Source organism: Adiantum capillus-veneris, chromosome 5 (genome assembly GCF_014529385.1).
Source record: "Adiantum capillus-veneris isolate H3 chromosome 5, ASM1452938v2, whole genome shotgun sequence".
NCBI lineage: Eukaryota > Viridiplantae > Streptophyta > Polypodiopsida > Polypodiales > Pteridaceae > Adiantum > Adiantum capillus-veneris.
This window is the reverse complement of record NC_140935.1, coordinates 92,624,612-92,859,501: the sequence shown is the minus strand read 5'-3', so window position 1 is coordinate 92,859,501 and position 234,890 is coordinate 92,624,612. Positions and strand designations below refer to the sequence as shown.

General features: G+C 44.4%; 3 protein-coding genes and 1 pseudogene across 5 annotated transcripts; 2 read left to right on the top strand and 2 right to left on the bottom strand.

Moving 5' to 3' along the window:
* The first annotated feature begins 28,357 nt into the window (after positions 1-28,357).
* Positions 28,358-188,089, top strand: LOC147457739 (beta-glucosidase 4-like). 3 transcript variants are annotated; one of them, XM_086512560.1, is made up of 14 exons: positions 28,358-28,496; positions 28,619-28,768; positions 54,425-54,491; positions 54,579-54,637; positions 54,713-54,788; positions 54,872-54,946; positions 55,021-55,108; positions 61,640-61,889; positions 109,482-109,597; positions 121,936-122,156; positions 131,751-131,782; positions 131,890-131,992; positions 187,369-187,471; positions 187,616-188,089. In XM_086512560.1, the coding sequence occupies exons 2-14, from the start codon at positions 28,637-28,639 to the stop codon at positions 187,800-187,802; spliced, it is 1,509 nt and encodes a 502-aa protein (XP_086368686.1). In that variant the 5' UTR covers positions 28,358-28,496; positions 28,619-28,636; the 3' UTR covers positions 187,803-188,089. The 3 variants fall into 3 exon arrangements, with proteins under 3 accessions (XP_086368686.1, XP_086368689.1, XP_086368688.1); XM_086512563.1 differs by lacking the exons at positions 187,369-187,471; positions 187,616-188,089 and adding an exon at positions 177,154-177,206; XM_086512562.1 differs by lacking the exon at positions 28,358-28,496 and having other exon boundaries at positions 28,516-28,768.
* Positions 57,781-60,326, bottom strand: LOC147457740 (uncharacterized; annotated as a pseudogene).
* Positions 188,090-190,588: 2,499 nt separating the features above from the next.
* LOC147457738 (uncharacterized) lies at positions 190,589-193,000 on the bottom strand. Its single transcript, XM_086512559.1, has one exon. It carries the CDS (start codon positions 192,596-192,598, stop codon positions 190,961-190,963), a length of 1,638 nt encoding a protein of 545 aa, XP_086368685.1. The 5' UTR covers positions 192,599-193,000; the 3' UTR covers positions 190,589-190,960.
* An 11,286-nt stretch (positions 193,001-204,286) lies between these two features.
* LOC147457737 (chitinase 2-like) lies at positions 204,287-207,558 on the top strand. The gene is made up of 3 exons (XM_086513652.1): positions 204,287-204,508; positions 206,152-206,496; positions 206,983-207,558. Exons 1-3 carry the CDS (start codon positions 204,409-204,411, stop codon positions 207,468-207,470), a joined length of 933 nt encoding a protein of 310 aa, XP_086369778.1. The 5' UTR covers positions 204,287-204,408; the 3' UTR covers positions 207,471-207,558.
* The last annotated feature ends 27,332 nt before the right edge of the window (positions 207,559-234,890 follow it).

The window sequence follows — 234,890 nt, the reverse complement described above, 5'->3', positions numbered from 1 at the left end:
TCCAATTAAAATGCCATCTCATCCGAAACCCTCACATGAGGATTAAGGCACTTTTTTTGAAGCATTGGGGTGTTTTCAAAGTAAATTACTAACCCTAATTTCAAAAAAATGCATTTTATGTTTCCTTTATCATCAACAATGGTGTCGTTCCCATGGAGACTTAGTTAAGAGTCATAAAAAAGCCACCATTCCATCAACTAAGTATTTTCATCACCAATTACTCAATCATATGTTTACTCAGTATATAGCAAATAATACTAAGATAACTGCAGTCCCAAACCATGTAAGGAAAAAAAATCATTCAATGTATCAAAACTAGAACTGTTGGTGTTCACCAAAAGTCAGCATCCAAGTTGCCAGATATTCTGTAGCCCTAGGTCATCAGAGTTGCATAGGTCAATGTTGTCTCGTCCCACAAGAAAACCATCAAATTTTAGTCCAAAAAAGGCAATCCAATGTCATCTCAACAGAGACTTCCACTTAGTTTCTAAAAGAGGAATGTATCAAAAAATAGCTTATGGTTATGAGCTCACCAATCTATACTTACCTTGATTGGAGTTGACATATCCATTGTATTAGACATTTATCTACATTATCTAATGTAAAGTATCTATCAAAAGGGATTGTAAACTCCATGTATCTACATATCAATAGATTTTCAACTCTAAATCAGCAAATATTTTTAACAACTAAAGAAGGTAGCAGGCATGTTGCATCACTACCGCTTCTCACATTAAAGCGCTCTAAAAAGTGAAAATTTGGGCAGCATCTCCTTTGTATAACGGATGATTTTTCAAAATTCCACTCACTGCCATCTCCACCGTGACCCTCACATGAGGTTTAAGGCTCAACATCAAGCATCAAATGTCTTTAGCTAGGGTCAAATGTGAAAATCAAATCTTCCTGCCATGGGCCTTGCAGACTCTCAAAAGTATTTTCATTTTCCAAGTACTAACATGAAAAAAAATGAATTCAAAAACCTATGTTTATCATCAACCTTGAAAGGACATTTTGAGTGTAAACTCCCAAACAGTTCCCAACAAGCTTTTTAACTGATGATTATGAATAATATCATTTTTTCATATGTAGTAAGACTCAAATTCATTTTTTGGAATTGAAAAGACATCTGATGTACTGCCTATCTGATGCATACACCAAAACATGTTTCATGCGCTTAATCAATCGTGTCAACAATGCTCATTAAATTCCAGCTATCTCTATTACACAATTTTTCTTGTCAGTTCAACTTAGTGTGTTATAGTCTGAATGTAAACACTTATCATACTCATCGTTCTCCAATACATATTATTAGACAGCTTTGTTCATAAGTCCAAATTGAAAATCTCAAAATAATCAAAGTTTTGACTGAGTAGGTGCAAGGGCACCTACTTGTCCCATTGTTGCCGATAAAACAGTCAACACGATAGTACGTGAAGTGTTTCCAGGATCTTCTCACCCCATTTAGCTTGATGTGGTCGAGACTATGTTGTATGGCCATCGATTGTATCTTCATGTATGCTTAGTGTCACCATGAGTTGTCCAAGGAGCTGCCGTTAGCTTCCGAGTTGTACATGTCTGTGAGCTCGTATGCACGGATGGGTATGCCAAAGAAAATAAAACGAAGATTGCTTATGAAGAGCATGTATAACACTCAAGGCATGTATTGTATGCTAGAATCAGAGTGTGTGTGTGTGTGTGTGTGTCACTAATAAAGTCTGAGTGTGAGTGTGTGTGTGTGTGTGTGTGTGTGTGTGTGTGTGTGTGTGTGTGTGTGTGTGTGTGTGTGTGTGTGTGTGTGTTTGTGTGTGGGTGTGTGGATGGATGCAACATCCTGTGAGAGCCAAGAGCATGTGAAGGAAGATGCAGAGGGTAGTGAAGCAAGTCGAAACCTGCAAGGGCCGAGTATACGTAGGAGGAAGCATGAGAAATGGCGAGCCCTGCGAGATCCATTCACGAAGGAGATGAAGCAGCTCGTATGTACTTACGATAGTGTGTGTGTGTGTGTGTGTGTGTGTGTGTGTGTGTGTGTGTGTGTGTGTGTGTGTGTAAACCTACTATGCAAGGTAGGTAAGGTGTGCAACGATCTGATGGTGAGATAGAAGCAGCAAGAGAACTACCCGTGAGGATGATTCTATTACTCAGGTATATAATAGGCGTCTAGATGTACCATAAATATCGACCAAATGGGTAGCGTTAAACCCATTACGCTATATTTAAGTTGGAAATTAACTGCACATAGTAGGCCAGCCAACATAGGAAAACCGAGCCCACGAGTATGGTAGGCATTAAATACTCCAAGCTATATTAAGCTAGAGATTTCCACAAAGGTAAGACACCTGAATAGCCACAGTCCTTTCAAGTAAGCTACAAACCAAGTACGGAACCATAATTTAGGGATGCAATAAAAAACCATTTAATTTATTGGACTGGACATCTTCAACGCTATTTACCAGGTAGGTGCATATTTGTAAATAAGTAACAGCTTCTCGTGATATACCGTATCCTTTATCACGGTGATTGTCTGATCATATGTAACCGAGTTGCCTTTTATCAAACACATTGGGTGTGTTGAAGCAAGTGTGTAGTTGACTAATTATGAGTGGCTATATATTAGCTCTCATAGATGACATCTAAGATTAACTTCTGAGTAAAATGTGTGTGCACGTATAAGTCCGAAAGATGAGGCTATTTGTCCAAAACCAGACCCATTTGCTAAACCTTGAAGGTTATGTGTATAACAGAGGCCATTCTAAAATATGTAGGCATGAACCCATGTCCAAGACTGACATCAACCTAAAGTTGTATCTCCGTGAGATACGGGTATGAAGTTGCGAGGGAGAGTGAAGCATGTCATTATGTCTGAGATTTCCAAACTGAACAGATAATGTGTGCGTGTGTGTTTGTCTTATGGGTCATTATTTTCCAAACTAAACAGATTATGGATAAAGTATACCAATGCATTCAAGCTTTATTTATATCCAGCCAAGGTTTAATAAAGTTACTCCCGTCTAGATAGCGAGAGCGAGATCACCAAAGAGGGAAGCAGTCAGCCAAGGGTTAGCCAAAGAATTGTCAGCTAAATAAGTGTGTGTGTGTGTGTGTGTGTGTGTGTGTGTGTGTGTGAGAGAGAGAGAGAGAGAGAGAGAGAGAGAGAGAGAGAGAGAGAGAGAGAGAGAGAGAGAGAGAGAGAGAGAGACAGAGAGATCCTTTGCGATCACTTGTTGTATGCACACATTTCTATGTTGTAGGAGCCATCAAGACCATCACCACTTATGAGACTTGACTGGCATGATCCTCATAAGTAACTCAAGGCTTGTGGATGCTCAAAGTCACATGCACTAGCAATAGGAGGCACATGAATCACGAGAAGGATTACAAAAACCTCACTACTTGGGCAACACTAAGGCGACAATTCTTTGAAGCTTTTAGACTAGGTGACCTCCAAGAGAAGGTTTTGGACGAACTGGAAAACCTAGTGCTCCAGCCAAATGAGATTTTTACAGGACTCATGACAAAAAAAAAGTCTTTAGTTGTGCTAGCAGTCAAGATAATTCATGAAGTGGGTGGAGGAAGCTCTTTCCAAGACTTCTCAACAAGAAATTTGAGAGATTGTTTGACCCAAACCCGCTGTAGAGGAGTTTCTCGCTGCTACTACTAGGATAGAAGGAGCAAGAAAGCTATTCAACAACTCTCCTCAGTTAGAGACTGCCTTTGTACTCTTGGAAAGTCCATCTGGCCCCTTGACTTCTCTACGCAAGGAGCTAGAAGCACTAAAGTTGCAACGAGCTCTTCAAGAGGAGAGATCCTTCTGTCTTTGATAGGAGAAGCCTCCACATCAAGATACTTTAGACCACATTAAGTGGGAGCTAGAAGAGCTCATGAATCAGCAGAGGTTGTGGTTTGGTGTAGCTCATGTCACTCTCTTAGGCATTCTCTGTAGGAATGCCCGCTTCAAGCTTACTGCTACTTTTGTGAGAAGTTTGGACATGACGACAAAGATTGCTAGTATTTGAAGGGATTGCAAAAGTTACAATAGAGGCTCACCCCCTATGCTTCAACAAGGCTTGGCATCTATTCACCCAGGCACCCACATCCAATATGGTTTCCTCCTATGGCCATTCAAACCACATGCCACCTTTGTTGACAACCCCTCTGATGCAAGGTATGCAGAGCACTTTTCTATCTCAAAGATTTTATCATGCTAATGCTCCATGAACCCCTCAAAGATTCTACACTTCAACCTCCACCTCCATGCAGTAGGAGCATAGACCACCTCGTCCCCTACTCGCCCACCCAATCGACCCATTTTATGCTACATCTGTGGGGAATATGGGCATTACCAAAGAAATTGTCCTTTTCCCCAAGGGTCTTGTCCTTGATGCCATTTCCTTTTGTGACTTTGGTTGACCGGAGGGTTGTCTACACCTTGGGCATAGTAGACTAAGTGCCTTTGCAAGAGTAGAAATTCACCTTTAGCCTGGATTTGGTCGTGGTTCATCTTCCCTAGGTTGAGGGAGGCTTTTTTTTTTTGCTCATTGGCAGACCATGGTTGCGGCACATTAAAGCACTTCTTGATTAGGGAAATGACACAATGTGGATACATACTCTTGGCTCCCCACTAGTGAAACCCATTCAACTTGAAGGAGGCATGGATCTAGTACTGCATCATAGTTCTTTGTCAGTGGAGTCCTGCCCCGACTGGGACCAGACTACGCCACCCAATTGACTAGAGGAGGACCTGCTTGAGTGGTTGGAAGCTTCAAAGTCTATGCCTTGTTGTGTGGTTTCTCTCAAATATTTACTTGAGGATGACTCTCCTACTATCAAGGCCTATGGGCTTGGTGAGCCTAACAAAGACCACATAAGAGGTAAGAAATCTCCTTTACAAGATTTTCGCCAACTCTCGACCCCCTTTGTGTCTGACTCCACGACCAAGGCTAAACTCTCTCCTGTGTCTGATGCACTCCCCTTTGATGAGCTTCCACAAGGATCGTTGCAAGAAAAATATGGCAATTTTGATATCACTAAGACTCCAACCCATCCCCAATCCTCACAGATTGCAACCTGGGTGACCCTGACAACCATCATTCCATCCTTTTAGTTGATTGGTTATGGGATCACCCCACACTACTTGATCAAATAATTTCTTTTATGCACTCTTTCAAGGATGTTTTTGTGTGTCCTTACAAACATTTCGAAGGAATCCCACCAGAACGAGGTATTCACACTATCCCCCAGGTTGAGGGGGCTAAGCCAGTTAGATTTTGAGCTTACAAGCTCAACCCCAAGTATGTTGAAGCTGTCAAATTGGAGCTAGATAAAATGCAAGAAGCAAGGATCATTCTACGTTTGAAGGTGTCAAATTGGAGCTAGAGAAAATGCAAGTAGCAGGGATCATTGTACCTATGGAGCCTGGGTCTCTATTGAAAACCTCTCTTCCTATGTGGTTCACTTGTGGATAAAATCCTTGTGGAATCCTTTTCGGCACTCTTTCTAAATCTCTATCCCTAAATTGCAATCCTCTCTATTCATTGCGGCGGTATATCCTCTTGTGTGGATTGTGATTTAGGTTCCCATGTCTAGATGTATGTGATTCCATTGATTCCATAGGGTGAGTCTTTCAAAGGTGTGTATGTTCCCTAAACTCATTGAATCCTCCTCGTCCCACATTTTGAGTGTTAAATCCTTGTTGATTGGTTTTTTTCTTTGATGGGCTCATACCTGGTTGTATGTAATGTGTGGAGACTAGGGTCACCATATAGGTGTATCTTTCTAGTTTGATTGGGTCGGTAGTATTATACTCTTGTCCATACTTCTCTACCGAGAGGACTTGCACTCATGAGGAATTTATGTATGTAAAAACATAGAGGATTTTATGGTCTTCAAATGTCTAGCATTGAACTCTACTCTTGTCTACCAATACGAGTGGCACTCCCTAGGCATATGTGTCTGTAAACACATAGAAAATTTTATGGTCCTTCAAATCTCTAGCATTGGGATCCACACACTTATAAAAGTGATGTTGATCCCTTGTTAGGCGGTGAGCTTCCTGGTAAGAGCTAATTCGATGGTCATCATCCCCTCGTTTCGGAGGGAAGTCCATAGGGATATCATCAATGAAAACATCTTGGAATCCATTTAGAAAAGTAGACAAGTCTAACTCTTCTTGATTCCCACCATTTTCATTTGATAAACCATTAGCGTCATTAGTGGATTCTGTGAAAAAAATCATGTACGCACAAATCGAGCTTTTCCAACTGTGGATCACAATTCTTATTATTTGGACCTAATCTCAAGGTTCTACCTCTCTCTTTTTACAAAAATGTCTATAACCGTTTCCAATTTGTCTCTTTTGATGGGTCAAACCTAGGTTTCTTGGTGTGTGTTGCGATTTTTTGTCTGTTTTATGATCTTGTCAGATTTATTTGGTTTTCTAGGTTTTTGTGCCCTTAGCTAAGCCTCTCTGTGCTAGCTTTGTGCAGTGGGTATCTCTTTGGTCAGAATTCACTCCATGATACATGGATCGTAGTCCATCATTTGCAAGAGGAGGTCAATAACAGGTGTTACCTAAAATCTTGTCAGATTTGGATGTCAAATCATTGTATTTTCTATTCTAGCTTATTTTAAAAAAAAATCATAATTCCTTGGTTTGATGTGCTTTTATGGGTCTATTCACCCAAATGATTGGTATTGGTGTTTGCAAGTGATAAGGATTCAAAGTCTAAGTAACTTTCATTGTTTTTTATGTGAGGTATATGTTTTTGCAATCCTTTCTCCTGTCCAATTTGCATTTAGACTTTCCTAATATGATTTACAAGGTATTATGAAGCCATACCCTTGACCTTTTGCAATTTGGTTTCAATTTTTAATGTTTCCAAAAAAAAAAAAGCAATTTCAAAGGTTTATGGTTTGTTTTGCCCAAATATGGTTTTGGCACAACTTTTCTTTGACTTTTGTAGCCCAGAATGATGATTTTTGGCCCACTTAACCTACTCCTATGAATTTGGAATGATGTAATGCAATAAAATGAACAAAGCTTAAAAATATGGCTAATGGTGGTGAAATGCACAACACTTGGGAAGCGATGAGAAAATTGATGTTTGAAATAATTTAAATTGACTCAATCATAAACACCCATTGCTACCAAATGACACACCTAGCTAGCCTTGACTTCTAAACTCTATCGAGTGAGAAAATCTTGTTTCGCCACTATGTTGCTAGTAAAATGGAATGAATTTCTAAGGGTTTTTGGATAAAATCAAGCATGGTTGCAAGGTCACTCAACTATCGTAAGACTGGATCCCCTCAATGATGCCAATATTAGTGAGTCATCAACGAACATCTATAGCACAACTATAACATACACTCAAGGAAGCAAGCGAGATGGGGCAAAAAGATACATTGGGTTGTCAATCACAATGAGGTTACTCTTGCTAAAAGATGCATGCAAGACAATCACAAATCGGCACCCAACAATCACTTATCATGAAAACGGTTAGTCCTTGCTCCAATTAATCACCCGATAGTTTTCAACTAAATGATCTTGAAATGCTTTAAAACTCTACGAGACTGTAGGCAGAGACTATCAAAACATATCTCAACCATAAAACCTTGATTCTAAGAGGTACCTGAATTGCGACTCGTCGTTTCACATGTCAACAAGGAATGAACAAAAGTAGTCTAATAGCATCACTTAAAACTTGGGGACAATCTCTTATTAAAAAATAGCATTATAACTTGAAAAGCTCCCTAATATAGGAGATTTAGACTCACACAAGATAAATACATACTTTCATCAAACTGACAATCAATAGAAAGAGCAAGACAAGAGGAACACAATGCACTTGTAGGAAATCAATTTGGATCACCAAAATGAAAGTTATGTTGATTACAAAAGAGCTCTGTGAGGATAACAACTTCACCCATACACAACTTATCCAAAAAAGCATCCCACATTCTAATTGGAATTGACCTTTATACCTAAACATTCTAAAATGTGGCTCCAAGCTCCTGTTCCGATGGATAATGTACATTTACATCGATGTGAAAAGGACAAAAAAAATACAACACAGATTAGAGACCTTTCAAATATCATTATATGCTGACAATTACAACAAAAATTTTGGATTAGAAGGGGTTTCTTTAGTAGCATCAACAGAAACTCCTTTTTGTGAAGGCATATGTTTGCAAGAATTTAGAGCTCTAGTACATAGGAACAATGGTACTATCCATGGAATCATCAAGAATTACCTAGGCAAGCACTTATTAGCTTATGATTCTATCCACATCAAGCACCACATCTGTCTTAATCCTTCACATGCAACAAGCTTGATGTATGTGTTTTTCAAGATGCACCACCCCCTTCACTAGTCACTTATCTTGCCCAAGCATCATTTGGCTCCTTTTGCACCCATGAAGATGTTATAGAAGAGAAATTTAGCAACAATGGTATATGTCTACTGAAAGAGACTTTTTATGATCAAGAAGCTTTTATAAGATTACTTTATTGCAACTCAAATTTTGTGTTGCATTTCATATTTGTGGTTCACTTAACCATTGCGCGTCACTTAAAAGATATATGCATCATTTCAAAAATAAAAAGTCCAAAATATAATTATCATCCAAAAGTGTATCTTCTCATTTGCCTTTTTACTTGTCTAGAATATCACCGACAAACCATTGTTGTATAAAACAAATGTTGTTTGGTATTTGATGCTCCTTCTAGATGAAGCAAGGGGGCAAGAATTGGGTAAAATTCTTGTGTTGTAGGTCGACTGGCTTGAATGGTACTTGTCTTTTTAGCTTTACCAAGTATACAAAAGAGAGTATCTTGCACAAAGAAAGTGAAACAAGGCTAGACTTCTGTGAGACTAAGCGGCTCACCCTTACTTCAAACTAGCTTTTGGCATAGATTAATCCTAAAATTTATAATCATGAAGAACAACAAATTAAGGTTATCCTTTTTACCTCAATTACAATGATCTTTTGCTCAAGGTTCTAGATCCAATATCAAAACATATTTCTACCGTGATTTTCATGGGATTCTCATCATAAAATCACCACTACTTGCACTGACATAGTTTACAATAGATACATCTCCTCTTACATATTGCACTGAAGACTTTGAGGTTTATATTTGAATAGGGCCATTCTTCTCTAACGATTCAAGGGTGACTACATGGAAAAGCATAAGAATTTGAATTGGTGGTGTTTTAGATTAGTGAATGGAAATGGTTGAGTAGTATCTCCTCAACTTAACCATGGCTAAGGTATAAAGGATGTGATATTGGCTCCTAGATGTTTCTTCTCCTTAAAAGGAGTCCACTCGAGTAGAAATTCTTTATATAAGCCTATATACATCCCCTTCACAAGGTTTTTTTGGGGGTATATGCATGCACACCTATATGCTTATAGATCCCATGACAAGTAAGCAACACCAAAAAGAGAATTGTATGCAGAAACCTTCATGCCACGCAAACGTTGGGACTATCACTTACTCAACCAAAGATGCTATTGATTCCATCTAAACAAAAAATCGAATAAACCTTGTGAAAGAGAAGTTTCGTTCCCTTGGAAATTTTATTATATCTTTGAGCTTGGATTGGCCATGCACTAGGGGCTTCACAAAGAGGTTTTTATGGAACCTTATCCTGGGGACTATATGTACTCAATCTTATGATGTCCCACAAGCATTTAAAATAGTCATAGATAACAACAAACAAGAAAGTTGGGTCCTTTATTACTTACTAAGCTTAAAGACATGCATTGGTGGTTGCCAGCACGCATCTTGTTATCTATGCAACCAATAAACTACTTTGTGGGGTGTTCAATATTGATTTGTTCAGGGACACACCTTTTAGATGTTGGAGAGCTTACGTTGGGCCCCTCCTCTTGCTCCAAACCTCTAGTGAGAGACCATTCGGTGTTCGACGTTTTGGTAGAACCAAGCTAATATAATTAGTTTGCATAAGCAAGGTGCATGTTGTGACCCCAAACCCAACAGTAACATTGCTTGCATTTAAAACCCAAGCCCATAAAGATTGATCTGAGTTTATTGAAAAAAGGTTTTTTTTTTTGGGTCTAACCATGACCGGTATTGTAAGCTAATTTCTAAGCAACATCAATTTGTGCCATAACTATGTTCTCTTCGACAACTTGACTTGTTAATTGTTGAAATAGTGACATGTGGTTAGAAAAAGCATTGATTATGACCTTCGAGCAAGTGTGTGCAAACAGTCAGGGCAAAGCTAGGCCGAATGAGTAGTATTCGAAGGTGGGGTAGAATTACGAGTGTGTGAATGTATATATCGACCAAAGCATTTCCAAGCATATCATGTTTCTTTAGCAACCCCCGATCTCATCATGAATTCTATCACCCGTGTGAGGGTGTTGCATGAGGCGACATCCCTTCAAGGTGCAAGCTTAGGCGATTACATTTGGCAAAAGGCTTTTCGTTCACATACGGTTAAAACAACCCAAAGCTTTCTTCCCACAACATGTTGGGTGTATCCTGCAATCCACACATCGCCAAGCACAACATTTTTATGTAGAAACCCCTGATCTCATCCCAAATTATTTCATATCGACCAAAGCACCACTGAGCATGACATCTATCTCCAACAGACTGTGCGCGTATGTCGCATGTGTCAATGCAAGGAACTTGCCGATACACCGTGTGCGAGCCACAAATGGCTCCAAGCACACAACAAGCCTAAACTAGTAAGCTCAAAGATGGCAATGGCGTGTCACTCACCGCTCTACGCTTCCTGTCCTGGAGGATTCCTCGCCACCAAGAAGAGGGAGACGCCGCTACGCCGCGCTCAACTGCCTCGCCCCCGTCATGCCGCCGCAATGCTCGATCGCACTCTCTCTCTCTCTCTCTCTCTCTCTCTCTCTCTCTCTCACACACACACACACACACACACACACACACACACACACACGGAGATGAAGAAGAAGAATATGGAGATGGAGCAAGAGCACTCTTCAATTGCACAAATGAGAGAATGAGTGAATTTTAGGTTTAGTTGACTTTTATATGAGCTCGTCCCATTCACACTTTGGCGCCCATGCTTAGCCAACTAATCCCTTGAATGTTCCAGTTAGAGTGCGCCTCTCATCGGCGATCACTCTTACCCTTTTCCTATTGGATCGACAAGCTCGGTACCTGACTCTACCAAATAAATAATACAATGTCCGTCGCAGGTGATAGGAATGTCCGTGAGGGTTAACATGGCCCCGTTCTTGATGTAGATTCCGTCATCGGAAGCTATTGAGTTGAAGCTCGTTCGTCAAGGTGGAAGAGCTTTTGAGATGAATGTCCTTAGCCTCCTTCAGTCACTGCAAAATCAAACAGCATTGGCACAGTAATTGCATTCTCATAAGCAATTAAAAAGCATATGCAGTCAGACAATTTGATTGGTAACAGAATTTTAAACCATTTGTCAGCAATAAACATTAAATTGCAATATAATCAAACACATAAACAGCTGTAAAGGTAAAAAATTTAACAAGTCTGGGGTCGCTAATTTAACGGTCGAAAGGCCCTAAAGATCGACTATTAATACCATGGGTAAGCTTCTCAATTTTCTCTGGTCAATTAAGTTGTTTAATCGCGAGAGCCAAGTATTTCATGTTCGAGGGCTGACTAGAGACTATACCTAGAAGACCTTGTAGTTAAGCTACGATAAAAGGAATTTCTCACGAAATCATCGCCTAACTGATTACTTTTTCTTTGACCCCCCAAAGTCTTTTCACAGTGATTCACTTTTGATGTGTGTGCTTATTTTGTATGCCTTAGGTTTTTTGCTTTTCAAGGAAAAGCGCCCACACTGGGAACCTCTAGGGCTCTAGTACCATAGGCGGCGATACATGTGAGTGAAGTACCAAATCAAGCTGAGATTTCTCTTCCAGCTTAAGATTTTACATTGTGGCACTTTGTTTGTTTGTTTGTTTTTTTTCGTTTTCAGCATTTTAATTTTGTAACTTTGGGGGGTCATATAACAGGGTTACACCTCCCCATGCTCATCACACTAGTAAACTCCCTTTATAATACTTAAGCTAAAGGTCAATAGGGACTAAGCCCACTAGAAAGCCCTAGTACATTTCACACAATGCTGCTTAAATCGGATTAAGAACCTAAGTAACCATTGATTATTAAGAAGGCATTCCCCATGGTATTAAGAGAAGATCTGTAACACCTAACTTGGTCAAACTAGCTTAGTCGGACTGCTTGATTTTTAAATCTAGACAAGTGATTATGACAAAAAATTACATTGAATTTAATGTTTGGTACTAAGCAAATGCGGTGAATATTATGCTACCAATCACAATCAAAGCAGACAAACATGGATGCAAAAAAAATAAGGGACGATGCTAATGGACAAGAAACACCTGTTTGTGTTGATGGTCGTGCTTGATTTGAAGTGTGAACGAGAGAAAGATCCCATGAAAGTCCAAATCCTAACAACAGCAACACGTTCCTGTACACACTAGGAAACACAAAGAATACCTCTAAGAGGCACATCAGTGGGAAAAGGTACCAACACTTATTGAACACAACAAAAAAACATAAGGAACCCTAACCTAATTATTTGCACTCCTCCTAAAGAGTCAAGGGAATAGGATATTGTAGAGATTGGGGGGAAACCCTAAGGCTAAACCCCTATCCTCGTTGTCGAGATAAACAAAGTCATCATCCATGAGACCATATGTGCCATCTGTGTAGTCATGTAAATCTTCTTCTTCATCATAGGTACCCATGTTTACTAAGAAGGTCACTAGACGCCTATAGTCATCTTGGTCAAAAGGGTAGGCTTGTGCAATGGGAGAAACGCTCTCTACTAAGTATGGGTCAGTCGTGGTCAAGAGACGTATCAGCCATTCTAACTCCTCGAAATTCGTCTCACATGCTAGCGTACCTACCAAATCCCATTCACATGCAAGCACCGGAAAGACCATGTGGAACATTTGTGAAAAGTAACGCGGGTACCTCTCACCCAAGGCAGGAGTGGATGACTCTAGCGTACTAGCCATATTTGTACACACAAATAGATGATGGTTAGAGTGCAAATATTACAAGGGTCATGTTCTTGTGCATAATGTGTTTTTATGATTTTGTGTTATGGCTCTTGCTCTTTTACTTTTTTATCTTGTTTTTGTGAGTATAAGGCTTTATATATACATTCCCTAAGATTGGAGATTAAGAGGTTAGGGAGGAAGGTTGAGGGGGAAGCAAGTGAATGATGGATGTCAACAAACACTCCCTCCTTCCTTGGGTAGATCATACCTTTTGGAATGATGTCGTCACCTTTTGAAACCAATTGTTCCAAGTTGTTATGGGTGAAGGCTTTAACCAATAGTTTTCGACCGCCCTATGCATTTCATCTAGTTGCAAGGGTGGTAAAGGTACTCTCCCATGATTTTATTTGCAACATTGTTGTAGGTGGTGAACTTACAACGGGAGGTGCAAACTCTTTCTTGCTTGCATGGATATGTACAATGGTAGTGGAAGTTCTGTCAAAGCTTCTATTTCCGTATAGGAACTACATGAAGAGCAAGAAGCTTCATTTGATTTCCCTGTTCCTGAGCTAGGTGGAACAGTTCTTTCTTTCTTCTGTACCCAAACTAGCTCTGAAGCAGGTGTGCAGCATTCTGTTATTTTTTCCTTTCCGCGATCTTCAATTTGTTTTGGAGCCACAGGATTGAGCTCACATGGGCCCGGTGACAAGTAAGAGCACAATTTACGTTTTGGCACCCAGATTTGATCATTTTCTTCATAGTAGCCTTGGGCTTCCAATAGTTGTTTAGGAATCCAACGCAACGTTTCTTTACATTTCTTGGGGCGAATGGGACGTCCCTTACCAAGCTCCTGTCTTTTAGCACTGGCTATGGTTGCTAAAGAAGCTTTAGGGACCCACTTGTATGTTTTCTTTGTTATATGGGGATGGGTCTTATGTGTCTCAAGCTTTATTTCCGCTACATTAGTCGAAGCTCTAGAGACTTGGGCTATGGGGACATATGGTTCAACCTCTTGGACATGCAATGTTTTGGGTTTTATTTCCTTAAGAGGCAATATCTCAGGGAGTATGGCTTGAGTGGCAGGGATAAGAGTTGGTTTCTGTGTTGTGACACCCCCTGTCCCCCAGTCAATAGTGCATTTGGTGGCTATCATCCATGTGCATCCTAGATTTATATTACCCTCCATAGTTCCAACAGGCTTTACCAAAAAGTCTTGAGCTACAACCCCATTGTCATAGCTAACAGAAGTGTGCCAGATTCCAAAAACCGAAGTTTTTTTCTTGTTGACACCCTTGACTTGGATAATACTCTCAGATAGTGGTGGCTCCCCTAACTGACACCACACCCCATATGATAGCAGATTATATTTAGCACCCGTGTCCAATAAGGCGTTATATAGCACTTTTTCGTTGGTGCTGTTGATAGCCATTTTTCGGCTCTCTGTAATTGTCATAGTGAGTTACCTCACCCTACCAAAATCACCTAAACATTGTGGCTGTTCTTACCTTTCATTATACATAGGTGTGCGTGAGTTAGGGGGCTTTTCCCATACCTTCTTAAAACCCTCAGTTAGATAGTCATTGGGCTAGCTGAGCCCAAAAAAAAAAAAAAAAGATATGTTATGGCTCAATTGTGTGTAAATATTTCATTGTATATAGGGCCTAAATATAAGGAATTTTCACAATTATTTTGGTATTTATTTAAATATTTCTACCTAGGTGTGTGTTATTTGCCTATGTATGCTATGTACATTGACTCACCATTACCACAATTTTCTTACCATTTTGCATGCTCTTTATTCCTTATAAAAATATCTTCACACAAGATTCTCTTATTTTTGGTGTGAATCCACTCCTAAGAAAAAACCTCAAAAATACTTTCCACCATCAGTCATTGCCTTTCACTAAATTCCTATTTCTTACAGATATTATTTCTTACCTCTTGTAAATAAATATACATCAATAAAACAAATGAGGGCCCTCCTCATTTGATTCCCTATATTTTCATATATTTATTTTTTATATATTTATAGCCCACACTATTCTAGATTCCATAAATTGTTTATATATACTAGCCTGTCTTTTTTCATCATATCCATGTATTATATTTGTGCATAATCCACAACCATGCACATTTTCAAACCCCTAGGAATCAATTATGTCATGATCTCATGCAAGGAGGGGCTCCCCTTTGGAGCCATATGCAAATTCAACAAAAGGGGAGCCACTGAAGACTTTTTGTGAAGAAAAAACAGGTCTTTTGGTGGGATTTTTAATAACCATCTCCACTCCGAATTTGAAGCGGTGGTCAAAAGAGAAAATGTGGACCAAGAGCTGAATAATCACCTCAAATTTTTTGGTAATTTTTGGAGCAACCACTGGTGAGCTAGGATTTTTTGAGTGGACCCCAGTCTGCCCACTTTTCTCACAAGTAACCCATAGTCTTCTCTCACCTCTTTCCACACTTCTACACACACACACACATTCCTCTCAATCCCTCACTCAAACCTGCACCTTCAATGGTTTCTCTCACCTTCTTTACCATTAACCTCTCCTCTTACTCCCATAGCTCTCATATGAGCTCCACATGTACATACTCCATCTCTATGCCTCTCTCTATTACTTCCAAAGTATAATTCCATCTTACCCCTTCTCTATATACATAAAATTCAGCATGTAAACCATGCTTAACCTCTGCAAATCAAGAGATCTCATCAACAAAATTATCATTTTCATCGCGATAATCAACCTTGGCGGCGGTGGTGTAAAGAAGAGAAGACAAAGGAGAAGATCGATAGTCATTTTGAGAACCTACACAAGTAAGTCCTTCTTCAAGCTTCACCATCACAAGGGTTTCCTCACTTCATTCAACCATCATCCCATTCTACCCATTATAAATATAACTTTCTAGTGATTACTAACACTAACCACTAACATACTAACACAAAATAGCCATTGACCTAACCATAAAAGACACCTCACCTCAAGACATGTATATAGTAACTCTCTCTCTCTCTCTCCCTCCCTCCTTACTTACTTTCACCTTATCTACCATCAATAATGCTCTCTTTTGAGCCCACATCCATGGCTCAAGCAGACAAAGAAGGCCCGCAATGTTTTGATATTCAAAAAAATCAAAATCTTGATTTGTTAGCTTGTAAATTAGGATTTCCAATAATCTTAATGAGGGGTCTCCAACCTATAAATAGGCCCCTCTCCTTCTTGTAAAACAACCTCCAATATCTCACATAGCACCCCAACACTCTATGCGTGAGGAGAGACTTAGGTGTAGCAACCACTTGTGAGCTTCACTCTTGGTGTGAGAGAAGCTTTCAAGCTACACATTGCAAGTGAAAGAGCGTGAGTTCCACAAATCTCAAAACCACTATTGTATATGCTCCTTCATCGTCAATAAATTGACGTTTGGTGCATCAAAGGCGTGATTCGACGTTCAAATCTTCGTCCTTCCATTTGTGCAATACGGTTTGGTGAATTCAAGGTGACTTGTGTATTTTGAGTTTTTATCGGTTGATCTTGATTTTAGGAAGTGTTTTAGTGTGTTTTTCATTGCCAGTTTTGTGTCCATTGTAAGAGGGTATTGTGGTGAGAGGTCTCCCACACCCTAAGACAATGTGTGTGTGTTTTGGCAATGTTTAGCAATCACTAAGCATTGAGTGAGTTTTGTACAAGTTCTACGATAGCATCATAACGAACCATCTCCATTTTCAAGTCACAAATAAGGTATTACGCAAGATCCTTTCCTCTCTCTCTTCCCTTTGCTCTAGCTCTCTCTGGTCCATTTTATGTGTGTCTTGGTGTGAGGTTGCTTGTGTGTGTTGTGTGGTGCATCTTCTTGGTTGTGCCAAAATCTCTCTTGCGTCCTAGTTCACATACCATAACTAGGTGGTGCCCTTTCACTTGTTTGGTTGTGGGTTTGTTGTTGTTGTTTCTGTGCTTGTGGTTGCCCCAGCCCCAATTGAGCAGCACGGGAGCCTTGAGGGGTGTTTAGAGGCCGCTCTTCTTGTTGTCCGCCCCGGACCGCCTCACTGTTTAGCTCAGTAGGGTATCGTAGAGGTGTGTCAGAGTCCAGCCAATCCTCATCGGTTTCAAAGTGGAATGCATGTGTGACTCCAAGGTTAGCCTCTCGTTTTCGTCTTACGCATTGTTGTCGCTCCTTAGCCTCAGCTTGAGCTTGTATCTTCTTCAATTATGTTTGTGCCTTGGCTGCCTTTTTCGTATGGATGGCACGTAGCTCCTCTTGGCTTAAAGGATCATAGTATCTTTTAAATTTTCTCCCATTGAGAAATCCAATGGATTCAACTCCATCAAGAGTCTCCACACGAATGGTTCCTTGTGGGGTGATCTCACATACTCTATATGGTCTTTTTCCCGCATATTTCAACTTTTTCTTTTCGTTACGCACTCCATACATAAGGACTTTATCACCAACATTGATATCTTTGTTCTTTGGATAACGTTCAAACCATTTCTTTCTCCTATCTTTCTCCACAAGTGCATTTTGCACAGCTAATTGCGTCTCTTCATCTAGCCTTTCAAGGATATATAATTGCTCAGCTAAGGGGTTACCATCCCAACCTTCTTGAGAAGCTACTCGAAGACTAGGAACGACAAACTCCCATGGCATAACCGCTTCATGGCCATACACCATCTTAAACGGTGTGCAGTTAATGGCAACTTTGTACGCGGTACGATAAGCCCATAGAGTTGATGTAAGCTTTAAATCCCAATCTGTGCGATGAACTTCCACCGTTTTGGTCAAGATAGAGATTAAGGTCTTGTTGGTGCTCTCAGCTTGGCCATTTGCTTGTGGATAATAAGGTGTGGACTTATGGTGAGCTATCATAAAGTTGATAGTGAGTTCTTTTATTACTCCATTTATAAAATGAGTACCATTGTCACTCACAATCTCAAAGGGACAACCAAATCTTGTAATAATGTTCTCAAAGAGAAACTTGGTAGTTGACCTCGCATCGGCCTTACGTGTCGCCCTGGCTTCTGCCCACTTTGTCACATAGTCAGTGGCAACGATAATATATCAAGATTGAGTGCTAGGAGCTGCCGGACTAATTGGGCCTACAAAGTCCAAACCCCATTTTTCAAATGGTTGAGTTTTAACAGGATGTAAGGGCATCCTATCCTTTCGTTGTGTGATCTTGTAACGTTGGCATTCATCACATCCTTTTGCAAAAAGTGATGTTTTCCTTAAATAAGGTTGGCCACCAATAGCCTGATTGCAACACCTTTCTAGCTGTTAGTTCCCTTGAGAAATGTCCTCCGGCTATACCCATGTGGGATTCTTGCAGTATGTATAAATACTCATCCTCACGGGCACAACGTCTAAGAATATCATCCTTCCCTAACCTGTAGAGAGTTCTTGCAATGAGAGAGTAAGGTTCACATTCTTTTAATAGTTTTCGAGCTATGTCTTTACGAAGCTCTTTGGGTGGAAAACCATTAACTAGAAAGTTCACAATCTTCTCACTCCATTCAGGTATGGTTTCAAGTAGGAATAAATAAGTATTGGGCAACTCATCATCGACTCCAGTAGGGGCTTCACCATTGGGTATGCGAGACAAATGATCAGCCTTGACATGTCTTTTACCCACAACGATAAAATCAAAGTCAAGGAGAATTAACAACCATCGTGTAATTCTTCCCGTGGAACAAGGTTTATTTACTAGATACAATAAGGCTTGATGATCAACATAGAGCACAAACTTGTTGGCCAGAAGGTAGTAGCAAAAATTCTTCATTGCGTAAATCATACATAAACCTTCTCGCTCTGTAGTGGTGTAGTTTCTCTTGGCATCATTCAATTGACGACTTGCAAAGCTAATGGGATAGTTTAGTTTATGTTCTCCTGGTTGAGCTAGAACACACCCAATAGCAAAGTTTGATGCATTAATATGCACATGAAAAATTACATTCCAATTGGGCACTCGTAGAATAGGAGTGCTAGTCAAGCTCTTTTTCAATGACTCATAAGCATGGTCACACTCCGCAGTCCATTGGAACTCAATAAGAAGCTTGTACAAAGGACGAGCTATCTCGGCAAAGTTTAAAATAAACCGTCGGTAATAACCAACATGGCCCATGAACCTTTGAACTCCTTTATAGTTTGTAGGTGGTGACAATTAAGCAATGGATTTAATTTTGCTCTCATTTGTGGAAATCCCATCTTTGGACACTATATGCCCTAAAATGACTCCATGTTTAACCCAGAATTGGCATTTGAAAGGGTTTAAGGAGATGCGATAAAATCTACACTTCTCAAACACTTTTCGTAAGCATGATAGATGTTCTTTCCAAGAGGAATAAACACAAAGGTCATCTAAGAAAGCTTCACAAAACTCCCTCAAATATTCTCTAAAAGCAGTGTTTATTAATCTTTGAACGGTAGCCGGGGCATTGGTTAAGCCAAAAGCCATAACACGAAATGCGAACACTACAAATTCGGTTATAAAGGTTGTTTTAGCTTGGTCCTCCAGCGCAATTGTGATTTGATTGTAGCCAGAGTACCCATCTAAAAAGCTATAAGCTTCCTTCCCTGCAACTCTTTTAAGCAAATGTTCTGAATATGGCAACGGGTAATGGTCCCTCCTAGTGGAGGCATTGACCTTCTTGAGATCCACGCACACTCTGAGTTTCCCATTCTTCTTTGGCATAATCACTATTGAAGACACACATTTTGAGTGCTCAATAGGGTATATGAATCCGCATTCCACAAGCTTTTCAATCTCTTCTTGAATGATTTTTGCTTATTTAGGATTTATTGGGTAGGGTCGTTGCTGAACTGGTTTAGCCATGCTATTCATGGGGATTGTGTGTTGCACCACGGAAGGTGGAACACCTTTCATATCATGATATGTCCAGGCAAATATATCCCTGAATTCCTTGAGAAGTTCTTTAAGTACACACTCCTCAGTCTCGGTCAGATCTTGGGCAATGAAAACAGGTTTAGACTCTTCTCCCGGGTCTGCTAACTCTATTTCCTTAACTATCGCTGGACCGTCATAGACTCCATTGCTCCCATCGATAGGTTTTCTTTGAGCCTTTGTATACACAACCTTACATTTCTCTGTGGTATAGGATTTGAAATGTTCAGGTGCAGGGTGTAAGTCTGTGGAGTCCTGTTGTTCTGTGGACTGTGATTTCACGTCCGATTCCTTTTGTTATTGAGCTAACTCTCGACTTTGTCGTCTCCTTATAGTCGGCTCAACTTTGGCTTCTCTGTAGCCTCTAGTTGTGCGATGTCAATGGGTTGTGGACTACACCACATAACGCTTTGCAAGTATTCACCCCAGTTATCTACCAACTTCCGATGAGCATCGCATGCCCCTATATAATTAAGCCATTCTGCGGTAGATTTCTTTTCATTTATTCTAGCACGCACATATGCTCGATATCGTCGCCTCTTATATCTCTTACTCTTCTTATTTAATTCTTGATTACGGTCGATCTCTAGTGAAGAGTCACTAGATGAATCGCTACTTGTGTCTTCTGCTCCCTTGGATAGATTGTCATCTAGGTTACCACTGGGCCCTGAATGGTTTGTCCCCACATTTGCACTAAGATTTAACTCAGATTATTCGTCCTCAGAGTCAAGTTCAACTGATGATTCCGACCCCAAATCATGTGGGCTATAGTCTTGTGAGGCGCTACTGGTTCCAATGCCAGTCAAACTTTCGTCTTGTAGATCATCAAAAGCTATATGCATTGCTTCTAGCATATTTAAGGGTACAAGTGGTGGTATTTCATCCCCCTCATGTGTTACCCAAGTTGTCCCCCTATTTCCCCAAGTGTCTATGGTTGCTGCTAGGTGGACCCAATCCACATTGTCCAACTCAGTCATCCCAGGTAGTACATCCATATAAGCAGAATCTTTCCCAACATCAGTGTCTGCTTTACACGTGTAACAATACTGCAATGGGTCCGAGTGAACTGTGGTGTCAGATCTATGATCAAGTATAAACCTGTTTCCTAGAGGATGTGCTCGACCCGTCACAAGATCCACTCGAATGACAGAATCTTGGAACTGCAGGTAGACATGGTTATTAGACCAGTCATGCACCATTTTTGCTTCCCTCATGAAAGGACGTCCGAAGATCATCTCCAATGCCATAGTGTGTTTGGAGAAATCCATAACAATGAAGGTAATCCTTATTTTATGTCCAAAGACCTTGATCTTGAGATCTTCTAGCATCCCAATAGGTTTAACAATAGACCCATTGGCCATCTTCACTACTAAGGTTGTGGTCGCAAGGTGAGGTCTTTCCATAGTTTCCCAGCAACTTTTAGTCACAATGCTAACCCCAGCGCCACCATCAAGGATTCCCTTCACAGTTAATCCCTTAGTAGTGATTGGTATGGTCGCATTGGATTCATCACCCTCAAAGTATTGTCCCAACTTGTTAATAGGTATTTCTATAACAAGGTTCTCATCTAGGTTGGGTTGTGAATCTAAGTGTTCCTCCTCTATTGGCATCTCCCCAGCTCCATCCATTTGTGCAAATTGTGGTAGCCCAAACTTTAGTTCTCCATTGAGGAAGGCTCGAAGAGCTCAGACTAGCTCAGGGTCTTTATATAGTTTGGACATGATGGTGGTTCGAACTTCTGAAGACATGAAATCCATCAATTTGGCAATGTTTAACGGCACCTTTTGGCCTTGAGTCCCTTGACGTGGGAAAGATGGGATCTCCATTTCTTTGATAGGATGAAGTAGTCCCTCTATAAACATTCTTTCCATCAAGAAGTGAGTACACCCACTTTCCCATGACTTTAAGTCACTTTCTTCTTGGATGACACTAGGTATGGCTAAGGGTCTATGGTCTTGGTGAGGTTGTTGTTGCGTAGGGAACATGGTGTCTGTAATCTGGATCTTCCTAGGTGCTGGTTCTAGATCCCTTTGGGTATCTTCTACCAAACTCCTGAATTGCTTGACTCGCTCAATCTCCTCTATAGGGTTTGGATAAGTTTCTATATTCTTCTTGGATCCTGACCATTGTGGCTCATGAAGATCTGCCTTGTTGGTTTCTATCTTAGTGGTCGTTTTGGTCTCCATGGTTTCTCCTAAATCAGAATCCTCTTCAACGTCATTTATATATACGGGGTCGTCACCAGTCCCTATGTTGGTCTTTGAACTAGGGTCTGACTTCGCTGCTTTTTGCGATCTCTTCGTTCGTGTTTTCTTCTTTTTCTGAGATTGGACAATTAATGCCATGTCTCTTTCCTCAAGAATATAATTTTGTTTTTGGAGCATCAATCGTGTGAGTACGTTTACTGGTACCACATGTGTACTTGGTGATGGCTCCTCGGTAACTTCAATCAAGTTTAATGGCGTGATCTTCGGTGCATTTGGATTATTTGGACATTGGGCAATCAAATGATTTATACCACATCGATTACACATGAGTATCGGCATTGTAGACGTGCTCACTTGATTGGTTTGCATTAGTGTGGCGTTCTTTTGTAGCCTAATAGGACACTCGGCTACACGATGTGTACCTCCACAATCATAGCATTGAAGAGGTGGTCTCTTAGCAGTGTAATTGATGCCTCTTGCCGCAAGAGCAGCTACTTGATATACATGTTTGACTTGTCCCCAATAGTCCTCCATGTAGTATTGTGGACTTTCTTCAAGCACATGCATTCCATAGGCAATATTAGAATCTATATCTTCCTCACAGCCTTCCAAACAAGAAATAGATGACTCACAACCCACTTGATTCACAGAAGTGATTCTCGGATGTGGTGGTTGCGGCCCTAGCACTGGAGGTGGTAAGGGTGTTGTTTGAACAACATTTTGGGCCCTAGGGACCATGTGTTGTGCTGTTTGTTCACGAGGTGGGGCCGACATCAATGCAGGCATTCGAGGTGTGTCTGTCCATGCTAAGGTTGGTCTATTGGCCATCGCGCGCTTAAATACGATGCAGTCCTTAGCTTGATGACCATACCTCCCACAGGCATTGCAATTCCCATTGAATTTTACTCTAAAAGTAGGGCATTCACTGGTACTATGCGGTCCATAGCATACTGAGCACCATTGTTGCTCCCTTCTTGGATACATATGATTGTTTTGCGGAGCACGATTATCCCTAAGACTCTCTTCAATAGCCTTGTGAGATATGCTAAAGTCATCTCAAATATCTTGGGCTCCTTAGCAATAGGCTTTAGGGTCATTGGCTGATGCCCTGATGTTTTCGAGCTAATATATTTAGACTCAACAGACACTCTTTCTCCTTGAATCATTAAATTATCCTCCAATTGGATCACATTGGTGGTGATTGCTTTCCAAGTGGTGATACCTCTAATGACTAAGCCATTGTAGATATCCTCATTCCGTAATGAATCTATCAAGCAATCGGTTATTATTGAAGCGCTCATTTGAATTACAACGAGAATTTAAATGCTTCAAGCGACTAATAAAGTCTCTCACAGACTCTCCTCCCTCTCGTTGGGCTTTCTGAAGCTGAGAGGCTACACCCCAAAGTACTCCCTCTTGTATGTATTCTTTCAAGAACAGTCTCCTAAGAGTAGGGTAAATCTTTTTTCTTCCACCCTTAGGGTTCTATACCAATCCCCTGCCTTCCCACTTAAGGTTAGGTTTAAGGCATTACTCTTATGCAGGTCATTGTGTTCTCCTAGAGAATCGCATATTTGTTCAAACACTTCGATATGATTTCTCACATCCCCGTCTCCACTAAATTTTTGTGTGAGCTTGGCTATTTGTACTGCCTTACTTCTAGGCTCTCTATCAGGCATGTTACGCATATTCTCAGCAATAGATCGACCAATAGCTTGAGCAAATGTTGCCAAGTCACCTAAGTGAGCAGGCACCGTGGGTGAAGGTGCTCTAGAGACTATATGTGGAGTAGTTAATGGCATTGGGCTTGGCGCATAGGAAGCCCTTGGGTTCCAAATTTGGTACGGTGTTGTGCCATGTGGCGGCCCAAAGTTCATATGTGTGGCCCTAGGCATAGAAGACATCAGATGTGACATGCTAATGCTAGCCGGTATAGTCCCATGGAAATAAGAACTTGGGTGTTGTGGTTGTGGAGCATAGGTTGTTGAAACAATGGGAGGAGTAGGGACTACATGAGTACGATGACCCATAGGTGCATACGATTGGTACACACTTGTAGGTACTGTTGCAGGCATTGAGCTACCATGTAGCGGTGCTTTACTAACAAATGAGGTCCATGGCGTGTTTCTCGGCATGCCCATCATTGGGGTAGGCATGGTAGCCGTGGTGTCATCAAGGGAAAGATGAGCTAGACTTGGAAAGGTAAAGCTATCACTTGTGGGCTCAGATTGCATTGAGACCCCTAGCGAAAAAACATATGGGGGATGCATCGGACATACCGAGGGAGTCTCCATTTGTGATAAGGTCGGTTGTTTAGCCTTTCTTGTATCCAAGAATCTCATGAGACCCGTTGAAGGCATGTTGATCCCCTTGTTCTGTCTCTCTAACTCAATGACCCTATGGATGACCTCACAAACTCTTTGTTGTTGATCATCCACACTAGTAGCACCCATTGTGGATTGCAAGACATCTAACCAACCCACGTGATAGGTGTGACCTGTGTATAGATCGGTTAGAGTTTCTGTTTGTAGTTCGCACTCCCAGTTCTCATTTAAGAACACTCCATCTAGGATTGAGGTGCTAGGGGTGTCCTTTGAGTTAGATGCAATGTTGCTTTCTAGGGGTTGGCTCCCCGGGGTATTCACTCTATATACAAAACGGGACGCCACCTGCGAGCGGACAACTTTGATAAAACCCCTATATACGACTCATATTATGGAATATGACCCCCCTTTCTACGCGTATACGACAATCAATGCAAAAAACTATCATACCCCTATCTTACATATAAAATTTAGGTCTCATATGATCTAACTGAGTAAAACTATTCAAAGAGCTTGTATCATAGTGACTGGAAACATCCTAAGAAACCACTTCTGTTGATAACTACATGTACCCTCAATGTGTCTTAGTTTGACTTTCAAACTATGTGCCCGTTCAGCCTGCACTCTAGCTACTCGTCTAATTTTGACCCATCTAAATTACACAAAAAACATGGTTATAAAGTTGTGCTAGGTTCTCCGTGTAAATTTGCATCTATACAATGAGTCTTTATAGCTTTCATCCCTCAACAAATGAACCATAATCACAAAACAAGAAATTGATACAAAGCAGTGTCACTTCTTGCATGTATCTTTGTAGCTATTGACTCACAAGTTTGAGGGCAGACTCTTTTGGAAAGCCATGATTTTGAAACACAAAACTTCCCCTCATTTCCCCCTTTTCTCACTTCTCCCCTCCCCCCCTCCCCCAAATATGATACCCCCTCCCTTACTTTTAATCTTGGGAGATTAATTATTGGGGGCCTACCCCTAACTTATCCGCTTATGAAACGTGTAAAAAAAAAATCCTCCCTTGCACTTACGTGGTGCGGTAAGTTTTCCATGGTGAATCCCCTGGGGTTGGCCCTTAGCGGTTGCTAAGTCAGGAGCACTCGATTGCTCTCTTAGCAAGGATATTGACATAGGGGCTTTTGCTTTTAACTCTCTTCGTTGCTCCGCCTTGTGTAAGCTCTCGACTTCCTTTTCCCTCGCTGCAAGGATATACCGCTCAACCTCTTGCACTTTGGCAAGGCTTCTACCATCGAGTAATATGACCTCGGAGGGAAATAACTTTGAAGAGTAAGGAGGTGCAGTGAATGAAGTATTCACGTGCACATTCTCTAAGGGTCTAGGGTCTATGTTGGTCATGAATGGAGAATTTACTTCCCCACCCCCCTCATTTACATCATTAGCTCCATGTTCGGAGCGAGTGGCTCTACTAAAGGTTTCCTTCAAGCGACTAAGCACGCTTGACCCGGACCGTGGACCCATGGCATGCATGTCTTGGCTTAAGCTATCGGGATTAGGCATTGGGAAACCCTCCATGACGTCATAGTCAGAGAAAGAGTCACTAGCCGCTATGTTCGGGTCTTGGTTTGTACTACCTTGGGTCCCCGCCGAGGGCCCGGAACCTAAGGTAGGTGGATATTGAGAACTCGCGTAAGTAGAAATTCTCTCTAGTTGTTCCGTGTCTAGCACACGACCAGAGCGCAGATGTATGTGCCTTTGACAACTTATAAGCGAAGGTTTCGGCGAATAACCTCGAAGGTTAACCGCTTACCTTTTTTAGGCGTCCGTTTTCACTCGTTTTTTTAAAATATTTTTTTTAATGTTTTTAATGTTTTTTAATGATCGATTTTTTTGATTAAAGTGTGTGATAGCTCGAAACGAGCGTATCACTTAGAGGGTCGATGTGTGCTTTACAACACAATTTTCGGGCATCTGAAGTTCCGTTGGTCCTCAAAAAATCGATTTTTAGCTACGTGTGAAGCTAAACTTCGTAACTTTAAAAGGCGACTGAGGCCTAGACCTGAGTGTGAGCTTGGCTTGGGTTTGAGAGATAACCTCGATCTCGGTCCTACTTTAAATTTTTATAAATAAATAAATAAATAAATATTTTTTTAAAGGATAAGGTCGCTGCGGCCTGCGCGAGAGTACACACACACTCTACCTACCTACTTCCAACTAATACACCTACTGTTACACACTAATACACTCTATTAGCTCTCACATATCTACTTCATACTTATTGTACATTACATTACACAGAACTAACAACCTTAATACTAACACCTTACACAGAGAAAAAAAACACAGTACCTTTGAAAACTCCATTAACAAAAAAAATACACAGTAGTAACACAAAATCCTTCGTCTCAACACACACACCCTCCTTCGTTACCTTTTCTACAATTAAAATTGCACCACAAAAGAAGCACAGAGTGCCATTCAAGCTTAATGTATGGCATTCCTCGACAACGGCGCCAAAAATGTGCATGTATGTCGCACGTGTCAATGCAAGGAACTTGCCGATACACCATGTGCGAGCCACAAATGGCTCTAAGCACACAACAAGCCTAAACTAGTAAGCTCAAAGATGGCGTTGGTGTGTCACTCACCGCTCTACATTTCTTGTCGTGGAGGATTCCTCGTCGCGAAGAAGAGGGAGACGCCGCTACGCCACGCTCAACCGCCTCGCCGTCGTCGTGCCGCTGCAATGCTCGATCACACACTCTCTCTCTCTCTCACGCGCGCGCGCGCACACACACACACACACACACACACACACACAAAGAGATGAAGAAGAAGAAGATTGAGATGGAGCAAGAGCACTCCTCAATTGCACAAATGAGAGAATAAGTGAATTTTAGGTTTAGTTGACTTTTATATGAGCTCGCCCCATTCACACTTGGGCGCACAGGCTTAGCCAACTAATCCTTTGAATGTTCCAGTTAGAGTGCGCCTCTCATCGGCGATCACTCTTACCCTTTTCCTATTGGACCGACAAGCCCGATACTTGACTCTACCAAATAAATAATACAATGTCCGTCGTAGGTGATAGGAATGTGCGTGAGGGTTAACACAGACCCTGACTAGCAATCTCATCGTGAATTCTCTTACCCATGTTAACGCCTTTTATAAGGCATGCACCAACTATCAAGAAGATAAAGGGGTGCAACTATGCTAATACATGCATTATTGCAAAAGGAATTGCATAATTATACAATGGCAAATGAGTATTCTCACAAAAAAATGGTATTTATTGTATTTTAATCGATAAATCTCGGCTAGATTTTGAGCTTGCATTGGGAAAAATCGGTAAACCTATACAAGCTTTAGTGTAAAAACTGACAAATTTTGAACTTACAATCGGGAGAGTTTTCTTTGTGTCCTTTTTTTCTCTGGTTAGAGTAAACGTTTTTGGCAAGCCCTAGTGTACGTGTGACCATGCACAAGGCATACTTATCTTTGAGAACTATGCTTTGTGTGACCACCACCTTAGAGCACTTTCACACAAATGGTTATTTCTCACTTCATGAAGGTGTGCATCGTGTAGCTTTTTGCAACTCGCCTCGTTATAACAAAGAGGCATTTTGCACTGTTAACCCCTGCTGCACACGCCACCCTTGAACTTCTCTACCCCTGCCCTCTCACCGTAACTCTGGAGGAGTTACACAAACCCGTGTCACAGGAATCTATTTCATTTGCAAGAAGACAGCTTTGATGCCATCAAAACACCTCTAACTCTACCAAAAATGGCGGAGTTGGGTAACTTGGGTTCACAACTCCATTGGCCAGTGTTTGTCAGACGTTATGTGGAGTGACAAATGTCTTTGTCCCGGGCGTTGAGCTGTCATGTTGGGAAGATGACGCAAGCGTGTCGGCCCACTGGGTTCTCTGTCTTGAAAGGTCGACTATCGCCTTACGAGATGCTAAATTTGAGATCCCCCCATGAGATACTCAGCAGAACGTGGTTAACTAGCTTTTGAGGGATTCCAATTGCCGAGCTTCTGTGGGTGGGGTTGGTGGGTGGTACTGGCTTCTTTCGTCTGCGTACGTCTCATTGTTCACTGTTCGTTTGAACGAAAGCCCAATACTCTTGCACGTGTGCGTGTGGGTGCCAGAGAGAGAGAGAGAGAGAGAGAGAGAGAGAGAGAGAGCGCTTCTTGCTGCAGCTGAGGGCCTGTTGCGCCATGGCTCCCCCGAACCTGGACAGTTCCTCCCTCTTGCCCCCCACCCCTCAGCATCAATCCCCTGCCAGCACCCTCCGACGCTCTGACTTCCCTCAAGACTTTGTTTTTGGCGTCGCGACCTCCGCTTACCAGGTTAGAGAGAGAGAGAGAGAGAGGGAGGGATTTGGGGGGGGGGGGGGGGGGGGGGGAGGGAGGGGTTTGTAATGCACACAAATCAAAAGATTGAGAGTACGACTAGAGGTTGTAAAGTGATTACAATGCATTCAAATCAAGAGATTTAGAGTAAACAATCAGAGGGAAATTGAATGTCAATTGATTGGTTTTTGAGGGTAAACAGGAGCCATTTATGAGGGGTGACAATCGTGATTATTCTCCCTATGGAGGTTCAAGGCAGTCAAGAGCCTATGATTGATCTTTGGAGTAACAATTCTTGGGTTGAGACTCCTTAGATAGATCTATAAGGTCGCATGTTTCTACGATGTTAAAAATTCTCTTCTTCTTCTTCTTCTTGCTAGCTACTGTATAGCACTGTACTCCATCATCACTTTGTGGAAGATTACCTTTGTTCATTTTGCCTTGCACCTATGTGAGCCTTATCAATGCAAGACAGGTCGGACCCATCAATAAGAGTGGTATAATGTGAATGGATTATAAAAGGAAAAGAGAGGATTCACACGCAGCTTTGGCAGGGGTAGAGCTCACATCAGCAAGTTCGTCCCTTAGTTGACTGTGAAGCTGGGGCCCTCTCGTCGTTTTCCTCTGAAAGGTGGTGGTAGTCTCCAACTCTGTCGAAATCGTCAGAGTTAAGCAAGACAGGCAGTGTTGCTGACACATACGAAGCGGGGGTAGAACCCCCGTGTGTGGATCTGCCCAAAAAAGAACAGCAGATCAAGCAACCTAGACTTGCTTGCTCCACTACTCTGGCTTGTACAAAGGCCCATTGTAGACAGTTCTATGTATAATGCAAGAAGGTGGTGTTTTCAACCTTATTTTGAGTTCATATTGAGTTGTGCATAGTTTTCTCTCGCTTCAGCTCTATCTACCTCTTGCTCTCTATCTAGCTATGGCTGCTTTGCGATATCACCCGCCATGGTCCTTCTTTCTTACACATGGTATCAGAGCTTCATAGTTTTATGCTTTAGGTTACCTTTTTACCTTTTATAATCCATTATTAACGCTTACTGTTGAATTGTGCTCAAAGCTTGGAACAGGAGAAGAGGTTGAAGTATCATAGCTATTAGAGGTCACAAGTGTGTGATACCACCAAGGGGAGACTGCCAGTAGCCTTCAAAATCAAGAGGTTGGAAGCATCAATTCTTGATCCAAACATAGAGCTATAATTTTGCGTGTCAGCAAGGTCAACAAAGCGTAGCCCCAGATCCACCATTTGTGTCTATAGCCATTAAAGAGAATTCAAGGAGTGTATGAGTTGCTTCTCAAAATTAGTATTGTGGGGGCAGCCTTCTATAGCTTGTGTTAAGAATGGGACCGTGCTTGCTAGGGTGGATGAAATAGAAACATAGTGCAAGTGTGAGTGTGTGTGTAAGCAAGATTATCACTCAAGTGAATTAAGTTCCAAGATAGAATTAGCTTGGATTCATAAACACAATCTTGAGTATTGACTTAGCTTAGCACAAGCTCACCATAGACAAGCATGTAGTGCAAAATAGAGTTGTGTTTATTCATTCATGAAATGAGCTTTACATAGCTCTACAGCTTTGCTCTACAGCATGTGGGATGATTCCACTCGTCTCTCCTTGACTCATATTTTTGGACAAAGCTCACACTTTACAATCCTCCCTTTAAGGTTTGGACTAAGACAAAATACTGAAGATGCAATATCCACACAGGATGATAAGTTTGTATCCACACAAGATGGTAATATCCACATGGATTGACAAAATCCACACAGGAAAATAAAAGTTCTCTCCTACAAGTAGAGAGGCTGCATCTTCAAAGTACGTCTTCATAAAAGTAGAGAGGCTGCATCTTCAAAGTAGAGAGACTGCATCTTCAAAGTACGTCTTCATAAAAGACAAGGTTGTTCTCGCCTTCGTTTTCTTTGTCTTCTACTATGTGAGCTGATCCTTTGCTAGGTCTCTTTCCTTGGTAGCTTCTGCTGCTGCTTCTATAAGTGTTGTTTTCTCCATTGCTACTACTTCCGTTTGAGTAGCATCGAGAAGGAGGATGTCCCTTCTTACTGCATTTATGGTTTGTTTGTGTAGCAGTCTATCGCTACGTGTCCCATTCTTCCACATTCGTAACGCTTTCTTCCGGTTGATGTTGTCGATGACGAATATCTTCCCCTTGAGGATGTCGTGACATAAGCCCCTCCTGATGACGTTAATGAACTTTTTTGCTTTCTTTCTTTTCCTTGGATTTAGTCGATGACATCTTGGAAAGGTGGAGCGGGTTCTTTTTCTTCAAGAATTGTGACTAAGTGGTCATAAGAAGGTGGAAGTGCACTTAATAGTATGGCCACTTTGTTGTCTTTTGGTACTTCGACTTGGATGTAAGTGAGCTGCGTGACAATGCTCTTAAGCCTATTTATTAGGCTAGCAATGTTCTCTCCTTCAGTCATAATGATCTTGTAAAGTTACGTTTTGAGACAAACTTTACTTCTTTTAGCACTGGCTCCAACATTACTTTCTAGGACATACCAGGCATCATTTGCATGCTTACATTCGTCTATGAAATGCACATAGTTGTCATCCAAGGAGGTGATGATTCCTAATGCTCGTTCGTCTTTGGCCAAATTTTGTGCACTTGCTATGAGTGTAGTTGTCGTAGTGTGCACTCCATCGAGTTCGGCTTGTTGCTCTAAGATAGTGTTGATGATAGACCATAAACATTTTTTCATAAAGTATCCTCTTAATTTCGTTTGCCAGGTGTGAAACCCCTCCCCGTTGAATTTTTCTATTCCCTTCTCCCCCATTTGCTCTAATAGAGGGGTCTTAGCTTAGGAGACTCTCCTAGCCAGTGTCTACCTCTTTACACGAGCACAAATAGCCCTTAAGAAATGAAAAATTTAATTGGCAAGTTATTGTGCTTTGATGGATTCATTTCATTGCAAAGAGAGAGAGAGAGAGAGAGAGAGAGAGAGAGAGAGAGGGGGGGCGAGAGATCCTTTTGTGAAGCTTCTTTTCACAATTTTTTTGAAAGTTGAAGCCTTTTTTATGCCTAGCTGCGGAAGCTTTCTTTGAGGGGTGCTTGTTGGATGGCTGGCTGTAGGAGATTGATATCTGCTTGCAAGACTGGTTGCCTTGAGGTGCAAAGTTTTGAAGGAGTACGAGCAGAAGTGCGACGCGAGAGAGAGTGCGAGAAGAAGAGCACGACGATATGGTGAACTCGCTCTACTGTAATGTGTAGAGCATAGTGAGTTCTTATTAGGTTTTTACAAAAGAATATGTGTACATAACTTGGCGGCCCGCCCACTTACCTGGGCGACCACATTGGGTTTTATACCCCAACAACCTCCCACTTAAAGTCCAATGTGGTACTTTAAGTGTGAGAGAAGCTACTATACAAGCTAATATACAAGAGATGTAGAGAAGTGATGTACTACCCTACACCTAACTGCTTGCGAAAATGCGCAAAGCTCTCTGAGGGAAGTCCTTTTGTAAGTAGATCAGCAGGATTTTCTGTGGTGTGAACTTTGACAAGCTGAAGTTGCTTATCCTCGAGCATTTCCCTTATGAAATGATACTTCATATCCACATGCTTTGTCTTTGAGTGATAAACTGGATTGCGAGCCAATTGTATAGCACTTTGACTATCACAATATAACACAGGCATCTCTTCTTTGATTCCCAAATCTGTTACTAGTCGATTAAGCCAAATTGATTCTTTGCATGCCTCTGATACTGCAACATATTCAGCCTCTGTAGTAGACTGAGTAACACAATCTTGTAATCTAGAACGCCATGATACTGCTCCACCAGCCAATGTAAAGACATATCCTGACGTAGACCTTCAGTTGTCTAAGTCACCTGCATAATCTGAGTCTGTAAAACCCTTTACACTTAGCTCCTGACTCCCATAGCATATACGCATACTCTTTGTAGCTTTCAGGTATCTCAATATTCCTTCCACTGCCTCCCAATGTTTCTTGCCTGGGTTTGACATGTATCGACTTACTACTCTCACTGCAAATGCAATGTCTGGGCGAGTAGCAATCATTGCATACATCAAACTACCCACTGCAGACGCATATGGAATCTTATCCATTTCAGCTTGTTCTTCCTCAGACACAGGACAATCTTGTTTGCTAAGTTTCATATATGGTGGCAATGGAACACTCAGTGCCTTTCTCTTCTCCATATTGAAACGTTGCAAAACCTTATCAATATACTCTGTTTGAGATAACCAAATCAACTTCTTTGATCTGTCTCTCTCAATGCGCATACCAAGTATATGACTTGCCTCACCCATGTCTTTCATGTCAAACGATTTTGCCATCTTTGACTTCAAAGCTGAAATTTCTTCCAAGTGCTTGTCAGCAATCAACATGTCATCCACATACAAAATAAGGATCAGCCAACTGCCATCCTTAACCTTCTTTGTATATAGACAGTGATCGAACTCACTACGTTTGTAGCCTTGAGAAAGCATAAACTTGTGGAATTTATGGTACCATGCCCTCCGTGATTGTTTTAAGCCATAAAGACTCTTTAACAACTGGCATACCCAATCTTCCTTGCCTTTCTCAACAAACCCTTCTGGCTGCTGCATGTAAATTTCCACATCTAAATCACCATGCAAGAACGCTGTCTTGACATCCATTTGGTGCAACACCAAATCTAATATGGCAACCAATGCAAGAAAGCATCTCAATGTAGTCATCTTGACCACCGGAGAGAAGACTTCATCAAAGTCAATGCCTTGTTCTTGCTTAAAGCCCTTGGCAGCAAGCCTTGCTTTGTACTTTGGCTAACTATCATGAGCGGTGATCTTATACCTGTAAACCCATTTACAGGGTAGAGCCTTTTTGCCCCGTGGTAATTTAACTAGCTCCCATGTCTGGTTTTTATGCAGAGCTGTCATCTCTGACTGCATGGCCAATTGCCAATTCCCGGAGTCCTTCATTTGCACTGCTTCCTTGTAACATGAAGGCTCATTGCAATCAGTCAACATGACATAGTTCATAGATGGAACAAACCTATCAGGAGGTCGCGTGATACGTCCAGATCTACGCACAATAGGTGGCTCAGGCTCAGCCACAACCTCTGGTTCCACTCTATCCTGTCCTTGCTCCTCTTGAGCCCTGACATTTTGTCTTGCACGTGCAGGTCCATCTTCTTGGAAGACAACTCTTCTAATCTCCTCAACCCTCTCTGGTTTAGAATGATATTTGGATTCATTAAAGTGAACATCATTGCTGCGGACAACCTTTCTGGATTCGGGATCCCAAAGTCTGTATCCCATCTCACCAGAATTACCATAGCCTAGAAAGATGCACTTTCTACTCTTTGGCTCAAGTTTGTTCCTAAATTCTTTTGGAACGTGAGTATATGCATCACAGCCAAAGACTCTGAGATGCTTGTATGAGGGCATTTTGCCTGACCATACCATCTCTAGCACTGAATCCTTCTGCAAAACCTTGCTAGGAGATCTATTTACAAGATGAACAGCTGTTGATACAGCTTCAGCCCAAAACCCATTTGGCAGTTGTGCATTAGACAACATACTTCTGACCTTCTCTTGTATGGTCCTATTCATCCTCTCAGCAACACCATTTTGAGGAGGATTGTAAGGAGCAGTAAGTTGACGTTTTATACCTTTTGACTCACAAAAGTCCTGAAAGGCCTTTGAAACATACTCTCCACCATTGTCAGTGCGTAAGCATTTAAGCTTCTTGCCACTCTGATTCTCCACAAGTGTCACAAACGTTTTGAAAACACTAAACGCTTCATCCTTGTGCTTGAGAAAGTAAACCCATACTTTCCTCGAGTAATCATCTATAAATGTCATAAAGTAAGAAGCTCCCTCTAGAGATAGGTTAGGCATAGGTCCACACAAATCACTATGAACAAGTGCCAACTGCGTATCTCTTCTACTGCTTCTATGCTTATGTGGCTGCTGTGTTTGCTTACCATACAGACAATGTTCACAGAATTCAAAATCATTAAATGAAAAGCCAGGCAAATAACCAGAACGAGACAAGATTTCCATTCCCTTCTTGGACATATGTCCTAACCGGCTATGCCACAAAGAAACGTTCGGCTGCTCGGTTACAATGATTACATTTTTAGAGACATTTGATACATAAATCATGTAAAGTCCTCCAGACTTTACTCCATGTGCTACTGTCATAGAACCCTTGGATATCTTCCACATGTTCTGTCCAAAAGTGGTGACGTAGCCAGCATCATCAAGTAAACATGTGCTGATCAAGCTCTTTGTAATTGCGGGAACATGTCTCACATTCTTCAGCGTGAAAGAAGAGCCATTCTGAAACTTCAATTGAACATCTCCAACACTTAAGATCTCACATGTCTGCCCATTGCCTAGCCGAACATGATCTTTAGTGGTCACATAAGAAGTAAACCACTCCTTGTTTGCAGACACATGAAGTGATGCCCATGTCCCTGAGTCTATAATCCAGTCACTCAGTGCATTTCCATCAGATGCTGTAAGAAGAGCTGAGTCCATTGTATTCTTCAAGAAGTAGATGTCTCCTGACACTAGACTGTCATCCTCTGCAACAGTGTTTGTCACATTTATTTCTTGAATCTTCACTGAGGACTTGTTCTTCTCACCATGGTCTTCAGATTTCTCTTTGCCTTTTTCAGCTTTCCATTCTCTGCAGTCTCTTTTCATGTGACCTTTCTTGCCACAATGATAGCATTCTATGTCACTCTTGCCTTTAGCACTGCGAGACTTGCTACGAGACTGATTCCTCTTTCCACCTTTGTACTTTTCTTTGGTCCTTCCCCTGACAACTAAGGCTGTTCCTTTGCCTTTGTCCATTGTCTTTCTATTGGTTTCTTCAGTAAGCAGACTTCCTTCTACACCTGCTATGTTCAAACCATCTGGAGGTGCAGAATTACTCAAAGCTGTGCGAAAAGTGTCCCAACTTTCCGGCAATGTGATCAACAGGAACATAGCTCTAACAGGTTCATCAAACTTGACACCTTGAGCTGACAACTGACTATAGATTGTGTTGAATTCATTCAGATGATTGGACATAGGTGTCCCTTCTTTCATCTTCAAGTCAACAAGCTTCTGAAGCCAGTATACCTGTGAAGCTGCACTCTGTTTCTCATAAAGATCACTCAGCTTTAACCATGCTTGATAAGCCGACATCTCGTCTGCTACATTGAAGTAAACGCTTTCTGCCAAAGTCAGCATAATGGTAGAAAGTGCCAATTCATCCATTTCGCTCCATTCATCTTCGTCCATATCTTCTGGTTTTATCCCCTTGAGCTTTATAGGTTTTATCTGCTTCTTTTGTACCAACACGTGCCAAATTTGCTTCTTCCACAATGGGAAATTGGTTCCATCCAGCTTCTTGATATTGTAAAGAGCAGTGTCCTGTGATCCAGCCATAGCTACGCTTCACAGTAGTTTACTTTCCTGGGAAAAATTCGGCAGAGTTTTCCCTGTAAACTGACCTCTGAACCAATATCAACCTGTCAAATGAACCAAGAAAGCTTCAGATTCTGCAGAAATTTTGGCAAAGTCTCCTTCGTAAAATGGCTATGGTGTACTAAAAAACAGACCAAAAACAGCTCAAAAAACACTGTCTCTCTGACACTGTAAGCTGCGGGTAAACCTGTCCTGCACCTGTACTGTCTCTCACTGTCCTGTCACTGTCCTATAAGCATAGACTGCGACAATGCCTCAATGGCAGTAAAGCAAAGATGCAATCCCAACTGTCTAACTCTCAGTCAATACATCCTAGTTGCCTATCTAAGGGTGCTCGAGGGATCGCTCCAAGACCTGTATCACCGAAAGGATCTCAACATTCGAGAATCCCCCAGCTCAATAAAACCTCACTCGACCCTCAACAAAGGCTGTAGTAAATCTAACAGTATATAGACTTCCCACAAAGTCATACATCCACAAATTTCCCACTGTATGCTGTAACCGCTTCGGCGGTTGTTTGCTGCGTGACTCACAGCCAGCAAACCCTCAACAGACATACATAATCTCTGACAATACATCCTATGTGGAAGTACCTGCAATGTCAGGATGAAATCTGGAATATCAAGCAGCAAACACAAGCTACCTGATGAACTAGTGGATGTCGCCTACAGTCTGTGTGTAGATACGCCCGTGTCGTATGTGACATGCCTCCAAGAACTGTGAGCCGTCCTTCGATGTGTAGACAGCCACAAATCAACACTCTGGGAGTGTCGATATCCTCAGCACGTGCAGTCGTAGGCCGAAAACCCTAAATTTGCAGAGTCGGATCTGCACCCGTCGAGACCACGTAGTCGAAAATGGCCAGCGCAGACCTTTGTCGAAGCCGAACGGTGGCCGAGATGACCTCAGAATGAAATTCTGACAACACCAAGCCCTTCGGGCTTGCCCACGAGATTTGGGGCCGTGTCTTCGCCTGTCGAATTTCACTCCAATCTGAGTTGGTGACTCTAGCCTCCTGCAGTGCTGCCCCGAGCCTCGATCTGAGCTCTGATACAAGTTGAAGGAGTACGAGCGGAAGTGCGACGCGAGAGAGAGTGCGAGAACGATGATATGGTGAACTCGCTCTACTGTAATGTGTAGAGCATAGTGGGTTCTTATTAGGTTTTTACAAAAGAATATGTGTACATACCTGGCGGCCCGTCCACTTACCTGGGCGACCACATTGGGCTTTATACCCCAACAAGTTTTGCCTTGATGCTGAAGCTTCGAATTTTGATGTAGGTCTTCTTTGTAAAGCTTAGTGTGAGCCACCCTTTTAAAAAAAATTTAAAAGTTTGGATGCTTTGGTTTTAGCTAGTGGGACAGCGTGTAAGGTGAAGCGGAGTGAATGTTTGAACTTTGCTCAAGATGAGTGTTCCGAACTGTGCTCAAGGGTTCCTTTTATTCTTATGGAAGGGAGAGCAAACAAAGTGAATGGACAATGTGTGTGCAAGGGTATGAGATTGAGAGATAGAGAGAGAAGAGAATACGACACCACAGACGTTGTAAAACCCTCCTCCGAAGGCTCCACTCTCGTCGGCGAGAGTGGTCTACTATTGATTGCACAAACTGGTACAAACTGAATGCATGTGACTGATGCAAGTCTAAGCTAGATTGATGACGACGACGACGGGGATGGTGAGACCGATGTAAGGGCTGAAGTCAACTGCTTTGGTACTACTGTCCAAAAACGCTTATGGCTGAAATCTATTGCTGATTCACTGCTGTCCCAAAAACGCTGATGGCTGAATTTGTCTGGCACCAAAAACGTTGAAATGGGCTGGTTCTTAAAGGCTGAAAACTGTTGGTCTTTATGGCTGGAAACTGCTGGTCTTTAGGGCTGAAATCTACTGGTCTTCATTTGCTGAAAATCGCCATGGCTGAGGCTGCAAATCTGGAAACCCTAGGGCTTCTGACAAACGCCTGGGCTGCAAAGCCTTCTTGGAGGAAAACGCTAGCAGACTGGGGATCTTTGGCGATGTTTGCTTGGAGGGAAAAACGCCAAGGCCGAGGGTATGATGGCGATGGATCTTGATGAAAAACGCTAGGGGAGGGAGTCTTTGCTTGGAGGAGAAACCGCCGTCAAGGGTTCTTGCTGAGAAGTTGCCTGTTGAGTAGTGGTGCTCCTACTGCCTTTTCTGCCAGTTAGTGCTAGTCTAGGTTTGCTTATATACAAACTTACTCAATTTGCACTACTTACTTTCCAACAAAAGTCACTTAAAAATAATAAGTGAAAAATGTCAAAAAAAGGGAAAATAGGCTAAATGCACTGGAAAATTCCCTCGAAGGATTCTGATGGATTCTGATGGGAATGCTTATGATCATGCTGTGTGCAACCAGAGGATATGCATCTACACTAAGTGACTGGGCATGCACGGTCTGCGAACAGACTCACAAAAGTGCCAGAACACTTCTAAATCTAGACTGACAGGACTGACTGAACCCTTGTCGTGCTGTAGCTTGTCCACAGACACATAGGGTTGGATGTGTCACGTGACACAGCGCCTTTGCTAAGGCCGGGCAAGGCGGGCATCATTCGGGTAGGCGGGGTCAGACTCGGGCACTACGGGCAGGTGGGGCAGATCGGGTAGGGCCTCCGGGTTGGCGACGGACGATCATGTTTCAAAAGCCTTTAAGGGTCGGTCGGCCGGCTCCGGTTGATCGGACCCGACGGAGAATTTAATTTGAGAAAAGGCGCGCTTTGAAGTTCGTCTAGGTGCCGATCTTCCTTGGGTTGACTTCCTCCTCCAAAAAAAACAGGGTTCCCACCATGGGTTTTGGAAGCTTGTGGGACTTAAGATTGGTAGGCATTCAAAGTTCAAAAGCCACACGCACAAGGGTGTTGCAAAAAATTTGCAGCAGGATGTGGCACACAAAAGCTTCACATACACCCTAAAATAGGAAATCAAATTAGATGGGCTAACTGTGTGCCAATGAAGAGGTTAGGGGCTCAACGGATTGCTCTCGACAATGGCTTTGCACACACACAAGTCACACTTCAAGGTAGAGCTTGCGCAAAGAGTAATTGGGAATTAAAATCATGCAAAACCTAAGCTAAATGCAAGGACTAATGGTGAATTAATCAATTCCAATGCTAATTAAGCTTCCAATTAGCCAGTGACTAGTGGTTCAAGAGTCTTTAGCTCAAGAACATGCTCATGCTAGCCAATGGAATACTTAATTAGGCATGCGTTATGCAATAAAATAGCAAACCTAATGGATCTAGCTAATGATGATTAACGGATGCTAATTGTACAAACATGCAAATGCATAATGGCAAACCTATCTATCTAGCATAACCTAATGCTCTGATACCACTTGTTAAGAATGGGATCGTGCTAGCTAGGGTGGATAAAAGAGAAACATAGTGTAAGTGTGTGAGTGTGTGTGTAAGCAAGACTATCACTCAAGGGAATTAGGTTCCAAGATAGAATTAGCTTGGACTCGTAAACACAATCTTGAGTATTGACTTAGCTTAGCACAAGCTCACCATAGACAAGCATGTAGTGCTAAATAGAGTTGTGTTTATTCATTCATGAAATGAGCTTTAAGTAGCTCTAAGCTTTGCTGCACATCATGTGGGATAATTCCACTCTTCTCTCCTTGACTCATACTTTAGGACAAAGCTCACACTTTACAACTTGGACGAGACTTTAGTGCTCGCGTATTTTGTGTTCTAAGTTCAAAAGGCTAAATGAGATTTTAAGCTGCTTGAAGGCCTACTGTTTCTATTTAAGTGGCTAATTAAAGCTGCAAATAGTGCTCGCTAAGGGATCGTACTTAGCAAAACCTTAGCATCACAATCTTGCTCTTGCCAATCCAAGCACATAGATCTTCACCTCACACCATGAAGGGCTCGTTTGTAGCCCTTGTTCATGTCAAACTGTCACGACCCAGTGACGTGGCGTGCTTAGTACACACACACACCTTCTGAGCCCCTCACGAAAATGTTGACGTGGCAAGTGTACTACAGGCAGTGACGTGGCAGCCCTGGAAATCGCGGCAGAAAATGCGGACATCTTTTGGGCATGCTTTTTCTACACAGGATCTACGTAGCTTTTTGGCCTTGCTTTACTTACGCAAATTGGCAAAGAGAGAGAAAGAAGCTCTTTTGCTTTTAATTTGACAAGCAAGAGAGAGAGAGAGCCTTATTTTTTTTAAAAGTGCTTTTGATTTCACAGCTTTTGGGGCTCTGCTTTTAGCACCCCTTGTAAACCCTTTAAATTAGTCTTTGGGCTCTCACTTCTCAGAGCATCTGGACGTAGAGTCTGAGAGTGAGTCCCGGCGACTTGCTTGTACTCTAAGTTGCAGATTAATACAAAAAGAAATACCGAAAGGGACCCTAGTCTTTGGGGTCAATATCTCTAGGCACGGAACTCCGCTGGGCCAGTGTCGAATCAGTTGTGAACTGTGAACTGGTTTGATGTAATTATTTGTGGCGTTGCGGTAGATTCTTGACTTGGAGTGTCCAAGTCTGTTACAGTGGTATCAGAGCACGGCCAATTTCTCTTCTACGGGAAATCCAATTCTTTTTCCACGGCACTTATAGCTTTAGGCATAGATCGATCGACTTCCTTTGCATCGGGAGATGCGGGAAGAGATCACAACGAAGATTCACGCGAGGAGTACGGCCCGCCTCGGCCTACTCAGGCGGAGCTCAAAGAGATGGAGTGTCGACGATTGACCGGTGATGCAACAAAGATGATGCTTAATTTTGCGAAGGGCTTGCCGCATAAAAAGAGTGATAGGATATAAGGAATGCTTAGAACTGTTTTGAGGTCGTTTTGAGGAAGGATGCAAGCACTTGGTTTGAGTCTCTATCTCAGGAGGTTAAGAGAAGCTATAAGGAAGTTGTTGAACATTTCAAGCAATACTTCTTTGACCCCTAAAACACTCAAAAGCTATGGCAAGACTTCGTTTCTCACAAGCAAAAAGACTAGATGACTACTATATGTACAAACAAGGGTGAGAAATGTTGCTAACCCTGGTGATGGTACAGAGTTCCTAAAGAAGGAGAGGTTCATATCCGGTCTCTTTCCCACATTCAGGATAAAAGTTGAGGCAAGTGACGTGAATGTGATCTGAATGTTCAGTGATTGTCGTCTTTGTCCAAGTGTTGGATATGTGTTGTCTAGTGCGTCGATACTTTGTGTGACCTCGATGCAAAGACCCTAACCCTTAACCCAGTCACATTGAAGTACCTAGCTTGATTGAGAAGATGGTGTCAATTCGACGATGCGAAAGTGTAGAGACCAAGGAGAGAGAGAGAGAGAGAGAGAGAGAGAGAGAGAGAGAGAGAGAGAGAGAGAGAGAGAGAGAGAGAGAGAGAGAGAGAGAGTCTTCGTGAACTGTGCACACATGACGTTCAAAATTTAAAACTCCAAGATGGAACACATCGTGTCCATGATCCGACCAACAACAATGATTTGGTGCCCCCATCCATAGTGTTTTAGACGTTTGATTGGTTCCTGCTAGATGCATGTGCATTGAACTCCGACCTATGGGTCCAAACACCGATAACTTGAACTCCAACACAAGAGTCCAAATTAATTATAGGGAGCACTCCTTGCCCGTCTCTGCCACTCACAAGCCTCTCTTTGAGTGAAGCTAGTGGTGACACCTGCACTTTGGCTAGAAATCTGACGTTGTGGCTGCCGCCACGTGTGCCATGCGGATCTTCTCTGTCAAATTTTTATTGCCGTAATCTCTGTCCAGCTTACCTTTATCCTTGTCTATATGTGAGTTCCTACTTTTGCCTTTGGCTTCAAACTCCCGAACCAAACAAAGCGTCGAGTCACAGTCATGACAACTGTGGTTGTACCTCGTGGGTACCGAGGCAACTAATTGAGTACTGGTACTGCCATCCTTGTCCAACTTGCCTGTCACAAACTATTGACGTGTCAAGTCACTGAAGAACGGAGCCAACCTTTAGATCTCGGCCGAGGGGCCTAAACCCTAAGTGAAGTAGCAGAAGAAGTTTTACCAACTTGCAAAGTCTTGCCGAGTGGCCTATTTTTAAAGAAGAGTTCCCACCAACTTATGGGACCCGGTCCGAGGGGGCCTATCACAAATTGATGACGTGGCTGCCCAGTGCAACACATATTTACCCTGGCATGGACAGTTTGGCTGAAACTGCTAACGTGGTTGTTGCCCAAAAAATGCGGCGTAACCTGCGGAAATCTGCCATGTGGCCATGCTGTATAGACACCCGCTTTTTGCGGCGCTTTTGGCGAACAGTTTACGGCAGCTTTTGACAGATTTAGGGTATGCAATGTTTGCTTTATTTTATGCAAGTTAGTGAGAGAGAGAAAGAAACAATCTTGCTTTATTCAACTTCAAGCTTTTGGGACAGCTTTTGGGCTCTGCTTTTAGCATCCCTTGTAAACTTTCAAAAGTCTCTGCGCTCTCACTTCTCAGAGCATCTGGATGCAAAGTCTGAGAGTGAGTCCCGGGTGACTTACTTGTACTTTGAACACAAATTAATACAAAAAGAAATACCGAAAGGGGCGCCAGTCTTTGGGGCCAATATCTCTAGGCACGGAACTCTGCCGGGCCAGTGTCGAATCGATTGTGAACTGTGAACTGTTTTGAAGTGATCTTTTGTAGTGTCGCGGTAGATTCTCGACTTGGAGTGTCCAAGTCTGTTACAGTGGTATCAGAGCACGACCGATTTCTCTTCTACGGTAAATTCGATCCCTTTTTTTTTTCGCGGCATCATGGCTTCAGGCAAAGATCAGTCGACTCCCTTTGCATCCGTGGATGCGAGAAGGGATCACAACAAAGATTCACACGAGGAGTACGGCCCGCCTCGGCCTACTCGGGCGGAGCGTCAAGAGATGGAGCATTGACAATTGATCGGCGATGCAACAAAGATGATGTTCAATTTTGCGAAGGACCCTAAATTTGCAAAATATATAAGCCAAACTTCTTTCGATGAGGTGCACACGCAGTGGCAGAAGACCACAAAACCACCCCCCAAACTCGCTCTCAAGAAACCTCCTACCCCCAGGAAGTATATAGAGCAAGAATTAGAAGAGGTGGTTGATGCACGAATTGCTCAGCTTTTTGAAGCGCAGAACAAAGCTAAAAAGCACGACAAAAAGCAGAAGAAAGGCACTGACGTCTCTGGTTATTTGGGTCGTCAGTCTACATTTGAAAAGGCAAGAAAGCAGAAGAAGTGTGTTCGATTTAAAGGAGTACCCAATTCTTCTTCTTCTTCTTCTTTTGACAATTCTTCTAGCTCATCTGACTCGAGCGAAGAAGAGAGAAAAGCCAAAAAGCGAAGCAAAAAGCAACGCTTTGGAAAGGGCAAGAAAAAGGCAAAGAAGTAAATCTCGTCCCTTGGTTGATAGTTCTACGGAGGACTCTTGTCTTCAGATAGTTCGGACTCTGATGACAACAACTTTTATGCAAAGAAGAAGAATTTTTACAAAGCCAATCAGTATGATTTTCTGAAAGACAAAAGCAAGAAAGTCTGAGAGTTTAAGGAAGGTGGACAGTCAATTAAATTTGACACGTTTTCTAGTTATAGAGATGCTTCGAAGGCTTTGTCTTTTGTACAACAATCTGACATCGCTTTCGCGAGAGGGCGTTACTCAGAGCACTCTAAGATTCGGAGAGCTGCCTCTTACTTCAAGGGGAATGCTCGAACTTGGTGGTCCACACTTTTATTAAACAAGACCACGCCAATTAAATGGCTGAAATTCAAGAGGCTTTTTATTTCTTCTTGGTTGACTTGAGAGTATGAACGCGATATACGAACTGCTTGGAACCATCTTTGGATGACCAAGAAGGATACAGTGGACGCTTATTGCGAGAGATTCTAGAGCTCTTTTCTACCCGCCTCTTCATTTAAGAAGATCTCGTTCAAGGAATAGATTGAGCGGTTTACCTTGGGTCTACCTACAGAGATCCAAGATCACCGCTTGCAACAAAAGTCAGCTTCCATTCAGGAGTTGATGAGTCATGCGAAACGGGGTTTTGCCATTCACTCAGGCAGTTTGACCTACCCCACAGATGAGATCATGACGCAAAGAGCTGAATAGACTTCGACAAATGAAAGTAGAAAGAGGAAGAGCAACCCAGAAAAGAAAGATCCACGACCCAAACTCACTCCTCAGGAGAGCTCGCTACATCAAGGAAGGGAAGTGCTTTGGATGCGGGGAAACTGGGTATATCTCCGCGAAGTGCCCTAAAAAGGCACAGAAAGAACAGAACGACAAGGACGACGAAAGGCCTGAGAGTTCGAGAGCAGCTAAGGAACGTGGAAGAAAAGGCAAGATGAAACAAGACTAGTTCCAGACTGCGTGGGTACTGACCCTAGCACGATGGACGAGAGTATAGAACTTTCCGGAGCTTGGGGCAAAGTAAAAGACCAAGAAGCCCTAATCTTCTTTGATGGAGGAGCCAAGGCCAACTTCATTTCACGTGAATTGGCGGCACAGCTCGAGATCACACCCGATCGGATGGGACTAATAGCAGAGGCAGCTCTAGTGGCACCCGCCAGGGACGTAGCCATTACACCTGTCATTGGCAAACTTCGTTTGCATTGTCAGGGGTATTTGGGGCATGAGGACTTCTACATAATGCCTTTGGAAGGTTGTGATGTTCTCTTGGGAATTCCCTGGTACCACAAGAACAACGCTGTGGTCGACTATCGGGCGAGGAAAGCGACTTTGACCACAGAGAAGGGCAGAACCATTGTACTCGATGTAAAACTTAAGGGCGAGTCTGTTCCTATTGTATCGGCTTCGGCCATTTTCAAATTAATGAAATCCAGTCTGTTTGTTTACCCGATCTTTATGAAAGAGTTGAGTGATGAGGATAGGACAAATATGTCTGAACTTGATAAAGAATGCCAAGATTTTCTCCACTCTCATGCGGATTGCTTTTCAGAGGGCTTGCCAGGCGAGTTACCACCCGCTCGTCCTGAAGATCATATTATTGATCTGATACCTGGAAGCACACCACCGAACCGGCCACCTTATTGTGTGAGCCGAGCTCAGAACGAAGAGATTATGAACCAGGTGAAAGACCTCTTGGAAATGGGTCTTGTCTAGCCTAGACCTTCACCATATGGCTCTCCAGTGTTGTTGTTTTTGAAGAAAGACGGATCTTGGAGAATGTGCATCTATTATAGAGCTCTCAACAAAATCACCATCAAGAACAGATTTCCGATTCCTTAGAATCGATGATATACTTGATCGACTTCAGGGATCCTCGTGTTTTAGCAGGATCAACTTGAAAAGTGGATATCATCAGATCCGAATTGCACCGGGAGACGTCTACAACACAACCTTTCCAACGACTTTTGGTTATTTGAGTTTTTGGTGATGCCTTTTGGCTTAACCAATTCTCCTGTGACATTTAACCGGATGATAGACATGATTTGTCGAGAGTAAGACTATTTGTTGGCACTTTCTTTGATGATATCATTGTTTTTTCCAAGGATGAGGCAGAACATAGAGCACATCTGCTTCAGGTCTTTTAGGCATTGTGAGACCACAAGTTGGTGATTAATGCGAAGAAAAGTGAATTTCTCTTACCAGAGAGACACTTTTTGGGACACATTGTGTCAGTAGCAGGAGTGCAGACGGATCCAGCCAAGATAGAGACTATCTGTGATTGGCCCGATTTGAAGAATGTCCATGAAGTTAGAAGCTTCTTGGGATTGTGTTCGTACTACAGGCGGTTCATTAGAAAGTTTCCAGAGGTATCTTCCCCTTTGCATATCGTGACACAGAAAGGAGTCCCTTTCTTACTGGGACCCACAGAGGTGACTGCCTTTCAGACATTGAAAGAGAAATTGACTACGGGACCGGTTTTGACTTTGCCGGACTTGCAGAATGCATTTGAAGTATATTGTGATGCTTGTGGTCGTAGTCTGGGTGCGGTCTTAATGCAAGAAGGCCATGTCATTGCTTACGAGAGCCGATTGTTCTCAAGGCTGGAATTGACAGCACAGATTTATGAAAGAGAGCTTTTGGCGATTATCCATGCTCTTACTCAGTGGCGGTACTACCTACTGGGAGCGGATTTTACTGTCTTTATAGACCATTAGAGTTTACGCTACTTCTTGTCATAGAGCAGCTATGGTAAAAGCAGATGCGGTGGGCGAACATCTCGTCACAGTTTCACTTGCAGATTGTCCATGTTCAGGGACATAAGAATTTGGTGGCAGATGCTTTGTCTCGGAAGTCTTTGGTTCTGGCTATTTCCGCGATACATCATAGGAGCTTCGAGGATATGGTCGATCGGTTTGCCACAGATACAGATTTTGCAGACGTTTTCACACGGATACCGGATGGGTTGACAGTCACCGGATATTCCATTCGGGATGGCTACTTGATGAAGAAAACCATCTTGTGCGTTACACAGCCATTGAGGGAAAAGGTTATGACCGAATGCCAGTGTCCACCTTTTACGGGTCACGACGGCATTGCTACCACCATGAAAGGGGTACAGAGATACTTCTATTGGCCGAGACTCAAGAAGGATGTGGACGAGTTTGTGCGCAGTTGCTTGGTATGCCAGAAGGTCAAGTTTGACAGGCATAAAGCACAGGGATTGTTACAGCCTTTGCCCATACCCGCCCTCCCATGGAAAAGTATTGCAATGGATTTTATTTTTGATCTCCCAGAACACAGTGTGGTCACGATGGTATTTGGACTGTTATTGACAGATTTAGCAAGCAGGCTCATTTCATTTCAATGAAGAAAATAGTTAAGCCGGATCACTTAGCGAGACTGTTTGTGGCCGAGATTTTTCGATTACATGGCAGGCCTGAGACGATTGTCTCCGACAGGGACCCCAGATTTACGAGTTTGTTTTGGAAGGCAATTTGGGAGAACATTGGCACGCGATTGCAGTTCTCGTGATTTTTTCCACCCGCAGCTGACGGGCAATCTGAGGTTGCCAATTCAGTGGTTTTAGATTTATTGAAGTCTTATATCTCGGATGAGAAGACTCAATAGGAAAAGTATCTACCTTTAGTGGAATCTGCCTACAACAACACGATACACTCTTCGAGAGGGAAGACGCCATTTGAGATTATTGAAGGTGCTGAGAAGGTTCCACCCTTCCTAAGCACGAAAGATAAGATTTTTGAAGCTGATGAGTACACGCGCGACTTAGACACGGCTTTTGCCAAGGTCCGCGAGGCTTTGCAGAAATCTCAGGAAATACAGAAAAAGGCAGCGGATCGCCATCGTCGCGATTTGAAATTGAAGGAGGATGATTGGGTGCTCTTACGTTTTGAGAAGGCACACTTGAGAAAGAAGAAGGGAAAGGAGAGGCTTTTTCCAAAGCTTAGTATGAGATACTACGAACCTTTCCAGATCTCCGAAAAGATCAATGATGTCTCCTTCCGACTGAAACTGCCTAACACTTGGAGGATTCACAATGCATTTCATGTGAGTCTCTTGAATCCTTTTAAAGGTGATGTGCCCGAAGATGGGGAGCCTGATGAGCAACCCGAAGTGGAAGAAAACGAGGAGATCCTTGTTCCTGAACAGATTTTGGCACATAAGGACAAAAAGATTAAGGGTAAAGTACGAAGGCGGTTCTTGGTTAAATTCAATAACTATCCTGCATTAGATGCGAAGTGGATGGAGGAGGAGGACCTAACAGATACTCCTCAGATTGTGAACCTTTATCTTGAAGCTTTTGGTTTAGCATAGTCTACTCCAAATGGAATTCCGAATTCAGCTTGGCCGGAGATCTGGTGCGGTGGGTTGCAGAATAGGGGAGTTACTCCGCTCCTTTGTCAACAGATGCCTTGATTTTTAGAATACTAGTCACTGATTCAGGGATACTGAGAGCTGGCAGCATTCTGCTGTATGACTTCATGAAATGGAATTCTGGAATATGAAACTGATTTATTCTTGACTTGTTTTTAAGTGCAGGAACTGATAGACGAAATGACTGCAGCATTTTGGTTGAATGATCTCAAGTAGACATGGTTGCAATAGGGATTGGTCAATTGGGTATCTATGAGGTCTTGAGTGGATCTAGATGCGATTGCTAATTGCATTGCCGATAAATCATGGTCTAAGATCCGAATGAATGTTGAATGTGATTTGTCATGTGATGCCTAGTGATGTCCTGTGATGTGCGTGTCGATTGGTACATGTGCTAGATGTGTGTTCCTAGTGCGTAGGTACTAACGGTTAGTGTCTGCTAAGGCAGCTTATGGCTTCTGTTTGTTTTGTAGGCATAATCGAGGGCGATTACAATGCTTTCAAGAGGGGGGTATGTCACAAATTGATGACTTGGCTGCCCAATGCAACACACATCCACCCTGGCATGGATAGTCTGGTTGAAACTGTTGACATGGCTGTTGCCCGAAAAATGTGGCGTAACCTGCGGAAATCTGCCACGTGGCAGGCTGTACGGACATCCGCATTTTGTGGCGCTTTTGGCGAACAATTTACGGCAGCTTTTGACAGATTTAGGCTACGCAATGTTTGCTTTATTTTATGCAAGTTAGTGAGAGAGAGAAAGAAACTCTCTTGCTTTATTTTTCAAAGCTTTCAACTTCAAGCTTTTGGGACAGATTTTGGGCTCTGCTTTTAGCATCCCTTGTAAACTTTTAAAAGAGTCTTTGGGCTCTCACTTCTCAGAGCATCTGGACGCAGAGTCTGAGAGTGAGTCCTTGGTGACTTGTACTTTGAACACAGATTAATACAAAAGGAAATACCGAAGGGGACGCCAGTCTTTGGGGCCAATATCTCTAGGCACGGAACTCTGCCGGGCGAGTGTCGAATCAATTGTGAACTGTGAACTGTTTTGAACTGATCTTTTGTGGTGTCGTGGTCGATTCTCGACTTCAAGTGTCCAAGTCTGTTATACAGGGCCTAAGTGACCTAAAGGCATTAAAATTTAAATCGGGGCCAACACACATTGACACACACAAATCCTAAAAGGCTGTATAGACGTCCACAATTCGCACTGACATGTTCATGTGGTAGCTGTATGGATTTTCGCAAAACGCATTGGTAGCTTTTGGCGCTAGTGCTTTTGAGTTTGATTGCTTTTCAAGGCCAAGGGCCTTTAATATGTGCAAAGGGCTCATTCTCTGGCATGCTCAAGTGTGAAGGTGCGGGGATTGGACTACCGGCATTGTACTTAGTGTTAGGTGCAGCGGAATGAATGTTGTATTTTCTCAAGATTAGTGATCTTTATTGCTCAAGGTTCCTTTTAGTTCTTTAGGGAAAGAGAGAGCTTTCCGTCTTGTAAAGTGCTGTGGTCACAAACAAAATGAGTGGATCTTATGCGTGCAAGTGAATGAGACTGAAAGAAGGAGAGAGAAGAGATACGACATCGAGAGGTTTGTAAAACCCTCCTCCGAAGGCCCCACTCTCGTCGGCGAGAGTGGTCTATTATTTGATTGCACAAAGGTGTACAATGCGTATGCAATGGACTATGCAACTTGGTCTATGCCGATGACGACGACGACGACGATGGCTGAAATCTGAGATCTTCTAATCGCTGAGTTTTGGAGGTTTCTTAGGGCTGAAAACTGATGGTCTTTACGGGCTGAATCTGCTACACTTTAGGTGAATAATGCCGGTCTTAATTTGCTGCTGAAATCCAAAAACGCCAGGGGCTGAAATTGGTCCTTCTGTTGCCGGGGTTTTGCAAATGCAAAAACGCTAGGCTGATCTGCTGTGTCGTGATGATGCCGGGGTTGATCTGCTGTGCACAAATCGCCAAGGCTGATCTGATGCAAAAACGCCACGTCTTCTGTGGAGAAAACGCCAGAGTAGTCGTGGGGGTTGGTCTTGCTGAGAAGTTGCCTGTTGAGCAAGGTGCTCCTGCTGCCTCTTCTGCCATTTAGTGCTAACTTGGGTTTGCTTATATAGAAACTTAGCAAAATTGCCCTACCTACTTATGTTGGAAAGTCACTTAAAAATAATAAGTGAAAATACCAATAAATAGGAAAATAGGCTAAATGCACTGGAAAATTCCCCTAACTGATGCTAATGGATTTTGATGGGAATTCCGATGATCATGCTGTGTGCAACCGGAGGATATGCATCTATGCTAAGTGACTGGGTATGCACGGTCTACGAATAGACTCACAAAAGTGCCAGATCACTGCTAATCTAGACTTGACTGAACTGACTGAACCCTACTGTGGTGTAGCTTGTCCACGGACACATAGGGTTGGGATGTGTCACGTGACACTTAGTTTAAGCAATATAAAGAAATACTGAAAGAGGTGCCAAGGTATTCTTAGTTTAATTCTACGTGACTCCGTGTCGCTTGTGCTCTCTCTCTCTCTCTCTCTCTCTCTCTTTCTCTCTGTCTCTCTGTTTCACCTCAATTGTTATCAAAGTTCTAAAAGTCTTTTCAATTTGTTCTTTTCCATTGGCACGTGGTAGCCATCTTGTAACAATGGTATTAGAGCATCAGGCGTTTGCTTTTCTCAAAGCATACCGGTTTTATCAAAGAGCAGATTGGGCAGTTGTGCCCTGGGCACTTTGGAAATTGTTATTGAAGAATTTGCGTGTCCAAACCTCGGACTTTCATATCAAAGAGCAAACAGGGCACTTAGGCACTTTGGAAATTGTTACTGAAGAATCTTCGCGTCTCGACCCCGGACTTATTAGCCACTCCCACCCTTACTTCATCGCGCATCGGGTGTGCTCCCGTCTTCATCGCTGTCTTATAGGGCATAAGCCACAAAGAATGGTAGATTACACATGGGTTTTGGTGGAGAACCTGACAGAGATAACATCTCTCGGTGGACAGGCAAAGAAAAGTTGAAATCCGGTGCGGGAATTGAAGAACAGAATGAAGAATAGGGCGAATTTTTGACATCGAAGTTTGCCAGAAGACCTTTAAAAAATTCTTCAATGGTTGAGAATTCCGATATGCGAAAGAGGCAAAGTTGATCCTCTCAACAAGTTCTACGCATTGATACGAACACATCTGATATCCAAGAACTTTGGAAAATTAGGGTTTTTGCAGAAAATATCAGTATATGTGGAATTAATGTTTTTGGAAGCTCTTGTTATCTGTGTACAGATAACTACTAGGAGTGAGGAACATGCATATGAAAGGATTTGGAAGCATGGAGCCGGACATCGATTCTTTTGTAACGAGGTGAACCATTTGCTTGAAATTTTACCTGTTTTGCAGGTGAATTGGAGGATGACATGGCAAGGAATTTGCATCTGAAAGCAATCGGGAGCAACGACAGCTCAAGAATTAATCCGTCGATTCAAGATAAAAATGACGAGTTTTGTTTTGAAATTTGAATGTTGATGCATGAGGAATGATGAATGATGAATTAAGATTCTAGTACATCAAGATTCTCATATGAATGAGATGACTGGATATTGTGGTGAGCGCATCAAGAGTTCTTGTGGGATGAGATGGCTACACAAGGATCTAGTTGCATCAAGACTTCTTGACGGATGAGATGACTAGACTGAATGATTGAAACAGTGTGTTTAGTATGAATCAAGTGCGTGAATGAAGAACTTTGAAATAGGAATTTCCTAACATGATTCTGATTTATGTATGAAATTAATGTTTTTTTTTAAAAACTTGCTATTTGTGAATAGATAATAGGTGAAATCGAGAATGAGATGATAACGAATTCGGAGCAATGACTGCTCCAAAATGAACCGGATCACGATCATGAATTTTGAATGATGATGATGACTGATTATGAATGATTGAATGAGACTGTGGTGAGCCCATCAATAGTACCCAAGGGATGAGATAGCTACACAGCGATAAGATGACTATAACTGAATGATTGAAACACTCTGTTCAGTATGAACTCAATGTCTGATTGATGGATTGTATTACTCACACATGTGATTGTGTTCCGGTGCAGGATTGAAAGATGGAATGATTGACCAACTGACTGCAACATTTTGGTCTTGAGAAATCTATGGACATGATCGCAATAAAGATTAGTTAATCCGATATTAGTGAGGTCCGGTGTGGATCTAGATGCGATTGTTAAATATGTTACCAAGAATCACGGTCCTAGATTAGAATGGATTCTATGTGTTATAATCTGAATGTCATGTGAATGTGATGTGACTGTCGTCTTTGTATAAGTGCTGGATTTGTGTCGTCTAGTGCATCAGTACTTAGAGTCAGTGTCTATTGAACTGGTTTATGGTTTATGTCTGATTTTGTAGGCGTAATCGAGGGCGATTACAATTCTTTCAAGAGGGGGGTATGTCACAATTGATGACGTGGTAGACTGCCTGGGACAGGTGACATGGCAGTTGTACAGCCCGTTGAATTGCGCTGACGTGGCGGTTGTACGGACCGCCGTGTTTTGTGCTGACATGCCACGTGAACAGCACCACAGATTTTCGTAAATTCCGCTGGCTGCTTTTGTTGAGAATAAGCGCTGGCTTTTGAAAGCAGATGCTTTTTGGGATTATTGCTTTTGAACTGAATGATTTTGGGGCTCTGCTTTTGGGGAATCTCTTGTAAGAATAAATAGCCCTTGGGGCCTCACTCTGCAGAGCATCTGAACGTAGAGTTTGAGAGCAGAGGTTCGCCGGGAGTTGTAACTTTGCTCAAGCATTAAAATACAAATAAATACCGTAAGGGGCGCCAGTCTTTGGGGCCAATCTCTCTCCAAGCTGCACACTCCAAGGACTTGGCAAGCCTTCAAGAAAATTTTTGCTTGGAGTTATATGGTTTCTGACATCTTCCTTTGGAGTGCAACTTTTGGCAGAGTGGGGTATCTTGAAATGCTTGCTATGGAAACCCTAGCAGATTTTAACTTAAAATTTCTCGACATCTCCAAGTAGGTGTCTCGTCTTGAGCTGATAACCTTGGAGGTCCGGTGTAATTGCTATATCTAGGGACTACCATCGCCGCCAGAGGAACACTCTGTCGAAGAGCTGATGGACCATGTTGTGGTCGGCTACAACCTTATGGAAGGAATCTAACCCTAATTTTTGGTGCATGTTTCAGGGTGGAAAGTCAGGTGACTTTTTGAGCTCGACTGATGTCGAGGTTGCTTTTTAAGTTTGAGTTTTGTTTGGTGATCCCGTTTTGAGTTTGTTTGAAATGGATGGTATATGTTTTAAACCTATCTTGGTGCTGATTTGAATTGTTTGACTCTTGTTTTAATACTGGTTTCAGTGATTGGTGATTTTACTTCCGGGTGGAGTACTGAGAATGATGTTTGAGAATGCTTGTTCATACTCATGGCCTGGACCCTTTTGGTTATTTGTAGGAGTATCGAATGTTTGAAAAGTGTTGTTTTTACTCATGGCCCGGACCCTTGTGGTTATTTGCGGAGGGAGTATTAAGAAGTCTGAGCAGTGGTTACTCTCAGCACCTCCAAACGACGCAGGCTGCGGTCTGGGGTGTTTGGTTGTAAAAGGCCTCTATAAAAGCCAAACTAAATAATGGGGTCACATTGGGAAGTTCACTTGAGATGCCAAAACTCTAACAAATGGGTCCTATTTTTGGCACTCCCTTCTTGTGTTTGTTGCATCTTAAGACATCTATCTCATCTATCAAGGAGGTGATAGCTCCCTCCATGGAGTTTCTAAAATCCATTGTTTTTGAGTAAAAGAGGGTTATTAATTCTTAGAGGATTGTGGTCATGGGTGGACCAAACCAGTGTTTGAGATGTCATATGACGGTATATGTTGGCAAAGATTGTTGACTATTCTATGTCCCTTGTATGGGTGGTTCCAACGACTCAACTTGTCTACATTATTGCTCCAATTAGGATGAAACTTTGTACACATATTGAGCTCTTCATCATCTTAGCAATGAGATTTGTATGCCTGTTCACACTCCATCCGTGTAGCAATGAACTAGAACGCATCTATGTTACACACTTGCTTCCTTGAATTTCACAAACACACCATTTTGGCTGTTTAAAGACAATACCAATACAATTGCAAGAATGGAAGTGTAATATGACTATCATCTATGTAGTCTCTTGATGCTCTAAAATGGCCATTCTTTCACTTGATTTTGATAATCTCTAACTTGCTGTTCTCCTCAAAACATTGCCTTACCAAACATAGTGGACGTGTATCTGTGAATTCTGGATATGCTGATTACTTAAAATTTTGATCACATACTTACATGTCTAAAGTGGCATTTACTAATTACCAGCCTTTAATTGTTCTGTCTTATAGAAGGGTTTTTTCTTAACAGGTTGAGGGTGCTGCATGTGATGGGGGACGAGGTCCAAGCATTTGGGACACATTTTCTCATACACCTGGTTTGTTGAGTCTTTGCAATATTTATTTGTGCTCATAGTTCACAGGTAAATCTGGATTAAATTGGGTCGACAAAATTTGGTTCGTAGGAAAAACTGCGGACGGCAAGAATGGCGACAAAGGAGTGGATCAATACTATCGTTTTCAGGCAGGAGAATGTTTCAAAAATTTACAAATTATTATTTCCATGCAGGAAACGTCTTTCACTTCTTAATATACACAGGAGGATGTCGATTTGCTGGTTAACTTGGGCTGGGATGCCTATCGTTTCTCAATATCATGGTCTCGGATTTTTCCCGGTATTCTAGACTCTGCGCTAAAGGAACATAACATATAGCTTTCATGTACATTGTTCTTTATGTTCAATTGACATGCATGACAGATGGATTAGGTGTTTCTGTGAATGAAGAAGGAATTCGGTACTATGACTGTCTCATTAACGGTCTACTTGAAAAAGGTACACTATTGTATGCTGGATATTGGCCAATATATGAAGGCATCTATATTTTTTTGTTTGATCATCCTTCTCAGGCATTCAGCCCTATGTAACCCTTTTTCATTGGGATCTTCCACAAAGGCTTCAAGATGATGTAGAAGGATGGCTGAGCTCTGATACAGCGTAAGCATTTCATATATCTGCCTTATTGCCAGACATAAAAGTAATTCTTTTCCTATTTTTAAGTCGAGTCTTTCATACTTTTTGCATTTTCTGGAGAGTGGACTACCTTGCTGACATAGAAGCCCAACGCAAAAACACGAAGTTAATGGTGAAGGAGATGCTACCCTCAGCATTACACGTTAAAACTCAATTTACATGTCATCTCATTAGACAAATCATCATGCAAAGGCCTTTCCTCTCCTGCATCCAGCATGTCCTAGTGCTTGGGAACCAACCCACCCCGCCCCCCGCCCCCTTCTTCCCAATCACAAAATCATAAAGCTTGGCCACTGTGTGGCCTAACATGATGGTACGATAGTTCCTAGGGGGTATACGATCTGAACAACAGACATAGAGTAGTGGAAGGAGGAGACGGCCTTTACAACAGAACTCCCAACAGAGTTCTGCACAGCAGCAGGGGCCTGCACAGAGTCAGCAGCAGCAGAGTGCTTAATGGCAGCAATCGTGGCGTGTAGCTTGTCCTCCATCTTGGCCATTTCATCCTTTGTGGCCCCTTTTGCCATAGCCGTTCAGGGCGGTTCAAGGGGAGTGACTCAATGGGTGAGGCCCCTTTGTATTGAAGGTTGAAAAAGATGAGATGTGGGAGCAGGCGGGTATGCTGGGTGGGGGGTATCTATTAATTCCTGGCGGATTTGTTTGTGGGCAGACCTGACGGGTTCAGGTGGGCAGACGGGTTGGGTGTCCTGCTGTTGATGGGCAGAAAACCTGACGGGCAGGGGCAGTGGGAATAGACTCCAGCGCGCGCAGGCAGGCCCAAAACGGATGCTAAAAAGGCTGCGCGCAAGTATTTAGGCGCGCAAAACAGGCTGCACGCAGGTAGCTGGGCGCGCGCAGGCAGTGCCCAGGTGACGTGCAGTCAGCAGGTCATGGCGAGGGCGCAGCAGGTCATGGCGTGCAGTCAGAGAGAGAGAGAGAGAGAGAGAGAGAGAGAGAGAGAGAGAGAGAGAGAGAGAGAGAGAGAGAGAGAGATGAAAATGAAATGTTATATTAACATCTTTAGAAGGCCAGAATGACCTATGAGACCAGAAAGTTACAATGTGGTGGATCTGATACAAAGTCAGTAACAAAAATGACAAAATAAAATGACAGAATAAAATGATATGGAATCAGAATAAAATGCTAGAGAGAGAGAGAGAGAGAGAGAGAGAGAGAGAGAGAGAGAGAGAGAGAGAGAGAGAGAGAGAGAGAGAGAGAGAGAGAAATGAAATGATATATTTACGTCTACAAAAGGCCAAAATGACCTATGAGATCATCACGGTTACAAAATGGTGTATCTGATACACTCTGTAGAACTGACAAGATGAAAAAACTAGGAAAGAAAAACTAGACTGAAAGCTGTAGTGACAAGCTAGGGGGGGGGGGGGGGGGGCATTGACTAGAGACTCTCTAGCCAGTACAACAATCCAATGATACAAACTCATGCAAATGAAGAAGCTGAGGGTGAGGGAGCATCTGCACATCAAGGTCCCAAGATGTCCAGCATCGGCCGCTGGCGAATCTCATCAATGTCCTCCATAGTAAGCACTCTGGCTGGGCGTCTCCCATATCGTGCTAGAATGGTCCTGATCCTCTGATGAATCCTCCGTCGATGCAGTGATGATCCTCACAATCGTGGGCGTCTAGATCTCCCAAGCTCCATGGCCGTGTCAATCATTATACCTCTAGTGTAGGTAGGTCTTGGAGGCTGCTTTGGATTCTGCTCCTCTGACTGGCGCGTTTCCACACGAAAGAAATCAGTGATCTCCCTCTGTGACTGTCTCCCTCTATCTGATCTCCTCAAGAGGCTCTCTCTGTGTCTGCGCAGCTCTAGCAAGAATAGCCCAAGGCATCTCTGATCCTGGTACCTCATAACTCGAGACAGTGGCCCAAAACCATCCCTAAAGAGGCAATGAAAACGGCCTCGTATCTCATAGTAAACTGGGCAATGGCATATATACTGCAGCTCTATCTCTGGCTCCAAATGGCATAATTGACATATCCTGGCCTCTGCTGGTACTCTGCTAAATCTACCCACCTCAATCTCCAGCTGATGAGAAGATGTGTGTATCTGACCAATGGCACATTGTATGCCATATGACAGGTGTGTGTCCATGTAGCTAGGTCTAGTCACAAAACCGTCCTCTGTGAGCTGGAGAAGATGCTCCCTGTAGAAAGACATCTTCGTGCCTAGCTCATGGATCGGCTCTATCCAAGTCCTCCTGGTATCCAGCCGAGTCACATCCTGTCTGATGAGTCTGCTAACCTCTGTCCGAGTAAGAGACAAGGAGGGTGCATCCAGCGAATACTGGAAGGGTGGTAGCCTGTCCATGCTAAAACCATGAATCTGGAACCAAGAGGTCATCTGCGCATACCAACATGCTGTATCTCCCTGTGAAGCCAGCTGCCGAGAAGATTCCAGTGCTAAATGTGCATACCTGTCTCTGGGGAGCTCCCAGATGCTATGTAAAAAGGAGACTGATCTAGTGAGTGCCTCTACCACCAGCGGGGAAGCAGCCAGCTCTGCGCGGATAATCTCATGTGGTACTGAGGCTTTGGCTCTAATCATCCGCGAAATCATGGAAACCAGAGGTCTCTCCATGCATCTCCACCCATCAGTACTACTAGAGCGACTGCTATGAGCCACAGAAGGGCCCCATATATGTACTCCATATAGCATGGCTGAGGTCACTAAGGTATCGAAGAGCCAAAGCTTTGTACGAGGTTCTTGAAATTGGATCTGTGAGCACATCCTCTCTAATCTCCCCAAAGCTGCATGTGCTCTTGTCAGTCTCGTCTTTGCTGCTCTCCTCAAAGAAAACACTGGGCCCCTGAAGACCACCCCCAGGTATGAGGTATGTGTATGCATCTGTATACTCCACTGTCTCATGGCCATAAGTAAATGCAGGAGCTGACCGTCTGATCCACTGTGGTGTGGTGTTAAACACCATAACCTTGGTCTTGCCAAGGTTTACAGACATACCACTATCGTGAGCAAAATTATGTAAAGCATCCAGATGACGCTGCATCCCCTCTGGAGAATCAGAAATCAAGACAATATCATCCGCATATAACAGCAAGGAAATCCATGTGCCTGCCAACTGTGCTCCGCTGCCACCGTCCCTCTCTATGTAGTCTAAAACCTCATCAATGTACATCCCAAAGAGAGTAGGGGAGAGTGGGCATCCCTGTTTTACCCCAATGGTGGAGTGAACTAGACCAGACATACCCTCTGGAGTGCGTACCTGTCCAACTACTGTCCTGTACAGGGCCATAATCCCCCAAATCAGCTCTGTGGGCACACCCAGCTCATGTAATCTGTGCATCAACCTGGCTCTAGGGACCGTGTCAAAGGCTTTGCGGAAATCCACAAAGCTACAATAGATCCTCTTGCCGTGCGCTCTACCCTCCTCAATGATAGCTCTGAACGTCAGTATATGATCAAGAGTAGAGAGTCCCTTCCTGAAGCCTGCCCGTCCTAAAGCCCGTATGCCCTGTCTCTCTGCCCATCTACTGAGGTGATGCTCGATAATAGATGCATACAACCTAGCCAAAGTGTGTCCAATCATGATGGTACGGTAGTTCCCTGGCTCCATAGGGTCTCCTGCCTTGAAGATAGGCACAATAGTGGATAAGCTCCAAGTGCTAGGAAATCCCTCACACATGGCTCGGTTGAACATCACTGCAATCAACTCTGCAAGCATGTCTCTAGCATGCATAAAGTGTTCGGCCACCAAACCATCATGGTCATAAGCTCTCCCAGTCTTCATCCTGTCAAGGGCTTTCTTTACCATCTCAGCAGTGAAGAAAGTGCAAGTCTATGGACAAGGCTCTGGGGGATTAGGTAAGGACTGCTGCCCTGGGATCGAGTAGAGAGAGGTTGCATATGTACCCCAAGTCTCTGTAGATGTAATGGCAAGTGTAGAAGAATACTCGTGAAAACGCCTCCACGCCTCCCCCGAGTCCTGGCTCAAGAAAAGTTGATATAACTCCTCCTCGAGCAGAGCAAGATAAGCTCTCTTCTTTCGCCGTACTAGGCGTCGAAAGAGAACCTGCGTTTGTCTGTGTGTGATAATCCCTAAAAGTACCTCCCTCTGAAGTGTAGCTCGCATCTCTCTGCACTCATCATCATACCAGCTGTTCTGGGGCATACTCCCAGTGCGGTGTCTGGACTCAGGCTGGGTGTGAGGGTATGCCTGGACTGCTGCAGCATGTAGTGTATCTGTCAAGATTTGAGTGAACTCGTCTAGAGGGCGGCCTGGCTCCTCTGTACATAGGCGCCTGTAGATCCCATCCATATAAACTGAGTCAGTCTCTTGTGTAAAGGTGTAACGGGCATGTGTGGGTGGCCGTGCCAGAGATGCTGAACTGAAACGAAATGATATGGTGAGAGTCAGGAGTGCGTGGTCCACCGCTATACCAATAGGTCTGGAGCCGACCGTGAAGTCATGAATAGAAGATATGAAACTGGGCTAGGTCATAACATAGTCCACTGTACTGGCGCCATGCCTATGTGGGAAGCAAGTAAACCCCCCCCCGCCTCTGGAAATCTCTGCAAGCCATTCAAAATGGCAAGACCATGTGAAGTTCCCATTTCTACTAAGAATCTCCCGTACTCTGTGTGCTCCAAGTCCTGTGAAGCCCTAGACAAGCCCAAGTCGCTGGTCTCCAACTCCCTCATCATCTCCTCTGAAGTATCATAGAAAGCTGTCTGCATCTGAGCCGTCCTAGCATTGAAGTCACCCAACAAGATAATGTCACCATCTCTAGAGAACTCCCAGATATCATCATCTAAAACCGAGAAGGGGGACTGTCCTCTGGGCGTAGCATAGGCTGAAGTACTAGGAGGAAAGTAGCATATGGCAATGTAAAGAAATCGGCCAGTCTTTGCCCTCAGCCTCACCCACATATACCTGGCCTGCTCATCTCTGCGAACAATGTGTATGAGTGGTTGGAGCTCCTCCTTGAATAAGACAGCTACTCCTCCAGATCCCCGTCCTCTGAGCTCAGATCTAGTTTCTGCTTTGCATGTCGTCTCCCACCTATATCCAGATACATGTGGCATAAGCTGTCCCGGAGCCTGGTGTGTCTCTGAGTAAAAAACAATGTCTCTCCCAAAATAGCTGTCCTGAAATGCCCCCACATCCAACCGAAATGATCCATTGCAGTTCCATGTTGCCATATGAAGAGTGGTCCCATAGGTCTCGCACCGTCATGCGGAGCGGCGCTCTAAAATCACCACTCTCCCATCTCTATAGAAAGCAATCTTCCCCTTCTCTCTTGCCGCTTTAATCTCTGGCATGACCTCCTTCATGTGTGCGAGTTGTGCTAGCGTGAGGTCATCTCCAAGGAAGATACCTGTCTTCTTGAGAGTGGGTCTCTTCTTCAAAAATTCTTTCTTTGCCTCCATAGTTGGGAAGCGTAAAATGAGTGCTCTTTCCCTTGAAGATTCTCCCCCTCCTTCACTTCTTTTGCCCACTCTCCAAGCTCGCGTATGCAAAGGGCTTGTGATTCCCATCATGAGCAAGAGCTCCTTTGTTTCCTCCTCCACCTTGTCTCCATCTCTGAGCCCGGTTACACCTACATGTAGAGCTCTTGTCTTTCTTTTTTGTTCTTCTTCTAATGTCATGTTGATGATGGTGGATGGGGCTGTGAGACTATGTACTCCCCCTTTTCCTTTCTTTGCCACTTCAATCCACTTTTCTGCTTCCTCATCCTTCTTTTGTGTTCTAGTGAGAATATCAGCCCATGATGCAGCTTCCTTTGTCTTTTGATGCTCTTCTTCCTGGAGGGTTTTAATCTGCTCTTTAATTCTTTTCAGCTCCTCCACCATGCATGGCTGATTTTCTCCCTCATTTGTAGGTTTGCTTTTACAAAATGCGATTTCCTTGCGTAGTTCTTCAATCATTGCATCCTTCTCACCAATTGACTTTTGCATCTCGGTTTTCCATGTTTCCCAAGTGGCTTTTGCTTTATCCAGTTTCGCTTGCCAAGAAATCTCTACTGTTTGTACTTCAGCTCTCACAAAGTGTTGCATTTAAGCTTTGAAAGCATTGGACAAATCGACCTTGTGTTCTTCAATAGCACTGTAAACCTCCTTCTCGAAATTTGCTCTCATAGCACTCATCTCCGCTCTAATCATGATCTGAACCTTCCCGTACATGTGTTCGTCTTTGAACTTGGCGGCCTTTTTTGCTCTCAGCAGGCTTGGTGACAGGATACCTTCTCGTTGCCTTGTTCGTTGGAAGGTATGCTTTGCCTTTGGTGGAGTGGTGAAGAGGTCACCCTCCTCCTGTGTACCTGGCGTTGGACTAGACATAGGGAAGTTCTCAGGTTGTATGGAAGAGAGAGAGAGAGGAGGGGGGGGGGGATTAGAAGAGATGCCTGCGCTGCATACCCTGAAACCTGCGCTGCCGCTGAGAGAGAGAGAGAGAGAGAGAGAGAGAGAGAGAGAGAGAGAGAGAGAGAGAGAGCTAATAATTTCATTTGCTTCAGGAAATATTTTGCAAAGTACGCAGACACTTGCTTTGCTGCTTTTGGAGATCGAGTCAAGTTCTGGATTACATTAAATGAGCCTCTTCAGTTTGCATACAGTGGCCATGGTACTGGTGAACATGCACCTGGAAGGTGTTCAGACAGGTCTTGGTCTCCAGTAGGAGATTCACATACAGAACCCTATATTGCAGCCCATAATGCTCTGCTAGCGCATGCTGCAGCTGTTGACATTTACAACAAAAAGTACAAGGTAATCTTGCTTGTAGGTTTCAGCATTTGAATTCTTTTTAACTGTTTTATGGGCTTGCCTTCTAGATGGCCCAAAAGTCCTTTAGTCTTGCTGTTTTTAAACATTTTGATCCCATCTTGCAAGTATTCTGGCAAGTTCACAAAGAGGCTGATTCCATTTTTAAAGAATTCTTTGTAGCCTAGCTAGGCTTGAGTAAAAGGGAAAACTGTTTGATAATTGGCGTTGAAGAAGTCATACAAGGTGAAAGGGAAAAGATGATAATCAGCTTGTGAAACAAATTCTGTATTTGACGAAAATGGATGTGAACCTGGTTTTCTCCGTAACGCAAATTTTACCCAAGTTATACGGCCTTATACTGGTGGACGAGCTGTAAGCAGCTACCATTGTGTAAACTCAGGACTACCACAATATAGTCACACATCCTAACCAATTGGTCTACACATGCTCAGTATTCAATAAAATGTGTCCTTCACAAGGAGAGTTGTTTTTGATGCTCAGTGATGAATAGGCGAGAGGACCCAGTGAGCGAACAATGGGAGGAAGTTAGTTTGCAGGCTACACAGTAAGGGTGTAAAGACTGCACCACTTCTCTGCTGAATTTGTAGGTCACTGCAACTGCCCCCTACCATGCGGCCTGCTCTGCCAGCTTCTGTAACTCCCCTGCCATTTCCCTGAAATTCAACCGCATTGCATAGCATGCAACTTTACAACCTTCCTCCTTTCACGTTTTCATCATGTTGACATAATTAGTTATGTCTCAGAGGCCATGTAGGCCCTCTAAAGATGTTTTTAAAGTCTGTGACGGGAGGCTAAGTCAGCCTCTCACTTCAAAACCTCGGTGTCAAGAGGAGGAGGGACCACAAACACGATCACCATATCCAATGCTCTCTGATGACATTCTCTAGTATGTTGAGTGGGTGGGGTGTTCTTATTAGGGAGTCTCAACATGGGAAATGTATGAAATTGATGACTTTTAAAGCTGGCAGTAGTGTTTTATAGTAGTTGCACATGGTGAGAGTCCAACGAAAAGGTGGTTCTAAGTGTCCATGAGCAATTGAAAAGGTGTTCTGGATGGCACATGGGCAGTTGGAAAGATGTTCCAGGTGGCTATATGGACCAGAGTACGAGAGCAGTACACAAGGACTTGACTTCCAATGGGGGTGATAAGACTTTGGCATGTGAAGATACACATCGCTTCTACATTTTGTTAGGCTTGCCAAACAAAGCAACCGTAACTCCTTGAGAAACAACCCTCTCAGTGCTTGACCACGTGTGGACAAGTGGCCTAGTATAAAAAAGTTGTAGGCGAATCTGGTCTCGGAATACTTGAGGAGGGAGAGGCTGCTTCTCTTACTGAGCTCATGCCAAAGCTGCACATTTTGGTGTTTGAACACGAAGGAGACCGATTGATTGGTGTCCTCAATGGTGGGTGGGTGCAATCCATGAAAAGATGCCTATATCCTTTAATGGTTTATTGAGGCAATGGGCCATGCAAAATGAGAAGGTGATGGACAAGTACCTGCTCTCAATGATAGCCCTTGCTGCTCTATAGGTTGCCTCGCCATGTGCAACCATACCGGCCACGTTCTCCAGTCAAATGATATCTTTAGTGGTTGCACAATTGGCGGAAAGCACACCAGTGGACTTCACACTTCCGAATGCATCATGAGATTTGACGAAGTACATCTCTCCCCTAGAATAGGTGACCATTTCGTGGATAGGCCTTTTGGTGTGTTTCTCTAGCCATGGATGAGGAGAGAGACTCCATGAATCTCCCATAGAGCCCTTGTACCTCCATCAAGCGAGAGGTGAAAAGAAGTGCACCTAAAACTTTCCAGGAGGAAGCAATTAAATTCGCACAAATTTATGAAGATAATACTCGCTTGACAACCTCTAATTCCACTCAGACTGAGCCCAGGTCCACAGATAAAGGGGTATCACAACCTTTTTTAAAAGGAAAAAGGAAATTTCCATTTAATAAGGAGGGTAAACCACCGCTTGAAAAGAGGCTAGTAACAGGAGCTAGGTTGAACCAAGAGGACTTTGCAGAGGCTAAATATGAAAACTGATGCTTCACTTGTCTGTCACCCGCAAAGGAATTGTCCAAAGAAAAAAAGAAAAAAGGACGATGAAAGGGGTAAGGTCTTGACAAGAACCATAAAGATAGGCTAATCCATGTGGTCTAAACACTTTCGATAAATGGTAATGAAAAGTATAAATTTATAAAAGTGTTGCATGAGGACAAAGAGCATCATTGTTGTTTGTCAACTAGCATGTGGAAATCAAGTTTTGGTCCACATGAACCGGTGGAAATGCATTGATTTGTAAATGGGAAAAGGGTTAGAGTCTTCATAGATGACTCTGCCATACGTAATTTTGTGGACTTTGCTCTTATCAAGAAATTAAAACTTTCTCAACAACCAAGTGCTCACCGATATGTCGTTTCCATGATGCACAAAAGATATGGGATACACTGGTATCCAATTTGGAACTTGAGATACAAGGATATAAATACATGCTTGACTTTCAAATTATGAATATGGATCGTGTGGACTTGGTTTTGGGAAGGGAATGGTTGTGGGGACTAGGACCTTTTGTGAACTTTGCTCTTATCAAGAAATTAAAACTTTCTCAACAACCAAGTGCTCATTGATATGTCGTTTCCATCATGCACAAAAGATATGGGATACACTGGTATCCAATTTTGAAGTTGAGATACAAGGATATAAATACATGCTAGGCTTTCAAATTATGAATATGGATCGTGTGGACTTGGTTTTGGGAAGGGAATGGTTGTGGGGACTAGGACCTTTTAGAAGGAGGTACCAACAAAACTCACTAGAATTTGAAAAAGAAGGTAAAAAGTTTGTTATATAAGGTGAGCATTATGTACAGAATAGTCCTTTGATATGTTCTCTTGAGTTGCAAAAGCTTGTAAATAAAAGTTTTTGTGATGTATTTATGCTTTGTGTCTATCTATTGTAAATAAGAACTCCGATGTGGAAATGAAAGATGAGGTTTCTTACTCGTCTTTTCTTCTCATAGCGATTATGAAAGTCTTGCTAGAAGAGTTTGAAGATGTTTTTCCTATTGATTTGCCGAACGGTTTTACCTCCTGAAAGAGGTAAAGTAGATCATGCTATTGATTTAGTTAGAGATGCAAAACTTGTCTAAACCACCTTATAGACTAGGCCAAGCACAACACTCATAAGTAGAAAAACAATTGCCAGACTATGTAGATAAAGCTTTTATTAAAGCAAACAATTCTCCATGGGCCTCACTAATCTTATTGGTAATTCACCAATGTCGACTTTTGAGCATTAAACAATCTCACAATCAAGAATAGGTTCCCTGTGCCTAGAATGGAAGATCTTTTTGATCAATTAGAGGGAGTCGAATATTTTACCAAACTCGACTTGCGATCGGGTTATGATCAACTTAAAATGAAGGCTGAAGATGTTGCAAAAACAGCCTTAAAGACTAGATATGGGCATTATGAGTTTTTGGTTATGCATTTTGGGCTTACCAATGCAACAGCTGTCACAAGTCTGTGGCAACTAACTTTACTTGTTGATTTCTTTTTTTTTTTTCCGAGAAAAAGATCCTTCTATTAGTTAATGGAAACTGCCCATAGGGCTACATCCACCTCTGCAAGAGAGGGCTACAACAAGCATGATGGGGAGACTCTCCCAATGAAAAAACAGCATATATACAATGAGGCTAAATTAAGAGATGGGAGGAGGGAACAGCCACACAGGTGGACAGTAGTGCCATCTGAGCACCCCCTGGACTATGGTGTAGAGAGGCCCAGGGTGCCAGAATCCAAGGAAAGCCTCGCGGCGCTCCCGCATGCGGTCGGAGCTACCCTGTAGTTCCTCAAGTTGTCCTCTGAGAGTATGGATCAGCTCTAGCCAAAAGTCACGAACAGTCTCTGCTGGTGGCACAGGGCGAGCCTCAAAGATGCGGAAACAGCGGGCCCGCCAGATGAACCAAAGTGTCAGGCCACTGATGAGCTCCCAACACTCCTCTCTCTCACTGCACCACTCCTGTGGAGTAAGCTCTGTAGCAAGTTGAAGTGTAGGTCGCCCCCCCTGCATCACTATCATCCTGCTGGTGGAAGATAGCTCAAACTGAAGTGTTGGGCCCGTGAGTGTGGACCAAGCCGCTGCCCCCCAAGTGTATTGTCGAGCCGTGGATAGAGCAGGCATCAGCTGAAGAACTCGTAGCCACACCTGCTTGGCCGAGGGACAGTCCCAAAGACAATGACGCTGACTCTCCACCAACTGGTCATAGGCTGCACATGCGGCCGAGAGACCACTATGCACAAGCCAACTCCCTACTGCTGTAGCTTTGTGTGCAACCAGCCACTGAAACAAAGTGACGCGCCTCGGCTGTCTGCAGTCCCACAGCCTCTGCCAAAAGGTTGCCAAGAAATCGACTGTGAGGCCCTCCTCCTGCCAATGACGTGCTGCAACGTGGCGGGCCTCTCTCTGTGCTGCAAGTATATGACGTCCAAGCCGAACAGTGTACTGAAAGAAGGGGACTCCTGGGCGGTCTGCAGAAGAGAAGGGGTCCCTCCATAGCCACTCACCAAGATCCAACTGTACTCGTGCCAGTGGACAACACTCCCAAGCCCATAGCCTCCAGTGTCCAGTCTCAAGAGCTGCTGGGTCAGGGTCTATGACGCAAGTCCTCCCACAGATGCCCACAACTCAGATCCTTTGGAAACAACACTTTGCTACCTGCGGGGCCTCTACTGCAACTCGTTGTAATCGTCCCCCACCCTGAAGCTCGAAGAATTGGGCTGGGACAGTCTCTGAGCAGTCCCTGACTGAAAGGAGAACCTCCATTGTGAAGGCTGAGGGCTCCCATCCACCGGGGTGCTACTGGCTCGAGAGGCGTGAGCCACTGAGCTCGAACTGACTCTGAGATGTCCTGACACATGCTCTGCACCCCTCTCATGCCCTGTAGAGCTGGAAACCCTGCACCTCCTCTGACAAACCTGTGAACTCTAGCCAGTCACCTAGAGAGCGCGCTGGACCTGCTGCCATGGGACCCCAAGAAACATGAGGCCGACTCCCAACCAAGTGGCCTCTCTGAGTGCTAACCATGGGGTTCTAGACGAGGGGCTGCCGTAGGCGCTCCTCCGTGCACGTCGACTGTCTCTGCTCTAGGCCACGCCGTAAGAGCTCCCAAGATCGAAGCAAACTCACAGCGAAGCGATCCTCCAGTCTCCTGCTCAAACCAACTCGGCGCAACTCTGTAAAGATCCATCTGGTCGAAGGTTGCCAAGGGCCTCCTGATTGAGGCACCCTCGCACGAAGCCTCTGTAGCAAGAACTCCTTCCAGGGCTCCTCGCCTGGAAGAAGTCCTCTGACGACGAACTTTCCAAGAAGGGCTCTGCTCTGCTGTGCTGGATCAATGATCCCAAGCCCTCCCTGAGAACAAGGAAGTGTGATGACCGACCAAGCCACCTTGGCTCGGGCAATCTGAGTGTCACGACCTGACCAAAGGAAGTTCCCGATCAGCCTCTCTACCTGGCTAATAGAAGAACTCGAGAAGATCCAGCAAGAAGTGATGTACCACATAGTCGCCAACAACACCTCGTTGGCAACTACTACTCTACCAGCGAGCGAAAGTCGCGCTGAGCTCCAATATAACAGCTTTCTCCTGATGGACAGGAGAAGAGGAGCAATCTGCTGCTCGGGGGACAAGTCCAAACCAACGTGACAACCGAAGTACCGAACTGCAGTCCCTGGGGGAATCCACCTGAAACCCTCTCCTGGCATCCAATCTGGCATAGGAGCACTGCCAACCGAGAAAGCCACTGTCTTTCTCCAGTTGATCAGTGCGCCCGATGCACAACAGAAGGTTTCCAAAGCCTGCTCACATCTGTGTAGATTGGCCTCCTGGCCCTCTAAGTACAAGGCTGAGTCGTCGGCAAACCCAGCGTCCAGAAGCTCATCTCCCCGAATAGGGAGTGCTAAGCCCCTCAGACCAACCTGTTGTGACACCAAAAATCTGCTCATCGCCTCCGCATAGAACAGAAAGAGAAAGGGGGCAAGAGGACAACCCTTTCTGACCGATCGTGTGAGCATGAAGCGCTCACCTCTACCTCCTGCCAAAAGCAATTGACTGTGAGCCTGTCTGTACAAAGCTGACACCCCTTTGATCCAAGCATCTGAGAAGCCCGTCCTGCGCAGAGTGCCCTCTAGAAAGTTCCAGTCAACTCTGTCGTATGCCTTCTCAAAATCGAGAAGAAGAATCACAAGGTCCTCCCCACGGAGCCATGCCAGGGCAGAAGCCTCCCAGAAAGTGAAGATGTTGTCAAGGATACTGCGTTCCTTGACAAAACCTGTCTGAGTCCCATGTATAAGGCTCTCCAAAAGTGGCTGAATCCTCAAACTCAGAGCCTTGGCAAGAATTTTGTAGGCTGAGTTGAGGATGGTGATGGGGCGCCACTGTCGAATCTCATCCAAGGAGCCACCCTCCTTTGGAATGAGGTAAATCAGGCCCTCACTCATGCTATCCGGCATCACTCTTGTGTGCAGAATGTACTGAAAGGCACTACAAAGATCTGGGCCAAGTCGATCCCAGTACTCCAAGAAGAAGCTGGGAGTCAGCCCATCCTCACCTGGACAGCTACCACGAGGGAGGGCCCTATGAGCCGTGTGCAGCTCCTCAAGCTGAAGAGGCATCTCTAGCCTCTGGCGCATCTCCTCAGTCACAAGACAAGGCATCTGTGCCCAAACCTGCTCCCTTCATGCATCCTGCCGCTCTGACTGGGGCTCAGCCGACAGTAACTCACGGTAAAAGTCAGTAGCAAGTGCACGCATATCCTCGGGCTCACAAACAACTGACCCATGGGGTCTCCTCAACTGATTGACCTTGGCATGCGAGTGCCGAGGTTCCACTGTCTCAAAAAAGCACCTGTCACTCTGTCACCCACTTGAGTCCATTGAGATGCCTGTCGGTGAAAGGCAAACTCATGACGCCTCTCCTCTGTGCAAGCAAGCTCCTGTCGAGTCTGCTGTAACTGCTCCTCCAACCATGGACTGTCTGGATGCTGCTCTTGCATCCTCTGTAGTGAAGCAATGCGTCGTCTGAGACGCTGCTCCTCCTCTCTCGCTCTGCAGCCCGTCGAGCCAGAGACTCCAGGAGAAAAAAGTGGCTAAGCTGAGCTAGGCCTAAGGCCACTCTATCTGCAGGTAGAGCCTGGCTGTCCATGCCCTCTGTCCAGAGAGCCTCTACCCTCTCTCTGAGTGCTGAGTCCAACAAGACCCGCTCTGGGATGCGAAGCATCGTGCTCCCACTCCTCTGCCTGTCTGCCACTGTGAGGATCACTGGTGCATGGTTCGAGAAGGATGTCCCTGCCAGGATGTCCACTGATCCCCCCAAGTCACTGAAGTGGTCACTAGTGTAGTAGCGATCTATCCGCGATAGATTCACTCCTCCCACTCTGCGGTCCGACACTCTGCGGTCCGATCTAGAGAAGGCAAGACTCGCTGGAGGCCTCACAAAGCCAAAGTGCTGCCATGTATCCGAGACCCTCAAAGTCATACACAACCTCTCCCAAGCTGCTAACTCGACTCCATGCACAGTAGCATGGCTGCCTCCAATCCTGTTAGAAGGGTCCTCCAACATGTTGAAGTCCCCTCCTACACACCAATGGTCAGCCTGTGGCAAAGACTCAACAATCTGTGACCAAAACTCTGCACGAGCACTCGCCACGTTGGGCGCATAGATGTTCAGGAAGCCCACAAGGCCACCCTGAGCCTGCATAGTAATCCACTGAGCTCTGCCTGACACAATAATCCCTCTGCCCACAATGGCCTGCTGCAATGAGTCCGCAATAGTCATACATACCCCACCCTGGATGCCTCAAGGTCCAAAAGCAGCTGACCAAAAGGTATCATATCGTCCACTCAAAATTTGACCACATCGCCGAATGCGGCTCTCAGACAGATGGTGCTCCTGAAGCATAAGGAGATCAATCTCTCCTCCCACAAGGCAACGCTGAAGCTCTTGACGCAATCGACCCCGCTGTCGTTGAAACTTGGGCCCACCTAGTCGCTGCACTCTGCACGAGACGATCCTCATGGGGAGCGAGAGAGAACAGATGCTGCCGCAGCAGCAAGACGTGCTATGTTCGAGGCTGGCTTGGATGGGGAGTAATCCGCATCTGAGCGTCCTCTAGATAGGCGAGACCGGAGTGAGTGCCTAGCCCAAGCCCAAGCAGAGCGAGCCGTGCGTACAGCAATCTCCTCTGTCCAGGAGTCCTCATGAATGTATACATAGCAAGGCAAACACTGCGTATCAGCAAAAAAGTACACCACAATGTGCCTACATCCTGCTGAGTCTGGGGGTGTCACCACAAACTTGGCCAGTGGCCACAAAGTCTGCAGCAAATCTGTAACTCCAAGTTCTCCCATGTGGTGAGAGAACTCGAGAACCTATGTATGCAACCATCCCACCACTGTGTCGAGGGACCACTTTGTCTCGGCCCTACCACAGAGGAGGAAGGAGAAACCAACTGCTGAGTCCAAGGCCTCTCTCCTCCTAGCGGCGAGGAACAAAGCATGGACCCTGAAGCAGGCTGCCTCGTGGTCTTCTGCGGAATCGCCGAGAAAGCGAGTGAACCCGTAGTCGAAGAAATCCCAGCGGCGTCGGAGGTCAATGCTCGTCAGACCACGAGGGAAAGCTGCAAGGGAAGATGTCTGAATCTGCAAAGGGGGCCGCAAGAAGGGCTGACCCTCTCTCGCTAGGCGACCCCTGGCAAAGGCACTGCCAAGAGATCTCCTAGCCGCCGGCGAGGGACCAGTCTCCTGAGTCGACTGTGGAACTGGAGCAGGAGGAGGGGGAGAAGGAGCTGGGGGGGCGAGGGGAAGAGGAGCGGGGTGGCGCGACAGAGGTAGAGAGGCGAGGAGGGGAGTGGACGGGAGCAGAGGGCGGGGGGGAGGATGAGGAGGAGGAGGGGAACTCTGAAGGGGGGGCGGCTAGCGAGGGTGAAGCGCAGGTGGAGGCTGGCGTAGGGGGCTCCTCCTGCTCAAGAGGACCAAAGCGGTTCCCCGTGGGAACCCACTGCTGCTGAGTAGGCACCTGAGGGCCACTCTGAGTGCCAAGCTGTCGTTGTGGTCCCTGGCGTCGACGGCCACGGGCCTGCTGCCATCCCTCCTCCGCTGGAGCCCCAGGCTCGGAAGGTGGCTCTGAATCTGTGCGCTGTGCCGCTGGCTGTGGCTGCGGCCCAGCCTTGGCAGGCTGGGGCTGAGGCTGAGGCGCAGGTCGTGGCCTCCTCCGTGGATAGGCCTTCGCTAGGTGGCCCATCTGTCTGCGAATGAAGCACTGGTTCGGGAGACCCGAGTACTCCACACTTTGTCTAAACCAACCCCTACTCACCCGAGGCAGAAGGATGACCTTCGGGAGCGTGTGGGTATCTCTGACCAAAACTCGAACTGAGGGGATGCCAGCCGCCTTGGCAGCTAATGATGCTGCCGTACGAGGTGTCTCCAAGACAGTCGCGATGGCGGAGCCAATCCTGGAAAGAAGTGGTAGGTACTCCCTCCGTAAACCCGGAAAGGAGACTGAGATGGGGATGTCTGCCTCCTCTACTAGCACATCTGAAGTCGGGTCAAAACCATGTCGCCACTGTCGAAAGTGGGCGCGTGATGCTCAGATGGCCAGTGGACTCATAGCTCCGCTCTACCTGTGCATCCGTAGACGCAACCTGCACAACAAGGTCACTGCTATGCACTCCATGCAAAGCATTCTGCAACCCACAAGCAAAAGAGACTCGCCTGCTCTCTCGCTGTCTACCTGATTGCATGATCACAGAGACAACACCGTCTCTCGCGTGATCCACATGCAATGGGTAACCTGTACCACTCCTGGCACCTCTCGCAATCACTAGCGAACCCAAATGCATCACAAAATCTCGCTCTTGTAGCAAAATCTGACATCCACTATCCCGTAACTGTCTGACTGAGATCAAATCCCGTCTCAGATCTGGCACATAACGCACTATAACCTTGGAAGCCATCTCGGAGGTCTCGAACTCGATCTGGTAGTACCCCCGTCCGAGAATCTGGACATCCAAGATCTTGCCCACCTCTGCGAGAAGGCGGGCTTGGAGAAGGTCTCGCAGCTCTCCTCTGCTAGGACGGGTGCCGAGAATTTTGCAAATGACCGAAGTCGCCTGCAAACGCTGTACCTCAGCGGCTAGGCTCGCTTGCTCTGTCGGTGATAGAGTAAGTCGAATGGTGGGCTCAGCAGGGTCGGGCGAGGGGGCTCTAGCGAGTCGCTCTGTCGCGACGCTGGAGACTCCATCTGTGTCTACTGCTGTGTCGTAAGAAGAGGTCGACGGGCGGACGCTGCAATCAGGCGCAGGAGAAACTGCCCCAAAAACGAAGCAATGCCAAGGAGGCCGAACTGCAGCGGATGACGAGGAGAAACCGAGGCGGGGGGGGGAGAGGAGGGGAGGTGGGGGGGGTGGGGCTGGCGGCAGCAAGAGGAGGGGGTGGGGTAGGGGAAGGTTGGTGGACAGCGTGCGGGACGCGCTGGGCAGGTGGGGGGGCAGGAGGGCAGGCTGCGCACAGCTCAGGACGGGGCTGCGCACAGCAGGGAGCGGGTGGGGGTGTGTGGAAGCTGGAACGCGATGGCGAGGGAGAGGACAGCAATAGCGAGCCTTGCAAACCGTAACTCTTACTTGTTGATTTCTTTTTGGGGGAAATTTTATTCGACTTGTTTTAAGGCACCCCTCTGGAAATGCCAATGCCCGAGTTGCATGGTGTGAGGCGGACAGTAAGAGTCTAGGCAGGACGGCCAGTGAGCACTAAAGTTGGACAAATGGATGAAGGTTAGCCACGGTGGGGCTCTGAGTGTAAATCACCTGATAGCTGGCCGACATTGCATTTTTAGATATGGTTCCAGTGGTGATTGATGGTCAGATGACGAGTGTGAGTGCCATGGAAGCATCTCCTAAAATTTAAGAAACTGCTATTTTGGACCTGAAAATGTGTTCGCGTCATTAGCTTTGGAATGACAAGGGGAACATTTTACTGCTCTGCTGCTAAGTCAACTAACGCACCAGTTGGGATATTTTTAGCCAAGTTGGCCAAAGTCGGAAACTGGGCGAGGTGTCACTTTGTGAGTGATTTGCCACTTTGGGAGAGCTGGTTATAAGCAAAAGGGGCGCCATTTTCAGCCTTCAGGTGGATTGCAACAGGTGCAAGAGCTATGGAGTGCTTCCTTTCCCTCTTATGTACAGTGCGGTGCCAGGAGTGATGCGTTGCATGCTACGCACTGTTCTCTCTCTCTCTCTCTCTCTCTCTCCCCTACGAGCAGTTATGTTATGCCCCTCAAGTTGGCTTCTCATTTGACCAATGTACAGCTGTGTGGATTTATGCTTCTGTGCCAAGGCAAGAGCCTCTCTTAACAAGAACGGGTGTAGCTAACTGCTACACCAAAGCAGGCACCGGTGAGGGTGATAACCTCACCACACAGGTGCGTTTTCAGGGCAGGAAACAAGGGGTCTATGCTATTGGAAACGAGTCAGAGCTTGGGAAACTGTCGAGGGCAAGTTTTGGGGCCGTTATGTTGCGAAAATTTTGCCTGCACAGGTGCCATCTAGCTGGATTCACATGAAAGTCTGAAGGACTTGGGTTTTGTAGCTTATTCCTCATTCCTGAAGAGTAATAAAGAAATACCCAAAGGGGCGCCAACCTTTGGGGCCTACAGGTGTCACTGTCTGCTTGGGAGTTCTAGCTTCCTTGCTGTGCTTTTGTTTTGAAGTTTAATTCCAATCTCAGTCACAGGTTCCTTTTAAGTCATTGCTTTGTGTCGTAAAGTTCAAGAGTTAAAGGTCGGGTGAGAGCTAAAGTCTACTGCCCCACGGGCCGGTTTCATGGTTCCGTCGCTGGGACAAGATCACTTTTTCCTTAAGAAGTGAGCCTTGGTTGGTTTGCGGCAGAGACACAAAGCACAGGAACTTGGAATTACACTATGGCTGACAGGACAAACGATGCTAGAGAAGAGGGTTCCTCTTCCCAGGGTAGACATGCTATTCCTATACAGCATGAAGTTGGCGAGAGTTCAAGACCGCCATTGTCTACGTCTTTTGTTCGTGTGAATGCACATCGATAACAGGTTCAAGGGTTCATGGCTGGGCAGCTTCAATGCATTCAGGACACAATGAGTTGCTGCTGTGAATGTCTTCACTTAGTTGGTGCAGAATCCCATGTTTATGGATTATCTGCAAGCACCATCAAAGTCACAGCAGGCAAGGGAATGCCCTCAACGTACAGAGCCCGTTGAGGCTCAAGCCCAGGTCCCCCATGCGACTCAGCAAGATATGGAACACTCGCATGTTGCAGAGTCAGGGGCTCCAAAACAGGTTCCTCTCGTGCTCGAATAGGTGGCTAGAACGCCTATTCCACAGGCTATGCCAGTTCAGCCCGCCACTTTTCAAAGCCCGCATGTTGTCTTGAACGGACAGGGAACTGGTTACCAAGCGATGCACCCAGTTTTTCCACCACCCATGGTACATCCTGGGTATTTTGGGGCTGGTTATGTGCATGGAAGTCAGCCGTACATGCCAGGAACAATGTTTGGGGTAATGCAATGCATCATGCCAAACACCATGTATGGTAGTATCGGCATGCAATAGGGTTTTCAGTGCAACCAAGCCCAGTTTGGGGTGCCACAGGGTCAATTTGGCATGGCTGGTTTTTCTAGACAGCAGCCAGATATGTTAATGGCGAAGATGCGCCGATCATGCCTACTACAGTGGCCATGTTGCAGACCATTCCTTATGACAACTTGGGGGCACTGGAGAAGCCGAAAGCTTACAAAGAAGGTGGTGCAGCTGTGAAGTTTAGCACCTCTAGTGGCTTCGAGGATAAAGCAAAGGCTCTCACTTTCCTCCAGCAGTTTGATACAGCTTATGCAGGAGGGAATTTTACAGAGGCCTCTATAAAGTAAGAAAAGTTGCCACTTTCTTGTAGGACCATGCGCTTACATGGTGGACGACACTTCTAATTCAAGGACAGGCACCCGCCACTTGGGTTTACTTCAAGCAAATGTTTGCATCTGCTTGGCTGTCAAATGAATTTGAAGCAGACGTCATGACAGATTGGTACCAGCTTACTTCGGCTACATGCAAGAGCTTGCTGGAGTACAATAGGAGGTTTTGTAAAGCGTTACTCTTAGTGACCTCCTATATATTTGTGCCATTGAGAGAGCAGATAGAGAAGTACTGTTGTGGGCTGCCTAAAGGGCTTCGTGATTACTGTACCAAGAACAGAGTGGCTACCCTCATTTAGCTTATTGAAGTTGCTAACATTGGTCTTGCCTTGTTGAAAGGACAAGACAATTCCGAGCAACGAGAAAGGAGGGCAGCAAAAGGAAAGTTCAGCAAAGCAGCCCTTTACGAAAGTTGCTCTTGAAACGTCCCAGTGGCTAGCAAAGTTTAATAAAGGCAAGGGTTCAGCCGAGACTTCTGGAGCGCAGGCAAAGAAGCAAAAAGGAAGCCTTTTATGCGTAAGACGCCCGAGGAAAAGAAGGTCTTGATGAATGAAAACAAGTGCTTTATATGCGAGCAGACTGATCATTTTGCAACCAACTGTCCACAAAAGAAAAGGCTCGTTGACTCAGATGACAAAGAGGACAAGAAAGGAAAGAAGCCTATGCCCTCGGCAGGTTTAGTGCCAGACATGTTAGGCGACAAGCGTAGTACAGATGCCAGTGAGTTATGCAGAGCGTGGGGTAAAGTTAGAGACCAGATGGCACTTCTCTTCTTTGATCCAGGTGCCAAAGCGAGCTTTATTACGCCAGAATTAGCTATGAAGCTGGGCATCAGAGCTGAAGAGATGGGGTATACCGCAGAGGCAAGATTGGCATGTCCTGGCCACTCGGAGTGCGTTACTCCCATCATTGGAAAGTTGCGTCTGCATATTCAGTCGTATGTGGACGCAGAAGAGTTCTACATCATGCCGTTGGAAGGATGTGATGTCTTGTTGGGGATCCCGTGGATGTTTCGAGTGCATGGAGTCTTGGATGCCTACAACAAAAAGATCACTGTACAACATAGGCGCAAAACTCACATCTTGGATGTAAAGCTAAAAGGAGAGTCAGTCCCTATTGTATCTGCTTCTGCTATTACTTCTGTAATAAAGAATCATCTTCCTACGTACTTGGTTTTTGCACGTGATGTTTCAGATAGTTGTCAGTCAAATTTATGTGTTAGATAAAGACAGGTTAGCATTTTTGCAAAAGTTTAATGGCTGTTTTTCTGATTCATTACTGTCTCAACTACCGTCGGAGAGGCCCGAGGATCATGGGATTGATTTGGTGCCAGGTTGTAGCCCACCAAATAGGCCTCAAAAGTGGGTACCATCAGATTCGAATTAGGCCTGAGGATGTGCACAAGACTGCGTTTAGAACGACTTTTGGTCTCTACGAGTTTTTAGTAATGCCATTTGGTCTTACGAATGCTCCTGCTACGTTCAATAGGATGATGGATAGGATCTTTTGTCCATATCAGAACTTTGTTGGCACATTCTTTGATGACATGATAGTCTACTCGAAGAATGAAGAGGAGCATAGGCATCACTTGACCATTGTGTTCGAAGAGCTGCGCATGAACAAATTGCTCATCAATGGCAAGAAAAGCGAGTTCATCTTGGAAGAGATCCACTTTCTCGGACACATTGTGTTGGAGGATGGTGTCCGAATGGATCCTGCTAAGGTGGAAGCAATCAAGACATGGCCAGCTTTAAGGACTGTGCACGATGTCCGTAGCTTCTTAGGGCTATCTTCTTACTACAGAAGATGCATTCGCAACTTTGCGGAGATTGCTTTCACCTTTACATGCTTTGCAAAAGAAAGGTCACTTTGAGATGGACCCAAAAAGAGATTTCAGCCTTTAATCTCTTAAACGAAAAGATGACACTTCAGATCCAGTCATTGTTTTGCCAGATTTCAGGAAGTCATTTGTGGTCCAATGTGACACTTGGTAGTAGCATTGGTGTAGTGCTAATGCAAGATGGCAGGGTAGTAGCCTATGAGAGCAGAATCTTGCGAGGGCCAGAGATGACCATGCAGGTCTATGAAAAAGAGTTACTGGTTGTGATTCATGCGCTCTTAAGTTGGAAACACTACCTACTAGGTGCTTATTTTGTTGTCCAAACGGATCATCAGACCTTGCGATACTTTCTGACACTGTCAAAGCTATCGAAAAAGCATATGCGATGGGCAAATATTCTTTCCATGTTTCACTTCCAGATTGTGCATGTGGAAGGCAAGAAGAATGTTGTGGCTGATGCGTTATCAAGAAAGCCACAAATTGCAGTCGTGTCAATTCCTTATCGTCATGAGCATGATGACATGAAGGAACAGAATGTGAATGACGAAGATTTTGCAAGGATCTACAAACAGTTATAGGAAGGACAACGTCATGAGCACTACCTCCTCAGAGATGGTTTTATGATGATGCATGGCAGACTCTGTCACTAGGCCATTGCAACATAAGGTCATGGTAGAGAGTCATGTCCCACCTTATGCGGGTCATCGTGGTATAGATGCTACAGTGAAAGCGGTTGAGACATTCTTTTATTGGCCTACCTTGAGGAGAGTTGTGGATGCCTTTGTGTGAGGATGCGTGATTTGTCAAAAGGTCAAGTTTTACAGGCAAAAGGCACCAGGGTTGTTACAGCCATTGCCGATTCCAGATAAACCACGGGAAAGCATAGCTATGGATTTTATCTTTGATCTTCCAAGAACACAGACAGGGAGTGATGGAATCTGGACCATTATTTGCAGATTCAGCAAGCACGCTCATTTCATTCCTGTTAGGAAGAAGATAAAACCGGACCAAATGGCACGTCTCTTTATGTGCAATAATTTTAAGTACCATGGTATGCCACAGTCAATTGTCAGTGACCGTGATCCACGGATGACAAGTCTATTCTGGAGAGGCATATTTGAGAATATGGGCACTACGCTTAAGTTCTCATCGTTGGTTCATCCACAGACAGATGAGCAGTCAGAAGAGGCAAATTCTACTGTCTTGGATCTGCTTAAGTGCTATGTGTCAGAGCATAAGGCGAAGTGGGAGTAATATTTGCCATTGGTTGAGTATGCGTACAATAATACAGTGCATTCTTCAACAGATAAAGCACCTTTTGAAATTGTCGAAGGTCATGTGAAAGTTCCTCCCATTTTGCATACCAAGGAAAAGATCTTTAAGGCAGATCAATATGTGCAGAATATGGATGAAATGTACCAGAAGATAAAGCATGCCCTTGAAAGGACACAGGCAAAGCAAAAGAAAGCTGGTGATCTCCAGCGTCGTGAATTGCTGTTTTCACTTGGTGCTTGGATACTGTTGCGGTTTGAAAATGCACGCTTAAAGAAGCGAAAAGGTAAAGAAAGTCTCTCTACAAAGCTTAGTATGCGTTACTACGGGACTTTTCAAGTAACAGAGAAGAGCAGTGACGTCAGTTATAGGCTGAAATTGCCTGAGAATTGAAAGATTCACAATGCCTTTCACGTGAGTCTTCTGAGACCATTTATTGGTGATGTGCCAGAGGATATGCTAGTTGAAGAGCAGCGAAGAGCTTGATGAAATTTTGGTCCCAGAACAGATCATGGCACGTAAGGAAAGAAAAGTCAAAGCAAGGTTATAAGGCGATATTTGGTGAAGTTCAAGAACTATCCACCTATGGATGCAAAGTGGATGGAAGAGAGTGAACTGTTAGAGTCACCAAATGTATGGCAACTTTACCTTGAAGCCTTTGGTTTACCACCTACGTATTCTCCAATTCAACAAGAGCAAAGGTCAAAAGGAGAAAGACCTGCGCTAGAGGGGGGTGAGCTAGGAGCTAGCACTTCTCATGTATCTATGGACTTAGTGCAATAGAAGTGTACCCTGCTTGGCAATTGCCCTTGGGGAATAGAAGTAAGTATGTCTTGTCAGTTGTCAAGAGTACAATAATTGCTTCTAATGAGTACATGTTGATGCATTTTTAAACTGTTGGTTTATTATGCTTGAAAGGATTCGAAGGGTACTAAAAGTTATGGACTCTATTAAAGCCAGTGGCACAATGTGAAAGCTATCCACTATGTCAATGGAATAGTCTCACAGGTAGACAATACACTAGACAATACATGAGTTTACAAGTGTTGAATACACAAGAGTGTTAACTATGAGCATGTATGTCTCGTACCATGTTGACCAAGTGTGTACACTCGAAAAGGTTGACAGCCGTGATACGGTGTCCATGAAGTGCTGTACACACTACTGGATTGATATTCATGCAAACGAGGACGTTCGCGATTTCAAGAGGGGGGTATGTCACGAGTCTGTGGCAACTAACTTTACTTGTTGATTTCTTTTCGGGGGAAATTTTATTTGACTCGTTTTAAGGCACCCCTCTGGAAATGCCAATGCCCAAGCTGCATGGTGTGAGGCGGATAGTAAGAGTCTAGGCCGGACAGCCAGTGAGCACTAAAGTTGGACAAATGGATTAAGGTTAGCCACGGTGGGGCTACGAGTGTAAATCACCTGATAGCTGGCCGACATTGCATTTTTAGATATGGTTCCAGTGGTGATTGATGGTCAGACGACGAGTGTGAGTGCCATGGAAGCATCTCCTAAAATTTAGGGAACTGCTATTTTGGACCTGAAAATGTGTTCGCGTCATTAGCTTTGGAATGACAAGGGGAACATTCTACTGCTCTGTTGCTAAGTCAACTGACGCACCAGCTGGGATATTTTTTAGCGAAGTTGGCCAAAGTCGGAAACTGGGTGAGGTGTCACTTTGTGAGTGATTTGCCACTTTGGGAGAGCTGGTTATAAGCAAAAGGGGCGCCATTTTCAGCCTTCAGGTGGATTGCAATAGGTGCAAGAGTTATGGAGTGCTTCCTTTCCCTCTTATGTACAATACGGTGCCAGGAGTGTTGCGCTGCACGCTACGCACTGCTCTCTCTCTCTCCCCTACGAGCAGTTATGTTATGCCCCTCAAGTGGGCTTCTCATTTGACCAATGTACAGCTGTGTGGATTTATGCTTCTGTGCGAGGGCAAGAGCCTCTCTGAACAAGAAGGGGTGTAGCTAACTGCTACACCAAAGCTAGCACCGGTGAGGGTGATAACTTCACCACACCGGTGCGTTTTCAGCGCTGCGTATTCGCTGAAATTGGACTGTTTTGCAGCCGTCATGATGGCGGGAGCATTGGGAACTGTGCCCCACTGTTAGACGACAGTTCAGGGGCTGTTTAGGGCTGAAAGCAGAGGGAAAACCAGTAATTACAGCGTACCGTAATTACTGTTTTTGCGCAGGAAACAGGGGGTCTATGCTATTGGAAATGAGTCTGAGCTTGGGAAACTGTCCAGGGCAAGTTTTGGGGCCGTTATGCTGCCAAAATTTTGCCTGCACAGGTGCCATCTAGCTGGATGCACATGAAAGTCTCAAGGACTTGGGTTTTGTAGCTTATTCCTCATTCCTTAAGAGTAATAAAGAAATACCGAAAGGGGCGCCAACCTTTGGGGCGTACAGGTGTCACTGGGTGCTTGGGAGCATTCTAGCTTCCTGGCCGTGCTTTTGTTTTGAAGTGTAATTCTAGTCTCAGTCACAGGTTCCTTTTAAGTCATTGCTTTGTGTCGTAAAGTTCAAGTGTTAAAGATCGGGTGAAAGCTAAAGTCTACCGCCCCACGGGCCCGTTTCACCAGCTACTTTTATGAAGCTGATGAATAGTGTTCTACAGCCCTATCTAAGCAAATGTGTAGTAGTCTTTGTTGATGATATCCTCATCTATAGTCATACTTGAGAGAAGCATTAGAACACCTGAGAAAAGTGTTCCAATTGCTTAGAGAAAATTCCCTTTATGCAAAGGAATCCAAGTGTGAATTCTTTGCCGAAGAAGGAAAATATTTCTAAAGATGATATTAGGATGGATCTAGAAAAGGTCCAAGCCATTTTGCAATGGCTTGAACCTGAGAACCTAGAAGTGTTGCAAATCTTTTTAGAAATGTCTAGATTTTATCGTAGATTCATTAAAGATTATGCCAAGATAGCAATTCCTATGACTGACGAGCTCAAAAGAAAGGAAAAAACCTTTGAGTTGGGGGAAAACCAAAAGAAAAGTATGCAAAAATTAAAGGTAGCAATAGCTACAACTCCAATTTTATACATAGTGGATCCAATAAACCTTTTGTGGTTGAGGCAAATGCTAGTAACTGTGCTATAGGTGCAGTTCTAACTCAAGAGGGTCGACCAATAGCATTTGAAAGCAAAAAGTTAGATCATGCACAACAAAATTACTCAATATATTAGAGGGAGTTGTGTGCTATTTTCCATGCATTGAAGAAATGGAAGCACTATTTAGATGGTGCTTAGTTATGATAGTGTTTGATTAGGAAAGCGTAAAGTGGCTTTTCAATTAAACAAATTTGAAAGGTCGTAAGGAAAGTTGGGCTGAACTCTTACAAGAGTTTGATTATGAGCTTAGGTATTGTAAAGGAAAATATAATGTGGTAGCAGATCCCCTTAGTAGGATGCAGGTTATAAATGAATTGAGTTTTATTCGATTCAATAGTGATATGCTTGAAACATTAAAGAGGGAAATGTCAGGTTGATCGTGCATATTCCAAGATATGGGATGTCATTTAGAAAGGGGCTCTAGAACAAGAAGTTTCCACTGAGAATGAAGCATAGCGGGTGGTTTAGAAGGATTCAAGTGGAAGAATTTTTCCATAGATGATGCAATTTACTCTACAAAGGTAGAGTATGTGTCCCAAAAAATGAAAAAATTAGGTTCGAGATACTCTATGATTTCATGATAGTCCAAGTGTGGGACACCCAGGTGTAAACAAGACTTGTAGTCTTGCTAAGAGGCAATTTTATTGGTCTGGAATGTTTAAGGATGTGCTAGAATATGTGGTGAATGTAGTAATTGCAAGATCAATAAGGCTGAAAGGCTTAAGATGGGAGGACTACTCCATCCATTAGATATTCCTTCAGGAAATGTGAGAGTATCTCCTTGGATTTTATAGTTTGACTATCTAGAACACAGAGGGGGCACGACTCTCTCCGGGTAATCCTGAATTGGCTAGTTTATTTGTAGAAAATCTCTATCGACTATATGGTTTATCAGTAGACATTGTGTCAGATAGAGACAGGATATTTAATAGCCATTTTTGGAGAGCTGTGTTTAAGAGGTTGGATACTAAATTAAGCATGAGTACAAATGAGCATCCTCAAACACATGGTCAAACGGAAAAGGTTAATGAAATCCTAGTGTCACGGATGTTGGAGAATCAGTCTTCTTGAGCTGCTACAAGAAGAAGGTTTTGGAGGATTCTAGAAGATTGAAGAAAGTTCTAGAAGCTTCTAAAAGATCGCTTGCATCATCGCCTACATCATTGCTTATGTCATCAACTATATCATCGCTTGTGTCATCGACTACATCATCGCTTATGTCACCACACTTGCATCATCGCTTATGTCATTGCTTGCATCATCACCAGAATGCTCTAGAAGGAAGAACCTAGAAGGTTCTAACCTCCTTAGAAGGAAGAACTTAGAAGGCTCTAATCTCCTTGGAAGGAAGAACCCAGAAGGTTCTAATCTCCTTAGAAGGAAGAACCCAAAAGGTTCTAACCTCCTTAGAAAGAACCTAGAAGGATCTAACCTCCTTAGAAGGAAGAACCTAGCTTATTCACCGGGGAACACCCGTCGGGGGGGGGGGGGGGGATTGCCGGAACAACGTTCCAGGCCTTAGGAAATCTGTAGAAGGTTTCGGAATGGCCAACCGTTTCGGACAAGCAGTTGAAACTGGAACGGACGGCCCGAAACGACCAAATTTTCAAATTTTGGGTTTTTATCTTGTGAGCCAGATTTTCAGATTTTGGTTTTCTATCTTGTGAGCCTCCCTCTTATAAAATGCCCCTCCCCCCTTACCTTGTACACAAGCTTTTAAGGGCCAAGGCTCAAGCTTTACCCTCTCGAGTCTCGACTCTCAAGCTCTAGCCTCTTTCAAGCTCTCAGGTCTACAAGGCTACATAGTACAAGCTCTCTCTCTATCTCTCTCAATCTCCCTCCCTTTGTCTCTCTCCCCCTCTCCGTCTACACGACACACGTGTCATGTTTTCCATAGTAATGTTGAATGGTCTTCAATTCAAGGTTTTTGCGGGTATTAGAGTCAAAGGACTGTTTTCAATCACACCAAGCTAAAAATTGTATTATTTGGATGTTTTTAATGCCTCTTGTTCAGCGCAGTTCCCGTTTCGGAGACCCTTGCCGTTCCCCCGTTCCGCGTTCCGAGTAACTCTAGAACCTAGAAAGATCTCAACCTCCTTAGCCCTTAGTATAAATAGAGGTCTTGGGCTACAAGCCCCTCAAGTCTTCTCAACACCTGTTAAGAGGCTCTTGTGAGGTAAGTCCTCTTCTAGTTCTTGTCTTGTTATTAAGTCTTGTTCTTGTAATCACGTCTTGCCTTGTAAGTCAAGCTTTGTAATCAAGTTTGTTGATCAAGTGTTACGTCTTATAATCAAGATTTAGAGTTGCAATCAAGTTTAAAGCTCTTATATATTGTGAGCGCCCTGAGAGCATTCACTGGAGTCAAGTGCTCCCTCTTGCTTTGGCTCATCGCTCTCCTCAACAAGCATACTTTCTCTCGCAAAAAGGGATATGCCGGGTTGATCATGTGGTGGATGACTCCGGGCAGGTTTTCTTCTTTCTTGCTACTGCTTTTCGATATGGGATGGGGCCACAATATCGGCAATTGTGGCAGCAAATTAAGCAGTTTCTTGCTGATGTTTCCCCAGTGCCTCCTTTGCTTGTGCAGTTCGGACCTTTAGATTGGAATCTCGCCCATTACAGGTTGGACTATATATCGGCTGGGTCGGTTTATACTTTGCTGCAATGTGGTGCATGGATTGTGTCTCATGGCAATAAGCTGTGGTCACTCTCAAAGTCCCAATTGTGGTGGCAAAGAACGCTTTCTCGCATTTGGAAGAATCATCTACCACTCAAAGAGCGCATTTTCTTATGGCAGTGCATGGTTACTGGTTGGTACTTTGTTGCGTGTGCGAGGCATTGCCTCCTCTTGTGTTCGATGTCATGGGGCTGACAAGACTGTGCCGCATCTGCTCTGGGAGTTTCTTTAGGTAGGTGTCCTCTACTTTGCGCCTTCGTTTCCCCTTTGGGATCTTTCATAGACGGTTCTGGCTTTTTGGAGTCCCCCAACAACCATAGTCTCGTTTTGAGGTCTTCTTGAGTTGGGTTAGATTTTGGGTTATGTGGACCATATGGCACCAACGTAATTCTTAGATGTTTCATGCCACAAAAATTGACCCTTTTCCTTGAATAAGAACAACCTTGGTGATGTAAACCTTCAGGCTATACTATGCTTTCTTAATTCTCTTTTCTCATTATTAGCTTCGACCAAATCCTATTTTTATCTCTTAAGAGGTCTTTCATGCTACAATCCACACAGGTACGACATCTATGTATCATCAACAAAGAATTTATAGAGTTGTTTTGTAATCGGCATGTGAAACGGGAGGGCAAACGGAAAGGAATAGACGAGACAGCTCTAAGCACTTCAAAACGACAGAACGGAGTGGTGGAGTTCTACCCCAAGAGAGCACTTTCCCCAAACCTTGGCGCCCCTTTATTGCTTCAACTCAGTAGATCACCTGTGGCTCTACTCTGCCCCTACACGCGGTAGAATGCCAGAAAACGAGCCCACAGTCCGCATTTAAAGGCCCTTGACCATCCAAAAGCAGTTACATTAAAAGCTTACAAGACTAAAAGCATCTGATCGCCCAAAAGTTGTTAGCGTAATTTCAGGGAATCCGTACAACTGCCACGTCAGCAAGCATCAACACAAAACGTGGAACTGTCCATATAGTGCCATGTCAGTATGTCAACACAAAATCTGGGTCGTCCGTACAGTTTGCCACGTCATCAACCAGTGTGATTTGTAGTCGTTCGTATTGTTGCCACATCATCAGGTCTTTGTGCCGGTCTTGTGTGTGTGTGTGGGGGGTTGCTTTATTTTTGGGCCCTGTTGGATGGGGTCCCATAAGTTGTTTGGGGTTTGGATTTTCAATGCTAACCCTTTAAAAATTAGGCCACTTGTCGAGGATCTATAAGTTAGTTAGACTTCTTCTTTTGCCACTGCTAGGGTTTAGGCCCCTCGGCCGAGATTTGCAGGTTGGCTAGGGTTAGGCTCGGGAAGCCCTGACCCATTGGGTCTTCAGTGGCTTGACACGTAATCAATTTGTGACAGCATGAGATCTTGAGTTCTTAAACACTAATTCCTCATCGACCAAAGCCCTCTATTGAATTACCAGTTTCTTTACACTCGAAATTTCTTATCCAATCTCAACAGAAAATTTGATTTTGGCTACGACATTTTGGCGAATCAAGAAATTATGCCAAGAGATCGAGGATGAGATTTTAATACAACCACTACTTTGATCGAGCTATATTCTTGGTACATCGGCTTCTTTGACAAACTTGTTTGTTATCTCCTTCGGCTTTAGAAATGTTTTTGGAGATTTACTTTCTGCAGCTCAGTATTGTTCAACAAGTTTCTACGAAATTTTCAAATTTGTGAATCTTCATTTTTCTCCTTTGAAATTCTAATGGCAATGTCAAGTTGAATTATTTCCTTGAAGCTCGACAAATTCGACGGAACTAACTTCCATACTTAGCAAGTAAAATAGAAATTTCATCTTACATGCGATAATGCTTGCACTTAACGACGACTTTATATATCATATTGCGGGGATGAATACGTCAGTGCTAGCATGGCATGAGTTGAACAAGTTATTTGGTGCCGAAATGAAGAATGCAAAATTGTTTTGAGAGGTGTAGTTTTTTTCTCTCGTCATGAAGAAAGATACAAGTCTTACGACGCATTAATAGATGCACAGTCTCATGTTGCAATTGGATGGAATCAATGCTAAAGTTGAAGGAGATAACGCTAACGTAGTACTTCTCAAGACTATACCAAATTTATCCGAATACAGGAACATAGTCACTACCTTGCAGAATCTTAATGCGCTTACATTTGCAAGTGTGGTTGCTTCATTATAGGATCAAGAATAGGTGAATTCCATGTAATAGGCTTGGACACTCTAAGCGAGAAATCAATAGCAACACACGAACAGAAACTTCAAAATCATTGAACTTTGAGAGAGAGAGAGAGAGAGAGAGAGAGAGAGAGAGAGAGAGAGAGAGAGAGAGAGAGAGAGAGAGAGAGAGAGAGAGAGAGAGAGAGACGACATGGCACGACGGAGTTCTGCGTCTAGAAGTATTGGCCCCAAAGACTGGCACCCCTTTTGACATTTCTCATTGCAAAGTACAACTCCGGAGGGACCTTTGCTCTCAGACTCTGCATCCAAATGCTCTGCAGAGTGAGGCCCCAAGGGCTCTTTTATTCTTACAAGGGATGCCCGAAAAACAGAGCCCCTAAAAGCAAAACATGAAAAGCGTCAAGTTTCAAAAGCATCTGGTATCTCCAGCTAGCGCCAAAAGCTGTCAGTGAAAATTGCGGCTCAATGTACAAGCATCCATACAACGTGCCACGTCAGCAGCCAGCGTGATTTACGGCCGTCTATACAACTTGCCACGTCAGCAGTCCCCATGCAAAATCTTTATTTTAAAAGTCTTAAGTGTCCTCTGGGCCCTATCGGACGGGACCCCAGAAGTTGGGACAACTTATGACATTTTATCTGTCAATTTCTCGGGTGAACATGCCACGTCATCATTTTGTGACATACCCCCCTCTTGAAAGTATTGTAATCGCCCTCGATTACGCTTGCAAAATCAAACATGAGCCAGGAACCATTGCAGTAGACACTGACTCTAAGCACTAAGGCACTAGACAACACATATCTAGCACTTGCACAATGACGACAATCATTGAATATTCAAATCACATCACACAAAGTCCATTGAGATATTGGATCATGATCTATCGGCAACGTGTTTAACAATCACATCTAGATCTATTCCAGATCTCCGCAGATGTCTCGATTGACTCATTCTTATTGCTATCATGTCCTTCTTATTAGGAATCACAAGACCGAAATGCTGCATTCATTTCGTCTTTCAATCATGCACTCAAACACTACTCACATGAGAGAGCACATATATATTAGATTCATTTTGGGAATTCCCAGTTCGGAATACTTCTTTCATAAAGTCATCCAACAAAATCCTGTCAGCCCAATCAGTGATTTTATTCCATCTGGTAACCTGTGACAAAGAAGTAGAGTAACTCACCTGCACCAGATTCAACCCTATTGATCTCCAGGATTTCTCAGAACAGTCGAAGGTAGACCGAAAGCCTCAATGTAAAGCTCCACTATCTGAGGAGTATCTGCTAGGTCCTCCTCCATCCGCTTCACATCCAATGACTGAGAGTTCTCGACTAAGTAAGAACCGCCATTCACTTTACCTTTCACTTTCCTTTCCTATTGAGGCAGTATCTGTTCTTGAAGGAAAATCTCCTCGCTCTGTTTCACTTCAAGTTGCTCCTCATGCTCCTTGTCGACTGGCACCTCACCCTTGAAAGGTTTCAATAGACTCACATGAAAAGCATTGTGAATCTTCCAAGTATCTGGCAACTTGAGTCTGAAGGATGTATCATTTATCTTTTCTTGAATCTGGAAAGCGCCATGATATCTCATACTTAGCTTTGGAAAAAGCCGCTCCTTTCCCTTTCGTTTCCTTAGGTGTGCCTTCTCAAACCGTATGAGCACCCAATCATCTTTCTTCAGCTGCAAGTCGCATCGATGTTTATCGGCTCCCTTCTTATGCCGTGCTTGAGACTTCTCAAGAGCCTCGCGAACCTTGGCAAAAGCAGTGTCTAGATCTCTCGTATACTGATCCGCTTCAAAAAATCTCACCTCTGGTGCTTAGAAATTGAGGAACCTCTTGGCACCCTCGATTATCTCAAATGGTGCCTTCCTCCTCGATGAGTGAACTGTGTTGTTGTAGGCAAACTCCACCAAGGGCAAGTACTTTTCCCAATGAGTCTTCTGATCCAAAATATAAGACTTCAATAAATCCAAAACCACTGAATTGGCTATCTCAGATTGCCTGTCTTTTTGTGGGTGGAACGAGGACAAGAAATGCAACCACGTGCCAATGTTCTTCTAGATTGCCCTCCAAAACAAACTAGTGAATCTGGGATTGCTGTCCTAAACAATGGACTTAGGCATACCATGTAATCGGAAAATTTGTGAGACAAACAGTGCTGCCAAATGATCAGGCTTAACTGTCTTCTTTCGTGGAATGAAGTGGGCCTGCTTACTGAATCTATTGATGATTGTCCAAATGCCATCATGCCGACACTGAGTCTTGGGAAGATCAAAATAAAATCCACGGCGATGCTTTCCCAAGCACGGGAGGGTATCGATAAAGTCTGTAGGAGTCCTGGTGTCTTATGCCTGTCAAACTTGACCTTTTGGCATACTAAGCAACTGCAAACAAAGTCGTCACATCCTATTTGAGCCTCGGCTAGTAGAAGTATTGCTGAACACCCTTCAAAGTGGTATCTATGCCGCGGTGGCCCGAAAAAAAAAAGCGGACAATGGCACTCTATCCAAAATCTTTTCCCTCAGAGGCTGTGTAACACACTACATCGTTTTCCGCATCAAATAGCCGTCCCGTATAAAATAGTCCGCAACTGTCTCCCCACTATGTAATCGGGTAAAGATATTTGCAAAATCAGGATCGGTGGCGTACTGATCTATCATACCCTCGAAGCTTCTATAATGAATCGCGGAAATAGCTAGAACAAGGGGCTTGCGAGAAAACGCATCTGCCACTAAATTCTTTTGTCCCTGAACATGGACTATCTGGAAATGAAACTGTGACAGAATGTGAGCCCATCTCATCACCTTTCCTGAAAGCTGCTTCTGAGACAAGAAGTAGTGTAAACTCTGATGGTCCGTAAAGACAGTAAAATCGGCTCTGAGTAGAAAATGTCGCCGCTGCCAAAAGCTCTTTCTCATAAATCTGTGCAACTTGTTTTGTACGTGAAAACATCCTGCTCCTGTAAGCTATGACTTGGCCTTCTTGCATTAAGACTGCTCCCAAACTGCGACCACATGCATCACAGTAAACTTCAAAGGGTATTTGCAAGTGTGGTAAAGCCAATACTGGTCCGGTTGTCAACTTTTCCTTAAGACTCTGAAAGGTTGCAATCTCAAACGGTCCTCAAGTAAAGGGAAACCCTTTCCGAGTAAGCACATGCAAAGGAGAAGCTATCTCTGCAAATTTTCGAATGAACGGCCGATAGTATGAGCACAAGCCCAAAAGCTTCGAACTTCATGAACATTCTTCAAATCGGGCCAATCATGAATGGTCTCAACATTGGCTGGGTCCATCTCCATCTTTACACCTTCCGTTGAGACGACGTGTCCCAAAATGTGTATCTCTCCCAAGAAAAACTCGCTCTTTTTCGCATTTACAACCAGTTTATGTTCCCGCATGTGTGGAAAACTTGTAATTGATGGTGTTTGTGCTCTACCTCACTCTTGGAGAAGACGACGATGTCGTCAAAAAAAGTGCCCACAAATGATCGGTACTCTCTGAAAATCCTATCCACCATGCGGTTGAATATAGCCGGAGCATTCGTAAGGCCAAATGGCATCACCAAACATTCATACAAACCAAAAGTAGTCTTGAAAGCTGTCTTGTAGACGTCTCCAGGAGCAACTCGGATATGATGATATCCACTCTTCATGTTGATTCCCCTAAAGCAAGTAGACCCCTGAAGTCTGTCGAGTATATCATCGATCCTTGGGATAGGGAATCTGTTCTTGATGGTGATTTTATTGAGAGCTCTATAATCAATGCACATTCTCCAAGATCCATCTTTCTTCAAAACCAACATCATTGGTGACAATAAGGTGGTGTACTGGGTTGAGTGAGACTCTTCTTAGAAGCTCTGTCATAATTTTCCTCTTTTTTTTCTGAAATCCTCAGATGATCTTGCATCAGGTTCGCTTAGTTCATCGGAACCCTCGGATGCACTACCATCAGATTCTCGTACTGCTCCAGAGTCCGGTGATGATATGTTATCCGGCTTCTTCGTTTCGTTCTCTTAATTGGAAGACTCTTGCCCTAATAAGATGGTGTCACAGGTTTGGACACAGAGAATCACTTAAAATACTTCACAAATTTCAAATCACCGTTCGACACGGCCCGGCGTAGTTCCATGCCCAAAGAGATTGGCCCCAAAGATTGGCACCCCTTTTGGTATTTCTTTATTATATTAATGCTTGAGAAAAGTAAAACACCTGAGGGGTCCTTTGCTCTCTCACTCTCCGTCCAGATGCCCCTAGAGAGTGAGGCCCCAATGGGCTTATTTATTCTTACAAGGGATGTCCCAAAAGCAGAGCCCCAAAAGCTTCTCTCAAAAGCAAAAAGTCCTGAAAGCAATGGGCTCCAAAATCTGCCAGAAAAGCAGTCCGTGTATTTGCGAAAATCCATACAGGCTACCAGGTCACCATCTGTCAGTGCAAATTGCAGAAGGCCGTACAGACTGCCACGTGAGCATGTTAGTGCGTTTTTTGAGATTCTTCCACGTCATCATCTGTTTGTCTGGGTGGTATCATGCCACATCATCTTTTTGTGACAGATGGATACTGTCCTGTCCATGAGCCGACATGCATCCGAAATCCTTGCTTAGCATGTCCCATAGTTCTCTGAATGGAGTCAGACTTTTGTTACAGACGATGCTTTCGAATCTCTTTTGGCAAACCGCAACAAAAACCACTCCATTTGGTCTATCAAATAATCTTCCGTAACGAAGACACTGGCAAATAAGTATCCCAAAAACCCTCTAGAAGTAGTCATCAATGTATCTTTCTCAGTCATTTTCAAGTGATGCCAAGCCGTGATGAATCTCTTTCATATTCATCCGATATCCAAGTTGACGTGAAAATTTTCTTGAATTTTAACCACGTCACCAATGGGTGCTTCTCTGCGTAACAACAGATTAGACGACAATGTCTGTGCAATTCCTTGCAAGTAAGATGTCGCCCTTCGCATCTTGGAGTGTTCCGTGAACCATCTTCCAAAGAAAGCGAGTCAAACTGTTGTACAAACTCAAGGGCTCGGCGAACTTGGTAGGGTGGCCGGTTCGGTGGTGTACTGCTTGGAAAAATCATATGATCTTTCGGACGTGTAGGAGGTAACTCTCTTGATAAGCCTTCAGTCAGCCTGAGCTTGCAAAAATTCTTGTCGTTCCTTTCCGAGGTCCGACATATTTGACCTTTGATCATCATTCAGTTCTTTCAAGAAGATTGAATAAACAAAAAGATTGGATTTCATCAAGTGGGACGGACTTGCCTTTCAGTTTTACATCAAGTACAATCTCTTTGGCCTTCTCATTCTTAAAGCTGGCCTTCCTTGTCCTATAATTGACCACGACGGTGTTCTTGTGGAACCAAGGGATCCCTGGGAGGACATGACACCCTTCCAAAGCCATGATGTAAAGCGCCCTAAATACCCCTGACAATGCAAACGTAGTTTGCCAATGACAGGTGTAATGGCAACATCACACCCGAGTGCCGCTAGAGCAGCCTCGGCCGATGGCCCCATTTCCTCGGGCGTAATTCCAAGTTGAGCCGCCACTTCGGTTGAAATGAAGTTGGCCTTGGCTCCTCCATCAAAGAAGATAAGGGCTTCCTGGTCTCGCACTTTGCTCCATGCGCTGCAAAGCTCGGTACTTTTGTCCATTTGATCAAGATCAGTGGTCCCCACAAAATCTGGTTCTTGTCCAGCTTTCGTCTTTCCTTTTCTTCCACGCTCGTTTGCTGCTTTGGAATTCTCTTGCTTATCTTCTGGTGGTCCTCTGGTTCATCTTTAATTCAAGAAATCTGTCCAGCTCTTTCTGCGAGTACAGGTTCCGCTTTTCTGCCCTGGTCTGTCCTTTTAGCTTTCCTCCCGACTTGAGAGGTGAATCAATGGCCTCTCGCCATCAAGAGTGAATCTCATTAGTCGGGTAATTTTGGTGTGTCTCAAATCTCGGGTCTCTGGAGTACTTCATCAATCATTTCACACACGTGCCAACTTGCAGTTGACGTTTGGACTCCAATCTGGCAAACTTCCCTTGCTGAAAATTTGCCCAATTCTCTTCAATTACCGCGCCGGATTTCAACTTTTCTTTGCTTGCCGACTGAGAGGTGTTATCTCTATCAGATTCTCCGCAAAACCCATTGGGTTCTTTATTGATTATGCCCTTTAAGACAAAGCGATGAATACGGGAGCGCGCTCGATGCATGATGTACGAAGGGTGGGAATGGCTAATATGTCTCGGGTGAACATGCCACATCATCATTTTGTGACATTACAACAGTACCGAAGAAGTGTCTAACAACCCAGCTTCTGCTCTGCAATATTAGAGACCTACTGCAATCAATACATTCAATCATAGTCAAGGTAAGACGCAAGTCAAATGTTCCAATTGTGGCAGAACTAATCATAATGAACATGATTGTTTTTACAAAAACAAGCAAAGGTGAATTGCGTTAAAGCCAGCATGGCATAGAAATTGCTTCCAAAGTACAACCCCATGAAACACACCGTGGACTATGAGCTTGGTAAGCAATGTGCTACTCTACATCTCTCAATCAATAATGCCCAAATCTCCCTCCTCTCGAGGCATGGTAATAGTGTGCCAGCGAACTCGACATAGTGTGTCTTGGGAATCATTGGAACCACCCCATAGGAAGTCGTGCAATAAGTGTTGCAAGAGTGACTATTCTAGGGTGGAGAGTCATGCAAGAAGTAGTAAACTAGGCTGTTGTGAGAAGAACCTTATTTACAATGCGAGCTATGCTAGCGAAAGATAAATTTAAGGAAGCGCAAAGGCCGGCCTTCCTCATAATAGACGGTAGGATTGGCTCAAGCTTTTGCTCATACAACACATCAATGCCAACATGAAATCCCAAATATGTGCAAGTCTTCCCTCTCACTACCCGAGTGAAATAGTCATGTACACTCCATTGATAGTCCTCCTCAACCCCTACGAGAAAACCAAAAGACATTGTGGCAGTTGAAACCGGCCCGTAGGGCTGTAGACTTTGGCTTTCACCCAAAATTCTTTACTTTACTTTAGACACACACACACACACACACTGACATAAACCCTCTGATTTCTGCCCAAAAACAGTAAATTCAGCATGCTGTATTTACTGGTTTTTTCCCTGTTTTCAGCCCTAAACAGTCCCTGAACCGTCCTCTAACAGTGGGGCATTGTTCCCAACGGTGTTGGCATCCGTATGGCTGAAAAACAGTCCAAATGCAGCGCATAACCAGTGCTGAAAACTTGTACGGTGAGGTTATCACCCTCACCAATGCCTGCTTTTGGAGCAGCAGTTAGCTACTCCTGTTCTTGCTTAGAGAGGCTCCTGCCTCAGCAAAAACGTATAAGACCTCACAACTGTACATGAGTCAAATGAAGAGCCCTCTTGTGGGGCATCAAATTACTGCACGTGGGGGAGAGAGAGAGCAGTGTGAGGTGTGTAGGACATGACTTCTTGCACCGCACTGTACATGAGAGGGAAAGCTTGCAGTCAATAGCTCTTAACCTGTGACAAGCTCGCAAATGAAGCCTTCCGAGCTAGAAATCAAGCGCTACCTTCTTCTATATGAGGAAAGTGCACCAGAGAGTGCCACTTGACACATTTACAGGCAATTTCTCGTTTCCTGCTTGCCACTTAAAAATCTCCCGACTGGTTACCCAGTTGACTTTGCAGCAGAGTTCTAAAATGTTCCCCTTGTCATTCCGGAGGTAATGACGCGAACATATTTTGTAGTCCAAAATAGCAATTCCCTAAATTTTAGGGGATGTTGCCGTTGGACTCCCACTAGTATCTGACCATCTATCCTCACTAGGCCCGCATCCAAAAATGCAATGTGGCCCAATTGTCGGGTACTTTCCCTTGGTGACCCAACCTTGGCACTATACCTTTATTGAGTTCACTTCCTAGTATCCACCAACTTGCTAGGTGCGATGGGGGGACCTACATGATCTTGAACTGAGCCTAGACATCCACAGTTCTAGTGCTGACCAACTTCCCGTCTGCGGGTGAAACTACCGTTCACATTGGCCGTACAATGTCTAACCATTTGCAACTTCAAAAAGAGGGTCTCAAAAATTAAACAAAAATCATTGGAAAGAAACCAACAACTAAGGTTAGGAGTTGCCACGTCCTAGTGACATAACCCCCCTCTTGAAATCGCAAACGTCCTCGATTGCATACCATAAATACATGCCACCGATGACCTTGTGTTGTTAGCACTCTTTTTGTCACGATTGTGACTATGTTAACAGTATTCCATCTACTCCTAGTTGCAGATACGCGAAGTGCCATGCCAAGGAGAATCCCTACGCTTGGATGGTCAGACCCCTTCGCCGAAGAGACGTGTCTCTTCGCCAAAAGCCACACTCCTTTGACGATTGGTCACACCCCTTTGCTCTACGGGTGCGTCTCTTCGCCCAATGGTTGGACCTCTTCGCCGAAAGGATGTGTCTTTACGTCTAAAGTCATGTGTCTTCGCCAGGAGACGTGTCTTTTCATTTGTATCTCTTCGTCTCCTATATAAGGAGCCCTTGTATCACACATTCAATCAATCACACACAGAGTCTTCTGAGTCTTGTTTCTGAGTTTAGTTCAAGTTTCTTACGTCTTAATCATGAGTTTAAGTACTTAATTAAGGATTAGTACCTAGAATCCTTACAGTGGTATCAGAGCAAAATTTTTTTCCGGGACCCAAAGGTTGTGAGCCTCTCACCCTTGCCGCTACACTCTACCCTCTCCCGGCGTTGCATGTAAGCAGCAGAAAGATGGTACACATCCATACGATAGTATGAGGGAACTCAAATTTATTCTGTTCCAATTCTATACATAAAGGACAGAGATGCAGATGTGGGCGTGAGGGAGTGTTACGTACCGAGCCTCTTCATCAGATGGTGCCCCCTTGGGATTGCGCTTCCACCTTTTCATGTGACAGGACGGCACCTCTACACCCTTTCGCCTACACCCACCACCATGCAAGCCGGTCCTCGCACCTCTTCCCGGAGAGCCATGCCCCTTTGCGCAATTTGCTGGGCTGAAACGCTCGACTGCTGAATTGCTGGCTGAAGCGTTGCCTTCTTTCACTGGAGTTTTTACGCTAAGACACCAGCAGCGCATGGTTTTTTATTAAACTCAACAAAAAAAACAAAAACCAGCAAGTTCATTAAACCCACTGAGGGCGTCCAACCTGGCCGGCGACTCCTATTAACATTTGAATGTACCTGTTCACTTAAATCAGCCAACGATATCAATTTAAAATGCAGCGCAGAACACAGTTTGACGTTCCTCTCTCCCACGTAGCCAGCACTGTCAGTTTTGGCCCCTTGCAACTCCAATTCCGCGCCGGGTTCATGCACTTGCTATGGCCGACGAGCATCAGTGGATTGCTTTCAAGTACATCTCGTACATAGACAAGATTCCCGACGCAGTCTTGAACCAGATCCAACTGAAGAGGTAGACAATCGTGAACTTCAATTACTTCATACAATTTTTAATGGTGCACAAAAGAAGAAGCTAGATGTTACATTGCCCGAGCCGTATAATCGCTGCTGTGACAAGCGCGTGCTGGACCAATGGCTGTTCAAAATGGAGGTTAACTTATCAAACTCAGACTTGGTCGAGAGTAAAAAAGTTGCACTTGCTAGTTCTCTGCTCAAGGACACAACATTTCTTTGGTGGCAACAACGGGTTGCTCATGGTAAACACACATCTTCTTGGGATAAATTCCGGCGTGCTATTCGCAAGGCGTTCGAACCTTCCAATGCGGATTTTCATGCTAGGTCCTCTCTTCACCGCCTGAGCCAAACAGGTTCCTTGACCTCGTTGTACTAGTCAAACAACATGATACAGTGGATTATGAAGAGAATATGCTTTCCGATGCAAATGCAAAAATTCTAATTGATGAATTTTTGAATACATTAACTTTTTCTGAATCAATTGATGAAGACAAAGATGATTTCAAGCAAGAAGTTTTTCCTAGTGATACTTCATTGCCAGACAAAGATAAGGACATAGTTGTAGATTCTGAGTCTGAAGATGACTATGCTTTCTTTGATTCTTTACCATATGATGATATGGCAATTGCAAGTCATGAAGTCGCAATTTCTGAAGATGATTGTGAAGAATTTTGAGATTCATTATTGGATGATGATTATACTCTCAAGCCAAAATCCTCTCCAATGATTCATAAAGTTGAAGTTACCCCATTTGAAGAGTACCTTGAGAAGATTTCCTCTTCCCCAAATATTTCGCAGTTACTGGAAGATTTTGAACCAGAAATCTTACATCGGATTAAGGATTTTGAAGATCAATCTCTTGTTGCAGTCAACCTGATCATGCAAGATTCCTCTAAAAAGTCTTTGAATAATGCAATGACATGGGATTTAGCAGTCAAAGCAAAAAGGTTTCGCAAGAAGCAAATGTTGAAGACAAATGTTTCAGATAACTCAAAGACTAAAGATTTTCGGAGATTCAATGCTTTTCCAGAGTTCTATCAACATTAGAAGTCATTTCTTTGACATGGGCTCTCATTTTAAATGGGAGGGAATGTCATGATTGTGGCTATGTTACCAGTATTACATCTACTCCTAGTTGTAGATACGCGAAGTGCCATGCCAAGGAGCATCCCTACGCTTGGATATCACACCCCTTCGCCCAAAAGACGTGTCTCTTCGCCAAAAGCCACACTCCTTCGACGACTGGTCACATCCCTTCGCTCTACGGATGCGACTCTTCGCCCAATGGTAGGAGCTCTTCACCGAAAGGATGTCTTTACGTTTAAAGTCATGTCTCTTCACCAAGAGACGTGTCTTTTCATTTGTGTCTCTTCGTCTGTCACAAAGTGATGACGTGGCGGACAACAGAAATCCTAAAATTCTTGCAAACCCTAATTTTTGCCAGAAACCCTAATTTCTGGAAATCGCGGAGGCTATTAAAAAAATAAAATAAAAATTCTCTTTTTTTTAAAATAAAAAAAAGCAAAATTCGTGTCGCTCATCATTTTCAAAAAAAAAAAAAAAGACTCTAAGAGAGAGAGAGAACTGATGCTTTTTATTTTAAAAGCTTTTGGGGCTCTGCTTTTGGGCATCCCTTGTATCTTGAAATAAGTGGTGAGGGCCTCACTTCTCAGAGCATCTGGACGCAGAGTCTGAGAGTAAAACCCTAACCACTCTCTTGTACTTTGAACTGATTAATATAAAAAGAAATACCGAAAGGGGCGCCAGTCTTTGGGGCCAATATCTCTAGGCACGGAACTCCGCCGGGCCAGTGCAAATCTATTGTGATCTGTGAATTGTTTTGAAGTGGTTATTTGGTGCTGTCGCGGTTGATTCTTGACTTGGAGTGTCCAAGTCTGTTACATCGTCTCCTATATAAGGAGCCCTTGTATCACACATTCAATCAATTAAACACAGAGTCTTCTGAGTCTTGTTTCTGAGTTCAATTCAATTTTTTCCAAGTCTTAATCATGAGTTTAAGTACTTAATCAAGGACTAGTATCTATAATCCTTACACTTTTATCATCGCATGTATCCGCAAGAAAGGTCGTAACAGATAGATACAAATGACTTAATGAGACCTTCATACTTTTGTCATTTAGAGCATCTGGACGCAGAGTCTGAGTGTGAGCGCCTGCCCTCAATCTTGTACTTTGAACACAAATTAAGACAAAAAGAAATACCGAAAGGGCGCCAGTCTTTGGTGCCAATATCTCTAGGCACGGAACTCCGCTGGGCCAGTGTCGAATCAATTGTGAATTGTGAAATGTTTTGAAGTGTTTATTTGTGCTGTTGCGGTAGATTCTCGACTTGGAGTGTCCAAGTCTGTTACACTAACAATCGATTCTGGCATACCATGGTACCTAAACACATTGTACACAAACAAGCGTGCCATCTGATCAGATTTTATCTTCTTCCTGACAGGGATAAAATGAGCCTGCTTGCTGAACCTGCAGATAATGATCAATATACCATCATTCCCTATTGGCGTTCTTGGAAGATCAAAGGTAAAGTCCATAGCAATACTTTCCCATGGCTTATACGGAATCGGCACTGGTTGTAACAATTGGTGCCTTTTGCTTGTCAAACTTGACCTTTTGGCAAATCACGCATGCTCACGCAAAGGCATCCACATCTCTCCTCAAAATAGGACAATTGAAGAATGTCTCTACTGCTTTAACTGTCTCATCAATACCACGATGGCCTGCATACGATGGGACATGACTTTCTACCATGACCTTATGTCGCAATGGCCTAGTGACACAAAGTCTGCCATGCATCATCATAAAATCGTCTCTGGAGTCTGAGGAGGTAGTGCTCATGATGTTGCCCCTCTGGTAACTGTTCAAAGATCCTTGCAAAATCTTCATCAGCAGAATACTATTCCTTCATGTCATCCAATTCATGATTATAAGGAATTGACACAGCTGAAATTTGTGCCTTCCTTGATAACGCATCAGCCACAACATTTTTCTTGCCTTCCACATGCATAATCTAGAAGTGGAACATAGAAAGAATGTTTGCCCATCGCATATGCTCTTCAGATAGCTTTGATTGTGTCAAGAAGTCTCGCAAGGTCCGATGGTCTGTTTGGAGAACAAAATCAGCGCCTAAGTGGTAGTGCTTCCAACTAGAAAGCACCACGGCCAAGAGCTCTTTCTCATAGACTTGCATAGTCTTCTCTAGCCCTTGCAAAATTTGGCTTTCATAAGCTACTACCCGTCCATCTTGCATTAGCACTGCTCCGATGCTACTGCCGCACGCGCACACTAGACCACAAATGACTTCCTGAGATCTGGGAAAACAATTACTTGATCTGAAGTTTACTTTTCCTTTAAGAGACTAAAAGTTGAAATCTCTTTTTGGGTCCATCTGAAAGTGACCTCTTTCTTTTGCAAAGCGTGAAGAGGTGATGCTATCTTTGCAAAATTCTTGATAAACCTTCTATAGTAGGAACACAATCCCAAGAAGCTTCTGACATCGTGTACAGTCTTCAAGTTTGGCCATGTCTTAACAGCTTCGACCTTTGCGGGATCCATTCTGACACCATCCTTTGACACTATGTGGCCAAGAAAGTGGATCTCTTCCAAGAAGAATTCACTTTTCTTAGGATTGACAAGTAAGCTGTGACTGTGCAGCTCTTCGAACACAATGGTCAAGTGACGCCTATGCTCCTCTTCATTCTTTCGAATAGACTATCATGTCATCGAAGAATGTCCCAACAAACTGTTGATGCGAGCGGAAAATCCGGTCCATCATCCTGTTGAACATGGCAAGAGCATTTGTTAGACCAAATGGCACTAGGAACTCATAAAGACCAAATGTCATTCTAAACGCAGTCTTGTGCCCATCCTTTGGCCTTATACGAATCTGATGGTACGCACTCTTAAGGTCTATCCTATTGAAAATTGCAGCACCCTCTAAACGATCAATAATATCATCAATCCTTGGAATAAGAAACCTATTCTTGATGGTATTTTTATTCAACGCACGGTAATCAATACACATGCGCCATGAGCCATCCTTTTTCTATACTAGGAGCACTGGGGAGCAAAAGGGTGAAGAACTAGTCTGAATCAACCCCTTCTCTAATAACTCCTCAACCTGCCCATAATCTCTTTTTGCTGCGCCGCGCTAACCCTGTATGGAGGTCTATTTGATGGGCTACACCATGGCACCAAATCTATCCGATGGTCCTCAGGTCTCTCTGGTCTCTGGCGGCAATTGCGACGGTAATGAATCAGAAAAATAGTCACTAAACTCTCGCAAAAATGCTGACCTTTCTTTATCTAACAGAGATAAATTTGATTGACAATTTTCTGAGACATCACATGCAAAAATCAAGTACAAAAAAAGACGATTCTTTATTATAGAAGTGATAGTCGAAGCAGATACAATAGGGATAGATTCCCTTTGAGCTTTACATCCAAAACATGAGTTTTGCCCCTATGTTGAAGGGCGATCGTCTTGCCGAAGGCATCCAACACGCCATGTACTCTGAGCATCCACGGAACTCCAAGTAGCGCATCGCACCCTTCCAATGGCATGATATAAAATTCTTCTGTGTCTTCATATGACTGAATACGCAGACGCAGTTTTCCAATAATGGGAGTAACACACTCTGAGTGGCCAGGACCAGGGCTACATGCCAACCCTACCTCCACCGTGTACCCCATCTCTTCAGCTTTGATGCTCAGTTTCATAGCTAACTCTGGTGAGATAAAATTTGCTTTGGCACCTGGATCATAGAAGATGAGTGCCGTCTGATCTCTAACTTTGCCCCATGCTATGCATAACTCGTTGGCATCTCTACTAGGCTTGTCACCCACCATATTTGGCACCAAACCTGCCGTGGGTTTAGGCTTCTTGCCTTTCGGGTCCTCTTTATCATTTGAGTCAGCTGGTCTTTTCCTTTGTGGACAATTGGTAGCAAAGTGACCAGGCTACTCACATATAAGGTATTTGTTTCAACCATTAAGACCTTCTTTTCTTCCAGCAACATACGCACAAAAGGCTTCCTTTTCTGTTTCTTTGCCTGTGCTGTAGCAGTCTCGGCGGAGTCCTTATCTTTGTTGGCCTTTTCTGACCCGTGTGACGCTTCAGGAGCCGTTTTCACAAAGGGCTTCTTCGATGAATTTTTCTTCTGCTGTCGTTCTTTTTCGTTGCTCGGAAACCCACTGTCCTCTCCTTTCAACAAGGCAAGACGAGTGTTAGCAACTTCCATGAGCTGGGTGAGGGTAGCCATTCTGTTCTTGGTACAGTAGTCCCGAGGCCCTTTAGGCAACCCACAATAGTACTTCTCTATCTGCTCTGTCAATGGCACAAATCTATAGGTCACCGAGAGTAACGCTTTACAAACCTCCGATTGTACTCCAGCAAGATCTTACAAGTAGCCGAAGTAAGCTGGTGCCAATCTGTCATGACGTCGGCTTCAAATTCATTTGACAGCCAAGCAGATGCAAACGTTTGCTTGAAGTAGGCCCAAGTGGCCGGTGCTTGTCCTTGCATTAACAATGTCGTCCACCATGTAAGCGCATTGTCTTTCAAGAAAGTGGCAGCTTTCCTGACCTTAGAGGCCTCTGTAAAATTCCCTCTTGCATAAGCTGTATCAAACTGCTAGAAGAAAGTGAGAGCCTTTGCCTTATCCTTGAAGCCGTTGAAAGTGCTAAACTTTCAACTGCACCACCTTCTTTGTAAGCTTTCGGCGTTTTTAGTGCCTCCAAATTGTCATAAGGAATTGTCTGCAACATGGGCACTGTAGTAGGGATCATCGGCATGTCTTGGCCATTGACATTTTGTGTCATAGGTACCATATCTGGCTGCTGTCCAGAACAACCAGCCATGCCAAAATGACCCTGCGGCACCCCAAACTAGCCCTGGTTGCTCTGAAAGCCTTGCTGCATGCCGAGGCTACCATACACGGGGTTTGGCATCATGCCTTGCATACCCCCAAACATTGTTCCTCGCATGTAGGGCTGGCTTCCAGACGCATAACCAGCCATACTCTGGAACACAGATCCACCCCAGAAATACCCAGGATGTATCGTGGGTGGTGGAAAAACTGGATGCATCGCTTGGTAACCAGTTCCCTGTCCATTCAAGACAACATACGGGCTCTGAAAGGTGGCGGGCTGAACTGGCATAGCCTGTGTAATAGGCGTCCTAACCACTAGTTCAAGGACGGGACGAACCTGTTTTGGAGCCCCTGACTCCGCAACATGCGAGTGTTCCCTATCCTGTTGAGACGCATGAAGCACTTGGGCTTGAGCCTCAACAAGCTCTGTTAGCGGTGTAGGTTGCCTATTTTGCTGTGGCAATGGTGGTGCTTACAAGAACTCCATAAACCTTGGGTTCTGCACGAGTTGCGAAAACACATTCACTGCAACAACTAACTGAGTCCTAAATGCATCATCCTCAAGTTGCCCAGTCATAAAGCCTTGTACCGGAGGAACATTCACATTGGGAAAAGGTGCAGATAGGGGTGGCCGTGAACTCTCGCCAACCTCAAACACCATAGGAATTTCATGCATGTCCTGCGGGGAGGAACCCTCTTCCATAATGCCTTTCCCTTTGTCGGCCATAGTATAATCCCGCGTTCCTCTACTCTGTGTCTTTACCCAAAACAACCGAGGCTCACTTCTTGAGCCCTACAACGGAACCATTGAACCGGCCCGTATGGCGGTAGACTTTGGCTTTCACCCGAAATTCTTTACTTTACTTTAGACACACACACACACGCACACACACACACACAAAACTTTGCAAAGGGAACCTGTGACGGGAATGTACACTTAAAGCACACACACAGCTCAGAAGTTAGAATGCTCCGAGAAGACGTTGACAACCTGTAGGCCCCGAAATTGACGCCCCTTTCGGTATTTCTTTATACTTTAAGAGGGTAAATTACAAGAAGAGTCCTGGGAATTCTTTACCTGTATCCAACTAGATACCACCTGTTTTGGCGAAATTTCGGCAGCATAACAGCCCCAAAACTTGCCCGAAACCAATTCTCCTACTGGAACTCACTTCCATTGACATAAACCCTTTGATTTCTGCCCAAAAACAGTAAATTCTGCACACTGTATTTACTGGTTTTTGCCCTATTTTCAGCCCTAAACAGTCCCTGAACTGTCCTCTAACAGTGGGGCACTGTTCCCAATGGTTCTGGCATCCGTATGGCTAAAAAATAGTCCAAATTCAGCGCATAACCAGCATTGATAACCTGTACGGTGAGGTTATCACCCTCACCGGTGCCTGCTTTTGGAGAGTTGCAGTTAGCTACTCGTGTTTCTGCTCAGAGAGGCTCTTGCCTCAGCAAAAGCGCATAAGACCTCATAGCGTACATGAGTCAAATGAAGAGTCCTCTTGTGGGGCATCACATTACTGCACATAGGGGAGAGAGAGAGCAGTGTGAGGTGTGCAGGACATGACTTCTTGCACCACACTGTACATGATAGGGAAAGCTTGCAGTCAATATCTCTTAACCTGTGACAAGCTTGCAAATGAAACCTTCCTAGCTAGAAATCGAGCGCTACCTTCTTCTGCATGAGGAAAGTGCACCAGAGAGTGCCACTTGGCTCATTTACAGGCAATTTTCCGTTTCGTGCTTGCTGCTCAAAAATCTCCTGATTGGTTGCCCAGTTGACTTTGCAGCAGAGTTTTAAAATGTTCCCCTGGTCATTCCGGAGGTAATGACGCGAACAGATTTTATAGTCCAAAATAGCAGCTCCCTAAATTTTAGGGGATGCTGCTGTTGGATTCCCACTGGTCATCTGACCATCTATCTTCACCAGGACCGCATCCAAAAATGCAATGTGGCCCAGCTGTCGGGTACTTTCTCTCGGTGACCCCACCCTTGCACTATGCCTTTATTGAGTTCACTTCCTATAATCCATCAACTTGCTAGGTGCGACAAGGGGACCTACATAATCATGAACTGAGCCTAGAAATCCTCGCACTATACGAGTTCCAGTGCCGACCAACTTCCCGTCTACGGGTGAAACTACCGTTCACATTAGCCATACAATGTCCGACCATTTGCAACTTCAAAAAGAGGGTCTCAAAAATTAAACAAAAATCATTGGAAAGAAACCAACAACTAAGGTTAGTAGTTGCCATGTCCTCGTGACACCAGTTCACCACTGGCTACTAGACGGTAGTAAGGACTACCTATAAATTGTCCAAATTATGAGTATCATATAGTGTGAATAGCAAATTGTGATCAGCATACTCGTGGTCCAACAAGTAGATAGTTTTGTGTGGCTTCCAAGGCAATGAGAGAGATGGAGAGAAGAAATGTGAAGCACAACGCGCGCGAGAGAGAGAGAGAGAGAGAGAGAGAGAGAGAGAGAGAGAGAGAGAGAGAGAGAGAGAGAGAGAGAGAGAGAGAGATGAAATGATATATTAATGTCTTCAAAAGGCCAAAATGATCTATGAGACCAAGCTGTTACCATGTCCGGTACCAAAAAGAACTGAAACAAAAATACAACTACTATAAGCTGGGGCTATATGGATGTGGTAGCTAATACAAAAGGTGCCCAGTACAATGTTTAGTACAATGAGAAGGGGGGGGGAGATATGGTAGAGATCCATCCCCATCTGCACTCCGGACGTCGAGAAAGTATGGTTCGAATCCTCTGCTGTAGTCTTCGTCGATACTGTGTAGCTACTCTCCTCAATCGCGATCGTCTTTATCTTCCTAGCTCCAATGCTCGGTCTATGAGAATGCCAAGTAGTGGTAGTATGAGTGCGGGCAGAGCTGTGCAATGGTGGTGCTCCTCTGGGTGTCCAATATCTAGTGTAAAGAAATCTATAATCTGTCTTTGGGATTGTCTGTCTCCAGCTCTCCTCAGTAAAGTGTCTCTATGCCTGTGTAACTCAAGTAGATACAGTCCAAGACATCTCTGATCCTCATAACTCATGACCCTAGATAGAGGCCCAAAACCCTCTCTGAATAGACAATGAAAACGGCCTCGTATCTCATAGTACACTGTGCAATGACATATGTAATGTAACTCTGTCTCTGGCTCTAGAAGACATAAGCGGCATATCTTGCTTTGTATTGGTATCCCTCTAAAATCTGCCAATCTCAATCTCGAGCTGATGTGAGGATGTGCGTATTTGACCAATGGCAAAACGCAAACCATGAGAAAGATGTGTGTCCATATAGCTAGGTCGAATCATAAACCCATCCCTTGTGAGGTGGAGAAGATGCTCTCTATAGAAAGCCATCTTCGTGCCCAACTCCTGTACCGGCTCTATCCATGTCCTCCTCTTGTCCAACTGGATTAGATCCTTGACGAATGAGTCTAGTAATCTCCACCCGTGTCAGAGACATCAAGGGTGCCTGTAGAGAGTACTGAAAAGGAGGCAGCCTGTCCTTGGTGAAGCCATGTGTCTGAAGCCATGTGTCTGAAACCATGATGTCATCTATGGATACTAGCATGATGTATCCCCCTCTAGAGCTAATTGCCTTGAGGACTCTAAGGCCAACCTGGCATATCTATCTCTAGTAGTATCCCATAGGTTGTGTACAAAGGAGACTGATCTGGTAAGCGCCTCAATCTCTATAGGGGGGGTAGCTAACTCTGCTCGAATGATATCGTGCGGTACGGAGGCCTTGGCTCTAATCAGCCGAGAGATCATAGATACCAAGGGCCTCTCCATACGTCTCCAACCACCCTTGACCACAGAAGGTCCCCAAACCTGCACCCTATATAGCGTAGTAGAGGCAACCAAAGCATCAAAGAGCCATAACTTTGTCCTAGGTTCCTGTAGCTGAACCTGCGAACACATCCTCTCCAATCCTCCCAAAGCCGCATAAGCTTCAGTCAGTCTAGTGTCTGCTGCTCTTCTCAAAGAAAATCTCGGCCCAGTAAAGACTACCCCCAGGTAAGTGTATGCATCTGTATACTCCACAATCTCCTGACCATATGTGAAAGTAGGTGCCGATCTCATGATCCACTGTGGGGTAGTGTTACACATCATAAACTTGGTTTTACCAAGGTTTACACACAATCCACTATCCTTTGCAAAATTGTGTTGTGCATCCAAACGTTGTTGCATACCCTCTGGTGAGTCAGATATCAACACACTATCATCAGCATATAACAACAATGGGATCCACGTTCCTGCGAGTTGGGCACCTCTGTCACCCTCTTTGTCAATGTAATCAGACACCTCATCAACATACATACCAAATAGAGTAGGAGACAATAGGTAGCCCTGTTTCACCCCAATAGTAGAGTGAACTAAATCAGATACCCCTTCCGGAGTTCGTACATGTCCCATCACTGATCTGTACAAAGCCATAATCCCCCAAATCAACTCTATGGACACCCCCATCTCCTGTAGCACATCAATCGAGCTCTCGGTACCATGTCAAATGCTTTGCGGAAATCCACAAATCTACAATAAATCTGTCTCCCATGTGACCTGCCCTCCTCAATGATGGCTCTAAGTGTGAGGATATGATCAAGAGTGGAGAAACCCCTCCTGAAACCGGCCTGACCCTTTGCTCGTACACCCTCACCCTCTGTCCAATTACTCAAGTGCTGCTCAAGAATGGATGCATACAACTATGCCAATGTGTGTTCAACCATAATAGTGCGGTATCACCTGCCTTGAAGATAGGCACAATAATAGACAACCTCCAAGTCTCAGGTAACCCCTCACACATGGCACAATTGAACAACACTGCAAGAACCTCCATCAACATATCCCTAGCATGTATAAAGTGCTCCGCTACTAGACTGTCATGATCATATGCCCTCCCGGTCCTCATCTTGTCAATGGCCCTCTGTACCATCCCAGTGGTAAAGAAGGTGCTCGTAGCTGGGCATGGCTCTGTAGTGTCTGGAAGGGGTTCCTGTCCAAGAACTGTATATAACGATGTCGCACATTCGCCCCACACATCAGGTGAAGTAATCATGGGGGAGGGGAGTGCTCATGAAAGAGTCGCCATGCCTCTTCTGAGTCCCTACTCGAGAACATATGATGTAAGTCTCGCTCCATCTGAGCCATGTAAGCTCGCTTCTTTCGTCGCACAAGGCGTCGGGAAGCAATCTGAGACTGTCTGTGAGTGATGACTCCTAAAAGAAGATCCCTCTGAAGCTGGGCTCTCATCTCTCTACACTCCTCATCATACCAACTATTCTGGGGCATGCTCCCAGAATGTTGTCTCCTGCCCGGCTGAGTGTGTGGGTAAACGGAATCAGTCTTTGTTGTAAATGTATAACGGGTGTGTGACTGCCTCCTAATGTGTGGGCTGTACTATACTGAAAAGAAACGGACAGTGTCAAGAGAGTATGATCCACTGCTACGCCCGCTGGCTTGGCTCCCACTATGAAATCCTAGATGCAAGGGACAAAGCTCGGCTGTGGCTCCATGTCTGTGTGGAAAGCATGTGAAACCGGCTGCTCCAGGAAATCGCTATATGCCATTAAGTGTGGCTAACCCATGTGTAGTCGTCATCTCCATGAGGCATCTCCCATACTCTGTCTGCTCTTTGTCATGTGAGCGTCTGTCAAGCCCCAACTCACCCACATCCAGCTCTCTAAGCATCTCATCTAAAATGTTGTAGAAGATTGTCTGAGAGTTGCCCGTTCGGGCATTGAAATCCCCTAGGAGAATGATATCACCATCCCTAGAAAACACCCATATGTCATCGTCTAGTATAGAGAAAGGCGACTACCCTCTGGATGCAGCATATACTGACGTACTGGGAGGAAAGTAACATATGGCAATGTATAGAAATTGACCTGTGTCAGCTCTCAATCTCACCCACATGTATCTAGCATGCTCATCTCTCCGTACAATATGTAGTAGTGCTTGTAGCTCCTCTCTAAATAGCACTGCGGCTACTCCTGAACCTCTACTCCCATGCAAAAACGTTAGTTGTCCTTTGGGCTGTCTCCCATCTATATCCCACCATGTGTGGCATCACTTGTCCAGGGGCCTGGTCAGTCTCTGAGAAGAATACAATGTCCCTGTCTCTGAAACTGTCCTCAAATCCACCAACGTTAGACCCATTACAATTCCAAGTAGCAATCTTCAGTGTGGTCCCATAGGTCTCGCACCGCCATGCAACGAGCCGCTCTACAATCACCACCCAACCATCTCTGTAGAAGTCTATCTTTCTCTTCTCCCTTGCCGCTCTAATCTCTGGCATTACCTCTCTCATATGTGCGAGCTGTGAGAGAGTAAGGTCATTGCCAAGGAAAATACTTGTCTTCTTGAGAGTAGGCTTCTTCCTCAAGAATTCCTTCTTCTCTTCCAAGGAGGGGAAGCGTAGTATGAGAACTCTCTCCTTTGTAGACTCTCCTGGGCCATCACTTTTCTTGCCTACTCTCCATGCCTTTGTGTGCAAAGGTTTCTCCACCCCCATCATGGACGTGAGGCTTGTGACCTCTTTCTCCACATTGTTTATGTCCTTGAGGCCGGTCACTCTCACATGTAGAGCCCGCATCTGCCGTCTTTGTTCCTCTTCGAGGCTCATGTTGATAAGCGTTGGTGTACAAGGAGCTTCCTTACCTTTCCCTTTCTTAGGCGACCTCAATCCATTTTTCGGCCTCGTCCTCCTTCTTCTGTGTCTTTGTTATCATATCCGCCCATGAAGACGTCTTCACCACATTCAATTTCTCTTCCTCTTTGATCATCCGTACCTGCTCGTTGGTTACCTCCATTTCCTCTATCACAGAGGGCTGAAATTCACCTTACTCTAGTGCACTGCTTGCTCTGTTAGCAAGCTCCTGTTTGAGGGCCGAGACTTCTTCTTTGAGTGTCTGTGAGTCCGCCTCAAGTGCTTGTATCTCTGCGTTTAGGTTCTCTTTCTCCTTCTTCCATTTTATTGTGCGCCTTCGTTGAAGACCATCTGAAGGAGGTTGGCCTTCTCCTTGCACCATCCTTCCATCTCTGTTTTCCATTCCTTCATTTCCCTTTCCATTTGTGTCATCCGCTTGTTCGTGAGCATGAAGGTGGCCTTTGCTCGCGGCTTGCATGGTTTCCGTGTCCTGTGAAGGTGGAGCAGGGGAGATGGTTTCCATGTTTTGTGAGGGTGAAGCAATACCCAGCAAGACGATGGACACATAGGCAAAGGGCAGCCCGCTGGTCCTTGCGAGGGGCGGCTGTAGCAACCCCCAGCCCACAAGAGGGAGGTGGCGTGAGAAGCCCCCAGCTCTCTGCCTCAGCAGCTCATAAGGGCTGTGCCGGCTGAGGGTGAACAGGGAGAGCAGCTTGGGAAGAAAGAAAGAGAGCGCGTAGGGGCAGCAGCCCACAGGTAGAGAGAGAGAGAGGGAGCATGCTGTGGAGCAGCCCACGCTGCAACCCACAGCCCATGCAGAGAGAGAGAGAGAGAGAGAGAGAGAGAGAGAGAGAGAGGTAACGTGCAAGAATTAATAAAAAGTGTAAAAACTAAATCACACTAGTGAGGTGATTATACACTAGGTGGTGGTTGTGATTATGTAGCTGTGAATGGATGAAGTGTTGTGAAGGGGGTCTTAGCTCTCATGGAGCCAATGTCTATCCCTTTTAACAATTATTGTGCATAAATAAAAAAGAATCTAAAAACTCCATTCATCAACATACATAAAAGTTGTAGTAACACCAAACAGTGTAGCACCTGGATCATCATCTTCTTCCCAAAAAAGTTGGTATGCCTTAGTGATATGGTGGTCACAAAATTATTAGTGTGACATAGGTATGCTACTTCCCACTCAGTATGATTGGGATGCTTTTCACACTTTTCTCTTGCACAATGAAAACAATAGAGTATTGATACAAGTGCCACAATAGATATATAGAGAGCACCTGGATTACACCACATTTTTTTCTTGGTGCCTGTTGCATTCTTCAACAGTGCATCCTCCACATGCTGGTGATTTTTGCCAGTCTAAAGTGTGATTTCAATGTGAGAGCATGCATTTCTTTCTTTGCAAACTGAAGGCCGTTTTGAGGGTGAGCTAAATGTGAACTGCATTTTGATAATTTGGTTGCAGGCGGAGCAGGGTGGAGTAATAGGCATTACCATTGATGGCGAATGGGCAGAGCCTTTGGCAGACACGGATGCTGACAGGGATGCTTCTCAAAGGCGCATGGAGTTTCAGATAGGCTGGTAAGATGCATCACCTAAAAGAGATGCTCTTGAAGAGAGACTTCCATCTCATGAACCGTTTGTCTTGTCTAGTTTTTTATTTTCCTTATTTGAGGTGTAGAGTTCTCAGCTAAGAAAATGGTACTTTATTGAAAGAGCAAAAAGTTTGTTTCCTCACTCTACCATCAAGGAAGTCGGAGATCCTGAAGGAACAACTTCCTTTTTTATCTCTCAAAACGAAACCTTGTATCACACATTTAAGCAGCCCTGCATTTGGCAACCATGCTACAAAACTATGAGAATACAAGTTTGTGCAGTTACAACCTTTTTGTTTGTAGAGTAGTTCAAGGACTTGGGGACTAGTGCAAAGGAATTCAAAATGGTAGAAAACAGACAATTTTCAGCAGAGAGCTATGAGAGTTATTAACATTCAATAATGTGAAGTCGCAAACAGTCAATAACAAAAGCATTTAATTGTGTGGAATTTGAGCCTTATAAAATACACAATATCCAAGTCCGGTATATACTTGCAAGGATTTACATTTGGAGGCCATCAAACTTTATCACAAACACTCTACATCATAGCATGTGGTTGGTTCTGGAAACCAGACTGCTTTATACCTTTGCATGCTAGTTATCTGCCCACTTTGATTAATCTTTGCTACAAAGGATTGCAATTTTTTTCTCATTCTTTAACATATAGGCATATGTAGAAGGGTCACACAAGTACTACATATGATTGCTTTTTTGTTAAAGAATGAGAAAGTAGGGTATGACCGAAGCAAATCAAAGATGCAAATGCTCTTTCATGGTGATCCCAGCATACTCCAAGATACCAATGAGGGAGATTTCTCAGACTTCCAACATGACTGCCCTCCAGATCTGGAATATAAATGAACATGTTTGGGATGGTGTAGTACGTGGAAAATGACTAGTGAATGATGCTGCAATGACCTACAACTGCCAATTTCGGAAAAACTCTCTCCATAGAACACTATAAATGTACTGTCTCTCTGCAAGAGGGTGGCTTCCATTCAACAAACTTCATTACCTCTTTCCATTAAAGCACCAAGCATGCGAGCAATTGGTTACATTTGAGTGGATCATTCGCATTCATAATATGCCACCATGGTGCCTCTACCAGAGTCTTGCCATGCTAGAGTCCTGCATCCCATATGAAATATTCAGCAGTAGAAACCCATGGCTGCATGGAATCAACACACATATCTTGCTCCAACGCTTGGATATCATATGTGTCCATAATTTCAAAATTGCTACCCCACCCATTCTTTAGGCTTGTCATGAGGTCCAAACCATCTCTAACTTAAGTTTTTTTTCTTCTAAAGCTTGATGAGTTGGGTGATTCTAGAAACTGCTTTGGTGTTCCAAGTTAGCGAAGGCATGAACTATGAAAGAGTAGGAAGCATGATTGCTCGAGCTACTCTTAGCCCCCCATGGAAAGGCCATGCCCACGATTTCCAATAAACTATCTTTTTTTTTTTCCCAAGAAAAAGATCCTTCCATTGGTTAATAAATCTTCACATAGGGCTACAAACCACCTCTACTAGAGAGGGCTACATCAAGAAAATGGGGAGACTCTCCTAGTGAGTAAACAAAATATGTACAATGGGGGCTAGCTCACAAAATGGGAGGAGGAAAAAGCCACACTGGTGGCTAGTAGTGCCATCTAGGTGCACCCCTGGACCTCGGTGAAGAAAGGCCCCGGGCGCCAGAGTTGCAGGAAAGCCTCTCTGCGCTCCCGCATGCGGTCTGAACTGCCTTGAAGTCTCTCCAATGGACAAACTGATCTATGATCTTGCTAGAGATCCATGTCAACAACCAATTGACACTAACATTCACACCCACTGGATAGCCAAGGTGCCTAAACATAATATGTTTGTCTACTACATGTACCTGCCACCCCATGGTCTACAAATACTCCTCCTAGCAGCTAATAAGGGCAGATTTTCACATGTTTATGCATAGACCTGACTCTGTGTGTGTGTGTGTGTGTGTGTGTGTGTGTGTAGTGTGCGCGTGCGGAGAGTATGCGATCTGCCTGCCCTGCGTGCTGTCTGGCTCTGTGCGCCGCCCTATCCTGAGCCCTGCAGCCCTAGCGCGTTGCCCATCCCTGCCCCCTGCAGCCCCTGCGTTGCACTATTCGACGCGCAGTTTGCAGCTAGACCCTTCATCTTGCTTTCGCTGCAGGGTGATCGCTTAGCTCTGTGTGTGGGGTGCGAGTGTGTGAGAGGGACGCGATCTACTGTTGTAGCCAGCAGCACCCTCTGCCCTCCTGCGCGAGACCTAGGACCTGCGCTACCTGCTGCTGCAGTGAGCGCTCTGTGCAGTCCTGCTTGGTGTGTGTGTGTGTGTGTGAAGTACTGAAAGCGTCTTTACAGGCAAAGTACAGCAAGGCACAGAAGTCACGAACGTGCTGGTCAGATTTGCAGTGTGTGGTGTGTGGCATCACAGCCGCCTTGCGTGTGCGTGTGTGTGTCTATGTCGTGTGCGTGTGTGTGTACGCTTGTGGGGGATTTGGGTGTGTGGTGAATCCTTCGGCCTCGTTTGTCGCGCAACTCTGTTCTGCACAACATCTACCCTATGTAGGCCCTTCACAGCGCGCCGGGGGTGGAAGTTTGATTTTGCCTGCACGCGGTCCTTCCATTGTCTTGTGTGCGAGAGAGGGGTGTGTGTTTTTGTACAGCTAGCCGGTGTGTGTGTTTTCCTGTGTATATAGTAGTCATTTATCAAAAACTCCCAAAAGACAAAAGAAGAGAGTGTGTGTGTGAGAGCTTCATATGGATTCGACTGATCAGTGTATATATAAAGCGTCGGAAAGCCATGGAAACTTCGGAAATTGATGCTTTGAGTCTTATCAAAGAATGTTTGCATGAGGACTTCGAGGATGCACGTCAAGCTTGGGAAGGATCCGCTCCTGTTATGGAAGTGCGCATCCCTATACAGGAGCTCATGGATCCTGTTGCTCAATATGCACTTAACGCTGTGATTCTTTTTTTCCCGGGTAGAATGCCTACTGCTCAAGATGTAGGCCAATGGGTTGATTTCCTACTCAAACGGCAAGCAGTCCGAGGGGTTTACTTTGATGCGCGAGGGTTCTACAAAGTCTTGCTGGCTGACATGGATGCTCGGGATGCTCTGCTTGAAATGTCTCCTCTTTTCTTCAATACGCAGATGACTCATGTGCTTCCCTGGGCTCTTACCAAGGACTATTAGAGTCTCATTCGTCACAAGTGTCCCGTTTGGGTTGAGGTGGTCAACTTTCCTCGCACTTGGCGTCATTTTCTTCCTTTGTTGGCTGCTCAGTTAGGCAAAGTCATTTGCCCTCCTAAGCTGGAGGCAAACACAAACCGTTTTTGTATTTTGTGGGACACGGATATCCCCACACCAGCAGGTATTTCGATCGATTCTCGGGATATAGTGGTTGGAAAGCGCCCATTTAAGCTTAAATGGGGCAAGTTTGCAACTTCTTGCTTCCGATGTGGCAAATTTGGTCATATGCAGTCCGAATGTCCGGAACCAAATCTACAACCACCTCCTTCAGCCATCCCTGCTCCTCAACCTCGCTCACCTCGGAAACCTTCTACTGAGGTTCAAACTAAAGGAGTTTCAACCTCCTCCCCCTCAGCTGGGGCGATTAAGGGCAAGGGGAAACAAGTACAATTGTCTGCACTTTCTGCTTCTCCAAATATTAAAGACAAAGGAAAAGAACAGGTTTCGACCTCTCAAACTTGGATAGTGCCCAAGAAACCCATCAAAGCTGCTACACCTCCTGTTCCGGCATCTTCTCGTAATTATGTGCCTCCTTTGAAGAATGTTGGTCAGAAAAATTTCCCTTGTAATGACAACACTTCTTTGGCTGAAGCTTGGGACAAGGCTGTTCGTTCTTACAAGGAGGTTGTTACTAGAGAAGCTTCTTCATTGCAATGTGCATTTCCTTTCAATTATCCAGGTCCAGGTATTGACCCACCTTCTCAGGACCTTCAGTTGGGGAGGATGTGTCGATGGGCACTGGTACTTGAGTTTTATTCCCCTGTTTCTTTCCCTATTTCCTTGTCCACTATATATACCATATAGAATATATAGTTCTGTGAATTGCATCTCCTATAGTGTGCGAGGGTTATGCAATCACGACAAGTGGCGGCTTACCTGGCACTATGTACATACATGTAAAGCAGACATTGTGATTCTTCAAGAGCATAACCAACACCAATTTGCAGGACAGACTTCTTACTTTGCAGGCTACTGGATAGCTTATGCAGGATCAGCTAGCCATTCTGGAGTGCTTATGCTTGTTCGACGTGAACTCTTCCCGGGCTTGGTCTTTAATGACCCGGCTGAGAGATGGATGGGAGGTTTAATTTATGCAAGCATTTTTGCCATTAATTTATATACCACAGGCATAAGTGTAATAGGCCGCCAATGTGAAAATTCTTGACATAATGCATGCTTCGCATTTGGCTTGGGATGGTCGACAATCCCCTGGGGGAAACTCTCTTCGCTTGGAGAGTCTGCATTGGAGCAGGGTTTTGCTTCGACTTTGGTTCAACGGTCTCCTTGCCAATCGTATTTGCTTTCCCAATAAGGAATTTGTCACGTGCATCAGGTGGTTGATGACTCGGGTTATGTTCTTTCTTTCGCTGATGCCGTCTCCCGCTTTCGGTTGGGTCTTCACTATTCTCCTCTCTGGCGGGAGATTCAAAACATGCTTGCTGCTCATTCGCCCATTTCTTCCTTTGGATGAAAACTCTCGCTTCTCTGATTGGAATCTGGCTACTACTAGATTGGACTGTATCTCAGCTGCCAGTGTCTATGCCATTCTTCAGTGTGATGTATGGATTGTGCATCGTGGTAATCAGTCGTGGTCACTTTCCGAGTCATCCTTGTGGTGGCAACACGCATTGTCTCGCATTTGGCAGAGTCATCTGCCTTTGAAGGAACGTGTTTTCTTGTGGCGGTGTTTGGTGGGAGCTCTACCTGTTGGCAGTGTGTTGCATGCTCGGCATATTGCGCCTTCCCGTTGCCCCAGATGCCTTGAAACTGAGGAGACCGTGCCACACTTGCTGTGGTGTTGTTGTCACTCCAGAGCCTTCATTCGGCAAGTGTTGACTGCTCTTCGACTACGTTTTCCTTCCGGCTCTTTTCACAGACGATCTTGGCTTTTTGGGGTGCTTTGGTCACCACAATCTCAGTTTGCGGTCTTCTTCACCTGGGTCAGATTTTGGACTATGTGGGCCATCTGGCATCATAGGAACTCCTTAATGTTCCAGGGCACTTTTGTTGACCCCTTTCCCTATTTCAAATTATCTCTTGGTCAAGCGCTGCATTTTGCCTATGAAGCTGGAGAGACATCACTCTTGATGCCTACAGGATTTACTTTGACTGTTTCTGGCCTTCGGAGCCTCATAGTGCTCCGTCTTTTGTATCGCTTTCTTTTCGTGGGTTTTGCTTGCTTTGAGGTTTCCCACTTGTAAATTAATCAAAGCAGATTTACAAAAAAAAAAATTGGGTGTGTGTGTAACTAATTAGTTTGTCTCAAAAGTTATTTCTACAAATAGAGAGGAAGACAAAGTGCAAGCAAATCGGAAGACTATTAGAATTGGCGGGTTATCCAAGATCTAGCCTCAAACCATAAAAGAGGAAAATGAATACATGACAGAAAAAAACATACGAAATGAGACTCTCAAGAAGGCAATTCCCTTTGTGGATATTGGGGATCCAACATACATTGCAATTATGGAAAATAGGTAGCAGTTTGTAAGGACAGGTTAGAGGAGAAGAGAGCAGTCCTAAAGCAGACATATTACTTGGAAGGAACCAAGGTATGCATAACATATAAACTCACACTCTTATAGCTTAAAATAGAACTAGTGAATTAGCAAAAGTGAGAGCAGCAAGAATAGAAGGGAAACGGGTAGTATACAGAGAAAGAAAAGTGGTCATATGAGAGTTCCAAAACCCCATGCCCAAGGAGGAGACATGAACCATAATGCTTCAAGTAAAGTCTTATGGATCATTTTCACCGGCCTTGGGCTTGGTGAGCCTATAAAGGACCATAGCAGAGGAAAGAAATCTTCTCTGCATGAGTTCACCCAAACCTCAACCCCCTTTGTATACAACTCTCCGACCAAGGCAAAGCTCACCTCTGTGTTTGATGAATTACCCTTCGACAAGCTTCCCCCCAAGGTAAGCATATGCTGATTTCAATATTGATCAGACACCAGCTCATGATGTCTCTATGCTCCAAGAAGCGGTAACTTCTTCATCTATAGAGACATCTTCGACAGTGCCCTCTCCAGTCTTAGTCAACTTGGGCGACTCTGACAACCTCCAACCGATTTTTTTCGTTGCATGGGTGTGGGATCACCCTATGTCGCTAGACCAAGTAATTTTTTTAATGCACTTGTTCGAGGATGTTTTTGCTTGGTCTTACCAAGATTTACAAGGGATACCACCAGAGCTAGGAGTCCACACTTTCCCTTTGGTCAGTGGGGCTTAACTAGTTAGAGGCCGCGCTTACAAGCTCAACCTGAAGTACGATGAAGCTGTCAAACTAGAATTAGAGAAGATGCAAGCAGCAAGTATCATCGTGCAAGTGGAGCATTCAGAATGGCTGTCATTGATGGTCATAGCTCCAAAGAAGCGGTCCAATAAAATCTGTGTCTGTGTTGACTACCGCGCTCTCAACAAGTTGACAATTCCTGATGGCTTTACGATCCCCTGGCTAAAAGAGTCCTAGAAGATGTGGCTGGGCATGTACTTTATAGTTTTATGGATGGATGGGTTCAGTGGCCCCAATCAATTGGGGATCCATTATGATGATGAGATCAAGACTGCTTTTGTGACTTCTCGTGGTATCTTCATCTATAGCAAAATGGCCCCACCGTATTTCAATCATACTGTCTACGTCATCTTTTGTCCTCTATTCACTGATCACTTTCGCATCTTCATGTCAACATTCTCGAGCGAGTAATGTTCCACCCTCGTGGAGAATTTAGAGGAGCACCTAGCTCAACTCTCCGTACTAATCCTCAAATGTTGGGAGGTGCGCCTTGACCTCAATCCTAACAAGTGCCACTTTTTGGTCTCTCAAGGTTCAATTTTAGGTCATGTGGTGCCTGCCAAAGGTTTAGCTGCTGACCCTGATAAGATAGTGGTCATTCTGAGGTTACCTCCCCTAGTCAACCCTAAGGGTGTTCCGAGCTTTGTAGGCCATATTGGTTATCATCAAAGGTTCATTCCCATGTATGTAGATGTTGCTTAGTCCCTAACACGGCTGACTAGTGTTGTTGTCCCATTTCAGTGGTCCAAGCCTGAGGCCCAAGCTTTTGCCTATCTAAAGAAGTGTCTATTGGTCTCTCATTTTTCACGTGCATACTAATACTAGTCAAACTGCTGCATGCGACGTTCTAACTCAGCCTAGCAAAGAATTCAACCTGGATCGGCCCCATCCACTATGCATGCCCCCTCCTCACCAAGACTGAATGCAAGTACAACACAACAGAGAGAGAAGGTTTAGCTATTGTTTATGCACTGCAAAAATTCCGCCATTATTTATTGGGTGTATACTTCAAAATCATTATTGAGCATCATGCTCTACGTTATCTACTGAATAAGCCACAGGCTGGGTTTAGACATGGCTACTTCTATTTCAGGAGTTCGATTTCAAGGTGGTCCTTCGCCACGGCAAGCATCATGTCATGGCCAGCTACCTCTCTTGGGTACACACAGGTGAAGAACCTGCAGGAGTTGAAGATGATTTCCCAGATAGTAGTCTCTTCAAAGTGGGAATAACCTTGGAATGGTATGGCGATGCGTTGCATTTGCTATCCCACTAGCCTATACCGAGAGAATGTCTCTCCGTTGCAAAAGAGAAAACTATTGTTGAAGTCCAAATCATTTACCTTGATTGGAGGCTAGCTTTACAAGTCTGGACTAGATTGTGTGTTGCACAAATGTATCTCGCCTCATCAAGTAGAGAATATTTTAGAAGATGTCCATAGTGGTCCCACTAGTGAGTATTACCACTATCACATTACTACGTAAAAAGTATTACAGAGTGGTTTATGGTGGCTTTATGTGTTTAGGGATGCAATTGTTCATGTCAAGGCATGTGATGTCTGTTAACGTTGTGCGCCTATACCAAATAGGAAGGCCATTCGCCGCCTTTGCAGGTCTCAATTGCATGGTTGCCCTTTGAAAAATGGGGATTGGACTTTGTTGGTCCTTCATCACAACCTGGCAATAAGAAGTATCTTCTAGTAGATGTAGATTATGTCACAAAGTGGGTAGAGGTACTCACCACCACCGATTGCACAGTTAACATAGTGGGAAAGTTCCTATACGAGAATATATTTTGCAAGTTTGGTTGCCCACTTGAGATCACTAGAGATCGAGGTAACCACTTTGTAAACGAGTTAATCTCTACGATATGTCCACTTACGGGATTTTCCATCATAAGTCTTGCTCATACTACCTAAGAGCAAATGGGCAAGCTAAAAGCACTAACATTTCACTCCTTCGGAAAACGTGCCATTTGCATCCAACTTCGTGGGCTCAAGCAATCCTTTGTACTTAGGTGGTTCCAAACCTACTGCACGTGGTGGATCTGTATGTATTGTACGTTGTTCTGTACATAAAATACTTTTATGTATGTAAAAATATATACTCTTGTAAAAAACTCTCAATTTACTAAACTTTCTAGGACATTTCCAATAAAAAACAAGAGAAAAGGCAACCAACTTTTAGAGACATTTAAAGACATGTTTTACATGACATCTACAAACTGTGTAACTATTGCAAGACACTTCAGATGACATTGATGATTGAGCAAGCATATCAAAGCTCAAATAAGCTATGAAATAACACACCATTACTAAAAACACCAATTTGCTCTCTGTTTGTGTGTCCAAAAGTGTACGGAATGGTTCGAAAACCCTCGCGCTACAATTCAGTGATCTTATCTCCCAAATTTTTTAATGAAAGAATTGATCCGTACCGTACGGATATGTACAATACAATTGTACGGTACGGATCAGATCTGTACGTGTTGAAACAACCTTGTTCGATACTCTGTGGCTTACTGCACTTCTTTCAAAGCAATGACCAATCACACTCTCTTTCAGTTGGCTTTCGGCCTAGAAGCCATTGCACCTTTTGAATTCAACTCAAGATCACCTAGGGTGGGCACCTTTCGTGTAGATACTAGTCTTGAGTCCATCTATCTCTGGCGTCTGTCCATGCTGGAGGAAAGCATGATGTTAGCTTCAAGCGCTCTCCAGTCAAACCAACTTCGTCGCAAAGCTTTGCATGATCGTCATCTTCGTAAGCCTAAAATATCCTTGGTGCTACTCTATCAAGCTCATTGTTATAAAAAAGCAAAGAAGCTAGTCCCTATCTGGCAAGGGCCATACAGAGTGCAAGAGATTTTACCACAAGGTGCAGTGCAATTAACCTCCCTTGATGGTCTCCCTTAGCCATTGGTCAATGGATCCAGATTGAGGCCCTACCATTAACCCACTTTGTAAGGTCTATTCATGGAACGATCTGCCATTTCCGCATTAGGTCTGCAGCTTCAATCACCTGATTCCATAGTTTATTTCTCAGCCAGCCATTTTAGATGAGTCCGTTTTTCTCGTCTGTTCCTACCCGCTCTGCTCAAGTATGCCGCTCTTTTCCAGAAATTCTTCCTCTCTGAACCTCTCACCCGTGAGTCCTTATATTCAGTAATCCTCGTACAATGATTTCTGTGCTCATTGTGTCAATGTGTTCAAATGTTCTTACCAAATTTCTTAGTGCTGTTTCTCAGGATTCTTTAAAATTCTGTGTACAATATCATAACTCTTTTTCCCAAGCCGACATTTGGAGATTGATAGAAAAACCATTTAGACTATTGTGGATGTGGTGCTCACATTATGGGGTGCTTGTGGGTTACATCATGTAGTTTATGAAAGCATGCAAAGGGAGGTTCGGAGCAACGCTCAGAGAGTCATGGATAGATATGTATTGATTGCACAGTAGTAGAATGCTGAATAGACAGGTGAAAGATCTCAAAAGTGTAGTTAGAACTTCACATATGCAGCTTAGAGAGGCCGACAAACTGGTATCCATCAAGGAGCTCCCTCCAGTGGTAGCTAATGTATGTCCATCATATTCAATTGCGATTTCGCAGTCTGATGCATTGCCTACTACTGTCGCTACTAGTGTTGCTAATGTGGCGGTACCAGCACAGATAATAATAGATACTTCATTTGTTTCCCATGATGTAGAGAAGCCAATGAGAGCAGGGCATAGTCAAAGGGGACGCCCATTTTTGGGCTTCCCATCCCCACTTGCCGTCCCGCCCTCTTTTTTACACTAAAAATCCATTTGAGCCTGGTCCTTCATCCCCTCTCCTCAGGACGTGTCCCTTGTGACTATGGAGCAGGGTCTCCACATCCGGCTTCAGCTTCATCTCAGTTTGTGGGCTCATCTGTGGCCTCTTTCTCACAACCACCCTCGCCACATTATGCTTCGGGTTTTTCAGGCTGTCAACCACCCGCCTTCCCTGTCCCTCACATTGCCTCCCCTCCACCTGCTGCTCATAGGGCCGGCATGCCATATCAGATGTACTCTCATCCGGGGTATGGCCCCTATCCTCCCCCATATGCGTGGCCCCCATCCCCATACCTGCCTTTCTATCCACCCCCACCATCCTTGGAGCAATAGTTCGATGGTTTGTTCACCATTTTCCAGTGTACACATTACTAGTTTTACTGCAGAGTCACTAGTAAGTTATACCACCACCCTCCAGGACGATGAGTTGTCTTGTGGCGGGCAACTTGTAGCAGACTATAGTATCATCGGACATGGCCATCAGTTGTCTTTGGACAGCAGTCACAGTTAGCCTTGGGTTTTCACACTCGGTGGACTCTCGCCCAAGCAATGCCACGTGGTGAATAGGGAGAGTGGTGGTCTAGAGGACACCGTCGCCAGCTCACGGCCACCACAGTTCGGAGATAGGTGTAGCTGGACTGTTAGAGATATTTGTGTTAGCAGTTGGCTGCCCTTTATGATTGCATATATATGCTTAGTTGGTTGAGGATACCAAGTATACCTACAACACTGTGTGGACCAAGGTGCAACGTGTGGATTCAGCGTACCATCCATGATCCTTTACACCCTAGTGGCCAGCCCTATCTTAATCTCAGCCTCTGGCAGTGGATGCCAATGTAGAGAGCCGCTCACTTAGATATTTCCGCAGTATATATTCAAGGGGTTCTTGGGGGTTCATGAATCTCATGAGTACGTGGAGTCAGTTGTAGTCACTAGTCGCCTAGGGCTAGGTATGGTACCTTTCCAAGGGTGATACTCTGCTCAGGGTGGTACTTGCCTCAGTCTTAGTCTAGAGTCTGCACCTCACTGTACTTGATCATTGCACCTTAGACCTTGCACCCCCATTGTACCTTGTGTCTTGAGTCTTGGTCTGGTGCTAGATGTGTTGACACCCAATTGTGAGTCTTGGTCGTGGTCTTGTAGTCATCTTTGGGGCAATGCACATTCAGTGAGTGTGTTCACTCTCAAGTTCTCAGTGTTCAGATGCAGTGCTATGTGGTTTTCTTGTTTTGTCTACTGTGCTGTGTACCTTTTATTATCTTGCAATGCTTCTTGTCAGTGAGGCATACTGCATAGAGTTGACCCCTCATCACAAAGAGCACAACATTACTCACTTTTGTGCTACAACTTGGTTCTCCAAGTGATCCATATTTCGAGGTACTGGCTCCTGTGGATGCAGGGACACGTGTCCCATTTGCTTCCAAGGTCCCATTTTGCTGCTTGGATCCTACATTAAATTTCTTCAATGAGAAGAGAGGGGAGGCTGACAATGTCAGAACATCAAGTTGTAAAGTTTGAGCTAGTTGAGCAGATCAACTGCTATGTTGTTCATTATGATCATGTACCTGCTGATCAGGCTATTGGAGAGGATAAAGAGTCCTGGTCTGCTGTCCTTGCATGGTTCTCCAAGTGTTCCGTAGTATGAGGTACTGTCTGCTGTGGAGGCAGGGACACTTCCCATTCTCTCTAGAATTCCATTTTTTAGAGGCAGAATTTTGTGCTTGGAATCATTTTATGTTTTAGACTTTTATAATAGAAATGTTGGGCATGGACTTTGTCAAGGCTAAGCGACTTGATGTGGAAGTCTGTTTATTGAGATGATTAATATAAAAAAATCTGTGAATTCTACACTTCAGTGATGTATTATACGAAATAATATACAAGAAAATTTTGATCAAGTAGCTGTACCAGCTTATACAACACAACGGAATTTCTGGTTAAACGAAGCTAATATGGCATTTTTTAAGGTTTCTGGATCCTCTGTTTTTTGGTGACTATCCTACTGTCATGCGAGAAGAGGTTGGCGATCGTCTTCCTCGTTTTACCAAGGATGAGGCGGTATTACTTCAAGGTTCCTCAGACTTCATTGGTGTAAACCATTATTCAACAAGATACGTCACTCCATCGACCAAGGAAAAAGATCCAAATCAATGCGACCATTTCGATGATCAACGGGTCACAACTCTCTGTAAGTATACTTATTTCAAAACTGCAAAATAAAATGAATAGATACGTTTGTTGTTTAAATGCTCAAATCATCTTTAATTTTAAAGTAGCAATAGGTTAGTCTTTGTCACAGGACCTATAGTCATATTCATTGCTAACAGACAATTGTATGCACACAAATTAACTTAAGGTAAACTTTTTAGGGTGTCCAAGCACAAAGAACTCATAGGATGTCAGTATTTGGCTTTATCCTTGTCAGCCGGGAATTAATTGACTTAACATCAGCCATAGTGCAAATACCCACCACCAAGGCTTGATGATATGGTTGAGCTCTAAGAAACATACTAAATGATGTGCGTTGCTGACAAATAATGATGCATGCTGATAATATTATATTGGTTTCTGAGTCTCCAGAAGGTCTACAGTGACAACTGGATACGATAGATGGTTTTTGTACTAAGGGAGGTCTCACAGTGAACCTTCGGAAGACCAAGGTAGTGGTCTTCCATGACCTCTAGTCAGGGTAGGAGCCAGGCTATATTCACATTTGCAGGGGGTCAGGTGGAGGTGGTCACTTCATATGTATACACTTTTTTTATTGCCGGCACTTGAAGGACCAGACTCAAACAGGGATATGCTGCCTTGGCCATGCTAGAGAGTTGGTGTCACTGGCACAGTTTCAGGAGCCTCGGACGAAGGGGTGGCTTTTTGACACTTTTCTCACGCCAGCACCGATGTACGGAGCAGCATGCTGGTGGACACAACTAGAGAGACCATAGATCCTCAGCAAACCCTCATGTGCCCCATGATATTGTTCGAACCGTTTTTATTGCACCACCTATGATGGTGGAGGCCATATTTTAGACCGTATGCCTTCTAGACAGATTCAGAGAGATTGCCACCTAATCAATCATCATATAGAGCTTTCGAGTCTTCAAGATAGTTGGCTGAGGTAGGGCATAGAGGATCTTGGTATGCGGAGCTCACATAGTGGTTCTCACAAGAGGGACTAGAGATGCACCTCCTCCCACCATTCTAGTACGTTAGAGATGCACCACACATCCACCTCTCGCATTGCATAGAGCATGCTTCATAAGCATCTCAAAGAATGGAACAAAGGCGATGTTCCTGCATCATAAGAATATCTATCGTGCCTCCCAGAAGGCATCTCTGAAGCTCTTGTCTTAGTCGACCTCTCTGGCGTAGAAATTGGGGTCCACCAAGCCCTTGCACATTCCATAAGACAATCCTCATGGGGTTAGTGAGAGAAAAATGGGGTTAGTGAGAGAAAACCAATGCTGCCACAACAGCCAACCTCGCATTCTTCGAGGTCAGCTTGGAAGGGGAGAAATCCACATCCGAACGATGTGGACAAAGACGCGTCTAAAGTAATTGTCCCATCCAGGCCCAAGATGAGTGTGAAGTCCGTAGGGCCACATCCTTTGTCCAGGTACCCTTATGTACATATACATAGCAAGGCGCACTCTGGGCGTTGGCAAAGAAGTACACCATAATGTGCCTACAGCCAGCCGTGTCAGGCGGTGTTACAAAGAACTTGGCTAGTGACCAAAGGGTTTTAGCAAGTCTGTCGCCCCCAAGTCTCCGGTGTGGTGTGAGAAATCAAGAGCTTGGACATGGAGCAAGTCTAGCATTGTTGCATGGTTCACTCTGTGTGATCCCCGTCACACAACGGAAAGAGAAACTAACCGTTGTGTGTAAGGCCTCTGCACCCTTGGCTACCAGAAAAAAAACATGTACTCTGAAACAAGCTTGAGGTAAGGAGATTGATCGCCAAGAAACCATGCGAAGCCGCTTCTCAGGGGTATCCTGCTATGGGAGGTCAAACCGGTTCCCTATAGGACCCAGTGGTGCTGGCCTATTACAGGTTGGCTACCAGGGGGCCTGTATGTTGAACTTGTCCCTAACGGCGATGACCGTGAACCTGCTGCCAGCCATCGGATGGCTAGTCACCCATCTCTGAAGAAGTGCCAGTGTGTGTGCCTTGGGATCATGTGTGCCGTGTCGGACCAGCCTTGGGAGGCTGAGTCTATGGTGCAGGTCGGGTTATCCTACGAGGATGGGCCTTTGCAAGATGGCCCATTTGTCTGCAGATGAACCACTAGTTCGGGAGTCCTGAATACTGCATGCTCTGGCAGAACCAGCCACCACTCATCCTAGGCAGAAGGACTACCTTCGGGAGAGTGGGTGTGCCGAACCAGAACGTGTACTGTAGATATACCTGCTGCCTTGGTTGCGACTAAAGCTGTGCGTGGAGACTCCAAGACTATCCCAATGTCAGAGCCAATCCTAAATAAGAGGGGAAAGTACTTTCTCCTTAGGCCGGAGAAGCATACTGAAATGGGCAAATCTGCTTTTTCAACAAGGACATCAGAAGCTGGGTTAAAACCATGGCGCTACTATCGAAAATGATTCCTAACTGCATGGATGGCCAGCGGGCTCATCGAAATTACCTTGGAAGCCATCTTGGGGTTTTTGAACTCGATTTGGTAGTAATCACGCCCAAGGAACTGAACATCGATGATCTTTCCCACCTCCGCAAGAAGGCGGGCGTGGAGGAGATCGCACACCTCACCTTTGCTGGGTCGGGTGCCGCTAATCTTGCAGATGACAGAGGTGGCATGGAGGCGGTCCATCTCTGCTGCAAGGCTCGCTTGCTCTATTGGCAATAGAGCAAGTCGGATGGTGGACTCTATAGGGTGTGGCTAGGGGACTTCGTCTAAGTCCCTCTAGGGTGGAGCAGGAGCCTCCATTTGTGTGAGCTGTTGTGGACGAGGAGGACGAGACAACAACAAAGAAGGCGAGTCAAAACGAAAATGCCTGATTCGACTGTCAACCATGGGGGGCGAGGGGGGGTGGGGGGAGACAATGACAGTGCGAGGGGAGAAGGGGGGCAGCGCGTGGGTGGGGTGAAGGCGAAGCACAACACCAACGAACCAATCCTTTCCACCTTTTATGTGCCATTCTTGGCACACCACCCCCCCCCCCCCCCCCCACACACACACACACACACACACACACTTTTTTTTTTTGTAAATCTGCTTTGATTAATTTACAAGTGGAAAACCTCAAAACGAGGAAAACCCACGAAAAGAAAAGGATACAAAAGACGGAGCACTATGAGGCTCCAAAGGCTAGAAACAGTCAAAGTAAATCCTGTAGGCATCAAGAGTGATGTCTCCAGCTTCATAGGCAAAAATGCAGCGCTTGACCAAGAGATAATTTGAAATAGGGAAAGGGGTCAACAAAAGTGCCCTGGAACATTAAGGAGTTCCTATGATGCCAAATGGCCCACATAGTCCAAAATCTGACCCAGGTGAAGAAGACCGCAAACTAAGATTGTGGTGACCGAAGCACCCCAAAAAGCCAAAATCGTCTGTGAAAAGAGCCGGAAGGAAAACGTAGTCGAAGAGCAGTCGACACTTGCCGAATGAAGGCTCTGGAGTGACGACAACACCAGAGCAAGTGTGGCACGGTCTCCTCAGCTTCAAGGCATCTGGGGCAACGGGAAGGCGCAATATGCCGAGCATGCAACACACTGCCAACAGGTAGAGCTCCCACCAAGCACCGCCACAAGAAAACACGTTCCTTCAAAGGCAGATGACTCTGCCAAATGCGAGACAATGCGTGTTGCCACCAAAAGGATGACTCAAAAAGCGACCACAACTGATTACCCCGATGCGCAATCCATACATCAGACTGAAGAATGGCATAGACATTGGCAGCTGAGATACAGTCCAATCTAGTAGTAGCCAGATTCCAATCTAAGAAGCGAGAGTCTTCATCCAGAGGAGGAATGGGCGAATGAACAGCAAGCATGTTTTGAATCTCTCGCCAGAGAGGAGAATAGTGAAGACCCAACCGAAAACGGGAGACAGCATCAGCGAAAGAAAGAACATAACCCGAGTCATCAACCACCTGATGCACCTGACAAATTCCTTATTGGGAAAGAAAATACGCTTGGCGAGGAGACCGTTGAACCAAATTCGAAGCAAAAACCCTGCTCCAATGCAGACTCTCCAAGCGAAGAGAGTTGCCCCCAGAGGATTGTCGACCATCCCAAGCCAAATGCGAAGTGACAACCTTCCAATCAACAATTAGAGAAGAAGTAAATGGACATCCAGGAATGTGTCCTTCAAGCTTCCCAAAAACAACATCCCAATAAGTCTGTTGCCAATGACCAAAAGAAGGGGTGACAATGTGCGCACACAAATGTGCGACCATGAGAGCCTAGGGTTGCTTCTGCTCCACCAAAACGGGCAACAACATAGCTTTCCGAGCCAGAAGATGACGTCTCAAGTCCAAAATATTCAACCCTTCTAGCCGCTTGGGAGAACACAGCTTGTCCATCGATAGAAGCAGAAGGCCCCTCTTGCTAGACGAGGTCCGCCAAAAATGCTCTAAAATATTGGACATGAGGGATTGCAAGCGCAACCGAGGCCAGGATAACAAAGGCAAGTAAAACTGCACATAAGCCACAAGGATGCATTGGACAATCCTGAGACGCACATGAAGTGGCCACGTGGACAATTTCCAATAATTCAACTTGGAATGTAGACGTTGGAGCACCCAATCCGTTTTCTTGATGGCCGATACATTCCAACCCAGCGGATAACCCAAGTGGCGAACCAGAACATGGGGAGGAACAATCTCCCTAGGCCACAATATCTTATGCCAGTCACACTCTTTCAGAGGCAATAGCTTGGATTTGCAAAAGTTAACTTTGAGACCTGCTGCCAATCCAAACAAGTGAAGAGTATGCATAATTTGTTGCACATCGTCATAGTTATTACGAGGCATGAACAAAGAGTCATCTGCATAAGCTTGACAAGCAAACTGTCGACCAGAAGGTAAAGTAAGGCCATGCAGCCTACCAGTGGAGGTCAAGGAATCCAAATACATAAACAAGGGATGAGTAGCGATCGCATAAAGCAAAGCACTCAAAGGGCAGCCTTGCCGTACCGACCGTCCCAAAGGCCAGGATTCTGTGAGAGAACCATCCAGCAAGCCTGCAGAAGTACTGTTTGCATACAAGAAAAGCACGACACGGGATAGCCTAGGCCCAAAGCCCAAATGTCGCATGGTATCCGCAATGTAATCCCAAAGAACAGTATCAAATGCCTTTTCAATGTCAACCTGCATGACTAATACATCCTGTCAAGTATATTTTGCATATTCCATACCAATAATGACATTTGCGAGGTTATCAGTAATTTGACGTCACGGAATGAAGCCGTATTGAGATTGATGCAAGCCTTCATGCAGAAAGCATTTAAGTCGGTTAGCAAGCATTTTTGCCATTAATTTATATACCACAGGCATAAGTGTAATAGGCCGCCAATGTGAAAATTCTTGACATAATGCATGCTTAGGGATCAGCTTAAGCAAACCTTCTTTCCAAGAGGAGGGTAATTCCTGTTGTTCCCAAGATGTATTCATCATGAATAATAGAGGCAACTTCAAATAGTCCCAGAAAGACAAGAAGAATTCCACAGAGAGACCATCCTAACCAGGAGCTCTCCATCGACCTAAATCAAGCAAGCTGGCATACAATTCTGACTCAGTGAAAACAGCTTCCAAGTCTTGAGCCTGCCCCAACGAGAGAATGGAAGTGACATGCGATAGAAACATGTAACGCGCTTCTCTCATGGGAGAAGAAGGGGCCTCAAAAATCCTTCCATAATGAGAGCGTAGGGCTAGTGCTAGCTCTCGAAAAGTGGAGGTCCACTCCCCTGGCGGTAATTTAACTCTCCGTATAGGTTGAAACTGCCTCGAGTGATTTTAATGCTGAAAAAATTGTTTAGAAGCACATCCTTTATCTGCAAAAGCCTGTTGACGAGCTCGAGTCTGCCATTTGGCCAATTTTCTCTCATCATTGTGCCTTAATATTGCACGAGCAGAAAACAACTCAGTCATTTGAGCATCTGTAAGAGAAGAATGATTAGCCAAGTGCATTAATCGGTTACAAGCATCCTTTGCCTCGTTAACCCGTTGCCTTAATTGTGACAAATAATCCCTGCCATAATCTTGTATAACTGATTGAACACGCATAACAAAACGAATCCATGCTATGTCCATGTTACCATACATCTGGGAGAGCAAAGGCGGGATGATATTCACAATCATAGTGCGAAAAGGCTCATGCTTGAGATAAGTATTATTGACATGCAGAAGTCTTTTTTTGGGTAGGCGATCATTGACATCAAAAGAGCCAAAACGAAGTTTCAAGCATACGGGAAAATGATTCGAGAGACACATAGCATAATCAATCCTCATCTCGCATACAAAGTCATCATATTGTTGCATTTGAAAAAGATACCAACGATCCAGCCGAGCGCGATACATGGATTGAGCATTGTGCTGAAAAGTAAAGCTTGGATCAGTCGCATGCAAAAAGGGCCACAAATCAAGCCCATTACAGGTCGACATAAATTGGTCCCAGGATTGCCGTTCCATATGAAGCATGTGAGAATGGCGAGTAGTATTATCCGCAAGGTTTGGTGCATTATTAAAATCCCCGCAGAGAAAGGCATTGGAACGCCAACAATAAGAAGAGATAGCACTCCACAACCGTGCTCTATCTGCAGAAGTTGTGTATGCATATAATCCTCCAAATTTGAAAACTTCTCCATTAACAATACATTGGATGACCATCCATCTCCCAGCCGGGTCATTAAAGACCAAGGTCGGGAAGAGTTCATGTCGAACAAGCATAAGCACTCCAGAATGGCCAGCTGATGCTGCATAAGCTATCGAGTAGCCCGCAAAGTAAGAAGTTTGTCCTGCAAATTGGTGTTGGTTATGCTCTTGAAGAACCACAATGTCTGTTTTACATGTATGTACATAGAGCCAAGTAAGCCGCCACTTGTCGTGATTGCATAACCCAGGCACATTATAGGAGATGCAATTCAAAGAACTATGCATTCTATATGGTATATATAGTGGAGGAGGAAACAAGGAAAGAAAAGGGGGGGAAATAAAACTCAAGTACCAGTGCCCATCCACACATCCTCCCCAGCTGAAGGTGCCTGAGAAGGTGGGTCAATACCTAGACCTGGATAATTGAAAGGAAAGGCACCTTGCGATGAGGAAGCTTCTCCAGTAACAACCTCCTTGTAAGAACGAACAACCTTGTCCCAAGCTTCAACCAAAGAAGTGTTGTCATTACAAGGAAGTTTTTTCTGAGCAACATTCTTCAAAGGAGGTACATAATTACGAGAAGATGCCGGAACACGAGGTGTAGTAGCTTTGACGGGTTTCTTGGGCACTATCCAAGTTTGAGAGGTCGAAACCTTTTCTTTTCCCTTGTCTTTATTATTTGGAGAAGCAGAAAGTGCAGACAATTGTACTTGTTTCCCCTTGCCTTTAATCGCCCCAGCTAAGGGGGAGGAGGTTAAAACTCCTTTAGTTTGAACCTCAGTAGAAGGTTTTGGAGGCGAGCGAGGTTGAGGAGCAGGTACGGCTGAAGGAGGTGGTTGTAGATTTGGTTCAGGACATTCGGACTGCATATGACCAAATTTGCCACACCGGGAGCAAGAATTTGCAAACTTGCCCCATTTAAGCTTAAATGGGCGCTTTCCAACCACTGTATCCCGAGAATCGATCGAAATACCTGCTGGTGTGGGGATATCCGTGTCCCACAAAGTACAAAAACGGTTCGTGTTTGCCTCCAGCTTAGGAGGGCAAATGCCTTTGCCTAACTGAGCAGCCAACAAAGGAAGAAAATGACGCCAAGTGTGAGGAAAGTCGACCACCTCAACCCAAATGGGACACTTGTGACGAATGAGACTCTGATAGTCCTTGGTGAGAGCCCAGGGCAGCACATGAGTCATTTGCGTATTGAAGAAAAGAGGAGACATTTCAAGCAGAGCATCCCACCCCCTCGCGCATTGCTTAAAGGAGAGCAATGCGCGGGGGGCTTTTTTTTTTGGGGGGGGGGGGGGGTTTGGGGGAGCAAGCATTGGACGGGACGGCGATAACGCGAGGGGAGAAGGGGGGCAAGGCGAGGGCAAGTGGGGAGTTGGAGAAGTAACGCGTGGGTGGGGTGAAGGCGAAGCACAGCACCAACGAACCAATCCTTTCCACCTTCTATGTGCCATTCTTGGCAAATGCAAAGTGGAATATACTGACAGATGTATCCGATTTGTCCTATAGGCTGACTCCAACCTCTTCAAGATGTTAAATACAACGTTCCCTCTCCAATTCACATGGGGGTGTGGTTGCCAAAATGTTGGCAACTGGAAACTAAGGGGTTTATGTTCACATGAGAGGTGGCATTGGCTTTAAAAAGCTAATGAAAAATTGGCTTCATCTTTTAAAATGGGCAAAACGTGACCCACATGCAAACCATTTCATGCAGTTTTCTTTGAAAACTTGTGAGGTTTCCTATGTGCTCCACGCCCTCACCCTAGAGTTGGTTGGCAACCAGTTTCCAACTAGTTGCAAACATTTTTTGGAAAACTCTCTGCGTGAACCAAAGAAGTTTGCAACTAGTTGCAAACCAAGGGCTCACGTGAACTGGCTCTCGTTCAACTCTCCTCGTCGGCTAGATCTTTAAGGTCTCTTGGGATAGTTTCCTACGACGTTAAAACTCTCTTCTTCTTCTTCTCTCTCCCTCCCCCCCCGCCCCCCCCAACCAAAAAAAAAAACAATATTTAGCTACACTTAGCTGCATGATTTAGCACTTGGCGGCAGGGTTTCCATTTTCACTTCTAAGTACACCTTTTTTCCCTAGATTGTTGTGCCACTTATCCTAGGGTTGACCTAGAAATAAATCTTTTGTACCTTGTCTAGAGTGCGCAAGAAGTGCAAGTCTAGAGAGCACTACTTCCACAGTAGCTAGGAAAACATTTGGAGGATCATCATAGCCACTTTGAGAAGAGAGTTAAGACTATTGCATTATCGTCTTGATCAGATTAGGGGAGCAAAGGAGAGAGCACTTTATTGGGACGTGGTTTACACTCTTTGATGTTGTGTTGTATTTTGCACATTCTCATTTACTTTTTTGTAAGAGATTTGTCTCTTGGCCCAAAAGAAAGTAGGGGACTTTGGCAATATACAAAAGAAAATTAGAAATCAACCAAATGAATCAGTACATAGTGGCAGCTTGTGCAACGGTCCAGCAATAACCCTTTAGAATGGAATGCTAAATTTTGAGGCAAGGCTTGTCTGCAAGGCTGCCATTTTAAGCAAAAGAAAAAGTAGTAGATTGAAATAACCCTTGAAGTCAGTTAGCGAAAGTTGGTACAAATGGAAAAACATACCAAAGATTCTAAACTTAAGAGGAAGATCAGTAGAAGGAATGGAACTTGGAAGGGTTCATCAGGATGAAATGGGTTATACTGTTGCCATGTAAGAGCCAAGAGACAAATTTTCACTCTCTGAAGTCATTTGAGGCTTAAGGTTTTGAAGGGCATAGACTTTGTGGGTATTTCTTTATCTTTTGGACTTTCTAGTTCTGAGCAGGAAGTGGCACAACCACATGTGTTGTTCACGAGATGTTCAGTTCATCTTTGCTGATTTGATAACAGTTATGAGCTGTCCTCTTGGCATGTTATAGAGTCTGATTATATCTTACGAGGGACATGATTGTGTGCAGATGAGGTGGATGGAAAACCCATCGGAGAAAGGGTAATGATTCTAATTGCGTTCTTTCTTATTTTCGCGAGCCAGTTTGACCTTTGAAGTTCAGTAGATTTCTAATCCTTTTGTTTTGATGTATTTGTGTATTTTTTTAGGCTGCATCTGAGTGGCTATACATTGTGCCCTGGGGTCTAAAGAAAGAACTCCTGTGGCTATCAGAGCGGTATAACAAGCCCACAATCTATATAACAGAAAATGGTATGTCACACCAAGGAAAAACTGTTCGTGTATGTACAAGGGTGATGGTTGCAAGTAATAGATAGCTTCATGGATTTTGTAATTGGCATGTTTTGTGTGTGTTCTTTTATAGCAGGTCTCATACAAACTGCCATTGTGCTGCATTTTATAATTGCATGTGATGTCTTGGAGATTCTAGAAGCTTAATCTAGTTTCCTTGTTTGTGTTTTGTTTTTGAGAGAATGTTTTATTGGTCTCTTCCCTAGCCCTCTAGCTCCGGCTGTCATCCTCCTGATCTTCACTCCTAAAGTACTACGTCTTTGCAGTGTCTACTGACCTCTCTGGATCAATATCTGTACAGGCTGCCCTACAGTTTACTGGAAAAGGCTAGCCAAGTAATTTATATTCAAGACTCTCAAGATCCACCCTGCTTTCTCTTGTATCCAGCAATTGTGGAGATACTTGGAGCTTTCCACTAGTAATCCTCATACTTTGAGACATATATATTCCAATACACCACGGTAGGCACCAAACCATGGTACTCTTGCTGTGATTCAATCATATACCTAGGATTTGTTCCTAGTGGCAGGCATCTCCTTCTGCAACCTGAAGTTCTGCATGATAGCTTATTTGTCAGCTCCTCTCACTGAGTACAGAAGTCAGTGCCTTGCTCTATCTTCTCTTCAAAGCAATTCATGTGTTATAGTGGATGGAAGCTGCGGAATGCGGCTAGAGTTTACGATGCTTTCCCTTTGACTGCAGCCTACATCTCTTGCCCATTTCACAATCACATTGGCAGGCTAGAGAACAGTTCACCCCTTCGGCATAGTTAACCAAGTTCCTCAATAGGTACAAGATTTACATTTCAATTAGATTTTTTTGTGGTTTGGCCCCCACAGGTAGACAACAACTTCCCTCCGTTGATTGATCGGCCCTCCGCTTACATGACTGGGGTCCATCAAGCTAGAAAGCAGAGTTGAGCGCACCATCCATGTTATGTCCCCATCATAAAAGAGGGGACCTACTCTATGACACTGTCAAGATGGGTGTCCATTGTCCGAGCGGACATAGTGTGAACCAGGCCAATGTGGTCGGAGCAATATATTGTTGGATATTATTTACTTTCATTCAATAAAACCATTTAATTGCTAATTTCTGGATTCTCTCTCTCTTCAATGGACCGGTGTTTTCATTGAGGAGAGCACTAGAGACTAGATTGACGAGAGCTTATGCAGCCTTGGGAGGATTGGAGAAGATGTGTTTGCAGGTTCAATTTCAAGAACCTCGAACAAATCTGTGGCATTTTGACACTCTAGTGGCTTCAACTATGCTTTATGGGGTTCAGATTTGGGGACCCTCAGTGGACCACCGTGGAAGATCTGGTAGCACTGATGGATGGAGATGTATGGGAGAGGCAACAACCATTTCTTTTCATGTTAAATGCAGCATGGGAGAAACAGGATCTGCCACTATCTTGGAAAGAGGGTTTACTCAAATTGTTGCCTAAGCAAGCACTTTGCGAGCAATTCTCTCATTGGCAGCCTATTACTTTGATGCTAGTGGTTTACAAGATATTGGAAAGATGTTGGTGCATCGCATTAAAGACCATCTACTTACAGGACTTCATCAGGCCCAATATGGTTTCATTCCACGTCGCTAGATAATGGACAACTTGGCTAATGCTATGATTGGCATGGAGTATGCTAAGTACACCCAACAAGATGTGTTGGTTATGCAAGTGGATATTGAAAAGGCCTTTGACACTGTGCAGTGCGACTTCATTGCTGCCACGATGAGGTGCCTAGGGTTCGGTCCTAAATTGGCCAATGTGGTTTATTTCTTGTATGCTGGTAGTACATCTTCTAGGATCCTAGAAGGCCAATTGACAGAATCTCGGCCTCTTGGTTGTTCGATTAGGCAAGGCTGCCCCCTTAGTGCTTTATTGTATGCCATTTCCAATTACCCCCCCATTGAAATATCTTGATCACTTGACCGATGCTGAGCATGTTCATGGTTTACAGCTACCCTCGAGTCATACCTTTATTGGGAAGGCTTATGTGGATGACTCACTATTTATGCCTCGCAATCAGCAGGTTGATGTCCAAGTGATTATGGAAGCTTTGAATTGTTTGGGATTGCGGCTTGTCTTAAAGTCAACTTTTGTAAGTCGATGCTTTTGCCTCTTCGTTCTTGTGATTGGCATAGTATATTGTGGCCAAGTGAGATTGTTCCTCCGAATGTAATCACTAGGCAGTTGGAGTATCCAATTGGATGGAATGTCACTCACACTCAAAAAGTGGATTGGGCTATGCGACTATAGCAGGTTGTAGTGTCACTTTCATAGGACACAGTTAGTACAGTTGGTCTGGTCTGGTTCACACTGGATGGACTCTCTGGGCTGGGCAATGACACGTGGCAGGGATACAGACGATGGTCTAGTGGACATCGTGGCTAGGTAACCACCACCACTTAGTTTGGAGATAGACTTAGATGGCTGACATTTATGAGCCGTTGGTGGCTCTTTATGGTTGTACATATGAGTAGTAGTTGTGGGGTCATCCTTATCATCCTCTTCATATATGGTCCAGCGTCGTCGTTTAGAGGAGCAAGTCTATACACAGCACGTCTGCAGCATCCCTGCACACCTAAGCCTCGACACCCCCATCGTACCCGTGAGTTCTGGGGTGGAGCTGAATGTGCTGCCACGCCAGAGTCTGTATAGGTTCTTTGAGATAGTCAAGTCCATATGTTCTGGTCTGCTGCTCTATGTCTGTGTTGATCAGCTGTTATCTATTGTTTCCTTTGTTTTCATTCTGTTTTGAGTGAGATGTCACGCACATTGCACTGAGGAGCAATCCGTGCTACAGGTGCTCTCATTTTTGGCACGCCCGGTGGGACCTCAACGGAAGTCTCACTCTTTGTTGAGTTACAAATCAAGGAGCTAGCTGGGTTTACCTAGCCTCGCCTACTTCACCTTGTGTAGCAGGCTACAGTGTCACTTTCACAGGACACAGTTACAGTTAGTACAGTTGGTCTGGTCTGTTCACACTGGACGGACACTTGGGCAGTGACACGTGGCAGGGATACGGATGGTGGTCTAGTGGACATCGTGGCCAGGTCACCACCACCACTCAGTTTGGAGATAGACTTAGCTGGCTGGACATTTATGGGCCGTTGGCGGCTCTTGTGGTTGTACATATGAGTAGTCGTTTTGGGCCAGTTGGACTATCTTGTAAGTAGTCGTCTATAGAGAGTCTTACACAGAGCACTGCTTCACCATCCTTGCACATCTGAGCCTCGCCACCCCTCTTGTATCTGTGAGTTCTGGGCTGGAGCTGAGTGTGCTGCCACGCCAGAGTCTGTACATGGTTCTTTGAGCTAGTCGAGTCTACATGTTCTGGTTCACTGTTGTATCTCTGTTGTTATCCATTGTTTCTGTGTTTCATTCTGTTTGGGAGAGTTTCCATTTGTTTGAGTGAGATTGTCACGCACATTGCACTGAGGGACACCCACACTGTAGAGAGCACGACACATTATCCGCGCTACAGGTGCTCTCATTTTGGCGACCACGATGGGATGGATTATAAACATACCTATTAACATAAATGAAGTGGATGAAGAACAGGGAACCTCGAAAGGGAAAAGGAAAACCGTGAGCCTGCAGGTTGACTGAAACCGGCCTGTTCAATCCAAAAAGGGCGGTAGACTTTACTTTAAACCTTGATTTAGCTTTCACCCATTATTAGTCGTCTATTTTACCTGTACTTTCAAGACACCACAAAGGGGAGAGGGATACAGGCTGCTAGATTGCACGTGTATGAGTAGACGGACACCAGATTGGCCCCTAACTTAGGCACCCCTTTCGTATTGTTCAAAAGAGGGAATAAACGTTGTGGTTCCCTACAAGCTGCCCCGCACAAACTCGGCTGAATTTCCACTGTTCCAGCCTGATTTCGGCAGCATAACTGTACTAGAACCCTTCACGGTCAGTATTCCCACGCATTAAATGACTTTCCCGATGCATACGGGCACTTTGTAAAACCTGGCGAGAATCTGCAGCACGCTGAATTCTCTGTTTTCAGCCCTGAAAATGCGCCAGATCACCTGTACAGCGGTCCCCTTGCGTCCGCGAACCTCCTGGGGGTATTAGGGTCCGTTTAGGGCCAAAACCCTAAACCTGCAAAAATACACAGTAGGCTGTAATTTACTGTTTCGGGCTCCGTTTCGCATGCCGGTCGCATCCGTAGCAAGTCCTCGAGCTCCCGCACCTGTAGGGCTACTTGCCCTTTGAATCGGACGAGATTTCTGGCGTAAAACCTCTCCGAATTCACCTGTACCTGCGGGGGGATTAGCCGTAGCTAATCCAGTACCTGTGCAAGAGGCTCTTGCCTCGGCAATCGCGCATGAACCCACACAACTGTACATTGGTCAAATGAAGAGCCCACTAGAGGGGCATAACATACTGCCAAAGGGGAGAGAGAGGGCAGTGCGTAGCGTGCAGGGCATCACTCCTGGCACCGCACTGTGCATAAGAGGGAAAGCAAGCACTCCATAGCTCTTAACCTGTGACAAAACTGAAAATGAGGCTCTCCCCCTCCTAAATTCAGCGCCACTTCTTGTTGCAAGAGGCAAGTGCACCAGAATGTGCCACTTGGCACATTTACAAGCATTTTCCCGTTTCGGGGTTGCCGCCTAAAAATCTCCCAACCGGTTGCCCAGTTGACTTCACGGCAGAGTAAGAAAATGTTCCCCTTGTCATTCCGGAGGTAAGGACGCCAACACATTTTCAGGTCCCAAAATAGCAGTTCCCTAAATTTTAGGAGATGCTGCCATTGTATCTTTCTAGGTCATCCGACCCTCTTTGTACACTGCGGCCACATCCAGAACTGAAATGTAGCCTCTGTAGCAAAGGATTCCACTTTGGCTAGTCAATGACCCCACTTGGCTAACCATAGTCCTTGTCCAACCTTAGTGCTCTCTTGCCCTCAGGCCTGGACTCCCTCTGGACAGTTCCACACTAGCTATGCAATGCAGGGCAGTTAGATTTCCCGAGGGGTGTTTCCAAAAAGTGAAAGTAAATAGATAATAAGAAAGAAATCAACAAAAAGGATAGATAGTAGTCACACGCTGGTGACATACCCCCCTCTTGAAATCTCAAACGTCCTCGTTTGCATCTATGTCGTTCATGCTCCTAGTCAACACTGATGTATTCAACAGCTGTTGACACATGTACGACACATACATGCTCATTGTCAACCCTGGTGTATTCAACACCGACTCATGTATTGCCTGCGTGTGAACCCTGGCCCAATGACATAGTGGTAGCTGCGCACTCTGCCATTGCTTTGAGTCACTAACTTTCCAATGACAAAATGGTAGCTGCACATTTTTCCACTGTCTTATAGTACACGTTGGATCCCGTAACACTTTCGAGCATACCCAAACCGACAGTTTAAGAATGCAGTTACACACGTACTCTTCAATAGAAGCAATCACTGTATCCTTGACAAACTGACAAGAAATACTCACTTTTATAGCACTAACCAAACTTTTGGACATTCCATGAGAGCAATTGCCAAACTGACAATCTGTACAGCTCTAACATTCATGTAACAGGTATTTGATTTGAGCTCCCTTTAAATACCATGTACATCATTTGTTTCAGAAGCCATTGTCACACTGACAATCCATTTAGCTTTGAAACTCAAGGGGTCAAGGTAGGTTGCAAATCGAAGGCTTCCAGGTAAAGTGATAACACAATTGGTGACTCTGCAAGTTCACCTTCTTCCATCCACTTAGCATCCATTGGTGGATAGTTTCTGAACTTTACCAAGTAACGCCTAGCAACCTTGCCTTTCACTTTCCTTTCTTTGTGTGCCAAAATCTGTTCCGGGACCAAGATCTCGTCAAGTTCCTCGACTTCCGGCTGATCTTCAGCTGGCATATCTTCTGGCACATCACCCACATAGGGTCTGAGAAGACTCACATGAAATGCATTGTGAATCTTCCAACTGTCAGGCAATTTCAGCCTATATGCAACATCACTGATTATGTCGCACACTTGAAAAGGCCCATAGTAACGCATGCTGAGCTTTGGAAACAGTATTTCCTTGCCCTTCATCTTCTTTAACCTTGCCTTTTCAAAGCGTAAAAGCACCCAATCACCAAGTGAATATACCACTTCACGACGGTGACGATCAGATGCTTTCTTTTGCTTTGCCTGAGTCCTTTCTAAGGCCACTTTGACCTTCTTGTACATTTCATCCATGTCTTGAACATACTTATCTGCTTCAAATATCTTGTCCTTTGTATGCAGTATGGGAGGAACTTTCTTGCCACCTTCAAACTATCTCAAAAGATGCCTTGCCAGTTGATGAATGCACTGTATTATTGCATGCATACTCCACCAATGGCAAATACTGCTCCCACTTTCCTTTATGCTTTGACACATAGCACTTCAGCAGATCTAGGACAGTAGAATTTGCCTCTTCTGACTGCCCATCTGTTTGAGGATGAAATGACGAAGAGAATTTGAGCGTGGTGCCCATATTCTCAAAGAAGCCTCTCCAGAACAAACTTGTCATGCGTGGATCACAGTCGCTAACAATCGACTGTGGCATGCCATGATACTTGAAAATATTGCTCATAAACAAGCGTGCCATCTGATCTGGCTTTATCTTCTTCCTGACAGGAATAAAATGAGCCTGTTTGCTGAATCTGCAAATAATGGTCCAAGTACCATCATTTCCTGTCTGCGTTCTCGGAAGATCAAAGATAAAATCCATAGCAATACTTTCCCATGGTTTATCTGGAATAGGTAGTGGTTGCAATAACCCTGGTGCCTGTTGCCTGTCAAACTTGACCTTTTGGCATATTAGGCATTCTCGCACAAAGGCATCCACATCCCTTCTCAATGTAGGCCAATAGAAGAATGTCTCAACCGCTTTAACTGTAGCATCGATACCACGATGCCCTGCATACGGTGGGACATGACTCTCTTCCATAACTTTGCGTCGCAATGGCTTTGTGACACACAATCTGCCATGCATCATCATGAACCCATCTATGAGAAGATAGTGTTCATGACGTTGTCCATCCATTAGTTGCTCGAAGACCCTTGCAAAATCTTCATCATTTGCATACTGTTCTCTCATATCATCAAGTTCATGATGATAAGGAATCGACACAGCTGAAATTTGTGGCTTCCTTGACAAGGCATCAGCCACAACGTTCTTCTTGCCTTCCACATGCACAATCTGAAAATGGAACATGGACAAGATATTTGCCCATCGCATATGCTTCTCAGATAACTTTGTTTGTGTCAAGAAGTATCGCAAGGTCTGATGATCCGTTTGGACAACGAAATCTGCACCTAGCAGGTAGTGTTTCCAACTTAAGAGCGCATGAATCACAGCCAGTAACTCTTTCTCATAGACCTGCATGGTCATCTCTGGCCCTTGCAAAATTCTGCTCTCATAGGCTACTACCCTGCCATCTTGCATTAGCACTGCACCAATACTACTACCACAGGCGTCACACTGGACCACAAATGACTTCCTAAGATCTGGCAACACAATGACTGGATCCGAAGTCATCTTTTCCTTTAAGAGATTAAAAGCTGAAATCTCTTTTTGTGTCCATCTAAAGGTGACTGCCTTCTTTTGAAGAGCATGTAAAGGTGAAGCAATCCCAGCAAAATTTCGGATAAACCTTCTGTAATAGGAGCATAGTCCCAAAAAGCTTCGGACATCATGCACCGTCTTCAAATTTGGCCATGACTTGATCGCTTCAACTTTTGCAGGATCCATTCTGACACTATCCTTTGAGACAATGTGTCCCAGAAAGTGAATCTCTTCCAGAAAAAACTCACTTTTCTTTGCATTGATGAGCAACCTATGATTGCGTAGCTCTTTGAACACAATGGCCAAGTGATGCCTATGCTCCTCTTCATTCTTTGAGTAGACTATCATGTCATCAAAGAATGTACCAACAAACTGCTGGTGTGGACGGAAAATTCTGTCCATCATCCTATTGAACGTAGCAGGAGCATTTGTGAGACCAAAGGGCATCACTAAAAATTCGTAAAGGCCAAACGTTGTTCTAAAAGTAGTCTTGTGCACATCCTCTGATCTAATGCGGATCTGATGGTACCCACTCTTTAGATCTATCCTGCTAAACATAGCTGCTCCTTCTAATTTGTCCATAATATCATCAATTCTAGGTATAGGGAACCTATTCTTGATGGTATTCTTGTTCAGTGCACGGTAGTCGATGCACATACGCCATGAGCCATCCTTTTTCTGCACCAACAACACTGGAGAACAGAATGGAGATGAACTGGGCTGAATCAGCCCCTTTTCTTACAACTCTTGTACTTGGCCCATTATCTCTTTTTGCTGAGCCGCACTAACCTGTACGGAGGCTTATTTGGTGGGCTACTGCCTGGCACCAAATCTATCGCATGGTCCTCGGGTCTCTCTGTCGGTAATTGAGACGGTAGTGAATCGGAAAAACAGTCACTGTACTGTTGTAAAAACATTGACCTTTCTTTATCTAGCACAGATAAATTTGATTCATCACAATCTGACACTTCACGTGCAAAAACCAAGTACGCAGAAAGATGCTTTTTCATTATAGAAGTAATAGCAGAAGCTGATATAGTAGGAATAGACTCCCCTTTAAGCTTTACATCCAGAATGTGAGTCTTTCCCCTGCTCTGTACAGTGATCTTTTTGTTGTAGGCATCCATGATTCCCTGTACACGAAACAACCAAGGAATACCTAACAACACATCACATCCGTCCAGTGGCATGATGTAAAATTCTTCAGCATCTACATAGGACTGGATATGTAGACGCAACTTTCCAATGATGGGTGTCACAGCCTCTGTATGGCCGGGACATGCCAAACCTGCCTCTGCTGTATACCCCATCTCTTCAGGTTTGATTCCCAACTTTGAAGCCAATTCTGGGGAAATGAAGTTGGCTTTGGCACCTGGATCAAAGAAGATAAGCACTGTTTGATCCTTGACCTTTCCCCATGCTCTGCAAAGCTCACTTGCATCTGAATTTGGCTTGTTGCCCACCATATCTGGCACTAGACCAGCCATGGGCTTCTTTCCTTTCTTGTCTTCCTTGTCATCAGAATCAGCTGGCCTTTTCTTTGTAGGACAATTGTAAGCAATGTGGCCAGGCTGCTCACATATAAAGCATTTGTTCTCTGTCCTCAGGACCTTCTTTTGCTCTTCTGACTTGCGAGGAAAACGTCTTTTCCATTTCTTTGCTGGTCCTTTTTCTGATTTAGCCGTAGCTTTATCTTTCCCTGCGTTGGCTGACTCTTGAGTCCCTTTAGGAGCCTCATTGGGAACGTGCTTCTTGGCTGAATTTTTCTTGCCTGATCCTGCCTTGACGCCAGTGTTAAATTCACAATCTTCTCCCTTGAGCAAACCATTGCCAGTGTTTGCTACCTCGATGAGCTGCGTCAAAGTAGTGACTTTTGTCTTCATACGGTATTTTCTCAATCCTTTGGGTAGGCCACAACAATATTTTTCAATCTGTTCTGTCAATGGCACAAACCTATAGGAAGTTACTGGAAGTAGAGCTTTCCAAAACTTCCGATTGTAATCATCCAGATTTCTGCAAGTGGCAGCATTTAGCCGGTGCCATTCTGTCATGACATCTGCTTCAAAGTCATCAGATAACCATGCTGCTGCAAAAATCTGCTTGAAGTAAATCCATGTGGACGGAGCTTGCCCTTGAAGCAATAAAGTTGTCCACCATTGTCCCGCATTCCCTGTCAAGAAAGTGGCTGCCTTGCGGACCTTTGAAGCCTCTGTAAAGTTTCCCCTTGCATAGGCCTTGTCAAACTGCTGGAGGAATGAGAGAGCCTTCTTCCTGTCATCAAACCCTGTAAAGGTCGTGAATGACACACCTTTGCCACCTTCTTTGTACGGAGTTTGCCTCTCCAGCTGCGTTAAATTGTCATATGGAAGTGACTGAAACATGGGAACACTATTAGGGTTCATCTGTGTTCCTTGGCCGCTATTAATTTGACCTGGAAACGCCATATTTGGTTGCTGATTTGTAATTCCAGCCATACCAAAATTTGCTTGTGGCATCCCAAATTGGCCCTGAGTGCTCTGAAATCCTTGTAGCATACCCGTGACACCATACATGGGGTTAGGCATCATCGTTCGAGCACCCCCAAACACTCTTCCTGGCGTGTAAAACTGATTTCCAGGTGCATGACCAGCCATGATCTGGAATACCAATCGACCTCCAAAATAGCCAGGGTGTACTGAAGGTGGTGGGAAGACTTGTTGCATAGCCTGTAGGTTGCTTCCCTGCCCATTAGAACCAGCTATAGGTTGCTGAAAGGTGGCAGGCTGAACTGGTACAGCTTGAAAGATTGGCATCTCAGCCACCTGTTCTTGCACCTTAGGCATAGGTTGTGGAGACTGCATGTTCTCCGTCAAGTGTACAGGTGTTTCCATTGATTGTGAAGTATGAATCACCTGTGCTCGAGCCTTAACAGGCTTTTGAATATGATCCAGTGACCCAACTTGCTGAGACGGAACAAGAGGTTGCAGAAAGGCTAAAAACCTCGGATTCTGCATTACTTGTGTGAACATAGCCACAGCAGTAGCCAACTGGGTCCTGAATATATCGTCATCTGTCTATGGTGGTCTTGAGGACTCACCCACTTCATGTGTCTGTTGACCCTGTGAAGAGGAAACCTCTTCAGTCACGTCATCTGGTCTGTCAGCCATAATTGCAATTCCCTGTGTCTGGTCTATGATCCCCTGTGTCTTCAAGCCCAAAACTGACCAAGGCTCACTTCTATGGGAAAAAGTGATTTAATCCCGTCGATGGAACCATGAAACCGGCCTGTTCAATCCAAAAAGGGCGGTAGACTTTACTTTAAACCTTGATTTAGCTTTCACCCATTATTAGTCGTCTATTTTACCTGTACTTTCAAGACACCACAAAGGGGAGAGGGATACAGGCTGCTAGATTGCACCTGTATGAGTAGACGGACACCAGATTGGCCCCTAACTTAGGCGCCCCTTTCGGTATTTCTTTATTGTTCAAAAGAGGGAATAAATGTTGTGGTTCCCTACAAGCTGCCCCGCACAAACTCGGCTGAATTTCCACTGTTCCAGCCTAATTTCGGCAGCATAACTGTACTAGAACCCTTCACGGTCAGTATTCCCACGCATTAAATGACTTTCCCGATGCATACGGGCACTTTGTAAAACCTGGCGAGAATCTGCAGCACGCTGAATTCTCTGTTTTCAGCCCTGAAAATGCGCCAGATCACCTGTACAGCGGTCCCCTTGCGTCCCCGAACCTCCTGGGGGTATTAGGGTCCGTTTAGGGCCAAAACCCTAAACCTGCAAAAATACACAGCAGGCTGTAATTTACTGTTTCGGGCTCCGTTTCGCATGCCGGTCGCATCCGTAGCAAGTCCTCGAGCTCCCGCACCTGTAGGGCTACTTGCCCTTTGAATCGGACGAGATTTCTGGCGTAAAACCTCTCCGAATTCACCTGTACCTGCGGGGGGATTAGCCGCTAGCTAATCCAGTACCTGTGCAAGAGGCTCTTGCCTCGGGAATCGTGCATGAACCCACACAACTGTACATTGGTCAAATGAAGAGCCCACTAGAGGGGCATAACATACTGCCAAAGGGGAGAGAGAGGGCAGTGCGTAGCGTGCAGGGCATCACTCCTGGCACCGCACTGTGCATAAGAGGGAAAGCAAGCACTCCATAGCTCTTAACCTGTGACAAAACTGAAAATGAGGCTCTCCCCCTCCTAAATTCAGCGCCACTTCTTGTTGCAAGAGGCAAGTGCACTCGAATGTGCCACTTGGCACATTTACAAGCATTTTCCCGTTTCGGGGTTGCCGCCTAAAAATCTCCCAACCGGTTGTCCAGTTGACTTCACGGCAGAGTAAGAAAATGTTCCCCTTGTCATTCCGGAGGTAAGGACGCCAACACATTTTCAGGTCCCAAAATAGCAGTTCCCTAAATTTTAGGAGATGCTGCCATTGTATCTTTCTAGGTCATCCGACCCTCTTTGTACACTGCGGCCACATCCAGAACTGAAATGTAGCCTCTGTAGCAAAGGATTCCACTTTGGCTAGTCAATGACCCCACTTGGCTAACCATAGTCCTTGTCCAACCTTAGTGCTCTCTTGCCCTCAGGCCTGGACTCCCTCTGGACAGTTCCACACTAGCTATGCAATGCAGGGCAGTTAGATTTCCCGAGGGGTGGTTCCAAAAAGTGAAAGTAAATAGATAATAAGAAAGAAATCAACAAAAAGGATAGATAGTAGTCACGCAGAGTGTTCCTTGATGTGACGGTGTTGCTGGTGCACACCGCCATGGTTGCGTTATTAGACGTCCGGAGTTCACTTCAGGGCAGGTGCTCCCATCCGCTGTGCAGCAGATGGCTGCTACAACCACAGGAAACCAGGTTATGCAGAGCACAGTACAACAACCGCTTAGTTACACAATCGATCTGATGGCTCCTCCCGATCCGGATGCTTCTGGAGCAGCAGTGGCGACGACACTTTCCCTTGGGTGACAGGACTGTACTCTTACCCCACCTTTCATTGTACATATAGTTACTTTTGCAGTTTCATTCAGTTTTGGCTCACCGAGACGGTGACCAATCTTGTGGCGGGCAACCTGTAGCAGGCTACAGTGTCACTTTCACAGGATACAGTTACAGTTAGTACAGTTGGTCTGGTCTGTTCACACTGGACGGACACTTGGACAGTGACACGTGGCAAGGATACGGATGGTGGTCTAGTGGACATCGTGGCCAGGTCACCACCACCACTCAGTTTGGAGATAGACTTAGCTGGCTGGACATTTATGGGCCGTTGGTGGCTCTTGTGGTTGTACATATGAGTAGTCGTTTTGGGCCAGTTGGACTATCTTGTAAGTAGTCGTCTAGAGAGAGTCTTACACAGAGCACTGCTTCACCATCCATGCACATTTGAGCCTCGACACCCCTCTTGTACCTGTGAGTTTTGGGCTGGAGCTGAGTGTGTTGCCACACGAGAGTCTGTACATGGTTCTTTGAGCTAGTCGAGTCTACATGTTTTGGTTCACTGTTGTATCTCTGTTGTTATCCATTGTTTCTGTGTTTCATTCTGTTTGAGAGAGTTTCCATTTGTTTGAGTGAGATTGTCACGCACATTGCACTGAGGGACACCCACACTGTAGAGAGCACGACACATTATCCGCGCTACACCTTGCACAGTGAAGCCTGCTGGTCTGGTCCAGTTTCACCCTAGACAGCTTAGTCTAGTTGACCTAGTCTCGCCCTGCTGGTCTGGTCCTCTCTCGCTCTGGTCCAACCAGCTCTCGTCCTGGTCTAGTCCTTCCTCGTCCCTGGTCCAACCAGGTGGTCTAGTCACTCGCCTTGGTCTAGTAGAGTCTAAACCGATGTTCACGTGTTAAAAGTCTTCTTGCCCAAAGCTTGGTTGGGTTTGTGGTTACTGCATGACACATACAAGGCGGACATTAGAGCGTCAAAGCGCACTACTGAGTCCTCTGAAGCACTACCACAGAAGGCATCAACCCTTGGTACCTAGTAGAAGTCCACCAACCTCATCACCATACCTCCACATACGGCATCATCCATTCCTCCATCCGGTTCTACATCTTCCAGGTCACCTTCCCTAGTAAAGCTCTCTCCCATTTTGTTATAGCAAGCTATTGAGCAACAGGCTCCTGAGCAAGAGGTCATGGAGGCGTTGACCAATGTTTTGGCCAAGGTAAACATCAAGTGTCCTACTTTCAAGGGACTCTCCTGAGAAGATGCAGACTTTTGCAGAACTCATGACCCGAACAAAGTCTCTGGTCGCCAAGCTTCCTCAACCACCAGGTGAGTTCATGGTCAAGAAATGGGTAGAGAAGGCTCTTCCAAAGACTTCTCAGCAAAAACTGAGAGAATCTCCGACCTGATGCCACCTTGGAGGAGTTTGTTGCGGCAGCTACTAGGATAGAGGGGGCAAGGAAGCTGTTTACTGACTCTTCTCAGGTAGAGACTGCCTGTGTACTCTTCGAGAGTCCATCTGACCCTTTGACTTCTTTACATAGGGAACTTGAAGCCCTAAAACTACAACGCGCTCTTCAAGAGGAGAAATCAATCTCTCTTAGACAGGAGAAGCCCCCACATCACGACACTTTGGATCAAATCAAGAGAGAGCTAGAAGAGCTTAGGTCTCAGCAGGAGACTAAGGCTATGGTATGGTGCAACTCATGTCGCTCTCCAGGACACCCTCCACAAGACTGTCCCCTTGGTGCTTATTGCCATTTCTGCAAAAAGTCTTGGGCATGAAGACAAGGATTGCTACTATATCAAGGGATTGCGGCAAATACAACAAAGTCTAGGTCCTTCTCTCCAACAAGGGCTAGCACCAACATCCAATATGGTTTCCCCCTATGGCCATCCAAATTACATGCCACCTTTGCTCAATACCCCTACTGTCCAAGGTATGTCAGGTACTTTTCCGTCTCAAAGTTTTTATCATACTCAGCTCCTCAGAGCTTCTACACCTCAGCTTCCAACTCAATGCAACAAGAACATAGACCACCTCGTCCCCCGTTTCTTCCATCAAATCGGCCCATCTTATGCTATAGATGTGGAGAATATGGGCATTACCAAAGCAAGTGTCCTTTACCTGAAGGGTCTCCTCCTTGCCATCATTGTCCGGAGTCTAAAGACCACTACAGTAAGGATTGTCCCAAGCAAAGGGCATCCTCATCTTAAGGCCCAACTCAGAATCAACAAGAATTCATATTCCCAAAGATCAATCTGATCGTAGTGAACACCACCCCTCAGCCATCACCTGCTACTCATACAATTCGATCACAACAAGTGGGGGAGCCGGGTGGCGTACTCACTCGGGCACAAAGAGCAGTTCTGGGTCTCAGCTTGCCAACAGGTCCATCTCGCCCATCTCCACTTCCACAACATGACCAAACTGACGAGCCCTTCATTGGTGCTAAGAGTAGGCCAGTCTCTATGCTTTCGGACATTGATGGAGCCTTCTTGGAAGCAGTGACTGACTTGGAACATGTCAGAGTTCGAGAGGAAGCCCAGATTAAAGGAGCTAAGCCCACAGCGGAAGCAATCTTGAAGAACACCTTTCAACATGTGTCCCTCTATGACATGCTGCGGTTAGATGCGAGTTTCAGAAGTGACACTCATGCAGTTATTCAATCTCTTTACCCCGGAGCAGGTCCCAGTGGCGGGCACCTCCCAATGCGACCATCAAAGTCCTATATGATATCCAATCCCGCTGCTCCCCTCACTGATTATAGAAGCCCTCGCTTGACAGTGTCCGTTTTGGGTCGGAAATTCTCAGGAGTGATAGTGGATGGTGGATCGGGCATCAACCTGATGCTCGAGTTCACTATGTTAGCTCTAGTTCTACTGCCTACTCGGCCTGCTCCTTTCAAAGTTACATTGGCCGACCAGTGGACAGTCTACCCAGTGAGCATAGTGGACAATGTGCCTCTGCAGGTACAAGACTTTACTATTAACTTGGATTTTGTTGTGGTTCGTCTTCCCCAGGTTGAGGGCGGATTTCCCTTGCTCATCGGTAGACCATGGCTGCGACACACTAAAGCACTTCATGATTGGGGAAACGATGCCATGTGGATACATATTCTTGGCGCCCCGATGCAACCCATTCGCCTAGGAGGCATGGATCCCGTCGTGCAACATAGTTCTATGTCCCTAGCAACCAACCTTGAATTGGAACAGCCTACTCCACGTGACGGGTCAGACGAAGATCTGTTGGAATGGTTGGACGCTACCATCTATGCCTTGTTATGGAGTTTCTATTCGCTCTTTGCCTGAAGGTACACCCTCTTACAATGTTTCCACAGTAACTAAACCTACTAGGCCACCTGAGCAAGCACAAAGCTTGAAGGTCACAAAAGCTACTCCCTGTGCGCCCTTGGTGGTAGCCTTTAGTTCTGGTGAGCCTATGAAGAATCATAGAAGTGGAAAGAAATCTCCTCTACAGGAGTTCACCCCCCTTCAACATCAGCCCCATCGGTGTTTGCCTCTCCAACAAAAACAAAGCTCTACTCTGTGTCTAGCGAACTCCCTTCACAAAGCTTCCTCAAGACGGGATACAACAAAAACAATGTTGATTTCAAGCTTGGTGAATTTCGTGATCATTATATCTCTCTACTTGAGTGCCATCTCCCCTCACTACCCCTCCCTCCCTCCTGGCTCTTACCCACTCCCCAACTCGTCCCCCTACCCCTCCCCCCCTACCCCCTCCCAAACTCGCCCAACCCCCTCCCCAACTCGCCCCTCCCCCTACTCGCCCAACCCGCTCCCAATTCGCCCAACCCTCCCCCCCAACTCCCCCCCCCCCCCCCCCCCCCCCCCACCAGCCCTCGCCCCTAGTCCCTCCCCCTCGCCCCCACCCCTCGCCTCACCACCCAATCCCCTCCTCTCTCGCCCCTATCTAGCCTAACCACCAGCCTACCCACCCCTCCCCTACCTACTCCTTCAGCTCCAACCAACTGCATATAACTGCAATTCAGCAGGTGCCTTGTGGGATTCCTTGTGGGATTACTTAATCTAGGAGTCTTTTGTTTCTACCTTCTGGGTCATTCCTTACATCATTGAGCTGGGTCATTCCTTACCTCATTGAGCCGGGGTCATTACTGCTTCGGCATATCTTGCAAATATCGACATTGCTTCATTGGTACTTCTTCTTGGGAACTCACAATCTTCTCCAAACATCACCCTCTTCAATCAGAGTGTACTGCGCTTTTTTATGGTGTTTCACTGTTCTCTCTAGTTTCGTTGATCCTCTCAACCAAGATGGTGAGCGGTCTTGTGGCGGTCAACCTGTAGCAGGCTACAGTGTCACTTTCACAGGACACAATTAGTATAGCTGGTATGGTCTGTGGACAGACTCTCTGGGCTGGGCAGTGACACGTGGCAGGGATACGGACGGTGGTCTAGTGGACATCGCGGCAAAATCACCACCATCTCTCAGTTTGGAGATAGACTTAGATGGCTGACATTTATGAGCCGTTGGTGGCTCTTTATGGTTGTACATATGAGTAGTAGCTGTGAGGTCATCCTTTTCATATATGGTCCAGCGTCGTCGTCTAGAGGAGTGAGTCTATACACACAGCACGTCTGCACCATCCCTGCACATCTGAGCCTCGACACCCCCATTGTACCCGTGAGTTCTGGGCTGGAGCTGAGTATGCTGCACGCCAGAGTTTGTATAGGTTCTTTGAGATAGTCGAGTCCATATGTTCTGGTCTGCTGCTGTGTCTCTGTGTTGATCAGCTGTTATCTATTGTTTCCTTTGTTTTCATTCTGTTTTGAGTGAGATGTCACGCACATTGCTTTGAGGAGCACCTACTGTAGAGAGCACGACACACTATCCGCGCTACAACGACGCTTGAATGTCAAATTGCATTACTGGAAGCTATCCACTTGGCCATTGCATGTTCGCTTATGAATCGTTCAGAGTATCCTGATGGCATATGTTGAGTTCTTTTTTCCACTGATGCATTGGCCTCGCCATTGTCTTGATTCTCTTATGTCAGCCATCTGGTCTCATTTCTAGTGAACTCATGCTCATAAAAAAGGCTTGCGCTTGATGTCGATGGAGAAGCTTTGCACTCCTGAACGTTTTGGTCATCTCAATATCTTGGACTTACGGCATGTTCTTGCTCGGAAAGCTATGCTATTGCCTACACTCGCACGGCAAAGTCAGCCTTAAACTCTTATATTTGTACACCTGAGCCAGCATGTTGTTACGTCCGCATTTGGTCAATGGCAATCATCCGTTTGGGAGGTTGTGTTTGGTAAGATGGAAGGGCATATTCCTAGATGTCCTCTTGCTTCCACTTTGCTCTCTACTTGGAAAGACGTTACGATTCATCTTTCATGGAATGCTTGGCAGGAAGAAAACTCGCTTTGTTTGGAGAGTCTTGATTGCGGCCGGGCGTTCTCCCTTACTTTGGTTGACCACTCACCTCGTCAGGCATATTTCCTCTCTAGCAGTGGCATTCGGGTGGTTGAGGATGTGGTGGATGAGGCTGGATACACCTTTCAGTCTCCCTTTGCCGCTCGCTGTTTTGGATTGGGCATGCATTACCGTCAGTTCTGGAGAGAACTTCAGCTCATGCTCGTTGGTTTTCTGCCTGTTTCACCTTTGCCTCATGGTGATCGCATGTCAGATTGGAATTTTCGAGACACGCCTTTCCAGAATATTTTCGTGACTCGAGTTTATGCCTGATGGTGATCACATGTCGGATTGGAATCTTCGAGACACGCCTTTCCAGAATATTTCCGCCAATCAAGTTTATGTATTTATTCTACCGCAACCTTGGCTTGCTGATCATTGTAATGTCCTTTGGCACATGCACAAATCTGACACCTGCTGGATGAAGCTTCTCTCTGTAACAAACTTGGACACTCTAAGTCAAGAATCTACCGCGACAACACAAATAAATACATCAAAAACAGTTCACAGTTCACAATTGATTCGACACTGGCCCGGCGGAGTTCCGTGCCTAGAGATATTGGCCCCAAAGGCTGGTGCCCCTTTTGGTATTTCTTTTTATATTAATCTGTGTTCAAAGTACAAGAGTGCGGGCAAGCGATCACACTCAGACTCTGCGTCCAGATGCTCTGAGTTGTGAGTGGCCAACCCACTTATTTAAAGAGTACAAGGGATGCCAAAAGCAGAGCCCAAAAGCTGTTAAACTCAAAAGCTTGAGTAGTTTTAAAAGCCTTTAAAAACTTAAAAGTAAAAATTCTCTCTCTCTCTGCCTTACGTAAAAAAAAAAAAAAGCAGGTCCCCAAAAGCTTCAGTGTAGCCTTTGCGTAGCCTAAAGCTGGCCGTACAGCCCAGCCACGTGGCTGCCTATTCCCACGTTGCTGCCCCTCTCTGTCGTATGCTTAGCGCTGTCTCAGTCCATATTTCAGCCTGCCACGTCAGCGGAAACGCAGCCAGTCAGCCACGTGTGTGTACCAAGGGCAGCCACGTGTCCAGATTGTGACATACCCCCCTCTTAAAAGCAGTGTAATCGCATTCGATTACGCCTGCAAAACAAACAGAGGCCACAAACTGTCTTAGCAGACACTGACTGTTAGTACCTTCGCACTAGGAACACACATCTAGCACATATACCAATCGACAGTCACATCACACAACATCACAAGACATCACTAGACATATTAGGACATCACATGACATTCAACATTCATTCGGATCTTAGACCATGATTTATCGGCAATGCAGTTAGCAATCGCATCTAGATCCACTCAGGACCTCAAAGATGCCCGATTGACTAACCCCTATTGCAACCATGTCTATTCGAGATCGTTGAGACCAAATTGCTGCATCCATTTTCTCTATCAGTTCCTGCACTTAAAAACAAGTCAAGAACAAATCAGTTTCATATTCAGGAATTCCATTTCATAAAGTCATACAACAGAATACTGTGAGCTCTCAGTATCCGTGAAGCTCAAAGAGACATCAGTGAGTCTAGTATTCTAAAAATCAAGGCATCTGTTGACAAAGGAGTGGAGTAACTCCCCTCTTGTGCATCCCATTGCACCAGATCTCTGGCCAAGCTGAATTCTGGGTTCCATTTGGAATAGACTATGCTAAACCACAAGCTTCAAGGTAAAGTTTTACAATCTGAGGAGTAATTGCTAGGTCCTCCTCCTCCATCCACTTCGCATCAAATGCAGGATAGTTCTTGAATTTAACCAAGAACCGCCTTCTTATTTTACCCTTATTCTTTGTGTCCTTATGTGCCAAAATCTGTTCAGGAACAAGGATCTCCTCGTTTTCCTCCACTTTGGGTTGCTCATCGGGTTCCCCATCTTAAGGCACATCACCTTTAAAAGGTTTCAAGATACTCACATGAAATGTATTGTGAATCCTCCAAGTGTGAGGCAGTTTCAGTCGGAAGGAGACATCATTGATCTTTTCGAAGATCTAAAAAGGTCCATAGTATCTCATACTAAGCTTTGGAAAAAGCGTCTCCTTTCCCTTCTTCTTTCTCAGGCGTGCCTTCTCACTTTCCTGAGATTTTTGCAAAGCCTCGCGAACCTTGGCAAAAGCCGTGTCTAAGTTGCGCGTGTACTCATCAGCTTCAAAAATCTTATCTTTCATGCTTAGGAAGGGTGGAACCTTCACAGCACCTTCAATAATCTCAAATGGCGCCTTCCTCGTCGAAGAGTGTATCGTGTTATTATAGGCAAATTCCACCAAAGGTAGATACTTTTCCCATTGAGTCTTATGATCCAAGATACAAGACTTCAATAAATCTAAAACCGTTGAATTGGCAATCTTAGATTGCCCGTCAGTCTGCGGGTGGAAAGATGACGAGAACTACAACCGTGTGCCAATGTTCTCCCTAATTGCCTTTCAAAACAAACTCGTAAATTTGGGGTCCGTGTTGGAGACAATCGTCTCAGGCATGCCATGTAATCTGAAAATCTGGGCCACAAACAGTCTCGCTAAGTGATCCGGTTTGATTGTTTTCTTCACTGAATGAAATGAGTCTGTTTGCTAAATCTCTCAATAACAGTCCAGATACCATCATGACCACTCTGTGTTCTCGGGAGATCAAAAATGAAATCCATTGCAATACTTTCCCAGGAGCGGGTGGGTATGGGCAAAGGCTGTAACAATCCCTGTGCTTTATGCCTGTCAAACTTGACCTTATGGTATACCAAGCAACTACGCACAAACTCGTCCGCATCCTTCTTGAGTCTCGGCCAAAAGAAGTATCTCTCTACCTCTGCAAACTTTCGAATGAACAGCATGTAGTACAAACACAATCCCAAGAAGCTTCTAACTTCATGGACATTCTTCAAATCGGGCCAATCACGGATAGTCTCTATCTTGGCTGCTGACACAATGTGTCCCAAAAAGTGTATCTTTGGTAGGAAAAATTCAATTTTTCCTCACATTAATCACTAACTTGTGATCTCGTAATGCCTGAAAGACGTGAAGCAGATGATCTCTATGTTTTTCCTCATTCTTGGAGAAAACAATGATATCGTCATAGAAAGTGCCAACAAATAGCTTGTACTCCTGTTCATCATCCGGTTAAATGTCGCAGGAGCATTGGTTAGGCCAAAAGGCATCACCAAAAACTTAAATAACCCAAAAGTCGTTCGAAAGGCTGTCTTGTAGACGTCTCGCGGCGCGATTTGGATCTGATGATATTCACTCATCAAATCAATCCGCTAAAACACGAGGATCCCTGTAATCTGTTGAGTATATCATCGATCCTAGGAATCGAAAATCTGTTCTTGATGGTGATTTTGTTGAGAGCTCTATAATCGATGCACATTCTCCAAGATCCGTCTTTCTTCAAAACCAACAACACTGGAGAGCAATACGGTGAAGTACTACGTTGGACAAGACCCTTTTCCAAGAGTCTTTCACTTGGTTCATAATCTCTTCGTTTTCGGCTCGTCTCACACGGTAAGGTGGCCGGTTCAGTGGTGTGCTTCCAGGAATCAAATCAATGGTATGATCAGGACGAGCAGGTGGTAACTCGCCTGGCAGGCCATCTGAGAAGCAATCGGCATGAGAGTGGAGAAAATCTTGGCGTTCTTTATCAAGTTTAGACATATTGGTCTTATCTTCATCACTCAACTCTTTAAAAAAGATCGAGTAAACAAACAGATTGGATTTCATTAACTTTGAAATGGCCGAAGCCGATACAAAAGGGACAGACTCGCCCTTAAGTTTAATATCAAGTACAATGGTTCTGCCCTTCTCTGTGGTCAAAGTTGCTTTCCTCGCCCGATAGTCGACCATGGCATTGTTCTTGTGGTACCAGGGAATTCCCAAGAGAACATCACAACCTTCCAAAGGCATTATGTAAAAGTCCTCATGCCCTAAATACCCATGACAATGCAACCGAAGTTTTCCAATGACAGGTGTTATGGCTACGTCCCTGCCGAGTGCCGCTAGAACTGTCCCGCAAGTGGTCCCATCCGATCGGGAGTGATCTCGAGCCGCGCCCCCAATTCCGGTGAAATGAAGTTGGCCTTGGCTCCTCCATCGAAGAAGATCAGGGCTTCTTGGTCTTTCACTTTGCCCCAAGCTCGACAAAGTTCTGTACTCTCGTCCATCGTGCTGGGGTCAGTACCCACGCAGTCTGGAACCAGCCCTATTTTCATCTTGCCTTTTCTTCCACGTTCCTCAGCTGCTCTCGACCTCTCAGGCCTTTCGTCGTCCTTGTCGTTTTGTTCTCTTTATGCCTTTTTAGGGTACTTCGTGGAGATATGTCCAGTTTCCCCGCATCCAAAGCACTTCCCTTCCCTGATGTAGCGAGCTCTCTCGTGAGGAGTGAGTTTGGATCGTGCATCTTTCTTTTCTGGGTTGCTCTTCCTCTTTCTACTTTCATTTGTCGAAGTCTGTTCGGCTCTTTGTGTCATAATCTCATTTGTGGGGTAGGTCAAACTACCAGAGTGAATGGCAAAACCCCGTTTCGCATGACTCATCAACTTCTGAATAGAAGCTGACTTTTGTTCCAAGCAGTGATCTTGGATCTCAGTAGGTAGACCCAAGGTAAACCGCTCAATCTGTTCCTTGAACGAGATCTTCTTAATTGAAGAGGCGGGCAGAAAAGAGTATTAGAATCTCTCGCAATAAGCGTCCATTGTATCCTTCTTCGTCATCCGAAGATGGTTCCAAGTAGTTTGTATATCACGTTCATACTCTCGAGTCAGCCAAGAAGAAATAAAAAGCCTCTTGAATTTCAGCCAATTAACTGGCGCAGTCTTGTTTAATAGAAGCATGGACCACCAAGTTCGAGCATTCCCCTTAAAGTAAGAGGCAGCTCTTCGAATCTTAGAGTGCTCTGAGTAACGCCCTCTCGCGAAAGCGATGTCAGATTGTTGTACAAAAGACAAAGCCTTCGAAGCATCTCTATAACCAGAAAAAGTGTCAAATTTAATTGACTGTCCATCTTCCTTAAACTCTCGGACTTTCTTGCTTTTGTCTTCCAGAAAGTCATACTGATTGGCTTTATAAAAATTCTTCTTCTTTGCATAAAAGTTGTTGTCATCAGAGTCTGAACTATGTGTAGACGAGTCCTCGGTAGAACTGCCACTCACAGGGTGAGATTTAGACTTCTTTGCCTTTTTCTTGCCCTTTCCGAAGCGTTGCTTTTTGCCTTTTCGATCTTCTTCGCTCGAGTCAGATGAGCTAGAAGAATTGTTAGAAGAAGAAGAAGAAGAAGAACTGGGTACTCCTTCAAATCGAACACGCTTCTTCTGTTTCTTTGCCTTTTCAAATGTCGACTGATGACCCAAATAACCCGGGAAGTCAGTGCCTTTCTTTTGCTTTTGTCGTGCTTTTTAGCTTTGTTTTGCGCGTCAAAAAGCTGTAGCAGGGCTACAGTCACTTCACAGGACAGGCAGTTGGACAGTTAGCTACAGTTGGTCTGGTTCACATTGGACGGACCCTTTGGGCTGGGAGGGACACGTGGTAGGGTACCTACGGTGGTCTAGTGGACATCGTGGCCAGGTCACCACCACCACTCAGTTTGGAGATAGACTTAGCTGGCTGGACATTTATGGGCCGTTGGTGGCTCTTATGGGTTGTACATATGAGTAGTCGTGTTTTGGGGCAGTTCTATCTTGTCTTGCACGTAGTTGTCTAGAGGAAGTCTTACACAGAGCACTACTTCACCATCCCTGCACATCTGAGTCTCGACACCCCATTTGTACCTGTGAGTCCTGGGCTGGAGCGGAGTGTGCTGCCACGCCAAAGTCTGTACATGGTTCTTTGAGCTAGTCGAGTCCACATGTTCTGGTCCACTGTTGTGTCTCTGTTGTTATCCATTGTTTCTGTGTTTCATTCTGTTTGAGAGAGTTTTCATTTGTTTGAGTGAGATTGTCACGCACATTGCACTTAGGGGCACCCACACTGTAGAGAGCACGACACATTATCCGCGCTACAGGTGCTCTCATTTTGGCGATCACGGTGGGACCTCAACTGAAGTCTCACTCTGTTGAGTAGCTGGTTTCTTCGCTTAGCCTGTGCAGTCTAAGTCTCTCGCCTTGCTGGTCTGGTCCCCTCTCGCCCTTGTCCAACTTGCCCTCGTCTCTGGTCTAGACCCCCTCGACCCTGGTCTAGCTGGTCTAGTCACTTGTCTGGTCTAGACCCTGGTCTAGTCCTCCTCGTCCCTGGTCCAGCTGGTCTAGACACTCGTATGGTCTAGTAGAGTCTAGACCAGTCTTCAGCCGGTTCAAGGTTTTCTTGCCCAAAGCTTGGTTGGTTTGGAGGTCACTGCATGACACATACAAGGAGGTCAGTTGAGCGTCAAAGCCCACTACTGAGCCCTCTGAAGTACTATCACAGAAGACAACCTTTGACACCTTGTAGAAATCCTTCAACCTCATCACCTATACCTCCACATATCACATCACCCATTCCTTCATCAGGTTCCCCATCTTCCCGATCACCTTCTCCAGAAAAGCTCTCACCAGTTCCTTCGTCATCAGGTTCCCCATCTTCGCGATCACCTTCTCCAGAAAAGCTCTCTCCTATTCTTCTACAGCAAGCTATTGTGCAACGGACTCAGCAAGGAATCATGGAGCCACTAGCTAGTGTTTTGGCCAAGGTGAACATCAAGTTCCCTACCTTCAAAGGGCTGTCTTCAGAAGATGCTGACGACCATGCAAGAAGATTTGTATCGCTCTGTAGGGGACGTGGGCTGAACAGAGAGAAGATGCTTACTTGGTACTATTTCCATCCACCTGGATGGCCTAGCAGAGATAAAATGGTACAGCCAATTTGCAGAGAACCATTTTGCAACTTGGGCAGCCTTAAGACAGCAGTTCTGTGCAGCTTTCAGGCCGGGTGACTACCAGGAGAAGGTGTTGGATGAGTTGGCCAACATGGTGCTCAAGCCTGAGGAGACTTTTGCGGAGCTTATGACGAAAACTAAGTCACTGGTGGCCAAGCTTCCCCAACAACCCGGTGAATTCATGGTTAAAAAGTGGGTGGAGAAGGCGCTTCCCAAAACTTCTCAACAAAAACTCCGAGAGAGTCTCCAGCCCGACGCCACTCTCGACGAGTTCATCACAGTTGCTACTAGAATAGAGGGAGCTAGGAAGCTCTTCAACAACTCTCCTCAAATAGATACTCCCTCTGTGTTCTCGGAAGGTAGTCCTACTAATCCTTTAACTTCTTTACGTAGGGAACTGGAAGCCCTAAAGCTACAACGAGCTCTTCAAGAGGAGAGGTCCTTCTCTCTTAGACAAGAGAAGCCTACACATAATGAGGCATTGGAACAGATTAAGCGCGAGTTAGAAGAGCTCAAGTGTCCGCAAGAGACTAAGGCTATGGTTTGGTGTAGCTCATGCCGCTCTCCAGGGCACCCACCACAGGAATGCCCCCTTCGGTTTTACTGCCACTTCTGTGAAAAAGCTGGACATGAGGATAAGGATTGTTACTACCTCAAGGGATTGCGTCAAATACAACAAAATCTTGGTCCTTCTCTCCAACAAGGGCTAGCACCTGCATCCAACATGGTCTCACCCTACGGCCATCAAAACCAGTTGCCTCCTCTGTTGACAACACCCCCTATGCAGCAAGGTATGCACAACAACTTTGCACCCCACAGTTTTTATCATGCCAATACTCCCTCAGTTCCCCAAAGTTTCTACACCTCAGCCTCAAATTCCATGCAGCAACCACCTCGTCCCCCGTTTCGTCCTTCCAATCGGCCCATACTCTGCTACAGATGCGGAGAATATGGGCATTATCAGAGCAAGTGTCCTTTACCCGAGGGGTCCCCTCCTTGTCGTCATTGCCCTGATTCGAAGGATCACTACAGTAAAGATTGTCCCAAGCAAAGGGCATCCACGTCTTCGGGCTCGACTCAGAACCAACCCGAATTGACCTTTCCGAAGATAAATTTGATTACTGTGAACACCGTGCCTCAACCTTCACCTGCTACTCATGTGGTTAAGCCTCTGCAAGTGGAGGAGCCTGCTGGTGTCCTTACTCGGGCACAAAGATCAGCTCTTGGTCTCAGTCTACCCACAGGTCCACCTCGCCAGTCTCCACTTCCTCACTCTGGTCTACCTGACCCAAAGGACAAGTCCTTCCCAATTGCTCAGAGCAAACCAACTTCCTTGTTATCTGACATTGATGGAGCCTTCTTAGAAGCAGTGGCTGACTTGGAACAGATTAAGGTCACAAAAGGAGCCCAATTCGGAGGTGCCAAGCCCACAGCAGAAGCCATCTTGAAAAATACTTTTCAGCAGGTGTCACTATATGACATGCTAAGGCTCGATGCAACACTTAGAAGTGACACCCTGTCAGTCATTCAGTCTCTGTACCCGGGGGTTGGGCCTAGTGGCGGGCACCTCCCTGTACAGCCCTCAGAGCCCTATTTGATTTCCTATCCATCTGCTCCCCTCACCGATTATAAAAGTCCTCGCCTCACTGTATCTATTCTTGGGCACCAGCTATCCGGCGTCATCGTTGATGGAGGATCTGGAATCAATTTGATGCCCGAATTCACTATGATGGCCTTAGGTCTAAAGCCTACCCGACCTGCTCCTTTCACTGTTACATTGGCTGATCAAAGAACAGTCTACCCAGTGGGCATAGTCGACAAGGTGCCTCTGAAGGTACAAGATTTCACTTTTAACTTGGATTTTGTGGTAGTTAATCTTCCCCAGGTAGAGGGAGGTTATCCCTTGCTGATTGGTAGGCCATGGCTGCGACATACGAAAGCACTTCACGACTGGGGAACCGATGCCATGTGGATACATACTCCTAGCTCTCCAATGCAACAAATTCGTCTCGAAGGAGGTATGGATCCGGTCGTTCAGCATAGCTCTTTGTCAGTAGAGTCCAACCCTGACTTGGAGCAACCGGTCCCTCCCGATGGGTCCGATGAAGACTTACTGCAGTGGTTAGAAGCCACCTCTTCGATGCAATGCTATGTAGTCTCTCTTCAACCTTTGCCAACAGATTCACCCTCTCCCCCTGATCCTACATCTGAAGCTACACCTGAGACCAAGAATCCCAGTCAGCCAAGTGAGTCAGAACCAAGTGGACCAGTCTCAAGTGAGTCAGAACCAAGTGGACCAGTCTCTGGTGCCCATCCTTCAGAGGGTCCCTTGATGGAAACCGTCGGCCTGGGTGAGCCTATAACCCACCATAGAAGGGGAAAAAAGTCTCCCTTGCAAGAGTTGGCCAACACCCCCAGCTCCCTCCTTAGCCTCTACTCCGTCTGACTCTCCACCCATGCCGGAGCACTTTGAGGTATCTGAGGATTTACCATTTGCAGAGCTTCCATCAGGTTGGTTGCAGGAAGAGTATGCTGATTTCAACATTGATCAAACGCCAGCTCATAATGTCCAAAGGCTAACAGAGGCGGCACAGTCTTCTCCACCTGACGCAGCCTCGACCACTGCATCGCCTGACCCAGTCAGAGAGGTCAACCTAGGCGGCCCTGACAACCATCAGCCCATCTTATTAGCCACTTGGTTATGGGATCACCCCGCTCTACTCGACCTGGTAATCTCCTTCGTGCGCTCTTTCAAAGATGTGTTTGCCTAGTCTTACCACGATTTAGAAGGAATCCCAGCAGAGCTAGGAGTCCACACAATTCCTCTGGTTGAGGGGGCTAAGCCGGTCAAAGGACGGGCTTACAAACTGAATCCCAAGTATGCAGAAGCAGTCAAAATCGAGTTGGAAAAAATGCAAGAAGCAGGTATTAGCACTCAGAATGGTTGTCTCCTATGGTTATTGCCCCAAAGAAGCAGTCCAACAAAATTCGAGTTTGTGTCGACTATCGAGCTCTGAATAAGGTCACAATCCCGGATGGATTTCCGACACCTTTTACTGAGAGAGTCCTCGAAGATGTCGCTGGCCATGTACTGTATAGTTTTATGGACGGGTTCAACGGCTACAATCAGTTAGGAATACATCCTGACGACCAAATCAAAACAGCTTTTGTGACTCCCTGGGGTATTTTCATCTACACTAGAATGTCTTTTGGGCTTAAAAATGCACCGCCTTCTTTCAATCGCATAGTATATCTCATCTTTTGTCCTCTGCTTACTGATCACCTTCGCATATTCATGGATGACTTTTCCACCTTCTCGGGTGCTCAATGTTCGACCCAAGTAGAAAATCTAAAGGAGCATCTTGCTCAGCTCTCTGCAGTCTTCCTCAGGTGCAGAGAGGCACGTTTGAAGCTCAATTCGAACAAATGTCATTTTTTGGTCACAGAGGGCACACTGTTGGGCCATGTGGTGTCTGCTCAAGGTTTGGTACCGGACCCAGAGAAGATAGTGGCCATCTTGAAGTTACCTCCTCCCATAAATCCCAAAGGTGTTCAGAGCTTTGTGGGCCACACCGGCTATCATCGCAGGTTTATACGTATGTATGCACAGGTGGCTCAACCATTGACCCGGCTCACCAGTGCTGCTGTTCCCTTCCGGTGGTCAACACCTGAGGCCGAAGCATTTGCATACCTCAAAAAACGTCTCACTGAAGCGCCTATTCTAGTTGCCCCGGATTGGGCCCTACCTTTTCATGTGCATACAGATGCCAGTCTGCTGGCTGTGGGTGATGTGCTGACTCAGCCTAGCAAAGAGTTCAACTTGGATCGCCCTGTACATTATGCAAGTCGCCTGCTCACCAAAGCAGAGGGAAACTATAGCACCACAGAGAGGGAAGGATTGGCTATAGTGTATGCTCTACAAAAATTTCGTCACTATTTGCTAGGGGTCCACTTCACAGTTATCACTGATCACCATGCCTTGCGCTATCTGCTTAATAAGCCACAGGTTGCAGGTCGAGTATGGCGATGGCTCCTCCTATTCCAGGAGTTTGATTTTGAAGTGGTACTCCGTCCTGGTAAGCATCATGTAATGGCTGACCACCTCTCTCGCATTTACACAGGCGAAGAAGCTACCGGGATTGCGGATGACTTTCCAGATAGCAGTCTTTTTAAAATAGATACAACACCGGAATGGTACAGCGAGGTCCTACATTTTCTATCTACTGGGTTTTACCCAGAGAGGGCATCCCCACTACAAAAGAGGAGATTGTTGTTGAAGTCCAAGCCTTTCACTCTGATTGGGGGCCAGCTCTACAAAGCGGGACCAGATGGTGTTCTGAAGCGTTGTGTCTCGCCTCATGAGGTGGAGCATATTCTGGAGGATGCCCACAATGGTCCCACTGGTGGCCATTACCCTGGTCACATCACTGCTCAGAAGATTCTACAGAGTGGTCTGTGGTGGCCCTACATTTTTAAGGATGCAATAGCATATTCTAAGGTTTGTGATGTGTGCCAGAGATGTGGACCGAAGCCGAGTAAGCAATCCAACCGTCCTTTGCAGGTCTCGATGGCGTGGCTACCTTTTGAGAGATGGGGTTTGGACTTTGTGGGACCAATATATCCCCCGGCTCAACCAGGTAATCGCAAATATCTGCTAGTGGCTACAGACTATGCAACAAAGTGGGCAGAGGTACTAGCGACAGTAGATTGCACTGGCAATACAGTGGCCAAATTTTTATATGAAAATATTTTATGCAGATTTGGATGTCCCTTAGAGATCACTAGTGATAGAGGCAGTCATTTTGTCAATGACATGATCTCAAATTTGTTGGCCAATTACAAGATTTTTCATCGCAAGTTGTGCTCTTATTACCCTAGAGCCAATGGACAGGCCGAGAGCACCAACAAGGTTCTGATCGCCCTACTGAGGAAAGCATGTCATCTCCATCCAGCATCGTGGGCTCAGGCTGTGCACGGCACTCTTTGGGCATACCGCACATCTCTCAAAGCAACAACGAATCAAATGCCTTTTCAACTCGCTTTCGGTTTGGAAGCCATAGCTCCATTTGAGTTCAACTCTGGTTCCCCTAGGGTGGGCAGTCTGCGTGCAAGTTGGGGCATGGAATTTGCCTCTATCTCCCGTCTCACCTTATTGGATGAAAGCCGCCTTTTAGCTTCTCATGCTCTGCAAGCGGAACAACTTCGTCGCAAAGCGTGGCATGATCGCCACCTCAGAAAGCCAAAAATAACGCAAGGCACATTGGTGCTACTCTATCAGGCAAAATATTTGAAAAAAGCAAAGAAGCTAGTTCCAGCTTGGCAAGGGCCCTTTAGAGTACAGGAGGTTTTGCCATAGGGGGTTGTCCAGTTAGTCACTTTGGAAGGCATTCCTTTGCCACTGGTAAATGGCTCCAGAATCAAGTGCTATTACTCCTCTAAGTAAAGGGTCTGCAACTATCCCGCCATCTGTAGGTTCTATGTCCCATCTCTCTCCTCCCCACTATCTTTCCATCAGAACAGGTGTTTTGTTACTGTCTCAGTTATGCTCTCCTCACGACTAGCTTTCTACCAGAATGGATGCTCTGTTACTGTCTCAATTTCTGCTATGTCTTGTTATTTGCAGTTAAGTATTAAGGTCCTTCCAGTTAAGCTTTCAGTCAAGCTTCTCGTCGGAGTGGTTTTGTTCAGTTTGACAAGTGGAATCTGCTTGGGGACTCTTGGGGACTCTTCTTAGATGGCAATTGGGATAATGAACAAGGTGTAATCAAGGACTTGACTTGATGAGACTCCCAATGCCATACTGTCTATGGGAAGAATATGGCAGAGTTTATGTCAAAGAACTTTGATTCGAGTAGCAGAAAAAACCTTTGGTGCCATTAAACTTTCAACTTTGCTGTAGGAACCTTAATCTCCTAATGAGTCAAAATTACCCTCCCTTTTATCTGCTCGAGATTTGTAGATGCTCAAAAATTAGCACTTTGTACCTTCTCTTTGCTTCTGCTATCACTTTTATCACTTTGTACCGAGTGTGATCGTTGCGCCCTACCTATCCCAACCCCAAACCCCTCACCCCTAACCTCTCCACTTATTCCCCCTCGCCCTTACCTACCCTCAACCCCCTCGCCCCTATCCACTATTTTCCCCCTCGCCCATACCCACTCTCTCCCCCCTCGCCCCTATCCACTTATTTCCCTCACCCTCATCACCCTCGCCCATACCCACTCTCTCCCCCTCGCCCCTATCCACTATCTCCCCCCTCGCCCCTATCCACTTATTCCCCCTCGCCCTTACCTACCCTCAACCCCCTCGCCCTTATCCTCTAAATATCCCTCGACCCTACCTCCCTTACTCCCTCGCCCCTATCCTATACGCATCCCCTCGCCCAATTCCGCCTGCATCCATCGATTAGCAATCAGAACCCATCGTTTTCAATCCATCGCGTGCTTTAAAACAGCCATAGCTTTTTTAACTCATCATCCGTTGCCTCCATCGCTTTGAAAGGACAAGCTATTCGTTTCTTGCGTATTCAAGCTTTTTCAGAGTTAGCACTGCACACTGCAGATTGACACAACCAGGAATTCTCTTTACAATGGCTGGAACAAGCAAGCAAGGAAAAAAAAAGCTCGTTCTCCAGAGAGGCCAACTGAGACATCCCAAAGTTCTGCAGAGACAGAGGATGTGGATACATCCAGCCATGGCCTCACTGATGTGTCCTCCACTGATCACAGTGATGAAAATTACAAGGAGTCCGAATCAAGCTCTGCTTCCGACTCCGAGTCTTCGAGCAACGAGGAAGAGGAAGAGGATGAAGAAGAAGAAGCTGTAAAGAACCAAAAGAAGAGAAAAGCCATCATGCAGGTGGGTCATCCAATTCCTCGGCCTCCTTCTTCCAAGACCCAAACCAAGTTCACATTGAACTTCCATCTGCAGCAGCCTCATCCGTCGCTTGGAGAAGTCCTATCAAAAGACCAGCTACACAAGCTAGGATTGTCAGCATAGCAGACATCGATCTGCCTTCAGATATTCCCATGGATATGGTGCATGCACTCCTCAAGTTTTTTCCCAAAGTCAGAGGACACCCGCTGACTGCTACACGAATAGGTAACGCCTTGGGGATGACAACTTTTCCTGCAGTGAAATTGGCTACGCGCACCTATTTCCAACTTTCGAAAGATGCGACAATCGAGGCATGCAAAGAACTACTCAGTACGAATCATGCTGGCTATGCAAGGAATAAACAGCTCTGGTCCATTTTCAAGTATTACTTTTTGGTCAGAGATCCTAAAGTCGGCAAGGGCAAGGGCAAGGGCAAGGCCAGATGTGACGTGCCTACTATATTCTCGCACTGCGAAGGCCTATACTGCCTCATCCACACCATCCCATGTGGCTTTCATCAAATTTTATTTACCTCTTTACAGTCTCGGGCTAAAAGATTCAGAGCTCAGGTGCAATCTGTGCAATCTAGCTTTCAATGCTTCGCAGCTCCGATGTTGGCCTGGGTGATTAATATACCTGTTAGTCCTATGGATGTGGATGCGGCGATACAGCGTAAAAGCTCTAAGGGAAAAGGGAAAGATATTGAACAAACAAAGGATCTATCTGAAAAGCCAAAGAAAAAGAGGGCAAAGGTAGTGAAGGACACAGTAGCATCTTTAGTATCCCTGCCAGTCTCCGAAAGCCAACAGCTTCGAGTGAAGCAACCAGTTCGACGTTCCTCGCATACGGTCACTACTGATTCGATGGTAAGTTCAGGTGGTCGAGATCACACTATGCATGTCACAGCTGTGACTTCTACAGTGTGTGTTCCTCTCTCTACTGCTGCTATTTTTACACCTACCACAGTGACTAGCTCCCATGTCCCAGTGGCAATTGCTTCTTCTCCTATGCCTAGTCCTGCGGCAACCACTCCTACCATCTCTACTTCGACAGAGAGGCATGCGCCTAGTCCAGAGAGGCATGCTCCTAGTCCACCGCGAGCAGTGCACTTGTCACACCAGCAGTCCCACCAGCTGTACCACTCTCCAGCTCTCTTCACCCTGACACTATTACAGGACCTTCTACAGGATCGGACTCTACATCATTTTTTCGGCTATCGGAGGATATATTGCAGGAGTCTACGCAAGCCATTGCCACCATTGAGCTGGGAGCAGAGCGTTTAGCAGCCACACATCAGCGTCACACAGCTACTTACGCAACTATGGAGGGAGCTCTGAAGGTTGCTGAGAGCGCCATCGCGGATAGGGATGCCACTATTTTCGCACTCCAGCAGGCCCTGAAGTTAAAGTCTCAAGTGATTAGTGACCTTCAGAATCAACTACAAGGATTTAGAGAATTGCTGTTACAGGAAAATAGGGCAACGCAGCCTACGATGATGGGTATGGGATATGGGTGGACTGGAGTAGGTACACCAGTGCAGCATGCAGCAACGGGTCCTTCTCAACAGTTTATGGGACTTTACTCACAGACTCTAGTTCCCGTTCAGTACTACAACCAACAACAACAGTATCCTCCTCCTCAGGGGTTTCAGTCTTCACCATTGCATTAGATGCAAAATATGACTTGTTGTGATGGAGTTGCTGGAGCACACAGGCATGGCTGTGTTACTCGATGTCCTCAGTACACTACAGGACAGGTGCTACCATCGGCTCAGCAGCAGCTGGCTGGTTATTTCTCAGGAAACACACTTACTGATAGGAGAGCTCGCATACAGCAAGGCCCCACAATCGATTTGATGGCCCCACCTCCAGAGGCTGATCCTTCGGATGCAGCAGTGGCCACCACTCTATCTCTTGGATGACAGATCCAGGAACTCACCATTGTACATACTAGTAGTTTTCTTTCAAAGTTTCAGTCTTCCTCTCACCGAGACGGTGAGCGGTCTTGTGGCGGGCAACCTGTAGCAGGGCTACAGTCACTTCACAGGACAGGCAGTTGGACAGTTAGCTACAGTTGGTCTGGTTCACACTGGACGGACCCTTTGGGCTGGGAGGGACACGTGGTAGGGTACCTACGGTGGTCTAGTGGACATCGTGGCCAGGTCACCACCACCACTCAGTTTGGAGATAGACTTAGTTGGCTGGACATTTATGGGCCGTTGGTGGCTCTTATGCGTTGTACATATGAGTAGTCGTGTTTTGGGGCAGTTCTATCTTATCTTGCACGTAGTTGTCTAGAGGAAGTCTTACACAGAGCACTACTTCACCATCCCTGCACATCTGAGCCTCGACACCCCATTTGTACCTGTGAGTCCTGGGCTGGAGCGGAGTGTGCTGCCACGCCAGAGTCTGTACATGGTTCTTTGAGCTAGTCGAGTCCACATGTTCTGGTCCACTGTTGTGTCTCTATTGTTATCCATTGTTTCTGTGTTGTTATCCGTTGTTTCTGTGTTTCATTCTGTTTGAGAGAGTTTTCATTTGTTTGAGTGAGATTGTCACGCTCATTGCACTGAGGGGCACACTGTAGAGAGCACAACACATTATCCGCGCTACAAAAGCTGAGCAATTCGTGCATCAACCACCTCTTCTAATTCCTTTTCTGTATACTTCTTGGGAGTAGGAGGTTTCTTGAGAGCGGGTTTTCGGGGTGGTTTTGTGGTCTTCAATCACTACGTGTGCACCTCCTCGAAAGAAGTCTCGCTCATATATTTTGCAAATTTTTTGGATCCTTTGCAAAATTGAGCATCATCTTTGTTTCGTCACCAATCAATCGTTGACGCTCCATCTCTCGACGCTCTGCCTGAGTAGGCCGAGGCGGGCCATACTCCTTGCTTGAATCTTCGTTGTGATCCCTTCCCGCATCTCCGGATGCAGAGGGAGTCGACTGATCTTTGCCTGAAGCCATAGGTGCCGCGGAAAAAAAAATAGGGATCGGATTTCCCGTAGAAGAGAAATCGGCTGTGCTCTGATACCACTGTAACAGACTTGGACACTTCAAGTTAAGAATCTACCGCGACAGCACAAATAAATACTTCAAAACAGTTCACAATTCACAATTGATTCGACACTGGCCCGGCGGAGTTCCGTGCCTAGAGATATTGGCCTCAAAGTCTGACGCCCCTTTTGGTATTTCTTTTTATATTAATCTGTGTTCAAAGTAAAAGAGTGCGGGCAAGCGCTCACACTCAGACTCTGCGTCCAGATGCTCTGAGTTGTGAGTGGCCTACCCACTTATTTAAAGAGTAGAAGGGATGCCAAAAGTAGAGACCAAAAGCTGTAAAACTCAAAAGCTTGAGTAGTTTTAAAAGCCTTTAAAAACTTAAAGTAAAAATTCTCTCTCTGCCTTGCGTTAAAAAAAATGAAGTAGGCCCCCAAAAGCTCCAGCGTAGCCTTAAGCTGGCCGTACAGCCCTGCCACGTGGCTCCCTATTCTCACGTTGTTGCCCTTTCTGCCGTACGCTCAGCGTTGCCTCAGTCCAGATGCCCTGCAGAGTGTCCGTACTCAACAGTGCCACGTTTGCCTGCCACGTCAGCGGAAACGCAGCCAGCCAGCCACATGTGTGTGTACCAGGGGCAGCCACATGTCCAGATTGTGACACTCTCCGTCTTATGGAAAAGCCATTTGCCTTTGAAGGAGCGGTGTTTCTTTGGCGTTGTTTGCTTGGAGTGCTCCCGGTGGGAACTTTTCTTAGGGCACGTAATATTCGCTCTTCTTCTTGTGTCCACTGCTCGACTGCGGCAGAAAATGTTCGCCAATTGTTGTGGGATTGCTGCATTACTAGGGATTTTCTTCGCCGTGTATCAGTGTGTATTGCGGCTCCATTTTCCGGCGATGGTTTTCCACAAATGGTTTTGGGCGTTTGGCATTTTCCCACCGACATTACAGAGATTTGCGGTCTTCTTCATGTAGGTCAGATATTGGGCTTACTCGACCCTATGGCGTTAGCGTAATGGCTATATGCTCCATCGCATTCATGATGATCCTTTCCTGTTCTTCAAGCTTTCCCTTAGAAAATCTTACGGTTTGCCTGGGAAGTTGGTGATATCCCCGCAGAGATACATCAGCTCTCTTATGAATGTTTTTAGCCAGATTGTACAGCTGGACACTTCAGTGTCCTCTCCCTCGTATGACCTTTTTGGTGGGTTCTCCTCGCCTTGAGGTTTCCCACTTGTAAATTAATCAAACTGATTTACAAAAAAAAAAAAGTGTGTGTAAGTGATCATGAAGAGAATTTGACGCACTGCTTGGTCCTGTGCGAGCCCTCAGCCTCTGCGTATCTGCGAGTTCCCTTGCCTGCGCGTGGTTCAGTGGCACCTGCACGGGTCTCGTCCCTCTGCTTCTGTGCAAATCAGCCTGCGTGTGCTCTGTCTGCACAGTGATATCAGCGCCGGCTTGTTCAGCCTCGGCACGCCTTGCTGCAGCAGTCTCTTCGACAATCCAGCGTTTCCACAGACCTGTTCGCTATGTGTTCTCTGTTAGGGATTGGTGTTCACTTCTGCAACAAATTGTGGGTGACGATTTCTCCAGGCTAGTTGTAATTTTTTTCTCCAGTAGGCTTGTGCACAACAGGGTTTCTTTGTGTACAGCAGGATTTCTTTGGTACAGTATTGTGGGCAGTGTATATACTTCTGCTTCTCTGGGTTTTTCAGTAGTCGGCAGTTCATAAACGTTAGGTTCTCTGTGTATGTCAGATTTCGGAGTGCCCTTCATTACCGCATATAAAAGAAGAAAACAGATGGCACCTGAGTCTTCGGAAATGGGTGAAATCTGAGCTTGTCTGCTAGAGGATTTTGAGGGTGCACGGAATGCTTGGGAGGGGCACGAACCTGCTATTGAAGTGCTCATTCCTGTTCAAGCATTGATGGACCCAGTGGCGTAATATGCTTTAAATGCGGTTATTCTGTTTTTCCCGGGTAGGATGCCCACTGTGCAAGACGTGGGTCAATGGGTGGACTTCTTGCTTAAATGCCAGGCAGTTCGAGGCATTTACTTTGGTGCCAGAGGATTCTATGAAGTTTTGCTGGCAGATACTGGTGCCCGTAACATGTTGCTTGAGTTGTCTCCTGTGTTTTTTGGTACTCAGATGACACATGTATTGCCATGGGCACTTACCAAGGACTATCAAAGCCAAGGACTATCAAAGCCTGATCTGTCATAAGTGCCCCGTATGGGTGGAAATCCTTGATTTTCCACGCACTTGGTGCCATTTCCTTCCTATGCTCGCCACTTGTTTGGGAAAAGTGATTTGTCCTCCCAAGCTCGATGCCAATACAAATCGTTTCTGTGTGCTTTGGGACACGGATATTCCCACCCCTGAGGGTATTACTGTCAATTCGGGGGGCTCCCTCATTGGGAAACGCCCTTTCAAGCTGAGATGGGGAAAATTTGCAAATTCATGCTTTCGCCGTGGGAAATCTGAATGTTCCGAGCCTGTTTTGCAACCCCCTCTTTCGGCTGTCCCTCAGCTTGCGGTCTCTACTGAGAGAGAAGTCCCTAATACCAGATCTGCCGCTGTTGCAGCTTCTGCATTGCCTAATGTCATACCTTTGGAGAAAGGCAAGGTTAAACCTGTTGCTTCCACAAACCCTCCGGGTAAAGGAAAGTCGCTTTCTTCTTCGGAAACCAAAAATAAGGGGAAAAATGTGGACTCCGGCGGAAGGATCTCCTTAGGTAACCCCCAAGAAGACTGTTAAGATGCACTCGCAGCTTTCTTCTCATGATTATGTACCTCCTGAGGTTAAACCTGCAAGACAAAAACCCCTTCCTTGTAATGGTAATCGCACTCTTGCGGATGCATGGAATAAGGTGGTGCACTCTTACAGGGATGCAGTGGTTCATGGGACTTTTCATGCATCTGAAAGCTTAGTTGCCTCTAAGACAGGCATGCAGAATACTGTGGCTGAGTCGCGGGCTGTTGATGTTGATGTGCTTATGGGCATGTCAACTTAGTCCCTTCCTTATTTTGCCTTTGTACATATCTCCTGAATGCATAGTTGTGTAAAATGCACTTCATATAATGTGCGTGGGTTATGTAACCTTGATAAGTGGAGACTAACCTGGCACTATGTACTTACATGTAAGGTAGACATTGTGGTTTTGCAAGAGCATGTTGGGCAATGCTCGTATTTTGGGGGTCGTTGGATGGTGGTTTAGTGCACGATCAATGGTCAAATTTATGAATTTGGTGGTGTTTATGCGCATACAACCTCGAGACAACGAGCTATTTTGTGGCGTGAGATATCTTCTTATCCATGGCTTTCCAATGCATTGCTTTGTGGTGATTTCAACAATGCCCCGGCTCCATCTGATAACACTACAGGACATTCTCACATGTTGAGCACAGAATTGCAAGCTTGGACAGATCTTGTGGCATGTACAAGGATGTTGGACCTGTGGACCCTCTTGCACCCTGATGTTCGGGGTATACATTTCAACATAATGCCTTTTCTGCATATTGTGCAAGATTAGATCGATGGTATGTCCTTGGCATGCAACAATTTGATGAGTTTGTGTGCGAAATGAGCATAGACCGTTCTTTGCTTTTATCTGATCATGCTCCTGTTGTGATGCTGCCGCGCTTTGGGCAACTACATTATGATCAGCCTCTTTCTAAGAAGCGTCTGTTGCACATCAACAATGCATATCTTTCGTACGAGGCATTTCGTAAGATGATCTATGAGGTTATTCCCCCTTTGGTTGCTCAAATGCATCTTGATCCTGATGTTGCCTGGCTTCACTTTGTTGTGCGTGTACAGAGTGTAATTCAGGACTATGACAAGCATTACATGTTTCAATTACATGGTGATGTTGAGGACGCGAAGCATATGTTTCGACAGCTCCAACTCTTAGCTGACACGTTTGTTGTCAGAAACTGAATCCACTGCCCTTTGTTAAGCCCGGGTGTGTTTGTTGCATAATGACAAACGAAAATTGAATAAATGGCAAACTCGTGCTCGTCATCGAGCGTTTGTAGACAAGGGATGTGCCTCAAAGCAATTTTTTAAGCACTTGCATCATTTGCGGGTCTCTCAAACTATTAAGCGGGTTATGTTTTGACCAGGAGCTTGGACAGCTTCGAAACGTGAGCTTGTAGATGCCATGGTGTCCCATTTTAGGACTGATTCTGCCGCTCCCCCCGTGGTATTTGCTGCGGTTATTCATGCACGTCAGCTTTTGTTATCTACAGTGCATTCAATTGTCTTGCTTGAATGCACTTGCCTCAGGATGCTTTGGCCATGGAGGCAGTTTTTACAAAGAATGAATTGCACTCAACTTTGCTTGCTCTCGAAAGATGGCGTGCGCCTGGTTGGGATGGGCTTACTGTGGAATTTTTTCTCTTGTTTTGGGAGCCTTTGAAAGAACCTTTACTGTATATGATGAACGCGTCGTGGGTGAAACAGGATTTTCCAATGTCTTGGAAAGTGGGTTTATCGAAGTTGCTGCCTAAACAAGCGCTTTGTGAGTAGTTCTTGCATTGGGGGCCAATTTCTCTTATGCCGGTGATCTATAAAATCTTGGCTAAGATCATAGTGAATTGTATCAAGGAACCTCTTATGGCCGGTATCCATTCCGTGCAGTATGGCTTTATCCCTCGTCGCCAGATTTTGGATAATCTGGCTAATGTATTGATTGGCATGGAATATGCCAAATATACCCAGCAGGATGTTCTCGTAATGCAGGTAGACATTGAAAAGGCTTTCGATACGGTTCAATGGGATTTCATTGCTGCTACCATGCGGGCCTTTGGCTTTGGCCCAAAGATGGTTAATGTCGTTTCTTCCTGTATGCTCGCAGTACATGTTCAGGCCTCCTTGATGGAGAGCTCAGAGAACCTTGGCCTCTTGGATGCTCTGTCAAACAGGGTTGCCCGCTTAGCGCTGTTGGGCGCATTTCTGACACCCCGTTTTTTGTAAATTTGTACATACGGACATGACGCCCGATGTCAAAAGGGCGTGTGGGCTTTCTTTTTGTGGGTTTTTTAGCTTGCTTTAGCAAGCACATGTACATGCACTGCAAGTCGCTAGTCTAGTGACAGTTGTCGGACTACTATAAGTGCCCGTGAGTGAGTTTTTTGAAGTGAGCCTTGTATATAACTTAAACTCATGTAAAAACGAAAAAAAGTTCAGCCAAACATCAGAAATTTGCAGGTTTTAGCTCGTTCTGTCTCCTTGGTGCTCTTGGATGTAGTTTTTTGCCCCGACTAGCCTTCTCTATGTGTAGTCGTGCTGGGACAGCTCTCTGTTCGCGTCAATTTTTCTCATGGGGGCGTATGGAATCAATTTTAGTCATCTTCAGCTTTCTCGCCGGTCATTTTTCAAGCTTTCTCTCAAGCTTTAAAGTGCCCCAATTGGAGTTGTGCTCATCAGGTTACGACTAGTTCTCTGCAGGGTTATGGCTATGGCAGCCTAGTGGCAAATTGTGTGTAGACAGAATCGGAGGGCATGTATCTATGAATTGTGGAATTGATGTTTAAGTTGTGGGTTTGTGATGTTTGATGTGAAAGGAGAGGCTCTTGTCTTCATATGCATTGGTCGGCGTGTGCTGTAAATCCATGCTTTGGCAGGGTTTTGCTCTTATGTGACATAGTCTCTTGGGTGGGCGACGGCTAATAAATTCCCAGGGTCTACTCCTATTGGACTTGTGGTGTTTCAAAAGGATTTTGCGAAGCTTTTGGTGTCTTGTAGTTCTCTTTCAACGCTCTTGGGTGACATCACTATAGAGGTGTTTCAGTTTGCTTGTTTTCCAACAGTGTTTTGGTGCCTGCCACCGAGGAATCGCTTCAAGTTACCTTCAGTTTACAGGTTTTGAAGACATGGCGTTTAATTTTCCGGAGTTTAGTGGGAAATCAAATGAAAGTTCCAAAGTTTTCATTGAGAGAATGGAGTTTGCTTGCCTTCTTGCTGACAAGCAAGACCCAGCGTTGGTGCTACGAATCTTCTACTTCTGTTTGAAGGGAGATGCTAGGGAATGGTTGGAAGGCTACGAAAAGGATCTACAATCAGCCCAACCTCCTCAAGTTATGACTTATGAAATGGTAAGGCATGCTTTTCTTACACACTTTCAACAAGTGGAAGACCCACAAAAGGTATGGCAATCTATTCAAGGCTTAGTACAAGATGAAGGCCAAACCATAGAAGACTTTGTCAAGGCATTCAATGCGTTATGGGCAAAGTGGTGTACATCTTTGGGGGCTGAAATTCCTCCAACCATGTTGACAGGTTTCTTGCAAGCTTGAGGAGTAACCTACGCTTGAAGGTAGAGCTTAAGCAGCCAAGGACCTTTGAGGAGGCAGTTGAAATTGCAAAGAATAAAGAGTGGAAAGCAGAGCGTCTTCATCAACTTGGAATCAATGTCGAGCCAAAGCTTGAAGTGAAAGCGGTAGAGCAACCAAGGGTCCTCATCAAGGAGCCAGGTTATGATCAACAAGCTTCTCATGATGTGAATGCCTTTCGCAAGGAGATGCAAGAGGTTGTAGGTCTTATGAAGAATCTTAGTGTGCATATGATGGGAGGTGGAAGAGGTCAAAGTTATGGATATGGACGTAGTTATGGAAGCAATGAGGGTTATACAGGTGGTAGAGGAAGAGGCATGGCTGGAAGAGGGGATATGTTTCAATGCTACAATTGTGGTGAATGGGGTCATAAAAGCCCTCAATGTGATAAGCCAAAGAGAATGGGTGGCGACATGTTTCCTCTTCCTCCACAAATTCCTTCTCGAGCTCAAGATTATGGTATTGAGATTAAAGGGGAAGCAGGACCAAGTGGATTGACAGCAGAAGAGAAGGGCAAAACAAAAGTGGTAAGCATAATCCGTTTGGAGAAGAAAGAGGATGATTTGGGAGCTATGGTCATGCCTGTAGGTAAGAGAGTTACAAGAGATCATGACATGAGTGATGCAAGTCCCAGTCATAAAAGAGGGAAACAGGTTGAAACAGGTACAGGTAAAGAGAAGAAGAAGAGAAACCCCAGGAAACATTACAATGCATCCGACTTTCCTTTGGGAGAAGGGCAACCAAATTATAGTTTAAGGGCTGATTTGGTGGGTAGAAAGGCTGATGTTACCTTTGGGCAACTCATGGAGATGTGTCCCAAGTTAAAGAGGCAATGGAAGCACGTAGTCAATCCCATGAAGAAGGAGCCTGCAAGGGGGTCAGTGAGAGTCTTGTCTTTAAATGAGTTACCTGACATATGTCCTACTATGGATGCATGGCATAAGAGGAAGTGCATTGGAGAGGCTTATATTGATGGAGGTGCACAGGTATGTGTTATTACTCAAGCTTGTGTATCAAAGTTGGGACTCAACATGGTGAAGAATTCAGGTTTTCGCATAAAGCTTGCCAACCAATCAAGGGTGAGGTGCTTGGGAGTTGTAAAGGACTTGGAGGTGGATATATTTGATGTTAAAGTGCTGGTCAATTGCCATGTTATGCCCGCGAGTATTGGTGCTTTCCCTCTCATCCTTGGAAGACCATGGTTACAGGCAACCAAAGCTATACAGGATTGGGGACATGGTACCATCACTCTCTACAATAGAAGGGGTGATAAGAAGAGGTTTGACATGGCTAGCAAGCAATCTTTGGATGCTGATTTTGATGAGAAAAGTGATGAAGAAGAGTACTCAAGTGAAGAAGAAGACAATGGGGATGAAGGCAGTGAAGTGGAAGATAGCAGCGATAGTGATCTAGATGTTTCCTCCTTGTTTCTTGAAGAAGAGCATGATGAGAAACAAAGATTTCTTGGCCTTATGGAGAATGAGGATATCTCTGGTCCTTATGAGAAAATTGAAGAGCTGATGCAACCCAAAGTTCAACCTAATGTCAAACAGGAGCTGATACAAGGTATGTTGTCTTCCGACTTGACTAGTCGTGAGAAGGGTGAGTACCTACATATGATACAACAATTTCCCCATTTATTCATCACTTCTTATGAGGAAATTAGAGGCTTTAAGGGAGAGGAAATCCACATTCCAATCAAGGAAGGAGCTCAGCCCGTACGCCAAAAGCTAAGGAGAATGGGACAGGTACAACTTAATGCTTTAAAGGAAGAGGTAGACAAGCTTCTTGAAGCAGGTTTCATATGTCTTGTGAGCACTGCAGAATGGGTGAGTCCTGTTGTGGTCACACCCAAAAAGGATGGAAAGTGGAGGATATGTGTTGATTTTAAGCCTCTAAACGCAGCCATGAAGAGGGATCCATACCCTCTTCCTTTCATAGATGACATACTTGATTCTATTGCAGGGCATGAGAGGTATAGCGTATGTGATGGATTCTCTGGATATTTTCAGCTCACCTTGGCTTTGGAAGATCGAAAGAAGACCACATTTATCGCGCCATGGGGATGCTTTTGTTATTGTGTACTTCCTTTTGGTCTTATGAATGACTGGGCGTGGTATCAAAAGCGCGTGAACAAGGTGTTCTCTCCCTTTCTTGGCAAGTTTGTGAAGGATCTTATTGATGACTTTTGTGTTTATAGCTCTAGAAAGGATCATTGTGCAAAGCTTGGGATGGCATTGAAGCAATATGATGAAAGTGGAGGTCAACTCAACCCAAAGAAATGTCATCTTGCTCAACCAAGAGTGAAGTTTTTGGGGCATATGATCTCAGAGAATGGGATTGAAGCGGATCCTGACAAAGTGAAGACTTTGGTGCTCCTCCCATCACCTAAAGATACAAAGCAACTTTCTACTTTTATTCAAAAGGTGAAGTATATGGCAAGGTTCATTCCTTTGTCCTCTCAACTTCTTTATCCTCTACAACAAGTAGCAAGGTTGGATCCTCTACAATGGACAAATGAATGTGAAGAGGTTTTTCAAGGTATCAAAGAGGTTCTTGGTTCTCTTCTTGCTATGCAAGCTCCTAATTGGGATAAGGAGTTTTATGTGAACCCATCAGTAGGTGAGGATGCTATTGGAGCTATGCTTCTTCAACGAGGTAACAATTCCCACTACATGAAGCCTATCTATTGTGCTAGCAGGGTGAAGCTAGAGGTAGAGAGAGGCTATACTGAGGTGGAGCTCATTATGGTGAGTGTGATTTATGCATGTAGAAGGTTTAGGCACTACCTTCTTCCTAAACCATTCACATTCCTCACTAGCTACACTCTTCTACCTCAATTGGTGAATAGCCCTACTTTGTCAAAGAGGCTCATGAAGTGGATTGTGGAGCTACAAGAATTCCAATTCTCTTTTCTTGTTGAGGAGAGTACAAGGGCTACATTGGCTGATTTGCTTACCTATAAGGAAAGCCCTCTTCTTCTTAAGGAGGATGCAGTGAAGAAGCAACACATGGAAGCTCCTGACATAGACAATGCCTATCTATTGTTTTTTGATGGCTCTTACAGGAAAGCGTATGGTGAAGCTTCAGGAGGTGTGGTAGTTTATGATCCTCAAGGTGCTTTGGTAACTAAAAGGAGTTTGAAGCTTACATCACAAAGCAACAATGAAGCTGAGTATGCTACTTTGGAGAAAGGTCTCAACCTTTGCCTTGAGCTTGGCATCCGTCGTGTGAGGGTAAGAGGTGATGCTCTTTTGGTGATGAAGCAAGTACTTGGGGTGTGGCAAAGTAAGAATCCAAGGCTGAAAAATATGTGTTTTCAAGTGAAGAATCTGCTTAAGCATTTTGAAGCTTGGAGTTTAAGGCATGTGGACAGGTCTCAAAATGAAGAAGCACATGGTGCAACGCAAGCTTCAATTGGGCAATTGTATATGATAGGGGCTGATTCTCCTCTTTATTTGGGAAGGGAAGCTTTAGAGAGGGAGGAAGAGTTTCTACAAACAGGTATGCTTCCATCAGAGTTGGAAAAGCCAAAAAAGTACGCCTTCCTACGTCGTGCCAAAAGGTATGTGCTACTTGGTGATGCCTTGTATATGAAGGGGGCTGATCTTGTGATGAGAAAAGTGCCTTGGAAAGAGGAAATTTACAAAATTTTAGAGGAGAATCATGAGGGTTCTTGTGGTGGTCACTTTGCTGCAAAGATCACTTTGCATAAAGTCTTGCAGGAGGGTTATGTGTGGCCAAGTGTTCAACGTGATGTTCATCATTGGTGCAAGTCTTGTAAAGAGTGTCAAAGCATGGAAAATAGGGTTCTCAAATCAGAAATAAGAGGCACCATTGTGGCTTATGATGTGTTTGAGAAGTGGGGTATTGATGCAATAGGTCCTCTACCTATGACAGCTAGAGGCAAATGTTACATACTTACTGTTGTTGACTATCTATCCAGGTGGGCCGAAGCCAAAGCTGTTAAGCACATCACGAGTAAAGATGTTTCCTTATTTATATATGAAGATATTTGCTGCAAATTTGGCATGCCATTGGAGTTACTTTCTGACAAGGGTCCAGGTTTCAGGGGAGAGTTGATGGATTATCTATGTGAGAAGCTTCATGTGCATCGCAGGTTTACTACTCCATATTATCCCCAATGCAATGGCATGAATGAAAGGTTTAATGGAGAGCTCATAAGGATGCTTACAAAGATGACAAGAAACAATATGAAGACTTGGGATTTAGAGCTACCTTGTGCTCTATGGGCTTATAGGACTGCCATCAAATCAGGTACTGGTTTTTCTCCCTTCCATCTAGTTTTTGGCAAAGAGGCTTTACTTCCTATTGAGGGGGAGATACCATCCTTGAAGATGATGCTAAAGCTTGAAGAAGAGCCCAAGGATGCATTCAAGGAAAGACTTTTATATTTGCAATGTGTACAATTGGATAGGGTGTTAGCTTTTGAGCATTATGAGCAGGTCTTGAAGAAGAATCAAGCAAAGGCAAATGAGGAGCTAAAGAACAAGGACATCAAGGAGGGTGACATGGTGCTTCGTTACAATAGTAAGCTTGATAGCACTTGTCAAAAGAAATTTCAAATCAAGTGGCAAGGTCCTTTCTTGGTTTTAAACAGGTTCCAAATGGCACATATCAGCTTGCTGACTTGGATGGTACCCCACATAAAGCACGTGTGAATGGCTACAGGTTGAAGAAGTATATTGCAAGGTTGATGACTGTGATTGAGGATGAGCCTTCTTTTGAAGAATTTTCTGATCATGTGGTTAAGGATGAAGATGAAGTGAAGACTCCCTCATGTGGTTTACATGATCTCTTTTGTGCTGCTAATCATGAATGATCTAGCAGGTTGGGGTGTGGCAAACTATGTTGGGCGCATTTCTGACACCCCGTTTTTTGTAAATTTGTACATACGGACATGACGCCCGATGTCAAAAGGGCGTGTGGGCTTTCTTTTTGTGGGTTTTTTAGCTTGCTTTAGCAAGCACATGTACATACACTGCAAGTCGCTAGTCTAGTGACAGCTGTCGGGCTACTATAAGTGCCCGTGAGTGAGTTTTTTGAAGTGAGCCTTGTATATAACTTAAACTCATGTAAAAACGAAAAAAAGTTCAGTCAAACATCAAAAATTTGTAGGTTTTAGCTCGTTCTGTCTCCTTGGTGCTCTTGGATGCAGTTTTTTGCCCCGACTAGCCTTCTCTATGTGTAGTCGTGCTGGGACAGCTCTCTGTTCGCGTCAATTTTTCTCATGGGGGCGTATGGAATCAATTTTAGTCATCTTCAGCTTTCTCGCCGGTCATTTTTCAAGCTTTCTCTCAAGCTTTAAAGTGCCCCAATTGGAGTTGTGCTCATCAGGTTACGACTAGTTCTCTGCAGGGTTATGGCTATGGCAGCCTAGTGGCAAATTGTGTGTAGACAGATTCGGAGGGCATGTATCTATGAATTGTGGAATTGATGTTGAAGTTGTGGGTTTGTGATGTTTGATGTGAAAGGAGAGGCTTTTGTCTTCATATGCATTGGTCGGTGTGTGCTGTAAATCCATGCTTTGGCAGGGTTTTGCTCCTATGTGACATAGTCTCTTGGGTGGGCGACGGCTAATAAATTCCCAAGGGTCTACTCCTATTGGACTTGTGGTGTTTCAAAAGGATTTTGCGAAGCTTTTGGTGTCTTGTAGTTCTCTTTCAACGCTCTTGGGTGACATCACTATAGAGGTGTTTCAATTTGCTTGTTTCCCAACAGCGACTTGTTGTATGCCATTGCCACTCACCCTCTCTTACTGCATTTGGATCACTTGACTTCGCTTGGTCGTCTTCATGGGCTGAAGTTACCCAATGGGAAAGACTTTGCAAGACAGGCCTATGCTGATGATTCGTTGTTCATGCCTCGTAACAACTAGGATGATATGCGTGAAATTATGCAGGCATTGAATACATTTGGCTTGGCAGCAGGGCTTAAGGTTAACTTTCGGAAATCTAAACTCTTACCTCTTGCTGTTTATGACTGGCATCATCTTTTGTGGCCTGGCGAGATTCTCGATTCTCATGTGGTGGTCAGGCATTTAGGATATCCTATCGGTTGGAAAGTTACTAATACGCAACAAATCGATTGGGTCATGCAACGATTGAATGTCAAATTGCACTATTGGAAATTGTCTATATGGCCACTACATGTTCGACTTCGTGTAGTGCAAAGTATCATGATGGCATATGTTCAGTTTTACTTGCCGTTGCTGCACTGGCCTCACTCCCGCCTTTCATTGCTGATGTCTACTTTAGTATCTCACTTGTGGCGCACCAGTTCTCATAAGAAAGGCCTCTGTTTGTTAGCAATGGAGAAACTTTGCACTCCAAAGCGTCTTGGCAGGCTGAATATTTTGGACCTTCGCCGCCATGCATTGGCAACGAAGGCTATGTTATTGTCCACTCTTGCATTGCAATCTCAGCCATGGACAATTATGGTTGCTGATCTATGTCGACATGTTGCCACTCCTGCCTTTGGTCATTGGCAGACTTCCCTTTGGGAGACTGTGTGTGGCAAGATGGTCGGTAATATTCCTGGTTCCTTGATTACCTCGGCCCTGCTCTCCACTTGGAAAGTTGTTACGGATCATCTCTCTTGGCATTGCAGGCAGCAAGCAGATGGGAATTCGTTGCGTTTGGAAAGCATTCATTGGAGCAGGGCCTTTTCTTTTACCCTGGTTGATCAGTCGCCTCGTCAAGCTTACTTCCTCTCTGGTCGTGGTATACGCACGGTGGATGATGTGGTGGATTCATCTGGGAGTTAGCTTACCTTTTCTCAAGCGGCGGCACGCTTTGGGTTGGGCCTACATTATCGTTAGATTTGGAGCTTGCTTGGCATATGCTAGATGTTTTTCTCCCTGTTCCGCCGCTGGCCAGTGGATGTCGTATGCAGGATTGGAAGTTATGGGACTCTTCTTTGAATGCGATTTTTGCTCGCCGTATCTATGCTTCTCTCATGCAAGACTCTTGGCTGGCTGATCATTGTAATGCACTATGGGATTTACACAAATCCGTTCAATGGTGGAGGCAGGCTCTTATTGCAATCTGGAAGTCTCGCTTGCCTCTTAAGGAGTGTTTGTTTCGTTGTTTGTTGGGAGTCCTTCCAGTTGGAACACTCCTTGCGGCGCGTCGTATTAGCTCCTCTCGTTGCGTCGGTTGCTCCGCTGCTGATGAGACTGTCAGACATCTGCTTTGGGAGTGTCGCTACACCAGGGCTTTCCTTCGCCGCGTTTCTGCTTGTTTGCACCTTCGATTTCCCTCAGCGGTCTTCCACAAGCGATTCTGGCTTTTTGGCATTCTTCCGAATTGCCTCCAGTAATTTGCCATTTTCTTCGCATGGGTCAGATTTTGGTCGCTATGGTCCTTGTGGCACCGCCGAAATCTCCTCATGTTTCACCTGCATGATGTAGATCCTTTTCCATCGTTAAAGTTTTCGCTGAGGCAATCGTTACATTTTGCCTATGACATTGGGGACATATCCCTAGAAACTTTGCAGCTCTTCTATGTTTGCTTTTAGCGCTTTTGTATCGCAAAGCACTTCAGTGTTCTTCCCTTTGTATATGATCTTTTTGGTGAGTTTTCCTCGCCTTGAGGTTTCCCACAGGTAAATTAATCAAAACAGATTTACAAAAAAAAAGTGTGTGTGTGTGTGTGTGTGTGTGTGTGTGTGTGAGAGAGAGAGAGAGAGAGAGAGAGAGAGAGAGAGAGAGACCACCTTGATGTTTACATAGCCTAGACTTTGTTCTCTCGCTTTTGTACTTCCTCTAGGTGATAGGCCATTGAGCATCTCTAGAGGTCTCTTTTGTACATAAAGTACAGCCCCTTTTCTTGCACGCGCGTGCGCACACACACACAGAATGAAACGTATTAGTGTTTGCAAAAGACTAAAAGACCTATGAGAACAAAAGAGGTTACATCATGATGATCGTATGATCTATATCCCGCCATGAAAAAGACTAAACAAAATACCAAACAACCACACTACAATGACATCACATGAAGTCTCTCATAGGCCTATGCCTCATGGCCTCCATCTCCTCCTTTGTGAGGAACCTGGTAGGAGTAGTTCTATGCCTCTCAATGATGACCTAGATATGACGATGAAACATATGACGTCGATGTGATCTACCACAGAGTTGTGGTTGTCTGGATCTGGTAATCTTTGTAGCTCTATCTATGAACCCATGTGAACGACGCTCATCCATGCATCTTGGCCGTATGATGAGCGTCTTTCACATGAACTCCGAAGTAAGGTCTCTATGTGTCTGCATATCTTCAATAGGAAAATCCCAAGACACCTCTTATCGGTGTAGTCCATCACTCTAGCAAGAAAATCCTCTCAATAAACAGTGGAAGCGGCTCATGCATGCAGCTTGGCCATATGATGAAGCCATCCTCGATGGTGTGGAGAAAATGGTCTCTATAGAAAGCCATTTTCTTTCCTAGCTCCTCTCCAAGTGATAACTATGTCCTCGTGTCAAGCTGTGTGAGATCCTTAATAGTCCTACTAATCTCTCGTCACGTCGATGCATCCAATGGATACTGAAAAGATGGTAGTCTATCCATATTGAAGCCGTGCATTTGAAAAGACAAGTTGCTCAAACTATGCCAGTTAGTGGGCTAGTTTTTTTTTTTAAGAAAAAGATCCTTCTATTAGTTAATGAAAACTGCCCATAGGGCTACAACCACCTCTGCAAGAGAGGGCTACAACAAGCATGATGGGGAGACTCTCCCAATGAAAAAACATCATATATACAATGAGGCTACATCAAGAGATGGGAGGAGGGAAAAGCCACACAGGTGGACGGTAGTGCCATCTGAGCACACCCTGGACAATGGTGTAGAAAGGTCCAAGGTGCCAGAGTCGAAGGAAAGCCTCGCGTCGCTCCCGCATGCGGTGGGAGCTGCCTTGTAGTCCCTCAAGCTGTCCTCTGAGAGTATGGATCAGCTCTAGCCAAAAGTCACGAACAGTCTCTGCTGGTGGCACAGGGCGAGCCTCAAAAATGCGGAAACAGTGGGCCCGCCAGATGAACCAAAGTGTCAGGCCACTGATAAACTCCCAACACTCCTCTCTCTCACTGCACCACTCCTGTGGAGTAAGCTCTGTAGCATGCTCTAGCCTCTGACGCATCTCCTCAGTCACAAGACAAGGCATCTGTGCCCAAACCTGCTCCCTGCATGCATCCTGCCGCCCTGACTGGGGCTATGCAGACAGTAACTCACGGTAGAAGTCAGTAGCAACTGCACGCATATCCTCGGGCTCACAAGCAACTGACCCGTCGGGCCTCCTCAACTGACTGACCTTGGCATGCGAGTGTCGAGGTCCCACTGTCTCAAAGAAAGCACCAGTCACTCTGTCACCCACCTGAGTCCACTGAGATGCCTGTCGGTGGAAAGCAAACTCATGTCGCCTCTCCTATGTGCTAGCAAGCTCCTGTTGAGCCTGCTGTAAGTGCTCCTCCAACCAAGGACTGTCTGGATGCTGCTCCTTGTAGCAGGGCTACAGTGTCACTTCACAGGACAGGCAGACAGTTGGACAGTTAGTACAATTGGTCTAGGCTGTTTCACACTGGACGGACCCTCTGGGTTGGGAGTGACGGACCCTCTGGGCTGGGAGTGACACGTGGCAGTGGCAGGGTACCGACGGTGGTCTAGTGGACATCGTGGCCAGATCACCACATGGCTGACATTTATGAGCCGTTGGTGGCCCTTTATGGTGGTACATATGAGTAGTAGCGGTTGGTCATCGGGATTATCAGCTTCACCTCTGGTCCAGCGACGTAGTTGTCTAGAGCGAGTCTTACACAGAGCACTGCTTCACCATCCCTGCACATCTGAGCCTCGACACCCATTTGTACCTGTGAGTCCTGGGCTGGAGCTGAGTGTGCTGCCACGCCAGAGTCTGTACATGGTTCTTTGAGCTAGTCGAGTCCACATGTTCTGGTCCACTGTTGTTATCCATTGTTCCTGTGTTTCATTCTGTTTGAGAGAGTTTCCATTTGTTTGAGTGAGATTGTCACGCACATTGCACTGAGGGGCACCCACACTGTTGAGAGCACGACACATTATCCGTGCTACACTCCTGCATCCTCTGTAGTAAAGCAATGCCCCGTCTGAGACATTGCTCTGCCTCTCTCGCTGCAGCCCGGCGAGCCAGAGACTCCTGAAGGAAAAAAAGGCTAATATGAGCTAGGCCTGAGGCCACTCTTTCAGCAGGAGAATCCTGTCTGTCCATGCCCTCTGTCCATAGAGCCTCTACCTCGCTCTGAGTGCTGAGTCCAACAAGACCCTCTCTGGGATGCGAAGCATCGTGCTCCCACTCCTCTGTCTGTCTACCACTATGAGGATCACTGGTGCATGGTCCGAGAAGGAGGTCCCTGCCAGGATGCCCACTGATCCTCCCAAGTCACTGAAGTGGTCACTAGTGTAGAAGCGATCTATCCACGATAGATTCACTCCTCCCACTCTGCGGTCCGGCCGAGAGAAGGCAAGACTGTCTGGGGGCCTCACAAAACCAGAGTGCTGCCATGTATCCGAGACCCTCAGAGTCATACAAAACCTCTCCCAAGCTGTCAACTCGATTCCATGCACAGTAGCATGGCTGCCACCAATCCTGTCAGAAGGGTCTTCCAACACGTTGAAGTCCCCTCCTATGCACCAATGATCTGCCTGCGGCGGCAGAGACCCAACAATCTGTGACCAAAACTCTGCACGAGCACTCGCCACATTGGACGCATAAATGTTCAGGAACCCCACAAGGCCACCCTGAACCTGCATAGTAATCCATTGAGTCCTGCCTGGCACAATAATCCCTTTGCCCACAATGGCCTGCTGTAATGAGTCCGCAATAGTCATACATACCCCACCCTGGATGCCTCTAGGTCCAAAAGCAGCTGACCAAAAAGTATCATATCGTCCACGCAAAAGCTGACCACATCGCCGAATGCGGCTCTCACACAGATGGTGCTCCTGAAGCATAAGGAGATCAATCTCTCCTCCCACAAGGCAACGCTGAAGCTCCTGACGCAATCGGCCCCGCTGACGTTGAAACTGGGGCCCACCTAGTCCCTGCACGTTCCATGAGACGATCCTCATGGGGAGCGAGAGAGAACAGATGCTGCCGCAGCAGCTAGACGGGCTATCTTCGAGGCTGGCTTGGATGGGGAGTAATCCGCATCCGAGCGTCCTCTAGATAGGCGTGACTGCAATGAGTGTCTAGCCCAAGCCCAAGCAAAGCGAGCTGTGCGTAAAGCAACCTCCTCTGTCCAGGAGTCCTCATGAATGTAGACATAGCACGGCAAACACCGCGTATCAGCAAAGAAGTAAACCACAATGTGCCTACATCCTGCTGAGTGTGGGGGTGTCACCGCAAACTTGGCCAATGGCCACAAAGTCTGCAGCATCTCTGTAACTCCTAGTTCTCCCATGTGGTGAGAGAACTCTAGGACGTGTGTATGCAACCATCCCAACACTGAGTCGAGAGTCCACTCTGTCTCGGCCCTGCCGTAAAGGGGGAAGGAGAAACCAACTGCCGAGTCCAAGGCCTCTGTCCCCCTAGCGGCAAGGAACAGAGCATGGACTCTGAAGCAGGCTGCCTCATGGTCTGCTGAGGGATCGCCGAGAAAACGAGTGAAGCCGTAGTCGAAGAAGTCCCAGCGGCGCCGGATGTCAATGCTCGTCAGACCACGAGGGATAGCTGCAAGGGAAGGTGTCTGTACCTACAGAGGGGGCCATAAGAAAGGCTGACCCTCTCTCGCTAGGCGACTCGTGGCAAAGGCGCTGCCAAGAGATCTCCTAGCCGCCGAAGAAGGTCCTGCCCCCTGGGTCGACTGTGGAACTGGAGTAGGAGGGGGGGAGAAGGAGTTGGGGGAAGCGGAGGAGAAGAGGGGCGGGAGGGGGCGACAGAGGTAGAGAGGCGAGGTGAAGGGGTGACGGGAGCAGAAGGCGGGTGGGAGGATGAGGAAGAGGGGGGGAACTCGGGGGGGGAGAGGCTGTCGAGGGTGAAACTTGGGTGGGGGCAGGGGCAGGGGCAGGGACCTCCTCCTGCTCAAGAGGACCAAAGCGGTTCCCCGTGGGAACCCACTGCTGCTAAGTAGGCGCCTGAGGGCCACTCTGAGTGCCAGGCTGACACTGTGGCCCCTGTCGGCGTCTACCACGGGCCTGCTGCCATCCCTCCTCCGTTGGCGCCCAAACAGGGGGGGGCAGCGTGCGGGCGAGCAGGGGAGGCGCGAGGGCAGTGGGGGCTGGCGGGCAGCGCTTGGGGGGGGGGGGGGGGGGGGGGGGGGGGGGGGGGGGGGGGGGGGGGGGGGGGGGGGGGGGTTTAGTGCTTTTCTCTTCTTCTTCTTCTTCTCACTGATTCCATGAGCCAGGTCCTCAATACTCTTGGTGCCTAGTATCTTAGTGGGCTAGTTTTAGTACTTGCTAGTGAGGTTTTTTGGTGTTTTTTGGTGATGTAATTTGTATATAAGTGACTTCTTGAAACAAGCAAGCAAAGGGGGTAGCTTATTACCAGAACTTTATAGGATGTTGGTAGTCGTGCCTCCTTCATGCTTATTGATGCAGTTTTTGATTAGCCTTCTTTGTGTGTAGTTGTGCTATGGCAGCTTGTTTGCGCCAATTTTTCACATAGTGGTGCATATAAAATTAAAAAATTGGCGTCTTCCAAACTATTGTTGCATAAAATGCGGAGAATTTTTTGAGGCTTGAAAACATCCTTTTTGGAGTCGTGGTTTAAAAGATAGAGTTTATTTCCCATAAGGTAGAGGATATGGTAGCCCGTAGGCAGTTTGATGTAGAGTAAGTTGTGAAAGCTTACATGTCTTGTGGCATATGTACATTTTGAAATTGTGGTCTTAAAGAAGCAATCGGTGAAGGGAGAAGCTCTTTTTCTCAAGTGCATTGGTTGGAGTGTGTTATAATTTCATGCTAGGGCAGGTGCTTCCTAGTTTCCATGGTGGTCTGTTGGGTCGGCATGTGCTTGTAAATTCCCGAGGGATCGTTTGCTTTTGAGTTGTGGTTTAGTGGGAGTTCATTTGATATGGTTTGCGGTGCCGATTTCATGTGTTGGGCACTATTGGGAGACATTGCTACGGAGGTGTCTTGTGCCCCTTGTTCTTGTTTTCGTGCCGTTTCCATGCACGTCGCGACACCGTCATTTCATATGGAGGAGGGGAATCTTTGAATTACCATGTCAGTGGCAATTTCCGAGTTTTCCACGAGTTTCATTCATCTATGGTGACCTTATGTCAAAGTCGGGTTGGATGTATGATGGATGGAGAAACATGAAGAGACGACCAGTCAATATGATCGCTAGGTAAGGCCGCACCAAATGAGATCGTTAGACGGGAATGGCGAGCTAGCCCAACGGTGATTGAGACACTAACTAGATCAGTATCTTACATACATGGCTTATGGGAGCTTCCAGGTCATCGTTATTATTAATTGGCCCTTGAGTTGCCTCGAGAGCTCGCCATGGGGGGAGACTATAGATATTGGTATGCACGGATGTCAGCATGGTCTCAATTTCATGGCTTTACTCTCTCTCTCTCTCTCTCTCTCTCTCTCTCTCTCTCTCTCTCTCTCTCTCTCTCATGCCATTTCCCTCTTTGAATAATAGGTCTCGAGTTCAACTCTCGTCGGATAGATCTTTGAGGTCTCTTTATAACAGGTGGTAGATTGGTTATGCCATTTCCCTCTTGAATAAGAGGTCTTGAGTTCAACTCTTGTCAGCGGATAGATCTTTGAGGTTTCTTGGGATAGTTTCCTATGACGTTAAAATTCTCTTCTCGTCTTCTTCTTCTTCTTCTCTCTCTCTCTCTCTCTCTCTCTCTCTCTCTCTCTCTCTCTCTCTCTCTCTCTCTCTCTCTCTCTCTCTCTCTGGTCTATCGTGTGTCATCTCAGTTGTCTGCTGTGGTCCGTTTTCAGTTGCTGTCTATTATGGGCAGTGGCATACTATGGTCAATGGTGGTTGGCCTTTTTAACATGTAATAGATGGCCTACTGCTGAGTGTCACTATGTTGCTCTAGTCTTGAGTGAGACTTCCCTACTTTTTGCACTTTTCGGTTTTACGCTTTACAAAGAGTGGGGACTGGTAAAATTTTTACAATCTCACAGAGCACAAGGCAGATACATGGTTTGTTGCTACAATATGAAAGTGGGGGGGTGAAAAGAAGAAGCTGGAGCTTGAAAAAGATGCATTTTCACATTTTTGTGTTTAATTGATACTATGGCTGCATAGTCAGTATCTTCTCCTTTATTTTATTTTTTCAGAATAGGGTGCAGAAGACAATTTCTAACAACTTGCTTGGGTTCAGGAATGGATCAAGAAGATTCTGACCCTTTGGAGGAACAATTGAATGATAAGTTGAGAATCCGCTTTTACCAAGAGTATCTGTCAGCTGTAGCAAGTGCAATAAGGTGAGGCTCAGTGCTTGCTGTCTAAAGACTTGATCTATGAGAGAAGGGACTCGAATGCTTTTTTGAAATGCAATTTGTGCTTGTTTCCTTTCTCTCAGCTATTTTAATCACACAACCCTAATAGATGTCATTATCTGCTTGTAGGGAAGGGGCAGATGTTCGGGGTTATTTCGCCTGGTCTTTCTTGGACAATTTTGAATGGGGTAAGGGATATACAAAGCGTTTTGGCCTTGTTTATGTTGATTATGAGAACGATTTTAAGCGGATTCCCAGAGCATCAGCTACCTGGTTTTCCTCCTTCCTCAAATCGAAGGATGAGCAGAGCAGCTAGGTGATTATTACAAAGTTTCCCAATTCACACTATTAAGAGCTGGAGCAGACAAGCACGTAAATCCAGCCTCACCTCAGGTTGGGGAGACTTTGGTCTTTCCTTCAACAACATGGCTGCATTATTCATTACACCCAGATTTATACTTGCAATTATTAAAAATGAGAAAAACCCCATTGTTTACAGCAGCTCCATCAACATGGATGGAGTCTGCAACTTGCAGAGAAACGTACTCAAAAGCGATTGTTTAGGTTTAAAAATTGTATCAATTTCATGTCTTAACATAACAAGGTGAAGAGTCACATTGGCACCCCCTTAAAAAAAGGGACCCATATGAGGCTCTTAAATGAAAAGAAGGCCAAAAATTGATTTCCTTCTACACTTTACACAAGTTGGTGTGGATGCACATGGACCGATGCTCACTCAAAGCATAACAATTGCTTTCCAGATGAGTGTAATCTCTCATTTGACTCATTTCCATTTTTCGTATTGCTCACACCATTTTGTTTCGAGTACCCACGCAATTAGCCTCATGTTGGAGTGTGATCTCTTCTGTTTCATGTAAAAAGGAACAAGAGTCGGAGGTGCAAACCCCTGCCATGGAGGCTTAGAGAGGGGATACTGATTTGAAATCTCTTTGTGCTAGAAGCCATATTTTGTTTTTGTCTATATTTATTTAAAAACCCAAAAAAGCACCAAAATTCAAGCAAGCCAATGAAAGAAATATTTTCTGTCGTGAATCTAGTACTGGCATTTTGGCTATCCATCCAAAGTGAGTCGGATTTGTCGACAAGACAGATTGTATCTATGCATGTATCATAGCTTTTTGGCCTGCTTAAGCTGGACATGGAGGAGAAGTGGGAGAGGCACACAGAATTGGTGACTATCAGCCCCAAGAGTTCCTCTTCAGGAGCGAGCTTTGAGCGGAGTTGATGACAACTTAGAAGCTGCAAGGATTGCTATAAAGAGTCGAAATTGGGATTGTCCAATCCTAGATGCGCCAATTATGAAAGATATTGTGAAGCTTGCCATAGCTTGGGATGGCGCCTATATGTTGGACAGGGAGCTTTCTGTAGGCAATGTAGTGGCTTGTGCGGAATCCCATGGTAGATGCAAAGTGTAAATGACAATGACAGCTTCAAAGGTCTACAGGAGCATAGGAGTGAAGAAAGCAATGCATTTTGTGGGTTCATCCACTCCACATAAGAATCAATTCACATTCTAACATTAGTCCTTTCTGTATGTACCAATGCATAGGCCCACTCTCTTAGATATCCATTGGAACATAGTTCTCTACCATCATCTCATATGCTCTCCCATGTACGCTACCCATTATGTTCGTCATGCTGTAATTTCTTCCCTTTCATCACCTCCACTAAACGTGTAGCATCCATGCACTAAGAAAAGGTCTTAGAATAGATTTTTCAACCACCAATGCATGCAAAACCCATGAGTCTACAATACTTGTAAGTTGTAGTCCATCTTAAAACCTCCTTTAGCTTAAAATTGCTTGGGTCACTGTTTGAACGAAGGTAGAACATTAGACCCCTTAAAGAAATTGTCAGAGTAAATCATAGTAGCCAAGGTTTTGGGAGGTTCCGGTCCATGTTTGAAATGCCACCCTAGAGGTTTCGAAAAAAACTCCCAAGATGATTGTTGACATATACACATGGCTACTAAATGGTTATGCACATTGCACAACATACCAGAGTAAGACAAGAATGAAATGCATGATGTGCTAGTGAACTCATGGCTTAATTGAAACTCCTAATAGATTCCATGGGAACCACATAAGCTAAAATTTTGGGCTTCCAAAAAGCGCGCAAGTCTCAGAAACACGAAGTTTCAGAAACAATTTCCCAACATCTTTTGTGAAAGAAACAGGTTTCTTGGCAACTATGGTATAGAATGGCTTGCTAATATATCTCATCCATAAACCTAAAAATATAGGATTTGAGGCAAATCTTTTCAAGTTTTCGACAAAAGACACCATAATGCATTCTTCGCGACTGTCTATGAAAATATAAAAAATGTGGAGAATTTGGGCTAATCTTTTCACATATTATTCTTGTAAAATATGCCAAATGATCTTGAGGACCCTTTAAAAGTAGCCATTGGGATATTAAGAAAAGCCTGTAACCAATGGTAAAGGCTTGTGCAATTTCTGCCATGGCAGTTTTTTGTTAATATAGCTCCAGTTTTATGACCTATCATTGCAGCAAGGTTCAATCCCCAAGCATAAAGCTAGCCATATGGCACTGTGCAAATGATCTGAAGGAGGTTCAAACCAAGGAAAAATATAGGGGTTACAACCAAGTGACATCACAATGAAGATTGGATCCTTTCACTTTGACTAGGAACTCAAAACATTCAAAAGCAATGATGAGAGAATAGGTGTCGATTCAAATTGCGGTGATTGTCAGACATTCAAAACTGCATCGTGGCTGGTTCTAATATGTACTGTAACTTAAAAATTTTCTCTCTCCAGAGAAGGACACGCTTATAACTTTCCTGGCTTTTAGGACAAAATTTGTTAAATTTACTTGTTTTTAAACTTAAATGTAAACTTTTACTTCAAGACAAGCTCGAAATCTTGCCGGGATTTTGCAATTTTAGCCTGTTCAAAATATACTAAAGGCCGGTCCTGTGCCAAAATCCGGAGTGTTAACCCAAGAGGCAAAACATCTAGAGTTTTCCACCTTTGCACAGATTTGGCATCAGAAACTCCAAATACTAAGAAGAAAATTTGATTTCAACCCCTCACAATGTACTCTTGACCAACAGAAAGATGACTAAAAGGGAGATAACATTCAATTATCAACACACAATCACAAGACCTCTGATGCATAGCTCAACAGCCAAAAACTAGCTCATTACTCTCCCTTTGCCCCTCTTAGCAAAGGTACTCTCCCTTTGCCCCTCTTAGCAAAGGCATCGGTGTTAAATGACAGATACCATCCTTCACAAGTCAAAAGCATTTTAGAAGTCTTGACAGAAACAAAAAAATTGTAATCATGGCTGATACTTACAAAGAGCTGCCAAAGTCATAAATGCTATCTACACCCATATGAGTATATCAGCTCCACAAACCTATGCCAACTGCCACAGTGATAAGAGCTTGCAATAAGAAAGTCCTCCGAGTCACTAGCCAAATACCACACTCATCCACGACTATTTGCAGGCGACGACATCTTCATGCCATTCAGATAGACCCGGCATTTGAGTAAAACATCCTCTCCAATCCGAAATCCAGGCATGATGGTGAAGGCCACCTTTGGCACGAGATTGTGGGTGTCAGATGCCAATTCCAGGTTAGGGATATGGCTAACCATGATTGTGGCCACAAAGTCGGCACCTTTCTCAGCTTGGAATATGCTCAATCGCTGTTCCAAGGAGAAGGCAAGCTTATGCACTGTCCATATAGCCTTTGCCATTCGCACAAAGGCTTGATAGAAGCGGCTCCAGTGCGGGTGTCCCGCCTCTTGTAAGAGGCAGTCCCGGTGTCGAAGGTCCCCCAACAGAGCCTCCTCCATGGAGGCTGGAATTATTTGCAAGAATTTCTTGCGACAGAATTGGCCGAATGCGGAACCAGGCGCCATGCCTGCTAGCAAATCCAGTGGCTCTTCCACCATCTGCACCATAGCTTCAAACTGTTGCCGACACTCTTCTCTGTGCTTTGCAGGAGCTAGGAGCCAGCTCAAGCGCCCGGTCATGTAGAAATCCTCATTCTCGAAACCACGAAACATCCGCATGCATATGTATGACTGCACTGCAAGTGCCTTGTGGCTCTCCATCACCCATTGCACACCACCCTCTTCAACATCCCACTTTGCCCTTTTCATTAGCACAACCAATGCCTTGGAAAAGTCTGATACCATGTCAGTAACTTCTGCGATGGAAACATCGAACATTTTCTTAAGCTCTGACAACCGCCCTGGCTTTTCTACTGGCGACTCCACAATTTCTCGTCGGCGCCTCTGCTTGTCAAAGTTTGCATCATTGAGCTTCTCAATGTTAATTGAACCAATTTTCATGAAATTTTTGGGGGAGTCCATACCTCCATGTCTACTAGGGACACCATTTCCAGTAGCATTGGGGGCAGTTGCGCCCAGCACGTCTCTTCCTGTTCTAGCAGACTTCTTGGACATTTTATCTTGCTGCATGACGCTATCGCTGTTACCCATTAGATGAACCGCCATGGTAAGATCCTCTTCACTAAGTCGGTCCCAGCTCTTATCAGGTGTTGTCGATGCAACTCCACTTCCTGCATGACAAGAAGCCTTCAACCTCTCTGCAAGCTTTCGCACCCTCCTCTCAAGTTTATCTTTCTTTGCGACAAGTCTCTCGACAGTTGCATTCAAGTTCTGAATTTCAGCATCTTTTCTCTGCAGCTCCATCTTCAAGCTTGCTGTGCTATTTCCAGCTCCCTCAAAGTGCTGTGCAGCGGTGACTGCCCCCTCGGACTCAGATGACCATTCATCCGAAAATGCAAGGGGTGTCGTCGTCGCAGTTTGAATATTATGATTCTCTGTGAACAGGCCATCACATTGCCATCTACACCTGTGTCTGAGCTCAGAGAGCTTCTTTAGTTCTCTCAGAATTGCTTTCTTCTGAGATGTCCCTGTAACCATGTAAGGGCCTTTGTCGTTGTCGCCCCCGCTGCTGCCCGAATTCTCACACAATTGCAACGCATCTCTCAGAGAAGAGACTGATGAGAATGTCTCATGCAGAATAGACTCTAAGCTTCTGCATTTCAAGGCAAGCTTGGAAGAGATGGCAGGGGTGTTGGGCTCACCCATATTGCTGAGTATTCGATGCAATGCCTGAAGCGAAGTCACGAAGGTCAGGCCAACAATTAACGGTGGCAGGGGTGCGGGGTGCAGAGCTAAGTGTAGCTGGGAGGCCGGAGCTGGTAGAGAGGAGCGAGCCCGTGCGTGGGTGCGAGGTCAGGCATTATATGCACAGGGCAGAGGGGCAACGTACTTGTGGAAGAGCGGTGTGTGTGTGTGTGAGAGAGAGAGAGAGAGAGAGAGAGACGATTGTGAATGTGTGCGCAGCACTGCGCACTACGAACTTAACGTGGTCAAGAATGCAACTGTGCTGTGTGTACATTGGTGAGTTATGCCTTGAAGGGAGCGTTGCTGAAGAGGGTGCTGCGGTGCAGAGAGAGAGAGAGAGAGAGAGAGAGAGAGAGAGAGAGAGCTCATTCGGACACAGCCGTGGCCCAATATTCAATTCATCTTGTTATCACAATTGTGGGCTCCAAGGACCAAAAAGATGTCCTCCCATAAATGAGGCATGATTAAGGCTCAAAAGAGAATTATCAGTCTTTTATTACAACAGTTTTATAATAAGGTCTGGTTCAGACCAGCCAGGCCGCAACCTGCACTCTTCGCACCTGCCTCCATGTTGGTTGTTCACAAGAACCGGCCCGGGAAAAACTAGTCATAAAGTAATGAGCTGCAAAGCATCCAATGGTTTCAAGGTAGTGTAAGCTTTTCTCCGTGAGCCCTTTGATCTGAGCTTGAGTTGATCTATCCGCACATCATGCTAAAGAGCGCCCGATAGAGGCTGGTTATTTCGAAGGGGGGGGGGGTTCGCCCAAGGTAGATGGTCTCAAACCATAATGGATACAATTGGATCCAACAAACCATACCAGCATGGAATCAACACTAACGTTGTTAGAGGATATCCTTCTAGCAGATTGTGGAACTAATTTTATGTATATGTGAGCATCGATTTTGATGCGTTTGATCATGGATTTCATGATTGTGTAGTGGTCGAGTGATTCACTCTCCCACTTTGTTGCTAGTTTGGCATGGTTTATGGTAGAGATTGTACTTGAGTTTTGTGCTCAGTTTACAGGGGAGACTCTGCCAGTTTTCTCCCAGGTTTTCTCGCCATAATTTCTTGACATTCACTTATGGTTGCAGATATGTGTGACAATTTAGAGTCTACAGTGATGACTCGTGAGAGACGATGGTCTTGTAGTTGTCGAGACATGAGATATTGGCATTGTGGTCACACAGGGCACATTAGACGCCGTTGTTTCAGATGTATGAGGCATAAACAGAGATCTATGTGTAATACACATGAGGTTTTGACACATGATAGAGTGGTGGCTTCATATGCCAGTGACGGTGATGTCACGTTCGCCTTTAGCATTCCTCCTGATCACATGTCTTTGAGAGGTGACACCTCTCCCTGTTGGTTGTTAGATGAGGATGCAGTCTTCCACATCACACCACATCGTGACTAGTTACACCTCCTCTAGTGGGAGCTTTAGTTGTGTGCACTTGGCCGATGGTTCGACGTTTGACATAGAGGGTGCAGGAGATGTTTGTTTGTCATTGCCCAGTGGTGCATCATATACGCTACGACATGTGCGTTATGTTCCTCAGCTGAGACAGAGCTTGATCTCAGTGAGACAGTTAGCAGATTGTGGGTGTCAGACACTGCTTAGAGAGTAGTCTTTTCAGATGCATTGTGGTTCCTTACTAATTGCTAGAGGAGCCCGCACTGGCTTGGTATATCCTATGCATGTGTGAGGTTTGAGATAGCATGGTCTCAATTTTTTTGATGGCACGGGAGACGAGTCATGTCTCCTTCGCGAGTTAGCTCCACCATGCTCACGAGATAGAGCATTTAGATGTGCAGGATGTGCCAATAGACTCTGTAGAGATAGAGGCCGAGGTAGAGTGACAGTGCTCTAGTGAGACACAGCAGCAGGTGTTGTCAGGGTCTCTGCAGACAAAGGTAGAGCGAGTCTACTCCCTAGAGACATAAGCTAAGATCACAAACATGGAGTTTTTTTATATGCTCATGCTAGAGGCTGATGAGTTGATGCCAAGATGCACAGTTCCGCCTATGGGTGAGAGGGACGTAGTCGTCCAAGTGTCGACGTTGACACATCCATACGCGATGAGTAGTCCTGATGATGCAGTACATGCAAATAGCACACGAGAGGCTAGGATAGCCAGGTTTGTGCAGCTTTCGTCAACGTTCGGGAGTCTCATGTACGACCTAATGTGTCGAGGCCCGACCTAGTAGTTGCAGTAGGAGCATTTGCAACAGGGATTTTCAGTTGTATGATGACTGACACTAACATGATGCACTGTGGGCCCCCACTTATCGGCACATTCGCATTTAAGTGGGAGATTGTTGAGGTAAAGGTATATGTGCCTTGCCCGATTGCCCAGGCTATGGGCGCGCATCCACTGAAAACTTTATTAGTTGTACATATATACAACAATAAGGAGTAGCTCATTTAAGCCTTGCTTCACCCACACAACGGTCTACTATCTCCCTCTCCCCTTCTCGCACGCACACTACACCGCACGCACACACATCCATGCACACACACTCTTCAGCCAAGACTATGTACATAGAGACCGAGATTGAGAGAGGATGGTGAGAGAATAGAGGAATACACACTTGAGTGGGGATAGATCTCCTATAGGTGTAATCTGTGCAACTCCATATTCTCTATTATGTTTAGATAAGAAAAAAATGGTTAGTATTATGGGTTAGTAGGCAGTCGAACACGACCACTAGGTTGTACAAGGTACGTAGAATCTGGATCTCTACCCAATTCCCATTTGCTAGCACTTGACAACGTGAAAACTTGCTGGAGGGTAGACCTTTCATTAGTAGATTAGTAGGGTTATCATCTATGTGAATCTTGACGAGGTTTTCCTCAAGCACCTCACGAATGAAGTGATACCTCACATCAATGTGCTTTGTCTTGGCATAAAACATTGGATTTTGTGCTAGGTGGATTGTACTCAAATGATTGCAATGCAAAATTGGAACCTCTACATTGATGTTCAATTTTCCCACTAGACGAGTAAGCCATATAGCTTCTTTGTTGTTATCTAATCACACAACATACTCTACTTTTGTGTGATAGATTGAGACATACAAAATTGCCAGTAGGATCACCATGAAATTGTGCCACCAGTGAAAAAGCATAACTCGTTGTAGACCTTCTATTGTTGGCACCGTGTAGCCAGCTACACATGTGTCTTTGCCTCAAAAGCAAATGTACAGCTCTTTCATAACAATTAAGTATCTCATAACACCCTTCACTAGCTCCCAATGCTTCTTGCCATGATTCTCCAGAAATCTACTCACAAATCCCACTACAAATGCAATGTCTAGACGAGTCCCATTCATGGTGTACATTAAAAACCAATCACAAATGCATAAGGAATATTAGCCATCTCAGCCCTTTCCTCACCGAATTTGGGACAATCCTCATTAGATTTGGAACAATCCTCTTGGCTCAATTTCACATATGTAGACAAAGAGTAGATAACGACTTCGCCCCCCCCCCCTCCCCCCCATAGTGAAACGCTTCAGAATACGGAAAATGTACTCACGATGTGACAAGAATCCTCTTTAACTCGTCTCACTCTATGCACATGTCAAGAATATAGTTTGCTTCACCTGATTCCTTCATATCATAATTTTCATGCAACTTCGACTTCCCTCGAGACTATTCTTTCTAGCGATAATCATATCATTCACATAGAGGATCAAAATCAAGATATTACCATCTTTAGCTTCTTCTTTTTTGTAGAGGAAATGATTGATTTTGATCTACCTACACCTTTGAGGATTCATAAAAGCATCAAATGTATGATACCATTCCCACAATGCCTACTTCAAACCATCAAGGCTTCTTTTAAGCTTACACACCACCTTTTTCCTTGTCGTTCTCAACAAACCTCTCAAATGACTTATAAACTCTCATTGACCTTCTCACACACATACCCCCACCCTCCTTTTGCTTGAACTTTTGCCCTTCCTTTCCATTACTTTTTCTCTCAAATTTTCACTCTCTTTTCTCTCAAACCTTCTCCCCCCTCCCTCAAACTTTCTATTTCTCTTCTCTCATTATGACTCTATGGACCGCCAAGAGAAAATGACGCTCCACACCACGCAAGAAGAAATTCCACTCCACACCACTCAAGAGAGCGGCTCTTCTCTTGCAATGACATCCGCAGTTAGAGCATCCGTGTTGATGGCTACGTACATACCTCCTTCGACGGATGTAGTCACGTCAAGGATCATAGAGGCAAAAAAAAACGGATAATGACTCTCTTATCGATCTCTTTGGATTTGTGGTTGATAGCCACATTTCATCAAGCTGGATTGATGCACATGTTATGTTGTACAATCACATGTTTTCATGCATCCCTCTTTGTCGTCTTTTGGCCAATCCGGCCGTTAAAACGAATGATGATTGTGTGGAAGAACTAACAACCTCTATAGCCAAAAGAGGTTACCAGCCCTTGATGGCTCGTTTCATTTTGTTTGAAGCTTTTCCTATACAATATCCTATACCATTCAATAGGTGTGGCACTTATGGGAGAGAGTTAGTGATGTCAACCACGTTTGATGACGAACTAAAGACATTCCCAAGCTCTCTCACATGGAGGAGAAAATGTTCATTGTATGGGACGACAATCATCGGCTCCATGCATAAAAAGATTGGGCATTGAGGGAGCAGCTGGATGAATTCTCTATAGCAAAGGTTGAGCGCACAATTGTGCAATGTGACCCAGAGGAGATGACGGAATTTCTATTGGTGCTCGACATGATCAACAAGTAAGTTTCTTCACACTTCTATTGATGCACTTGAGTTATTAATTGTTAATATAATTTTACATTTAAAAATAGGGTGACATGAATCTATGTGCCTCACACCACTGTCCACAACATATTTATGATGCAAAAATTAGCGCTTGCCAACCCACATACCTTATTGGACAAATTCAATAAAGAAGATAAGACAAAAGTTGAGAGGGCACTTCGTGGCACGGCAATGAACCGTTCAAAATGGCTTAAACTGCCTATGTCTTTGCTAGCACAACTACTATGGAAGGCAATTCTAAATTTATAATACACATGCATTAGGTAAGTACATGGGGGTTTCCTTGGAAATCGCTTTGTTTTGGCAATTTGTATTGCAGGAAGAGTTTGATGCAATGTATCGACTGAAAACACAAAATTTACCAGCCAAGGGTAGTAGAGAGTACCACATGCACGAAGATAATTACAAGGAAAGCTATGATTTGATTGTAAAAGAGACCGATAATTTTTTTGTGCGTAAAGGACGAGAGATAGCGATCATAGCCAATCCTGAGAATGGCGCATATTTTTCTCAAAAATGCAGTTCTTTTGTGGGTTAGGGAGAAAAGGGTTGCAAAATGATCCCCTTCCGAGTCTTCGAGGTTGGACATTCTGCTTTTGAAAGCACTATTTGTTCTTCTTTATTTAAATGAAAAATGTTATCCAATGATAAATTGTATAAAATGTTGCCTGGTCGATATATTGGCCAAGGGCAATATGTCGTTGGTGGAGGCATCTATTCCGACTGAAGAGAATCCATTCTCGCAATGGTTAAGAATGCACGTATATTGGTGGCAGCTTGAAAGGTGAGTGTAGTAACATCACACGTGGTCTTATCTAGTATTGCCACATTACTAATACTTGGAGTGCAGGAGTGTACTGATCTTGACAAAGAAGATGGAGGCCAAGAACTCCAGGTTGAAGAAGCTACATGCACACGTCGCACACGATTGTGGCACGTCTCTTGGTGAGGCAATGCATGCTTTTTGACAAAAGCACTTTGGCAAGGCTTTTGTGCAGTGAAAGTCAACCCCTTAAGCCACACACAACGTAGAGAAGCATCCCTATTTTGCATGTACTATTCGATGCTTGCTATACGGGCCTATTGAACTATATAGTTTTATTAGGATGTAAAATTACAATTGTGTGTTTTGAATGATGGAGTTATTCCTCTTGTTATTTATAGATGGTGGTTGGGTGTCCTTAAAATAGGTCTTTGTAGTCCATACCCTGAGCATCCCAGCGATGTGTGGGTAGAGTCTAAGAGAGATGAAAGCGGGATCTATTTCGACGATTGGATAGAGAAGCTCCAAGATGAGGAAATGTAGAGAGACTGTCCGTGTTTTTTGGACTATGTGGATGGCCAATTTCTCAAAGAAGAAGCTGAAGAATACAACGGTAAGTTATGTTTTCCTTGTTCAACTAATGTGTTTGGTTTGCTATAGTGTCCTCACTTTTGTTTTGCACTTGCAGCATTGCATAAGAAGGTTAGGGGAAAGGGAAAAAGCAAAAGTGTCACCATCAATGATCCTCCCTTTGATTCCATTTTCCCTAGCATGACCAAGGGATGTCAAACCCGAAAACTATGATGGATAGACATAAACAAGGTAAGAAGAGAGGATGGCCAATCATCGAAGAATTTAAGAAATTCTCAGAGGAGTTTCAGATTGAAAGGAACGAGCACTTTCCACTATGTTTTGATTTTTGTAACTATATTTTAATTTTTGAAAGGCTAGTCAATCAAAGGTGGTTAATCTTTTAGTGAGATTTGTTTTTCACTTTATTTTTTGAAAGTATTACGGAGTACATAGTGCAAATGATCTTTGAAGTAAAGTCACTCGGGGTTCTTTATAAATAGCCAAAAAAACACTAGGTTCATTCATTCATTCATTTGCAAGTTTCTCCAAGTTTCTATTTTCAAAAGCTAATCCTTTAGTTTTCTCTCATTTACATATTTACCATGCCGACGGGAACTTGTGGACAACACAATCAGCGTGGACCATCTGCACAATGTGGGCATGGCCCTGAGCTTGTTCAACCATCCCCCCTTGTTACCCCATCAGCAATGTGCATGCTAATTACATTCTCAACAATGTGTATGCTATGAATGATTTATGCATATCACAGATTGCATGCAACTACACGAAGACTTTCTGTGCAGTCAATGCCACAATGTCCATATTCAACGCCATGCATGGCCTTGATTTCAATGCACATCCAACCGAAGGGGATATTGAGCAAGTTGCTACTCTTGCCAACGATGCAATCATGATTTGGGAAGAACGTGGTTTTCGCACCCTACAAGAGTGTGCAGCCTTCAAACAACATGTGGAGGCTTGGGTAGAAGTGTGGATGACATACATTGTTGTGCAAGGACAAGTCAATGGAGCCAATGATGACAACAACAAAGCCAACAATGACACTAGCGACGAGGATAAGTAGATTTCACCTTTCTTCGCTAATGTTAGTGAAATAAGCCCTTGACACCATATGAGCATATTGTATTGTTTTGTTTTAGTCCATATTTATCTTATTGTAGTTGTTGTTTTAAGATGTGTACTTTCATTCCTTTTCATATTAGTCTATGTGGCTTTGTTATTGCGGTCTTTAAATGTTGTTCAATGTTGTTCAAAGTTGAATTGGATTATTATGGATTGGTAATCGTTGGAATTGGCTTGTTGTGAATGATTTTTGTGCATGTATCATTGTCTAGTTGATGGCTAATCTTGTTGCACGGTGTTTGAAAAGAGTGTGTGTGCTCTGATCTGGGTATATTTTTCGTGTTTGTATAAGAGTGTGTATGTGTAGGAGTTCACACAAGTGTGACAAAATATAAAGACTCTTATCACGTTGGTGGTTAAGCTTGTTGCCCAACACATATCATGACGTTTGAGAATACTATGTGTGCAATGATTCGGGTGCATTTATGTGTTTGTATGAGTGTACATGAGAGAGGCAAAAGAGAAAGAAAGATTTGTAAATGATGGATGTTTGATCGAGGTGTGTTCGCTAAGAGATGAATTCAATGTGTGTGTGCGTGCGCGTGAGAGAGAGAGAGAGAGAGAGAGAGAGAGAGAGAGAGAGAGAGAGAGAGAGAGAGAGAAGAAGAAGAAGATTGTTTAAACGTAGTAGGAAACTATCCCAAGAGACCTTGGCCGATGAGGAGAGTTGAACTCAAGATACGTTATTCAAGATGGAAATGGCATAACCAATATACCACACTTGGGTTATAGAAAGATTGTACCATTATCCTCTTTTTTCTAACACACATACAACCAACGGCAACGCAAGCACACACCTGAGAGAGAGAGAGAGAGAGAGAGAGAGAGAGAGAGAGAGAGAATCTTTTTGGAATCTGTTCATCGGATTTCAAAAAAGCGCTTTGGAAAATGTGCGCCAAAAAATTACACCCCAAACATTTCAAGCTTTTGAATTACAAGAATTTTGGAAAGAACGTGAGGGAGAAATATTTCTTTTGAAGCTTTGCTTTGTACGCTTGAAGAAGCCATTGATGCTCTTCTGACTTACTACCCAAAGTTGCCTTTGAATGCTTTCGTGAAGCCTTGGGAGGCGAATGCTTGCTCGATTGGTGGTTGCCTTGATCTTTAAGCTTGAATAAAGAACCCCCTGTGAAGATATTGCCTTTGAAGCTTGGAGCCTCTGCCTATGGGAATGTTCCCTTGGTAGACTAAGTCGACTGCTCTGCAAGTAAGAACTCTCCCCAAGCTTGAGAGCTTTGCCCCTCGAACCGGCAGTGGGAATCTGCCCTTTGGGGCAACGCAACATACCGATTGGAGTCGAAAGGCCTGTGGTGGCGGGGTCCGATTGGAGGGTGTTGATGGGTGACTATGATCGGAAGTAAAATTGAAAACTTGCTTGCTTGGTGGAAGTTTGTTTACGGATCCTAAAAAGGCCAATCAATCAAAGTTGAGCACAATTTTCAGATCCGCCCATGATCCCATTTGCCAAAAATTAGACAATGTGGGACTTGAGCACACGACCCACATGGCAACACTCTAATTTCGTTAGTCTAACCACTTGGCCCACAAGGCCACATTGTGGGAAAATCACAAATTATACAATTTAAATCCCCGTTTGTAGGTAGTCACACACAAACTCACACACACCTAACTATAGAGGTGTAATTAGAGGGGACTAATCACGGGTTAGGGCTCTCTGTTTGTAGACTTTAGTAGCTCAAATGAAATCTCTTATTGGACATTATCTCCACACAAAGAAAGTGTTTTAATAATGAGCAAGTGAATGGAGTAATTAAGGGAACAAAATCATACAAAATTGGCATCAAAATGCACTCTAAGTGAGGGGAATTGAATTAATTGTTTGGAAACCAAAGAAGGGAATTGCTTTCAATCAATTTAGCATAGAGGTAATGCTCTAATGCATGTACTAATTGCAAGCTAATGAAAAGCTAACGCTCCCTAATCAAGCCTGCCCCCTCTGCCCGACTCTTGACGGTCGGGAGTGGTCATTAAATGACCATTCCCTAGACCTTAATAGCATTAGTGCAAATGACAACTCTAAGGTAGTCTCTCCTATCGAGTAAAACGAGAATTTATAGGTTGAAAGTATTATTGAGCACAAAGATAAGCTGCTACAATATGATATGATACTCTTTAAGTGCTTGATTAAGATGAATCACCATCATTAGAGATGCTTAATGAATGATGGAGTTTCAGCTAAAAGCTTTACGTGGTCAAAGTACCACAGAAGACATCAATGTATAAAACTTCTTGTGATTATTTTCATTCCCATCCTTGTTTTTCATTGTTATGTTAATCTATACATGTGCATGCACTGTTTGTCCAACATAGAATCTCATGGTTTGTGGACTCTTTCTCTCAAGCATCAAGTTAGCCATGTACTACTCAAAAGTGCTACAGCTAAAAGTGGGTGCAAATCAAAATATCACTCCTCCCAATATGTAAAGGTGTTACTACTAAAAGTGGCTCCATATGGAAATATCTCTCCTCCCCCTAAACATACGCATAGTCAAGACTAATAAAATTTACAGGCCAAGTAATGTTATCAAAATGTAGTTTTGAATTGAGTCACACTGTGTTCTTCTCTCTTGATGATAGAGAAGCAATTGCAACAAAAAGAAAAGATTGGATCATGAATTTACCATACTTGCTCGATTCTCCCTTGCAATGAGGTTTTCCAAGAATTTGGACATGCCTTTGAAAAATCTAAATAGCCTTGATTGACCTCAAAAATTCAAACCACTAAGATATGAAACCAACGGCAATGGCAATTTTGGGCTCTAAAAATGACAAAAACTTATTAGACAATATTTAAAAGCGCTTGAATTTTCTAAACCAAAGTTCACATGCTTTTGGGGGATTAAAGTGGCCATTTTGCTTCCACTTGGAGATTCGTAACAGATAAAAGATCTAATGATGTGAAGTTTTCTATTCTTCTCACTGTATTGTCATAAGAGGCCCAATCTATTAAAAGAAAAACGCTAAGTAGCGTGTTGTGGAACAGGCATTGCAATGGCACAACAAAGAATAATACCACTATTTCCACCTCCATGCTTCTTCAAGTAGTAGGCATTAGGCCTACTCCTATAGCAACTTCTTTTTCAAACAACAATAGCTATAAGAAGTTTGGCGATAAAGGCACGAAGAAGATGAGATGCCATTATTATAAGTCAAATGATTATGTCATCAAGCAATGTCCTAACCTCAAGGAGCTCACTTAAAATATATGTCCCTATGGTGTGAGTTCAACGGAAACATATTTTTTATCCCAAAAACGCCACATTTTCATTTACAGAGGGGTATCATTTAAAGAACTACCAAAAAAATATTTATAGATTGAATAGGAAAAGAATGTGTTATAATCTCAGAATCGTCACAAATGCTTCTTCAAATACAAATTTAAAAAATGTTGTATAGCATATAGAATAGGCTTTTGATGGCAACTGTTAATGTGATTCTAATCATGATGCATATATTGCAAAGTCTATGGACCGTTTATGATACATTAATAGTGGTCCAACTAAGTACATTTTTTTTTTTTTTCATAGCAAAACTCACAATTGTGAGTGAATTATATTGAACAATCCAAAAAATTACAAGGTCTTGTCATGCTCATGTTAAGCCATGACAACATCCAGGGACCATAATTACATCAACTATCAGGGCAGCCACCCCTACCAACCCGCCCCCCATCCTTGATACACAAGGTCCATAATCTTGTCATTCTGAGATCTTTTATTTACTGATGGCCAAGATTTGTCCCCCCAACTAAGTACATTTTATCTCATCGTAATTTTTTAAGGCAGCTAAAGAGGATCTCTCTAGAATGCCTTACCTACGGCACACATTCAAACTCATGGTGCATGTATGTTGTCCTTCTCAGATTACACGTACCCTAGTTTCATTTTGTTTTTAGTTTCAAATATTTGAGAGTCTCCCTAAATTTATTGGTCTCAAAGGTTATTTTGGCCTTTGGAAGATGACAATGTATTCTCCTCCCTCTCTCTCTCTCTCTCTCTCTCTCTCTCTCTCTCCCCAAGTGTGGCCATTTCCCTCTTGAATAACAGGTCTTGAGTTCAATTCTCCTCGTCGGATACATCTTTAAGGTCTCTTGAAATAGTTTCCTGGGACTTTAAAATGCTGTTCTTTTTCTTTTTCTTCTTCTCTCTCTCTCTCTCTCTCTCTCTCTCTCTCTCTCTCTCGCGCGCGCGCGCACACACACACACATTATATTTGATGATGTAAAACGAACGTGTCCTCATGTACATAAAGGGTCAAATGGCTAGAAACGAGGCAACATCACAGAGGCCGGGTTTGCCGCGTCGTGTTTTAAGGGCCGGCGGAGAGACAGAGACATAGAGAGGGGGAGAGAGAGAGAGAGAGCGCGTTGATTTTACTGATAAGTAACCCACAGAAGGATGTAGCTGTGTGTGTGTGTGAAAGAGAGAGAGAGAGAGAGAGAGAGAGAGAGAATGGTGGAATGCAAGAGCGTGAAGCTGTGTGTATTGGTGGTGGTGGTCGTGCTGCAGCTGGCGCTCACTGCCCATTGTGCCGTCCCTTCCAATGTTTCTGGTATGCTCTCTCTCTCTCTCTCTCTCTCTCTCTCCACATTCACACAGCCCAACGACTACTCACGTCGATACACAGTCACCAACACCACGTCGACGCTCACACACATGAACATGTACCCCAAAAGTTAATTTCCCAACAGAAAGAAGACCATGAAAGTTGTAAACTTTTTGGGTTTCTACACTACACTCTTCCAAATTTTGTAGGTTGTCTTACTTTCGTAACTGAATATGTGGCAAGGGCTAAATTTCACAAGAAGATTTAGAAATTTTCTCATGTAGGAAAATGGCGTCTTTTTCTGTGTTTTTCATACAATGCATAACATCATGAGCTTTCGCTCGAGAGGCACCGCATACCTAGCTAGGTACGATTGGCGACAGGGGACCACCGGGCCGGGGGTCCCCTGCCCCCAATCCTACCTAGCTAGGTATACGGTGCCTCCCTCACAAAAGCTCATGATGTTGAGGTAAGTCACAACGTGGGAATTACTGTGAGAATTTGTTCAAAACTTCTTGTGTTTCTAAACTTGTAGGTGGGATTGCACTGAACTTAGTTATTTAATCCTCCTAAATTATTAAGTGTAAGCAAAAGTTATACTCTCCTCCAACAATTTTGGCTAGGTCAATTTGACACTATAGTATAAGGGTTTCGCATGTCGGAATGCATCGTCTAGCTAATGGCAGTTGTCTTGTCTCAATGCTAGGTAGTAATTTGCATCTAGTTGGGGGTGTGTTTGAGAGAGCCTTTTATAACTATGCCAAAATCAGCAGAGTAAAAATAACCCCAACCCTTTATTCCTATTACTCTAGTGGATATTTTCCATTTTAAAGAAAAGAAAACACTAAAGGAAAAACGCAAATGTACCAATGTGAAGTCCACCACTTCTTTATATATTGACTTTCCATCTTTACTTGATCTTTTCATCTGTTAAACTCACTTTTCACTTACACACTGAAGAGGTTTTGAAAGGCTTTTTATTTTTCCGAGATTGGGGAGACTTATTGGTTCATTTTCCATTTTACTAGCCCAAATCTTCCAAGATTCCACTTGGAAGTTGCCAATTTCTACTAACCTTTGCAAAATTCCCATTGAGTTCTCCACCAAGATCAACCTCGCCACCTTCGGGGTAGGAAATGTATGAGTTAAGCCAACCCACCAGGAGCATTTGTGTGCTACCTGGCCGAGCAATGGAATTTAACAAAAAAAACATTTGCTATCTCTTTTGACGGCCTAATGGAGACAAGTTCAAATACCATTGATGATATAAAACCAATTCGATTTAATTTTTTTATCCTATTTCGAAGACTTTAATAGAGAATACATAATGATTTCTATGCACATTCTATAGGATTTAATTTCACTTCTTAATAGGCTAATTGATGCTAAATCAATCTGCTTCAGAAGGATAACTGTCAAACGATGCATTTGCTAACTGTCAATGTGGTCGTTGGGTACATGGCACTTCAAGCATCTAACCATTCTTGTGTTCAAGGGATCAATGATGTAGAAGTCAATTACCAAAGGCATGAATTATTGTATCATAGATGCCTAAAATTTCCAAAGACATTAAAGCACACTTGTTGTCTCACATGCAATTGTGTGGAAGGTTTTAAGTGATCATTGTCTAAAATAAGGGTAATGTACAGTTGCCAAGCGCCCAATCTTTATGGAGTACATTGGAGCTTCAGGATTGCCAGTGAAGTTTGAGGTTCCTGTCAATAAAGATGTTGATTTCTACTACATTTTAAGCTTTGCAGTAGATGCATCTGCAAATGGAACATATAACAATGGAAATTTTGTCGAGATGTGGAGTTCGGATCTTACTCGAGATGAAGTTGCCAAGGTGAAGGAGGAAAACACTAATGTGAAAGTGCTAATGAGTTTGTGTGGGTGGAGTATCTACAATATATCAGGCTTGGACCAACCACTCTTTTGGTATGATCCAAAGGACAAAGAAGAATGGCTTGACAATGCCTATTCCTCAATAATGGGTAAGGGGTATCAATTCTCAAATCTCATAGAGTTTATATTTAAAGATAGAATTAGGTTTTAAGTTTTATAGAAAAAACTAGATAATTCTTGTACATGCTTTTTTCAAAGAGGGAATTTCAAAGATTTTAGCAATTTTTGCACAATTTCACTCTATTTTGCTCAAATTTTAGGCAAAAATATCTCCTTTTTCTCTTGCTTCTTTTAGAAACATTGAACATTTAAGCAACATTAAGACACTTTTTTTGAATACTACCTTCTTGAGATTTGTGTAAAGCGTGCTTAGCAAGATGTGCTTTTCATAATCATCTATCCCTCAAGGCTCAGCATGAACTTGAAGCTGATTTGTGTATTTCTTGGTGGCATTCTAATACAATCAAGTTCACAATTGTGAGTTTTGCACAAAAAAAAAGGTGTGTTTCATTATTTTATTTTAATATCTTTTTTATGTATCACAATTGCAAGAAATTTTCATTCCATGGTTACAGGACTTGTGAAACATTATAATCTAGATGGCATTGACGTGGACTATGAGAATTTTGAACGTCGAAACAATTTCAGCTCTACAATGGGGGAGCTCTTGGAGAGGCTAAGGAAGGAAGAGCAGGTGAAAGTAGTGACTATAGCTCCATTTAATTGGATGATAACTTCGTATATAGAACTTTTCCAGGCCTTTAATGAGTCTATAGACTATGTAAATTACCAATTTTATGCTGATGCGGTTCCCAATGCGACGGAATATTTAGCTACTTACAACCAGAAAGCTCGAATATTTGGAGTTGAAAAGATGATCCCAAGCTATGAGATAAATGGTCGAGGAGTACAGGGACAAGCGTGGTGGGATTCTCTTGCACTAATTCATACTCAAAATTCCATCCCTGGCCTAATGATTTGGAGTGCAGACGAGTCCGCCCCTCTCCATTATTACTACGAAATTCAAGCGCAAGAATTACTTGCTAATGGCACATACTCATGATAGTCCTAATTCACATTCATAAATAGTCCATGTATAATGTTTCTTTTGGAGGACAATCATGAGAAGGCTATTTTCCATTGGTTAATCATTGCTATGCATTACAAGCCCAGTTATTACTTGCTAATGGTAGCACTACCTCAGATTTATGAATATACAATAGATACTGTGGACTTACCAAAACTCCTTAAAATGCCCTGCTAACGTCTTTCCAATACAAAACTCTACATTTTTCTCTCCTGATAAGGCCACTTCTTACCAAACATATTAATAGTAATTCTTTCACAAGCATGTTCCTTTTTTCCTTCTTTGAAATTGAGTTAATTGTTAGCTTCTATAATAAATTTGTTAATGATTTTGGAATTGATTATTACATTAGGTGGATTTGATTATTTTTATAAAACTTTAAAGTCTAAGTTCAATTTTATGCAGAATTAAACATTGAGACATGTTTATAGAACTATTGTTATGAAGAGTGGATGGAGCACACTGAAGACCAATTTTCTCACACATCGCATGCGTTTCTGAAGTCCTAAAGACCAATGCCTATCTACTTAAAGTAATTTTACAATGTGTAGTGTGTGAAGATGCATGGAAAGCTTGTGGGCCGGAGTAGGTTTCCAAATTACATCTATTGAAACTAAATATAAGGTAAATGAAACAAAAAAATTAACATTAATAGAAAGGTTGGCAAATTTTATAAAAAAGGAATAAAATTTACATCGATGAGCGGTCATAAAATATATAAAGAGTCGAAATTTGAGTAGCCTACAAAGCATGTGGCTATAAGGGTGTTCTCAAAGAAATAATCGCATCCCATAAATTTTGTCAAGAGCACATTGAAAACGAATTAACACAAAATTTGCATGTTCCTTGAATGTCCATAATTAGACAGCCCACCTAGTAAAAACAAAAAGATAAGAGGGACAATTCCAATAGTATTAAGTGGTATGAGGCTTATTTTTTTCTAACATCCTTTTGTCATTGCTCAAGTTACAACAGAATGGCTCCCCTTGTAAATTGGAACGAAACCACTCTATAATCACAATTTAGTATTCAAATAAAACAAGGTGAGGAGGCACAAAGCCTTGCTAAGTTAAGAGGAGACGAGTGAGAGTAAGTTGCCCACCATAATCATTGTTGTGTTTTAATATAAAATTGTATGATCTATTATACATATATAATCACAAGTAGTTTATATATTACAAAGAGCCCCACTCAAATAATGTGAAAGGTACACATTGTATATCAACATTTTGAAATAAAATAAAATAAGAAAAAAGTAAAATGGAAACAATAAAATTTAAATTTAAAACACAAAAAAAATTATTTTAGTGTTTTTTCATAAGAAAATATAAATTTAATAAACATAGAAAATAATAAAACAAGATAGTGAAAATAATATTTATGAAGTTTTTAAATGAAAAGACCTTTTATCAATACTTTATATCATGGGATCAAACTCCTATGAATACACTTTTTAATCCAAAAAGGTGAATGCAACTTTGAAAAATACCATTTAAAAGCCTATGATGTCTTTCTATTTACAAGATTTTTAAGGCCCCTTGGGACACTTGTCAAGCAATGAAATTTGAACGACCTTCACCCATAGTGCATTACGGCCTTTAGCAGGCCAAAAATAGATTTGTGCTAGGACAAGAGATCATATGAAATGCATTCAAGCATTCACAAAAAAAAAAAAAAGTCAAACTCAAAGTGGTCATTTCATTCTTCTTTCTAGTGAAGAGTTTTAAGTAGAGACTCTTCAAAGTACCTATGGGGGAGGGGATGACCTTCAAACAAGCTTTCAATTGGTTTCGTGACATGATTAAACAAACAATGAAAAGATGGGAATTTATCTTGCTTTTGTTTCATTGTTGGGAAAGACTCATCAGCACCATCCTGTTACCGTACATTACCTTTTCCTCTCCATTCCTCCATCTCAAAGGAACTGGAAGGCATTCCTCAAGTCCATCAAGGAGTTCCTATGAAGAAACAGAGTACCTGGAAGCAGGTCGTGGCAAGGGGGTAAGTGGGAGGCCATAGCCAAGCCGAAGAATCAAGAGGTTGGGCCATCCTTGACCCGTCCATTCACAATGAGGGCCTATGTGCGAAATTGTTTCGGACTTTGGCCGAATCTAACAAGAGTTGGGCATGTATGGCTAGGGAAATGGTGATGAATTCAAATCTTAAATCTAGAGCGGGCAAGTGGTTAATTCTTATTATGCAAAACAGATTTTTACCACCCAAAAGAGTGCATTTAGAGCTAGAGGGTTTCACTTGTAAATTCATTGGCAAATGATACAAAGCCGCCTCCACACTCATCTAAGATGAGGAAACTAGATACTCGAAAAACATTGCTTGGCAAACTAGAAGAGAAAGGGGTGTTAAACTAGAAAAACACCCATCGTGTCTAAAGAAAGGGATGCCAAACTGGAAAAACACCCATCTCGTCTAAAGAAAGGAGTGCCAAGCTGGCAAAACACCCATCCACTCTCCTTAGAGCCCCATTTTACAAGGTTTTGTTCTTGTTCGCCAAAATGGAATGTGCTAAACACTTATGACAGCTATTCCAAGTTGGTAGTTAGACAATGAAACTGAAATGTAAGACAAGAATTGGAAATGACACTGAATATTGAAACTAGAAATGAGAATGAACACTGGAACTGGAGACTGAAACGGGTCTGGTCACGACCCTGATTGAGACTAATTCTGATGCCTTCTATTTAAGTGCCTCTTGTTTGGTAGAACTGGGCACTGAATTACAAAGTGACCATACTTTCCCTACATGTAACAACTCATGCTTTGTTTTGCAAAGTTTCCTCTGTCCCTTTTCCTGATCAGTACCTCCTTGGGATTTGCCCCTGCCAAAACCAATACTTATATTGGTCTCATTGTCCTTGGAACCACTAACTCCATCTTCTTTTACTGCCTCAGGGTTTGTCAGTGCAATCATTGACATATCCTTTCCCTTCTTAAAGTGATGAATTCTACTACCATTATTCTTCCAAACATGCCCATATGCCTTGCAATAGGTATATTGTGAACATTCATCAAACATATGGTCTTTTGACTTGCACTTTGTGTTGGGATATAAAGCCCAATGTGGTCACCCAGGTAAGTGGGCGGGCCGCCAGGTATGTACACATATTCTTTTTGTGAAAACCTAATAAGAACTCACTATGCTCTACACATTACAGTAGAGCGAGTTCACCATATCGTCGTGCTCTTCTTCTCGCACTCTCTCTCGCGTCGCACTTCCGCTCGTACTCCTTCAACTGGTATCAGAGCTCAGATCGAGGCTCGGGGTAGCACTGCAGGAGGCTAGAGTCACCGGCTTAGATTGGAGTGAAATTCGACAGGCAAAGACACGGCCCCAAATCTTGTGGGATAGCCCTTAAGGCTTGGTGTGCTCAGAATTTCATTCTGAGGTCATCTCGGTCACCGTTCGGCTTCGACAAAGTTCTGCGCATGCCATTTTCGACTACGTGGTTTCAGCGGGTGCAGATCCGACTCTGCAAATTTGAGGTTTTCGGCCTACGACTACAGGTGCTGAGGATATCGACACTCCCAGAGTGTTGATTTATGGCTGTCTACACATTGAAGGACGGCTCACAGTTCTTGGAGGCGTGTCACATACGACACGGGCGCATCTACACACAGACTGTAGGCGACATCCACTAGTTCATCAGGTTGATATTGGTTCAGAGGTCAGTTTACAGGGGAAACTCTGCTGAATTTTTTCCAAGAAAGTAAACTACTGTGAAGCGTAGCTATGGCTGGATCACAGGACACTGCTCTTTACAATATCAAGAAGCTGGATGGAACCAATTTTCCATTGTGGAAGAAGCAGATTTGGCACGTGTTGGTACAAAAGAAGCAGATAAAACCTATAAAGCTCAAGGGGATAAAACCAGAAGATATGGACGAAGATGAATGGAGCGAAATGGATGAATTGGCACTTTCTACCATTATGCTGACTTTGGCAGAAAGCGTTTACTTCAATGTAGCAGAAGAGATGTCGGCTTATCAAGCATGGTTAAAGCTGAGTGATCTTTATGAGAAGCAGAGTGCAGCTTCACAGGTATACTGGCTTAAGAAGCTTGTTGACTTGAAGATGAAAGAAGGGACACCTATGTCCAATCATCTGAATGAATTCAACACAATCTATAGTCAGTTGTCAGCTCAAGGTGTCAAGTTTGATGAACCTGTTAGAGCTATGTTCCTGTTGATCACATTGCCGGAAAGTTGGGACACTTTTCGCACAGCTTTGAGTAATTCTACACCTCCAGATGGTTTGAACATAGCAGGTGTAGAAGGAAGTCTGCTTACTGAAGAAACCAATGGAAAGACAATGGACAAAGGCAAAGGAACAGCCTTAGTTGTCAGGGGAAGGACCAAAGAAAAGTACAAAGGTGGAAAGAGGAATCAGTCTCGTAGCAAGTCCCGCAGTGCTAAAGGCAAGAGTGACATGGAATGCTACCATTGTGGCAAGAAGGGTCACATGAAAAGAGACTGCAGAGAATGGAAAGCAGAAAAAGGCAAAGAGAAAGCTGAAGACCATGGTGAGAAGAACAAGTCCTCAGTGAAGATTCAAGAAATAAATGTGACAAACACTGTTGCAGAGGATGACAGTCTAGTGTCAGGAGACATCTACTTCTTGAAGAATACAATGGACTCGGCTCTTCTTACAGCATCTGATGGAAATGCACTGAGTGACTGGATTATAGACTCAGGGGCATCACTTCATGTGTCTCCAAACAAGGAGTGGTTTACCTCTTATGTGACCACTAAAGATCATGTTTGGCTAGGCAATGGGTAGACATGTGAGATCTTAGGTGTTGGAGATGTTCAATTGAAGTTTCAGAATGGCTCTTCTTTCACGCTGAAGAATGTGAGACATATTCCCGCAATTACAAAGAGCTTGATCAGCACAGGTTTACTTGATGATGCTGGCTACGTCACCACTTTTGGACAGAACATGTGGAAGATATCCAAGGGTTCTATGACAGTAGCACATGGAGTAAAGTCTGGAGGACTTTACATGATTTATGTATCAAATGTCTCTAAAAATGTAATCAATGTAACCGAGCAGCCGAACGTTTCTTTGTGGCATAGCCGATTAGGACATATGTCCAAGAAGGGAATGGAAATCTTGTCTCGTTCTGGTTATTTGCCTGACTTTTCATTTAATGATTTTGAATTCTGTGAACATTGTCAGTATGGTAAGCAAACACAGCAGCCACATAAGCATAGAAGCAGTAGAAGAGATACACAGTTGGCACTTGTTCATAGTGATTTGTGTGGACCTATGCCTAACCTATCTCTAGGGGGAGCTTCTTACTTTATGACATTTATAGATGATTACTCGAGGAAAGTATGGGTTTACTTTCTCAAGCACAAGGATGAAGCGTTTAGTGTTTTCAAAACGTTTGTGACACTTGTGGAGAATCAGAGTGGCAAGAAGCTTAAATGTTTACGCACTGACAATGGTGGAGAGTATGTTTCAAAGGCCTTTCAGGACTTTTGTGAGTCAAAAGGTATAAAACGTGAACTTACTGCTCCTTACAATCCTCCTCAAAATGGTGTTGCTGAGAGGATGAATAGGACCATACAAGAGAAGGTCAGAAGTATGTTGTCTAATGCACAACTGCCAAATGGGTTTTGGGCTGAAGCTGTATCAACAGCTGTTCATCTTGTAAATAGATCTCCTAGCAAGGTTTTGCAGAAGGATTCAGTGCCAGAGATGGTATGGTCAGGCAAAATGCCCTCATACAAGCATCTCAGAGTCTTTGGCTGTGAGGCATATACTCACGTTCCAAAGGAATTTAGGAACAAACTTGAGCCAAAGAGTAGAAAGTGCATCTTTCTAGGCTATGGTAACTCTGGTGAGATGGGGTACAGACTTTGGGATCCCGATTCCAGAAAGGTTGTCCGCAGCAATGATGTGCACTTTAATGAATCCAAATATCATTCTAAACCAGAGAGGGTTGAGGAGATTAGAAGAGTTGTCTTCCAAGAAGATGGACCTGCACGTGCAAGACAAAATGTCAGGGCTCAAGAGGAGCAAGGACAGGATAGAGTGGAACCACAGGTTGTGGCTGAGCCTGAGCCACCTATTGTGCGTAGATCTGGACGTGTCACGCGACCTCCTGATAGGTTTGTTCCATCTATGAACTATGTCATGTTGACTGATTGCAATGAGCCTTCATGTTACAAGGAAGCAGTGCAAATGAAGGACTCCGGGAATTGGCAATTGGCCATGCAGTCAGAGATGACAGCTCTGCATAAAAACAAGACATGGAAGCTAGTTAAAGTACCACAGGGCAAAAAGGCTCTGCCTTGTAAATGGGTTTACAGGTATAAGATCACCGCTCATGATAGTCAGCCAAAGTACAAAACAAGGCTTGTTGCCAAGGGCTTTAAGCAAGAACAAGGCATTGACTTTGATGAAGTCTTCTCTCCTGTGGTCAAGATGACTACATTGAGATGCTTTCTTGCATTGGTTGCCATATTAGATTTGGTGTTGCACCAAATGGATGTCAAGACAGCGTTCTTGCATGGTGATTTAGATGTGGAAATTTACATGCAGCAGCCAGAAGGGTTTGTTGAGAAAGGCAAGGAAGATTGGGTATGCCAGTTGTTAAAGAGTCTTTATGGCTTAAAACAATCAGCGAGGGCATGGTACCATAAATTCCACAAGTTTATGCTTTCTCAAGGCTACAAATGTAGTGAGTTCGATCACTGTCTATATACAAAGAAGGCTCAGGATGGTAGTTGGCTGATCCTTATTTTGTATGTGGATGACATGTTGATTGCTAGCAAGCACTTCGAAGAAATTTCAGCTTTGAAGTCAAAGATGGCAAAATCGTTTGACATGAAAGACATGGGTGAGGCAAGTCATATACTTGGTATGCGCATTGAGAGAGACAGATCAAAGAAGTTGATTTGGTTATCTCAAACAGAGTATATTGACAAGGTTTTGCAACGTTTCAATATGGAGAAGGGAAAGGCACTGAGTGTTCCATTGCCACCATATGTGAAACTTAGCAAACAAGATTGTCCTGTGTCTGAGGAAGAACAGGCTGAAATGGATAAGATTCCATATGCGTCTGTAGTGGGTAGTTTGATGTATGCAATGATTGCTACTTGCCCAGACATTGCATTTGCAGTGGGAGTAGTAAGTCGATACATGTCAAACCCAGGCAAGAAACATTGGGAGGCAGTGAAAGGAATATTGAGATACCTGAAAGCTACAAAGAGTATGCGTATATGCTATGGGAGTTAGGAACTAAGTGTAAAGGGTTTTACAGACTCAGATTATGCAGGTGACTTAGACAACCGAAGGTCTACGTCAGGGTATGTCTTTACATTGGCTGGTGGAGAAGTATCATGGCGTTCTAGATTACAAGATTGTGTTACTCAGTCTACTACAGAGGCTGAATATGTTGCAGCATCAGAGACATGCAAAGAATCAATTTGGCTTAATCGACTAGTAACAGATTTGGGAATCAAAGAAGAGATGCCTGTGTTATATTGTGATAGTCAAAGTGCTATACAATTGGCTCGCAATCCAGTTTATCACTCAAAGACAAAGCATGTGGATGTGAAGTATCATTTCATCAGGGAAATGCTTGAGGATAAGCAACTTCAGCTTGTCAAAGTTCACACCACAGAAAATCTTGCTGATCTACTTACAAAAGGACTTCCCTCAGAGAGCTTTGCGCATTTTCGCAAGCAGTTAGGTGTAGGGTAGTACATCACTTCTCTACATCTCTTGTATATTAGCTTGTATAGTAGCTTCTCTCACACTTAAAGTACCACATTGGACTTTAAGTGGGAGGTTGTTGGAATATAAAGCCCAATGTGGTCGCCCAGGTAAGTGGGCGGGCCGCCAGGTATGTACACATATTCTTTTTGTAAAAACCTAATAAGAACTCACTATGCTCTACACATTACAATAGAGCGAGTTCACCATATCGTCGTGCTCTTCTTCTCGCACTCTCTCTCGCGTCGCACTTCCGCTCATACTCCTTCACTTTGAGCACAAAATCTCCATTTTCTTAACTGAAGGTCTTGTCTTGGCTATTTCAAAAATTTGTTTTGACATTTCCTCCAGCTTCCTGGTCCATGATCCCTTCTTCTTTCCTTTGTCTTTGTCATTTGAATCACTCTCATATGAACTAGAACTAGTACTGGATTCTGAATCTTCACTCGTCGACTCACTATCACTTGACTGTCTCTTCTTGTGACCTTTCTCTTTCTTGACCTACTACTATAGTTTCAACGCTCTTTGCACCAAATCATTAAACTTCTTTGTAGGTGTTGGGACTTCTTGTTCCCTTAATTTTTGCTTCTGAAACCATTCAAAAACTAAGCTCTCATTTGTTTCTGTGACGAAGGCTCTTGCAGTTGTCTGGTTAATCCTTTTATCTTTTCCACGTAGCTCCTAACTGACAACTTACCTTGTTTGATCTTGTTATCTTACAAAGGATGTCCTTATCTCCCTTATTGGTTGAATATTCCAATTGAAAAGCCTTAATGAGCTTATTGTAGGACCTAAGTTGGCACGCAAGGTAATGGTAGTACCATTTCCTTGCTACCTCTTTCAGCGTCTAGAAAAAATATTCCCACCATTCATCTTTGTCAATATCCTTGAGTTTTGCATATTGCTCAAATGCATGAATATAGACATCACGGTCATCCTTCTTGCCTCCTTTGAAAACTGGAAATGAAATTTTCAGGTGAGAGAAATGTTTGATGTGACTAATTCTGGTTCTGTGAATTGGTTTCTTGTCTTTGGATGTCCTTTTATTGTAGTGGTATGTATCAGCTTCCCAATCATTGTCTTTTTTAGTCTTAGTCATTGTGTCCTCTACAGTCTTCTTTGTTGGTTTGTGTCCTAATCGATGACTTCTCTTGCTGCCCTCACTTTCTTTAGTATGTTTTCGCCTACGTTGAGATCCATGAGACCGGTGTCGTCTTTGTGCTCTCTCTCTCTCTCTCTCTCTCTCTCTCTCTCTCTCTCTCTCTCTCTCTCTCTCTCTCTCTCTCTCTCTCTCTCTCTCTCTGTGTGTGTGTGTGTGTGTGTGTGTGTGTGTGTGTGTGTGTGTGTGTGTGTGCTTGTCTGTGCCTCAAATGAGTTGAGTGTTGAGAATCGCATGATTCATCAGTTGTTCCTGGCCCTAGAGGAACATCCATTCCATTCCCAGGCTCTCTCTCAGTCTCAGAGCCTCGCTCTGATTCTTCGACTGGACTGACACAGTCCAGATCATCCATGAATCTGGTAGCTGGCGTTCTACCCCGTGTAACTCTTTTGGGTGGCATGACTGATATCTGATGACTCTAACACCAACTGGGAGGTAGTTCATTTTTCAAGAGCAACTTAGCTCCAACCATCGTGGTAGATAGAATTAGTTCAAATTAGACAACACTGAAACCGAAATGTAATACTGGAACTGAAAATGTCACTGAATGCTAAAACTAGCAATGAGAATGAACTCTAGAACTAGAGACTAAAACTAAAATGTATTTAGAGTAAATCAGTACAACAAATGAGTCAAGTCTGCTCAGAGCTTAATTAGGATTACAAGATACAAGAGTGTAGAGCTCAATCACTAGCCCCTAAAAGGGATACAAGTGATAATAGCCCTAGCCAAGAATGGCCCATAAAATTGAGTAATGGGCCCTATTTATAGTGTTTGAACTGGCTCTTTGACTGACTGTACATTGTACCAATTACCGCAGTAATTGTCTTTAGGAATCACCCGACCAGGCTCCTTGACTTAGCAGTTGTTCCTGCCATTTATAATTGCCATTGGATTGAGATTGCAAGGCGACTCGACAACAAAGGTTTTGGCACCCTAGCCTCTTTGTGGAACCATCGTGTAGGAGGATGGTACTCTCTAGAACGATTAAAAGAGGTCAATAGCATGTCCCTACATGAAGAGGTCCTTGTTGGTAGACTTTTGAATTGTTTGTCCCACTTTGTCCTCCCACCTTACTCCACCGCAATCGAGTGGAAGGCATGGAAGTGGCCTAGGGAAGGTCATTTCTTTCTCCCTTGACAAAGAGTGTTTATGAGAAGCTGGCTTTCTCTGAGCAGTGGGTTGGGCATCTCAACAAAACTTGGTCCAAAAAGTGGAGCAAGATCAGATGGAGCAAGGTGTTATAGAATATATGGCACCTTGAATGTGCAGATGAGCAGAAAGTTTTCCTCTCGAAAACGCTTTTTGGTTTTTTGTTGACCAAGGACAAGGCCAAAGTGAGGGGTCTTGGCGATGGAACCTACATCAGATGCAACAAGCAAATTGAGACTATATCCCACCTCATATGGCAATGTCCTGTGATGAAGCGTTTCACTGAAAGAGTATGCAAATGGCTGTTTTGCTAGCTTGGCACCCCTTTCTTTAGACAAGACCTAGTGCTTGGCTACATGCATTTGGACAATGAAGATCTGAGTACAGAAATTTGTATAGTTAGAGTTGTAGTCCTAAAAGCCATATGGGTTTCTAGGAATGAACCTTCTAGAAAAAGAACGGAGTGCTGCATGTTGAACAAGTGCTAGAACCTTGCAAATATAGCTTCTGTCAAGCATGAGAAAGCAGCTTCCCAAGAAGAAGTAGGCCCTTGACAAAAATATAGCGCAATAGCAAAAAAATTATAACATGGATTAAGGGTATGTGTACGTTTCAATAGTCTCAAATCCCTTAGGGGGCTTTGCGCCCATTGAACTAACTTTTTTGCATATGTTGGATGTCCATGTGCAAGATATACCAGGGTTTGAATGTATTTTTTTGAGTTAGTTCAAATCTAGCTTAAATGAGCATTTCAAAAAATAAAAGTAGAGACTCTTCTAAACTATCTCTAAGCACCTTGGAGGTCCCTACAATGTGCGGATTAGAGGTAGGAGTAGAGGCGAAGGCAAAGAAAGAAAGAGAGAGGCCCTAACGTGGGGAATCAATAGTGAATTGGGTTCCAAGAAAAGGGTCTCTCTCTCTCTCTCTCTCTCTCTCTCTCTCTCTCTCTCTCGCGTCCATAGGACATCCATAGGATGGGCCACACATTGTTATCGTTAAGGAACAAAGAGACCCTTCAAAATCAGAGCTCTCCATACTATCATTAACTAACCTACAAAGACTAATGCTCGCATGTCTCGGTTTATAGTCTAAATATTCTAGTTAAAAATGAAAAAATTCGATTATTACTTCATTGGACCTTAATTTTCAAGGTCGAATTTTTGGAATTTCGGTTATAAATCACAATGCATGACTTAGATTTTGTATAAATCTTGGTTTTTTCATTAGCTTTACCTTAAAAATGAAGGTTAAGAAAATGTTTTTTTCCCCCAAACTCACAATGATGAGTGGATGATTTGTGTTCACCAAAAAGAATGTACAAAGCAACCTCAAGCTCGTGTCAAGCCTTGAAGGATACTAGATTACAATGATTCACTACTAGGCCTCACAAAGAGGTAACCAACAACTCATCTTTTGGACGGCTCTAGCCCAACAGAACGATGTTGACGGCTCTATATCACTCGTCCGAGTCCTTCCTTTTACCAATGGAGACAATCAATTCCTTGCTTTCTTGCACGAGCTCCATGAAGCTAGCTGTTGAAAGAGCATTCTCAAAACCCGATAGTTCCTAGACTTCAAGATTTGCTTAAAAAAGCAAATGATCTAAGTGCAAACCAAAAGAACTTGGCTTTTCCCTGCCATCCCTCCAAGGAGCAGGTTGTTCTTGAAGAACCTTATTCTTTAGGTCCTTTGAACCCACTTGCAAATTTCTCCTTCTAGGCCCGGCACGCCATGAAAAGGTGGGGGAGGTCCTCACAAGCCAACTTGCAGCCCAAACATCTATCTAAGCCAATCCCTCTGGCATGAATCTTTACTCTTGTTGGCAAAGTCCTCCATAATACCTTCCATATAAAGAGCTTCATCACCAACGGCCATTATGGAAACCAAATGTTCTTCGCAATCACCACCCATCTTGACTCCGGCCATTGCAGCCCAAACATCTATCTAAGTGAATTTCTCTGGCATGAATCTCTACTCTTGTTGGCAAAACCTTCCATATAAAGAGCTTCATCGCTAACGGCCATTATGGAAACGAGATGTTCTTCGCAATCACCACCCATATTGACTCCGGCCATTGCAGCCCAAACATCTATCTAAGTGAATTTCTCTAGCATGTCTCTACTCTTGTTGGCAAAACCTTCCATATAAAGAGCTTCATCGCTAACGGCCATTATGGAAACGAGATGTTCTTCGCAATCACCACCCATATTGACTCCGGCCATTGCTTACCCCGTTGCTTGTTAAGGGGGGAGAACCAATCAGACGAGACCATTAGAGTGAGGTATACATCCTTGGTTTTTGGTTTACAAAAGAGTGTGCTCTTGGGCCAGCCCCAGGCTTTCCATTCGAGCTTCGACTCATACACCAACATACAATAGTTTTCTAGCCCTTCCAATATCCGAATAGCCACTAGTCTTTCTCTCCCACTGAGATTGTATCGGGTAGCTAGTTGGTCTATCATTTTCCATCTCCTAATAGTGATGTGCCAAAAATCAGCCAGATGATTGAGTCCTTTATTGTTCATCTTTTTGGTTGTATCTCGCCAAAACGGATGCAATGGAATTTTGAAACTACCTTGTTGTCTCTCCCCACTCCAACGCTTTAGAAGCTCTAATTTGCTCGTTGTACCTCGAAGTCTGAGTCTGGCCCACTAAGGGGTGAGCAACTTGTCGTGCACCTCTAGACCTTTCCACTGGCCACCTTGAGAGAGTAATTTTGCGTTGCAAATCATGTCCTTAGTCATAATAGCCTTACTTAGAGAAATGCATTTTTATTGAGCTCTAACAAAGATCATGGAAAAAATCAAGGGCACGATAAGACATTATCATCTTATCAAACTCGTCAAGGTTTTTTTTTTTTAAATCGCCAAACTCACAATAGTAAGTTGCGGAAAAAAAAAAGTTACAATGAAATCCATGCTCCAACCAAGGCATCGCATCCATCAACAACCGACCCACCATCTCATCCCAACCATGCAACCTATAGTCGCTGATAAAGGGAGCCACCGTGAGACCTATGTAGTACAGAACCAAAATTGACTTGCGATTGCCACCAAGGACGAAGCCCTGCCACAACAAACCCCTTGACCAACAAGCCAAGGTTCCAGGAACTAACCGCTGAAAGACGAACCTACTAGAGTCATCTTTTCTTTCCCCTCTGCTTAAGCTAGCTACCAATCCTAGTGTTGGTCTAGATACCTTTAACCTCAGCAATATGGCTGATGAGGTCAATGTTAACGTCCTCATCATCAATGCTTTATCTTGCATCCCCTCAATTGGGCTCTCATTCTCTTTGCTTTTCTGACCCACAGGTCTGATCGACACTGGTTCAGGGTTTTCAATGGTCTCTGGGGCACAATCTCCTACATCTCAGCTATCGTACAATCCGTCTTTGTAACCACCTCCTCTCAAGCCATCTCTTGGTCAGTAACTGTCTCTTCCACCATCTCCTCTCTAGCGAGCTCCTGGCTGGCCCCAACAATTGGCTTGCTTTACCTTTCTTGTGTCTTGGCATCCCTGGTGACTCGCCTCAAAGTTGACCTGACCACCTGGTTGCAGGCAATTTTCGTCTCGAGGCATTTTCGAGTAGAATGACCAATCTCGCAACATTTGTAACAGGCATTGGAGAGAGATGCAAATGCCACCTCTTGTCGGAGGGCGCCCAACCTCCCCATATTAATATCATGGTATCTTGGGTTGGTCATGATCATGTCCCACAGTAAGTAAGCAGACCTTTGCCATCCAATTCTACTCTAACCTATTCCCACTTCGGGATGAATAAAATACGGTCAAGCATAGCAGCAACAGAGTCCACATGTTCTTGGAGCCAAATAGGGAGGTTCTTGAGCGTAATCCATAGAGGAAAATAGTCCATAAACTCTTCGCTTGGACAAACCCATGGTGTCCAAGGAATCACATAAGCAAAGTGGGACGCCCCGCAGATGCCTCCTCTGATAACCAAATCTTGAACCATTAACTCAGAGACACACACTCCCACATAGAAACCTTGCCCACTGTCGTGAACTGGAAAATCGCATCTCTACTATGAATTGCCGTTGTCGCCCAATCCCATAGGCATTGAGTCGACGTCCGACATCTCATAGAATACAGAATAACTGAGTGAGCATAGTCGTCCTCAAAGCTCTTAAGCGCAACTTCAAGACTAAACTCAACCTGCATCGCGTACCCCTCTTATTTTGACTGTGAATGATCGCACCACGCAAAGCTGCCTCAACTAGTGAGTGCCCCCCAAAGGAAGAAGAATTCAAAACTTTTTCATGGCCGAAGGCGTTAGCATAAGTTTCATTGGCTCTCTTCCTCCCCTTCGCCATAAAGACAAACACTCCATCCATGAAGAACCGACCCCCTCCACCAATAGTGTTAAGCCCCTCCATCGCACCGCCACCCCCGGAGGGGTTCATAGTGAAAGGTCCCCCCCAATTGACGCCTCCTCAGACACCACAACTCTCTTACTACTTGCGAGGGCTTGGTGACGTGACTTGGCCCTAAGATGAGATAAACACAAAGAGGGATATGACAATGGATTGCGATTGATCCACAAGGCCAGGAGCACCACGCACTGAGCTACATAGCAACACTACACCGCATCATGACCTACATCCCTTATAGGCCCTTGGTCCGTTACTGATAGTCCTTTGCCATTGCTACACCTTGCAAGCTCTCTTCAGTCGCTATAACTTCACCCCTTCACTTGCTCTTGAAATTGAATATTCAAGGTAAATGTTCTAGTCAATACCCCACTTAAACACATTCTTGAGCACAAGCATTTCCAAAGTGTGTCTCTACAGATTGAATTGAATAGACCTAGGGCAACATCCTAAAATTATTACTCTATGATAAAGGGCCTTTCTACTCTACCTCAAACCTATACCTAGGAGTAGAGATTTTGCTAGTGGTCTCTAGCACATCCATGCCATTTTAGAGGCATAAGATGTAAAAACTTCTTCAATAGCCTAAACTAAGTTCCTTCTTCCTCTTCAATTGCGCCTAATTTCCAAGTTCTCTACAATCTCCTCCTTTGATAGAGAGCCGAGACATGAGCCTCTCCAAAGAGAAGATTCTTATTGAATTGAGCAAAGATTCTCTTCTAAATTTTCAAATTTCCTATCTCCTTTCTGTATGTAATGTGTTTTGCGTCGAAATAATAGCTTGACTTTTATTTATTTCTGTATTTCCTACCTCCTTCATTTGTCTTAATAAGTTTTGGGTCAGGCTAGAGAATGTATTCATGTCTAAATCTATTCCTTGTTCTTCTTTTTTATTTAAAAAAAACCAAAAGGTTCAAAATCTAGATGAAACTATTGTGCTTTAATTGTACACTTAAAAAATCCATAATCATCGTGATGGGATTGTATGTTTTCTCTAGAACCACTACCTTTTTACTCTTTGCAGGCAAACAAGCTTGTGGAACTATGCAGCATAGGTGGTGCTAGTATATTACTATAGGATGATAAGTCTAGCACCTCAGTAATTCAAGGCATTTTTGGTGCCTATCGTAGTGATTGGTTTAGGGCCACCGCGAGAATTTTGAAACGTAAACGGGATTTTTATGAACGCATGGCACTTGCTATAGCCACCTTTTACAATCTGTCTTTAAGAGATATGATGATGAAGGCCACTCCCCTTGGAGAAATGACCATTACATTGACCAATGGTTTTTTGAGCAATTGGTCCATCATCCATTGCCATAGTACATCCATACACAATAACATAATCCAAAATAGTGTGTATAAGGTGCGACTCATACCATGTTTTACATCTTATTGAAATTTGGCGAGACAAACCAAGACTATGTGACGCTCTCTAGTGCTTTGAGAAAAATAGGATTGAGTGGCATGTTAAAAGAGATACCACAAGCAACAAATACGCTCATCCATTGCAAGTGAACCTCATTGACATCTTTTCAAGTGCTCCACATATTCCATCTTGGCTATTCAATACCACAAAGGATGAGGCACAAGGCATGGTAAAACACGCTATTGAAGTGAACTCGAATGCATTAACCAACACAAGGCATGACCTGATGGTTTAGCTTGTGATTGATGTTTGCTTCACCAGCATCAATTGGAATCGTCTCTGATTGGATTATAGGAAAACACTCTCTTTGAGCTTTGTTATATACTTGTGCAATGTGATATGCATGTTTATTGCTAGTTTGTCATACAATGGTACAAATATCCCTACTTGAATATTATTCTCTTGAATCCTTGTATCCTTGCCCCCAACATTGTGACCCCAAAGCATACATCGTAGATGAGATGTAGATTTGCATGTTCAGCTCTTCCTCAAATGATCACTCTATGGATCGCACCATTTAACAATGTTCTATCAATACAAAATTTTTAAAAAAAGAACCGCCACTCATCAAATGAAAATGCAATAACAGTCTGACAAATGAAAAATGTAACCACAATAATTTGACAATTGAAAGTGAATTCCTTTCTTTTTAAAACATGTTTAGTGATCAATGTTGAACAATGTCTCCATCTCAAATGAACAAAAGCGTTATTTTAAGATACAAATTTGTTTTGTTTTTACAAGTCGACTTTAACCTATTACGAAATGGGCAAAGAGACATTTAAGTATTCAAAACTCTAGCTCTGTGCACACAATCTAAATGCTGGTCCAATTTTTTCCGAGGAGGAGAATTGAAGGAGTAAAGAGTTACAAGAACCATAGCATACAAAAGAGTGTACACCCTTGTCACTTGGAATAATAAGAAGCACACCCATCTTATGACGAAATTGGCTGTCATAAAATGAATACCCCCCTCTACTATATACATGAATTACCTATGTGATGCCCATTATTTTTACTCCTTCCACTTAAAAGCACGCCCAAAAAAGCAGGTCATAACTGCTGTCACGTCATGATGGTTGCGTCTGTACGGTCTGCCCCGTGAAACGGGCTGTAATCTGCACCACAAAATCCATCACAGATTCCAGGCCCGTACGATCAATTGTCACATCAGTATCTGATCCATACGCTGCCAGTATGTGAGTGTTACCGAGTTATAGATTTGTCACATACACCCCGCTTAAAGAAGAGTAATTGTTCCCAATTATACCTCTTAAAACCAACTCAAGAAAACAAGTAAACAGCAATGATTCGTACAACCATGTTCGAGCAATAGTGTTAGATTTGACAATATTTACATGGTTCCATAGTGTGTCCAGCACACATGTCCTGCTCAACCATGCCTCTCACGCCATACATCTGGGATCCGTTTGTAAGACTTATCTACATAGACCCATAGTATATCCAAAACATAAGTTACATATCCATAGTATATCCAAAACATACACCCTGCCAAGCTAGGCTATAGCGCTAATTATAATTGATACATCAATTCAATCTGGTTCGTATAAGTTACAAAATTGTTTTCTTTATTATTATTTTAACAAAACAACTCATCATAGTTTGAATTGACTCACACCTGCTTCCAAAAGATATAACCTATCTTCTTTCATCTTTACATCTAGAGCATGAGAATCTTTCCTTGCCACTTGGCAATGATCGAATTCTTCCAAATTGCAGAAACACGACTTCCACCAAAACCATTGGTCAGCACATTGTCAATACTACTCAAACATTTCAAAAAGTGGCCAAACGTCCTTGCTCTACTATTAGATATACAAAATTACAGTTGTGGCACAAGTTGGTGGTGTGGCACCACCTTGGAGGGGGTTAGGACCATTAAAGTCAAGAGTGGGCAAACCAGCCGAGGAGGACCAAACCCTAAAAACGGGGAAGAAGGCTGACGTGGACTATTGTACAGACGCTGTCGTAAAACACGGAAGGGTGCTGGCGTGGACTACTGTATGGACAGGTCCAAAAACCACAGAACTGAAAGTGGGCGCTAGCTTTTGGAGGACACAGCTTTTCATGTTAAGTGCTTTTGGGCCAAGGGCCTTTAAATTTGTGCCTTGGGGCCTTACTCTGGCATTCTGCCTCCGGGTCATTGGAAGCAGTGCATGAGTCCCCCGGCGGTTTTGCACCTTTTGTTAAGCAATATTTGAAATACCTAAAAGGGGTGCCAAGGTTTTAGGACCAATGCTCTGGGAGTGGAACTCCGCCAACCACGTGGATCCTCTCTCTCTCTCTCTCTCTCTCTCTCTCTCTCTCTCTCTCTCTCTCTCTCTCTAAAAATAAGTGTATAGTCATTAAAAATAACCACCTAACTATGGTACATCAAATGACTATACACTTACTCATCCAACCCCCATCATCTGGCGGCAATATGCAAACCCCTCTGGTGGGAGACTCTTGATCAGAAGATCTGCAGGATTGTCATCTGTATGCACTTTGACAAGTCTTCAAGCACACTCTTGATAAAGTGATACTTCACCTCTATGTGCTTTGTCTTGGCATGAAAAACAAGATTCCTTGCAAGTATAATAGCACTCTGACTATCACAATGTAGCACAGGAACCTGTGACTTGATGCCAAGCTCTTCTACCAAATGCATGAGCCATAAAGCTTCCAAACGCATGAGCCATAAATCTCCTTTGCTTGCCTCGCATATTCAGCCTCAGTGGTAGACAAAGCAACACATTTTTGCAGTCTAGAAATCCAAGAAACTGCACCTCCTATGAAAGGAAACACATATCCAAAGGTAGACTTTCTACAATCTGGATGTCCAGCAAAGTCTACATCTGTAAAGCCATGCACAGATGTCTCACTCTTCCCAAAACAAATGCATAAGTCTCAAGATACATTTCACTGCTTCCCAATGCTTTTTGCCAGGTTTACTCGTGAACCTACTCACCACTCCCACCGCAAATGCAATAATCGGGACGTGTGGCAACCATAGCGTACATTAAAACTGCCAACGGCTGATGCATAAGGAATCTTGGCCATTTCAGCCCGCATATCATCTGTCTTTGAGCAATCCTGTGCAGTAAGTTTTACATAGGGAGGCAACGGAGTACCAATGCCTTTCCCCCTTCCATATGAAAACGATGCGACACCTTATCAATGTAATCTCGCTGAGATAGATACAGATGCATGTTGGGTCTATCTCGAGAGATACACATGCCCAAAATATGATTAGCATTACCAAGATCCTTCATGTCAAAGCGTTACTGTAAGCTTTGCTGTAATGCATTCAACTCAGTGACATTTCTGCCCGCAATAAGCATGTCATCAACATACAAAATCAGCAGTAGAAGACTTCCATCACTGGCCTTTTTGGTATACAAACAATGATCGGAATTACATCTTCTGTACCCCTGAGACCTCATGAATGTATCAAATTTGTGATACCATGCACATGGAGACTGTTTCAAACCATACAGGCTCTTCAAGAGTCTACAAACTTTTTTCTCTTGTCCCTTTGACACAAAACCTTCTGGCTGCATCATATAGATTATCTCAAGCAAATCACCATGCAAAAACGTTGTTTTACATCCATTTGCTTTAATTCCATATCTTGAGAAGCAACCAGACCCAAAACAAGGCGTAATGTGGCAAAGCTTCACGACATGAGAGAAAATCTCATCAAATTCAACACCATGCTTTTGCTTGTACCCTTTAGCAACCAAACGTGCCTTGTACTTAGAGGAAGCATCAGATGTGACCTTTGTCTTGTAAACCCATTTACATGGCAGAACCTTATGCCCTTTAGGCAAATCAACCAAATCCCATGTATGGTTCTTCTCCAAAGACTGCATTTCCGAAACCATTGCTTTGAACCATTTCTTAATGTCATCATGTTGCATAGCCTCTTTATAACAAGACGGCTCACCACAATCAGTAAGCATGACATAGTCCAAAGATGGTTCATATCTATCGGGAGGCCTTGTCACCCGAGTAGACCTATGCACCCAATGATCCATAACAGGTGGATTTTCAGCCTGTAAGTCATCAAAAACAGCAGGCTATTCAGTCGGTTGCATCACATCAACGGGCTGCCTATAGCCATCAAAAACAGCAGGCTATTCAGCCGGTTGCATCAACGGGCTGCCTATAGCCATCAACCTGTTCCCCAACCTGTGGTGCATCAATGGTAGCTTCTTGGGGCTGATTTTCCGCACCTATTGGCCGACTTTCCGTACCATTTTCAGCATGCATTTTCTGCTGAGCATGGGGCCTTCCCTTGGCTGTCCGTAAGTTGTAGCCAAGGGCTGCAAAGTGGACACATGATATCCAGTGTGTGTGACCATGTTGTCGCCGTAACCGAGCAGCCGAGTGTTTCTTTGTGGCATGGCCGGTTGGGACACATGAGTAAAAGAGGAATGGAAACTCTGTCTCGTTGTGGTTATTTGCCGTGTTTGAGGTATGCTGATTTTCCTCATTGTGAGCATCGTATTTATGGTAAGCACACTCAAACACCGCACAAGGGATCTCTTTCTTTAAAGCCTGACAGGTTAGACTTAATCCATTCATATGTATGTGAAATGCCCCAGTTGTCCTTAGAGGGAAAGAAGTATTTTGTCTCGTTTATTGATGATGCTACACGTAAGGTGTGGGTGTATCCAAAATGTGCTAAAAGTGATGCCTTGGATACTTTTAAGAAGTTTCTTGCGTTTGTTGAGAATCATACTGGCAAGAAGCTTAAGTCTTTGCGCTCAGATAATGGTGGAGAGTATGTATCAAAAGCATTTATTGACTTTTGTGCTGCTCAAGGCATTAAAAGAGAGCTCACTGCTCCTTTTAATCCCTCCCAACATGGAGTTGAAGAGAGGTTAAACCGGTCTATCCAAGAGAAAGTTCGGAGTATGCTGTCACATGCTGCATTACCTCATGGTTTTTGAGCAGAAGCTGTGCAAACAGCTATTCACTTGATTAATCGCTCACCGAGTAAGACTTTGGGTGGAAACGTGCGTGAGGAGTCGTGGTCCGGCAAGCCACCCTCATATGCACATTTGCGAGTGTTTGGTTGCGAGGCCTATGTTCACATCCGAAGTGAATTGCGCACCAAACTTGAACCCAAGTCTAGTAAATGTATTTTCCTAGGATATGGTGAGGATGGTGAAATGGGGTATAGATTATGGGATGCCACATTGTGGAAAATCGTACGCAGCAATGATGTCATCTACAATTAAAATTGCATGCATAAACAGCCCATAAGAGTCAAGGAAGTGCGGCGGGTTGTTTTTCGTGAAGATGTACTGGAAGGGAGGCAAGCTGTCCATGCTGAAGCCATGTATCTCAAACCATGATGACATCTGCGCATACCAGCATGATGTGCCCTCCTGTAAAGCTAATTGTCTGGAGGACTTAAGGGCAATCTGACATATGTCTCTGGTAGTATCCCATAAGCTGTGTATAAAGGAAACTGATCTGGTAAGTGCCTCTATCCTCATAGGGGGGGCTACTAACTCCGCTCTAATCATCTCATGTGGCACGGAGACCTTGGCTTTAGTCAGCACAGGGATCGCACATACCAAGGGCCTCTCCACCCATCCTGACCCACAGAGGATCCCAAAACCAAAACCCCATAGAGCATAGTTGAAGCTACCAAGGTATCAAAGAGCCAGAGCTTTGTTCGGGGTTCTTGGAACTGAACCTACAAAAGCATCCTCTCCAAGGACCAATCCTCCCAATGCCACATACGCTCTGGTCAGTCTAGTCTCTACTGCTCTCTTCAAAGAAAACTTTGGCCCAATGAAGACTACCCCAAGATAAGTGTATGTATCTGTGTACTCCACAGTCTCTTGACCTCCTGAGAATGTAGGTGTTGAGAATGTCTTTACCATCTCAGTGGTAAAGAAGGTACTCGTAGATGGGCATGGCTCAGGAGGATCTGGAAGGGATATCTGTCCACAAACTGTATATAAGGATGTTGCATATTGACCCACACATCGGGAGAAGTAATCAATGGGGGAGGGGAGTGAACATGAAAGAAACGCCATGCCTCTCCTGAGTCTCTACTCAAGAACAACTGGTATGAGAGTCAACACGGTACGATGAAGTTCCGCGCCCGTAAGCACTAGCCCCACAGATTGGCGCCCCTTTTCATATTTTTTATTATTGCTCAAAGCAGAGTACAACTCCCGAGGGTCCTCTTCTCTCAAACTCTACGTCCAGATGCTCTGCATGTAGAGTGAGGCCCCACGGGCTCTTTTAAACCTACAAGGGATGCCTAAAAGCAAAGCCCCAAAAAGCTTGACTTCTAAAGCACTTCTTCCAAAAAGCATCTGCTCTCAAAAGCTAGTGCTAGAAACTGCAAAAAGCAACCAACGAAAATTGCGTAAATCCGTATAGCCTGCCGCGTGGCACCAGCAACGCAAAACACTGAAATTCCGTTTTGGCTTGCCATGTCATCATCCGTACGAATTGCCACGTCAACATGTTAGTGCATTTTCCAAAAATCCTCCTAAGAGTTCAAGCTTTTGGTCTTTAGGGTTTTAGGCCCCTCGATCAGTGCTCGAAAAGTCCTTTTAGTTGGTTGGCTCAGTTTCTCTTGTCCACTCGGTCATTTCTCTTCGAGTTGGGCATGTCACATCATCACTTTGTAACAAAACATGTAGAACCCTGTAACCTACCAAGTATGTCATCAATCTTGGGTTTGGGAACCAGTCCTTGATGGTGATTTTGTTAAGAGCTATGTAGTCAATGCCCATTCTCCAAGATCCATCTTTATTTAGTACTAGAAGCACCAAGGAACAGTAAGGTGATGTACTAGGTTGTGTGAGACCCTTTTCCTGTCAAAGGTGCAACAGAAAAGGATGAATTGGGTGATGAACTTGTCTACAACCGCAAACAAAGCTCCTCTCGGGACCAAGTAACCAATGGATCTTTAATCTATCACGATAGATCTCCTCGTACTCACGTTCCAAGCGCAAACCGCCCAACGTACGGGCACGGGAACAATCTGCAAGCAGTGACACACCGAAGAGGGCAAGTGCACGGCGAGGGAAGAGCTAGCTAGAGGACGGTGTCACAAGGTGGGCACCACGTGCCAATAGAAAAGAACAGACTTAACAGACTTTTAGCACTTCAATAACAACTCAACTGAAAGAGAGAGACGACACGCGACACGAAGTGGCGGAATTCCACCCCAGAGAGGATTGGCTCCAAACCTTGGCGCCCCTTTCGGTATTTCTTTATATTACTGCCGATTCACAAAGTACAACAGTCCGGGAGCACCTCCTCTGCAATCTCGCGTTGAAGAGTGCCAGAGAGAGCCCCCAAGGCTCATATTTAAAGGCCCAAAGCCTAAAAGCATCAAATATGAAAAGCTGACCCCAAAAAATCACTTTCCTAAAATTTCGGGATTCCCTAAAAATCCGTTGCGAATTCCGGGACGTCCATACAGGTGCCACATCATCATATTTTGATGTGCAAAGTCTTTTGAGTGTGTTCTGCTTTTTTAGGCATCAAATATGAAAAGCTGACCCCAAAAAATCACTTTCCTAAAATTTCGGGATTTCCCTAAAAATCCGCCGCGAATTCCGGGACGTCCGTATAGGTGCCACATCATCATATTTTGATGTGCAAAGTCTTTTGAGTGTGTTCTGCTTTATTTTTAATGCCTTTATGTCACTTGGGGCCCCATCGGACGTGGTCCCCATAAGTTGGTAGGACTTCTTCTTCTGTTGCTTGTTCTTCTTAGGGTTTCTAGAATTAGGGTTTGCAGGTTTTAGGGTTAGGGTTTCAAAAACTAGGGTTTCTGGCAAAAATTAGGGTTAGGGTTTTTGTTCTCGGACAGCCACATCATCTGTAAATTGGCTCCATTCTTTAGGCTTTGACACGTCAATAGTTTGTTACAGACAGCAAAGAGAGAGATCAATGGTGAGAGAAAACGCTAAAGAGAGGGTGTAGCCGCACACAACAAAAACACTAGCAAGAGGAAATACTAGAGAGAGAGTATGCCCAAAAGCTGGTACTCTGCACTCATCACAACATGCCAAACGTACAAGGGAGGGGGATGCATATATAGGCAAATTGTCAATTTACCCTACCTACTGCTAATGCCAAACCCCCCAAAATTGACTGTCATCAGGTGGTGATATTCTTGTAGTCTCTCTCTCTCTCTCTCTCTCTCTCTCTCTCTCTCTCTATATATATATATATATATATATATATATATATATATATATCTTTTTCTTCTTCTTTTGCTGTTGTTGCTTTCCCCTAATTTTCTTGGACTAAGCTTTGGCCATGCATATATATATATATCTTTTTCTTCTTCTTTTGCTGTTGTTGCTTTCCCCTAATTTTCTTGGACTAAGCTTGGACCATTGCATGGCCAGAGAAGACGGCCATTGGGACATTGGACGAATGGTTTGTCTGAGCCTTAGAATTGGCACTGAAGATTAGAATGGCAGTGGATCAGGATTGTCTTGATGTGAAAATTGCCTGAAAAGAGGAGAAACAAAACAGGAACAACACGTGCTATATAGCACAAACCGTAGAAGACTGTAAGGAACCTGTTATACAGAAAACAGCACTGACAAAATTTTTGCACAAAATAAAAAAAAATTGCACAAAATCATGAAATAGTCTGTAGTGGAAACGAAGGCCAAATCAGAAATCTATCTTCTCTGCATCTAATGTGGCCTTTTCTGTCCTAGTGAGTTAGGCATAGCGCCACTCAAATTCCATAAGTAGCTCTGTTATTGATAGTCCTTGCTTTGGCTTCACTACCCATTCTAAGAATGTCCTTTTGGTCACTCTCTCAGAGTCCTCCATGAAATATTCCTCCTTTAAAGCTACTTTGAGTTCTTCCCAGTTTCTCCCATGCCCATCTTTAATTCCCCTAACATTGGCCGCTAGGGAAGGTGTAGGACAAAGTGCGTGGCCGGAAATGAATGTGCACTCCTGTGAGTGGACACTGATTGAAAGTCGCTGTATCTGAGCCACATTGCATTTTTAGATGTGGTCACAATGTTGAAAGATGGCCAGAAGACCGGAGAGAATCCAATGGAAGTGATCCCTAAAATATAGGAAGTTACTATTTGTGGACCTTGAAATGTGTTCGCATCATTAGCTCCGGAATGACAAGAGGAACATTTTATTACTCTGTCGCTTAGTCAATTGAAGAACCCGTTGAGATATTTTTAGCCTGGCAGGTCAAATGCGGGAATTAGTTGCATGAGTACCACTTGGCACATTTTTGTGCAATTACCAGAAGAGGAGAGCTACCATCGTTGAAATCTAGCTGAGGGCTGCATTTTCAGCCGCATGGTGGATTGTTGCAGGTACCAAAGCTACTGCGTGCTGCCCTCTCCTTGTCTCTCATGCACAGGTGGTTGAGCTTGCTCCCTCTTGCCTCCTACTATCCCATATGAGCAATGGTAATGCCCCACTAGAGGGTTGATCATCTCACATAATGTACAGCTGTGTGGGTTAGATGCTAAAACGCCGAGGCAAGAGCCTCTCTATCCAGGAACATGAGTAGCTAACTGCTTCCCCAAAGCAGGAACACGACAAGGTAATAACCTCTCCATTTGACATCAGAATCAGCACTAAAACAGTGCTGTTTTTGAACTGTTTTGGGGCTGTTTTGTGCCCAGACTGTTGCCAAAATCAAGGGGCACCTGGCCCAGGATACAGGGGACAGTACAGGGACAGTTTAGAGCTGAAAACAGGTCAGTTTGCAGGTCTGAACCAGAAATTACAGCGCTCTGAATTTGACTGTTTTAGTCTCCTTTCAAAGGGCTTTGATTAGTGGAAGTGTTTTCCTACCTGCTGGTTTGTTCTGGGTTAGTTACAGTTCCGTTATGCTGCCGAAATCTACCCAAAACACGTGAAATTCAGCAATGTACAGGTCAAGTGCTCTGTAGCACTTTATCATTATGTTTTTAATGATAAAGAAATACCACAAGGGGCGTCGGACTTCGGGGCCAATCTGGTGTTGAGCGAGGAAGTGAGATTTGAAGTCTGTGTGTGAGAGAAAAGTCCAGGTATTTTACTGTTTGAATCACCGCTTTATGAGTCCATAGACCGGTTTTAATGGCCCTAAAAAAGCTAATAAATATGTAAACTCGCTAAAAGTGACCTGACACACATATTTAGTAGCAGAGCTGCAGAACACTCGAGACTCTGACCTCGGAAAACCCTAGGAACGGGCGTCCCGCCTCATGCCAGCCTACCGCGTGAGCAACACCGTGGAGTGCATTGCCGAGAAAAGGCGATGCACTCCACTAATTTCCTCATTCTCGCTCTGCTCACTCTGCAAGGTGGCCGGTTCGAACTTCGGTGGCGAATTTCCATGTATCAAATCAAGTCCATAGGCAAACCCTCAGAGAAACAATCGGCAAAATTAGTGTTGTCCTTTCCCTAAGTCGGACAAATTTGACTTCTTATCTTCATCAAGTTCATTTAAGTAGATCAAGTCAACAAAAAGACTTGATTATATATACCTTCATAAGTTCAGAATAGTCTGAACTCACGAATTATAAGAGGGAATAAAGCACTCATAAAACTATAAAAGCAAGGGACACAAGAAAAGAAAAGAAAAACAAAAACAAACAAACAAACAAGCTAAATCACTTCGTTTGCTACGAAACAAAACTAGATAAAACAAAACATTATTAACTAAAAAATGGTTTTAGAAAAGGCATGTGTAAAATAAGTTGACGCAACGTATTTGGTTTAAAACAAGTACTCAACTTTAAGCAAAAAAAGAATAAGACATCTTAAAAACTTAATCCTAGAAATCAAATTCACACAACTTCTTCTAACGAAACACATTCTTAAGTCCTCAGGTAAGCTAAATACGAAATCGAAAAATGAATACTACTACAAACCTACGAAGAGCAAAGAACCAAACTTGACAATATGTGATCTCAACTTCGTTGCTTGTCCAAACAGGAAGAATAAGATTATCACCTTTATCATGCATAGCTTGGACAACAGCTACGACATCCCTACTCACGTCGTCAGTGCCCAAGAGTAGGTGCAGGTTTATATAGAGGTCATTCATGCTTTGAACGTACTCTACAAAACCAACGAGCTAAGTTTCTATCACCCTCCGGAGGTGATGGGAAACAGTCGTAGTGGGGCGAGTTTTTACATCAAGAGTTATTTCCTTGCACTTATCATTCTTCAAGGTTGCTTTCCTTGATCGATAGTCGACCATGACGCTGTTCTTTTGGTACCAAGGAATTCCTAAAAGGATGTCACACCCCTCCAGAGGCATGATGTAAAAGTCTTCGTGTCCTAAGTACCCCTAGCAATGCAACCGAAGTTTGCTTATGACAAGTGTAACACCCTTCTTGAAATCCATGGTCTTCTTGACCTCGTTCTCAAGATGGTCGTATTGGTTTGCTAGGTACAAAATTCAAATGTCTTCTCTCCTTCTTGTACATGGACTTATTGGAGTTACAACTGTTAGAGGACGATGTGTCCTCGTCAGATCTGTGAGAATGCTTCGG

Bases quoted from the DNA above. Each gene is read 5' to 3' on its own strand.
- LOC147457739 (XM_086512560.1), top strand. From the start codon at position 28,637: ATGGCTCCCCCGAACCTGGACAGTTCCTCCCTCTTGCCCCCCACCCCT. The intron at 28,769-54,424 runs GTTAGAGAGAGA...TTTTCTTAACAG, and splicing joins TCGCGACCTCCGCTTACCAG to GTTGAGGGTGCTGCATGTGA. The intron at 122,157-131,750 runs GTAAGTATACTT...GATTGTGTGCAG, and splicing joins TCAACGGGTCACAACTCTCT to ATGAGGTGGATGGAAAACCC.
- LOC147457738 (XM_086512559.1), bottom strand. From the start codon at position 192,598: ATGGGTGAGCCCAACACCCCTGCCATCTCTTCCAAGCTTGCCTTGAAA.
- LOC147457737 (XM_086513652.1), top strand. From the start codon at position 204,409: ATGGTGGAATGCAAGAGCGTGAAGCTGTGTGTATTGGTGGTGGTGGTC. The intron at 204,509-206,151 runs GTATGCTCTCTC...GGTAATGTACAG, and splicing joins CGTCCCTTCCAATGTTTCTG to TTGCCAAGCGCCCAATCTTT. The intron at 206,497-206,982 runs GTAAGGGGTATC...CCATGGTTACAG, and splicing joins TGCCTATTCCTCAATAATGG to GACTTGTGAAACATTATAAT.